This window comes from Amphiura filiformis, chromosome 18, assembly GCF_039555335.1.
Source record: "Amphiura filiformis chromosome 18, Afil_fr2py, whole genome shotgun sequence".
Taxonomy (NCBI): Eukaryota; Metazoa; Echinodermata; class Ophiuroidea; order Amphilepidida; family Amphiuridae; genus Amphiura; species Amphiura filiformis.
Genome location: NC_092645.1, coordinates 57,969,561 through 58,210,208, shown reverse-complemented (window position 1 = coordinate 58,210,208; position 240,648 = coordinate 57,969,561). Strand labels below are relative to the sequence as shown.

The following is a 240,648-nucleotide window of genomic DNA, read 5'->3' as shown; positions in this document are numbered from 1 at the left end:
ATACATTGACTAGTCAGCTTTATGTAAAATTTCTATAGAATTACCCATCACGATCCAGGTGTCTAGTTCAAATCATCCGTAACCACCTTCTTGAATTATAAAGATTTAAAATGTTTGTTACATGAATTGAATAAACGTAGATTTGTAAAATCATTCAAGTGATTAGACCAACAATTAGTTCTTTATGCCCACTTCTAATGTATTAACTATTGAAGTAGTTGCGTTTTGCATAATAAGGAAAATTGGCAAAGTGGTCATAGGTTCATATGAAAGGTTCAATTTGCGGATCATTACAGCAGGGTACCTCAATAAAGCTAGACCTGCGCTATATATCTGAGCAATGATACTCTTCTCTGTGAATCGAGTGTTCGATTTTGGAACAACCATGCAGTTATGGACATTATTTTTTATCTTCGTTGGATTTGGATAATTATTCCGAGGATATATATCGTTGATTCGCAGCATTTCTTTCGAAGGGAGTCAGGCATGATTCTACGATTTGCCGAAGAAAGGTACGAGAATTGTAAATGTGCAAACTTTTATTTGTTTTATTTGGTTGGCCTTATTACAACCCATTTTACCTAGGCCTACATGTCACTAAACTTTGGCGGCAAAAACAAAATAAAAACAAAAATAGAAAAACTTTGCCGGCCTCGCCGCGAAATAAAAGCCCCAACCTCAACTTCCAGTCCCCCTCCCGAAATCAAATGGAGCGTCCCTAACATTTATCGGATAGGCCTACTGATCGATGTAAGTAAATATCCAAGCATCACCAAAATACCATCAGATGAAACATCAGATGTATTAAAGACATATCAAAATTAAACAAAAAATAGACATACTGTGACTTTTATCACCAGTAAACATGTGCAAATCAGACTATTAAATAAACAAATGTATAGGCCTAAATGCATTGATACAGAATGTATATGTAGCAATGTTTCACAAATAACAAATTATACGTAGGGTCTAATCGACTAAAACGCATAAAAAATATAAAGAAGAAAAAAAGAAAGAAAAACTAAACAAAGTTTAATAGAAAAAGAACAGAAAATAACAACGAATGTAAATATTCAAATACTAAAAATATGTTATAATAAACATTCAACTTGTTTAACTTAATTTAGCTTCGAAAGTAAGGTCCATAATTTTAAGTATACACTGAAAATAAAAATGTTTAGGTTTCTGTAACCCTTTTAAACACGCCAATGTGTTTATTAAAAACTGAAAATAGTTAGTATCCACATTTTCAAGAAGTTACTGGTATTTTCAGACTCCTACATTATTAAAAATCCAAAATAAAACCTGACACTTTCCATAAGTGTTATATATAACACTAACGATATAACGTTTTTTTAAACATTGTTAGTGTTTAGAGTTTAATAGTCCTCAAATGTTCGAAGTTTGTAGTTACAACAACTGGGTTGGCCCTATTATATGTATTACAAACCATTTTACCTTCATGTCCATGAGGGCAACAAAAAACCACCAACAACCCCCCCAAAAAGACAACTTGGTAGCGAAATAAAAGATCCCACCTAAACTTCCAGCCCCATGGAGTATCAGTAACATTATTATATTTAATTATCGGATAGGCCTACTGATTAGAAGTAATATTCAAGCATGCCAAAATACCGTCAAATGAAACAAAAAATGTACGAAAGACAAATAAAAATCATACAGAAAATACATGTGTGGCTCACGCATGCAATACGAATAAAAAATAGACCTACTGTGGCTTTAATCATTATTAAACATGCCCAAAAGCAAACAATTAAAAAAATAAACAGATGCATAGGCCTAAATGCATTGATACAGAATGTAGAATGTGTATTATGTATAGCAATGTTGCCCAAATAACAAATTATATGTAGGGCCTAAACCACTGAAAACGCATACGAAAATATATAGAAGAAAAAATGTTGTGAAAAACTTCTCTTTTAACCTAAATTGAGCGTGGAAAGAAATGTCCCAAATAATACCAAATGAAGCCTAAAATAAGCATTTTCCAAAGTGAGGGTAAAAACACATCTTGCATATTAAGTATAACTTGGCCAACAGTTTAACCTGCCCATTTTGATCTTGCCTTGCTTTTCACAGATTGCATTGTAAATTTATGTTTAAGGGCTCGGATAGCGACGTTTTCACATATTTTTGTGGGATCTGAGAGCACATCAGACACATCGAATTGCATTTTGAATATGAGGAATGTCCTGATGATATCAAATAATTTTGATTTTTTTTTTTAATTAGCGATATAATACACATTTTATGGCAAATTATTAAAATATTTAATTAAATTTTTGAAATTTAACAGTCCTCAAAGTAAATTGTATAAATCTAACGATATGCACTTAAAAAGAGTATGAAGTTTGGGTGAACAGCATACGTCCATCATGTAAACATTTTGACCTTCATTATTGAAGATAATAGCTCAAAACACTAAAAAATGTAGTATTTTTGGAAAAAAAAATGTTTATGTTCAATATGAAAGGTCAAAATTGTCAATTGATGGTCGGCTTTTCATCCCAGCTACATACAGTGTAATTACATGTCATTAGATTTATAAAGTTTACTTCGAGGACTGTTAAATTTCAAAAATATGAAATTTTAATAATTTGCAATAAAATTTGTAGTATCGCGAATTTCACAAATTAAATCAAAATTATTTGATATCAGAAAGACATTCCTCATATTCAGCATGAAATTCGATGTCTGATGTGAGGTCCCATAATAATACCGTGCAAATGTGGCAACCCGCTTCCTTAATATTGTATTAATCAAAATCATTGTCTTGTTGATTTTCGTATCATTGTTTTACATGAACGAAGTGATGATACCAATATACTGCACTTTTCGCAAATACTTGCTTTTCGAAAGTGCAATTGTTATTAATACTACATTCGTAAATGCCAGTACTTTTCCCTGAAAAGTATTTGCTTTTCAGAGAAAAGAGAAAGGCATTTACGAATGGCGTGTTATTGTGATCATCGCTCCATTCGTGGAAAATAATGGAGCGGTAAAACAATAGCGCGACGTCATAGGTGTGTATTAAATTTATATAATGTGTTAAAGACATTTGTGTGTTTCCTGGGATAAAAGCTGAAACAGATGGCTAAGTTTAACAATGAGGTATGCCAGCCATGAGCTGCACTGTGATGTATCAGATTCTGAAGTTGTGCCGAACAGATAATAACCCAACAAATAAAAAATTGTAAAACATTAGAAACGTGATAAAACGTGTTATAAACATGTTTCGGTTTTGGCCAAAACATTCTATATCATTAAATGTTGGGTTGTATAATAATAAAAAAAAATCTCAACATTTTTTGAAGGTATTATTGCAAAATATTTTCGGGCAAACATTTTTGCAAAATATTTTGTCAACATGTAAATAACATGTTAGAATATTTTTTACAGCAAGTTTTCAAAAATGAGTTTGAATGGTATTACAACATTTTATACCCTTTGTATAACCTGACATTTAAATATTTTCTGTTTAAAACATTTTGTGTTTGCTGGGAATATCTGTACCATACTGCTTTGCTCAATCTACCCACCAACAACAATTGTGAATTATTGTCTTTGCTTAAAGACATTAAACCTGCCATAGAATACCACAGTTATGTAATTGTGTTTTCTCTCATTTTACCTCATTATTTTGACTTCAAATGACAAGAAAACATTTGTGACAGTAATTGTTTGTTTGTTTCTAATATTATTTCATATTTTTGACAAAGAATAACAAAATAAAAATTCTATTGAAATTGTATATTATGGCTTTAAACTACACCTATAGTTTGATCAGCTCGTAATTGGTGGATCAAATTTCATTTTGAGAATCGTCTTGTGATCATCACCAGAAGCATCACAAATTATTAATTGGAGTCCTATGCTTTGTCTACTTTCTTTAACACGCAAAATGTATACTGCGCCAATAAAGTATCCTTACACTTGGAAAAATAATCACAATTTCCATACTGAACAATACTTTGGTAAATTTGTTTTTTAATAGATGCACTATCTAATCCTGCACATTATGACACCACATTGAATCCAATGTGACTTCAAGAAGCAAAGTTACAAGCATTTGATTAGACAAAGGTCCAGTTTTAAAAGTGACAAACTGGCCTATATTCCGAACTCCACAGACTAGACATCTGATTTGAGAGTGGTGAATGGCTAATTTATGCGTTTGGCTTTAATTTAAAACAAAAGGAACAAAAGAAAACTGAAACAAAAGAACTGGCAAATAAAATGAAAGTTATGAAAAGTACAGAGTAGTAAAAACTGCAATAAAAACTGCTTTAAATAACGCTTCATTGAAGAAACTGTTTCGCTTGTTGGAATCTTTTTGCACCTTGTATAGGCCAGTTTGTCACTTTTAAAACTGGACATTCGTCTATTCAATTGCTTGTAACTTAACTTCTTGAGGTCACATTGGATTCAATGTGGTGTCATAATGTGCAGGATTAGATAGTGCATCTATCAACAAAACAAATTTACCCCAATATTGTTCAGTTTTGAAATTGTGATTATCTTTCCAAGTGTAAGGATACTTTATTGGCGCAGTATAGATCATGCAGGTTAACTATATCACTCTTAACGTCGGTCTAATATTTCGGCATAGTGGTAAAAGTCTAACAATTCCCGCTGATTATGAGCTGATCAAACTTGATGACTACATCGTTTAATTATACTAACATGAACTTAAATCACATTCACAGAAATGTGATTTATGTATGGGACACTAAATGTATTGTGTACAGTTGACAATAAAATGTTTAAAATAATTTTGCAAACCATCCACTTAGTAATTGTTGATTTAATTCAATAGAACCCTGTAACCAGGTTCATTAGGTCTGTTAATTAATCTGCTATTTAGAGTTAATTTGTCAAGACCAATTGAAAAACTTATGTTTTTTTGCTGACAGTTTTGCCAGAAACCTGGCTTTCTCAAAGCATTGATGATGTTATTGATCCATCGGCTTGGAGCGGAAACCTTGACCGGATGTTTTGATTTTCCTGGAAGTGGAATTCCTGTCTCCAGCAGTGGTCTTGAGCAATGGAACAAAGATGTGACTCAGAAAGAATGTGCCCTCGTCTCTGTTCATGGTCTTGTCCCCTCTTTTGCGAATCCAGATCGCTTCCTTTACCCATCTTGCTCTGTGATTTTCTTCTCTGTCGATGATTGATGAACTGTCCCAGTCTATGATATGGTTTTCACTTGTCACATGATCAGTAATTGCGGATTTATTTATTTCTGTAAGAGATTCTGTTCTTTTGGAGCGTGTGTATTTAAGCTGGCAGCTTTCTCTGCTTCCCGTTTGTGCTCACTCACATCGAATTGTCCATGATGGAAACGGGAATTCTGGGAAAATCAAAACATCCGGTTCAACATCAAGGTTCCCGCTCCAAGCAGATAGATCAATAACATCATTAATTCTTTAACAAAGCCAAAAGGTTTCTGGCGAAACTGTCAGCAGAAAAATGTAAGTTTTTCAATGATATTGGTCTCGACAAATTAACTCTACACAGCGAATCTTGTATATGATAATACACTTTGTCTGTCTGTGTGGGGGTGTGTGTCCGTCTGTTCGCCTATTTTCTCGGAGACTTGGGGTTGCACGTTCCTCAAACTTGGTGGGTGGGTGCATCTTGACCCGAGACAGAACAAGTTTGTTTTGGTTAGTGGGTCAAGGTCACCCGAGGTCATCCAGGGGTCATCTGAGGTCAAAGTAGTAAAAACTCATATGGGCATGAAACTTGGTGGGTACAGTCAAATTTTAAAGCCAAATTTTTGGCAGGTCATTTCAGGGTCATATGAGGTCAAATTAGTCAAAACTGTGGCATGAAACTTGGTGGGTACAGTCAACATTTAGAGGTCACCAGGAGTCATCTTAGGTCAAATTAGTAAAAAAAGCATGCAACTTGGTGGGTACAGTCACTATTTAAAGCCTGAATTGTCCAGAATTGGCTGAAAAGACTAAAAATGGGTCATTTTGCCGAAAGGTGGGAGCACATCCCGCCGAACCCACTCCCCAATCACCAGTGCTGTGGCTTAGCGGGGAGCTTCCCCTGTGAGAAGTCTCCCCAGGATGCTGCACCTTGATATTTAGGATGGCATTTTTGTACTGTTTAGTCCATTTTGTCAGTTTTCCCCCCTGAAAGTTGCCTTGTCCCCCTTTGCCCACCCTCTGAAAAATTGCTGGCTATGCCACTGATTGACACCCATGGCCAGTGGTCATGACTATCAGAAGTGGAATGTTGAAACTAATTTTGTTTACATTGTAATGAATGCCATTCATCATTGATTTGTGAATTTTGGTCAGGTGTGAAAATGGTCCATATTTTGTGACACAATGTCACAAAAACCGGACCAATTGTACACCTGCCCAAAATTTAAAAATTCTATGATGAATGGAATTCATTCATTCATTCATTCATTCATTCATTCATTCACCCATTCATTCATTCATTCATTCATTCATTCATTCATTCATTATTTTTGGTGGGTTTTTTGTGGTGTTTTTGTTTATTTGTTTTAGTTTTATTAATTATTTTTTGCTGGTATTTTTGTTATATAGTTAGTGATTACATTTGTTGGCATTTTTGTTTTGTTTATTTATTTATTTATTTTTCTCATTTCCCCCTCCCCTACCCCTCATTCCAAGTTGAGGTACTGGGCTAAACCCAGGCTAACCACACAATGATTCATTGAAAGTCCAGTAGGCCAGATCACTGCATGACATATCCAAGCATTCATAACACGGCAGTCTGCGTCAATCACCGGACTGAATGTTTTGGAATTGCTCACCGCATAACTACGCGTCTACCCAGGAAGTTCTCAACTTTCCTGGTCTACCAAACCAATTGCCCTACACGTTTGATGCAGATGCCATTTACAAGTAAATTATCTCTCTATCATTGTAAACTGTAACTCCTGAAGACAGCTACTAAACTTGGCCTATTATACAGAAGGATTTATACAGGATATGTCGTGAGCAAGTTCCACCTATTTAGGTGAACATGGTTTCAAATAAACATTGAATTATTACAAGAGCATCTCGGAAGTCAAGCCAAGAAACCAGTGGAATAACATACCGTGATATTTGGTGCATTACCCTTCATTTATCTTCTAACTGACAGTCGGACATACACAAGTTATGGGTGAAATAGGAAGAGCTGTTATAAAGTGAGTAATCTATTTATATTTTATAAACCTCCATTGATAAATATTTTCAATTGTGGATTACTTTTTCTGTTTCCATCTTTTCTTTCGTCTTTCGATCTGCATGTTGTTGACAGTGATGGGTAGAGACCGTAGAGTAACATAACTGTTCAATGGGGGCCATGGGGGAAATAATAAGCTTCCATGCATTCATGAAGGCGTGTTATCTGGGCGGGAGTGGGGTAAATATTGAACGAGGGGAGGTGAGAGAAAGGTCATATGGAATACCCTTATGATTGTCATGGCTTGAAAACCCTGACCGTACATAAAGTACCTTCATCGTGGGGATGGGGACAGTGGCAAAGGGGGGGTAGTTCACCACGTAAACTTGAGCTAACTTGTATGGCTCAAAATTCGGACCACTCGCCATTAGTATCAGTTTGTGAATGAGGACATCGTATAAGTTCCTTGTACTAGGGGGGGGCTGGCTTGAAGAAATACCAGGACCGAATTTATCAGATCTGGTGATTTTGCACCATCCTCTTGGCCTGTTGATGGCCAAAATTAACCTCATCTCAACCCATTTTAGCACCAAATCTGCAAGAAGGGCCTATTTATTGTCCTAGTAAAATGATTTTGCAATTTGCCTTGGAAATTTTGGTCTGTTACATCATGGGGGCCAAAGGGGAGGGGTTTAACCTGGTAAATACCAGGTAAAAAGTAAAAAATAGGCTATAGGCCTAACTAACTTTTCATTTGATGAACAGATTGTAGTACCTGCAAATATTTTGTCCTATTTGGCTACTTCTGGCATATTGGTTGGGGCGCCAATTTTGTTTCTTGCCCCGGGCGCTACCAACCCTAGTTACGCCACTGGTGCCCCTCCCCCCCCCCCCATCGATTGCAAAGTTGAGAAAATCCCATGGGAAAATTGGTGAAAAATGGCTTGTACTGGTGCCCCCATCGTGGTCAGCTGTGGTCAGTGCCCCCAATATGATGGCCCATGCTACGCCACTGGATTAGGGTGTTAACATGCAGTTGCCTCAAATTGAACGATAGTTCAAATGAAGAAGATCTAAGCTACAATGGAGCCAAAATTGTAGAACATTCTGTCACAAAAAATGGACCATTTTGCACCAGAATTAGGTAGGTCTGCATGATAACAAATCAGACTATTATAGGTTTTTTTATAGTTAGTTATAAGCAGTGGCGTAGCCAGTGGGGGGGCAGGGGGGCCGGTGCCCCCCGCTCGTCGAGTCATGGCCGTCGGTTCATATAAGGTGGTCGGTAGACTGAAGGCCTTGGTGAAAAAAAAAATTGGGTTAACAATAGACTATTTTTTACCCAGGGTGACAGAAAAAAGGGGAGAAAAATTGTGAATTATACATAAAAATTGTGTGTTTTTATGTTGTTACCGCCTATTATCCTTTCTTTTTTTTTTTGCTCTTCAGTTTTTCAAACCATGCAAAAATATTTTGGGTCAACAAATCACAACTTCCGTCGGCAAAAAATATTTCCGTCGGTACATTTACAAGTTGTGCCCCCCGGTTCAACTGGTTATAAGTTAGTTATAAACCTTATAAATACATAGCCAGCTGATCTGACTCATTGCAGTGAACCAGACTGCTGTAGGGTCAAAACCACTAAAAACGAGCAATTCGGACTTCCAAAAATTGGAAAAATAAAATGTTATTCTAGTCATGTTTACACATATAAAATCAGAGATAACACTTCGAATTCTGACCCAGACAAATATGAGCATGTGATATTGTGAACTTTTTTATTTATGGCACTTAAAAGTAACCTAGCGAAATTTACTGCTGTAATGTACGTTACTATGTTTTGTAAGACTCAGCAGTGTTTTTGTCAGTGAGGGAACACCTAGGTTTCATTATCATTGAGGTATAGGACTTTTTATTTTTTCGGAGGAGAGCAGGTAGGGCAACTCTTGATTATATTTCTACATGTTCATACTACATACTCTGAAAATTTTAGAAAATTCGCACGAGTCCGTTTTTTTAAATCACATTTTTGTTCCTAAAATGGTGGTTATAGCGCCCTCAACGGGCACTCTCTCCATAGGGCTACATGTAAAGACCAGTTATAAACAAATGGCCCTAAAATAAAACGGACTCGTGCGAATTTCCTCAAATTTTGCATTTGATGTAGATTTAACATCTGGAATGTAATGCAAGTGATGTCGTTGCTGCTCTTCTAAATTCATTTTTAAAATGTCCGCCCCAGACCAAGGTGGGAAGCGCATTACTAATGATCGGTTTTCACTATTTGAAATGGATGTTTGAACAGTGCTTCCTTCAACCCAAAAGACTTATTTCACCCTTACCATTGGTATCCTATGACATTTACAAGTAAACTAGCGAAATTTACTGCTGTAACATACGTTACAACTGGTTCGTTAAATTCAGCATTGTTTTTGTCAGGGAGGGAAGCGCATTACTATATGATCGGTTTTAACTATTTGAAATGGATGTTTGAACTTGCTTCTTTCAACCCAAAAGACTTATTTCACCCTTACCATTGGCATCCTGGAGTAAGTGTGAATTTGAATACAGGAGATGTGGAATAAGTAATCTATATCCATCTTACATAATTTAGACTATTATCTGGTACCGTACTTTAGAGAATCTTATGCAGTATTGGATCAAAAAGTATCTTGTTTAATGTGTTTGACATAATACCACCAAATAATTTCCATAATGGTTCCTCATATAATTTGTATTGTGTCACTGTTAAGAATGGTAACATATGTTACGTAACGTATGTTACAAATCGTTTACATACTCATAAAAATGTTATACATTGCTAGCCGTGCGAGAAGGCGCTAGACGGACTAAAAATGACATGCAGGTGGCGTCTGATGTGATGTTCTTATATTTGATCACGGTCGTACAAATACTTGTAACGTATGTTTCAGTAACGGATGTTTCATTTAAACTTCTAAAATTTCCATATGTTCTGTATAATGATAGCAGTGCAACAAAATTATTTCACTTTTATCAGGGTATCACGTGCTAATGTTTACTACCTACCAGGTGTATATTCTACCATTTGATTTTCAGATAAATGGTAACGTAGGTTACTTTCCTTAACCATACGGTCATAGATCATGGTACTTTGTCTTGCTTTTCTCTAAAACGGATACCCACATTACGTTTTCAGTCATAAATTTAATTTCCACGCTATTAATTTGACATTATAAAGGCAAAACATGATACCTAAATTGATAAAAAGGTTATTAAGGCCAGGGTTAGATAACATGTCAATGTAACATAGGTTACACGGAGTATTGCGACAAATTTCAATTGTAAATAAATCATCTTTTACAATTTAGGGATGGTTGTTTCCTTTTTTCCTTGTAGGAATACACTATAATAAATTACATTTTAATACTATTTCAAGGCATATTCATTGCATTCCTTTTAAGCACATTACACAGATATGTGAAGTTCGGGATTTGCGACATACGGGTTTTGACCACTCAGCCAACTTCGAAACATCGCTACTTCCAAAATAATCTGATTTGAATGATCAAATTTTCAGATATTATAACCTGTTATGTGTTAAAGATATTCCATGATCATTTCTTTATATTACGATCCACATTGGTACAATATATTAAGTTGAATGGTTGCGACAGGATTTTCGCCGAATTGCTTGTTTTTAGTGGTTTTGACCCTGTAATGGTCTGTTGTGAAATTAAAAACTTTTTAAACTTTTGTCACAAAAAATGGACCATTTTGTACTATAATTTCTCAGATTTGATAAAAAATCAGACCCACTGACAAGGGTCAGGAGAGCCAATAGACTGTGGTCTGGCTCTTCATGCTTTTGGTGTAGGCCTATACCATTTTTGGGACACTATTTAAAACAGAAAACTTTCTTACACTTTGTTCAATAGAATCGGAAGTAACCCCTACCATGCCTTCAGCATTATTGTTAGCGATATTATGATTGATATAAGGATGAGCACATGTTGGCATCTGATAGTGACATAGTGGATAAGGCTGAGATGCCGGTCTTGTAATGTAATAGTAATGGTATGTAGTCTACTACTGACAAACAAATGAATAACATGGTAATGAGATCATGGGATGGATAGAGAACATGATGAGGGGGCTTTGGTGATGTCAAGAACATTAGAAATGAGGGGTGGTATGAGCTATGTGACTTGAAATGACATAGCTTGAAATGTCATCATAGGGCTGTCCACATGGAACACCAAATCTGCACTAATGCAGTGCACATCAAAGTGTTTCTTCTATGGCCCGCTTTCCATATCCAGACCCTGGGGTGGGGGTGGGGTAATCAAGTTTATTTTGGGTAGGGATGGGCCTCATGGAATCAGCTGAAAGTGGACCTATTTTCATACCAATTATCTGAAATTGGTGTATTTTTTCTAAAAAAAATGAAAATATTATCTATTTTTAGACCCAAATTGACCTAAAAAAAGGGGGCTGTGCTGTTAATATGGGCCCAAATGAGACCCATATTTATGGCACTTCCCTGCATGGTCATTTGCATGGAGTACCCCTCGGGGTACTTCCTTGGGCCACTTTATTACATATAATACAAGACATACTTTGATACTGCAATGCATGGCGAATGTGTATAATAGGGGCATATACACGGTGTAGAGGGTTCCAATATTTTGTATAAATATCACCATCAGCGTTTGCACAAGTAAAACATTGTTGAACTTAAAAATGCAGTTTTTTAAGTCTGCCAGTCATGTATATGTCAAATAAAGTAGGGTTTATCTTGAATTTGTCTTTGGTGGAAATTCTGTGGTCAGTGAGTGTTTTACATACAAGTAGGCACTACTTCACATTGGTACTTGAAAAAACTTTTCCTGACCGACCGACCCAACTTCTGAAAGTGATCTACATGGACACAATTTACTTTTTTTGGCCTTATTTGGAGGAAAACTTAGCGAAACTCTGGAATGGAAAAAGAGTTTGATAAGGTTGGTCAAGAGGGTGGCACTTGTAGTACAAGATATAAGGAGTATCCCCCCCCCCCACTAATTGGCAATACAATGTTTGGTGAGGTGGTGAAGGAGAGCTATTGTCTGTCCAATTAACTTAGACACCCAGTTTTTGTTACTTATTTGAAAAAATATCCACTTTCAAGGAAAGTCATGAAAGAAAATTCATAACCTCATTAATAAACGCGATGTGTGCGATCCAATTACATTTAGTTATTTGTGTAAACGCTAACGCAAATCGAGGTCATTAATATCTCACAATTGACCGCAAAATGCGTAATTGTTCCAATGTCGCACACAATTGACCGGCGTTCGCGTGTTGTTAAAGCGTCGAACAAACTCTTGTGGCGCTGTCTGCCGTATTTGGATTGGGCGCTACCATATTTGCACAGATTGTGATACGCACTTTTGTTATTGGTCGTCATGTTTTAGCCTGATCGATTTTTGGAAAGGGAAGATGTAAAAATCATCTATTTTTATAAGCTTTTGAGCAAAATTTTGTGTTATTTTGTAAGATGAAGAGATTAAAGTGACGGTTATGAATGAGGTTAATAACTTTGCATCGGTAATATATCGGGCATTGTGAAAAATCTAAACATTTTGCTTTGGACCTCGGAATATCCTCGGGGCTACGCCCTCGGGATATTCCTCGGTTCCAAAGGCAAAATGTTTAGATTTTTCACAATGCCTCCAAATAACCGATGCGCAGTTATTAACCTCTAAGTGTTAACATTCGCTGAGACCTAACGGGATTTTTGTGTTTCCAAAGCATTGAGTGAGAGTTTACCAGAAATTCTATTGAAATTGAAGGTTTTTCTCAACACTTTAAAAATAATCCGTAGAAGTTGGGTACCATTATTTTGAAAGGTCTCATTATACAGATTTGTAGGTATTGTGATTTTGGATAGTGAATGGATGAATAGTAAATTAATTATACTCCTCACCAAAAACATTTTATAAAAATGAAAAATATAATTCAGTTCATAAAATGCAGACAGTGTTTCTTATTGGTATATTTATTCTTAGTGTATTATTAACGCAGTGATCCCAGTTGTCCCTCAACCAATTACAACAATTCGGCGCGGTATTTGAATCTTGTTCTGTGCATGCATTTGGCTTGGCCCAATTCCAAGAAAATACAAATTGTATGCCCTATGAATGTTCTGATGTTATTGGTGAGGAGTATAATTCACAATACACTCCAGACGCACAGTAACTTGCCCTATCATTTGTTATAATGCACCAACTGTGACATCTTTTGAGTTATAGAGGTTGTGCATGAAATTATTGATTGGCTCCAAACAAAGGATTTGAACCGGGGTCCTTCACGAAATCCACAGTCCATTCAATCAAATATTGTCATCAACCTATTTGATCGTAGTGTATTTGTTATGCGTGTGAGACGACCTCTCGCGGTGATTGCAAACATGCTTTTGTTGAATGCATTTGAGTAGACCGCCATTATTGTGAATTAGTAAAAGGATCAAAGAAAAAGGGTCTCATCACTGATCAATATGCATGACTACAATGTTCAAACACCCCTTACTGTAAATAGATTATCCCATCAAAAGTTTCAAGTCATTAGGAATATTCGGCTGGACCCAGATATCTTGCTGTAAATCGGTCAAAATTGAATAAAAGTAGACAAGGAAGAATATTTTTCATCGCTTTACTAATAATTTCTGTTAGGTCTGACCGTGTTTAGCAACTTTTCTTTCATGACTTTTTGCCAAAGTGAAAACTTTTCGAAATATATCCTAAAAACCGGGTGTCTAAGTTATTTGGACAGACAATAACATGTTAACGATAACATGTTCAGTATACCAATACAGCAGACAATTGGCATAGTTGCATGTTAGAGGGTACAATGTACTTTGATGGATACTTGCCAGGACTAATAACTTGAAGATCAGAAAATTGGGCCAAGGCAGATGAGATGCATACTTGGAATGGTTATCAGAAGTGAAGGGGATAGGTCTGGAATTGTACTCAAAATAGTTTGGTGATTACAACTAGGAAGTATGCCATATTCATTCCATTACTTGCCACTGCTCCTCCTATAGTACCCTCAACTTCACAGAAAAAAATAATTAACCAATAATATCATATTATAAGATTGCAGTGGCGGATCTAGAGCAATCAGAGGGGGTGGGGCCAATTTCTCTTCTCTTGTTCTCCTCAGTTTTCCTCTTTCTCTTCTCTTCTCTCCTTTCCTCTTTTTTTTTTTTTTTTGGGGAGGAGGAGGGGTGCCCCTGAAGAATGTACATTATGACTTCAAGTGCCCATGTGATAAATATGGTAATTATTTTATTTTTTTTTAAGTTGTTTTAAAAAGTTATTTTTATGAAGATATCCAGACACTGGAAGTCACTCTAAATGGGAAATTTTAGACATTGTTTTGTATTGTATTTATACATTTTCAGAAAGGAAATGATATATACAAGGAATCTAACTTGCGCAGCAGAATTCTGAAAAAATTACAGTAGCAGTTTTTGAGAAAAACGCCATATTTGATTTTCCATGCTAATTTTTTTCTTCCACCACCAACTTACCTTAAATATCCAAATCAATGAAAACTGCATATTTATGTTGTAAAGACGCAAAACTAGAAATGATTTTCTCAATTTTATAATTTTTTTCTTCGTTTTAAAATAATAGGTGAAAAAAGGATCAACATTTTGAATATATTTGGTATAAAAACAGTATAAGGTCCTAATTGAAACTTGAAAACTTGAAATTAATTTGGGTATAAGTTCAAATCTACCATGCTAGTTAGTTGGATTCCTTGCATTGTTTCCTTTTTAAAAAATAAGTATACTTTTGTGTACTCATCTTCATTACTTCTAAAGATATGTCCCATGTACAACACAAAACGATGTCTAAAATTTGGACTTTTAAGTGATCCTGCATGCCACCTTAAATGACAATGATGTAATGTTTTGTTTCTTGTAATGGAAATCATGTCTCCATGATGATGACAGTGATGAAGATGACGCTCCTCATATAAAGCAGGATAAAGACCTGTGGAAATATGTAATTTAGAGTTTGAAGCTTTGAGGCTTCATTATTAATTGTGATGATATCTCTATTGCTATCTTCAGTAGATAGCAAATAGTCCTTATTGTAAAGCGCTATTTGCTATCTACTGAAGATAATCATACAAAGATCGGCACAATCAATAATAAATCCTCAAAGGATAAAAAAATAAATACAAATTCCTATCATCAACCATAAAAAGATTGAAAAATATTTCAATTGGTTAATTTATGATAGTATAGACTTGTTGAATCACCTCGTATCAGATGTTTGGGACACTGCCAAATTTATCATGGAGTGTGATATCTGAAGCAGTTGGCTTCTCAATTGACAAATAAATTGAAATAAAAACAAAGTGTTATTTTACAGTAATGCTGCTACTCTTCTGCAACCATACCTTAGATTTAAAAAGTAGGACATGGCATTGAGCATGTTGAGGGCACAGAAATTATACATATCGGTTCTGTGGTGGATTACGGGGGTCATTTGAATATATGCAAAAACAGTGTCTATAGATTGAACACCTTTTTTGTAATCGATTTGTAAACATGCATGGTTCAAAGTAAACATGTTGGTAGTAGTATGGCTTATATTTATAAATTCAACATGCCAAGTCTGGTTATGTGACGTCTATGTTTAGGTTTTAAATGCAACTGTCTTTATTCATAGGTTATCAGCGTTATTTTAAAACAAAACTAAAAAACAAATTGTACCTTGGCGACAAAAAAGCCCTCTTCTACAGGTCTGACCAAATTTGAAACTAAAAACAAGTGTTTGTTTGTGGGGGGGGGGGGCACAGTTAATAAATTTTGACAAAAATCAGAAAATGTTTACAAAAAAATTCAGATTTTCAAACTTTTGAAGGCTAATTTAGCCTCTTCCAGAAACAAAACTGATGAAAAAAGTCAGACCCCATATTTTTTTTGTTTCGCCCGTAAAACAGGATTTTTTTGTCATCGCCTTATCATTATACCTATGCATATCTCCATAGCTTTGAGTTTGACTTTGTGAGTGAGATCATACACAGTAGATTTTCTTTTTTGTGTCTACGGTGAGATATAGAATATGTTGAACAAGTAATTGGTTTTAATTTGTTTTATGCTTTGTAGATGGACCTCTATCTGTGAACTGAACTTGTGACTTTACAGTATAACATTGTCAGTGTGAGCTCTAGCTTCTTCGTTATAATATTAATTGCTTATGTTTGAATTCGTTCATCATTGTTGTACTTAGAATTACATTTTTGGTATATTTCATGGTATTAGGAAGGTTTCCCTAGGCATTTCGAAGTTTTTTAAACAATTTCAAATTCAAATCACAATTGACTTAGGCCATCTTAATTAAATCCTGTGTCTCAAAGCTACTGCGCCCGTCAGTAAAATCATGCGCGTATCCTCTTTGAAAACAAAAAGGCGAAAATAAAACTCAAAATTTGTATTTGATTTCAAGCTTTCGATTTTTTCGCAAACTTTGGACACAAAAATAATAAAAGAGAAGAATAATAGTTTGTAGCAATGACTTTTTTGTCTGCTATTCCAACATTTGCAACATTGGATATTTTTTGCACAAAATGCTTGTCCGAAATCCTGTACTGACACATAAAAAAAAAAATTAAAAAATACAGTAAAAACACCGCATTCGCATTAGGTTTTCAACTTCTCACAAGCTTTGAGACACAGGATTTAATTAAGATGGCCTTATTAGAAAAACAGGTAAAAGACACTCTTTTGTGTTGGGTTTATAAATCTTTTTTTGGGGGGGGGGGATGTTCCATAATAATAGACAAATTTAAAAACAGATGTCTGAAATCAGGTTGGCCAGTCATTCTTATATGTTTTCCCCACTCTAGTATTTTAATACTTGCATTCATGTTTAAAATTTATGGAGATGTATGAAGAATGTTTTACACTTTGCATGTTTTTCACTTCCTCTGTTAAGGGGTGGGGTATGAACGTTTGGACAGTATTTATTGTGGGACATTAGAGCACATCAGACATATCGAATTGCACTCTGAATACGAAGAATGTCCTTCTGATATCAAATAATTTTGATTTTTTGAAATTCGCAATGTAATACACATTCTATGGCAAATCATTCAAAATTGATATTTTGATATTTAACAGTACTCGAAGTAAACTTTATAAATCTGATGCTTTATACTTAACGTGTATGTAGGTTGGATGAAAAGCCGACGAACAATTGAAAATTTTGACCTTTCAGTATTGAAGATATGGATTTTTTTCCCAAAACACCAAAAAAATTAGGTCTTTTTGGGAAAAAATCCATATCTTCAATATGAAAGGTCAAAATTTTCAATTGATCGTCGGCTTTTCCTCCCAGCTACATACACTTTAAGAATACATCATTAGATTTATAAAATTTACTTCGAGGACTGTTATATATCAAAAATTTGAAAAATATCAAATTTGTATAATTTGTCATAAAATTTGTATTATATCGTGATTTTCAAAAAATGAAAATTATTTGATATCAGAAAGACATGCTTCGTATTCAGAATGGAATTCGATACGTCTGAGGTGCTCTCATATCCCATAAAAAATACTGTTGAAACGCTCAAAACGCTCATTCCAGATCCCTTAATTACAGGACCAACTATTGAGATACTAAAAGGCCCTAATATATGTCTTTGATATTTTCAACATTCTACTGCTCATTTGTGCAGGAAAAATTTAATTGTTAGTTGTTCACATTTTAGGTTTGTCAGGCCTGTATAGAACAAGGTTTCTTATTGTTGTTGCCCTAAAGACCTAAATAACTCTTGTCTTTTCTTACAGCACATCAAGCCAAGAATACCTGAATTGGCATGCAGTCACAATAATTCGCATTGCTCAGGCCCATAGCTAGGCTTCTAGGTTTGGGGAACGGGGGATGGGGGTTTGACTCAAATATCCTTACATGTAGTTTAAATCATGGTATAGTGGGTGCATGTGGTTAATCTGCATGAGATGGTGCATGTCACCCTTGTGTGATGCAGGGGGTGTAGGAAGGAGATGTGCCCTCCTGATAAGTGTAGAAATTAAACAAAAATAGACTCTAAATGGAATGATTTTGGTGCATAGTTTTAAGGCATAGTTTGACATTCTTCCATCATTTTTATGGATTCATATAAAAACCCGAAGGGTCTACTATACTTCCTTCATATTGATGACTACATTATATGCAGCATTCGAAATTGTGGTTGTCCGGTTGCCCGGGACAACTAAAAAAGTCGCCGGACAACCAAAAATACTGATTCGGTTGTCCACCTGACAACCATTAATCTAGCCAAAAGTCACATTTGTAGGCCTACGGACAACCAAAAACTTAGACGGACAACCAGATATTGTAATCTGGTTGTCCGTGGGACAACCATTTATTTTTCCTAAATTCGAACACTGATTATATGTTTATTACAAAATTTTCAAAGCGATGGACAATAACTGAGAGGTATAATTATTTATGTTTGCTCTTTTATTTCTTTCCATTTTCAACTATAGTTTCCCCTTTACTTAGTATTTCTTTTTCCCTCTTTCTGACCTTGTTTTTTTAGAGCTTGATAAAAAAATCGAGGGGGTTTGATCAACTCCCCTGACTGCGGGCCTGTCGCTCTAACTTGATCCATTAACTTATTAGATAAAAATGAATTTGATTATTTTCACATTACAATACCACCTCTGTCCCAATTCAACATCACAAACACTACTGTTTTACCCTCGTATTAAAACTGGCAATGACATAAGATTGTAATATAGTACCGGTATTATTACATTAATTTATAATTGAGATAAGATAAAATATGTGACCCGTTACAGCGAAAGGTACCTTATGTCGGCTGCTACAAGTGTCTCTTTTTCCCCAATGTTGGCAGAAAATATCAAACAATAATGACAATCTGAAGTGGCGGTCATTTCAAATCATCTACAAGTCAACTAGGTTCAGGAATGTCCTCTCATTGTTAGTGGGTGGCTACATACCTATACAAATACAATACAATGCTTTTGTAACCCACCACTCATGCCACTTGAACAGGGATTAGCCATATCAAATAAAGACTAGAGCTGTATAACAAACAGTTCTATAGACAGGTACAAGCTTATTATCCTCTATACAACAATAGGATTAATGATTGGTTTAGAATGCATTTGTTACTAGCAAAATAAGGCATATGTAGCTCCCGACTTAAGGTACCTTTTGCTGTAACGGGTCACATATATTTAACTGTTTTGGTTCAGGTCTGATATAGACCTCTGTCTGTGCATTGAACTTTATGGTTCAAAGTGATACAATTACACATCACTGGTTATAGTGTATCCCACAACAGCTCACAACGATGCAGCATAATATTAACCAGACATAGATTTAGTCTAAGACCACAAACACAACAGTGTTGTGACCCCTTAATGACCTTTGACCCAAAATCTATGAAACCGTATAGACATTAATTGACTAATGTCCATGAATGTGTGCATGTGCCCCCGCATGTGCCATCACTCTGCCATGTTATATATATGTGGCAGAAGCGGAATTTTGAAGGTTTTTCGTCTTGGACCGGAAGTGACCCCTTAATGACCTTTGACCCCAAATTAAAAAATAACATGTGTACACTGGGTAACATCAATTCATGTGTGAATATACCGTCACTGCGCTTTGCTTTTCTTGGCTGATCAAATTTTTTGAAGGTATTTGGTTTTATACCGGAAGTGACCCCTTATTGACCTTTGACCTCAAATCTGTGTATGATTCATAGACACTGGCTATTAAATAGCAATGCATGTGTACAAGTGGTGTTACTGTCCTACGAAATTTGTGGTAGAGGTATAGCATTTTGAGTTGAAATCACATATTTTTGTACGTCACTGGCACTGTTTGAGTCGATCACATTTTGCACAGTGACATCAATACTGATTAATTATTAATTAAAAATTCAGGTAATTATGGGCAAATTATCTAGGATTTGTTTTAATTTATCTGGACCTGTTTTGTAAATATTAACATCTAAATGTTGAGAAATGAGACTAAAGGTTCTGTATAGCCTCTGTTGAGCATTTATCATCTCATTCATAACCTCGTGAATATACGCGATGCATGTGATCCAAGCATATTTTATATATTTAAAAACATGAACGCAAATCAAGATCACTTTTGTTATTGGTCGTCCTGTTTTAGCCTGTTCAGTTTTGGGAAAGGGGTAAACATTGTTTATTTTTACAAACTTTTCAGGAAAATTTTGTGTTATTTTTTAAAGTGAAGAGATGAAAGTGATGACAAAATGTTTAGATTTTGCACACTACATGTAATGCTCCAAATAACCAATGCGCAGTTCCAAACCTCTAATTTATAACATGCGATACCATGACGTGTTTGGTATAAATTATAAATTGTTCTGCTTAAAATAATGATAATTTTCTTTTGATATTCGAATATCCCATGGGAAAACCCCATACTACTTGAATATGTTGATGGGTAACTACCACTTGAGCCTGGTAACCTATTACTACTGCAGTGTCTAAAACCAGTTTCACTTTATAAGCTTTGAAGGGACACCTAGGAAACGGTTGAAATCCAACTCCATCTACCAGGTTTATGTTTCAAAGCATTATTTTCTTTGAACACACTATACGCAGGTGCAATGTTTACAAGCGCTTGGCCACAATTCTATTTCACACGCAATAGTATCTCAGAATTACAACCCATCAGGGCACAGTTCACTAACTCTAATACACTTATATACACTCATAAAATGACCTATGAATATGTGGGGGATGAAAATTAATTCCTTACAACATGAGGGTCAATTGTTTAACTAAATGACTGTGGGTGGGGTCATGGGACTATGGCATTTGAGATGAGGCTATTGGATGTGTGCAATACTATTTCTAGGTTGCTATGATAGGAATGCTGTGTAACACAGGAGAGAGGCATGCCTACCCATGGTGCATTATTTCAGTAGATCTTTAATTTAAAGCTGGGCATGGGGATATGTGGGGATGTGTGGCATAGTCAGGGTGCATTTTCAGGTTTTAGTATAACTTCTATATTGTTTTTAGCAAAATGTAAACAATATTTTAACTTAATTTTGAACAGAAATAAGGCCAAAAAAAAAAGGTTAGTCTCAAAGCTTGCTTGTGCGTTTGTAAAATCCACGATTTGACAAAAAACAAATGCGGAAATTTTTTTTAAAGTTGCAAAAAAAAAAATTTTTTTTAGTTTTTTCCCGAAAAAATCGGGCGAAAATCAGACTTTTATATAAAAAAAACATGAAAAAAAGTCGGGAATAAAAAATAAAAAATTGCATTTAGCATTTGTTTTGAAATTCCTCGTGAGCTTTGAGACAAACCTTTTTTTTTTTTGGCCTAATAGAAAATTTTGCTATATATTGGGTCTCTTTTTGGCAAATTTGGTATATTTTAGGGGTTTGTTTTCAGAATTTCATCTGCACATCCCTACAAAATCTGAAGTCATGAACTCCATGTATTGACTTTGTTGATATGGCCAATGATATGTGCGTAGCATGGGGATGCAACATACCCCTTCTTCTCCCCTTGTCAAAAAGGTCCATTTTTGGGGACACATTTAAAAATGTTCCCGTCAAAAAAAACTTTACAAGGGACCATATTTTCATGTTAGCCCAAAACATTTGTAGGTGTTAAGTCCACTTTCTGCATGTAAGCAAATTTATTTAGGAAATCACCCGCACAGAAATCCTGGCTATGTGCCCGAGCAATGACCATTTTATTACATGTGGCAAGATTTCATGTGTGAATTAGCACAATGCATCATGGGAAGACATTGTTTACTGTTGTTGTGGTATGGTTAGATAGAGCTTACGGCCAGATAGCCAGACATTGGGTGGACATTCTCAATGCATGAATTCAGTTTCATGGAAATTAATAGTTTATTTAATTATTTGTCCGATTTTCTTTTTTAGGAATTTGAGAGATGGGTTTGGAAATTGGCAATGCTGTCTGAAATAACAAGTTTGCTCTATATTTTAAAGGACATAAGATTAGAAGATTATTCTTTGTTTATTTACCATATATGCCGTAATAAACGCCTCGGGCATGACATTTTTGAAAGAGGGGGTGTTTATTAGTTATCACGCTTCGGCCGTATGGCATTTTCCATATACTCGGTTAGTTTTGTGGGGTTCATTATCGAACCCCAACGGTTTTAGCTTGTATTTATATTATTTATTAACATGGGCCTATTTGTTTGTGATATTTCAAGCGTTTTAAAATTTCAAAATAATCCCATTCAATTACACGGTTGACGATGAAAATTTACTGAATTTAGAGAATGCACGGTGACCACCACCTGGCAATCACAAAACTTAGAACTTAGGACCAATGACAGATGACTTCCAGTTCACTTGCAGGTTTGTGACATCATTTTCAGCAATTATTTATTGTGTGTGGACCCTGGTAAGCTTAATTCCTAACACAAGATAGCATGGAAATTTCAGTATTTTTTAAGTTTGATTGAAAAAATGGTGGGGGCTGGGGGCTTTTATTAGAGGGGGGTCATGTATCAGAGAATGTACATAGTATTTCAAGAATAGAATGAACCCATCCTACGTTTCTATGCATGGGGTGAAGTTGCAAAGATGACTTTTGTATTAAAGCAACATAATATACATTAAAAAAAATTTTTTTAGATGTTTTGAGGTGATATTTTAAACTTCTTAGAACAGACTTAAAGCCATATTGTAACATTTCCATGAAAATAGATTAGTATTTCCTTTTCCTTTTTAATTTTGAGCCGAACATCTGAGGTAAAGCAAAGAAAATCGGAATTTACCAGTAATTATGTGCAAAAGTGCATTGGCATGATCATGTAATATGCATGGCACAGTACACACATGGTACATAATGAAGTTTAGTTTTCTGTCGTAGTTATGTTATCATCATGAGGGCAGTAGATGCTGTCGCTATAAAAATCTTGCTAGTGACACAGAGGGCTCACTTGAACATGTTGAAAGCTTGGGAGCTCTTGGGGTTGGAATAGAACTTGCTAAGAGAGGGCTCTCTCCTCGTACTACACAGCTTTCAGCATTTATATTTGTAATTTATTTCAAGCCATGGTTACTCAGCTTCACAGATGTATGTTGCAGTATTTGAAGTTGTCCCGGTCAAGGCCCAGTGGCGTGCGCAAAGTGGGGGGGCAGGGGCACAGGCCCCCCACTTTGTTGGTCATTCGGGGAAATCAGTCATTCGAAAAAAAAAAGTATTTATGAAAGAGTCATTTTTGACGGTGCAAAAACGTCAAAATTTGCCCCCTCAAAATAGGATTCCTTGGCCTTTTAAAACGCTAGAGCTTCCGGGGGCACTGGACACCTAAGGCGGGTCCCTGGACCCCACCAATGAGAGGCTTTGCGGCAAGCACCTTACACTCCTAATCAGACTCCATTCGGGGGAACTGAACAACCTGGCCCGCCACTTTCAATGTGCTGCGCACACCACTGCCAAGGCCGGCCCGGGGATGCATGGTTAATAGCACTACAAAACATGTAATGTAACATGCAGTGTATTAGTGACTACTTGCTATCTACTGAAGATAACAATATAATACAGAGATCAACTCAGTCATAATAAAGCCTCAAAGCTTAGAAAAGATCAGTCAGGGAAAAAACACAGCATACTGCATTCCATTTCCAATCTCTCACGAGAACAGAGACAAACCTTGTTTTTAGCAAATATAATAAATCATCTTTATTCAACATAAAGAAAAACACATATAAAGCCCAGATCTACTGCAACCCATTCCGGTTGCAGGCAAGGCAGGACAAAAATACAAACATTTAAATAAATAAACAAAAATGGAAATACTCATGGCGGGAAGAAAAAGTTAAATAATTTCATTTACATTCCAAGATGTTTCATATCTGGCGATGAAAATGGAATAAGATGACATTAGCGCCGATTTAATCAACTGGGTCTTGAGATCAGAATACTTTGTGGGAAGATTGAGATCTTTTGACAGGCGAGTCAGACTATTCTTGTTGTCGGCGTCAATGAAGCCTCTTGAGCCTACTTCAACAGCAACAAGTGAGCAACAGTACCCGGCGTTAGTGATGTCGGCAACCAGGGAAGAATAACGATCAAGTTTGGTGTAATGAGCTTTACTGATGTTTGGTTCAAATGGTACCGACAACTCAAAGAGAATGACTCGCTTGTCAGAAGGCCAGTATAACACAATGTCCGGTTTTTGAGGCGTGGAAATGATATTGGGTGGTATGGTCCCCTCCTATGGTATAATTTTCCAGATCGGCATAGATTTTAATATGAGAATCACGAAATGCCTCCGACTGTTGAAATGTGGAAAGAAAAATACGGATGAGGTTGTTGTGTCTCCATAGATACCTGTCCAGCATATTTTGGCAATTATTTAAAATGTGCAGGAGAGTACCTTTCCCCTGACAAAGGGACAGCTGTCCATAAGCCTTTTTCCCCATCTTTTCAAATTGGTGAATGATGGCAAGGAATCTATGGAGGCATTGATTGCAAATTTAAGCACACCCTTTGGTAATGAAAACATAATGGATTTCCAAGACAGATCGGAATTACATGTTTCAAGCAGTTTCGGAAACTCCCCCTGGCTCAAGAGGGGCTCAACTACAGATTTCCAGTGGTTATCCGTCTCTTCCTTCAGGATCTTTTTAACATCAGGTTGGACCTTATTCCAAGGGGGTTGACCCGGGCTCCAATAGCAAGTGCATGAACGTTTTCACACTGGTTGGTTATGGAAATTTTACGAGACCACGTAGATTCTCTGTTGAGCTTGAGGTCAAGAGCCAGGTTAGTAACTTCATCAGCTTTGCACCTAGATCTACTATATGATGCGGAATGAGCCTGGCGATAAACATCAGAAATGCGCTGGATGTTAAGCCCTCGGGACATATGGACCAGGGCAGTATTTGCACCATGTTTTGGAATCCCAAACCATTTCTTAACATACTGCCCGGACATACGGTCTAAAAGCACAAGATTAGAATGGGTCAGGTCATGCACCGTAAGACAGAATCTCATGGAGGGAGGCAGTAACGGATATATATTGCCAGTTTGTACTCATTGCGAATTAAAGTGGAGTCAATATTATTTAATTTACTATAGAGCTGTGCATAGACATAATCATAAATTTCTTGTTCCTTTCCATGAAACGTTTATAACTTTTAAAAAAATGTAAAAACATTTCAAAACATATTTTGAGTTTGCTGGAAAGTCACTGATCACATGTTGTGAACCAATATGGTCATCAGTGGTGTAGTCAGGATTTTTTTTCAGAGGGGTGGATAAAGGGGAGGAAGGCGACTTTCAAGGAAATAAAAAGGCTTAAGAATCTAATACATGGTGGTCGGCATCCGGGGTGGCACTCAAGTTTCACAGTGTACTCATGCATGACCAGTGATTTTCAAAACATACCTTAGACAGGATTTGCCCTTTTGAGCAAATAAACACCCCAAGAGGAATTTAGCATGGTTTTGTAACCAAATTTAAAAGGTACCGTACCCTTATAATAAGCATGATTTTATCTGAAAGGTACCACCTTTACAGGTTTTTGATAATTTACACCCCTAATTACATGTTTTTGTTAATCATTTTGTAATATTTATAAATAATGTTTGGAGGAGCAGTCCTGATGGAAATCAGAAAACACAAACTTTAAAAAACACACTTAGGTACACTAAAATGACTCCGAAATGCACCAAAATTAAAAAACAACCTCTTTTCTAGAAAACAAACGGTGGGACAAATTACCCTGGCTATGCCACTGGTGGTCATTGAAACAGAGTCACTTGATTCACATTGTAACTCTTATGGTTCTGGCCTGGTACCATTAGTGGTACATGGTACAGAGTATCATGACTATCAATTTCATCTTGATATCACAGTTACATCTCCATCAGACCAGTGATACCGACAGCGCCTCAAGCGAGGATATATTCAAATGTGATGGGTAATTTTTGCTTTGCTGTATTTTCACACCAATCTGAGCGAGAGGTCTACTACATACATAGTTTGTAGGATCGATCTATGCTCATTTGTATGGATTATGTGTGTGTTTATTTCGGGGCACTCCAACTTTGGAGGTGACGCGTTTGTAGGGCTGTTAAGACCCCCCTTTTTCAGCGTCGCTGTCACCCAAAGACCCCATATTTTTTTACGAACACATGTTCTGTCACCCGAAGACCCCCTATTTTTTCATTTGATCTGTCACCCAAAGACCCATACTTGTTCAATTTTAACAGCAACTTTCATTTATCACTGATTTTGTCACTTATTTTGAAAAAACAAAGAAATTTGAAGCCATTTAGAACTAGAAATTCGATTTTCGAGGTTTCTGTTGCGCTGTTTCGGCTCTCACCCAAAGATTCCGTTTAAAAAAAAGGTCATGTTCTCACCCAATGACTCCATATTTTTTACATTTTGCTCTCACCGAATGCCAAAAATCATACTCTCACCCAATGACCCCATATTTTTTACATTTTGCTCTCACCGAATGCCCCTTAGTGCGAAAGTGCCAGCCCTACACCTATATCCATTTCAAATTGAAGTGCCCCCGGGTTTATTTTCAGTGCAATAAAGCTCACAAGGCAATGCTAGCACTCCTCGGTTTTTGGAAAGTTTTTGTTGTTGTCAACGTATGGTACTAGATGTGTGAAGGGCTATAGATTCAGCGCAATAAGTATTCTATGATTAAATGAGATATATGTAAAAATCTGAAATGAAAATTAATTTCACCCCTTCATGGCCATAACTAAAGAACCATATGACCCAGTTGTAGAAGTACATGTGTAATATTCACCCAGGTTGTTCTTAGTGGAAGTGTGGGTACCCGGTACGTACAAGGATGTATAGCAGGTTTGAGTGCATTTTCAGGCTTTTTAGGATAGGCCTAGGTTTGGGTTGAAATTTTTAGAAAAATGGTTTTGAGATTTTGAGATTGTTTTTTCAATATTTTCTCCAAAAGTCTGGGATAGGTGCAGATCTTTTATTGTTTTTGTAATAAAATTTGCAGGAAAAGGGTCCAAAAATGGGTAAATTTTCTCATAGTTTTAAATAATAATAGAAAATTAGTGTATTTTGTGGTGTCTTTTTTCTTTACTATTTTTGGGTATGTTTTCATCCCTGCCAATCCAAAATCAAGACACCCCCACCAAAATATTCAGTCGCAGATCCAAGGATATTTGAGGAATAAAATGTTGGTGAACAGAAATAGAAATATGATATTTACTAAATGTGAAATCATAACCCAGTAAAAATTCAGCATTCATAATACATGAATATGATATTTGACACCCCTCTCGCCATATTTGTACAGCGTCACTGTCTGATGTCTGATTGGTTAATAACAAGTGTATGTAGCGATTAGCTGATTGATTGGTTACTATGGACTATTCCATAATTAATACACACCTATGACGTCAAGCGCTATTGTTTTACCGCTCCATTATTTTCCACGAATGGGCGATGATTACAATAACACGCCATTAAGTAAATGCCTTTCTCTTTTTCTGAAAAGCAAATACTTTTCAGGGAAAAAGTACTGGCATTACGAATGTAGTGTTAATAACAATTGCACTTTCGAAAAGCATGTATTTGCGTAAAGTGCAGTATTGTTATCATCACTTCATTCATGCAAAACAATGATACGAAAAACAACAAAACTATGATTTTCATTAAGGTGGCTGTGTACTCTCAGACATGCATGTAGTAAAAGTGCAATAACTTTGTAATTATTCGCAAAACATATAAAAGTACACATTTTATGAAGGCAAGACATCAATAAATCTTAATATAAATACAGATTTGGGGTAAAAACAACAATTTTGAAGAAAATCACAAAAAGTGAGTTTTTGGCAATATTTGTTAGGTACATCATAACAAAAAACACTCTTTCCAAAATATTTTATTTTGTTTTAGCTCAATCTTGAGGCTCCATTCCAAAAACGGTTTTTTATTTTTTTGATATTGGCCTTATTTTTTTGAGATATTGACCATATAAGGCATCAAAATGAGCGTTTTAAAATTCAAAACGCCTATTTGCACAAAATGATGCCCAAAATCGGAAATAGACCAAAATATAAAAAAATGAGAAAACCGTTTCTTGAGTCGATCATGCTTTTTACGATGATCATTTTGCTTACCTATAGATGCTGTATTTATTGAGTTATCGTGTACCTAAATCGTCATTTTACCGAGAAAATGAACATTGAAATAATGGCCGTTGAAGTTTAAAGTGGTCACATTTTGCACTTTCATCGAATCTCACAGGAGAATGCGACAGTTTTCGTTTTTGAAACTTATATTACGTGAACATCGGGTAAATCCACAGCCCCTTGAGAAGTTTGAGCGAAATCCATTCATAACTTGATATTTAAATCGGGGAAAGAACTTGCAAAACCCACATTTTATCAGCTAAAGCGGAGCCATTTGACCACTAGGTTTTTGTGAAATCAGTGCTTCATGGTGTTTCCATAAGATGCGCCAGCGCATACAGATAAGCGTCGCATCGTCAGCGTATTTGTGCGTTAACAAATTTCGCGATACATAAGCGATGAGTTATTTGTGGCGTGTACCTTGCTGGTACAACAAAGATTTTCTTTCCTTTTCAATTTCAAACACGAGTGGAATAGTGAAATAAAATCCTTAAAATATTGCAGCTGGAGTTTATAAATCTGGATTTTCATTCCTTGTATTTATAAAAAAACATAACAAGGTACAAACATATCATAAAAACTCAATTTTGAGAAAGAAACAATGGCTAGAGTACACAGCCGCGTTAATACAATAAATTAAGGAAGCGGATAGCAACATTTGCACATTATTGTTATGGGACATGAGAGCACATCAGACATATCGAATTACATGCTGAATACGAGGATTGTCCTTCTGATATAAAAAAAAAAATAATAATTTTGATTTTGTGAAATTCGTGATATAATTAAAATTATTAAAATGTCATATTTTTTAATTTAACAGTCCTCGAAGTAAACTTTATAAATCTAATAAATGATATGTAATGAAACTGTAGGTCTATGTAGGCCTAGCTGGGATGAAAAGCAGAATTGAAAATTTTGACCTTTCATATTGAACATAAACATTTTTTCCAAAAAGACCTACATTTTTAGTGTTTTGAGGAAAAAATCTGTAATAATGAAGGTCAAAATTTTCATATATGATGGACAGCTGTTCATCCCAACTTCATAATCTTTAGGTGCATATCGTTAGATTTATACAATTTACTTTTTTACAATTTACAATTTTTAATAATTTGCCATAAAATGTGTAATGTATATATCGAGAATTTAATAAAAATCAGAATTATTTGATATCAGAAGGACATTCCTCGTGTTCAAAATCCAATTCGATGTGTCTGATTTGCTCTCAGGTCCCTCAAATATATTATATAGGCCTACACGTGAAAAAGCCGCTATCCGAGCCCTTAAACATAAATTTACAATGCAATCTGTGAAAAGTAAGGCAAGATCAAAAGCGGGCAGGTTAAAAGTTGTATATACTTATTATGCAAGATGTGTTTTTACCCTCACTTTGGTGGAAAATGCTTATTTAGGCTTAACTTAGTAAGCCCGTAACTTTAAATTATTTGGACCTTTCTTTCTCGCTTAGTGTTTTTATATCATTTTTTTGTTCTTTATATTTTTATCGTTTTCAGTGGCTTGGGACCAACGTTTAATTTGTTACATTTTGGGCAACATTGCTACATAATACACATTATGTATCATGTATTTAGGCCTATGTATCTGTTTATTTTTAAATCGTTTGCTTTGGGCATGTTTAATAATGATAAAAGCCACAGTAGGTCTATTTTCGGTATAATTTTTATTTCACTTTAGTACATCTGATGTTTCATCTGATAGTATTTTGGCATGTTTGAATATTTACTTACATCGATCAGTAGGCCTATCCGATAATTAAATATTATAATGTTAGGGACGCTCCAGTTGATTTCGGGAGGGGACTGGAAGTTGAGCTTTTATTTCAGCGTAGGAAGCGGCGAAGTTTGTTTGTTGTTGTTTTTGCCACCGAAGTTCAGGGACATAATAGGCCTAGGTAAAATGGGTTGCAATAAGGCCAACCAAATAAAACTAAGTTTACACATTTAAATTTTTCGTACCTTACTTCTGCTTAAAGTAGAATCATACCTGATTTAGGTCCTTGCTGCGAATCAACGATATATATCCTCGGAATGATTCCATCACAAATTATAATTACTAGTATCCAAGATAAATAAATAGTGTCCATAATTGCAAGGTTGTCCAAAATCGAACACTCGATTCATAGAGAAGAATATCATTGCTCATGATAGCGGCAGGTCTACCTTTCTTGAGGTACAAAACTGCAATGATCTGCATTTAACTATTTCATATTAACCTATGACCAGTTTGCCAATTTTCTTTATTATGCAAAATACAGACCTAAACGCAACTACTTCAATCATGTCAATAGTTAACCCATTAGAAGTGGGCATAAAGAACTATTGATTGTACTTCTAATCACTTTAACGATTTTACGAATCTACGTTTATTCAATTTGGGTAACAAACATTTTAGATCTTTATAATTCAAGAACGTGGTTACGGATGATTTAAACTAAACACCTGGATCGTGATATGATGGGTAATTCTATAGAAATTTTACATAAAGCTGAGTCCGTGTATTTTTCACCCGAACCTAGTACGATCATTCTATTAGTGTATTTGATAGTGTATTCAGTGTGAGCAATTGATCAATTTGTAAAGAGCATCAAATTTCAATAACACTCCATTCGTGGAAAATAATGGAGCGGTAAAACAATAGCTTGACGTCATAAGTGTAGTATTAAGTCGGTTAATGGCGCGGATTAGAGCGTGAGTGGCTAAGAATGGCCTAGGGCCTCCGGCCCACGGCCATTCTTAGCCACTCACGTTCTAATCCTTGGCCATTATCCTATACTTAAAACAAGGGGTGTAGTAGCTGCGGTCAAGTCAAGTTCATATTCATGTTAATGTAGTCCTATTATCCTATTAGATGAAGTAGGTTTGGTTCAAGCTGTTATCAACAGTAGGCCTAATTCATGTTTATTGCTTAAGGTTAGCAAGTACTTTAAACTGTTGCGATTTGGTAGTTCACAGCATTTTGCGAATGGTAGTGAGCTTTGGCAATATTTGCATTGATCATTTCATAGCGAGTGTGTGTGAAGAAGAATTCAAATATCACAGATATACTTTTGTAGGTCCATTATGTTGTAAAGAGGGCTGAAAAAACAACACTAAACTCAACACTTACAAAATGTACATAACTCATTCACAACAATAAATCATGCAAGTTTTCAAAGTATATGATTTGTAGAATGAACTTTTGCAAAAAATCAAAGTATTATTTTTCAATAATATATTGATTTAGATAATGAAATTTGATTTTTTGGCTGCTTCAACTAACACCCTTAAAAAGTCAACCTGATCTCAGTCCATAAAGCCTGGCCAAGGAGTGTGGGCAGCAAAGAATGATTTCTCCTATGCAATTCTTACTCTTTTAAAAGTAACGATTATCTCATCTGTCGTTTTGCTTTTCATTGTACAGCCCAGTCCCACACTCCTCTGTTTCGCGAACTTTTTCGCCCCATTTTTTTTTTCGCTTCAATTTGAACAATATTTCAAAGACATCTCTTTTCAAGGGAAATATATATGATTTGTCCAAAAAATTGAGTAAGAGTTGCATATGTTTTTTTCCAAAACAAGAATGTAATTAGCAATAGTTACGGAAATTATGTATGAACATTTATTTTACTTGAATCATAGAAGTAGAACACCTATTTTTTTTTTGTAATTTCAAAAGTTTTGAAAAATGACCCCATTTTTTAGGACTATGTATTATGTGAATCACAGTTAATCATCATCATCAGAAATTACCTCCTATTTCTCTGTCAACTAAAAGTGCTTCCAAAATGGACTTCAAATCGTGTTAAGTTTTGCATGAAATTATCTGTTTCTTTTGGTTTCCTTTTAAACATAAATTGATGCATTAGAAGTTGACAATTGTAAAATTTTTGATCATTTAAACCATGGAAGTGAGAGTATATAGAGAGTAGACCCTCACTTTCCTGTTTAAACTATTTTCCAGATTTTGCTATCTACTGAAGATAGCTTTTGGCCAAAACATGTACCTTTTTGGACTAAATTATAAAAAATAAAGAAATAAAAATACCATACCTAAATAATTTGACCAAGTTTAGTAAACCACCCCTTGTCTGATGAATATCAGTGTTCGTTTTAACTCCCAAACATGTCATGTTATTTGCGTGGTAAAAAACAACAACAAAACAGCCCTTTTCTCTTGTTTTGATCACACATGTTTAAATATGGAAGCTTTGTGAATATGAACTTAAATTAAAATATGCAAAAATAACCCAAGCAGAAGCTTTAGAATGTTCTAATGATGCAGTTCAGCTGAAATTATCATCAGCCAAATACCAGTGGTACAGAAAATCTGTGACATCAGACATTCCATTACTCCCACCCAGCTAATGAATCTATTTGAGTGTTCTAATAAACTGGATGCTATTAATACAAGCAATTACCAAAATAGCATTACTTTATATTTCAGGTGAAACATCTCCTCTGTGACATAATGCATGCCTTCCCTCACAATATGGTCCAGATCAGTTTTTCTATGAAACTCGATGCTATTACAAGCAATTACCAAAATAGCATGATAACTCAGGTGAAATAACACGCACCGGTTGTTATAAGAATCTAAGCGTCTTTTTAGCAAGTGCTTGATGTGACATACCATTAATGGGTCCAATACATTCAAACTATTCTGGGAAACTTGTTTTGGTTATTTGACACTGTGATGTTTAAGTTCTCATGTTGATGTTAACCCGCATCATGAAAATGTCAGATACTCAATCCTGCCATAGATCTTCAAACTGATACAACATTAACAACAAACAGTTTGTATAAAACCATATAAAATCTTATCAAAACTTTGTATAACTTTCAAAAGAGTATTTTTAAAATCTACATGGAAAATGCATCCAAATGAGTACAAATATGGCTAGTATTGGTTCAGTGGTTCTTGAGATAGTTCACACCCTCTCTTGCAAAACTCTTGGCAACTTGTGCATGTGAAACTTGAATCAGTGCACAAAGTGTTAACACACCAATAGTGACATCATTCACAGCAATGGATGTAGCATCACACATATCATCCTAGTCTCCTTCACAGCTGGGTTTTGTCATTTCTCATGATCAAGCCAAATGCAGTCTGGACTCGAGACTAGTATCATCCCTGCTTAAAAGCTGACCAGCTGCCTGGCAATGTTGTATACGTGTGCTGGGGAGTCTGGGACGTGAGCTATAGCTTATCAGCTTTTCAGACAGTGAGATAGTTGATGTTTATCCGAAGTCACGCATCATCTCTAGGGGCAGACCAAGCTTCCAGTTCTTCTACTCATCATTCTGCATCCCATGTGACTTTCGAGGTGTATACACACATGGGAAGGTGATAAAAGTACTAAACCAGCGGGGAGCTGTTTCACTAATTGCACAGACCTTTGATTTATCACTGGACTAATCCAAGAGACTCGTAAAGTTGTCAGATCATAATAGTCTCATCTCATCAAGCCTTGGAAAAAATAACAAGTTTGACAGATTGTCATAAACATAATGATAATGGAGTTACCATTACCGATGGATTTGCCGTTGGATGACGAAGGCATAGAAGCTATGCCAGAGTTTCAGGAGGTCGCAGAGGGTCTTAGCGACGAAGAACGGAAGGTACTTGTTGTGGAGTTTAAACAACAACTGAAGGAGCAAATGGCAGCGGCTATGGGGGTTGATGTAAAGGCAGTGAATTTGAAGGAAATACAGCTACCGCCACATTGTAAATTATCAAAATTTACGTTGGACTTGAGTTATTTGGACTCTAAGTGGTCAAAAGATACCAGGTTGACGGTGCGGATGGGAAATAATCCACCACTTATTATTGATTCACCACACAGACTTTTGGCTGTAGGAAGAAAGGACAAAACTGGGTAGGTAATTGAATTATAGTAATTAAAACAGTATAGTGTAAGATGTACCTGAAAATAATGATTTTTGTGATTTTATATTTAAATGAAAAAGTGATATTAGTTTTCACTATTAAAAATGTTTCCTTTACATTTTGAGCCAAAATGAATGGGAAAATGAAATTGCTCAGTGTTAAATTCATATTATTTTTTTTTTACCAAAATTTATGTTAGGTTTGAGCTATTTGGACAAGAGATACCAAGTTGACAGTGCATATCAGAAATAAATCCACCACTTATTATTGATTGTCCACATAGACAGGGTTGGATCCAGGAATTTTTGCCTTTTGGTCGACGACGAAAAAATGGTGTTAAGGGGGTTACCCCCTCGAAAACTCAACGGTTTTGGCCCATTGTTTGCTGTTCATGTCGAATTTGTTCATTTTTTAAATTTCTTTCATTTTTGTATTTTAAGCTAGGCGGCGCCGTTGCTAGTCAAAAAATAGAGGGGGCGCGCGCCGGCTGCGCCCCCCCTAAATCCGCCCCTGATAGACTCTTGCACGCTGTAGGGAGAAAGGACAAATCAGGGTAGGGGAAATTAAGCAATAATGTAGGCATGGCTCAAAGAATAAGGGGAGATTCTGCCCCTTATTTGTAAAAATTTCAAAATGAACAACACTCAATGGACAGGGGCAATTTTTCTGAATAATATTCATAAAATAGTCTCCATGAAAATGCTATTTTGTGAAGTTAGATTTGTGTTCAATTTTTTTCATCAAATGATAGGGTTTCATTTTGAACCAAAATGAATAGATAATGACATTGGGCTATTACAGTTGAAACCCATACACCCCCTGTGTTGGACATGATCTTAATCTTCCACTCAGGGAGTGTGAATTTCGAATAGGGTTACCTGAATGGGTGACTCCATTTGAAATCGACAACCCTGTGTGGAATTAAGCAAGCCCGCGACACTCCGGAGGACAGCAGAGCTCTCCTACACAACCAGTTAATTATGTGGTCCTGGCACTCGTCGTTCATAACGCATACAGTCTGGCCCGCGCCCGAGACTAGCACGAGAGTCACATTTTCTGTCTTCACATCGGTATAGGCCGTTTGCACGTTAATTGTACAGAGTGTCGCTTCTCTATCTTCTTTTTCTCGGAATTTGAAGGCCATGACTTTCATAGGGTAGTATGGATTTCAACTGAAACAGCCAAATGTCATTAATTTTGGCTCAAAATGAAAAGAGAATATTTATAATAGTGAAAACCTATTATCATTTTGTGAAAATGCTGACTTGAATCACATAAGTTTTCATTGCCTAGCACCCTAGCAACGACAGCCGCACCCATTGACCAAAATTGTGATCTTCCGAAAACATTCAAAACAGAAGCATAACAACCTTACTGGAAAAGGCTTGATCTGTCTACGTCACTGTTGAAATGGCCAGTTTGACTTTCATAAAATAGTAAATAATAAATAAATGCCCTGTCATTTGCTTACATAAGTGTCCAGTGTGTACGAATTAGGTCAAACATTGGAAGTATTAAAGAGACCTCGCTTATCATGATTATCATCTTTTCTAAATAAGTTTGTCAACAAACAAATTTGATGATATCCTGGGATGACAATATCCCTTTAGTGTTGGGAGATACTGGGTCTTGACATTTCTATAATTGCATACTGCAGACTCCCTGCCACATCACTGCGGTATTAATTAAGTATCTAATTAATGCTTCCCTATGGCATGATGCAATACAAAAACATACATATAGTATAGGCAATCTCAAGAACCACCAAACCAATACTAGGTATGTTTGTACTCATTTGAATGCATTTTTCATGCATGATTAGAAAATATGTCCGGACAATGTTTCAAGATTTGATTTTGTTTTTAAAGAGTACATTTTTAACATTTCTATTATCGCACAGAGCAACCTCCTTACCATATCACAGCAGTGTTAATTAAGCATTGTGCACAAATTCACACTTCACATCAGTCCAGGCATCAGTCTGTTCAATAGTCATGTTGTACATATTACAAAAATATTGAAAAAAATTGTCTATAATAGTAGGCATATTGAATGAATTTCCGTGTGTTTTTCTTGCAGATTCCAAATGTCCTGACTTTTTTTAATTGTCATTATTTGGAGCATTGATGGATTTCAACTTTGAAATAGAAAAGGATAATAGAGGAATAGTCATATGGCTTAGGCCTAAAAAAAAATTGTTTGACCGACCCTAAAAATAGGCCCGACCCTAGATTTTTGTTCTTATATTTTTGCAAAAATATGTAAAAAAATTTTTTTTTAAAAGAAATTTAAGACAAAATTTAAAAAAAGTTCCAATTTAAGCAATTTATAGCTTAAAATGTGTGTAAAAATTTTTTTTTTTTAAATTGCCGACCGACCTACCCTAATTTTTTTTTTTTTTTTACGCCAATCAAACAATTTTTTTAGGCCTTATAGCACTAGCAGTGTGTAAAAATATTATGTGTGCATATGAAGGCTCTGTCAAATGCCACATTTGTTGATTTTTTTCCCTGTAGCTTTTATATACTGGTACATAAATTAAATTGCATCAGACACTTGGCAAACTGTCCAAAGTTGGCAAAATTTCATAAATTTACTCAAAATTTCACAAAAAAATGCCTAAACTCAACCACAAGATAGGGTAATTTAGTGACATTTTTAGAAAGTTGGGGCAATTTTCTGCAACTTGGGGCAACTTTCTGAAATTTAGAGTAAGGTTAAGCATGTTTCTACAACTTTGAGTAGAGTTTAGACAAACTCTGTGAAACTGTGAGCACTTGCATGAAATTTTTGCCAATTTAAGCCAACTCTGGTCAATTTGATTATTTTTATGGTCAAGTGACATGGAGCCTCTTCAATATTCTTTTGCAAAAACACCTATATAACATCTACATTTGCCAAAATTGGGTGCTGCTTTTAAGAGCATTTTTGCCCCCAATCAGTGTAGGGTTGGTAGTGCCCGGGGCAAGAAACAAAATTGGTGCCCCTACCCCCCAAGAATATCTTAGACGCGGGCAGTAGCGTAGCAAGGGGCTAAGGATACATAATGCCCCACCCCATTTTTGAAACAATTGCGAAACGGGCGAAACTTTGGACAAATAAGGCCTATACACTAATTAATTTTGTTTACTAGAAGTTGAATATCGGTCTTAAAATGTTCTTCCAATTGATTTTGCACATGAAGCGCACAAACATTTTGACTTTCATCGCTTGAAGGGCTCAGAATTGATGCTGAATTGTTCAATTTGGTGCCCCCCTAAGTGTGGCACCCGGGGCATGTTGCCCTCCTCTGCCCCCCGTAGTTACGCCACTGGCCCCAATTGGGTGCATTGGTCTTCACTGAAAACTCACCCATATATTGATATACCAAACTCGCTGAAAAGGTACCCAAAAAAACTCCTGCAACTAAGGAGAGAACCAATGGAGTAGGTGTGCACCAATTTGGGCACATTTCAGCCACTCAGCCCCCTGGGTGCCCTCCCAGTAACCCCTCATTTACAGGTTTAAAGGTTTATATAGTATAATGACTGATCAATAAGACAGAGTATATGCAGAATTTACAGTGGGAACACACATTTTCATGAAAAGTGGTTTTCAAACAAACTTTTTTTGCAGAGGAGAAGTGAACACAGAATTTTAAAAAGGGAATACAAAGTTTGTGATCAAATACAAGCACGTTTTGGAGCTTTTTGGTTCCCCATTGCCTGTAGGTTTAAATATTAAGCAGTCTCTTAACCCTAATTAAAGAATCAAAGTTTGGCATATTTAGTGAGCCCTATCGTCATGGCAGAAAGTTCATCTTTTATTGGCATAATATACATGTGTGTGGGCAACATATACCATAAGCTATTCAAAATGTTCCAACAATTTTGTCCTACATTGATGTCTAAATGAGGATGATGATTCTAACAGCATCAGAGCGCAAACATTCCAGACGTGATGAAAGATATGTTTTATTCTTCAAATTCTATGAATGCTGTGTGAAAGATTCACTAATTAAGCATCTAATTAGATGACATTCTGAAGTTTCAAAGTCAAATTCCAAGACAGAATGTTGTGAGTAATATGTTCTTCTCATGTTGTGTGGTAGAGAACTTTTTATCATATCAGATCTCATGTGAACCTGTTCAACATAATAATAATTTTCACTTGGTAAATATCTTCACAAATGTTTTAGTGATTTATTCACAGATGTTTTAGTGATTCAAATCACAGATATTGTTCCAATATCTGTGTTCAAATAATGATGATGATTTCAAATTTACCACAAGTTCTGAGCTTGTATGTTATGTAATGGCCTACTACTGAAGAAATATTGCAGCTTATTGCATTATCTGGTCAGTGGGTCCCTCCACAGATTTCTCTACAAGATCTGTAGTGAGTCATTATGGGTAGTTGTGGGTTTTGAGTCCTTATCATCCTGCACAGTTTAATGTGCTTGTTGAAATGCTTGTATCACTACCATTACTTGTTGCAAAACCCAGCAAACAAAAACATTTTCGACACTATTCGCAAAAGGTTAAACAGGTTGCCAAAAAAATTTCAATGTTGGGTTATATAAATGGTATATAAAAGGTTTTCATAAAATTCAAAAACTTACTGTGAAATATTCTAACATAATGTTATTTAAGTTTTGACAAAATATTTGGGAAAAAATGTTTGCAAACAATATTTTACAACTAACATTTTTACAATACTTTAAAAATGTTGTTATAGTGTGTTTTCATACAAAACGTTTTAAAAACATTCTTGTGACATTTAACCAACATTTTTAAACATGATTGTTAAGAGGTAAAACGTTTTTACCAAAACCAAAATCCCAAATATAACCCATTTAAAACGTTTTGTGTTTGCTGGGATAGTTATAACTTCTTGCAATGAAAATTGTTATTTTATTGCTTTTGCCCCTTCATTATACCTCCATCTCAATTTCACTTGCTGCCTTTCCCATGGACAGAGCAGATTTCATTTACAAATGAGCTTATTTGTTAGGGAACAAACCAAAGGAATGAAGATGTCCTATGAACAAAGACCTTTTGTTTTGGGTAGTCAAAATGTCAGATTACGTTCGTAAAAAACTATCTTCCAAAGTTGATCTTTCTGGTTGGAAATTTCAACATTTCACAAATATGTTTGGGGAGGGAGTAGGTCAGCCTCCTAACAAAAAGCACTTTCATTTGTAGAGCGTCATCAAACTTTTGATTCGTTCCCTCAGTTGATACTCGAAATTTGGTATAAAAGCATGAAAATTATTCTGTGTAAAATTATCCAAGATGCCGCTGATGAGTTTTATCACACATGGGAACATAGTCATGTTGCTACATCATCACATACTTAGTGTCATGCTGATTTTCATCCTGTTTTTCAGCCGCTGGGAAAGAGGGATCATGTTCTTGATTTGAAAGCCGTTCAGCAGAATGAACAAACAAACAATTGAAACAAACAAACAAACAAACAAACAGGAATATCATGTAGTTAAATCATTACACCTTGTGTCATGCTGCTTTTAGTCCAATTGGAAACAAGGATCTTGAGCTGTACATAGAATAACTACCACTACTCCAAGAGATAAAGATTAGAGTTAAGTTTTAGGGTTGGGATTAAGGTTAAGGTTAGGTTTTTTAGGTTAGGATTAGGGTCATAGTTAGGTTTGAGGGTAAGTTCCAGGTTTTATGACTAGGTTGATGAATAAATTAGAGTTAGGTTCAGAGATAGGATTAGGATACGGGTTAGGATTAAGGATCTATCAAAGTGAATTTTGATTTACAAGTAGTAATATAAAAATCAATAAATCTTATAAAAATCTATCTATAATTTTCCTAAAACTTACAATTTCATATCTCAGCTATCCTGTACTGATTAGAGCCACATTTTAGTCCTGATATATCTATGATCCAAACTGAACTGCAATATTCCATCCAAATAACTCATGTTGTTTTGACTTATAAGTCAACTGACTGGCATGTTTAGGCTACAATAAGTGCTATCTTCAGTAGACAGCACGGATAAAATTAAAAGCACTCTATTCGGTTTTAAATCTTGTGTCAGCAGAGACAGTAAGAATAAAACTAAAGCACCTTATAAATCTTGTGTCAGCAAAGACTCCAGTGTAAATAAAGTTTTCCAGTGACTAGAAACATGACACAAGCAGTTGGCATTAAAAATGAAGGCTATCAGTTCAGAAACATTCCTATATAGATATGAACTGTCAAGGAGAAGATTTAGCAACAACAACCCTTGCACTGGGGCAAACAATTACTGCATCAGCAATCATTTAAAACTTGAATATAAATGCAATTCTCAAAAACTTTTTCAAATTAAAACACTGATAATTCCAAGACATGGGATAGGGTGTATGATTCAACCTGAATTTCAATTTTGGTAGGAATTTATGGTACTGATTTTTAATGTAAGATCGCCAAGAACCGGTTTAGAATGAGAAAAATGCAATTTGTTTTAACGGAATTGAATGAAACACATTAGATGTAGTCTTTAGAACATCTATACGCCGTAGAAGTGACGTCATAATCTGATTAACTACCATAGCAATAGATGAATACAATTTTTGAATAGACCGCCCTGCACTACAAGCAGATTGCTAATGTACCATGTCAGCAAACATAGATTGAATACAATACTGCTCTTTTCAAAGATACTATCTTATCTTACAGGTGCAAGTGATCAGCATTTCCTTGACATCTTGTTCAATGCATCGGTACAGCGTGAACGTTGTAGTGCAGGGCGGTATAGTCAAAATTGTATTCATCTATTGCTATGGTAGTTAATCCGATTATCTACGTCACTTCTACGGCGTATAGGCAGTTAGCTGTGTAATACCATGGTGCATATTAACATTGTTTTTTCATTCATGTTCTGTGGATTTAGATAAAAGAAAAATGTCCCCTGTCTTGTAGGACTAATACTGACATTTAAATGAAACTAAAGTATTAGTGACAATACTTTGATGAAACTATCTTGATGAAAACATCTATATTAAGAACTAAGAACTAAAATTATATTGATATCTTTTAAAAGTCATATGATATGGTCTATGTATGGAAACATGGGTGTAGCTGTCTTTGAAAACATAGACATCTGATCAGGCAAGTAACTATAGTCACTAGTTTAGTAAACTAGTTTATGAGGTTACAGTAAAATACAATATTTTTGTGGTAAAGCATTTTGTTGTTGTTAAAGAACCCTAATTTTGGCAAAACTAGAAATATATTCACAGAACTAATTGATTTCCTTTAATGCTCTTATACTATAAGGCTTATAGGAACATAAATATAACAAAGTCAAATATTTTATTAATACTTTTAATTTGTGAACTTTTATGCGTGTGAACATTTCTTTCTATACCGGTACACTCTTTGCAGGGTGTATGATTACATATTCAATGTTGTCATGTTCAATGTATATATGAAATGTAGATGTTAATTTGATATACCCTGTAGCATGTGTTATAATAAACACATAAATATGTTCTGACAGCTAACTTGTTTATTACTTACCATTTGTTGCTTCATGGAGCTTTCAATGTTGTATAGACTAGCAGGGGTAGCGTTAACCCCCGATCGGGGGTGAATGACCCCTAAATTAAAAAATATTAATTTTTCACCCTCCATATATTGGGAATGTGCAAGCTCAGGGGTGAACTCTGACCCTCTACTTTTGGACCTTACTCCTACCCCTGACTATACTGCAAAATATTTTTCACCCCCAAGATTTAATTTTCACCCCATGTATTTGGATTTTCTGCAAGCTCGGGAGTGAAAAACACGGGAAAACAACCCCCGACTTTCGGGCCTTAATGCTACCCCTGTAGACTAGTGATACCCTGCCGTAAGCTTATACACCCCCTCCCCACACACATACTTTGGTAAAGATGCAAATTTTTCTTTTTCAAAATTAACTTAAGTTTAACCAACTGCTATTGCTATGCAATGTCTCCTGTGACCAGGAATGAACATTTTACTATTTGCCAACAAAATCTACACCCCTCCAGCGATAGCCCTGCCCCTGTAAAATCAGCCCTCTCAGTCGAGGTTGTTCAATCTATTGCACACCCATTTCTCACGTTTGTCAAAGGGGAAATCCATACTGGTTTGTATGGGCCTTTTGGTTCCAGTCAATTTTCTCAGCATAGAAAGTACCAATTTGCCTTTCCTTTTGTATGATTGACATTTGATTTCCCTGAATAACTTCTGGAATTATTTCACCAAAAGGTATTTATTTTATGGCATGTTTTGTGATTTCTGCCATTTAGTGCTCTTCATGTCAATGGGTATGAGCCTGAGGAGCAGCCAAGCAAAAACAACCAATGTGATGAAGCCATTTATCACAAGTGATGTTATGCCGACTGAGATTTGAGCACATTTCAGCCCCAAATTTCTTTTTTGGGGGGGGGGGGCAGGTCACATATGTGTACTGAAATATGATTTAATTCAAATGGTTAAAACATAAATTGCAGGGTAGTCACATATCATGCACATTAGGCTTACATCCTGATTTGTTTCAGAGTTTTTATTGCTAAAACTCCATGCAGGACATGGAGGAGTGTCACATTCAGTCACATATTTTGATTTGATATGTGTGCTCATATCCAGGATCATTTGAAATGAAATCTAATTTGTCTGAAATGTTAGGAATTGAAATTGACTTTGAGATATGGTTTAAGTTACTGTGTGTTAGACCTACTTGTGTTTGAATTTTCTCTTGAAATCTATACCTGGAAATTGCACAAATCTCCAGGTCCTTAAACAGGTGTAGTTTTACCAGGGTGTAACAAGCCAAGTCTGAGAATGGCAAAGTTGTACTTCTGACTCACACCTATTTTGGTGCTAAATGCACAAAAAGGTTTATGTTGCTTGATGAATTGTAGAGATGCGGACTTGAAGTTTGCTGATTTTGTTTCTTGAGTATAGGGTTGTTCCAGCTGTGGGGAATATTTATAACAGTCCTATTCACCAGCGAAGTGGTTACATAACTTCTTGGTAACTGGATCACACACCTTTTGGAATTGGTAGCACATGCCATAGACTTTGTGTTGCGATCATTTCGATCGTGGTGCAGAATTCAAAAGTGTGATCCAGTTGACATGGTGATAACCAGATTACACATAAAACTTCGCTGGCGAATATCGGTTGGAGAAACTTGGGAGTAGGCTTTCCACTGACAGGGCCAGGAGATCCTAGCGGTCTAGCTTTATAAAGGGTATTGACCGGTTGGTAGTTCTCCTATTCATATACTTCAACAAGTCCCAGTCTAAGTTCTTGAGTATATCAGTGACACTATGAAAAACCATCAGATATGAAAAACCATGAGATATTATTATTACTGTTAATTGTCTCATTTATAATTAGTGATCATTTGGTGCAACAGTTATCTTCCCAGAGTTAGACAAAATATTTTGTACAGAAAATTTTGTATTGTCAGTCACTTCAACTTGATCCTGCCTCATCTCTAGGTGATAAAAATAAATGATGTGTACATCTCCCTCCCACAGGGGTATGGAAACTCGCCAACATTCCAAAGTTCCTGAAATATTTGATAATGAGCTGCTAGATCGTCAACACAAACAGACAGTCTGGGTTTAGATTTAATTGGATATCATCAACATATGCTCATCTTGTCTGGGTTGTGATTGGGAGGTTTAATTAAACATAATATTATCATTATGAGCTATTATGGTACATCATTATATTCCTTCACATATCAACTCCTTCAGTTATGGGGTGATTTTTGCACCAATAGACATTAAAGGATTTACCATGGTCCTTTACATTTATGCTATTGTTTTTCAAGTTCATTACAGTATTTTGTTGTTGTTGTTGTTGTTGTTGTTGTTGTTGTTGTTGTTGTTGTTGTTGTTGTTGTGGTGATGATTTCACCATCCAAATAAAGTAGGCCTACTGGTCAATGGCATGCATTGTATATGGTTGGAATGAGATTTCAAACTTTTTTAGAATAGTTTCAATCTTTTTTTCACCGATTAAAAAGGATAAAGTTTGTCCATAAACTTCAGTCGGCAAAATATTGAAAAACAATGAAAATAGATGCTTTTAACTTATGAAAAGATTTGTCCCAACTTCAATTGCTAAAAGATTGAGAATTACTACATTTAATTAAAAAGATTGACAATTCAAATCATTCTTTTTCAGTCAAAAACAGTTTGTCCCTAACTGCAATTGACAAATCTTGAACTAAACATTCATGTGGAAAATTGAAAAGAGTTTTAGTCTTATCTCACTAAAAAAACAAAACTTTTCTATTCATGAATTAAAATGGGTGATGATAATTATGTACAGCCACATTGACCCCATTTTCAATGTACTCTCACCGAATGTCACCAAAAGACCTCCTTTTTCAAGAATTTTGAAAAAATTCCTGATGATCTCTTACTATGAACCCCATTTTTCTCTAAAATTTTATTATTTTATTCAAGTTTTTTTTTAAATGTCAAATTTTGATGAATTTTTGAGAATTTGGTTTAATCTTTCTTAGTTTGAACCAGTCTCTCGGAAAGGCCCATTTTGTGGTCAAATTTTCCCCAGTCTCACAGAAAGACACCTTGTTCGGGCTTTCTTTCCTCCTTAGTGTCAAATCCCCAAGTTTTGAACTGGTGTCCACACATCCCATCACTTCCAAAGTCAAGGCCCCACCCTGGAAAATATCCTCCAAGAAATAAAAATTGTATATCCTGAAGAGCTTGCTGTATGTCAAAATTGTATCCAGTGACTTAGTGTCAAAATGAATATTGTAGTGAATCTTGTTTACTGCATTACCAGGCACGTGAAGCCAGTTAATATAAATATAACGAACACAAGTAGACAGAAATGATGCAAGCATAAAGCAGGGCACATCTCCAACTTAACCAGCTGGTATTAGGGTTGGTTCACATGTAGAGCTTAAGGTGGCAGCTGGTTTAGTCTCACTTTCAACAATTTTGACCTAAGTTGCTGATAACCTTGGCTACAAAATCCATTTTGTGAGTTTTGGTAGACGTCTACTAGTTTGTATTTAACTAATTTATATAGAAGGGGAGAAAAGAAAATTTGTCTCAAGTGGGATTCGAACTGGCAACCTCCTCTGGTTTGCGAGACCAGTGCTCTACCATCTGAGCTATCCAGTCCTATGATGGACGGTGATCTCAATTATCAGTATCTTTGCTTGGGCACTGTGTATAATTGTTAACTATTTTAAATATAATTTTTACATATGGATATCAATCGTTGATTTAATAAGCTTTATAAGATGACCACAATGAACTTTTTGAAATTTGTATAGAAATTGTAGAAAATAGAATGTTCTTGTAATGACTTCTGCAATGATGTCTTCGTAGTGTAAGTGTGAACATAGTAGACTAGACTACACAATAATTATTATTTGTAACACACAGGTAACAGTAGCTTACTTGACGGTGCAATGGATAGGGTGCATGGTTCACATGAGAGTCAAGACCCAATACAACTTCTTTCCTCTCACTCACTCTGCAGGTTTCTCAGCTTTGGCAAAAAAACCTGGACTTTGGGGTTTTTTTGTCCTTGTTGTTTTTGCACTTCTGTGGGCTTTGGAATTGCTTATTTTTGGCTTTCAAACTTTACCTACTCCTGTGCATACAATTTGGTCCCCCTTTGCATACCATCTGTGTTTTACATGTTTCCCCATCAAATTGGTATACCTTGCTCTTTCTTACAATAGGAAAGTTGAAACTTCATCATGTAAAACAACTCATGTCAGTACTGCCTTAACAAACCAGTCCATTATTATGCAGCCTGCACAGATGGGCTAGGAGATTTTATAAACTTCCTGGGCTCAAGCAGTGACACAGAATGTGATAAATTCCTGGCAGGTTTTTGTCATCCCTAGTCTCGTATGTTTGATAAACGCATAACGGCTGATGTGTTTATTAGGTTTGTCAGGGATTTATAAATTAGCGCATACACTGTTGTAAATATTGTAAGGGGAATAGAAATTCCTATGGCCTTGTGCTCGTTAAAAGTGCTCGTTAAAAGTGCTCGTTAAATCGTTCATTTGGATTCAATGACGGGTGCATGCATGCAAGCATATGTTTTTACATGTTTTATATAGCTGTTGAAAGCATCATTTAAATCTTAAATGAGATCTTTGAGTAAATGTGCCTGTTGTGAGTCAAGTTCTCATGTTTGTATTCGTCTGTGTGTTGTGAGTTCAGCTAAGACAAGTTGGATGGCAGGGTCATATTTTTATATTTCTCCAGTTTTACCTAGTTAGCTAAATGTTCAGTTTTTATTATTAATATGTTGATCTGATGGATTTATATTTCCACAGGTCTTGACTCAGCACCATATTTTTTTTTGGGGGGGGGAGCATTGAGGCGAACTTGGGACAAGCCCTCTGACTGGGGGAATTCCCCCATCTGTTGAGTCAAATGTTAAAAATGTTAAAATATTTGGCAAATAACATAAAAAGTCAACTTCTATGTGGATACATGAAGCTTACAGAAGTCCATTTTAGGGGAAAAGACCACTTTTTTTGTGGACATTTTCCTAAGCTTTCCTGAAACCCAAGCTTGCAAACCTCACACATTCAGCATGATGCTCTTCATCTATGTAGAGATGAGGTGTTGTTGTGTGTTGTGTCTCAGTACGTGTTCAATACAATATGTTCACTTATACTCAACTCTGTACAGACAATGGAACCCTGATTAGCAAGGCCAGGTACACAAAGCTCACATTCATAATATTTACATACAGTGTAGGTTTGTTTCCGCAAAACATATTGTTTACCGGGATTTTTTATATGCAATTGTAAAAAAGTGGCAAAAAAAGAAAATTGTGATTCTACACCTGTTCCTAAACTTTGAACTTCTAGCTCAAATTGTGGGAGAGAGTCACATTAATTTGTCCTTTTCGTCTTTTAAAATTGTCAGTTAAATTCAGAATTATTTTCCAGTAAAATCTCAGAGGGGACCTATCTTAAATACGTCATTCTACTTGAAATCTTCTCCCAAATCTTCTATGATGCTCAGAATTGTTATTGTGCATTGGCATGTCATAAATATAGATAGTGAAATGTCAAGAGGTTCACGTACACACGTGTTCATCGCATAGAGTAGGCATGTGTATGTGTGTATAATTAGCATACTATAATCACGGTAATGGCATCCATGAATTAAAATAGTTCATGTGGTAAATCTTTACATGTCTCATTGGTGAAAACATTTTCGTTCTCATTCCAAATCACTGTGGACCCATTCCGACAACAACAGAATTGTGGCAAACTTTACTTTCTGAGATTTTTTAGAAAAAGTTGTAAGGATTAAAAAATAGCAATGTTTACACAGTATTTTTCTGGGACATGAGAGCACATCAGACATATCAAATAGCTTCAAATTGCATTCTGAATACAAGGAATGTCCTTCTGATATCAAATAAATTTGACAAATTGCACCATATCTTTTTAAGTATACAAGTATGTGATGGCTCGGATAGCAACATTTGCACAGTATTTTTTCTGGGACATGAGAGCACATCAGACATATCAAATTCTGAATATGAGGAATGTCCTGATAATATCAAACAATTTTGATTTTTGAAATTTGAAATTTGCAATATAATACAAATTTAATGGCAAATTATCAAAATTTGATACTTTTTTATTTTTAATATTCAACAGTCCTCAAAGTAAACTTAATAAATCTAATGATATTATGTACTTATTCTTAAAGTGTATGTAGCTGGGAGGAAAAGCTGATGATCATTTAAAAATTTTGACCTTTCATATTGAAGGTACACATTTTTTTCCCAAAAAGACCTTGGGTATCAAATTTCAAGCATTTGCCATAAAATTTGTATTATATCACAAATTTCAAAAATCAAAATTGTTTGATATTATCAGGACATTCCTCATATTCAGAATTTGATATGTCTGATGTGCTCTCATGTCCCAGAAAAAATACTGTGCAAATGTTGCTATCCGAGCCATCACATACTTGTATACTTAAAAAGATATGGTGCAATTTGTCAAATGTTCTTGGTGTCAATGCCATTGGGAGAAATAATGCAATTATTTTTCCAATTGCACAACACTGGATAGGGATTAACAATTAGTTATTTTAATAAAAGCATTTAAGAAAAGGATTGTTGAAAAATAATCCTTTTCTAATACTTTGTATCAATGAGTTATCCAAATTTCAGAAATGAGTTAATTTTGTATCCTCCTGTATTGCTTAGGAAATTGAATATGACATGACAGGGAGGTACTAGAGTTGCAGATGGGTATATAGCGGAATGCATTGCCTTGAGTGTCGCCACCCATTTCATTTTTACATGGACAGTAGCAATTATATGAGATGATAAATATGCTGATCTATCTGGCCACATTTCTTTAACCCATTATGCTTGTATATCCTTAAAATGACCTTTCAATATTTATGGTACAAAAACTCATACTACATGACATGAGGTCAAACTTTGAGCTTTGGTTAATGAATATAAGTTATTGAACTTTGCTATTGGGGAAGAGAATGTTATTTGAAATTCTAGTTACAGGCATGCTTCATTAGCAGGAAATAATATCTACTGATGACAGAGGTGAACTAACCCATTAGTGTGAGGTGGAATGCAGTCTACCAATGGTCAACCCATGGCTGGTCATTGGCCTGGCTCTATTTATAGTATTATTGCTACAAATTGAAAGGAAGCAGGTTATCTTTAGTTGTGAAAATCTTACATGTTGAGGCTACACAATCGAGCTGCACTATATCTTCAGGAGAAAGCACTAATAAAGTTATTGAGGTAGAGTGGTGCTGTTTCTGTGGTATAGAGTGGTCATATCTTCAGTAGATAGCATGGTGAACTTATTGCTATCATCAGTAGATAGCATTAGTAAATTCAATTTGGTAGATTTATGGTATTGTTTTGGTATAGAGTGTAGCTATAGATGGCACCAATAAACTTGCCATGCCAATGCTACCCTCCTTCAGTAAATAATGTAGATTTAGTAAATGAAGTGCTCACTTTAGTAAATAGCATGGATTCATTTTACTGTTATCTTCAGTAGATAGCACTGATAGACTCTCTGTGGTATTATAGTGTGATGCTATCTTCAGTAGATAATTATATTTTATTCAAATTGATCCATGTTAAGGCACCAGAACCAAATGTGTTCGATCTTTAGATCGACCGTCGATGCTGCTTCGATGCTTGTTATTAATGAACTAACAACTAATTATTCAAAATTAATCCTAAATTTATATTGGTCAATATCACTACAGGCAAAGATTCATATATTATCACAATTAATAATAGTCAATTAAATGATTTCATGAAATAAGGATCGACCAAGCATCGATGGTCGAACAAAAGATCGAACTAATTTGTTTCTATCGCCTAATAGTACTTTTAATCTTAACCTTAAAAGGTTAAGATTAAATGTGGATGACCCTGATTGGCAGCCTCATTTCGGCATCTGAAAAGTTTGCATTTTTCTCATTACCCCAATAAATGCTTCGGCATTAGAAACGATTTCTTTAGATTTTATACACAAACAAGTGATAGCCTTATTATCCCCATGGTTGTATATCACCAATACTGTAAGTCCAGTTAGCTCACTTGGTAAGGTGCTAGACTCTGATGCATTACTGCTTGATGGTATAAGTTCATGCCCCCACAGTGTCATGTCTAATGACACCTTTAAAATCTTGCTCATGGATCTATTTGCACATTGTGACAGTTCAGTGCCATCTTCAGTAGATAGCCTGTATAAACTCATCACTATGATTATAAATAACTAAGTAAGTATGTGAGGTTTATTTCAAACTCTAGTAATGGTGCCCGCGTCAAATTGCTAGAATTTGCCATTAAGGGGGTACTACACCCCTGCCCAATTTTGTGCCTATTTTTGCATTTTCTCAAAAATTATAGCGCATTGGTGACAAGTAAGATGTGTATATTATAGGGACAAGGACTACAACTTCTGTACTGGAAATTTTATTTCAACACGGACAACAATTGTGGAGTTACAGTCAAAAAGGAAGGAAAACCAATATTTGATCAATAAATCAATAACTACTTGCCTTGAGTTAATAAAGTTGCTGAAATTTTAGTGCAGTTGTTGTAGTCCTTGCCCCTATAATATACATATCTTACTTGTCACCAATGCGCTATATTTTTTGAGAAAAATGCAACAATAGACACAAAATTGGCCAGGGGTGTAGTACCCCCTTAAATACCTAAACTGACACAATGTAATTTGAAGGCAGCAGCTTAATCAGCGGCAATATTGCAACATTGAAACAAACAACAATACAAACATCCAACCCCACCCCACCCCCGTAGGCAATGAGGATAAAGCGCCTTTCCCAAGGACACAATACGTTGACACAAGTGGGGTTTGAACTTGCAATCTATGGATTATGAGTCGCGCACCTTATCCACTCACCCAGCAAACACAAAAACGTTTTAAAAACGTTTTAAATAAGTTATATTTTGGCTTTTGGTTTAGGTAAAACGCGTTTTAATAACATTAAAATGTCGGGTTATATAAAGGTCATGATAACGCTTTTAAAACGTTTTGTATGAAAAACACACTACAACAATATTTTAAAATGTTTTCAAAAAATGTTATTGTAAACTATTTTTGCAAACATTTTCCCCAAATATTGTGTCAATACTTAAATAACATTATGTTAAAATATTTGAACCCACCAAACAAAGGAAATGTTCTTAAAATGTTTTTTCAAAACCTTTTAATAACATTTAAATGTCGGGTTATATAAAGGTCATGAAAACGTTTTTAAAACGTTATTGAAAATATTTTTGGCAAACATTTTTCGCAAAATATTTTTTGTATCAAGTTTTCAAGAATGTTTTTGGAATGTTATTAAAACGTTTTTATACCCTTTATATAACCCGACATTTAAACGTTTTCTGTAAAACATTTTTGTTTGCTGAGCAGGAGATTATCAAAAAATGTTTTTTAAGGTTATGAAAACGTTTCATACTCTTTATATACCCTTTATATAACCCGACATTTAAACGTTTTCTGACAACCTTTTATAACCTTTTGCGATTGATGTTGAAAACGTTTTGTGTTTGCTGGGCAGCCACACATGTCACTGTCACTTAAGATGGACCAATTTGACGAAGACACTTGAACCAACATCTATGGATGGTTACGAATACTGTAAAATTTGTCATTTTCATGGGTGTAAATTTTAAGTGACTTATAGGTTCAAATTTCAACCAGCCTAATCACAAAGCACCCATGGCCAAGTGGTTAAGACAGGTCCTGGGTTTGATTCCTGGGCGGGATCACGTTTCTGCTTGTCTCTTTTATTATTTGCAACAGCGAACCAGGTGAAAAATTAGGTTATTTATATAATTTCTGTCGATCATGCCACTGTGTTTCCATGTAATTTTTTGCTTTGCAGAAATCAGCCAGATTTACTTGTGTTGAGTCACATATTGTTAGATATTTGCTTTGCAGAATGCCATCTTCTTTAGCATTATATCAAAATCCAAATGATATGTATCTTGTTACTCATGGTCATAGATGTCAAAAGACTGAGCAAAGTCATTAACCTTTAACAAATGTTTTACATGATGTGTTTGCTCTAGTATTGACCGTCAGAATGTTAAATAATGGGTCAAGTACAGAGCCAGAGATTCACAAAAGTCAAGTTTAAATATAGCATATTCATTAATCTCTTACACATGTTTTGTTGATTTCAGAGGACTTCTGAATGTTGATACAGTGGAGCTGACTGCAGACAGAGGCTACTTGCTATGGACAAGTCCAAGAGGTTCCATAGAGGTCAAATTCAAATATGGGAAGTCAGGGGAAGATTTCAGGTAAGAAAATGGAAGCAAACAAATGGATGGATGGATGGACACACAGACAGACAAACAACTCAGCAAACACAAAAATGTTTTAAAAAATGTCATTTATAACATATAAACATGTTATAAATGTGTTTTGGTTATGATCAAACATTTTAATAACATTTAAAGTCAACTTATATGAAGGTCACAAAAACATTTTTAAAACATTTTATATATTTAAAACAAACACTACAATAGCATTTAAAAATGTTGTCAAAATGTTATTGCAAAATTATGTTTTGGCAAAAAGCATGCATCAATTGAATATATGAATACAAAAGCTACCTAAGTCCATACTTTGGGCAAATTGAGTTAAGCATGGGAAATTGTTGCTATACATAGGCCTGTCATATGCATGAAAGAACAACTCAAATTCATTCTCTGTGTCTATTGGGCATGTGAAAAATAGCACGTATGAAAGAATCACCCAATTCCATGATTTGAGTCTTGTAACACATTGATTGAAATCCAGTATGTATAAAAGTTCACTTGTAACACATTCATTGCTAGAGAATGACTTTTGAACAAAAAATGGGTTTAATAAAGGAAAGTGCGTGGTTTATATTACATGGCAGAATGCTTATCAACATTATACATACCTGTGTGCTTTATTTTGTATTATCTTACTAGTGGTAATCTCATTCTAACATTGTTGTCTTTGTATATGATTCAAAAACCACCTAAGTCCAAAATTTAAAATGAACCCCACAAAGTCCCTGAAATGCTAATCGTCATACCTAATACAGGTTAATCCACTCATTTGCACGTAAAACTTACCATATTGACCAGGTAAATCTAACTGAAGGAATTAAAATGATACACAGGTTTTTCTCTCAAAATAACTTCGCATGGACTTAGGTGGCTTTTGTATTCATGTATTCAATTACACGTCATTAAGGTCAAATTCATACAAATACTTTTGGAATTGCCGGAAATGGTCTATTGAATGTATGGTCAGTTGAATAATTGTTGACTGACTGACTGATTGATTGATTGAGTGTACAGTTGATTGATTGATTGTTATTTTTTCAGTTGCTTCATAGATCCACAACACCAAGGAGTCAAGATCTGGGAGGTCAAAGGGCATACAGAAAAGAATTGGTCGTCGACGGTAGACAACCAATCGGCAAAAACACCAACCCACACCACATGATGACCAGCGCCGTAAGAAGCAGAGAAAACAACTTTGAGTTCAGATCACGAAATGGTGAAGTTGCATTGCAACTTGAAGTATTGAGGACTATGACATCCCAACGCCTCACGGCATTCAAATTCAACTATGTATTGGCATTGTAATTGATGACATCATAGTCTACTGAAAGAGACAATGACATCACAACATCTCAAGTGTTCAATGAAAACTATGTTTTGGGATTGTAGCTGATGACATCATTGTCTATTTACATGGATGACATGTTCCTACAAAACCTAAAACATGTCAAACTTTGACATTTTGAGAATTTGATATATACTTTTATACCAAGGGGAAAAAAGCAGGCTTTAGCCTGTTGTTGTGGCATGCTGCTTTTACATAGTCTTGTAAAAGCATGCTGTCATGTTCTAGGTTTTGTGGGAACAGGGTACATATAATGGGGAACTCTACACAAGAGGCGGGATAAACATTAAACTGTATTCATGCGATGTTTCAATATGATCTCCTCTTGTGTGCACTATAACACACTTACAATTTACACGTAAGTGCGCGATAATTTCCTGGATGCGGATTCAAGTGCTGTGTAGACACTTTCTATTATTGATGTGCATCCCAGGAGATCAAATTGAAACATTTTAATGCAGGATCCGGTTCTTGTGTGGACTCACCCAATGTGAAAAGTCTGAAGGAACTTTGACTTGAATTTACTGAGACAGAAACAGAATATGTAGGGCTATTACATACTAGCCTCGGTTCGAGGCGCCTGGGCTCTGGGATGGTGTTTTTTTTTTCCTTTTTTTTTCTTCTTTTGTTTTTCCTTTTTTTTCGTTTTTTTTTTCTTCATATCCTGTCCACCCACCTCTGATCTGTACATGATAATATCAGATAACTACCTCTCTTCGTTGTCATGGTTCTGAGAAAATAACCAGAGAAAATTGCTGATTCCAACCAGTTTTTTATGTCTTACTCACAACACTGTAAAGTTCTCAGTGTATTGTAGGCTCCTTCTAATTCTTTCTTGCTGCCCCCCAGCGAAGTATGTGTTGAATATTTATTTTTTATGTGGCAGTGACCAGCCACAATAAAACATCTGTTTTGAATTACAATATCGCCGAGGCGTCTAGGAAAAACAAAAGAAGAAAAAAAAAGGGAAAAAAAAAACACACCATCCCAGAGCCCAGACGCCTCGAACCGAGGCTAATTACATACACACACACTTGAAAGACCTGCAAATGAGGACCTGCAACTTCTTCTAACCAAGCATCATATTTATGCATCCGAATCTGGACTCTAAACTGTAGAGCCTTCCAACTCTTTACTGTCCACACTGAGACATGACCCTGCATCAGCAAATGAGACACAGTCTTAGGCCTGTAGTTATTAATTTTATTTTTCGTGATATACTGGGAGATAGAGGTAACTGTGGACGTCCACAGTTGCTCTGCTATTTTCATGTATGTGCATCCCTGTTTGCAGGTCTTTACAAATGCATACAAATCCACCTATACATATATGTTACGCTTTTGTATAGCGCCATTATCATTGGATTACAGTGCTGCTGTTTTATATGTGACACGATCTGTTCCATGGGGGCCAAATGTGGCAAATTTGAAATTGAGATAAAGACAAATATATGGAGTAAAAAAATAATTAAGTACATAAGAAAATACACATTACAAAACTTCACAATTTTAGAACCAAGTATGCTAGACCTTCGATGTTTTCAGTAAATGATAGCATAATATTTGTTATAGGGACTCAATTTCCAAAAATGCCTCCTTTGGCCCCATGGAGCGGATTGTATCACATCAGGATTTGCCGGAAATAACAAAGAGAGATCTATTAAGGGATTTAGAATGAGCGTTTATGGCGTTTCGACAGTATTTTTTGTGGGACATAAGAGTACCTCAGACGTGTCGAATTGCATTCTGAATCTGAAGCATGTCTTTCTGATATCAAATAATTTTCATTTTTGAAATTAACGATATAATACAAATTTTATGACAAATTATTAAAATTTGATATTTTTCAAATTTTTGATATATAACAGTCCTCGAAATAAATTTTATAAACCTAATGATATAGTCTTAAAGTGTATGTAGCTGGGAAGAAAAGCCGACGATCAATTGAAAATTTTGACCTTTTATATTGAAGATATGGGGTTTTTACCCCAAAAGACCTTTTTTTTTGGTGTTTTGGGGAAAAAATCCATATCTTCAATACAAAAGGTCAAAATTTTCAATTGATCGTCGGCTTTTCATCCCACCTACATACACTTTAAGTATATATCATCAGATTTATAAAGTTTACTTCAAGTACTGTTAAATATCAAAAATATCAATTTTAATGATTTGCCATAAAATGTGTATTACATTGCTAATTTCAAAAATCAAAATTATTTGATATCAGAAGGACATTCTTCAGTATTCAGAATGCAATTCGATATGTCTGATGTGCTCTAATGTCCCACAATAAATACTGTCCAAACGCTCATACCCCTCCCTTAATATAATTATCAATTTATTTACTCGTTTAAGGTTGTAAGCTATTGTTACTAGCTGTCCGAGTAATTATGAGACAATTTTCTCAGTGATCAATCACCAGTATAGATTGTTTGAATCATAGAATAAAGAGATATCAGACAGCACACCAACAGGCAAAGTCCCTGTGGTTATATATGCAGTGAGAATTCTTGCATATTCATGAGGGCCAATCATTCTATTGACAGTGTCGAACAAATCATGCATGCATCGCATGCCTTTGAGTTTACGAGAGAGATACACAAAATATGTGACCCCTCGGCACAACTGAGCCCTGAAGTCGCCAATCATCATTTTTGAGATATTCAACCAAAATATTCTGCTTGAAATTAGCTTTAAAATGATGTATATCATGTCTATAGTACTTGACATTTAAGTAGTGAAAATCAATAAAACAGTCAATAAATCCTTTGTTTCCTATTGTTTATTGTTAAGTTCGATGGAGCATATCTCAATAGTGGCACTGGCAACATCCGGGCTAAGTTGTGCCGAGGGGTCACATATGTGTTAACAGGTGTGCTGTGAGCATAAAAGTTTTGTGTGTTCCACTTTATGGAACGATTGGCTCTCATTAACAGGTGATGGAGCACTTTGCCAGTTGGTGAAGCATCTATAGTTATTATTAGTCTGTTAAGATTTCTCCCTCATCACAAAACTATTTGAATTAGTTTCATTTTAATATATTAATTTGTATATGAAACACAGGTACACGTACACTACAAGATTCCTGTTGGGGCCACCTGCACAGGTACACCATCACCAAGGTACCCAATTGGTACACACAGGGCACCTGTAGACACAGTACCAATGCTGCTACTGCACAGGACCCACCAGCAGTGGTACTACACTGATACTACACTGGTACTCTCCTGGTACTGCACAGTCCAACGGTGTACCTGTGCAGGTGGCCCCAATAGGAATCTTGTAGTGTATGTATAAGCATGGTGGCACAGCGGTACAGGCTCTGCCTTGCAATTGAGGTTGGCGAGTTTGAGCCCTGGCAGTGTCATCGTGTTGAGTATTTGGACAAGTTGCTTTACCTCACTTGCTTCTCTCTACCCAGGGAGAAATGGGGAGCTGTTATGAATATAATATTGTCCATTCATTGCTGCCCAAAGTTATGAGCATGCCTTGGGCATTGTATGGCAGCTGACATATTCTAACAACAGTGAAATATTATTATGCAAAGTGTTTTGATATACATGAAATACACTGTATAAATGCTAACATTTATTATAAAGGCACACAAATGTATATTATTGCTATAGAGTTACACTGCATATAAAATTATATAATACTTGTCAAAATTTCAAGTTTGTGAAAAAACAAATTGCATAATTTCCCAAAACTTGTAAAGCACAAAAAATAAATATGCAAAAATAATGGCTTCTATAGAGAACTCTTCTTAGAGACAGAAATGTAAGGTCACTGCCATAGATCTCATGGCTAATAGTAGGCATGTCCACTAAAAATTGAAGTACTTTTAAATTGATTCAGACCTAACTTATTGGCTTGGAATTGATGAAAGAAACATTTTGGCGTTTAAATAATCTTAATCGGACGTTTCATTCCAGAGATATGGCCTTTCGAAAGTGTCACGGTTTTATATAGGGCTGCTAGAACATGTTAAAAAGTTAAAGTCCAAAAAGGAATACTAACAGAAAGTGCAACTTTAAGGTACTTTTTCTTAATGTATTTATTAACTAGCGTTATCTGGAACATTATATTTGCTTATAACAACATGAAAATAAGATCATCCTGAAAATTTAATCGATTTTGTTGACATACAACAAAAATATAAGACCTCAAAACCCATGGTTTGTTTGGTGAAACCTCAAGCATGATCATAGATGGCCGCCATGGAAAATATCTCCATAGAGGAGATGAACAATAAGTGCATTATTTCAAATGAATAGCGGTAGTCTTAAACATTGTTCAATCTTTTAAGGTCAGCACATTTTATCTTCAAAATTATTATATTTCATCATGGCATAAGTTTGGTAACATTAATCACTACCAATTTTGAGAAATTTGCTCCAACTCAAAGGTTATCTTTACTACATTGAGCAATACACTGTGTGTGCATGTGCCCACTATGGTTTCCGAGAGTGTGTGGTTCCCAGTAGTTTCTCTCCCTATGGATATAGGTACACGGTCTGTAACACAGACTAGGTAGTGAGTAGTGCACGGGAAGTAAAAGATTTGAGATGGGCATGGTAGGCTTAAACATTCTTAAATTTCTTAACATCCTGCACATTTTGCCTTCAAAAATAGTTAAATTTTATGAGTATGTAAGTTTGCTTGTCTGATTCACTCCAAATTCGGAGATAATTGCGTTTGAACACCTGATGCACGGAATGGTGTCACTTCAACCTGTTGTAGTTCTCATCTCATTAAATTTTTCATTAAAAAAAAGTTGATCTCTTCATGAAGGAAGGTCCTCTCTATTTACTGACCAAACAGGAAAAAGTTTGGTTAATGTTTTCTGGTGGAATCAGGAATTTCTTGAAACACCCTGATATAGGCCTACATTTGGATCAAAACAAGTATGTACGCCATTTAACAGGCCTGGGATATCTTGTATCGATCACTTTCTCCATAGACAATACGTGTGTGAGTGCACGCACACAGTAAATGAAAAATCGTTCTAGTGGAAACTGTATTAACAGTGGTCATCCTTACTAATAGTGACTGTTCATAACTCGTGCTTATAACTTTGGGCGGCAGTGACCATTAATTTATGCAAGAATATTGTATGTTTGCCACTTTTTTGCGATTGTATAAAACTTTGTATATTTATACTATTTAATGTACATTTTTGTAATATTTATTAAGAAAATATTTAGTCAGAAAAAAAGAGAATTTTGTATCATTATAAATATAAGATAAAAGTGTAAGTATTAAGTTAAGTGTGGTTTTGAGTTACAAAATGTAAATATGTGAAAAATGTGACCCATTCAACAACCAAAATTAGGACTATGCAAAATTGTTTCTTGAGTAAGACTGTTTTAGCATTAAAATTCTGATTTTCCATTGCTTTGACTAAAATCAGTTTGAAATAAGAGATCAATCAATATTTATGCTAGGGGAAAGGGGGTAATGGGAGATTTTTAGGGAATGCAGACATTTTTTGGACCAAGATGTGGAATGCCAATATTTTGAAAAGAACTGCATACATGAGTAATGCAATAGCATCTTGATGTATTCAATCTACCCTTGGTTGTAATGTGCTGCTTGAAACTAAGGCTCTTGTACAATTAAGCTTTTCAGGTAAGGAAATGAATGACCATAATGAGTGAATGTCCTCCAATAGTTGTAAAAAGTTTGTAATTAAATTTAATACAGGAACTTCTTTTTACAAACTTGTGTTGAACCACCAGACTTCATCAGGCAACTGACCTGCTGGACTGGTGACATGATAGACCAGTATAGTGGACTTGCCTGATGAAGTCCACAGGTTCCAGACACAACATAGCGAGTATGCAAAAGTAAGTTCTAGTCTAGATTTATTCCACACTTTTTAATAAATGACCATTTTGTCAAAAGGATACAAGGTCAACTATAATACCTGTTCCAACAGACACAGAACTCAACATTGCTTGGAAATGTAATAATTTGGAAGATATAATGATGTATATTTAAGATATTTTAATTTTGGATGATGTTCTAATTTTGGAGGGGTTTATAAAATAATTTTGGCATAAATTTATGAATCTTCAAATTCCCATAACATGGAAAAGTGTTTCTTTTTTAAGTAATGTAATTAATTTATAACTTTAGGATGGAAATGATCTTCGGGTTTAGTACCAGAATGTTCACTGGTTTATAATGTACATTTTTTGGCACCTTATATGTCGACACAATTTACCAGTATTTGACCCCATGAGCACTACCTGCATATTGGTTACAAAAAACTTGTGGTTAATTGAGCCAATCAGCAACATGGTAAGAATGGTGGTAAGGCTGAAGAGGATTGAGCTTAAATATTTACAAGTATTTTAATTCGTAACTCAGATAAATATATTGCTTTATTAACCAATCAGAAACGCAGTAAGAAAGGAAGTAGTTATCAGGGGGTTAAGCTAGCTCCATCAAATAGTAAAAATATAGCATTTTTAACAAAGCTGCACTTTTTAATGCTATAATCACCTGTTGAAATAAACTCAGAATGTTGCATCTGTCTTAATCAATCCAATGAATTATGCACAGCAGCATTCGTCATCGGGCCAAGTGTTTTTAAAATATAGCTCAATAGCAGTCAAGTTAGCTCAATCGATAAGGCGTTCGACTATGGTGCGAGAGGTTGCGGGTTCGAACCCTGGCGGTGCCTAGTACGCTCTCGTGGAAAATTGAGTTAGCTTGAAATTCCCCTGGACAAGGAACTCGCTGCTAATTTGTCTCGTTGTAACCCGTACGAAACTCGGGGAGCTGATCCTGGTTGCTAAAGTTATTTGTGGAATGTCTAGGGTGTGCGCTCTTGAAGCAGCAACGTCCCTGAATTGTTGTTAAATGGTTTATGGAATGATGTGGGGCCATAGTGGTCAGCGACAACCTGTAAAGTGTGCTAAGGCTTGTGGATCAACGTCTAGGCGTTGTGCCTGTGCGTAGCGCACTATAAATCACTGCGCTTTTTTTTTTTAAATGCGTAAAAAGCAACTTAATTTTAAAGCTAATTTGTTGTACATTCTAAGGAAGTCCAATTACATTTTTGAAATAGCGGAGTTGGCTGGTTTTCGATGAAATATTTTTGTGCAAAAACTGAAGCGTCCCATGTATAAAAGAATACCGTAAACGTTCGCCTAATGGAGCTATGGGCTCCCTTGACATAACTGGAATTTTACACACAAACTAAAAGTGCCTCCAATAAAAATTCCACCAACAAATAAGAGCACATACCCTTAATTTTTGTTGGCATTTTTACAGGATGGAGCTCTCTATTTGTACATGAAATTTACCCCAAGGCTAAGGAGCCCAGGTACACCATTAGGCGAATGTTTACAGTCTATGAATATCAACTGCACAACATGTGTAACGATTTGTGATACCCAATTGTTTTACAGGTGATGTCGTTTAGGATAGGAGACAGAGAATTTTATTTCAATTTTATATACGCCAAAATATTGTTTGAATTTGGTGAAAATAAAGGCTAAAAAGATTGTGAAAAATCTATGTAAAATTTACATAGAACCCCGATAAAGATTAGTTTCATGTTTATGGTAATCTAATCTTCCATTTTCTTTAAATTAACTTGGGGGTTCAATGTGAAAATCTTCCAAAAAAGGGGAAAACCCAACGTCTACCCGAGGTCTAAACAAGAAATATGGCAGGCTCCCTATGCTAGTACATCGCTCGGACCATATGCACATGGAGTCAAAATCGATATATGTATTGTGCACAGTACACGTATTGTCATATTCCTATTCTATACCTGGTTGGAGACAACTATATATAAGTTGGAAAATTCAATATGACTACCAATAAGTCATGAGGCGCAATGGATTGGCGCGCTGAGCTGAAGTATACTGTAACCACAATAGCGGCTAGTTGCGGCATGGGTTCGAGGCCCACCTCTGCCAAACTAAATTCCTTTTTTTTTTTAATTTAATATTAGGGAAATGGGGCTGGGTGAATTTATGTATGGCGAAGGGAGGAGTGTGAATTATAATGCACCGTCAGATGCAACATTCTGAACTTATTTCTGTTGGCGATATTATGAGGCTTAAAGTTTATTGTAAGCAAAATGGAAGACTGTGTTTGTGATAATATTTGATGTAATTATGACTTGAATAAAGGTTTTCTATCAACAGTTTGCATTTGAGCATTCATGTTGTATGTTGTCATTTGAGTTCCAATGTACTTAAAGGAGCTTGCAAGATTAGCTGCCAAAAACACACATTTCCTCGTTTATGAGGATTAACTCATTAAAGCCATTTTGTAACATTTGCTGAGGACACCCTTAATATTCTTAAAAATTCTATTTTTACATGATTATAATGTATGTTATAAACAAACTAACATACCCAGCAAAAAGTGCTGTAGTTTTGTCAAAATCCCAAGATTTTAGTAGAACATGTACGCGATGTTCATAACACAGTACGTACATAGCGTGTGGGACGGTCATACACACACCACAGCATGACAGACAAAGTGACACACATTGGCTACATCAGTACTGGTCGTAAAAATTCCAATTTTCTTTGCTTTACCTCAGTTGCATGGCTCAAAATTAAAAGGGGACCTATTTGACAGTAATAGCCAACATTTTATGGAAAAAAATACTAACCTATTTTTATGGAAATGTTACAATATGGCTTTCCAACTTAAGCAATGAAAAATGGAAAAATGTTTTGTTAAAATAACTGATTTCATAACTTGCTAAATTTGTTATTAGTTTGGTTCTTGAAAGTCGGAGCACTCTTGACACCATGTCAGAATTGTGTTTAATACTTGCCCCACTTTTCTCGACTATGTTTCGACTTAACAATGTGATACATGTCCTTGACACTTTTGTGCTAAATACTCTGGACACATAAAAAATAAATGCAAAAACAGACATTCTTTACTTGGCTGGTAAAAAATATGATATTTATTACATATAGTGAGATAAAGCCAGCTGCATCCACTGACACAAGCATGCACAGTCATCAAATGAAGGAAGGCCCCTGAACATGGCTGATACAATACACTAATACTCTTTCGCTCAACTGCTTGGATTACTTACAATGGGATAATGCAGGTAGGACACAGTTGAGTGTATTCCTAATGTAAGACAAATAACAAAAGATTACAGAATAAAGCTTACAGAATAAAGCTCTAATAAAGCTCATATTCACCAAATTCCATAAGAGATTGCAATTTCTTGTACTAATGCTTACTTTGTGTCAGCCAGGCTATCGTCTGACACCTCCCGGGTGTGTCTCAGTTACAAGAGAACATACGTCTTCCACAGAGGCTAAAATTTTCCGCATCGTCTTCGCTGCAGAAAACGTCAAGCTATTTCAATTAAAATCCATACACCCCTATGGAAGACATGACCATAATCTTCCACACAGGGGGTGTGAATTTCAAATGGGGTTACCTGATTGAGGTAACCCCATTTGAAAACTACACTCCCTGTGTGGAATATATTAAGGTCATGTCTTCCATAGGGGTGTATAGATTTCAAATGAAATAGCCCACTCAAGGCCAAGAATTGAAAACAAGATGTCTGTCACGACTCAAAGATGTCCGACTATAGGCTGGCCTTACGCCGGGCAAATCAATAGAAAACCAGTCACATGTTTTTGAATTGATGTAACCGGCCTGCTTGTACAAGTAGGCACATACACAAGAAATCGCAATGGGCTATTCCAGTTGAAAGAAATACACTCCCATGGAAGACATAGCCTTTAATCTTCCACACGTACAGGGGGTGTAGATTTCAAATGGAGTCACCCATTCAGGTAACCCTATTTGAAATTCACACTCCTTGTGTAGACAATTACAGCCATGTCTTCCATACCAGGTCTATAGATTTCAAGTGGAATATATAGCTTGATTTGTTAAGTTAAAGCCTGTATACCATTTAAAATGGCATTAATAAAATAAAAACCAAACACCGATGTCAGTTTCTTTAATTAAGTATATTTGTGCCGTTCACACATAAAACCCATGTTCTTTGATATCCATAATGATTAAACCTCATTATTATGGGCAGGCAGAAAATCAGAGCAACAAACCCAAAGTTAATTGCTGTCTCGCAAATCAGCCTGAAATAATCATGAAATACCGCCAATGAATGTCGCCTTCAAAATTTCTCTTAAATAAGTGTTTTTATTATTATCCTAAATATAATGTTTTTATTTATAACAACATAATATGTACACCATTTTCAATGATGTGTCTCGCAAGTCGGATAAAACCATTTTTTTTCTTCGCAAAATTTACAACTTTGTAATTACTTTTAAAAATCCCATATTTTATATCCTCACATGGGAAAATATTGCACCAGAAAAGTTTTTATTCATAAAATCAAAGGACATTTGGTTTAGGTATTTGTAATTACTTATATTCAAAACTGAATATCTCAAAATTGTTAAAATTTCATACTTTTGTTTTCTATATATAAGTGACAATTATTTCAGGGGTTTTTCAAAACAGAATACCATGGTTATGGGATATACACGGTGGCAGCACTGGGACTTGCACCATAGGCTGATCACAAGCCAATAGCACAGTGCCACCACACCTATACACTGGACTATTCCAGTTAAGATCCATACCCCCTATGGAAGACATGGCATTAATCTTCTACACAGGGAGTGTAGATTTCAAATAGGGTTACCTGAATGGGTGACTTCATTTACAATATACACCCCCTATGTGATGTCTATCCTGTTTATTGTCTTCCATAGGGGGTATGGATTTCAACCGGATTAGCCCAATTACACATACACTCAGACCCCACCTCTTTCTCTTCTGACAGCAAAAAGGTTGTACACATAGAGTGGCAGATACTGCACATGAATTTGCAAGTATCTAAACTAATAAAGTAATTTCAAGAGTAGCCATGTTATTATTGACATATGAAAATATTGTCTCCCCGTTTCTTATATTCATAAGCAATCATATAAATGCTGCCTAAAAATGATATCAAATTCACATTATAATCTTCTTGCAGTCAAGCTGTGACACAAGTTGCAAGTTTCCCCCGAAGACTTTTTAGAATATCAACAAATTATGAAAGTATTTGTAAGCACATTTTGTTTGACAGAAGTGGTCCAATAAGAATTGCCACACATTGTTGCGTTCGGTCACAATGGCTCACTATGGATGAAGTTTTTGAAAGTTGCACCTTGGTCCATTCAACTTTCAAATGCAGTCTGACCTACTGTAGATTACATTATGCATGCTTTGTGAGAGTTGAATGGATCAAAGTGCAACTTTCAAAACTGCGTCTTTCTTCACATAATGAGCCACTGTGAACAAATGCAACCAAGTCTGACACTGTAAACCAGGTGTGTAAAACAAAATAGCCTACCAACAATTTTTATAATAATAGTTAATTCATTTTGGGTTATTTTACAAATTCTTAGGGAGGAACTTCCAAGTTGTGTACCCTTTACGATATAGATGTGGTGAATAATCTATATATTACTAGTTGAGGTGTTGAAATGACCAGGACATCCAGAGGCACATACACATTAAACAATATTTCCATAAAGCTACATACACCACAGGGCCAACATTTTTTGTAAGTATACAGTACATCCCTCCCCTCCCAGTTTCAAAAAAATATCATACAAAGTCTCTTTATGATATATTTGTAAACAAGCATCAAAATATATTCTCCTTGAAGTAACAAACAGGACAGTGTTTGGAGAGGTATAAGTGGATGCGGAGATTGGTTGGTTGAAAGATATCATTGGTGACCTTATAAAACCTACTTGTTTAGTGTACTCATTGTTCTATGGTGTAAGTCAATCTGCATGCTTTGTAAGGGAGCAAACCAAAAGATTGATGAAACCAAAACAAATCACCTTTTACTACTGCAACTTAAAAGTTGTTGATTACGTTTCCCTTGTACTTACAGACAGGGGAGAGTGAACCATGTAGCAAAAGTAGTTATATTTATACGATTCCATCAACCTTTTGGTTTGTTCCCTAATATATAAGTGCTACAGTGACAAATTACATATTGTGATCAGTCAAAATCAATTGATTTTATCAAAATTTGCCACACAGTGCCACCTGCAATGTTACTGTTAAGACTCCATATGTACTGAGTAACAGGGACTTGCAATACATAGTGGTCGCTGTGTCAAAGGTCAATATGCAATACATGATATTGTTACACAGTACAAATACATGTTTGCTTTGGAAAACACTTAATATTACTGATTTTAAGGGGCCACGCAGGATCACTCAAAGTCGGAAATTTTAAACATTATTTTGTATTGTATCTTTAAAAGTAATGATGATAAGTTCATGAAAGTATACATTTTCAGAAAGGAAATAATGCAAGGAATCTAACTAGCATTGCAGATTTCTGCAAAAAGTTTTGCAGAAATCTGCTAATGTCTAAAATCTCCCACTTTTGAGTGATCCTGCATGCCACCTTAATTGTTTTATTGACCTTTGACCCCATGGAAATGTATGAACCAATTCTTAATGATTTAGACAGATCACTTCACATTTCATTCACTGACCAATTTGAAGGATTACTATACAGTGTGATAATACCTTGTGTTCAATTAACTTAGGAACAAAGTACACATTGACCAGGATACCTGTCACCATGCTGTTCGTTCTCTCATACTGTCCCGACTTGATTATGGCAATGCAATCATCTATGGTATCACTCAAGGTGAAAGAAACAGACTGCAGAAACTGCAAAATCGTGCTGCGCGTTTGATATTCTCTGTCCCTCGCTCAACTGGTACCTCCAATCTTCTCATTCAATTACATTGGCTTCCGATCCAGGACCGAACTCTTTTTAAACTTCTGCTTTATGTTTTCAAGTGCTCTTAGGGCCGTGCGCCTAATTATCTTTGTGAGCTTCTTTCAACCTATGCAGCGCTTTGATAAATTTTAAAGGCACTATATAAATATCTTTATGTATGTATGTATGTATAACCCCATGGGCACTACCACCTTCACAGTTTCTTACAGTGCCCCTGATTAGGGCCGATCGTTCCATGAAGTAAGACAGGCGAAACTGCTACGGACGTACCACATATTTTTACGGTAAACGCAAAGACACACAATGCTATAGACGCGAAAGCAAGCAACGCTGGCGGATTGTTAGCCATGCATGATCGATTGATCGGCCCTCATGAATATGCGAGAATTCACAGCACAGGGACTTTATTGATGGATAGGCTGTAGTAGTCTGTGGCGATGTCACTGCCACGTCTGGTCTCTCCGAAAGATGGTCAGCACAACCTTGCCATTATCTTTAAAAAAACCATTTCAAATAAACAAAACTAAATTCTAAGTTAATTGAACACACAATAGTCATCTCAAAGTTTGACAATGTGCGGATATACACAATAACTCCTCCCTTCCAAATGTGAATCATTTGATGGTGTAATTCAGGCTGAAACCGATGACATATTACAAAAGCTTTTTATTTCCTACATGTAGCATGCATTGCAATCATCATAACATTTCCAAGTAAAAAAAGCACAAGGCGGACTTGACGACGTCAGTGAATTGATTACAACTACGAGTGAAATACGCATCGACAAGGAAAGTTACTCACATCATATTACAAAGCTACTTTACGACCATTGTATGACAATAGAATGTACCTGATCATATGCGTTATTTATATCATATTTCCTTTTTTACAGGTTTGTGCAACAATATCCCCAGCAAATTAATGCAAAATGAAGATGTATTTCTTTTCACGAATAGTTCACACTAGCTGGCCCAAACAGGTTAAACTCTTGGCCTGTTTCATGCACAAAAGATACTACTCAACAACATCAAAAGGATCAAACATTGACAATCCCAATTTGCAGTCTTTCTTGTATGTTCCAATGGTGCTGCCCAAAGTGTTTTTCGGTATCATCACATATCGAAGAGATTATGTCACAAATTAAATAACACAAACTATGAAATTTTGTTCATTGTTAAGGCATGAATTTCAAGAAAACACCACCATGTACAAATGTCCCCATTGTCAGAAATCACAAAAAGTTGTGTGCTCGAAAATAACCTATTATACGGAATGCAGGATAAAAATTGCATAAACAATTTGTACAAAGGAATGATGATATAAATAATCAGGGCCATCATGTTGTCATAAAATGAACAGATACCAAATAAAGTGGTGATTTTCATGGTGTTTCTTTTTCATTCCACAGTAACTTCAAGGTGGACAACTTATTTTTTGATTTAGTGATATCCAAATTCCCTGCGTATCTATAATAGTCTGTTCAGTATAAGGTGAAACATAACCTACACCAAAATGCAAGGAGGCAAAGGTCATGTTGCCAACTTATGGTAGAACATACTTTGGACAGGGAGTATGAGATTACAAAAGGTCAATGGATGGGGGTCATGATCCACCTTATAATGTACAGACTATATGTTTTAAGACATTTCCAGTCATTTCATGTTAAACCTTGTCTGCATCTGAATAAAAACTGACAACAAAGACATGAAAATCTCCACTTCAACGACACAACAACGTTCATCTGTACACAAAAGGCTGTCACTGGCGGTATAAAGTTCAAACAATTACACCCAATAAGTATGTTCTTCTCAATATAAAATTTGAGTAATATAGTCATTTCATTTGTCAAAAAAATCTGTACATAAATATTACACGGCTCGTAAGTTCTTCTCTGTTATATACAGTTAACATCTGGTAATTTTTTTGTCTTCAGAATTTTCCGTCACACACAGATCTTTTCCACATAAAACATGATTCATATGTAGATACAAAGCTATACATTAATCCACTTTTCTTATAAAAAAACCGTCCTAATCTTAAATAGTTCTCTCTATATCAACAGTGAACTATATTGATCAATATAGCCCAGTCTATTCCATAATGTCCATAAAATAAGTCATTTTGTTCTTATATAGTCTCCAATAAAGTTTTATGTTCATATAAAGTCTCCAGTATAGTTTCTCCTGTATTTTCAAAGGCAACAAGATTATCTTTGTGTTGAACTGAAAATAGTATATGGTCTTCAGTAAAAAATGTACATTACAGTCCATAAAATGATATAATCACTACAGTGTATCCGTGAAATAAATGGATTTGAGTCACATAATCTTTCACTGACAGTTGGCTTGATAGAAAAGTGAAAGTTCAAAAATGGAATAGGGAGGTTCTACCTGATGATAGGTAAATTATACCTAATAAATATTCATGAGCTAATCGCAAATGAAGCACACTATTTCCCTGTGTGTTATTTGTGACTATTTTCAGATAACCTCATCCTCATAGTCAAAGCTCAGTGTAATAAAACAAATACCGTATTCATTCCAATAAGCGCCCAGGGCGCTTAACAAAGTCATTTTGCGTGGGCGCTTATTTTTTACCTGGTTTACCTAATTTTTTTTTTTTTTTTTCGTAATGGGCGTTTATTAGAGACAAATTGACGTAGGTTATAAAAGGGTCCTGAGACGTTCTAGTACTTTTTTTGATGCAGAAAATGTATTGCAAGTTTACACAGGACTTGTAGTCCTCCAGCTATTTCACTGTATCGACGTCTATCTGTCACTTCAACATTAATGGTACCCTTTAGCAAATTGGAAAAACCCTGGATGGGCGCTTATTGGGGCATGGGCGCTTATTGGAATGAATACGGTACTACATTTGTTTATAGCGGGGGAAAAGGGCAAGCTATTCCCCCAGGTAATGGCTACGGGCATATCAGCCATCACCATCAGGGTTCAGAGTGCTAGGCCCACTACGGTAGCTAGTAGCTCTGGGAAAATGTTTTGCCCTATTTCCCCTCTAAACCATGTAGTATTTGTATCTTTGATTAACTCAATACTGTTCAAAAATGATGTTGATCACAAATGGCAGTGCAAGTGTTGATATGAAGTACATTTTTCTCCTTGGGGTTAGTGACTTCTCATGGTACGAGTACAAGAACATCTTATGTTAGATAGAATTGAATTGTGCAGAACTGCCAACGTAAGAAGCTGGTGTCCTCTGTTGCATTCCTGGTGACCAAAAACCCATCCCAATTTGCTTGTTTTAGGGACTATTAGGAGTTGGTTCATAGTAATATTGCACAGAAGATGCTCTTGCACTCTCACAATGTTCCATGTCCAATAATATTTAGAGCTTGATTTGAAAAACCATCAAGTCTGTACAATGTACCAAAGTCTGTTAACATGTATACGAGACCTGTCTCCACAAAATGACAGGAAAGTTGCAAATCTTTATTTCTAAGTTATGGCCAGATTCATAATCTCTTGATCAAAAGCTTTAAAGTGATATATAACTAGGCCAGGATTGCTCCCTCAACTCAGGCGTCAATATTTCAACAAAGAATCCTTTTGCATTGCCTGGCAACTTTCCGCTCATTTCGTCAGAACAGGTCTCGTAATAGGCCTATCATCAACTTAACATGTATGATGACATAATTACAACCTGTAGTTAACATGTGAATGCTTAATGTTAAATCTTTGAATGGTTTGTACCACACTCATGCTGGTCAGCAGAAATACATTCCACAGTTTATAATCAAGCCTAGTGGTAAAAATGTTAGGTCTGTCAGGGTATCAAGATCGTCAGTTTGTCACAGGATTATGTGTCCATTTCGTAAATTTGCAGATAAGATTACTAAAAAAACCGACAATCAGTAAAAAAATGCATGAGCTGAAGAATAGCGATCCACTCGAGACATATAAAAGACTATCTATATATACACATAGCACCAGTCCAGATGTGACATGTAATGAAATTCAGCAGAATTTACTCCAGCAGCAGAATTCTCTCCTTTCACACTTCACCTACCATAGCAACCGTTACTATGGATACAACATTTCCAGTGTTTTTTGCACAAGCAGCTACCTTAATACCTATAATTATATTTACAAATTAATGAGAGAGTGTTTCTTATTGCCCACTACTTCGCATTTGTAGGATTTCTAACGTTTGGCACAAACAAACATCTAAGTATCTAATTTCAGGTATTTTAAAAAATAAACATATTTGACTAATATTGATTCTTTATAATATCATATTGCCATAAAGTTTGGTCTTCTACAAAATGAATTCAAAACAATACATAACAAGTTTACTTTTATGTTAAGCCCCCAAACAAAACTGAACTCCAAGGAATTATAGTGCATTTACAAATAATTGAAAGGCCATGAATCAGTGGGTGTTTATTTGACTGGGCTAAGACTCACAAAATTTGCAATAATAAATGCATATTATGGGAATATTATTGTTTCTGCAACTTGCACCAAATAAAAGGAACCAAAGAGAGATTGATATCAGCAATATGCTCATCAGAATACCTTGGTCCCTATGCACAGTTGTGACCATTTTGGGTATGCGGGTAAGGAGAACATTTACTTCATAAATATTTCAAGTGATTGTTCCTCATGAGCAGTTTTGAAATTCACCATTACTGCACATCCAAGATGGCCACCATTATAGTCTTGGGCCATACCTTGAGCTTTACCATATTGCATTTTGTCTGCAACTTGTGGACTAGAACCATAGCCCTTCACATTCATTGCAAATTTAAGTCTCATTTGGATTATTTCTTTGTTACAGATGAGTGCCAAAATGTAGGAAAACCCTTTCCAATGAGACGTGAATTTTGCTGCTTGGATTATATTGTACTGAAGTTACACTTCATTCAGTATTGAGGAGCATTTCCCCCAATTTGACACTCCATAGCCTTCTTAGATTACATTATAATGAACAGCTGCCCTATGAGCAAACTAGTTGTGGGCTTGGAGCACAAGTTGCAGACAACACCTGTATAATTGTGCATGCTTACCAATGCATTATTTACCATAGTGTACTCCTTTCTTAAGATTTTTGGATGAGCAAAGATCTTCAAGCAACCCACTTAATTCTTAACATGGCTTCCAAATATTTGCATGATTGGCACACATGGAACGGTTCAACCACAAAAGACACTTAACACTGAAAAAGTTTGGCTTGGTACAGGAAAACAGGTAAGTGGTCATAAGTTGTAAACTACAGACATACTTCTTTCATAGGTTTTGGGGATTTACAAAATGGTAACATTTTATCACAAGACTGTAAATGCAAATTATACATTCTTGCAGAATTTTTCTGTGGTAGATTGGATTTGTGATAACTAACTTCTTCAGATGTGACCAGGATTCGGCAAAAGATGATGAAGTTTTGCGTGTAAAAACTCCAGTGACGCTTTACCTTACTATTGATATTTGGTACAAAAGTGATCACATTATTTTGCAATAACACTGCACTGACTGCAGTGCTATTTGCACTCCAAAAAATACACCTGTTGCGATGTGTATTTCAAAGTGGAGTGCAAAATTGCGATACATCTGTCTTGGAGATAAGAATTCACTTGCACTTCATACTCCTCTTTCAAGAGGATATTGCACTCTTAACTTAAACATTGGCATACATGCGACTCAGTAGATAAGTGCCCTCCTCTCTGTTCAGATATTCGCCCCTTTCAATCCGATTTCAATAGCTTGTCCATTTCAAAGATTTGATACAGGTCAAATCAATCAAAGTTGACTTTCCTCGGATCAAGGTATCAATTTTCGGTTGAAATATCAGTAGTTAAATAAAAAAGAATCACTTGGAAGTTTTTCAACAGGCCAAATCTTAATTTTGGGATTTTAATAATCTGAGAAAAACTCTACATCTCTGCTATATATCATCATGTGCTTGCAAGAAAGTTGTATGAGTGACAGCTGCCTTTTGTCATATCAAATCTGTAGCACTGTTAAGGTGTTAAGTCTTGGCACTTGAGATGCTGCTTTGAGCAACTTTAATCACCCGATGACCAATCTCAAACCCAAACTCTTTAAGTTTTTGGTTTCATCAGCAAATGCAATTTCAAAATCTAATACATGGCAGTCATTGCACATAAATATTTCTTGCACTCACATGATGAAAGAATGGGCAATTCCACTTGAAATTTATACACCCCCTATGGAATACATGATCTTCCCTTCCACACAGGGAGTGTGAATTTCAAATGGGGTTTACCTGAATGGGTGAATCCATTTGCAATTCATACCTCTGTGTGTGGGAGACTAAGGTTGTGTCTTCCATGGGTGAGTGGAATAGCCTATTTTTACTTAGGACGAGTGTGTAGAAAAGAATTAGGTGATACATGGGCAACCTTGTATTATACCACCCATGATAGGTATAGCTCCCATATCATAGTGTACAGCTTTGTGATTTTATGATATCACACATGGTATAATACGAGGCAGCCTGACTATGCACACAGGCTTAACAATACCCAATCAAGACCATAATAGAATGCAAGTATATGCAAACTAATTACACAGCATAAACAACACACCTACTTCACATGATACAGATGCCGGGGGAGAAATAAACATAAATAACCAGTAGCATAGCATGACCTCACTCGCCACACAATGGCGCACTATCATGCGGAAAACCCTGTCCATTCACTTCTTGTTTCTTTCTTTTTTAAAGTAAAATATTGCACAAACAAAGCATCTACTGCGGGTGTCTAGGCGATTCATAAGGCAATGATGAGCATTGCAAGGTGATGGATGACCTTTGACCTACGATTGACCTACAATGGCAAACAGTTTTCTCTCACTCTCATAAGCTTACTTAAGTACTTTTCTAAACTTTGACCAGCACTCAGAACTCAAAGAATACGGGGGTGAGGAGTGATTTGCTCTCTTATTTTCAAAAACAGCCCCTGTAATATGGACGGGGGCAATTTTTCTGAAGAAAATTGATCAAATAGCCCCAATAAAAATATAAATTATTTGAGAGCTGATCAGCACTATGTAGCCAAAATTTTACGACACCAAAAAAGACCTATATTATTCCTGCAAGACTTAACTGGAGCATACAAAGCCCAAATGCAAGAGTTAATCAAAGAGATATTAATTGGCAGTTAGAAGGCCTGAGTACTGATCAAAGTATAGCGAGCTTGAGAAGTCACACCCAAAAGCCGACACGACGTCTCATCTATTGCGAGCAAACAGTCAGTCTACCATTCCCACAGACAGTCAATCATAGTAAGCTTCATCATTAACCATATTCGAATCGGTATCCATTCGCCTATCGTAATTCCCGCTCTCTTCGTCATCCTTGTCTTGAAATCGCTTCGCTGGCACTGCCACCGCTGGAGCTATAGCTATAACTACCGATTCTGATCCCGAATCATAATCGCGACGGTTGACGGTTTTCTCTCCGCTGCAGGCATTTCCTCCTCTTCGTCACTGTCCCGCCTTTCTTCTTCCATTTCCTCATCGGAAGACGATGATGCAGAAGGAGATGGAATATGCAGGTTGAAGCGAAGGTTATCTACCGGGGATGGAGATGGAGACATGTACAAGGGCGATATCGGCGATATGGGCGATATGGGCTTCGGCTTGGGCTTAGCTTTAGGTTTGGGTTTAGCTTTCATGGGAGTTGTAGTGGGGCCATTTTGTTTCTTGGCATCAGGATTCCTGTGACTTTTCATGTGGGCACTACGGCTTTTGACTTTGAAGAACACTCTGAAATGAATTGAGAATAAATAGGAAATTAGTGTCTGATAAACCATACACATTCCGATTGCACTAATCCATTGTTAAGGCACTAGACTCTGATGTGTGACGCTATAAGTTTGCACCTGCTAGAAGTGATAGTCATACAACATGGGTCAGAGATTATTCAACTGCCACTACCCCCCATCAGATAAAGATTAGGGTGAGGGTTTTGGAATAGGAATAAAGAGATTAAGGTTTGGATTATGGTTGCTCTGCATTATACTGCTAAGTAGGTCTTGTTGAATAAGCTAGTGTTGCATAATTTGTGCTAACCCAATTTTGTGATATATAATTGAGCAAGTTTTGATAAACAAAACTGTTAGTCTTCAAACTCAATTTGGCTAAAAAATCAATTGCCAATATTATGGTGACCAATGGTGACATTATATCAGCTTTTCTACCAGGATGCACGGATGCTGGAACCAGGACTCCCTTTCAGCTTACCAGGACTCTTTCCCAAATACAAATCGATTTGTGAAATTTTAATGCAGATAAATTTTTTCCTATCAGCCTTTTAGGGCATGTACAAATTCACAAAAATTTCATGTTGCAGAAAAAAGGGTTCTCGCCAAAATGTGAAATTTTAGTGCTGCAAAAATATCATGCTTTACAGTAATTTCATAAAGGTGACACTATACTGTTAATGACAAATCACTGCAGGGAAGAAAATGCAAACAAACTTACTTTCCACAGATTTTGCATGGGAACTCTACTGGCGGTGCCTCACTACCAGTGGATTCCGTTGAATTACGACGAGGCGTGCTGGCAGCTGACAATGACGTCGAGTCAGGCGTTGCGCAGCGAGATGATGAGGCGGCTTTGATGATATCCTGGACATCCTTATTTGGTGCTTTGTAACTGCCACCGTGAACTCTGATATGTCCGTTTAAGGCCTGCCGTGATTTGAAGGACTGCAAAGAAAATTAAGGCAAAATATTAATGCTTAATTCAGTATCAAAAATGTACCGAAACAAATTGAATATGAACTTCCGAGAGCGCCAACAATCTAGCAATGAAAGGACACCGAATTATATTTGTTACAATAAAAAAATAACATAAATCCAAGGATTTATTGATCGCTCGCCACTTGTGACCCAACCCCAGTGTGATGGTCTTCATAGTGTGGCACTCGAGCAACAAGTAATATGCATTTAATAACCAATTTCATACGTGTGAAAAAAACCCTGCGATTTTCGCTATTTTTATAACAAAATTGTCACTAAAAATTGTGAAAAATGCAAGCAAATCAGGCCTGAGAGTGTCTTTGAAAAAATATGTTTTTGGCGAACAGAGGGTCTGGAACAGCAAATAAAATCTGAAATTATTTAATCCATACATACTTTTGTACACAACAAGTGGAGTAAAAATGTGGAAGTTAAAAAAAATCTGGAAACGGATTAAAATCTGGTCTCTCACACCCCTGGAGTAAATGCATCAACCCGCAAGAAAAATGAACATGTCCGAAAGCTCTGAAATAATACAAAATCAATGCACTTTTGCCATTTTGCTAACGTTTGCACTGATTGGTTCTTGCTTTTTGAGAGTGTAGTAATGAATATCATTGATTTAATAACTTACATAGGACAACAAAAACCACATGCACAATTGGTTTCAAGTAGCTATGCAGTGAGGGTATAGAAAATGCCCCTTAGATTGACTTACTGAAGCAACAAGGGTTGTGCCTGCACAGTGCACACACCCCCCCCCCCACACACACACAATAATTGTATACTCCCTCACCTTAGCACCAGTGATTTCATATAATTCTCATTTAGTTCCCCTAAAAGTAATGCAACTCCTCTTTACCCAGTTCCACCAAACTCTTTGGTTCCAAGCCTGTGATTCTAAGGTCACAAAAAGGTGGTAACTAAAGCTCGATGAGAAACATTGGGTATTTTGGCAATTATTCTCTCCCCAGATCTGCATCGAATTCTTCCTTTGGCTCAAAGGGAAAATGTTTTGCACATGCGCACCACAAGCCGAGCTCGGCTACCCTTGGTAACAAAACACTCTTTTTACATCAGGAACAAAATGTTGAGCACTATACGCACCACAAGAAAAGCTAGGCTACTTAAAAACACACTGTGTTAACATGGGGCACAAAATACTGGGCATCTGTGCTAGGCTACCCAAGTAACACTCTTTTGAAATAGGGATATGAGTCAGGTGTAAGGTATGATGTAGGTTTTCTACAAATATCTATTCACATCACCTGGTGCCATTGACACAGCCATACAAATTCCATGACAAAATGGTTCAACACAGGTAAAGAGGAGAGAGAATACAGGGATAGTACAACTTTTGACAGGTTGGAATTTCAATCTATTGTCTGATCGACACTTTTTAAGTGCAATTTCTTGCAGACGGGTTCACCATCACTTTTACAATAGACTATTGTACTTATTTTCACAACATTATGCTGGTATCCATATCTATTTGGGTGGAGAGAGACAGGAAAAATGCACAAACCCTAAAAGGGGCTTTCTTGTTACCGACTGCATGACAATTTTTAGGGTATTTTTTTTGCAGAAGGGTTCACCATTACCTCTACAATAGATCATTTCAAATCAGCTTATAATAATATTCCGGGACCAAACACAGCTGTTGGGTGCAGCACTATGCTAGTTATGCTTTGCGTAATGTGTGTCACTGGCCAGCGCTAATGTGAATTTATGTAAGGCGATGAAAAAATGAAACCCTGTTCTACGGGCAGACGGACCTTTCAAGTAGGGTCGGTCGGTCGGGTGCACATGACCTGTTTTCTAAACATGTTGTGTCACCAAGGACCATACAAACAAATGGTAGCTGTCTTCGGAAAACTTTGATTTGAAAAGGTCTATTGAGTTGTGTGTTTGTTTTCTAAGGGTGGAGAGAGATTGACAAAAAGCTGAGTCCGAAATATAGAAGGGGTTCTTAAGGCAGCTGTGTACTCTAGACATTGTTTCTTTCGCAAAATTGAGTTTTTTTGATATGTTTGTACTTGGTTATGTTTTTTATAAATACAAGGAATGAAAATCCAGATTTGTAAACTCCAACTGCAATATTTTAAGGATTTTATTTCACTATTCCACTCGTGTTTGAAATTGAAAAGGAAAGAAAATCTTTGTTGTACCAGCAGGGTACACACGCGCAACAACACATCGCAACCATTATCTGCATGCGCGGTGCATCTTATGGAAACACCACGGAAGCTTAAAAACCTAGTGGTCAAATGGCTCCGTTTTAGCTGATAAAATGTGGGTTTTTTTTCAAGTTCTTTCCCCGATTTAAATATCTTAAGGGGTCATGGATTTACCCGATGTGTATGTAATGTAAGGTAGAAAAATAAAAACTGCCGCATTCTCCTGCGAGAGATTCGATGAAAGTGCAAAATGTGACCACTTTAAACTTCAACGGCCATTATTTCAATGATCATTTTATCGGTAAAATGACGATTTAGGTACACGATAACTCAATAAATACAGCATCTATAGGTAAGCAAATATGATCATCGTAAAAAGCATGATCGACTCAAGAAACGGTTTTCTCATTTTTTTTATATTTTGGTCTATTTCTGATTTTAGGCATCATTTTGTGCAAATAGGCGTTTGTGAATTTTAAAAAGTTCAATTTGATGCCTTATATGGTCAATATCTCAAAAAATAAGGCCAATATCAAAAAAATTAAAAAACTGTTTTTGGAAAGATTGAGCTAAAAACAAAATAAATTATTTTGGAAAGAGTGTTTTTTGTTATGATGTACCTAACAAATATTGCCAAAAACTCACTTTTTGTGATTTTCTTCATAATTGTTGTTTTTACCCCAAATCTGTATTTATATTAAGATTTATTGATGTCTTGCCTTCATAAAAATGTATACTTTTATATGTCTTGCTTGAATAATTATAAAGTTATTGCACTTTTACTACATGCATGTCTGAGAGTACACAGCCTCCTTAAAGTTAAAAGAAAAGTTTTTGATTGTAGTCTTAGGCATCTATGAGCAACACATTAGATATGTACATCATTGTGTTTCATCATTCTAATTTTTGCATTCAAATGTATCAATATTACACTTATAAGCATATCATTGGTATAAAATATAAGAAATTAAAATTTCTTAAAATGTTTTTAAACATTTTGAAACCCGAGAAGCAACAATGAGGGATGCAAAATGCACAGTTCCATTTCAAATCTGTCATATCCCTGTGGAAGATTCAAGAAAGGTTTTCCACAGAGGGAGTATGTTTCGCACATGGAATTGGCAAGGGTTAATTACTTTGAAACCCATACTCCCCCTGTAAATGGCTTTACCTAAATGGCTTTACCTATATCTTCCACAACTGGAGTGAGTATTTCAAATGGAAGTTACTCTACTGTCTATTCTATTTGAAACTTGTACTCCATCTGTGCAAGACTTTTACTAAATCTTTGACAGGGGGAGTGTGGATTTCAAATGACTATCACAGTTGACTATATCTTAAGGGAAGGGGTACGAACGTTTGGACAGTATTTATTGTGGGACATTAGAGCACATCAGACATATCGAATTGCATTATGTATACGTAGAATGTCCTTCTGATATCAAATAATTTTGATTTTTTGAAATTCGCAATGTAATACACATTTTATGGCAAATCATTAAAAATTGATATTTTTGATATTTAACAGTACTTGAAGTAAACTTTACTTATGATGATTTATACTTAACATGTATATAGGTGGGATGAAAAGCCGGCGATCAATTGAAAATTTTGACCTTTCGAATTGAGAGATATGGATTTTTTTCCCAAAACACCCATACACTTTAAGAATATATCATTAGATTTATAAAATTTACTTCGAGGACTCTTATATATCAAAAATTTGAAAAATATCAAATTTTTATAATTTGTCATAAAATTTGTATTATATCGTGATTTTCAAAAATGAAAATTATTTGATATCAGAAAGACATGCTTCAGTATTCAGAATGCAATTCGACACGCCTGAGGTGCTCTCATGTCCCATAAAAAATACTGTTGAAACGCTCAAAATGCTCATTCCAGATCCCTTAAAGAATGAAACCCACATCAAAAGGTGCAATCACCACAAAATCACATACTCTGATAAAGTTCAGAAACAAGGGGTTGCATTTTAATAACAGACAGTAAGGGAAAATAGGGGTGTTTAAATTCAATCCACATGAAAATAAAATCTGGATTCAAAAATCGAACTACAACTAGTTTGATGCAAATTTGAATTGGATCTACTTTGCGCCACACACAGAGAGAAGGTGGAAATCAAACAGATCTTCAAAACACAAATACCCCATTCTTTGCAAATCAGAGTTTGTAATACATGAATGTGCCTCGTAGCATTCGGTTTCACTTACACAAGATGGCAACTCATCACACAAGCCCTTATCCTGTAAGGTAGGATCCACCATTTTACACGCTTTTCAAGGCAGGCAAATATTGAAATAAGTACAATATCGGAATACACCCATTTTATTTTCCTTGCTGTTTGAGGAGATCCAAAAACGGGCTCTTTGCATTTAAATAGATTAATTGTGTTTTGAGATTGATGCTTTTGTTAAAATTGAGAACATTTAGCAATACTGTCATTAAACTACCCTCCACTATGATGTGTGTACCCAACAGTCGCGGTATGAACTCAATTCTGCAGTGATGCGACCAAGCTAAACGATTTGTTTGACCCTCTGCATACATTTTCCATTTTTTATTCTTGCTCATGTAAAGCATACAATACCCTGAAAATTCAATAGCAAGCATATATGTGACCCCTCGGCACAACTGAGCCCGGATGTCGCCAGTGCCACTATTGAGATATGCTCCATCGAACTCAACAATAAACAATAGGAAACAAAGGATTTATTGACTGTTTTATTGATTTTTCACTACTTAAATGTCAAGTACTCTAGACATGATATACATCATTTTAAAGCTAATTTCAAGCAGAATATTTTGGTTGAATATCTCAAAAATGATGATTGGCGACTTCAGGGCTCAGTTGTGCCGAGGGGTCACATATATGCCTATTATTAAGTTATACCAAAGTCTGTCACCTTACCAACTGAGCCAATGTGGCTGACACACAAATTTGCAGGATTACTTGTTCATATATAACTATATGTATCGGATGATTTACTCAAAACCCTTTACCATTTGTGCTCTTCATGTTTGCATGTTCTTAAAAGAGCTTGTTAAGGGGGTACTACACCCCTGTGGTAAATTTGTGACTATTTTTGCATTTTTCTCAAAAAATAATAACACACTGGTAATAAAAGTTGTGTATATTATTGGGGCAAGGAATCCAATTACTTCACTGAAATTTCAGTGACTCAAGATAAGCTGTTCAGTATATATGATAGGAAATGAGGTACATCCTAGCAGTACCTTATTTCTTATCATAAATAACGAACCGCTTGTCTTGGGTCACTGAAATTCCAGTGTAGTAAGTGGATTCCTTGCCCTATAAATATAGATAACTTTTGTTACCAGTGTGTTATTAGTTTTGAGAAAAATGCAAAATAGACACCTAAATTTATCGAGGGTGTAGTACCTCTATAATAAACATAATGCTTATTATCGAATTTTTCATGGTATTGGAGATTTTCATATTGTAGAGTGTCAAAGTGTTCAATACTTCATTAATCTAAAAAAACATTTGAGTGACAAGCGGCTTGTCTGCTTGCTTGTATGAGTCCAACATATCAATTTGTATGCCTAGATGATTCAAGTCCGACTCTAAATTTTGGTTTCACTATACAGTTATGCTGCAAGTTCTCAACCTTCAACAAAAGCACTGGTTCAAATAAATTCAAAGAATGAAAGCACTTACCGCATCGCAATCCGGATACCCGCATGAAAATGGTCCCGTAGAGGGCGCCTTGCCATCCTCTTGAGACTGTGAGGAAGGTTTCACATTGTTATTACTCTTTCCGCTACTACCCCCACCTCTATAGTACTTATCGTTTCTATACTCCTTAAACGGGACATAATCTAGAAATATTTCTTCTGGGAACAGGTCCTGTAAAATGGTGCAAGTAGAGGGAGGAAGGAAGAAGAAAGTAACGGCCATACGGGTGGCCACGTTTCAGTTACAAATGGTTAGTACAACATACAGAACAAACTTGTTTTAATCAACACATATTATAGTACATATTGTATTTGTTAAGATTCTGCTTGAAAATGGGATCTCACACGGTGCAATCAACATTGAGGCTACATGTGCAATTATTCATTCAATCTATCTTAATTCTGGTAAGCTCTTTCAATACAATTAATGATTCTAGTGGTAGTTATATACGTAAGTTAAATTAATTTGTTCAGAGTTTATTTGAAAACGAGATCTCACTCAGTGCAATTAACTTACTAAATTACGTAACTCAGGATTTCTGTGGTAATTATGTACACAATGAATGAAATTTATAGATTAGTCCATAATTTGTATGAAAATGGGATCTCACACGGTGCAATGGACTTAAAACTAAATGTGCAATTTCTTACAAACAATTTTCCTTCAGGCACAGTTTACAGTTGTTTATCATCACTAGAATTACTTGGTTCATAATTAAGGTGGTGGTCCCCACAACAAAGGTTTGTAAAGAACAAAGGTTTGTAAAATTATAGAAATCAGGTATGCAAATTAATATCCAGTAATGTGTAAATCACATGACAGAAACTATACAGCAGAAAAGGGCTCATACTCTTTTATCCTACCAAGTTAATCAGTTATTGTGTGTATTACATGACACAAAGAAACAGATAACAGGGAATCCCGATTTGCCGCCATCTTTACTAAGACATGGAGCAAAATTTCATGGAAATGCTTGTGTTGCTCAGAATCACTGCTTGTGCTCAAAACTGACAATTTGATATGCTTCATGGCGTGGTGCATTGCATACATAGAATGAACAACAGCCACACTTTTAACATGACATATGTCATATACCTAATACTAAGAGGCTTCAGAAGACATAGATTACTTTTGGTTTGTTCCTGCACACTATCGGCAAGGATCAGAACATCAGAATATTTAACAATAGCTGACACTACGTACCATTTTATTTACTTTTCAGGGCTTTGTTGTCGCTAAAATGAATGCAAGACTGTCAGACATGTATATGAAGAGCTTTGTTTCAAAACCCCTTACATCCACTTTTGGCTGAAATGATATTATAGTGTGATAGTATATTATTTTGGTGGTTGTTTGACCTTCATACTACCTTCCCTTCCAGCGGTATCGTATATTTCCCGTTTGGGAAATCTTAGGGAATTTCCGGAAATCTGAACTTAAAATGAATATAGAATTCAAAGGTATATTTTAAAACTGGTCAACAAATATAGAATTGTTTTGTTTTAATTTTTTTGATGTATAATAGTAGCCTGGAATGTTCTTTACCTATTAAAACCAAAAGGAACTGTTTTTGGGTCACTATGTTTGAAAAAATCATTTTAATTAACAAAAGGTGTAGCTTCGAAATACCCGAAAATGCCATTTTCCGAATTTAATTAAAAATTAAGTAGTTAAAAAAGTAAATGAGATATTTCAATTTTTCTTTTTGATTTTGAAAGCATTAGTCAAGTTACATAAAGTAGTGCAAACAAATGGGTTCAAATTTGATTTCCAAGGTGGTTTCTAGAAAAGGGGTACATTTATTTTGTTGCAAAACCCCTTGCATCCACAAAAGGTGCGATATAAAATAAATAATAAAATAAATAGGAAGGCTTGAAAATTGTACCAAACCTATTCTTTTAGCTTCTATTCATCAACACTTTATCCAAACCCAAATTGAATCAAATCGAACAAGTAATACTTGCACAATTAAAAAAAGCTGTTTTCTCAAAAAGTCAAAAGTAGATGTAAGGGGTTTTGCAACAAAGCTCTTCATATATACATTTCTTAAATTCTCCTGATGGCATAGCAAGTTTGGATTCTCTTGTTATCTATTTCTGTAAATGGGCCTCAGTGAATATCACTTGTGCTGCCTTTGTATACTTCCACATTTATATCTTTATCTCTTTGTTAAGGTTTGTGTTGTTATGATGGCAGAGTTTGTGCATTGTACAGAATTGTTGTCCTATAGGGAATCTGAATTCTCTTTTATTTATTTCTGTGATGTGCCCATACACCAGTGCATTGCCACTTTTAGTGCTATATCAATTGTGCTGCCTTTGTATGTATAATACTTACACATTCCATTTTTCTACTCTCTTCATTAGGGTTTGAGCCCGTATGATGACAGAATTTCTGCATGTCGGCGTTGTAAGGAAACAGCTTCTTCCATCTGTAGTAGTATTCAACTATTTCTTGCACGTTTTTTGTGGGGATCTACAAGGTTATGAGAAAACACACGTTTTTTAATTCTACTAATTCTAAGCCAGCATTCAGCATAGACAGTTCTCTCTCTGGTTCTCTTTACTGGATATGCATTCAGCTAAAAATACCTCCTCAAGTTCATAAGAGTTCATAAGGTCGTTGTCCGAACTGGGCTAGGTACGTTGTCATAGTAACTAATGGATTCTACCACTTGTTTGTTACGCCAGTGCACCGGTCCCACAACATGCCATTTAACAACTGCTTTATTGCGTGTTTCTACACCCCTGTGCAAGTAGTTCAGCTAAATTATATCAATGTTAATCGTTTCCATGAGTCAAAAAAGAGTAGATTTTGATTTATTTTCAATACCAGTAGGCCATAGCGGAACGTTGTCCTTTTTAAGGACTCTTCTTGTTTGTTATGTTATGACCATTTTGAGTGAACTCCCCTATAATATTTTGTCTTTCATTTTCAAGATAACTTACTCAATATGAGCCTAAACAATATAGTACAGTAACCTCCACAGCTCAAAAGTTAACCTGATCTAACCAAAATGTTGAGCAAAAGAATTTGTATCCAAAAATTTATAAGTGGATGACCTGATTGACAGCCTCATTCCCACACTTGTATTCCATAGAAATACATATTTTAGTATCGGGTGATGAAACCTCATATTTACCTCATAACTCCAGTGAAATTTGAGGCCTGAAATACGTTTGGTTTAGACGGTACATGTAGGAACAAAAATATGATATTGGAAGTTTGGTGGTACACCACCCTGGAAGTTTTGTACTGTTCAATATGCCACTTGGAATAAGAATGTTTGGGTGATGGGCCTCAATTGTGAAAGAAAACATCACATGTTACAAGCCGACCACCACTTTTAAAAGGTCATTCTATCTAGTTGTCAGGCATCAGGATATTACAGAATTGTGCCATTGTAGATTGACATGGTTTAGAAACAGACTTGCACTCAAGAAACAGACTTGCAAACAGTCTTAGGGTGCACTTTTGAATCCCATTTTGAAAGTTGTGGTACAATTTAATCTCACACAAAGCGATTTGAAGTGCAGTCTCAGACAATCAACACAAAGTCAGTACAATGTGGTATTGCAATTTTGCACCATACTTTGGTTTGGTACATAAGTTGTATCGCAACAGGCGAATTTTGGGATGCAAATTGCACTGCAATAGGGCTTATTTCAAACGCACCTTGCATGTTATTATTCACGGTGGTCCCTGATTTCAAGTAGCATTTCCCTTTTTTACGTTTAAAAAAAAAAATATCAACCAACTTAAAAAATATTAAGGTTATTTTACTCAAGCCACAAACCAAGCCTTTCTACTTCTTCCAAGTGAAAGAAACGAACAGTACAAACTTGATAAGAAAGTACTAGAATTGTACATTTTGTAATAATAGAATATTCAACATTTCTCTACTCACCGTTTTCTGTATGTCCTTGAAGTCTTTGCCTTTTGCTTTATATTGGTCACGGAATTCCTTGCGTTCAGACATCTCCCATGTTGAGGTAACTGTAAGGTAAAACACAATCAAATGTTAACTCATAGCGAGTCAGGTGGTTTCATAGCAAGTTGCAAGCTAAGGAACAACCCATTAGTCCGAAGGGTCATAAAAGGATTAAAGTTAGGGTTTAGGGCATATTAGGGTAGGATTAGTGATAGGGTTAGCATTAGGGTTTTAAGAGCAGTGTTCGATTTACCTGGATTAGTGTAGCAAAATGCTACTCACAATTTTGTAATTGCTACGCAAATCTGAAAGTGAGTAGCATTCTTTGCTACACAAAAAAATATACGAAAATCGATCACTGTTTAAGAGTTCAAAATTCAGTCACAGTTATGTTTCGGGTTAGGGCTAGGGTTAGAATTAAGGCTTTAGAGTTTATAACCAAGTTATTGGGTTTTCGGACTAATGACCTTTCTGCCTATCGACTTGTAACCTTTAGTTTTTAACAAGATATGATATCTGGAAAATATCTGATGCCCACTGACTTTACATACACAAAGTACATTTGCTGACTAAACATCTCATGCGCTATATAAGAACTTCATCTGAATGAACACAACAGTAAACAAATGTGATTGGGGCAAAAATACAGATCAAACCAATCAAGAGATATTATTAACAATACCAACCAATCAGGAGTGAGCTGGTTTCACTTCCACGTCACACAGTATATGCAGGCATCTGTCATACTTTGTTCATTCAAGTGAACATCTTACTGTAGTAGCTATGGGACACAAGATTGTTCAGAACAATCTCCACTTTGACCATTATAGCCTGCGTAGTAGGGTGATTCACAAAAAATGAAATTGGTATTTTTCAACGGGACACCCCCTCATTTTGTTCATTTTGGTAATAAAATCATACCTGCAAAATATGAAAAAAATTCAAAAAAGTTTAGGGGGTGCTACCGGTCAATGAACCTTACTCCAGACACATACAAGTCTATACATTTTGTTTTGTTTCATCATGAGTTTAGAAGCGACATAGTTGTGTATTTTGCTGAAAGCAGTATTGAATCACGCAGCCCTTGCATATCTACTAATGTATGTTACTTTATGTATTGTATTGTTACTTACAGTCGTATTTATAATCGGCTAATTCATGCCCATCTCGATACAGGTTCTTCTTGCCCAGTAAAATCTCCAATGCAAGCTGTCAAATAAACAACAGATAATATAATTACATAACACATAATGATGTATACATCTATATTAAACTACGTGTTCATTATGCAAGAAACTGGCAAGTGATTTCAGGCTGTTTTTCCTATATGTGACACAATCTGGTCCATGGGGGCCAAAGGAGGCATTTTTGAAAATTGAGTTACTGTAATTATTACCAGAGGAGGCTTAAAGGCATTCCTACAATGCACTATGATTGGGAAATTTAATCAATATAACCTAATTTTAAAGGCAAAGTCCCCATTGCCACACACACAAAATGGTAATTTTAAAACTGCAGCCAACAAGCTAATAGTTGAGACTAATGACTGATATTTGATTTTCTTACAGGAAACATTCATATTGTCCCACTGCATTAATTTTATTCATAAGTCTCGATGTTTTGAATGTTAAATAATAGGATGAAAACACCAGATATTTGCACACAATCCCAATGCAAGGTATGATCAACTGTACCACATGTGTACAAAAGCCAGACATACAAGGTCAGAAACCCCATTGGGTTGTGGGAATGTCTTTAAACATCCTCTGAATTATTACATTATACATACAATAGGCTATTATTTACTGAAAACACCAAAGGTCTAGCATACTTGGTTCTAAAGTTATGAAGTTTTTTGATGTCTATTTTCTTATGTATTTTATTGTTTTTTTACACCATATTTTTACCTTTATCTCTGTTTCAAATTTGCCGCCTTTGGCCCCCATGGACCAGATCGTGTCACATATTATATCCACTGCAAAATTTCAGACACTGGCCAGAATGGTATGTTCGATATACAATATAACAAAACTACATAAGCTCTGCATACTATTCAGCCCATTTCTTGTGGATGGACACAACTGTAAGCAAAATTCCCCCTCACCCATTTGCACCATATTGCAACTGCATTCCAGACTACCATACAAAGAACCATTCAGGAGGTTGCACTAATAATCACGCGAGATGTGAAGGTGACGTCACACACCGACAACATAACAGCAAGCAGGTGTCCATTTCACTAAACTTTACGACTCTTTGTAAGTCTTGAAATCATTCGTTTCTCTAAACTTGCCCATTGTAAGTTATACGGATTTACTACAGGGACCCTTCGTAAAGTTGCGTCTAGTATTGGGTATTCATAACTTTACGAATGGTTACTTGAGATACGAAGGGTTAAAAGTTTAGTGAAATGGATCCATGGTGATCCGTTCAAGGAAACAGGACTTCTCTGAACATGAAAGTAACATTTGAATCCATGATGAATGGCTGCTGATTCCTTATAAAAAAAAAGGTGCTGCATAAACTGATGGTGTCAGTTTCACACCTCCTGGTGCTGATCAGCACCACATCTCAATTCTATGATAAGGATGCTGGAAACTACTCTTCCAAACAACACTGGCATTTTGTAAGGATATGTTTTTACCTCTATATCTCCATCAGCTTGCTGCAAGCAGTGGTGCCCAAACTCCACATTTCGTGCTCCGCCTGGAAGCGCTGCTGTAGTTGCTAATTCAAGGAAATTTATGACTGAAATAAAACACACAAAACATGGCATGTTAATGTTACACTTGCAGCCAATTATATACATATTCCAAAATCGGGGTCAACATCTTCTGACCGCCTTCAATTTCAGTGTCTTTGCTCCAAAAATTGCATATCAAGAGTTTCACCGAATTGACAATGCTACAAAAAATGTTCATTATATTCAAAGAAATGCAGATTTTGAATGTTAACATTAAGTAATATGTATTGGTAGTACACTGTACTGACTGGGCATCAAATAAAAATATCCCCTCTCAATGACAGAATATTTTTAAGGTGCTTGACCTGATTGATTTTGCCATCAGGTGAAAGCTCATAATTTCTCATATAACCACAATGTAACAGTAAAATGTTAGGCCTGGAATATCTTTTGCTTGGGTGATATGAAAAACACAGTAGTTTGGTGGTTAGCACCCCAGAAGTCATGTACTGTTCTATGGACCACAAGGGTACACATTGTTAGCCTCTAAAATCGAAATCGCTGGAATAAGAATGTTTGGGTGAATGGCCACTAGGTGAGGCGAGGTAGAATAAGACCACAATTAAGTCACACACATTTAAATCTTTTTCCTAACACGCTACTGACAGTGACAGACTTACTTTCCTGATCTGTATATTTATCTACTGTTGATGGGTGAAAGATGAGGGTACCTTCCCTCACATCCGGCTCAAACTTCAGCTCTTCTCTAGACACTGTAACAAAGAAGATGTTAAAGATTTTGTTACTATTGGTCAAGCATTAAACAGGAATTAAGTGTCCAGGGCTACTGGGTCAACAGACACTGACACACCACTTCCCTGGACACACTATGTTACCATCTGGGCACTGACCCTGACGAGACAGAGAGGAGCAGATGCAATAGGCTATTCCAGTTGAAATCTATAACCCCCTATGGAAGACATGGCTGTCATCTCCCACACAGGGGGTGTAGATTTTAAATGGAGTCACCCATTCACATAACCTCAATAGGAATAGCCCAGGACGTATTCAACACACAAATGGAGTAATTGGTGCCTTTTGATTGCTTAAGTTACAAATGAGAACAACTCAATTATCAGCTGTGTATGAAATGGATAATTTTATGTGGTTATCTTCTCCATCCTCACCCCAAACATGGCCTACTCCAGTTGAAATTCATACACCCTCTATGGAAGACATGGGCTTAATCTTCCACACAGGGAGTGGGAATTTCAAATGGAATAGCCATGCTGGAACAAGCTCTTTACATTTGGTAGAAGGTAGAGGCTTACACCCTCCTTAGATTTAGAAGTTTGTCGCATATCACTTCTCATGTATAATAACTACAAAATTCCACCTGTACGAAGAAGAGAACTTACCGTAATCAAACTCGGGAATGCTAGCTTGGTAATCAGGTCCAACATTTATATGACTGTAATGAGAAATGCGGAAAAAAGTAAAAACAATGATTTTTATGATACCCTTTGAAAAGAAGAGATGGTATTTTCATGATACCCCTTCAAGTATATTCTGTCGGTTGGGGTTGTCCCATCCACTGCACTTACCCATTTCTCACATCTGTCAAACACCCTCGCGAAATATCTATTGGTTTGTACAGGGCCTTTCGGTTCCGGCCAATTTTCTCATCTGTTCTTTGTTAATTATATGAAGTTGATTTCCTTGATATGAAATCAAACTTTTGGAACTGTTTCATCAAGAGGTATTTATTTAATTTCCCCCACTGAGTGCAACGGTAAGTAAGTGTCCCCTTTGTGTCCAATGGGGTGAGATGGAACAGCCAAATCTCGGCAAAAGCAACCAATGGGAAGAGGCGATCTATTGCAAGAGATGTCATGCCAAACCGACAGAATTCATGCACTGGTTTATTCTTCCTGTGAAATTAGCCTAGCATAGAAATCTTCTATAAGGATTATATGTCTTTACACTAGTCTTAAATCATGAATATTTTACACCCACGGATACACCCATGCACTGCTACCCTGATCCTATTATTAAGCCAGAGTAGAACTTTGATCATGACCACATACGTAACATAAGTAAAACCATGTTTTGCGGAAAAAGTAGTATGTATCTCCTGGTACTGACGTATTGGATGATTGTAATCACTTCCTGATGCAGAGAAGGGGAAGTTGTCATGGGAGACTGGAACTTTTTCACTTCTTTCTCAGAAATAAACAATGTTGTGTTTTGTTTAATAATGTCGCGATTAAGTCAAATAAATTTCCTTGTTGTGTGACTAGTTAAAATTGAACTTCAATATCTCAAATACTTGATCTCTGTTAAAAAAGATCCAAACTACTGTATATGGCAATAACCTTGATCTTGTGGATGTTCCATAGAATGTGTCATTTATTCAGTATGTGACATGTATGGAAGCGTTGAGGGACATTGGAAAGTCATGTCCAACTCTGCTCCACACAAAGTAATGCACTCCTAGTCTTAGTACCTACACAGAATCTTAACATGCTTAATTTTCAGTCTCAATGATTGCATGTTGTTGTGCAATTCTCTTACAGATCAATCATCCATCATTTTGCAATCAAGCATATTTACAGTGGACTATTCAGTTGAAATCCATACACCCCACAGGGAGTGTGAATTTCAAATGGAGTCACCTACTCAGGCAACCCCATTTGAAATTCACACTACCTGTCACATCTTCCATAAGGGGTGTATGGATTACAACTGGAACAGCCCAATAGAGGTTATCCACATTACTCATTACTCATGTGCAGTGTTCGAATTAAGGACAAATAAATGGTTGTCCTATGGTCCTATGGACAACCAGATTACAATTTCTGGTTGTCCGTCTCAAGTTTTTGGTTGTCTGTAGGCCTACAACGGTGACAAAGTCTACAGATTTATGGTTGTCCGGTGGACAACCGAATCAGTATTCTTGGTTGTCCGGCGACTTTTTTAGTTGTCACAGGCGAACGGACAACCAAAATTTCGAACGTTGCTCATGTGTGACTTCTAACAAAAGGCGCTGGTTCCCGTACTATTCCTCATTCAAACCGATTCAATGCACAACCTCGGAGTCACTTGCATGACTTTGGCGGGCTATTTTGAAACAGTCGTGGTTGCACATGCAGGTACTTCTTTTGAAAGTCCTAAACAAGGTATAGTAGTCGTTGATAGGATATGCAGCTTATAGAACACGGATAACCTCTATTGTGACACAGGTGTATACTTACGGTTCAGAAGATGGATATACCGGTTCTTGTTCAGCTGTCCCGGCAGGCACAGGAGAGATTGCGGGAAAAGCGGCAGCTACAAGAAAACACCAAACATTTATGAGTATCAATATAATAGAGAGGCAATCATTAAAGGAGTATTTCGTGATCCCAGCATCCTCTTTTTATGACATTTTTCAGTACACATCCACGGAAAAAGCCTATTCCCAAAATTTCAGTTGATTCCGATTTTGCGTTTGCGAGTTATGCATGATTATGTGTATTACACTGCTCCATAGACAATGCATTGTAATTTCGTTCTGGTGCACCAGAACGAAATTCAAATTTCACGATATCTATACAAAACAAATTAATCTGCAAGAAATATTTTGTACATAAACATTATGTAGCCAGAGGTTTCCAGTGATATAAAAATCTCAACTTTTTTTGAGAAAAGTGGGGGATGAGGCTGTGGATCACGAAATGCCCCTTTAAGGCAGTCCTAAATATCTTGAATGCTCTGAATGATAATATTGTGAATTGGAATGATTTTGGCAAACCATAATTTCTAAGATGTTACATATAATATGTTTATCATTATTATTTTGGCTATAATTATTATTATTTTTATCATTATTGTTAATATTATACCGTAAACGTTCGCCTAATGGCACACCTGAGCTCCTTTGCCTTGAGGTCAATTTCATGTACAAATAGAGAGCTCCTTCCTCTAAAAATCCCAACAAGAATTAAGGGTATGTGCCCTTATTTGCTGGTGGGAATTTTTATGGGAGGGCACTTTTAGTTGTTTGTCTAAAATTCCAGTTATGCCAAGGAAGCCCATAGCGCCATTAGGCGAACGTTTATGGTATTATTATTATTATTGTTATTATAATCACTGTCATTATTTTATTACTATTACTACAATTACTTCATGTTTTTTCTGAAAATAGATCTAGTTATTTTGAACATGAAAATCCTCACCCAATGAAATGTTCCACAATCTAGTACATTTTAATAAATGTTGTTTTTGTTTTTAGTCATTTGGCTTATTAATAGAGCTGGGAGTTTACATCACTGCATCATAACCAGCACTTCTGTGCAATGGTCATTTTGGGTTATATATAAAAGAGCTGGGAATTTACACCAATGTTGCATCAGAATTTTTAAGTTGAGTTAGTTTCCCACCAAAGGAGACATAACAAAACTACAGTAGACTGCATAACATAACGTCCTTGAGGAATTTCCTCCATTCATTGAACCCACGCATACCAACCATTTCATGCCAAATGACCCTAAACTCCAAAGAAGATCTTTTCTCTCTTTAAAAAACTCCCTTCAGTTATAAAATTGCCCAAGTTCATATCAAGTGCAACAGATTGCAGTATTCTAATGTGTCACAATGCTTAACCCTCAGTGTATGGGTTAATATGAAAGTGCATTGCCCTTGCATAGTCTCTTCCTGGTTCTGTGGGAAACCCAGTCTATTTATTCCAGGGCTATGTTTTCCTTCTGTTTAAAGTTTATGTAATTTCCATTCAATGACCTCTTTAAATTGTAGAAATGACAGACACTGTGTATAAACATTGAGGCAATACAGCTGAACCAAAACAAAGCACAAGTGTTATCATTATCTGGGAGTTACATCTTCCTTTCATAAAATGTCTAGATAAAAGATACAATCTGAACTATTAGATTTACTATTAAGAATGTATCACAATGGGACAGTGCATTAAAGATACATCCATTGACACTGTTATCTTTGCCACCCACTGACCTCGTCTGACAACCCTGGGAATCTGGTGACAACAAAATTGCTCTGTATGCAACCTGCTACAATAATTTGGATATTAAATGGGGATGTATAATTTGTCCCAGGTAAAATCATTTAGTAATTTGACAGCTAATTTGTTAATAATACCTACAATTATAGACATGGGGAAGCATACAAATGGGCTAATCCATCTGAAATCCATACTCCCCTTGTGGGAGATTTCAGAGAGGTCTTCTACAGAAGAAGTATGTTTTTCAAATGGAATTGGGTAAGGTTAATTAATTTGACACCCATGCTACTCCCCTTGTATATTGCTGTTACTTTATCTTCCGCAACTGGTGTATTTCAAATGGAAACTGCCCAATTATCTTTTGTTTGAAATCCATGCTCCCTCTGTGGAAGACATGCGCTAATCTTCAACAGTGGGAGTGTGAATTTCAAATGGAATGGCCCAATGTTACTTCTGCTCATTGAGTATGTGTCAAGCTTTGAAGTATAACGTGACAAAATATGAAAATGTACCAATGCTATAAGTCAACTTTGGAGTGTACTGAGGTTTGTTACTGTTGCTCCTACCAAATGATTTAACCATATTCTATCAATATCATTTATATAAGAACTTACCAGGTGCTTTCAACTGAATCAATAAGATTAATATAATGACAATTCTTCTGTTTCAAATATGACATAAAGGAAGTAACAGCAAAATCAGTAAATTCTTAATAACAATACACAATGATTCAACCTTGCATATTGACCTTTGTTTGAAATATTTTGAGAAAGAATTTCACACAATGTAGACAAACCTTGGTCTGAAATCCTTGGAATGTGTGAGAATTGTTTTGGGAAATACCTGGATAACAATTTGCATAATCTGGATCTGGCTATTGTATTCAAAGCAAATTTGGATGTTATATTTACTTCAGTGCTGGCTATGTAAGCCAACCTAAACAAACCTAGCCCAATTTAGTGGCCTTCATTCCTGCAAAGGTCATGTGCTGGTCACCAGGTAAACTGTGACAATAGCCTGCAACTCAGTTGCCTAATTTTAAAACCGGGGGCACTCAACACAAATGACCATACTGGTATGCTCCCCGGAAAGACCCCCCTTTTTGGATTTCGCAGCTCCGAAAGACCCCCTATATTTGACCAAAATAAAGCTCCGAAAGACCCTTGATAGCTCTTTATTTTGATAATTTCAGCTCTAAAAGACCCAAAAATTGCTCATTCCTCATATTTCTTGTTTTTTCAGGCGATTTTCAACCAAAAAGCCAAGAAAGACCCTTGATTTTGACTTTTCGCAGCTCCAAAAGACCCCATTTTACTTGTTCACAGCCGGTTCGCAGCTCGAAAGACCCCCAATACCGTACGCCATCAGCTCCCAAAGACCCACCACCTCAAAATTCGGGGAGCATACCCACCAAAATTTTTGATGTGCCCCCGGGTTTAAAACAAAACCACCAAATCTGACCTAATTTATTGATTAACTGCCAGGGTTGCCACACCCACATTTTGGTAGCCCAATTAGGCGACTTGAAAATAGTGTCTGCTTGAGCTAGACTTGGAAAACATTAATCTCAGCTCATTTGATAAAAAAGGTGCAGTGATTTATAGTACACTACGCACAGGCACAACGCCTGGACATTAATCCACAAGCCTCAGCACACTTTACACTGAATTTAAAGTGAATTTTGCCATTAGGCCTATATCTTTGATTTGGGCTATTCCAGTTGAAATCCATACACACAAGAGTGTGAATTTCAAATGAAGTTTACACTTGATTCCATTTGAAAACTACACCCCCTCTGTGGGAGACTACGGTCACATTTTGCATATGGGGTGTATGGATTTCAATAGGAGTAGCCCAATGTTGTTCCTTACTCACCTCCGCACTTATTCTCCTGTGCATTGATATTAACCCAGGCGTCAGTGGCGGGTGGCTCTTTGGCGTGATTCCACCTGATGATAACGCAGCACCAACGTTGAAATACAATCCAGAACCACTCCGAATGGGACTCAACATAGGCGGAGGTGTGTACGGCGGTGGTGTGGTCCCGGTTCGGTGCGCGTGCGGATAAAACCCGCCCATCTCCCGCGGCGACCTCATCTGACTCTGATACGTCCCTGGGATTATACCGCCGGGCGTGCCTGTGCTCACACAGGAAGGTATATGCAAAGGGGTTGGTCTGGGTTTTTTCTTGGTCGGGCTAGGGTTCACAGGGGGTGGGTTCCGGAAGACACCACTATCAGTTCCACCACCTCCATTTCGATTTTCTGTTTTTACATTACTCATCATGAGCGCTTGTTCAAGTTTTGATGGTATCCTCTCCATAAAGTCTGGATTCCTTTGAAAGTTGTCAACCCGGCCGTCCATTACATGGCTGTGTTCAATGAATATTCTCGGTTGAATTTGATTATACAAAAAAAAAAAAAAATCATTCTGGGGTTTTATCGCTTCTAATTTTGGCGGGCTCTGGTCTCTTTCAAAGACCTGTTGCCCAAGCGGCTACCAATCCGTCCTTGCCGGCCCTGCTGCATTAGCGCAGTTGCGCCTTGAGTTTCTATAGAAGGCATCAATCTTGGCAGTGACATTGGGCTACCGCTTTGAGGCGGTCTTGGGGGCGTCCCTGTCTGTACACGGTTTGCGATTTGACTTATAAACATGGGTTGTGGTGCCATCGGAGGTTGCTGATACACTGAATGCATGTACTGTGACTGTGGTATCAGCATTTGAGGCTGTGCTGTCTGTGACGGTGGAGGAACATGTAACCCTGGAAATTAGTCAAAGCGGCGCACCGGCAGCTGCGTAAGAGGTTCCTGCTTTACTATGGGTCTCTGTGGGGTTGAGGTGTACAACATTTGTGAAGTAGGGGGTAAACTTGAGAGAGGTACTGAAGGAATTGATAAAGACACAGGAGGCATGTCATTAAATCCTGTCATCCTGGGTCCTTGAGATGTTGTCCCTGCCGCAACAGTGGATATCGGTAAACCGCCACCACCACGTGGTAAGGTTAATGGGAGGGGGTGTTGCGGTACCTGATTCAAATTAGAATTTTGGATCGGCGACATTGATGACGGTTGTGTCGGATGTCTGGAGTTACTTAGTAACTGCTGTTGTTGTTGTTGTTGTTGTTGCTGCTGATGTTGTTGTTGTTGTTGCTGCTGTTGTTGCTGCTGCTGTTGCTCCTGCTGGTGTTGGTGCTGCTGTTGTTGTTGCTGCTGCTGATTTTGTTTTGATGAAGATCGTTCTCTATGGTGTTCTAAGTCTGACCTAGTATTGTTATATCCACCATGTAGTCTCATATGTCCATTTAAAGCAGGCATACTCTTGAACGTTCTCTTGCACACAGAGCACTCCACCGGCGTCCGTTCCTTCTCTTTGCCATCGTGACTGCAAGGCAAAAATCACAAAGATAGGTTAGCTTCTTCAGAAATGGCATATTGTTTAGTAGCTGTAGCACCCTGTGAATTTTGTGCTTTCTCAAATTTTGTTTTCCAATTTTTGTCACAAAAATCAGTGAACATTTGATTTCAAAATGATTAGTTTAAAGAATTGTCGAGCTACATACTCAAAGCTGGCAGAAAACAACTCATTTTGTGTACAAGAAAATAAGTTTAAAGTTTCGGAACTAATGATAGTTTAGACTAAAATTTAAATCCGGGAATAAACTGGGAAATTAACATTCTGTATTAATCCCTTGTTATGAGACATACTATTTTCTGCTTTAAGGTGACCAGGATTTGTTTTTTTTTGTTTTCTGGAAGAGCCTTAATGACTCCAGGATAATCACAGAAAGCTATCAAAAATATGAAAAATTGAATTACACAATTTGTAATTAAGGTGGCCCCAAGGTTTGTCAATACAAAGAATATGTAACTGAAGTCATTAATATTCATAAATGTGCAAATAGCATAGCACAAGCATGTTTCAGAATGGAGCAATAGCAGTTTAAGTAAAATATGCAAAAAAAGCCTGACACAAAAACTATACAGCACATGACACCACCACACCCTGTCACCAGATTAAGCAGCAGAGTGGATTAATTGAATATCAGGCAAATTATGCAAATAAGGTCATTAATGTTCATAAATATGCAAATAACATGACACAAAACTATACAGCACATGAGACCACCATATAATATCACCATTGGGTTTAAGCTGCAGAGTGGATTAATGTAAGTTGAGGCAAAAATATGGGAAGAAGCCATTAATATTCATAAATATGCATATAAAATGACACAAAAAATATACAGCTCATGAGGCCACCATATCCTATCACCATACAAAGTTTGATATAATATTGGATGGCTGAGCATGATACCATAACATATCGGATGAGTCATAAAAATATCGGACAAGCCAACGGCGAGTTCGATATTTATATGATTTAATGTTATGGTATCATGCTAAATAAGCCATCCAATATTATCATTATTAGGCTTTCTTAACTCCTAATAACCCTGAAAACATAATAATGAAGTTGATCGGTTATTGCATTTAAGCTGCACAGTGGATTAATGGTTTTGTTTCCACCCAGATGGTGCCTTGTTGGCGGTCTGTCCAATAACATAAGCCCAATATGGGGCCATGAAAATTTCCACAATTTTTGCAAACATATCTTGAACATTTGCTGAATTTCACAGACATTTCAATCAATATCAATCCACCTTGGCCAAAAAAGAAAAATCTTGCTCTGTTCATATTGAAACTGGGTGCAAAAGCAGAATATAGCCCACCCAAATATAACCCAATTTAGGGGCGGACTAGATTTTGCAATTGCACCAGAATAACATTTGAAACACTTACACTGTGTCATAAGAACTTCTTCTGTGCATCGATCTAGATTTTAAAAAGATATATTTTATGTGCATAAATGAAGATGCTAGTTCTTAAAAGGGGTTATGTCACAAAATCATGAAAATGGACCTAAGTGTTAGTTTTTGCTATAAGGGGTTATCTACACCCTTTGTGCAAGTTTCAACTGATAGTGAAATTATGTGGTAGAGCATTGAAACTGCAAGGACAAAACCATGGCCATAAAAACTTTCTTTGCCATTATCTCGAAATGCACTCAAAGTGATTTAACCCCGTTAGAACTAGGATCTTTAACCATCATGCAATCATCCTTTAATATGAGCTAGACTAAATCTAAAACAGCTCCCTTGAGCACATGAGGAATATTTGTGTAGCGCTCCTTGGTCCATTTGATAAACCAATAGTAAAGGTATGCCTATAAGGCCAAAAAAAAATTTTGTTTGTTTGTCCATAGAGGCTTATGAAATAGTTGGGTCGGTAGGTCGGATTTTTTTATTTTTTTTACAGACATTGCACTTGAAACTGACAATTTGAAGACTGGTAAATAAGTCAAAACACACAGCACTTCACTGGTTTAACTCTTGAGATGGTTCTGCATGTTATACTGTTCATTTTCTTTCTTTAAATTTGTACTAACCACTGCTTTATACGATGTCCCATCGATGCCAAAAAAAAAAATCAAAAATCAAAAAAAAAAAAATTCAAAAAAAAAAAAAAAAAAAAAAAAAGACACGGTCGGGACCAGGGTACACGGTCGGTCGGATGTGGACAAACAAACAATTTTTTTTTGGGGCCTAATATAAGTAGTTCTTGAAAGACATGTCAGAGGAGATTAACTGGCAGTTTTGAAAGACAATGGTCCTTTCTATCGGATTTTTTATCTATTCAATTTATTTTCAAATCTCTACTTCCAACTAGGATATTGATAATGAAAATGTATCATGATAAACGCTAATGGCATTATCTAAAGCAAGCCTACTCCCATCATAAGCGCTTCCTAGTAATCTCTAATCTCTCGATTAAGCACTTTCTAGTATTGAAGCCTCTTTTCTAAATTGTGGGATAGGCTTTTACGACGGGAATTCATAACAATTAGTGGGTTTTTAGCGGGTTCGCCATCGGACAAGGTTAGAACTGTCAAGCTTTCGTCAGTTCTGACTTTTTCAGGACAAAGTACCTAAGAATGAGACATGTAAGCCGCCCCTTGCCTACTGATGGCTCTGAAAAGAGCCGTTCACCAAAGACTGCCCCTTGTCAACAGAGAACAAGCAGATCTCGCCTATCTGCTTTTCTCTCTATTGGGCTATTCCAGTTGAAATCGATACACCTACTGAATGGGTGGAGTCACCTGTTCACACCCTGTGTGGGAGATTAATGTTATGTCCTCCATAGGGGTGGATGGATTTCAATTGGAATAGCCCATTATACATTTCTCTGCAATAGACTCATGAATACTGAAAAGATGGAGAGGTTCAATGTCTGCTGACGATTAGAAATGGAAGATTTGCACGCTTACCTTGGGCCTTTGTGATGCCCTTTCCCTCTACTAGGCTCAGTATTTCCCAACATCGCATCTCTCGGCGACAACATCGGTCTCAGCAGGGGATTGCTCAAACTATTCTGTTGGAACTTAAACACTGGTGGCGATGCACTCGTGGGTACACTCTGTGATGTCATCGTCGTCGTCCCTGTGAGACCCGGAAAGTTCTGACTGGAGTAGTCGTCGATCCGGAACAAAGCCGGCACGTCCTGAGGCACTGGTATCTGAGAATTCCCATGACCGCTTGGGTTGGATATCGGTGACTGACTGTGAGGTGGTGGTGAAGGTTGCAGCGACATGTTCCCTTGTGCTTTCGTTGAGCGGCTTGCGCCAGGAATTGAAGAGCGGCACTGGAGCTGGATGAGCTTTCCGGACTTGGACTTTGATGTGGCGGGGATTGTAACATCTGGTTCATAGTTCGGTGTTGGTACCACCAGCAGACATATTCGTCATCATGTACTGACTTGAGTTTGCCACCGCCGTGCTAACACCTGCTGATTCTGATGAGAGGCTTGCGCTGCGGCTTCAGCTGCCATTAGTTCGGGATCTTTCTCGTCACCTGTGTAGTTCATGTGATCCTCCATGGTCAGCCCAGGGTGCTGGGACTCAAAGTGGCGTCTCAAGGATCGGATGTCGCAGTACGACTTGCCGCAGTTGTCCACTGAGCATTCATAAGGCTTCTTGCTTCGATGCGTCAACATATGACCGGTTCTATTTGAAAGAAATGAAAAAAAAAAAAATGAAAAAGTTAACAGTGTGCTAAGAATATGAGCATTACTCATATAAATAGTAATCCCTGAAACTCTGCGAAATCAAAATACAAAATTGGAGCAGATAAGGTCCAAATTCTTGCCTCCATTGTACACCATCTATCAAAGCAAGCAGCTCAATCCAGTGTGACCATGCTTCACTGTTATTACATGAACAATGTACATGTATGTTTAGCACCAACTTTACACTCATGTGGTATCAAAAATGCAAACAATTAGGAATGAAACTGTTCATTAATGAAAATTTTCAGTTATTTTAAAGACATTTCATTATTGATAAATGATGTTCCGAAGTTCACACGCTCAATTGAATGCCAAAGCAAAGAAAACCCACACACCCCAGCCCTCCACACACACAATTCGACCAACCAAACCTGCTCATGTAGACATTGCTTCAACACTTCACACACACAGACTCAATGCAAATAATGACATTCAAGGTACTACAAAAGAACAGACAACACTTCCTGTCAGACACCAACCAATTCTGGGTTTGTTATCAAATCTTTTCATCAACAATTGATTCACTTTTGATCTTACAAATTACCACTATGATCTCCCCTTTTAAAACACTATCATTTTATTCTCCAAGTTACTTACAGAGGTCTTCAAATAGCATCCTCTGCTCATGGCTTTTACATTATGGGTGTTCTTGAACCAATAACTTTTTGGCACTATTGCCAATATATAAAGACTTGCCAATACACACATCAGGCTTGTAGGCACCAAGATATGACAAGATACACTGTAAACTAAAAACGTCCTAACAAGGAAAAATCAACCTAAGATTAACTCACTACTACAATGGGGAATTATCTCTTCACTCCTTTGTGCCTCAATTCAAATTAGGTGAAGTTAGGGCACTAAAGAATTGAATTTAGGGCACTTCTTAGGACACCACTTCACTTAACAAAGGTAATTTGACTTTTAGGACAGTAGCTTCACTTCAAGTGGGTTTCCTGGGAGTGAAGTGGTTTCATTATTATATTGAAGTGGGTGTCCTAAAAAGTTTTCTAACTTCAATTCTTTAGTGCCCTAATTTCACCTAAGTTGAACTGAGGCACAAAGGAGTGAAGAGATAATTCCCCATTGTAGTAGTGAGTTAATCTTAGGTTGATTTTTCCTTGTTAGGACCTTTTTAGTTTACAGTGATAGCAATATTCCCTAATGATCATGTGATGTTTCAGGTCAGTGTGTTGTGGGATATAGAAATCTTCACTTGTATTATTTAGTAGGAGATTTGGAGGTCATCGAGGGTTTAGGGCCAGATGGCATTATCTGCAATAGCTGGCCCATAGACATTGACAATATCTACATCCTATATGGTACACATAGACAATATGACACCTGGCAGCTATTGCAGATAGGGCCTTCTTGCCCTAAACCCTTGAAGTTTTAAAATAATTGTCACAACTTCTAGGTGACACTCATATAAATTATGCAAGACATTTCCCAGCTACCTGTACCTTGGTGCAGTCTTATTGGGAGGAGAGGGTTGAACATTTGAAATACAAAGGCAAACATCCTTGTGGGGGGGGGGGGTCTGAGCTTAATATCAGAGGCAATTTTGTGCTTATTTGTGGGAGTAGAACCCTCTCAGAAAGGCACATGCCATTGTCAAAAATGCATTTACCTCCAATACAAACAGTACCATGCACTTTATTATTACCACCAAGATAAGTCGCAAAATAGTCTCAATTCTCGCGTTTCACAATACGATGCGCCGCCAGAGGTTGCTTTTGGCAGTCAAATTTTCGACTCCAGAGTCGACATCGCCGTTCTAGCTGCTATTGAATTTTCACGCGAGTGTGATAATAAATATGTTGAAAACAGCTCCACGAAGGATTCCCTGTGATCAATAGATAGAACATCGATCTACTATAGTTGTAAATTGTTGTTTTAGTGTGCATTCGCATGTAACATCATTATAATGATATTTAAACCGGCACAATGATGCATGTTCCTGTATTGTCTTCGTATTACGCGGGCTTTGGATGTCGACTCATTTTCCCATGATGCACTGCGTATTTTGGCCTCGACCCAGCGACCGCTGGAGGCGCATCGTATTGTGAAACGCAAGAATTGTTTGATTTTGTATCCAATGTAACATTGGCCAAATAGATGTCCAGAGTTGAAATGTATGAAATCTATCTGCACAAACAGCCTTTTTAACCTGTGCATACACAAGTGACATAGATTCCCTTACGGCATATTCCAAGAAACCAGTCTCCCTCCACTCAATTATGAAGTCTTGATTTTACTTTAATCATTTAGCACTCTTGACATGATGAAGATGTCAGGTTACAGGGCATCACTTCATCTTACTCATCACAAGTTATGTCCACACACTATGCCACTGTCTTGAGATTTAGCAAATTTTGAGATTGAACTAGGTGCATTATGAACATGAAGATGTGTGATTTAAAGCCCAAAGTGGATTCTTAGCCTTCCAGAGTTGAAGATTTATCCATACTTGTGATATGCGATAATGCTAGTGTTACACCCTCTAATCAGTGTAATCTTGAGACGCTGTACTCATGTAGCCATAGCTCCAGGTGCTTTACCATTTCTTTATAATAAATCAGCGCCAGGCCCCCCCCACAGGATGTTTTTTGCAAATTGTGATATTCTGGGACTTTTTTTAATACTTTTGCAAATTGGGGGGGATGCAGCCATGCATACGGGCCTGATAAATGCTGCATGTTTAATTAAGCATGTGGGTGCATGGGAGGAAGGTAGATACCAAATCTGCGTAATCTTGAGATGTTGTTCTCATGTGAACATGACACATGATCACCACCGGATGAATAATACTGACAGCACATAGCTGGATATGAGGAAGATAAACACCAAATCTGCGTAATCTTGAGATGCTGTTCTCATGTGAACATGACACATGATCACCACCGGATGAATAATACTGACAGCACATAGCTGGATATGAGGAAGATAAACACCAAATCTGCGTAATCTTGAGATGTTGTTCTCATGTGAACATGACACATGATCACCACCGGATGAATAATACTGACAGCACATAGCTGGATATGAGGAAGATTAACACTAAATCTGCGTAATCTTGAGATGCTGTTCTCATGTGAACATGACACATGATCACCACCGGATGAATAATACTGACAGCACATAGCTGGATATGAGGAAGATAAACACCAAATCTGTAATCTTGAGATGTTGTTCTCATGTGAACATGACACATGATCACCACCGGATGAATAATACTGACAGCACATAGCTGGATATGAGGAAGATAAACACCAAATCTGCGTAATCTTGAGATGTTGTTCTCATGTGAACATGACACATGATCACCACCGGATGAATAATACTGACAGCACATAGCTGGATATGAGGAAGATAAACACCAAATCTGCGTAATCTTGAGATGTTGTTCTCATGTGAACATGACACATGATCACCACCGGATGAATAATACTGACAGCACATAGCTGGATATGAGGAAGATTAACACTAAATCAGATTAATCTTGAGATGCTGTTCTCATGTGAACAAGACTCCAGGTACTCCACCATTAATATGAATCAGTGATGTGTGTTACAGCACGTGGGTGGATGGAGGGAGGATGCCTGTGAGATCATGCTAGACTTTGTCAAAAACTTCTGTGACATTTTGTGATTAATTCAAGCAGAAAATTATCAAGTCAGATTGATCAATTTTGTAATAGCTAGAGCTGCAATTAATGAAGGCCACAAACTGAGTGTGTATTTGAACAATTACTGTATATCTTCTAAGAAATGCCCCGGACGTTAAATTTACAAAAGGGGGCATTTATTAGGTCATTTTTACAAAATAATTCCCCCAAAGAAATCGTTTGGTATGCTTAAAAATCACATGGAAATGACTAACTATGAACTTAGGATCAAGGACTTCCGGTTCATTTCCGGGTTTACGATGTAATTTTCGCCAATAACAATGCCATTATATTACTGATCGTGTGTGGACCGTGGTAAGCTTACTTACACAAGATAGTATTGAACATGTTTGTTTCAATGAGAGTTGGGGGCATTTATTTAATTAAATTTTTCAGAAAGACGGAGGGGCGTTTAGCAGTTCTACGGTATGTCACACAATGTTCTATGACCATCACTGTACCATGTTTGTTTTATTAGTTTTATTCTGACTGATTTTTACCAATTTTGATTGTACTCAACCACATCCATAACATATCTCATATTTGTTCCTACATACCGTACTTATAAATCCACTTGAACAAGGCTGTGAAAAAGACTAACCCCTTCACTGTATACTGCTCATCAACTACTCCTCTAGCCTGGTTTTCACTCATTTACTGATCCTTTTTAAAGCGACAAGATTTTTATTATGATTATCAAAAGTTTCAATCTTTGGCTCTTCCTAATTGCAAATTTCACAAAAACAAGCTATTTTATAACAGTAGAGATCGACAATGAAGAAGCTGAACTACAATATGTTGTAAAAATATATTATTGGTATTTAATGTAAACTCCACTACCCAAAAATGGAAACTCATCATGAGGGTAAGGAGGTACTCTTACTGGGATTGGCACTTCCTACACCCACACATGTGTGCAAGTTTAATCTCAAAACTACTCATGTGACTCAGGACTGATTGTTCAAAAACATTTTTGTGTGTGTGCAAATTCAAATTATTTACAATTTCTAAATTTATCACGATTTTTCGGGGGTAAAATCTGCGTATTTAAGTAACTGTTGTCCGCATTAATCTGAAATACAACTTCTTTTTAAGGCCTACAAATAGTATGAAATTTACCACCATAAGAGGCCTATGAGAATGTGTCTGTATCATGTAGCCTGGGGCTTGTAGGGGTGTATGCGGGGGTGTTTGTGCATTGTACCACCATAATGAGGCCTATATGAGAATGTGTCTGTAGGTAGCCTGGGACTTGTAGGAGTACATGTGGGGTGTTTGTGTGTCGAGGGGTGTCTTGTCTTGTCGCATACGCCCAAATTTAGTTCCGAAGCCACTGTTTGCCAGTAAAAATCAGTGCTCAGTTCCCAAAATGTTGCAAGATTTTCCTTCAAAAATTGTGAAACCAAAAAATTTACCAAAAGCTGACAAGTACAGCTAAAAGTAAGAGCTACCTGTACAGAAGAACCCTCAGGAAACCTTAGAAATGGTCGTTGCCTCAAAATATGACAATGTGCAAGCAAGTAAAACAGTCTCATCTCTTCTGGTGACTATCAACATACACAGTTATCTTGACCATGAAACATGCCACCTTGTTGTCAGAGCACAGCCCCTCTCCCATCTTGATTTTATGTCAATGCTCTTGTATTTCAACCGCTTCCAGTATCTTTTAATACCCAGGCTGGAAACTTATCTTCAAAGAACTCTACATCCAGACTTGATTCTCCAGGCTTGATAGTTTAAAAAAAGTTGAGGAGTGTGATAAATAACACTCCTCAAACTTAACAGTAGTGCCATTTTGTGAATGAGTGTGATTACACTTAAAATGTGATGTAAGCTTCAAGATTAACCCTAACCCAACTAGGACTCACTAAAGCTCACTATTAAAACCGCTCTGCGTGCACGGATTCCACGGGACTTGATGACGCAATCAGGCGAAGTCATATATACCCAGGAATCGTTGGCGGGCCAACGTCACCTGTGTAGCTACACGCTGGGGATCTTCTGCGTGGCATGCGAGGGGTCCGAGGCTCGAATCCCGGGGGTACCAAGTGACTTTCTTCTTCATCTTCTCTCCTTTTTCTTTCCTTCTTTCCCTTCCGATAGCACAAAAACCACGGGTAGGGTTAGGGTTAAGGAGTTATTTAAATCGCACTCCTTATGATCATTTAAGGAGTGCGGAGGAGTGTGATAGCACTCACACTCTTCAAAACTTAAAGCTTGATACTCAGTCCCATCACCTCTTATGAAGAAACTTTGCCAATCACAAACTGCACTAAATTTTAACTATGTGCAGTTTTGAGAAAATAGGCAAATAGAAGTTAAAATAATGTTGATTGAACCCTTGCATTTTTTGGTTCCTGAAACAACATCTCACAATCTGAAATGTATTCTTAGCTTTCCCGTTTCCTGCCAGCACCAAATTTCTGAGTAATCTGGCAAAATTTAGCAATTTTAGTATTTCAGAAAATCCTTCAAAAAGCCTCTATCAGGCCAGAGCTGATGCTCCCAGACAAGGGAACTGTCTCCGTCATTGAAGTCAGCATTTTCGGTCAAACTCTTGAATAATTAACAACCTGAAATGTCAGTCATCCTCTTGTTGAAACTGTAAACTGGCTGATACAGGTGGCTGCAATAGTCCGACAAGTAGGAATTTTTTTCTTTTAGGAAAAGTAGTACTTTTTTTAGTTACCAGACTATACTCAGCTCATATAAGACTATGATAACTATCTCACATGACGCAAGAAGGTTGAATCGCGAAAGATGGGGTGGTTAGTCTTTCATGAGTGGTCAGAGTTTTGAGTATAGTTGGTCAACTAAGAAAAAACAGGCCCTACTTGCCGGACTAGGCTGCCATGGATACCTTATTCAACCTAATTAGCACACCTTCCCTTAGAAGCGCCCCTACATAATTTTTTCAAGTGACAACTGTCAAAGCACTTGTACATAAATTGCATCCAATGTCTGAATAAAATTACCTTCTAAACCTACCAATTTAGGATAAAGATGATTTTGACTTCCGATACACTGTATTTTCAGGGGTGTATTTCGGGGCACCCAGCACGCGCCCACCCAAATTTTTGCAGAGCAGCGTCTGACTTTTGTGTATTTTTGCAGAGCGACGTTTGACTTTGCAGTGGCTCAGTGCCCCCCTATTGAAAATTCCTGGATCCGCCCCTGAATTTTGAATGTTTATGTCTGTAAATTCCAATTTGTAACACAATACTATACTGTATATTGGGACAATTTGATTAATTCTGGATAGTTAAGTGGGCATTTAATTGGTGCTTCCAAATTATTCACATTTTACTGTGTAATACATATTTTCACAGGGGTAAAATTTCATCGCTGCCTGTTTGATCGGGAAAAGAGCAAAAAAATTCCTACTGATTATTTCCTTGTAAAGAAATCTATTACTTTGTGGGTATTTTTTCAAGACAAGCCACCTTAACTAAATAGAGATGCCCAGGAACCACATGATTCCTGGACATGTACATGTCAATTTCACAACATTTTAAAATTTAAAAACCTTGCACAGAACATTATTTATTCAACTTGTCCAGCCAACCATGTCTTAAAATTAATGACATACCAAACATTTGCTTGAGATTAACAAACAATTAATTAACAAAGCCTTGAACATCAACATATGAACTATTATGGAAAAAATTCAAAAACAAATCCAATGCAATATTGCTGATGATCAAAATAAGGTAGAGAGAGCTCTTGCACACACACCACAGTACTCATAAGAATCTATGAAGGCATGACTGCCCAGTGCCCAGGCATGACTGCTTTCCAAATATTTGTGGACATTATATTATTTTGGTGAAACAATGAAATCCATTTGAGGAGCATCTGCATGCAATACACCTTGTAGGGCTTTGTAGGCATTTATTTGTTATGTACCTGCAGCAAGATAACCAACTGCTTAAACTCCCCTCAACCCCCGGGCCTCAACCTCTCAATTATTATTTAACCCGAGCACTACTTGCCGATCTAACATTGTCTCTGATTGGTCAATTACATGATATCTTCATTTTAATCACCGATCAGAATGGAGCTTTGCAAATAATTCCCCGATTTATTTGGGTGGTGTAATTATTCTAACAATGTTGCTGATTGGTCCAATATATAATGAAAACTTCTTTATGACCAATAGGCAGGTAGTTCTCATCTGGGTTAACAACATCCAGCATTTCACATCACATGGAGTTGATTGAACACCAGTTTACCGACCTTAATTAATGCATCTAGGGAAGCAAAAAGAAAGGAGACACTCCATCTCTAGATAGGAAATGCTTTCTCTTGCTGTACAAAGCATCATTATGAGCAAACATTATCTTATCTCTGATGGCAAAGTTCTATAACATCCAGTCAACAAGCATAGCTCAAAAGTTAACCTTAAGTTGTGGACTATGAGTTTTTGTACCCAATATACTCAAAGGTCATTCTATGCATGTAGGAGTCTATTGGGGTTAAAGAACTATGTACTCACAGATGAGCATGTTTAAGATCCAAGTGCATCCAGCATCTCAACCTCCTGAACAAAGCAAACCACAAAGTATGACTAGCAATTCAAACATGCTCATCTGTCAGGGGCAAAGTTCTTCTATCCCAACATTTTTGTACTAAAAGAATGACTTCTCAAACGTAATGAGTACAAAACTCATACCCAACATCAACTTTCCAGCTATGATTATTAAATGGGGTTCATTGAACTGTGGCATTGGATATGAAAGTGGCTCCCAGTGATACTGGTGACAAAGAGTGAGCAGCTACCAAGTTTTGGAAGACATCCAAGGTGTGTTGAAATCCAGTGACTCATCACATCTAAATGGAAGGCAATGCAAGGCATGTAAACAACAATATTCCACAGATAAAGAAATGGTGACCATTGTACATACATATATATCAAAACAGAAACGGAAATGGAAAACTGTTTTATTTGAATGGTGACTTATTAGTCCATCACTTTTGTTCTCTGAAACAATCATGACTAATCTATACCCTTTCCTGGATTTTCAAGACACTTTTGACACCCTTACAGAAGTTCCTTTTCAAGATATAGGGCTTGCAACAAATTTAATACCTTTCTTGTTGTGTGATTTTAACACCATACATGTAGATCTGATCGTTTTTACCCTGAAATTTACATAATCTACAAGCACAAAAATCCAATAGAAACGCAAGACCCTGCACATGGCTCAATTAACCTGCATCAAATATTGCATTTATAAAGCATTTGTTGCATCATTCCATCACACACTGTGAGACCAGAGCTTAAAATAAATTGTTGTTCGGAGAGCTCAAAATAAATTGTTGTTCTGATGCAACCAACATTGGAACTTGCACTGTTAACAGGCCTATAAATTGTCACATTTTATTATGATACAAACATGGTGTTTTCTCCTTCAGTTTCAGAATTATGTTAAGCCATTTTCAGCAGACCCATTAATGAATTTGTCACCAGTACACATTGCACATCCTTTACTAAAATGTTGATGATGATGATTTAAGGGGGTACTACACCCCTGGCCAATTGTGTGCCTATTTTTGCATTTTTCTCACAAATTATAGCGCATTGGTGACAAGTAAGATATGTATATGATAGGGGCAAGGACTACAACTACTGCAGTGAAAATTCAGCAACTCAAGTCAAGTAGTTATTGATTTATTGATCAAATAATGGTTTTCCCTCATTTTTGACTGTAACTCCACAAGTGTTGTCTGTGCTGAAATAAAATTTCCAGTGCAGTAGTTGTAGTCCTTGCCCCTATAATATACATATCTTACTTGTCACCAATACGCTATAATTTGTGAGAAAAATGCAAAAATAGGCACAAAATTGGCCAGGGGTGTAGTACCCCCTTAATACCAACAACCATCTATTAATGATATCAAACTATTAATAAACATTGCCCATCACTACAGAACAAAATATAGGCCTCTGTATCAAAACAATATTTATTTTCCAACCCATTATTTACATCTGTCCATAGTTCTTGTAACAAAGCAGCAGGGCCAGTGAAGTTATCTTTCTATATCAACACTGAACTGATCTATTTCTGTTTTGCCAAGTCAACAGGGAGCATCTGCATATATATTACAACACAGATACTGCCGTCTTACTTGGGAGAAAGTTGTTTTTGTATCAATCAGTTTAAGTGACTTCCAGTGTCGCTCACTACACCGTCAACCGTACTGTTTCTACTGGGTACGCCGCTGCATATTGCCCACTAAAATCACAGATCCTGGAAAAATGGTGACAAAGGGTTAGACATTGGCTCTGTTTGGGACAACATCCAGATTCCCCAGAATCAAGGGGTGCCACAACATCTTCTTGTTTGATGTCATCTACAGTACACCTGTGATGTCATCGGAGCCTCAGAGGCGTCTTAACATCACTAGCAACAACAAATCGTCAGAGCAATAACATCCACTGAAAATGCCGGTTGAGCCAGTGAAGTGTACCAAATTTGGGTAGTGTAGAAGTCTTTTGCTTTCCAACATAAGGTGGTTGCCGGTGAGGTTAACATAAGGTGGTTGCCGGTGAGGTTAACTCGCATCACCCTTCACCCAATCTGGGGCTGCTAACCCATATCACCCATCACCCTGTTGCTCAGTAGAAACACACTGATGGTAAAATGCCATAGATGTCTCATATTATTGAGTTGGATCTGTAGATACTGCATATTTCCTTGGGATGGCAAATCTGTCCATGTTTCTGGCAAGGAAGGGCACTGACCAGTGCAGCTATCTTGCTATGTCAACACTCATCTATTTCCAGAACTGGAGAACAATCAATTATATTCAATATTGTGGATACAGTTCAAGATAAGCACAATGCAAGTAAATCAAATCAAAGGCATCTCACCCATTGTACACAGATATACGCAGTGGTGGTACCATAAATGTCAATTTCAGGGAGGAAAAGTGTGAAACTTTGTAATTTTTTTTACACCAAATGATAGAATTTCCAGTTCCATAAAATTCTTAACAAATTTGGTCCTTTCACTCAATCTCTATTTGAAGTAGCTTTCCAGATTAATTTTTACAACTCCCATTAATCTCACACGAAATCTTTATACCAATCAATTGTCCCAATTCTTGCCAAAATTTGAACCCTTGGCAAGTCTACATTACTTGCAGTTTACAATACTATACCGTAAACCGGGGCTACTTTGCCACATTTTTTGGATGTTGTGGTGCGCCCTCTTTTTATGTTTGCATGAATTGTTACATATAGAAGTGTTATTAAGCTACTTGCAGTTCGCCATTATGCACTATGTGCGGGAGAGCCTCGAACTGGCAGCATACATGAAAGGAAGAATTATGTAACCTTACACAGAGCGTTATGACTAGTTCAATTCCCATTCATGTATGCTGCCAGTTCGAGGCTCTCCCCTCATTATAGTGCATAATGGCGGAACTGCAAGTAGCTTAATTAGGAAAGCTATATGCCAGTGCATTTTACAACATTGGGTGGCAAAGTAGCCCCATGGGTAGGGGCTACTTTGCCAGACCTATTTTGAAGCAAGTTCAACCTTTGATTAAGGCTTCTTTGCCACCCTTTGGGTTTTTAAAATATAACAGGAATGACAAAACACCTATCTGAACAATCTAGAAGTCAATACATTGGGTGGCAAAGTAGCCCCATGGTACTGATGTGATCTGACCTGAATAAGAATTATTAGTATGGATAACTCTGAAACATCCTTTGAACCATCTAACTTATAGATTTCATTCTGGTTTGAAGGGTATTCCAGAATTAATCTATAAATCTATTCGAAACTGTCGGCATAACATATGAATTAGGGTGGCAAAGTTACCCCGGTATGGGGTGGCAAAGTAGCCCCCAACACTTCACAAGGCTGTGAGGGTACAAATCTACAGATTGAGGGTTTTGATATTTTATCTCAGTAGTAAGGACATAATAAAGTATCAAATTATACATTGGGTGAATTTGTGAAGTCAGTACTTGCGGCTGTGGGCTCGATATTTCGCAAAATATGAAAAATGTGTAAAAAAACCCTAAATTTTAAAATGACTTTTCCAAAGTTACTAACCACCATATACATGAACTACATATATGTACAGGTATATGGCATATAATATATTTTCACATGGGCAAATTGGAATCCTTGTGTTATTTTTGTGTAATCTGCACTAAAGGCATATATCATTTTACCGGTCGGGTGGCAAAGTTACCCCGGTAGTGGCAATGTAGCCCCGGTTTACGGTACTGTTATTCCCCCAGTCTGTGCAAGAAAGCTCAATGAATGAACAATAGCCAGTATAAGGCCAAGGAAAGTCAATTTTGAGTTTCCCGTCACCCGCCCTCACTTCATTTTCTGACCCTCACTTGAATTCATTATTGTGATTTTCCAAAAAATACCAATACAAGGCGGTTCTCGAACCACGAGTCTCGCCTGCTTTTGCGATTACTTTTGGTAGAGGTAAATGAATTTGGTGGTTATCGGCTGGGCACGATTATCTGGCTGATGGTGACCGTACCCATTAAGTTTCATGCCCATGCAACAGGTTTACTAATTTGACCTCAGATGACCCCTGGTGGCCTCGAAATGACCTTCCAAAAATTTGGCTTTAAATGTTGACTGTACCCACCAAGTTTCATGCCCGTACAACAGTTTTTACTAATTTGACCTCATATGACCCCTGGTGACCTCGAAATGACCTTCCAAAAATTTGGCTTTAAATGTTGACTGTACCCACCAAGATTCATGCCCGACCAACAGTTTTTACTAATTTGACCTCAGATGACCCCTGGTGACCTCCAAATGACCTTCCAAAAATTGGGCTTTAAATGTTGACCGTACCCACCAAGTTTCATGCCCAGACAACAGTTTTTACTCATTTGACCTCAGATGACCCCCAGTGACCTCGAAATGACCTTCCAAAAATTGGGCTTTAAATGTTGACCGTACCCACCAAGTTTCATGCCCAGACAACAGTTTTACTCATTTGACCTCAGATGACCCCCAGTGACCTCGAAATGACCTTCCAAAAATTTGGCTTTAAATGTTGACTGTACCCACCAAGTTTCATGCCCGTACAACAGTTTTTACTAATTTGACCTCAGATGACCCCTGGTGACCTTGAAATGAAAAACAAAAAATGTGGCTTTAAATGTTGACTGTACCCACCAAGTTTCATGCCCATACAACAGTTTTTACTAATTTGACCTCAGATGACCCCTGGTGACCTTGAAATGACCTTCCAAAAATTTGGCTTTAAATGTTGACTGTACCCACCAAGTTTCATGCCCGTACAACAGTTTTTACTAATTTGACCTCAGATGACCCCTGGTGACCTTGAAATGACCTTCCAAAAATTTGGCTTTAAACGTTGACTGTAACCACCAAGTTTCATGCCCATACGACAGTTTTACTAATTTGACCTCAGATGACCCTGGTGACCTTGAAATGACCTTCCAAAATTTGGCTTTAAATGTTGACTGTACCCACCAAGTTTCATGCCCGTACAACAGTTTTTACTAATTTGACCTCAGATGACCCCTGGTGACCTTGAAATGACCTTCCAAAAATTTGGCTTTAAATGTTGACTGTACCCACCAAGTTTCATGCCCATACGACAGTTTTTACTAATTTGACCTCAGATGACCCGTGGTGACCTTGAAATGACCTTCCAAAATTTGGCTTCAAATGTTGACTGTACCAACCAAGTTTCATGCCCATACAACAGTTTTTACTAATTTGACCTCAGATGACCCCTAGTGACCTTGAAATGACCTTCCAAAAATTTGGCTTTAAATGTTGACTGTACCAACAAAGTTTCATGCCCATACGACAGTTTTTACTAATTTGACCTCAGATGACCCCTACATGACCTCAGTGACCTTGACGCACTAACCAATACAAACCAGTTCTGTCTCGGGTCAAGATGCACCCACCCACCAAGTTTGAGGAACGTGCGACTCATAGTCTCCGAGAAAATAGGCGGAAGGCAAACTTTAACCAAAACTTTAACCAAATTTGTCACATACACCCCCACACACACCCCTACACACATACATACGGAAAAGTGATTATATAGTCTCCTGCCTTATCAGGCGAGAGACAAAAAACTGATTATATTTGCAAAAAGAATAACGAACATCCCTTTATTTTTTGTGGAAAAAACAAAATCAAAACATACATTTTGCTGTCAACCTTGCAGACTCTTTGTAATATACTTTTGAATCTCATTTGGGCTAAACATCCATCTTCAAGTGAGTGAGCGGCAAATAACAACACATTTTACATGCGTGTTGGTCATAAAATGAAAGTCAGACAAATAATGAATAATGAAAAAGTTACCTCACTTGTTTTCAGAAATTATGTGACGGGAAACTCAAAATTGACTGTTAGGGGCCTAATGAACGAGCAAAGAATACCACATTCACAACAAAAATGTGCTGTGTTTATGGTGATGCAGAATGGCTGCCCCCCCCCCTGCAATTTTCTGAGAAATTTTGGAATTCATACATGTATTTATTTTATGCACCTGGGAAATGAAATACTTTGTATATAATGTGGTTTTGGATGTGGGAGTGAGCAAGTGTGGAAAATCAATATTCCATTCATCATAAACAGAAAACCCACTGGACTGTCAGTTAGTGCATTTATGTGTGGCATGTGCATGTGGGTCTATATTTCGCATTTGATTTCTGTGAAATGCGTACTTATCTTGGAACAAAACTGCATGTTTTCAACGTTAAAACCCTCTGCATTGCCTTACACAGTAATGACAGCATGCAGCAGGCTTGGTAGAGGTCAGACAAAGGTCTCAGACACAACCACTGTGTGAGCTAGCCAGGCAGAGCCTGAGAGCACCAACAACAGAGTTCATCGTCCTAACCCAGATGGGAGCAACCTTTGGCATGCTTTCTAAAACCATAATAAGCAGGATTGCCACTTGGGGCAAGGTACATTGTACATGCAGCACAAAATGTAGGCCTACCTTGAAATGGCCCATTTTTCTGTAAGAGCTTGTAAGCCATGTAGATGCTAAAGGCATCATATCTCACTTCCTTCAACTCCCAGCTTCAACTATGCTGGTAAAGCTACTGAACTGAAGATATAGTTTGTAAGAGTGCAATAACAAAGTTCATCATAACAAAGTGCTTACTTTGTTTTACCTTGAGTTTGATGGTGACAACAGTGCTTTTACCTTGCAACACAGACAAACTGCTCTTGCATGCATGAGTATACGCTCTATGGGAAGTTAGTGCAAGTAATTCAATCCTGCAACCAGTGAAGCGCTACCAAACTTGATGAACTATACGTATTGGCATAATATCACAAAATGTGCCATGCATGAAGCAGCCCAATGTTATGATGACAGCAAATACAGCCCAATTGGGAGCAAAACACCAGTACTCTGCAACATTGCGGGTTCAGTGTGTACACAATAAGACAACAATAACTGTACTATCAATAAGTTGACCACAGGAATGTCTATTATTGGTTACATATTCACCTGCTCTTTGCCCACTCAGCCCTTCCTACAGCTGCACACCCAAAACCATACATCAAATGATACACTGATCTCTATAAAATGGGACTAACCACAAAATAGGAAATATACAAATGGGTAGGCATATCATAAACAAAGCCAATGCATAATAGTTCTGAACTCTAAAAAGATCATAGAATAACATATCTGAGAGAGCGCCAAGTTACAGAAACTGATTGCGTAATTCTAGAATGGGTGATGATTATCCTATTCGCCATAGAAGTAGTGATGTAACAAGATTAATTACCATAGCAATAGATGAATACAATTTTGAATGTCTTGCCCTGCACTACAAGTAGGCTGTATTCATCATTTGTCATGTCTGTGTATGTCTGCAATCATAGATTAAATACAATACCACTCTTTTCAAAGACACTATAAATCGTACAGGTGTGGGTAACGTCAGCACAATTTCAAATTTCCATAGAATTACGATCCAGCCCTATTCTTTGATAATGGTGCGATACAGAGTTACATAGTACATCTAGTGCAGGGCAATACATTAAAAAAATTAATGGTAATTAATCTTGTTACATCACTACTTCTATGGCGAATACAGGAGACACACATTAACTTTGCATACTGATCAATTCACCCTTGTAAGTTGAAACTTCGGAACATACTCTGGCTGTGATGATTATTCTGGTTGAAGACTGATTAGGGCAATGTGCTGAAATGCATGAGGAGCTGAGTGTGAAGCTTATTCTGGTTGAAGGCTGGTGATAAGGAAAATTACATATGCAGAGCTACACCCCGAAATAATGCGAAATATGTGCAATATGATTATTGGATGTATGAGCCATACCAAGAATGAAAATTTTGAAGCCAAACTGACTTGAAAATATGCAGCTAATTAAAGTTCTTTGCCAAGACCAAAGGAAAAACTTACAGTTTTTCTGCTGACAGTTTTGAAAATATGCAGCCTAATCACCTCATAACATAAATCCATCACATATTGAATGAAACATGGAATGCAAATTCAATAGATTTTTAAACAGGATTATAAAACAATCTGTAATTCCATTAAAACATAATGGACATCTCATTCTCAGCCATTTCTCAACATCCACAAGGAATTTAAGAATGCAGACTTTCAATTGAAAAATTCTATAACAATAGTGCACTGCCAATATCCAGGGCTGGCAAACTTTTCTTGACCCCCATTTTCCAGAACTAGTGGAACTTTGTAAGTAAAGCTAATGGGGAGTAATAACAGAATGCTAACAATAGTGGGCATATTATGTGACAGGGTTACTTGGCAAAATGGCTGACAAGTTCTCCTAAATATGCCTAAATCAGTTGTATTAAACCAGGGTTAACAAACCTTGTAAGTTTCTCTACCCCTTTGTCACTGACCTCTATTGAGAGACCCTCTACATCTTTTCCCTCATCATTTCTTGACTTTTTGTAAGAAAAATTAATGCAGAGCAAATTCAAGACCAAGCAATGTGTGTAGCCAAACTCTAGACCAATAGGCTAAACCTAATCAATGATGGAAGGTCTTGAGACCAGATCTTGAGATCATTTGAAGACCTAATTTTGCTAGGCTTGAGTTTCAAACCCTAAAGTCTCTTTCTCAGTCTCGTCTCAGGTCTCAACATCTTCAAACATGGTCCGAGACCGAATATGAGCAGTGAAAATGAATTTTTATTTATTTTTCTGCTAATAAATTGAGATCAACAGGACTTATATTGCAAATTAATGTTGCTAGTAGGCCTAGACCCTACCTTAATTGCCAACATTCAACTAGAAACTGTATACAAAATAATTATGACACTATAAATACAGCAATAGGTCCATTAGGCCTAAAGAAAAAAATTGTTTGATTGGCGTAACCCGACCGACCCTAAAGTTTGTTCGGCTTATATAAGGCGGAAAAAATAAGACTCATAACAACATGTATTGATATAGAATGGCATGCACGCAGTTGGGCGCAATGCTTAACTCTAGTTGTGCGTTGCGTAATGCGTGACTGGCGCACGCTTATGTGAATTTACGCGAGCATGAGTTGGGACTTTATTGACGCGCGCAGTAACAAAAGCCGAATAATTTCAACCCTACCTACCTACGCTATGCCAATAAAACAAGTTTTTTAGACCTTACATGTATGAACATATTAAAACATTCACCATGGTCACTCTTGCAGAAGACTGGAGAATATGATAATGACTAAAATGTATTAGAAGACAGCTGACCTGGACTAACTGAATCATCCCTTACAACTTATTACCCCATAATAATTTGATGAGATTTTGATATCATGTTTTTAAAAAACATCATTTTTTTTTTTGCATTTTATCAAATATTTCAATGAAAAGGAGACCAAAATGCAGAAATGTCCATGCTTTATCTTGGGAATAAGCTTCTGGCACTTGCTGCATGTCTGACACAGCAAAATTATATGGACAAGATCTCAATGTCCATCCAGTTAATTGCCTAATTATAATACTCTACCTCTCACCAGTCCATCTGGAAGCTACAGAACATGCTTCTGCAAAAATTAAAGTCTGGTGTTGTCATATCATTTTGTACTGAAAATGTTCTTCCTCCACCTCACACAGATGCATGTTAGGGATTATATTTGATATCATATTGATAATTCATCCTATCGAAAACAAAATCAGGTCACCTTATACCTATTAAATTAATGTATGTTATCATTCATGACATAATATGCCATTGTGTTGTTTTTGATGTGGGCGAATTGGAGTGCGTGGGCGTGGATTGTGATCAAGGTACCAAGCATATTTACAACACCAATATTTCACAATTTTAATTTTGCTCTCCTTATAAACTTACGATTAAACAGAGTTGTAAGATATATATTCCTACTCATGGAAAGATGGTACTTGGATGAAAGGGGAAATCAGAAAAATGGCTTCATTATTCTGATATGAGAAAATGGATTTTAATTTTATTATTATTCATGAAGGAATAAAGAGTGATAAATGTTGCACTGTGGTATTGATGTGCAGTGTATGTTGTTCAATAATGCTGTTATTGTGTTGAAATCGAGACCAGTTTTTTTTGCAGGAAGGTTCAATACCCTTGTGAAATTTCAGTATCTGAAATGAGCACAACAAACCCGGTATACCCTGTTAAAACGGCTACATAATTAATGTAACAAACTCACAAGAGCCGTGTTCAGACGTAGGGTAGTTAACTCGAGAAAAGGGGTATTTACCTCGAGTAAAGTGCCCAGTCGGGGCAAGCTCGTGATAAAGGTCGAGTTTGTGCACGCGTCTGGACAGGAGTCGGGCAGTTTATCCCGACCTTATCTCGACCGATTTACCTCTGAAAAAAGTCAGAGGTAAATCCTTAACCTGACCTGAGCAGTCGAGGTAGATGCACGTGTGGATCGCACCAGAGGTAACAGTCGAGGTAAACAATGACCTTTTGCCAGATTTGACCTCCTTCTTGCTCCCGTCACATCCTAACCAGTTCAAGCATCATGATTATTGCGATAAGCTTTTGCTGTGTATCATTTGCAACACCAATTTGCCGATGAAGCAACAGGAAAACAATAGCTATTTTACATCCATTTTAATACTGCACGACATTTGTTTACAATCGGATTCAGATTTATTTTTAGAATCATGCGAATTAATTAGCCCAGCGGGTCAACGTAAGTGGCAGTACAACTTCCGGAAATTATACCCAGGTACAAAATGGTCGGGGTAAATTTACGTCGCCGGGTCGAGCTAAAAGGTCAGGGTAAAGTAAGTGTGGACAATCAGTCGAGTCAATGAAAATATTTGTGGTATTTTATCACGGGTTGTAAAAAATTTAACTCGAGTAATTATTCAGGTCTGAACGTGCCTAAGGTGAATATGAAGTGTGATGTAAGATCATGTAACCACTAAACTTTAATATTTAAGTAACTGATTGTGACCTCAATGCTGGTCATGAAAACAGAATTTCCCGCATTTCCAGTAAGCAACACAATGCAAATGCAAAGAATATGCACACTTTGCACTTACAGTAGAAGGTGGTGGGTTGGCCACAACTGTCTGGTAGCAAATAATATTGAGTTAGAATGAACTCGCTGTATGTTTACCCCTCACAGGCTTGTCTGGTACCCCATTGTTAAGGTTAGGACAACAAAGGATACACGCATTCCAAGCTAATGAACTGGAATAATCGGCAACCTTGTATTATACCACCCCAGCTCAGAACAGAAAAAGCACAACTGTTAGTGTTATCATAGAATACAGCTTTATTCCGTGATTATGACATCACTGGTGGTATAATACAAGATCGATGAATAATCGTAAAGTTCAGACGGGGTAAACCGAGCCTTAATTCCTGCCAAGTTTGGTTGCTTGACTACTCATCATCAAAACACTAAGTTAAATTTCCCATCCAGGGAGTGCACAATTGGCCAATTACTTTCTTTCACATCAATGAACTTGTTAGTTTTAAGTAGACAATACTGTCTGGACACAACTTGAATGCTGGGCTTGTACATTGTAGTACAAAAGCAAGAATGCTGTACCATCCAGACTACTATAGCACTACATAGCTGCCTGATCTTCATTACATTGTATAATGTAGCATTCTATGGCCCTCACAGACTTCATGCTTGGTCCAAACACTGACCAAGCTCGAAGTGCATGTGGCCCTCACAGACTTGGCGAGCGTGAGGCCAGCCCTTTGAGTGCGAGTGCCGACAGAACGGTCACAACCTCTCTGGATATCATACTAAAGCAACATAGTCCAGAAGAAGCGCTATCTATCTACATGAATGCGTGAAAAGGAAGCTATTGCACATATCATTGCATTCACCATGTTCACCTCAGATTACTACACACAGAGACCATGGGAACACCGCCTAGTTGCCATTGACCTTGTAACATGCCTCCAGCATCAATGTGATAATCAAGTATGAATTGTTTTAAGATATTCACATGTGGTTAACAAGTCGCACCAGTGGCAACACCACAGTTACCACATTTTACGCTTTCTCCTATAAAAGACTATGCTACTGGAAACATTGCTGGACCAAGACAAAGCTTGTCTGTACTCATATTTGAATGCATTATTTTTTGATATGTATAGGCCAATATCAACTTCAGCACATGCATCTTCTTTTTGTTCAAATGACGGAAATTCTAAGAAACTTGGGAATCTACAGACTTTATTGATCTCATTGCATAAAACTTTAGGCCAGCTCATATGAAGCTACTTTCCTATTCACACAAGCCCGCTGAGGTGCTGGGTGCGATCAGTCTCACACAAGCCAGCTGAGGTGCTGGGTGCGATCAGTCTCACACAAGCCAGCTGAGGTGCTGGGTGCGATCAGTCTCACACAAGCCAGCTGAGGTGCTGGGTGCGATCAGTCTCACACAAGCCAGCTGAGGTGCTGGGTGCGATCAGTCTCACACAAGCCAGCTGAGGTGCTGGGTGCGATCAGTCTCACACAAGCCAGCTGAGGTGCTGGGTGCGATCAGTCTCACACAAGCCAGCTGAGGTGCTGGGTGCGATCAGTCTCACACAAGCCAGCTGAGGTGCTGGGTGCGATCAGTCTCACACAAGCCAGCTGAGGTGCTGGGTGCGATCAGTCTCACACAAGCCAGCTGAGGTGCTGGGTGCGATCAGTCTCACACAAGCCAGCTGCGGTGCTGGGTGCGATCAGTCTCACACAAGCCAGCTGAGGTGCTGGGTGCGATCAGTCTCACACAAGCCAGCTGAGGTGCTGGGTGCGATCAGTCTCACACAAGCCAGCTGAGGTGCTGGGTGCGATCAGTCTCACACATCATCACAGTTGCTGAACCACTAGCTTCCCAACCATATGTTTTTTCCCCAAACTGAATGATGGCCACTATTCGCTGGCATAGTGCACATTTAAAAAAAGGTCCGTTCATACTACCACCGCATTTGCGATAGATTGCTTTGCGATGCCGATATAATGATTACTTTTTGCCGCAACTCAACGCAACTCGTCGCATTTCCAAGTTAAAATGTATTTAAGTTAATTGGGATATTGCAATGCAGTGTTTTGCAGTACGATGCAGTGCAGTGCGGCAACGCACCGAATCACAACGCAATTGCGGCGTAGTATGAACGGACTTTAAGACTGTTGCTAGGTCAACTGGCTCACGCTTTCTTTGTTACGAACCACTGATCGAAATGAATCACAACACAAAGCCTATTGCATATCATAATTCGGAACAGGTGTATGAGCCCAGGCTTGAACCAGTAACCAATGATTATTATAACTGTAACTTCTGCAGGATGAGATTTGGTGGGAGTTTCTTTTTGAGGTGCCTCGTATGTTGCCAATCCCACCTGTTGAAGGGAGGCACCCAGGATGTTTAGATTTGTTGGACTGCAGACAGTTAGTGGTTTAGGGTTGTAAGTAGCATACCAGATACTGCAAATACTGAAGATACTTGCATGGGATCCAGGCATGCACCTATCTCTAGAGCTCAAGGATTGACAACCTGTAAACAGAAACATGATGTACACACTCAACTACATACCCTTGACCCCACTAGGTTCTCTTTGCTACCATTTAATTGCTCTCATGTCCTTTATACTAAGGACAAGGTCAGCTTTCTAAACATAAATCATGGTGCATAAGCCTGCCTCCCATGAAGACATGTACAACATACCAGTCAAAGTCAAAACACACCAATATCTCCCTAAATCAGGAAACATCTTGGTCAGCTAAGATCAAGGTACATTGACACTGAACCACCACTCAGTCTATGCTGGCTAATGTCCTTAGAGGTCAAGGGCACAGCCACTAAGAGTCCTGAGCTATCAAAATCTGTTTAGTATGAAGCATGACACCATGTTAAGCAATGGAAGTTCAGAAGTGAGTGTGATCCTATCAAAATGTTGCTAAAATTGCACTTAAACTAAATAAAAGATACAGATGACTCATCAAAATAACCAACACCCAAATTTACCCATCAACAGAATATTATATGCATTATAAAAAATATCACCAATGATTTACCGAAAAATGATAGCTTTGGGCTCTAGCCTCGATCGTATGCAAAATTCAAAGCTAGATTTTTGAAGTCAGAAAAGCACTCAAGATTTTAACATACTTTGCTATATCTACCTACATGTAGGCTTACAAGTCCTATATCCCGGGCCTATATCATGCAATGTATAATACATGTAGGCCTATTATCAGAATTATGTGATAACTTTGTCGGCTGCGGTGCCAACACATAAATAAATAGCACTACCAACAAGGAGAAATGAAGTGTAGGCTTAGGTAGGCTTGTAGCCTCCATGTTCTTTTTAAACCAGCATCTCATGGAAGCTTACATGTACCTCACAATATAAATAGCAAAACCAGGAAGCCAGCTTTTATAAGTATATGTAAATTACATATCCCTACCTGGTAAACTAGTCAAATGACCAGTGCCACTGTTCTTACGACTCATCCCAGACAAAAATTACGACAAGCTGATGACCATTATGATACAGACACCGATACCAAACAACATCCATACAGTATAGTAATATATGTGTAGCTCTATAGTGAAACATACATGACAACCAACTGTCATCCAGTCACTAAACTCATTATACTGTCCTACATGTATGTCAACATACTGACCTGCCAAGAATCCACAATCCATATCTTGCATTGATTTCCTTTGAACAATAGGCCTAGCTCTATTGTGCTATGGAAGGTACATGCAGTGCCTAGATGGTGCAGTCACCTTTCCATGATGACAATAGTTGTTTGTTGAATTTGTTGATGCAACCAGACATTCTGGTAATTGAAGAGGATGGATAAACATCCCCAGAGAAACAAAATCTGGTGCATCTTATCTATATGCTTACAGCCACCAACTCAGCATGTGTGTGTTTATGCCCATCAGTGTGTGCCTGTAAACGAGGACACACGTCACACAAGACTTAAACCGCGGACCTACCTGCAAACGAGTGCCGTCCTCGGTTCACAGAGGTCTGCAGTAGGTCACAATTGCATGCCATCATACACATCCCTACACACAAAATCTGCCATTTTGGTCCTCAGTATGTCCATTAAACGTAGTTTCAGACATGCTCATTTTAATAGCATTACACAAGGTATGCAATTGCTGGCGCAAAATGGTAGGGGGTGTGAATTTGTGTGGGGGTGGGGTGGGGGAGGGGGTGTAGGATAGAGGCCTCAAGACAGAAAGCATACTGACCAGGGAGTTTTCATCTTCAAAACAAGATTGCCTATGAAAAAATCTCTCCAGCAAAAATATTGAATTCACCCAGTAGGTACCTGGATGCAAGTCTCTATGCAAATTGCTCAGAGAGCATATTGTCTGGGTTGTGATGACTCTGATACAGATTATATAACCTGTTATGTATTGAATATCAATAGACCACTTTAGCAGATTAGGCATTATAAAAACTTCCCATTTTTAACCTAATGACATTAATGTCAAACCGAGTATGTTCCATTACCAACTTTGATTTTGATGCAAAATCTGCAGACTTCTGAAAGTTTTAGGATATCTTTGATAATTTTGTTTATGCTTCACACTGGAAATTATTCTTGAGATTATTTTTCAAAATCGATTATTTCAAACTTAAGTAGACTGTAATATGGCAAGCTAATACTTATATTTGGTGGAGCACTTGTAAGGCTGCAAAAAGTTATTTTGAGTTTCCTGTCGGCCAACCGCACTTCATTTTCGGACCTGCACTTGAGTTCATTATTGCGATTTTCTCAAAATAAAAATTAAAACAAAAAATTTTGCCAATAAAACTATGAATATCTGCGCATTTTTAGTGAAAACTTAGTGAATCCAAACATCCATTTCACTACCGGCGATTCACAGCGTGTTTATACTGAGCGTACGGATTTTTGACCCGCTATTTTCCGGGCACAAAATACCGATCATAATCCGTCCACCGTTACCCCGCTTGTTTCTACTGAGACCAGAAAGCCGTGTCTCGCACGATGCACAGCATTTTTTTCCTGTAAACCGGAAGTACGGAAAACAGATTTGACGGTTGAAGGCCTATCCTAAATTTAAATGTCCACGCATGGCAGCTCATGGCATATGACCTACAATCACAATTTAGTGTTTTCGTAAAATCCAAATTGCATTAGTTTACCAGTGGATTTAGTAATTGGCTATTATGATAATTAATTTACAGCCAAAATATAACCAACTCATTAACTATAAAGAAGTAGGCCTAGACTAAGTAAAGTCATATCCATTTTACTTCATCAAGTTCATGCGAGTCACACATGTGGCCAGTGTATATAATATCAGAAAGAACTACATTATAGGCCTAGGCCCTATACTGTACAAGTAGAAATGATATAAATCGCGTTATTTTTGCAACACGCATGACCTCGACCCGGCAACCGATGACACGGCTCGTTTCTACTGCGCGGATTACACGCTTTGACCGGCATGATCCACCTCAAGAGGTGGATCACGAAAAGGCGAAAGCACATGACCCGGCATGACACGGCAACCGATTACCCAGATCGTTTCTACTGGGCTTGTTACCCGGTATGACCCGGCACGGCACGGCATGGCACGGAATTTGGCCCTCAGTAGAAACACGCAGTCAGTCAACTCATTGCGATAGATTTGCGGGGTTTGGTCATATAATGAAAGTCACTAAAATAATGAAAAAGTTACCTCACTTGTTTTCAGAAATTATGCGACAGGAAACTCAGTATTGATTGTCAGTAGCTTAATATTAAAATTTAACAAAATTGATGTAACCTCAACGAATTTATATGTTTAAACCTTTGATTGGCTAAGGTTCATGGGCGTGCATTCATGGGGGGGGCACCTACATTTCATGAGGGTTTGATGCTAATACCTTTCACTGCAGAATGACCACACAAGGTTAATGAACTGTGCCAGTGTACCTTTAGAGATGAGGCTATTTGGCTGGTAGCGATTCACTGCACCTGTTGCAGAGGCTACATTCCATCCATAACATTTGAGCCAAATGTATTGCATATGAACACTTGATTCTAGTCAATTTGGAAGAGTCCATATATTATATTAGGCAAAAAAATGTTTGCTCAATGTAGGCCTAATAGTATGCATAAGGCTGTACCCATCCAACATTTCTATGTCACTGCCAAACTTGAGGCAAACCAATGTATAAACTTACAGATTCATGAGAGAGAATGATTTGGGACTCCAGAACCAGGAGCTATGATGAATTGAATGTGATTGAATGATGATGAGGTGGTTTTCAAATTCATCCTCCTCCTTATCCTCTTACACAGATGAGTCATGCTTGAACACATGGCTTTATTCGTTCTCACTTACTTTTCATTTCATATTATTTGACTCTTGAGACAGGTCTGATGCTGAGTGCTCTTCATACATACAATATACTGTACTACTTTCACTTTTCGTTTTAATGGTACTGTGCAAAATGTCTTTCAAATTTGTATGGAATATCAACAGCTTTGGTGGATAGATAGCCGAAAATATATACACCATACTTTGCAGCTGCCATTTAGGTACCCCTACAAGAGCTGTCTGTAATGTACTCAATGGGTGAATCATTTCCCCCCTGGCTCACCTAGCTTTAACCAGTACCAGTACTTTAAAGTAATTGCTACTATTTTTCATCATGGTGGTATTTTTTCCACACAAAATGTCATGAGTTGGTACGAACCTGGAAATTTAAGCTGAAATGTCAAAATGATACTATATTGGAACTTATAGAAAATGGGAAATGGCAACATTCAAAATCTTTAACAAACAAGGTGATAATGTTGATTGATTCCCTGTAAAATTTTATAAAATCAGCGATTCTAGAAACTGTTCTTTTGCAGAAATCTGCATCTCGGGGGAAGACTATCATGTATATGTACAAAGAATCAGGGTTTATTTGCTTTAATTATTAATGCCTTAACTAATCGGGAAACAATAAGCCTTTGGATATGACAAAATATTAAAGAGGATGAACACTCATATCGACGCACTGATCTTGTAAATAAGCAGGCATTTATTTCGCACATTAACTTTTTATTTTAAAGGTCATTATGAAATTGGGATTATTTTCACTGTGAGACAATAATCTCATTTCCATTGACACAGTTAAGGGCTGGGGTATGAACGTTTGGACAGTATTTATTTTGGGACATTAGAGCACATCAGACATATCGAATTGCATTCTGAATACGAAGAATGTCATTCTGATATCAAATAATTTTGAATTTTTGAAATTCGCAATATAATACACATTTTATGGCAAATCATTAAAAATTGATATTTTTGATATTTAACAGTACTTGAAGTAAACTTTATAAATCTGATGATTTATACTTAAAGTGTATGTAGGTGGGTTGAAAAGCCGACGATCAATTGAAAATTTTGACCTTTCGTATTGAAGATATGGATTTTTTTCCCAATACACCAAAAAAAAATTAGGTCTTTTTGGGAAAAAATCCATATCTTCAATATGAAAGGTCAAAATTTTCAATTGACCGTCGGCTTTTCCTCCCTGCTACATACACTTTAAGAATATATCATTAGATTTATATAATTTACCGAGGACTGTTATATATCAAAATTGAAAAATATCAAATTTTTATAATTTGTCATAAAATTTGTATTATATTGTGATTTTCAAAAATGAAAATTATTTCATATCAGAAAGACATGCTTCGTATTCAGAATACAATTCGATAGGTCTGAGGTGCTCTCATGTGCCACAAAAAATACTACCGAAACGCAATAAACGCTCATTTTAGATCCCTTAATAAACCACCATTTATTGTCCCGTCAACGAGGAGGAACAAGTTGGGGTGGGGGCTATGAAATGAGCACTGTGTGTATGTGTTGGATACCGGATGTGTGTGGCAAAAGTGTCAACAGGTCTGGAAAAAAAAGGCAATCTCCTTGCCATGAAATTTGGTCATTTAGAGGGAAATTTTGGATAAAGAAATAAATAAGAAATGGTGGGAAATCCTGGTAAGTTGGAGGGAGGGAAATTTATCTCTCTTGCCGGGAAATAAACGTTTTTTCCGGCCGGAGTGTCAACCCTTACCCTATATCTTTTGATATTTCTCCCATGTGCATTAGGGTGATTCACAAAAATGAAATTGGTATTTTTCAACGGGACACCCCCTCATTTTGTTCATTTTGGTAATAAAATTATACCTGCAAAATATGAAAAAAATTCAAAAAAGTTTAGGGAGTGCTACCGGTCAATGAACTTTTGTACACAAAGTCAATGGGATTTTTTGTCAAAAATTTCAAACGCTTATTTCAGGGCCTAAAAAGTCTACCAGGCTTCCAAAACTGAAGTAAATGTTCAATGATATACCTAACTTTGTGAAAACATGGGTTTCTACCAAATTAAAGTTCATAGTTGACTGTAATAATAAAAAATGTTTCAAAAGTGACAGAGGGAGTGTAGCTCAAGAAAAGAATACCCTGGGATATCCCCTGAAATCCCACCAGGCACCCCAAATTTATACCTTATTGAACTGAACTGTTGATAAAAAAAAAGATTAAAATTCTTCACATATTAGTTTACCCCAATGGTGATACCAGCTTTTGAAATCTTATGTAATAGTAACTATCAAAATCCATACATCTGTATCAGGGGTGGTCATTATGGCCATACCTGATGAAGATTTGTATTGTTTGAATTGAATGACCACAGGAAGGATTAGATTCACCATGGTTGAAAAGAAATGTATATAAATTGGGGTCACAACATTGAATAGTGGCCAGTTCAAAACTACACCTTGTGCAAGGTACTTGTGACAAGAGCTAGAGTGGCTAAGACACATTTACTACTGGATTACACATTAAACATTACACTACACTTACATAAAATTACAAAACAAAACAACACATAATCATGATCAAGTAAAAACAAAACAAAGCAAAAACAAACAAAGAAACAACAAAAAAAAAAAAACATTTAAAAAAAAAAGAAAGAACTAGAGCCCCATAAACACAACTTTATATTAGCCAAGTACCATAATATTTTGGCTGTTCCAGCAACTGCCTTGCCCCAAATGTAACAGTTTTCACAAAATGCAATTTTCTGGAAAGCGGGTTAACATTTTACAATTTTCTTTAGCATTTATTTTAAGGACATTACTCACACTATGATCAAATATTTTTGGCACAATCAGGGAAAATTAACATGGCTTTTTTGTGTTGTAAAGAAAATGGCTTATAAATCCCATTGACTTTGTGTACAAAAGTTCATTGACCGGTAGCACCCCTAAACTTTTTTTGAATTTTTTTCATATTTTGCAGGTATGATTTTATTATCAAAATGAACAAAATGAGGGGGTGTCCCGTTGAAAAATACCAATTTCATTTTTTGTGAATCACCCTAATGTGCATTGATGTATTGCAATGGGACTTGAACACAGCAACTCTTGAGTGCATTGACATGTCTGATATCAACAGATGCGATTCAAAGGTCATTTAGGGGTCATTTGAGGTCATTTTACAACCATTGGGCGGAGACACATTTTATGCAGTGCGTAATTTACTAATCTACTTGCATTAACCCTGCAAAGTGTTTGGGTTGTTAATGGGGAAAAAACGCTCAAACAGTGGTTTTAATTTCTGTACGCTGCACCATGATACAGGTAAGTCAGCAGCAGCATCCAGCATTGCTTGATGCAATATGCATGCAAAAATGCAAATTACCAGGCCCCTGCTCACTATCACGCCCACACATTTTAGCACGTCCACAATATTAAAGCACTCACTTCCAGAATTGTTGTCGGAAATTGGGGAGTGATAAATTTAGACAACATAGTTTTGCCTTTGTTATTCCGGTTTGAAAGGATATTACTGAGGCAGGCAGGGCTGTGTTGAAATTCAGATTGAGGGTTTGAGTGGTACACAATGCATTTGATTCTAATCTACTGCTTCTTGTCAACATTTATTGTTCCTTATCATAATATTAAAACCCTCACTTGAATTTTGATCATGCACCAAGAGCACAATTTAAACAAGTTTGCTTGACTTGTTCAATTTTAAAGTAAAGTTGTCAATGTAAGAACCAAAATTAAATCCTGGAAAAATGTGAAATCCAGGAAGTTCCTTCTTTGGAAATGCTGGCATTTGAAGAGAAATTCTGCTTCCCTAAATATAGAAATATGCAATAAATTATGGGAATTTTGCTATTGGTTTGAGGTATTAATGTGGGAAATTTAATATTTTTTCCCAGGTAGAGTCAGAACCAAGTGATATTTTTTAAAGAAAATTTGGAGAGTAGAATTTTTTCATTTGTGAGTATACTGTACTACAGATCTTTTGGTGCCAATGACTTGTGAGTGTTTTTGTATTACAAAAAGAACTTGTAATATGGGTCAAGTATGGATAACATATCTGCCATATCCCACAATGCATTTCTTCCCTGTACTGATTTGCTATTTGCTACTGATAGTGACAAAAATACCTCTGTTAGCAGAGCTCGTCCATATCTTGCAATTTGTATGTTTTTGTCACTATCGACCCATGTTGCACTGAATAGCAAATTTGTACAGGGAAGAAATGCATTGTAGGAAGTGTAAGATATATTCTCCGATCTCGTGGTCAAATATATAGACATATCAAATAATTGAATTGCAATACAGTAGCATCAAAATCAGCCTTCCAGTCTCAGATCGGTCTTTGTATTTTGGCATTCCTGGGTTCCATTCAGCAAGTTAGTTTTAATTGTTCTGGTCTAAGGGAGTTGAACTTCATGTAATAATAGCTTTATATAAAGTAAGAAATTTGTATGAATTCATTTCTGTGGGTTAATCTGAGAGGTGTTGAAGGGTGAAACTCATGCCTTCTGGCATCCGGTGTCTGGTGCCAGTTTCAGGGTTGTGTGACCTTTTGTAGAGGAGAGTTCTATCGACTGAAGTTGATTACAGTAGAACTAGCCCGTTCGCAAACCATGCCACCACTTGAATAGCGAGCACATCTTCGAACATCATACAGGTATCAGAGTCCAGCCTGCGGGGTAGTTTTATATTGGCTTCACCAAAATTAATTAGTTAATTTATTTAATCTTTTTTATTCTGAATGTTCAAAATTTTGTTGCTTCCTTTCCAACTGTTTCAGATTTGCGATAGAAATCCCTGGTGCGTATTTGACGTATACACACACATACAAGGACAGTTTGTTGGCACACTTGCAGTGCGACCGTGAAAACACATTTATGTCACTACCAAACTAGAGGCGAACTAAATAACTAGATACAATATTGATTTACAGAAGACAACAACAAATGAGACCAGCCACCAGAGGGGTGAATTGGAAAACCACCTCATTATCATTCAATCACATCAGGTACCACATAGCTCCTGGTCCTGGCCCCAGAGTACCAAACCCTTTTCTCTCATGAATATGTATTAATTATCTTGATGTTCACTAACAGAAGACAATGACAAGCAAGACCAGGAGGAACCACCTCATCATCATTCAATCACATTCATTCCCTCATTCACAATGTCCCAAGTCCTATTCTGGTATGCACAATGAATCATGATGAGAAGCAAGACCAGGAGGAACCACCTCATCATCATTCAATCACATTCATTCCCTCATTCACAATGTCCCAAGTCCTATTCTGGTATGCACAATGAATCATGATGACAAGCAAGACCAGGAGGAATCACCTCATCATCATTCAATCACATTCATTCCCTCATTCACAATGTCCCAAGTCCTATTCTGGTATGCACAATGAATCATGATGAGAAGCAAGACCAGGAGGAACCACCTCATCATCATTCAATCACATTCATTCCCTCATTCATAATGTCCCAAGTCCTATTCTGGTATGCACAATGAATCATGATCAGAAGCAAGACCAGGAGGAATCACCTCATCATCATTCAATCACACTCATTCCCTCATTCACAATGTCCCAAGTCCTATTCTGGTATGCACAATGAATCATGATGAGAAGCAAGACCAGCAGGAACCACCTCATCATCATTCAATCACACTTATTCCCTCATTCACAATGTCCCAAGTCCTATTCTGGTATGCACAATGAATCATGATGAGAAGCAAGACCAGGAGGAATCACCTCATCATCATTCAATCACACTCATTCCCTCATTCACAATGTCCCAAGTCCTATTCTGGTATGCACAATGAATCATGATGAGAAGCAAGACCAGGAGGAATCACCTCATCATCATTCAATCACACTCATTCCCTCATTCACAATGTCCCAAGTCCTATTCTGGTATGCACAATGAATCATGATGAGAAGCAAGACCAGGAGGAATCACCTCATCATCATTCAATCACACTCATTCCCTCATTCACAATGTCCCAAGTCCTATTCTGGTATGCACAATGAATCATGATGAGAAGCAAGACCAGGAGGAATCACCTCATCATCATTCAATCACACTCATTCCCTCATTCACAATGTCCCAAGTCCTATTCTGGTATGCACAATGAATCATGATGAGAAGCAAGACCAGGAGGAATCACCTCATCATCATTCAATCACACTCATTCCCTCATTCACAATGTCCCAAGTCCTATTCTGGTATGCACAATGAATCATGATGAGAAGCAAGACCAGGAGGAATCACCTCATCATCATTCAATCACACTCATTCCCTCATTCACAATGTCCCAAGTCCTATTCTGGTATGCACAATGAATCATGATGAGAAGCAAGACCAGGAGGAATCACCTCATCATCATTCAATCACACTCATTCCCTCATTCACAATGTCCCAAGTCCTATTCTGGTATGCACAATGAATCATGATGAGAAGCAAGACCAGGAGGAATCACCTCATCATCATTCAATCACACTCATTCCCTCATTCACAATGTCCCAAGTCCTATTCTGGTATGCACAATGAATCATGATGAGAAGCAAGACCAGGAGGAATCACCTCATCATCATTCAATCACACTCATTCCCTCATTCACAATGTCCCAAGTCCTATTCTGGTATGCACAATGAATCATAATGACAAGCAAGACCAGCAGGAACCACCTCATCACCATTCAATCACATAATTTGGAGCCATGATTCACATCACAGCCACTGGGTTTTTCTTCTGTTTTAATTAGGAAAAGCAAACGAACAAACAAATGCATCTATGTCCTTACTTGAAGTACAACATTTACATGTAGAATCTCACTTTTCTTTCATTTCCAGTACCCTCTACACTTCTAACTAGAGCTAAAACTCTATTTCCAAATTCTCAGAGTTATAAAGTGCCATGCGACAAGTGCATGTGCGATTGTATGTGAACATAGAATATAGAAGCGATAATCAATTACACTGATTGGCTGATCAACAAACATGACAACAAGATGTTTGACCTGTGGCCAGTGAGCACGTAGAAGGGGGCAGAGACTTTGCTTCTTCTACATGTATGTACACGTTCGGTGATCACCATCGCATACCCGCAACTCTAAAGAATTAGAAAATTATTTTCATACTGTCACTGTTTTGAAGCAAGTATATCGGGCAACTTTTTTTCATCATTGTTCAGAGTGGCTGTGCTGCAAATCTCAGCTAAAACAGGGACTGTCCCCAGTTGCAGTAACATCCACGGTTGGTAGGTTAAGTTTCATAAAAACATCTGAACACTTCCCCCCCCCCCCCCCCACACACACACACACCCTAAATTGACAACTCTTTACAATAAAAACAAAATAACTTTAAGAAGCCAACATGCACTAAATACTTACAAATGATCCTGCCTCTTGAAACTTTTTGCGCACAGCAGACACTTGTGCCGCCTCTCGCTACTATGTATTAGCTTGTGTTTTGCCAGTGCACTGGAACTACCAAACACCTTCTGACAGATCGGACAAGGCTGTGAGTACCGATGCCCCAGTTGATTGGAACGAGGGCGCCCTTTACCTCGGGATCGGCCCGTCGTAGACGCCTCATTTCGTGTGTTGGTGGTGGCTTGTGTTGTGGGCAGCGGGAGAGTTGTGAGTTGATTGGTTGAGAGGTTGGTAGTTGGCGTGTTGCTGGGAGGGATGGTTGCTGGTGCGACTCCAAGTGGTGGTACAGCACTTGGTAGCGAACCTGCAAATGAAGCATGATAGAAGCAATATGTCAGCTACAAGAATAACAGTGAGTATTTCACTTCATGCCGCTCAGCATGAGGCACAAATCGGGGATAAGTTTGGGAAATCCCCGGAATGGTTTTGATAAACTTAAAAGTGATCATCTTCAAAACTTTTCATTAATTTACAAACACCTTCGCTCCTAGAGAAGAAAAATTGCACAGCTATAATCAATTCCAAATAATCTTCGAGATTGACTTGACCGCAACTATTTCCTGAAAAAAGGAACAGAATAACGCAAGTATTATTGATCTCTTCCATTAACTGTGAAAAAAGGAACTCCTGCAAAGTGTGCAGTCAATTAATTCCTCAATTGATAATAGCCCAATACAAATATACAGGTTAGTTATAATTTGCTCTACATTCCTTTGGAGTAACTTGCTTTTTAAAAACAATCAATACATTTTTCAATCCCCTCCCACAAGATAAAAGAAATCCAATATAACCAATAAGCCTGGAAAGGATACAGGGCTGAGGTTAGAAAGGACATGTGTATGTAACCTAGTGACGATACCTGATTGCCTTTTCCAAGTTGGTTTCGGTCTTCACCTTTTTGTTAAAATCCCAGAAGCCTTTGTGAATTTACCCCTATACATGTACGTCACTTTGATGCACACATCATTAGTGCACAGTTCACAGTTGTCCCTGTCCCAGTGTGTGAGGTTAAATTTGCATTAAGGATTTTGGGATTTACTGAAAACGGTGAATATATGCACCTAGTACATTGTATGCACATCCAATTTTTGCATTGCTAATTTGTAACTTTGCTTTCTAAAATTGACACATGTATACAAAAGGAATAGTATACAAATATTGAATGTTTATGAGTTCATGGTAAGAATATTTTCATGATGTGAAATATGTACTGTTCCATTCAACGAGGCTTTGCCAAGTTGCATGGAACAGTTCATATTTCACCGAATGGAAATATTTTAACCACTGAATGAATAAAAACATTCAATATTTGTTTTATATAACTCATAAGTTCCCTTGCTTCCACTTAATTTTATAAATCACCAGAATATCTAAATGCTTATTTATTTTAGAAGCAACACCCGCACCTATAATAATTGGCGAGTCCAGGTGGAAACCTCGCGCTATACGCTCGCGCATATCTGTCAGCATTGCTATGGTAGCTCCACGTCCGTGCAATGGAAAAATAAATATTGCACGGACGCGGAGTGCAATAATCCTTTTGCAGCTGGCGGCTAAAAATAGCAGAAATAATCAGTAGTAGTTGGCCAATCAAATGACAAGAAACTTTGAGTTTAATATATAAAATATATTCACACATTGTTATTTCTGCAGCTGCTTGAACCATGAAGTTGCAAAAAATGTATACGAAAATGTTAACTTTTACAATATTACAAAACTGGCAAGTAAATCAGAGCTCAAATCTATATTTTTTGCTACATGTTTCTTCCTATTATCATTAACAACGTAATAATTCTTAAGTACCAATGTCCAACAGGTCAAATGAAGGAAATTTGAAGCATGAAAAATGCCATAAGCGCTCAAACATCGTATATGTGACCCAGCCACCGAAACACGGCAGTTGTCGGAAACTCACATTTAAAGATAATGAAGAAAATGTGCCCCGAAAAATAAAGAAAATAATAAGGAATTTGAATTCTATTTGTCACATAAAAGCACCATTCTACATGCGATATCAATGAAAAAAGTGTCATTTTAAAGCTTTAAAGCAATCCTTTAGTCTGGTAAAGAAACCAGCAAGTTCATTTTTGACGACAACTGCCGTGTTTTGATGTGATGGGTCACATATATGTAAATGGAACACTGTTGTACTACTAGGCAAAATCTACAATGACTGCAATTACAAAATGCACATAAACAATGACCATTTTAGAAGAAAGCACTTGCAATTGTGTCAAATTTGCAAACAACTTATCTGCACCATACACTTCTTTGATAAATTATTTGCAGTTTACATAGACATGTGCATGTCAATCTGTAAATATCAGGGCCTTCCCAACAGCGTTCGAAATAGTGGTAATCCGGTTGTCCAAATTAACCAAAATGAGCGTCGGATAACCAAAATGAGGCCGCCTGTTATCCGGCGGACAACCAAACATTTACACACACAAAATATAGATATAAAAAAAGTACCTTTCATAATATTAAAACTGTCGAAAAACTGTTGGCTATGGTGTTCAATTCTTCATGTATATTGTTATTTTCGCTACATCTACACCGTGTACTCCCTATTTCTGTCCCCAAATACTAAATAAATAATCAACAAGTTCACGATACTTCGCACGCATGCATGCATTGCATTGCATTGCGATATCGCCGACATGATGGGGAATTACCTGGTTGTTGATTTTCCATCGAGTCGACTCAGACCGCTGATGGTCTCGGAGTCATCAAACTTTTTCAAACGATCGCATGCCTAGACTGCGACTCACTGCGTGACCTACGTGCACTTTGTCAATCGGATTCATACCGTGTCGCTGGGATGAGTTCTGAACACGTGTTTCATGGTGTTGGGGACTGAATTTATTATTTATGTAAACCGAAAGTATTCATATATTTATGTTTTACGTTTTATTCTAATAATATACTACATGATTTAGTTATTAATATTATTATTATGATAAACAACAACAATTTTAAAAACAAAATCAATTGAGGAGATTTTTTTGTGGTTTGTTTACGGCCGCTATAATTATTATACTGTCATAGAGGAAAATTGGTCGCATGGTTTGAGTCTACGTACATGGTGTTGTATTTTTGTTTCAGTCTGGTGCGAACTTTGACGTTGTAAACGAGCATAATTATTGAGGGAAATCATTTCCATGGTGATTGTGAAATCAGTGGTGAAATAGACACGTCTGCGCTACTTGGTGCTTGTGTTGTTGCAAAATGGCGAAGCAGGCTTCCCTCCATGCGTTCCTCGGCGGCGGTGCGGCCAGCACGAGTGATAGATCTGGTTCTAGTGCTTCTAAAAAAAGAGAAGCTGACACGATATACGACAAAACCAAGCGTCAAAGGAAATTTCTTCCAAAATGGCAAGAGGGCCGACCATGGCTCAAATATGATGAGAACACTGGATTGATGCATGCACAACTTATGCGTTTCGCAATTCACACCAGCTAGCAGACCGTGATTCATCTTTTGTAAAGGGGACAGATTCGTTACAGTTGACATCCGTCACCAAACATGAAAAAGAGTTTAAAGCACCGCCATGAGCAAGATGCTCAAGATGTTGCCATAACGCCTAAAGAGCGGCCAGCAGATAAGATGCTTTTAAAGATGAATGAAGAGATACGTGGACAATTAAGTATCAAATTTAGAAACGCGCATGCCATGGCTAAGAATCACAGGCCGTATACGGACTTTGTGTGGATGAATCGGCTGGATCGCGCCAAAGGTCTCAAGGTGGGAGGCGATTCAGAACATGCATCCGATAAAGCAGCAGCTACATTTAGTCATCACATCGCAGAGGTAATTACATGTGAATTTTATAATTTTATAGCAATATTAATTTATTAACCTAAATGATTTTATGCATACATAATAAAATACGTCTGATAACCATGATAACTGATTTAAATTACATTTACTAGCATTAATTTTAGATGACAGTTTGAATTTCAAATTCTTTTATTTTAGGCCTATTATTACTTAGTTCAATTGTTTTTTTTTTAATGTTCAGATTGCAAGAGAGCAACTCGCTTGAAGTGACCCAAGCTGATTTTGTTTCTCTTATAATGGATGGATCCACAGACGTTTCAGCTGTGGAACAAGAAATGGTTTACATTCGCACCTGCAAGAAAGGGCAAGTCTCCGTAAAATTTCTTGGGATTGTTAACACGCCAAAAGCGGACGCGGAGGGAGTGACAGAAAGTTTGAAACGGGCCATCCAAAATGGACTTCAGTTGACATTAACAGATTTGGGTAACAAACTTGTTGCCATGGGCACAGACGGGGCCGCAGTTATGTTTGGATGCAACAATGGTGTTGTCACCAAAGTGCGTGACCAAGCCGCCCCATCCCTTGTGGGAGTTCATTGTTTCGCGCATCGCCTAGAACTGGCAACCAAAGACGTCATGAAGCACATTGTGCAGTACGCAGAATTTGAAGGACTATTGAAGGACCTTTTCAGGTTTTACAAAAAGAGGTAGGATTTGTAAATTGCACAAGTTAACTTGTGTTTATGTAAATTATGTTCATTGTTGAGTTAGGCCTATATATTAGTTACTAAAAGTTTTAAATTTAATCAAATGATTTAAAATACTTTATTAACTTAAGTGTAAAAAAATTCTAATTCATATTTTCATATTCTTTATGTATTTTCATTTTTCTCTTTTCAGCCCACTGAACCGAGCGAACTTAAAGGCGGCATGTACATCAAAAGGGTTGAAAAGCCTTGTACCAACACGGGTGGGGGGAACCAGGTGGGTGGCGCACACCCTGCGGGCTATTAACAACCTTTGGGCTATATACCCAGCCCTGGTTCTACACCTGTCACAGGTATTATAATTTTTTTATTACAATCTTGTATAATAACTGAAAAATTACTATATCAGTGTCAATAATAATACTAAAAAATAATACTATTCTAATATTTCTTTTGGTCCCATTGGGCCATTTTAACTTTCCAGGTCGCAATAGCTGGCCAATCAGATGTTGCCAAGACGACTGCCCAAGGCTTGCAGGATAAGCTAATCTTGAAGACAACAGTGGAATTTGGCCACTTACTTTGGGCTGTTGTAATAGTTCTGGCAAAGCTGTCTCTCTTTCTACAGGGGAAGAATCGTTCAGTTGCTGAGGTTGCGGATCAGCTGGATGCACAAGTGGCTGTCCTAAAGAAGTATGGCTCTGCTGATCAGTAAGTAATGTTTTATTGTTTTATAAACAGTCTCACTAGTCACTCCGACTCTGTTATAGTGTTTATTAAACTTAAGTTACTTACGTTGAACATAATGAACAATTTTATTAAACAAAAGTACAAAAACTCAAAACAAGTTGGCATTTTCGATAACAATAACTTCAATAAGCAATATTTTATATAATATTCAGATTTTTATTGATATTATGTGTATTTATTTGTGTAGTTATTATTTTACTGACCGCTCTTTAAGTACCTTGACTTAGGTTCGGGCCTAAGCTACAAAAGGTACAAGGGCACGAGGAACTTGATGGTGTTCCTCTGACTGAACCTAGACGCCGCCACCACAATGCTGTACCACTTGAAGATGTCAAATTGGAGATCTGTACTGATCTGGCAGCCAGCCTTACCATCAGGTTTGATATGACAGATGAGATCATCCTAGCTACATCACTGGCAGACACTAAGACATGGCCGTCCAGTATTCAGGAAGACATAGGTAATACATAATTATTATTTATTGGTCACATGTGCATGCACAAAGAAACTGACATCACATCTTAATTCTATATTTATAATAATAAACTATACTAATTACTAAAAAATACTAATACAATTTAAGTCTATAATTCAAGAATTATTAAATTCCAGTTTTTTGTGCTTCTCTTAATTCTATGACCTATTTCTCTTACTGTCCTACAGATTTCGGAGATGCGCACATCCAGACATTGGTAGAGCACTTCCAGTCCAATTTACGTAATGCTCAAATTAATGCTGATCAGATATCCCCAGAATGGACCATGCTTAAGACTGTTCTATACAAAAGGTATCTTTCTTTAATTTCCGGTCTGTATATTTGTAGTAAAAGCAACTACAAGCCTCTAAGAACACAAAAACATGTATAATATAATATAATATAATATAATATAAATAACACAAATGTAACATCATGGTGATCATTAACTGATCAATGATCATAATTCATAAACTCACAATCACAAATTCACAATCTATTTTAACAATAATATCATTAATGTGCTTTATTTTGTTTAATTCCAGACAGTTAAACAACATCCACACACTATCCTGGGGAGCCATCAACCGAATATACGGCAGTATAGCGCCAAACTTCTTGAGGCTGATAGATCTCATTCTTACTATACCAGCTACATCTGCAGAAGTTGAGAGAGGTTTCAGTGTCTTCAAACTTCTCAAGACCGACACAAGGAATAGACTTTCCAATACCAGCTTGAACACCTTGCTGCGCATTAAGATGCTGTCCCCATCAGTGGAGGCTTTCGACCCGACTCCAGCGGTAAAACATTGGTTTGACGCAGCTAGTCGTAGGAGGGTAACAACAAAGAGCCAGACTGGTGCATCCTCTTCTGAAGATTTGAAAGACGACGAGGAGGATAACATGCTCGGTGAGGAAGAGGAGGAGGCAGCCTGTGACCAGGAGCATGAAAGTATATTGCTGCAACACCTGCTGGAGGAGGATCATGACCAGACACAGTCACATCCAACACCTACTGCTCCAGATGCAGCACCTGCAGGCCCTGCTCAAGAATCGGACTCGGCTCAAGAATCAGATTCTGAATCTGTTCAAGAAATGGAATCAGATTCGAGTGAGACTGACTGACTCACCTGAGTCTGACTATTAGTTTTAGCAAACAAAGTAGCAAACAAAGTTGATTTACTTGACACTTGACTTGAAGTGAAGAGTTGAACTTGAAGTCTTCACTCTTCGTGTAGTAGTATAGTAGACTGTAGTTACGTGTTATGTCACTTAATACCTGAGTCTGAGTGAGCCAAGTGAGCTCCTTTAGCAAAAATTAGCAACCTGTTGTAGGTTTTGTTGCAACATTATTTAATGTTTTTGCAATTGCAACATTGTAAATGTTTTTTGCAACATTACATTTGTTATGTTTCTTAAACTGAAAATAAAGTTAACTTGTTACAGATTTACTATACTTAACTTACTCATGTCATGTTATTTGTAAAGTAATAAAGAAAAATGTAAGGTTATTTGGTGAATTTACAAATTAAGAATCTGTAAAAAAATGGTAAAAAGTACGGACAACCAAAAATTGTGGCGGACAACCAAAAAGTCTTGCTAGGTTGTCCGGTGGACAACCTGTTTTTTTTTTTCTTATTTCTAACGCTGCTTCCCAATAAATATTGGTAGCCATCTGTTGCACTGTAAGCAAATGCATCAAGCTTCACTAATTAAGCTGAGTACTTTAAAAAGGTCCCTGACCAGATCAACAGCCTCATCCCCCCACTTCCCTCATCATTGATGAGATTTAGTATCATAATAGATCTTATTTTTTCTAATTATCATCCTGTAATTTGACGTTTCAAATCATTGTATTTCCAAAGAAATTGAGAAAAAGGTCAATGTGGGGTAACAATGCTATTAATGTTTCCCCACGCCCCTTGCACTGTGGATTGGTGCAGTGAATTTCACTTCGATGAAATCAGGCTATGCATAAAAATTATGTAAGCTTACATACAAGTTTGTACAAGCTTACTGATACTGCTTTATGAATTTTAGCATTATTCCTGCTACGTACATGCTTTCTATAACATGTTGACTACAAAAGTATATGACATAAATCACTTTTTCGAATGCTTCTCAAAAGAAATGGTAATTTTGAAGTGAAATACGGCATATCACTCCTTTCGCTGCCTCCAATGATTGGGACCACAATGCAAATAGCATGTACCTAATATATAATAGCTTGCTAATTGTGTTAATTAATCACAACATTTACGCTAAAAATGTTCTTATTTTTTACATGGATGCAATAAGTGGGCAACATTTGACATTGTACATAAGTTTAAAGAAAATCCATATCCTAATTTGACAAAAGGAACATCCTCCTTTCCTGAATAGCTCACAGTAGGATGCAGGTGTATGTACTATCAACTAGAAAGGGGATTTCCCCTTTTATGTTTTCAATGAGGAATGACCATGTTGCAACACCAGGAAGTAGTGAGGTACATTTTAGACCTGCACTACATTGTATAACAATTTGTTTCATTAGTGCAAAAAATGTGTAATTTCTTGTTAAATTCACTGCATAGTAAAATAAGAAGCAAAAACAAAGTTAAGAAAGGTTTTTGACACAAGTCTCCACATAAATCACAGCCAGTGAAAAATTTTCACTGACCATCCAGGATTTGAACCTAGGACCTTGAATCACCGGACCGATGCTCTACCAACTGAGCTAATGAGTCTGATAGAGAAGAGCAGTGATTATTATTATTATTAATAACATCACTGCTCTTCTCCATCTGACTCATTAGCTCAGTTGGTAGAGCATCGGTCCGGTGGTCCGAAGGTCCCAGGTTCAAAAACCTTTCTCATATTTAATTTCCCACATAGTTTAACTTTATTTCTCTGTCTCAAAAACAAAGTTGTCTTCTTTATAATTTATGGGTTAATTATTTATTAAAGTGTGTGGTAAAATGCATTATTGAGATAAATAATCCAAACAATTTCAATATCATAATTACTGTACCAAAAGTAGGCCACAAATAATTGTAGTCCAACCTCCCTTGTGGAGACCCTCTTTTTTTATACAGATCTCTGTTGTATCCGTATGTGTTAACTTCACAGGAAAACATGCTGTCAATGTTTTGACACTGATTTTATGATATATGAAGCATTAATTCAAAATGACATCTATGTGTACGTTGCAAGATGTACCATCTTTCACTGTTATTACCCCACAAAATAGGAAATGGTGAACCCAAATGGGGTTTCTCTACATTTTGAGGTCGCAATTTGAGATATTGTTGTTGAAAGTAGACTTTTGAACTATGTCATTGGATATTAAACCATTTTAGTGAGTCCTGTTGACTAAAGTGAATCCTGGTCCAGACTTAATTCAAGTGAACCAGGACTTACTTTTTGCCCAAACAAGAGTCCTTGTAGACAAGCTCTTATTTTCACCCTTGCCTAGAAGAACACCAATCCTGCACTACTGTCCTGTACTCCTGTACATGTATGTGAACATATTACAAAAGAATAGGCCTACTGACTTTTTACTTGGAAACAGGTGTTTGCTCAAAATGTCAAAGTGATGTATCTGCAAGTAATTAACATAGCAAATAATGCACATTGATTTGGAAGGCAAATATTTGTGTGTACAGTAAGAGGCAGTTTCAGTTGGCAATAAGCAGAGCAGATACTACATTATGACTTGGGACAGGAGATTGGTGCAGACTGGTGGAATAACAGATGAACAGTGTTAGCTTGTTGTCAAAGTCAGTAGGTTTACATTGTACCTGGTAATTCAGCTCAAATGTGCAGGGTCTGCCAGCCAGCCAGCCAGCCAGCCAGCCAGTTTTACCTACATTGTATACCCAGGCCAGCTTTCAACCCTAACAAAAGCTACCTGCCTATTAGTCTCCTTCACAGCCGCTTTCTGTCGTTCCTAACAAAGCCGGTTTCTGTCGTTCTTAACAAAGCCGGTTTCTGTCGTTCCTAACAAACCGTCTGCAATTGAGCAGAAACCATGACTACTGTGATTGGCTCAAGCTTTCGGACTAAATGCAGGATTCAGAAATGTGTCTAGAAAACATATGACCTAGATATATGTTCGCTGCATACAGTCTGCGGCCCAACTGTCTAAGTCCAAGAGACAAACACACACATGATCACCGGTCTTTGATGTTATTGACCAATTAGCGAATGATGTTACTATAAAATACATTTCCTAATTCTTCAGAGCTCCGGGTTGACAATGACAATCAGTGAGCGCGTACAAGAGGCGACATATCTGCCCCTTGTACATGCTCAGTGAACAATGGGTCAACCATCTTGTTGTCATGATTGTTGATAAAGCCAATCAGCATGATTGTTTATCACTCCTGCGTTCACGCTTGGATGCATGTACGCTCGATACATGGTGCATGTTTGTTTAGTTAGGAACCCATTTAGTAATTTAGTTTAGTAACCCATTGCCAATCACAATGAACTAGATCCTTCACATTCCCAAACTCTATGTTCGCAACTGAGCCACATGCAGCCTGGGAGGGAGACTATACTGGCTATTCCCAGCTACTTCTATGAACTTTACACATACACCCACTCATTTTAAACTAGAAATAAATACGGAGAATATCACTGAAGCTTGCTTTTTTTTAATATCCAGTTTAAAAAGAAATTGACATTTTGCTGTAATGTTGAGACATACTCCCACTCATTTTAAACTAGAATTACTGAGAAAGTGAGAGTATCGTTCAAGGAGAAAAAAAAAAAATTGACATTTCACTTAAACGTTGAGACAGTTCTCATGCCCTGGGAAAAGAAAATCAGTATTTTCCCCAGGAAAATAAAGCTTTTTTTGCAAAATAAAATTGATGTGATAAAAGCTAACTAGTTCAAAACATGTCATCATTTTGCTCAAATGTAGGGAATTCTCTTGGCCTAGGGACAAAATCATTACTTTAAAGATGAAGCATGTGTAATAAAATAAAATACACAGACGCCTGCTGTACACATGCCTATCCCATCCTGGCAACACCTTTAATATTGTGTGGCTTTTCTAAGAACATACGCCCACACATACACATGCATTGCATGTACTGGGAGAATCAAGCCAAGACCCTGGTCTTTGTTCCGCACAATTATTGAAATCAATAGCATTGTATTGTGTTACCATAGTAAATTCCTTTTCCTACTAATCATGCATTATCAAATTGCCCTCATCATCATCTGTCCTCCCTCCTATGTAAAAAGCTGTATCTGTACATCAATGACACAGGAGGTACATTGTACTGCCTTTTACCTTAGGGCAGGTGTATCTGAATCAGTCTGCTCAATAAGTCATTATACAGTATCTACGAGTAATGAACAACATTGCAGATACAGTGTTTTGGGTTGGGAGGCTGATAGTTTTGTAATACTTGAAATTAGTCTATTCCCAAAAAAAAAAAAAGTAAATGCTGATACTTCACAAAGTACATGCAGCCTTCTCATTTGGTTGCCCATCTAGGCATGCATCACACGCTACAGCTACCATGTCTACTGTAGCTGAAACAAATCGTGTTAATTGTTGGCCAGTGGCAACATCCATCCATTATGCGCAATAATTTAGTTGCATGTTAAAATGTCGCCCACATGGGTAGGTGGCACTGACATCGTAATCAATGGCTTGTTCCTTATATCCAATGGAATGCCATTATTGTTTATATTTACCTTCAGCATTGGCACACACGTGCATGACTTATACACACATCATCATTGCAAGTGATGTAAACCCACGCACTAACTTACTGCACACGGCTTGCTCAGGCAGCAGCCAGTGCTACATTATAATACAGCAACAACCAGGCATAATTTCCTCATTACTAATTTATTTTACATTTATATGAAACCTCAAATGTAGCTCATGGGGTAATTAGAGAAAGTAGGCAAGCGCAGTATTCCATGTATAGTGTGTTCACTGGCTTTGTTTACATTTACCTGGTGCTCTCATTGCGACACTCACTCATGTACGCATAACTTCCGGCGCAACTTGAGCAGCGCCCGGTGGCAAGCACAAACCTTGCAAAATATCCTTGGTTCCCCTATGGTATTTTTATACAGTAACATCATTCAAGATAATGCAGCTAATTCAAATCCAGCATGACAGCCTATTGCAGGCAATGTTGAAATAAAATGCAGCTAAAAAACATGTGCTACATATTTATCCAAACACAAAAATGTTTTAAATTTTGGCACAACTTCAGTAGTGCCAGTGGGAAGCAACACCCTTGGAAAAGGTGCTCATTCGCCAATTCTAACCTCAATATCCACGAATCTACCGTACAAGCAATAAGCACAGCCTATTGCCATACCAGCATTGTTGGGATTTACCTGGTGCAAAAAAGCGTGCTCTACGCACATCCATACACAAAAACTTCACTGCACAGCTAAACCCATGCAGGCAATGAAGATGAAGTAAGCCACAAATGAATAATCCATAGAATTCCCTGGCTTCACAGCAGGTGTATTGTTATGATCAATAATATATATCCACATATAAATCCACAGAATATTCCTCAAAAAATGCTATCAATATTCCATGTCAACACTCTTGCATTGTTGTCAAGCTGAGCCAAGTACTGTCATACATGTATGTCTCATGAACTCCTGTGCGGAAATGCAGGTCATGTGTGTATACAATCAGTAGGCAGCAGCAACAGTCCACCCTTGACAGGGTCATCAGACTGCACAGCTAGACAGAGCAGTGTTGCCACTGTTTTGTCATCACATGGTGCAATGTTTGTTTATCAAGTGGAGCCCAATCTTTAGTTCGTCCCATCAATAAGGTTATTAGAATGGTCTCTTATCCTAAAGTATACTGTTTGACTGCGAAAGGCAGCCCAATTTAAGTATTCTAATAAGAAAACACATTGTTTCCATGGCAAACATTAATGACAGGTGTGGCAAAATTGATCAAAAAGTAGCCCAATTAGGTGTAAAAGTGTGGTGATGAGCAACAGTGAAGTAACCAATGCATTGTATACAACTCTGCTGGGGGTACCCACACACTGATGAGAATAGCAGTAGACTGCCCTCTTGTGGGTTGACATGGCTTTGGATGAGGGTGCTATGCACAAATAATCTTTGGTCAGAGCTGGCAGACATGGTATGCGTACATGAAATCTTCCTGTAGTGTACGACACATTCAGTATCCACTAGAAAATCTGTACTCAAGCAATTTCGCACACAGCCATTAAACAGACTTAGGATTTGATTTGGAATAAGCAAGGAGGTTTAAACTGACTTACTGACTCACACGGAGGTTGAAACTGGCTGTTAATGCCTCTGAAATAGCCTGATTTGAGGAATTTTGCATGATTTTTAAATCTTTCAAAGCAAGCCACTACCGGGATCTCTAGCTCTGCTAGTGACAAACCACAGTAGACAAACAATATGGGAAAATAATTGTGCTTTGTGCTTGCAGTTCGTGCCTGAATATAACTCAAAACAACATGTATCAAAATTGGGCAAAAATAATACTGCAAATCATGAAATGTTCCATGAATTTTGCATCGCGAGTGACCTAGGTTTGCGAAATTTTCATACAAATATTTCCATGTCCTATTATTTATAGGCCTGTATTATTACCCTTTATATAGAAAGATCAAAAAAAGACATAGAACTAAAGCTTAAGAAAATGTATTAATTTTGCAAAAATTATGGTTATTTTCAAATCGCGAAATTTCATCCCACAAAAATATTGTCCTTTACAGTGCTCTTTTGCCCGAGTCTATTGTTCTTTTATTAGCAACATTTGGGAAATAAAAAGTGGTTTATTTTGAATGTGCTGGAAATGACATTATAAGTGTTTAAGAATAGCGCAATATTATGAAGAAATCCTCTGGTTATACTCTGATGAAAAAAACATCTGCGCATAAATTTGTATTAAAGGTGTACTAACTGATTTGCCATGCTGCAGGGTCAGAATTTTGTAACACAGCATGTGAATCAATCTCATTTCTTCCACAAGGTAAAAAGAAGGCCTTTGTAAACCACCTTGATTTCAGGCAAACCTTGCACAGTGTACAGAAACGATCTGTTGTGTCCAAGTCAGTAGGATTTCATTATATTTTGAACAATTATAGCTAATTATATTTTGATTAAGTGACAAAATTAAGAAATAAATCATTTGTAAAGCAAATGATTATACATTCAATATTAAACTAATACATTAAAGCCTTTTAAAATGTACTAACTTTTAAATGAAATTGGTCAATTTTTTTTACACTGATTTTTTGGCAAATTTAGTAATGTTTACAAGTTTTCCAAATGACATAGAGCTCTGTGGATGGCCAAGATACCCAGTAGGGTTACTTTCACTCTATGTTGTTATTTCGGCTTAAAATGGACAGAAAACCTTCCTGACAGTTCTTGTAATATTATTTCATAATTTTGGGTCAAGAATAACAAAATTCAAACTTTATGGAAATTGTACATTATGGCTTAAAGCATCAAGAGTTAGTATATGTATTTAGCACTTACACAAGCCAGAAGAAACCCGCAACCAGCCTAGCAAAATCAATGTGATTAATACAATGTACAATGAAATTACAGACAGCAAAAGTACAGATATTTTCACCACTGTATATCCTAAGATATATAATATGTCACAAATAGCTGCATATTTGGAGCTCGGATTTTAAGACCTCAGTTTGTTGCTAAAATCGATTAACCCTAACCGCCTCAGGGCTTTTTGGTGACGGGAAGGGAAAGAAGGAAGGAATAAAGAGAGAAAAGAAGGAAAGAAGTTGTTTGCTCTGGGTGGGATTCGAACCCGAGACCCTCGCATGCCAGGCACTGGGTCGGCGACACTTTGCCCACAGGTCTTGGGCTTCGCTGGCCAGCTTAAAACCGTGCCTATATATCACTTAGAGGCGATTGCGTCATCACACCACGTGGGATGCATGCACTAACAGCGCATATATCAAGTAGTATTTTGTAGTATACCGTCCTGTTAGGGTTAAGAAATAAAGACACATATCCAAAATCTCAAGGAAGATGAAAATTCAAAAGTTGCAGATTTCTTCATTGGATGCCTAATTGATTTATTATACACAAAGTTTTCTCGAACAAGAGAACTTTATGTAGCGCCGTGCTTTCCATTTATATGCAACTCTTGATTTCATTCCTTCCTTGGGTTTTTGATCACAGTTATTTCAATTCTCAACAGATTTCAACAAATGAGGTCTTATCAGAGCTAAGGGTCAGGTATTGGCTGACATATTTGTCTTGTTTAGGATTATGTACAGGTATAACTGGAACCTGAATTCTTTTTCTGTCTGTATATGAAAACTTCTAGAAATAATGTTAAAGCAGCCCAAGCCAGAGAAAACCATCAACCAGGAATATGTTGCCACTTTGTCCTAACCAGTGTTCATGCTAAGGGCGTATGGTACATGATTGGCCGCAATGCCTCAAACAGAAACACAGGCTATTCCCACCAGGGGCCCTAAGGCAGGGCCCGTGCCCTCTTCATAAAACTTGGTCATAAACTTACGACACTGCAGTCGTATGTTATGCATGAATGGGCTATTAAATCTAATTTCAATACATACATCGCGTGATATGTCCATTGCATAGCACATATACAACTGTCGCAAGTTTGCGACCAAGTTTCACAAACCGACCCCTGGACCCCAAGTCCCTGGGCCTAAAATAAAACTCACAGCTATAATTGACCCCCCTGAAAAATATCATCAGAGGGAACACTGGTCCTATCCCAGTTTAGTCCACTTGCCATTTTCATATAAAGGCTAAACTCAAGTCCACTTGCAATTTCTAATTCTCTGAAGACTAAACCCTGTTCATAACCAATATCTGAATTAAATCGATAACATACCTCACCATGTTCGAGTATTATCAGGTGCCAGAAATGTGCACGGGCCTACCTTGCCACGGGTGTGTAGCTTGGCCGGCCAAGCTTTCCATTGCCATATGACTGTTCGCATGAAAAGTTGATGATGCTGCAATCGCATCACATGGGATACCTGCCCGTGTGCTTTTGGAATTGAGGTTTTCTTGATGTTTGGTACAGTTAGGGGCACCCAATCATGAGCTGAAATTGGTTTGCAGATCACTACGTTCAATACTTCCAGCACATACCAAGTAGTGTTACAACCCCATATTTTGTAACTGAACTTCATGGGCTATTCCATTTGAAAACCAAACATCCCTAATGAAGACATGACCTTAACCTCAAACACAGGGAGTGTAGATATCAAATGGAGTCACCCATTCAAGTAACTCCACTTGAAATTCACACTCCCTGTGTGACTGGAAGATTAAATGTCTTACATAGGGGTGTATGGATTTCAACTGGAATAACCCATGTTACAGATTAGATAATGTTAGAACTACATTAGACTACAGTCAGAATGTTATGAATGAACACAGCGTGATAAATGCCCACGTTCCCACCACCTATCCATGACAACGCACCCACAGGCAGGCTACGGGGACACTTGTAGTATTTCGAGTTGTATATCACCAGCTTACAAAACAGCGAGTAAAAAAGGGTCTTTTTTATGGCCGTGAGTACCTCGTTTAGGGTATCAATAGAGCAAACATGGGGGAAAATTGTACTCAAAAACTCTTCAAAACCTGGGCTTTTTCAATGGTTTTTCTTCAGGCTTCTTGATTGATCGCTACCGGCAGTTTAATAGGTGTGTTCATCGCCTCAACAGTAACATACTTGCTTGGGGTAGTAAACCAAGTGCTTGCTTTGGGTCCATTTTACACAAATGAAAAATACTTGCTTAGGGTTCTTTTTGAAAGCCTGTGTACACGAGTGATATACAACTTGAAATACAAGTAGCCTCCCCCCACCCCCGGTTTAAATAGAAACATTGTGATCAGCAAATTGTTATTCTGATTAGTAGCAAATACAGTGATGCCGAATGCCCGGTAGAAACACACAGAAGGAGCACCCTAATTAGACCTGGAGCCCAGAAGATTTATTCAAGTGAAAAGCGCCCGGAACAACTGACCCCATGGGTTCAAAGGGTCATACTCCCACATCACAAAAATGCATTGCCCTGACCCAGCAGCAATGTATTTTTGTGATGTGGGGGTATGACCCTTTCAACCCATGAGGTCAGTTGTTCGGGCACTTTTCTCTTGAATAAATCTTCTGGGCTCCAGGTCTAAAAGGGCAAGAGGATACTGGCACAGGACTTAGTGGCAACAGATACCTACATCAGATCGCCTAGTCAGAAGTTAGGATAGCAACTCACCTAGGTCTAATAATTGATACGCTATAGATTTGCCTTGTTCTGTATCGTGATCTGACGATGGTGTTGATATTCTTGGCTTGGGACTATTAGCCCATCTCGGTTGTGGGCCAGGAGCTGAAACAAACAGGTCAATAATATACATTATTTACAACATCATTTCATATATAATTAGGCCATCTTGGTCCTGCTTTTGTTGCTGGCAAGAGGGTTCATCAGGCCCTTGGACAAATAATACTCAAACTTGTCCTGACAGTAACAATGATGATTTTCGATAGCCAAAATAAGACGCTCTCTGCAGTTTGTTTAAATTTAATTACATTTTGTGATATTATGTTGTACTTACCACCTGTAAAGCAACTTTCTGCGTGTTTACACTGAGCACTCTGTATTTTTACCCGGTATTACCTGATAACCCACAATCCGTTTCAGGCAACAACCACCATGTTTCTACATGTACTTAAAATAAGGGTTGTGGTGTGTACCAGAAGTACTGAAAGTATTTTCCTGACCCCCAAGCTGTTTTTAAGTTCACAATGTGATACATAAAATCAACATAAAAGAAGTTCAACACCCAGCAACCGTTAACCGTTGTGTTTCCACTGGCAGAAATACCGGGTGTCACACCACATGGTCTACCTCATGAGGTGGATCACGGTTGCCGGGTGTCCACACCGCATCACTCTGAACCGATCTGTTTCCACTGGGCACATTAACCGGTAACACTCTAAACTAAACCGCATTACCCACCAACCGTTCGCCAGTAGAAACACGCAGATTGATAACATTTTTGGTAATTTTTGCTTTGAAACCAAAGTTAATGCAAACAAATCAACTTCCTCCATGCACACTTTTGCCCAAAAGGTTTTTCTCGGATCAACAAATTAGGGAGTACCAAATGTAAACACATGTTGACTCATCTATACTTACTACTTCCCCACACATTTACAAGTTTCAATTGTCAACAGGCAAGTGCCACAGTCCCAGCCCTGAAAGTATGGAGGAGCATTAAAATTGGGGTGAAACAGAACTGCATTGGTTCCTTGGATCACAATGCCTTCAAATAGCACAAAGCAACCACTCAAGCCCCAGTATAAATGTAAATGATAATTAGCCGCTAGATTCTTTGCTCACCCCCAGTTGGAGGATGACTTGGGTACAATTGGTTTAGTTGCACTTCCAAGGTACCAGGGAGGGTCTCCCATGTCAGGACTGGACCAGTGCTAGTGTGAAACAGCTTTAGGAAGGCCCCTGACCTACATTAGGCAAACCTTAACCTACATTAGGCACAACAAGACTCTTACACAGGTAGTTCACCCAGTAATCAAGTCCATATGAACAGGAAATAATGCTTCCTATTTTGTCAATATCATTCACACATGCCTAGCAGCACCACATGAAACAGGAACCTGCTTGTATGTAATGCCCATTCTCTATAACACTATCCTCAGTTAAAACATGAAGAAGCTGTATCTCAATCTGGTTTACAGGTTGATAGTCTGAACTCTCACTAGTCTGGAAACCCAATAACTTGGTTCAAACCCTAATACTTTCCTTAACTAACACCTAGCCACATTAATCCTAACTCTATACCTAAACATAACCTTAACTCTATCCCAGGACCCTACCCCTAACCTAACCTTATGCGTACACCTCTATGCTAACCCTAACCTTATCCCTAATCCTAACATGCAGTACATGTAAGCCCTAAATTCAACAGACTAATGAGCTGTTCCTGTTATTCTAAGCATGGGATGATTAGCCGCCACATTGTTGAGCACTACAGTGAACACAAGAAATGAATTTACAGGACAACAGCATTCGTACCTAGCAGTGACAAGAGCTCTTAGCAGCCGCCATCTATTGACTATCTGTGCTCATGCATGTAAGCCTCACACAAGAACGTTGTTGAGATCAGGGCTGAGGCAGGGTATCAAATTCAAAACTATAGTGTGTCTTGTTTCAAACTGGGATGCCATGTTGGCAGATTTGAATCGGTGCATTTATGCAATTACATCACCAGCGTACGGACAAAACGCCCTTCTATGCGTGTGTATACCGCCCGCGGAATTAGGTTAGTGCCCGCGGAATTAGATTAGTGCCCACGATCCAAATCTGCCACTGTGAAATCCAACATGGCGTTACTCTCAACTTGAGATGAGACTATTGTCAAGAGTAGAAGTCCTGGAAAGGCTCAATTTAATTCTAGCCTCAAACTTGCTGTACGTGCGGTTTTTAATAGCTTGTCTATTCAAAAGCGTTTTTGTCTCCATGGGGTCTCCCTGTTTGGTTTTGTTTTGGCTGGGTTTTTCTCGCTGTTCGGGGGAAGTAAGGCAGGTTGTATTAATTGCCCCAGCTCAAGCCATATCAGTAATGTCACCCTTGTGAGGTAGTAACTGCGGCGGGCTGTTCCCTTTCTTGATTGGCTGCCTTACGACCTTGCCAGGCTCGGACCAATCGGATCTCTTGTTAGTGAGTGTCTGGTACTTCGCGAATACATGAAGTTTATCATTCCGTCCCGCCACATCGATGAATTTGTGTTACCGTGGCAACATGTTGATTCTTTGGACTATTTTTCTTGCGTGTGAATGTAGTGTGTAACTTACTTGTTTATATTAAGAACATGAAGAATCCATAAAATAAACAGTCACAGACAGGCCGCGACAAATTTTATTTTTTAGCTTGCCCGATCGGGCAGGCAATATCAAAAATTGGTTGCCTGAAATTGCCCGAAATTAACCCATATTCCGGCAACAATTGTCGACAAAGTCACATACCGTACTCATCATGCAGTGCAGTGCATAGTACCGTAAGTGTGCCGAATTTGGCAGTTTCATTCTTACGGAAATCCAATACTTTTCTCAGTTAAGTTGATAAATAAATGAGTATTCATGAAATGCATAAAAAATGAACATTTCATTCAATTATTTCACTGTTTGTTTCTTACATGTGGAAAATTATGTGTATTTTATGTGAAATTTTGTCAGTAAAGTCACGGCGATTTACGTATTTCGCCAACCACTAGTACATCTCAATCTCAATCATATGCAAATACATGGCCAGCTGACGTCATTGACGTCATGATATTTGCACGAAACAGGTTCTATAATTGGCCAAACTTCCAATACGTCACGTAACGGCATGATGTTCATTAGCATATATGTGTATGTCTGCAAGTCTGGTGTGGGATACGAGTGCCTAGCGAAATTTGAGTTCCATTTCAAGAAGTTTTCTACTTTGTTTTGACGTTTTTTTACTTCTGTGAACACGCCAAGTTGGACAGAAATACTCCATTTTAAATCATCAAGCTTTAATTGGTTTAACTTTAGACTTGCCCGATCGGGCACAGCTCTTCAGAGTTTTAATTGCCCGACAAAAAATGTGATTGCCCCGGGCTATCGGACAGGCGATTTGTCGCAGCCTGGTCACAGAGCTACAATTTAAAAGGTCTATCAAAATTCCGTCCCGCCACAAACGGGAATTTTGGCTCTGGCCCTAGTTTCAATGGTCGTGTCCGGAAAATATTTGGAGGTGTGTTGCCCCAAGTGGGATCCACCATCCAAATCATCAAATAATATGTCCAGAATCCGTTCCCACCTTTTTGTTCCCCATCAATGGGAAATCTCTGTAGATAGTCCTACTTGTTCGTGCATCAGTGTGGTGCTCTGACCGTTTCAGCTATTTCCGCAAAAAATAAAAGTTAATTGGGTGGTATCAAAAATTGGCTGTGTGATGAGTTATTTTTCTCTCTGTGCATGTAGCCTAAGACCCTCTGAGGGACAAATGGCATGTATAAAGAAATCTCAATCAGCCTATCAAAATTGCAACAAGAATCATGAAAAGGATTCTGAAAAATAAGAATTCATTCTGCAAAACTCCTCAAACATTCAAAAAGTAAAAACAAATCTTAAATAAAACTCTCAAAAGGATGATAAATACATGTAGCTGCCACTTCAACCATCAACTTTTACTACTTAATACATGTATTTGCTTACTTTTCTAAAGGATCATTTTAATTTTCAAACTCCTTTCATGAGGAGTCCAACAAGACACCGTGAACTTGATTCTTGAAAGCATGTTTATGAGCTTGCAAAGATTTTAAAATAAAATGTGGAATGCGATTTTCCACCTTTTTAACCAACTCAACTCATGCTTGAGATGCTATATTACACTGTTATGTTTTTTGAAATATTCTCACTAATTTTTGGTGAGAAGTGCTTTAAAAAAAAATTTCACCAACAATAAGTATGTAAAATCAAAAGAAGAGAGAGTTAAAAAGTTACACAGCCAATTTGTACGAGGCAAATGTGCACTCCAAAAGGAACATGTCCCGCAGGTCTGATACTATCAATTGGGGCGTTTTTACCTTTTCATACAGTGTATTTCCATGCTTCTATTTGAAAGGCACAAAACAAAATCATTTGTTAATGTTACTATTATGATGTAACCTTGGTTACAACCTTGAAACTTCAGGACAATATTCAGAGGAGACAAAAAGCAATTTAATGTAGGCCTGTAAACTACATTTTGTACATAATGGGCAACATCATTTCATTACAATACAACAATATCTTGTTGGTTTAATAGCCTACAGCTAATACGGTATAGCAGCAATTTTCGCAAGGTTCTTATTTTCATGCTTAATTTCAGAACAGCATATTAAAATAAAAGCTTGCAAAAGCATTTTTTACCTTATATTTTCCATGTGCTCTAGTCTTACCCTTTTCCCCCTCATAATGTCTCAACTTCCAACCTGTCACCTAAAGACTGACCATTTCTACTGTGAACTTTGTTTGTTATGAACAATTCCAACTAAAAACGAAGGTGATTTACTCACGTTTTAGTGATGTTTAACCGCTACCCTAGTTAGTAACCGAGGAAGCCGACAGACAAAAAGAGGAGGATAATATCCGCGAAGCTTTAACCACTTGCGGTTACCCAGATTGGTCAATTAAGAAAGTCAAACAAGACAGATCTACTCCTAAGACAAAACTTATCTCAAAGCAAAAAGATGACAGTGAGAAAACCTAAGGCCTGGTTGTGGTCCCCTACATGTATATAGAGGGTATTTCTGAGCTAGTCTCCAAAAAAAACACAGATTTTGTACCATGAAGCCACACCTTACCATCTGTCCTATGCTCGTTCACCCGAAGGATAAACTTCTCCCTTAAAACAAAAAGAGAAAGCCATTTACGAGATCCCCTGCAATGAAACTGGCCATCCCTTTGGTATCTGACTTAAAGAGAACCAAAAAGAGGTGGAGAAATGTGAATCCAAACCATTTAAGTGTGCAAATCGCGAATCTTCTGTCACAGACTTTCACAAACTTGCCATCACCTCTACATATCAATTGGGAGGACTCTAAAGTCATTGTTGGTAAAGCTGAATTTAATAAAGACTACCAGGTGGCTGAAAGAAGCCATTTGGATCCACAGAAAACATGACACTGTTCATAAGGACAAGGGGGCCTATGCACTCAACAACATGTTTGACCAACTCACCCTCTACAGTGCTTCCTGTTGTCCATAAAAGGAACCAGTCTGATGAAACCACTATAAATATAGTGGCTTTCACATCTCCAGCCCTTACCCTCCTATCTCTGATTGGCTCAATAGTTGATATACCCCTCTTTGTGACCAATAAAGTTCTTAGTGGCGGACAAATCATTCGGACAGTCAGTGCCCAATTCTGTAATTTTTGTCTCGTCAAGCCCAAGCAATTGCTAAAATTATGTTGGTTACTGTTGCCTAGCTACATAAAGTCAGTAGTATTTTTGTTATCGTGGCTATTTTCTCATCATCTAAAGATGTATAGATGCATTATTATTATCCATCCTTCTTCCCTCAGGCAGGCACTAATGTTGCATAATGTACAAAATAGCTACACGATTTTCATCATGTTCAATTAACTGCACTAACACCTGTCATGGTTGGACTGCCACTTCAGATTTATTTTATTTCCATCATAAAAATACATCGCAATTTTAAAAAAAAAAAAAAAAAAAAGAGCAAAAGCTCTTTATACAAATTATAGCAGAAAACTCTTTATATGAAATTACTATTACTATTACAAATAAGGTTATATGAAATTACTATTACTATTACAAATAAGGAAAAAAAAAATGGGTTTTTTTTTTCAGAGTCGGGATTTATTAATAGTTTCAAAAAATGGTCATAATATTTTGCTTATGTCATTTTTTTGCATTCCTCAAATAAAAAAACAAAATGTAGTCAAATTGCTCCCGAAACAAAATGCAGAAACAAGTTTTGTTTTATGGTTTTTTAGCCTTTATACATATGGAATTGCTACTATGCACAACACAAACCCACCTTAATGTACACTAGTCACACCACAAAACCCCCTTTTAATACCTATATTCACTTAGTATTCTTTAATTTTTACATAAAATTCAAATTGTTCCCAACATCCAACCAACTCATTTTGCTTGATGACTATCAATTCTGACTTGAAATCAATCTTGTTTACAAATTCAATTCAGTATAATACTTGACTGAAACCATCATGCAAATGTAGCAGTATTAAGTGTTGCTTTAAAACAAATGAAAACATTGCTTGAAATCACACTATTCTGGGCTCTAAATGGATCTGAAACACTAACTGTACTGACAAGTGGCTCGTTAAATGCTGGTTTATATCACCTATTGTGGACAGAACTAGCCTGAATTTTGTGATTATGATTAAATTTAGTAAGGTTTTTTGTTACTTGGTTTGTTTCGGGGTTTCCCCCTAAATTTCCAGGGGCGGGATTGGAGAAGGGGAAGCATAATTCAAGTTATGTACATACCATGCATTATATCGATTTATTCTATCAATTTTATTTGAAACCTGATAGGAAAGAGTAATATGTTTGTGGTGCTATAAAAAGTAGAGAGCCAAGTAGTAAGTATGGGGTGTCCCGTAAAAATCAGGTTCAAACGAATGTGGGGGTAACATGCGTTTTCAACCATCAGCATTTTAATGTGGGAAAAATAGGAACGGAAGTCCCAGAAAGGTCGTACGAAGATACAGGTAGTGAACACCACGCAGAGTAAATATTCATGTGATAATTATTTTTTCATTTCAGTATATTTTAGTTTTACAACGTTGAACTCAGTGTGCGTCTGTCTTGCCGACTTTAGTGAGAAGATTGCATGGACCAAATGGGCCCTGTTGGCCAGTACGTGTACGTTGGCGTATCAGCATTTTCGCTGCAATTTGCAATTTATTATTAACATTTGTTATGGGCATTTGGTCCATTGATTCACTTTTGTCATGCAGATTAAAAATATCCTGAAAAAACAATTCTTAAAAACAACTTGCCTTCAGGGAATATAAAAGTAGAGCTAAAAAATCTGTCAAAATCAAAGTCCTAAAACTCGGAGGAAAGATCAAACATAATCCGGGTACCTACATGCAGATTAATCCCCGGCTTAATGATTTTTTTTGGCCTGCGGAGAATGTTGCCAAGGTTTTAAATCAAGATTCAAATACATACATTGTACATTTACATTGTATAGCAGATCTAAAGTACATTTACTACTTGGTGCAAACTTGGACCCCGTTTATACAGAACCTGAAGTTGACTAAAATCAAATTTGAACTCGACTTCATTTGTGTGTAAACAGGGTCGCTGCATTTTGAACTCGACTTCAGAAGTCAACTTCTAATGACAACCTGCAGGAACTTTTGTCAAATTCAAACTCCAACTTCAGGCTTGACTTTTGCACTGCACTAACTAGATGAACAAGCTGCTAGAAGTTGAGGTCATAAATGGCTTTTTGAAGCATGAGCAGCATATTAAATGTGAAATTCACAATTTCTCTCGAAGTCGACAACCGTGTAAACACCCGTCAACAAATAATTTATGCTAATTCTAGTATGCTTAGTTGCAATTTGAATTTGAATCTGAATTTGATGTCATCAATGAAGTCGATTTCTCTCTGTGTAAACGGGATCTAAGAAAAGAAAGAATATTTTATGTGTAGAATTTTGACACTTGAGCATTTTCAAAGACAAAGCTTTGTTACATTTTACCTGGTAATTGTGTTTTAATTCAAAATAATTTTAAATAAATCAGAAAGATTGAAGTGTAGCTAAGTGTGCGACGCAGACAACTGTGAAAATATAGTCTGCTTGATAAATTCCATAATCAAATAGCTCCCATAATAATCAAACATCAAATTTAGTCTTGAAAGCCAGCCGGGGACATCTCTTGATGGAACCGTATTGAGTGGATCATTTTATTTTTAACACACTCAGGTCATGTAGAAATCTATTGAGGCTGATGAACTATGCCCTGATAGATGAGAACATTTCAGATCCCAGTGTAATGACTGTGCTAGAACTGGCCCCACCAGGGGGTTCTTAGTGGAAATGGGAGTACATTTGAAAAAGTCAAACATTTTCATAGTTTTTTAGCAAAATGTGCAAATTTTTTTTTTTTTTTAAATTTAATTGGTAGAATTTTGGGTCTGTTTTTTTTTTGTGTCAAATTTTCAAGTCAGGTAGTTTCTTGATTCCCAGCCGCACGTCAGTCCGAAACACTGTCAGTCCAAACCACCACTAGTCCAATATTTTAGGGTTAAGGTTAGAGTTATAGGGTTAGGGTATGGCTAGGTTTAGGGTTAGGGTTAGGTTTAGGGTTAGGGTTTGGGTTAGGTTTAGGGTTAGCGTTAGGTAAGCTTAAAATTCAGACTAGTGGTGGTTCAGTGGTTCGGGGTGTACCCCATAGTTCCACAAACAAGGCGGAACGACGCATACAGCGCAAAGTTCAGTATCTCGACAATAGCAGATCCAGCATCCAATCAGAGACAAGTGTGTTTAGCACAGTGAATACGCAAATACATAGTACACTCTCGTCAAAGGTTTTTAGTGATTTACATTACTATACACGCAGATAGATACACTGTAATCACTATGACAGCGAGTATAATATTTCAATAGTGTAAGTTGCAAACTCTTTATCATACGATCAGCAGCATTATTCATTCCTCAATCAAAACAAACATATTTAGTACAGTTCAATATTTTTTATAACTTCATGACTAATTCATCCACAGCGCTACTTCAGCAACACAAGCCATGATAGTCTTGCTTTCAATGACACAATTCAATAACCATATATCCAACATAGCTCAAAAATTTTACATTATTAAGTATGAGCTTTTGTACCCAATACATTTAAAAAGTGATTTGTGAATGCACAGCCATATTGCGGCTGAAGAACTTAGTCCCAGCATATGAGCATGTTTGAAATTGTGGTGCCACTCACCAGGATCCACAACATGTTCATCTATCAGGGCACAGTTCTTAAACCCAATACATTTGTACATTTATTGAATGACCTTAGAAAATTTGGGTACAAAAACTCATACTCTATTCTCATACTCTACAACTTGAGGTCAAATTTTGCACTATGAATGTTTAATTGAGTTTATTGAACTATGCCATTGGGATGAGGCCATTGTGGTCCATAGTGACTATGCAAGTTGGACTAAACTCTACTATTGTATGTGGAAATTTTCAGGGAACATTCATTATCATGTTTTTCATGCCCAATACAGCAAAAATAAACACACAAAAAGGTGTTTTTTAATGTATAAATGTAGGTTCGAGAACTCAAAATTGTGAATTAAAAGTCAAGTGAAGTTAATTCAAAATTGGCCATGCGGATAAATTTAAATGCACAAAAATAAGCACTTTTACAGTAACTTAGCCACTTCATTCTCCAAATATAGCATGAAATAGCAGGTTACATTATTATCATACAGTATGCAGAATTTATTTATGAATTCTACCCCAATTCAAAGTGACTGCAAAAGAAATATAATGAATCTAAATCAACCTTTTATATCATATATGAGATGCTCAATGGTGCATGCTATGAACTTGACTCCTTTCTAGAATTGCCTTACTAGCTATCACACAATACACGAACACCTCAAAGAAGTAAAAATTCCCTTAAAAGGGAAAGCCGTCCTCAGTTGAGAAGGAGTCTTGTATACATGTAGTTAGGTGTTAATTCTTTTTATCTTAGTATAGTTTTGATGGTTGACCATTTTTTTTTTAAATTGAAAAAAAAATGAGAGCAAAAGCTCTTTATACCCTAACTTTTCAAGTGCTCTGAATTTAAGGAGTGCAATGTTTTGGGGGAAAAATGTGGCTCTCGATGTTGACCATCGTTATTCATGTAAGTACTTAAAAGCAAACATGAGGGAAAGGAAATAGAATAGCTTATGGACCGGCTATCACCCTGTAAACAAATAATTTTGTTCTTTTTACGAGGGAGAGGGAATATCATCACCCAATTCCAGAAATGTACAAAAAAAGTCCTGGAACACATGCTCACATTGAAAAAATCCAGAATCCAAAAATTTCATTTTCAATGCACCATAATTGCAACCAGGGGGGGGCACTTATGTAGGGCTGTTAAGACCCCCCTTTTCAGTGTCGCTGTCACCCAAAGACCCCATATTTTTTACGAACACATGCTCTGTCACCCTATTTTTCCATTTGATCTGTCACCCAAAGACCCTTACAAGTTCAATTTGAACAGCAACTTTCATTTATCACTGATTTTGTTACTTATTTTGAAAAAAACAAAGAAATTTGAAGCCATTTAGAACTAGAAATTCGATGTTCGAGGTTTCTGTGGCACTGTTTCGGCTCTCACCTAAAGTTTCCATTTAAAAAAGGTCATGTTCTCACCCAATGACCCCATATTTTTTACATTTTGCTCTCACCGAATGCCAAAAATCATGCTCTCACCCAATGACCCCATATCTTTTTACATTTTGCTCTCACCGAATGCCCCTTACTGCGAAAGTGCCAGCCTACACCTATATATTCATTTCATATTGAAGTTCCCCCCCCTCCCCACCCCCCGGGTTGCAACATGTACAGCATCAGAGTGAACAACAATGAGCATAAACTTTGCCAGGGAAATGCAAGATGTATACTCTTTTGGTTGCCATGTGTGACAAACCTACATGTATATGGCAGATTTACCATAGAATCACATACAAGACAATTCCTGAGTTGGTACTCTTTGTGTCAAATCTCTTTGGGCATTATCAGTCCTGTATAATTGTTTACATGTGGTACCATACTATGAGAAGAAATGTATTAGATTCAATGAATTTCTGTGTAAACATGATGATTAAATGAACCATTGATGGGAAAGAAATAATGAAAAGTTTCACCTTTTCTTCAACTACAAAGGTGAATTAAAAAAATGCTGAGTAACCGGAGTGCCAAATTAGTCTGTAAGTTTAGCAAGCTTGTTACACTGACGTGATCAATACCAATAAAGTGTACATTAATATAATCTATTCAAGTTGCTATCATTTCTGCTTAAATGCTCTTCAAAATTTCATGCATTTTCATTGGTTCTTGGTCATGCAATAGGGGACATTTACACAGCTGTAAGTGGGTGCAACGCCTGGTCGTCAAGGATACTAACAGCTCATGAATGCTGGAAAACCAATATCTAAGGGAGGCTTCATTATCATATTGATGTACAAGTGCTGATATAAAGTTTGGGAAGATGGCATTTGAATTGATTTCTTTCTTCAATTGCATAAAAAGTAATATGTCAGTCTATACTTTGTTCAACTTAAAACGGCAAGAATTACTTACTGTGCCCATTAATAAAGTCCTAACGTATGCTTGCGTAAATTCATAAGCATGCACCAGTCACACAAAGCGCAACTAGCATAGATGTTGCGCTTAACTGTGTGCACTTCATTCTATATTAATCCACAATGTTTTTAGTCTTGCCATTTATAAGTCATACAAAGTAGACATAAGTTGGCATCTTGCCAGGCCCGTACGCAGAGGGGTGCAAGCCCCCCCCCCCAATTTGGAAAAGTATACAAAAAGTCCCAAAACAGGTTTTTTAACGCTTTTTTGGACAAAAAAGGTCCAAATTTTGTCCACTTTTCACAAAATTGTCCCCCCCTGGAAAACGGTCCATTTTTTAAAAATCAGCACCCCCCCAATCAGCACCATCCTGCGTACGGGCCTGCATCTTGCAGTGGGATATACATTTTTGTACACATACACAAAATATGCTGTGTCACATAGTAAAACACAGAAAAATACCCCTAAATTTCACCTAAACTAGGGATTGCATGCACAAGAACATTCCCTGCCACTAAGATTAAGTCATCTTTTACACTTACTGACACTTAATCCACATTTTGACTCACTCATGCTCATATAGGCCTAGCTATATGCCCAACTCCATGTTTCATATTTAGGCCAGATATTTACATGCCAGTAGTAAACTTGGAACTTCAAACACCTTCCCATCATTCCTAGCGGTAGATATGGTTTGCTAACCTCCTTGCGAGGTATTAAAGAAAGAAAATTTCCACCCAAGGCCACATTTGGTTAGCTGCAGTCTGTGGCCCTTGCAGACTTGGCAAGCGTGAGGACAGGCGGTTTGCTCTGGTGGGGGCACTCAACACAAATGACCATACGGGTATGTTCCCCCGGAAAGACCCCCCTTTTTGGATTTCGCAGCTCCTAAAGACCCCCTACATATGATCAAAGTAGAGCTCTAAAAGACCCTTGATTTTGATAATTTCAGCTCTATAAGACCCCAAAATTGCTCATTCCTCATATTTCTGGATTTTTCAGGCGATTTTCAACCATAAAGCCAAGAAAGACCCTTGATTTTGACTGTTCGCAGCTCCGAAAGTCCACATTTTACGTGTTGTCAGCTCCGAAAGACTCCCTTTTACCGGTACGCCGTCAGCTCCCAAAGACTGCTAAGCCTACCTGGGCTTTTCAACTTACTAAACTCACCATCAGTATGTCAGTGTTTCCTCAAACTGAAGTGGGGAACTTAAATAACTTAAGTGTAATTCTGAATGTCTGAAGTGCTAACATTGAGAATATGTTTTTCTATGAAGATCACACATGCGGATAACAAAGAGATCCAGATAGAAGAGGTCCAAGAGGTTGGACTGTACTTCCATTCAAGCTGTTACAGGCAAAGCTGCAATGTATCATGGGAATGTTTAAACTCTTAACACAAAGTAGCAATACTGCATGATTCACAATTATGTCATCATTTAGGAAAGGTACACTCTTTGTGACACAATATTTTAAATCCATCCATGCACCTCATCATTACCTACGCTAATGCTGATATATGGCAGTCGCTGGCACACTTGGTTACAAAGAACTTGGTCGATCCTTCATGTAATTATTTCGTGTAAGCTAATCCTAACCCTAACCCTAATCATAACCCTAATCATAACCCTAATCATAACACTAAACTAACCCTAACCTTAACCCTAACCCTAATCTTAATTTTGTGTAAAATTACATGAAGGAATAACCAAGAACTTACAAAGTTTTTATATGTCCATTTGCATGTTTGTATTGTTTTTTGCTTCCTTATTTTTTTACTTTGGTCCGATTGGATCAGATTGCCTCACATACAGTTTACAATCATTTGTTCTTGATTATAAATATATTTTGTTGAATATGATTATTTTGTCTTATGAAAATTGTAAGCTGCCGCGAAGAGCTTTCTACTGGCAGGCCCATCCACACAGCCTTCCCATATTCCCCTGATCAAAATGAGAATATTGGTATCAAGTGGGACTTGGAAGCCTCATTACTTGCTCATTATCAGCTTGCCCCTTTGCCCATATTGGACAAGTTGCTTTGTTTCACACAAAGCTTGTCAGTAGGTTTAAATTTACAACTAGACACATCAGCAAGTAAAGTTACAACTTGCCCAACATGTCAACTCTTTTCATTGCTAACACCAGACAAAGTGCAAAGTTAGAACTATCCCTATAAGGCCTTAGGTCACAAAATTAGACAATCTTAAAATGCAACTTGTAACGGAATAAAAGAGGAGATTTTGTAAAATAACCTTTTCATGTGAAAATTAGTCACTGTAAAATTAGCTGCTTCACCTACATGTATGAGGAATCTACTATTTCAGTGCATAGAGTACCCCTATTTATTATACCACATACAACTTGACTAATCCATTTCCTTTATAGTTTGTTCTCAACTGCAGGGAGCAAAATGTAGATATTGGAAAAGTTTATAGTCTGTTCCAAAGTCAGAGGAAATCCCACAAATTTAGACAATTTAAACTTTGTGGGGGAACAGGCTAGAGCCACGATTTCTCCGAGTTACAAAATTTAAAATCTGTGTTACAAATTGGAAGATTTCCGTGATTTTCCGTTTTCCACTATAAAGCACTGAAAAGTTAAAAACAAACATGATTTAAAAGTGTATTTGGTCTTACCTTTTACTGTAGTATGGCCAGAATCTTGCATCGAAGGCCTAGAAATAATGCTAGAATGGATTTTTTAATGGTTGATTACTGCTAAATAATCACTTTTCTTTGTTTTATTTTGCAAATCAACATAAAAGTTATACATTTTACACAGTTTTTCACTATTTTGTGGCATTTTCAAATTTCTGTGAGCAAACCCCGAATTCTGTGAATTTTTCAATTTTTCCGTATCGCAGGGAAATCAGAATAGGCCTAAGCCTGGCTGTGTGAGCAGCTTCCCACTATAAATCCAACTCAAGTGTGCACTATTGTAACGCATTGTTTGCATGTTCATGAACTTGTATTCTCGGGCACTATTTTTTTTATCACAAAATTTTAGTTTTCACTCTCAGATATGTCCGCTTTTCATTTTGAGCTGAACAAATACGGTATAAATGTAACATGGCAAAGTATACAGAACTGACTCTCACAGATAGAAAATATATTTCAGCTGTTTTATGGTCTATCTGACCAGAGATCCTAAAATAACCATAAATCAGGCCTGAAGAAATAATGATCATTTCCGAATAGCATTTGCATGGAAATATTATAAATAAAATAAAGAAATGCATAAAAGAAATTATGAGAAGAGTTGCTTTATTTGTGAGATATGGCCCTTAATCTCTTCCAATAAATGCATCAATTATAAATTTTGTGGATCTTTTCATAGCAATTTTTGACCACTATTTCAGTAGCCCCGCATGAAACAGCAAAAGGTCTAGCTACCTGATAAGGCAACCAGCATTGGCGTATTGTCATCGGTGCATTTAATAAACGATTTAATTATTTCCCCTGCGCAAACCATCATCATAATACCCAGTAATATTTTAGGTATACATACTAATTGCTTCGACTACTGAATAATTTTAAAAGCGGAAGAATTATTTGTACACTTTTTGCAGCAAATATTTTTGTGATTCTGACAAAAATCTGTTAATGCGGTGTGGAATTTTCAACAATTATAATATTCTTGTACCAATTTAGGTACACAATTTTCATACACACAAAAATGTCTTGGTCTATGCTGCACTCCCATTTAGTATGCAAGTCATCTGCAGGCATAAAGGGGAAGGACCTATTCATTAAATATACTGTTCATTTTTGGAGGGGAAGGACCAATTTTGGTTTGTAATTACAAAGTAGATAGCTCATCGCCTATGTTGCATTTCCAGTCAGCACCCGCACTACTTTTCTGTGTCATCCCAGGTACCATTTTTGACTTAATAAGCGCCACAGGGAATTTATTATTTACTGTATTGTGAATTAAATCTTGATATTTTCAAAACAAAGTAGTAGATATATATGCTGCCATTCAACATAAAGAAAAGGACAATTCTAAGTGTGGATGTACATTTTGGACACTTTGAGGGTCTCACTTAATGTTCTACTAATTGCTTTCTGTTAAGGGTACTACACCCCTGCCCAATTTTGTGCCTATTTTTGCATTTTTCTCAAACATTATAGCACATTGGTGACACATAAGATATGTATATTATAGGGGCAAGGACTACAACTACTGTGCTGGAAATTTTATTTCAACACAGACAACAGTTGTGGAGTTACAGTCAAAAATGAGGGAAAACCAATATTTGATCAATAAATCAATAACTACTTGCCTTGAGTTGCTAAACTTTCAGTGCAGTAATTGTAGTCCTTGCCCATATAAAATACATATTTTACTTGTCACCAATGCGCTACAATTTTTGAGAAAAATGCAAAAATAGGCACAAAATTGGGCAGGGGTGTAGTACCCCCTTAAGGGTAGATGATGTATTGTTGGTCGAAGCAACCTAAAAATCGATTTTTATTATCTAGATCAATATCTTATTGGAAATTAACACCTTGATGTTTTGCAAAAGTTCATTCTACAAATCGTATACTTTGCAAACTTGCTTAATTTATTGTTGTTAATGGGTTATGTACGTTTTACAAAAGTGTTGTTGTTTCAGCCCTTTCTTTACAACGTAACTCAAGAACCGCAGCACCTATAAAAGTATATTTGTGATATTTTAATTCTTCTACACGCTCGCTATGAATTGAGCAATGCAGGTTTTGCCAAAGCTCACTACCATTCGTAAGATGCTGTGAACTACCAAATCACAACAGTGATCACAACCTTAAATTCATTTTTTGTATGTATTTCATATGTATCCATAGTAAAACTATCATTCCTATTCATTGCATAGCCATTTTAATTTCTGTGATAGGCTTCAAAAATCCTCCATTGCAGACGTGCACGCAGAAAAAAATATTTCAAGACTTCTTGTGTTTACAGCAAGATCTGTTCAAACTGTATGACCATATAAAACTTTTAAGTTTGTTGACAATGTTGACTTTGTTGAAATAATCAAAGAAAAGGCTCTCTTTTGGATGATATTTATCAATGCATGTCATTGCGGACGTACATTTTTTTGTTGCAGACACACCTGTACAAAATGTCCAATTTTCTACATCCAACACAGAAAATGTGGGCTCACCCACCAAACAATTAATGACCCCCCCTTGTAGTCAAAATTAAAAAGAAATGTCTTTTGCATAATTTTTGTTGTTGTCTGCATTTAAAAAATATTTTTATCCCTGGAACCAAAAGCACAATACTATGAAGATCAGCTTGTAAACGGCAGAATTCATAACATTGTAATACATAATGGCGTAAACACACAGCTGGGCAGTTTTTTATGATTGACACACGCTTTTGTGAATTTACATGGCTGTAAATTGGGACTTTATTGGCACATGCAGTACCGGAATAATTCTCGCTTATTACGAGACCTGATTATAGTTATGCAATGGATTTTCAAAAAATATAATTAGACCTGTTATTAAAATAGGCAAGATGTTTATCAGGAAAACTGATATCCAGCACTTTCTTCAATTTATCATGTTACAAACACAGCTACCAAGATGACAAACATAAAAAATTTCTTAACTTGATCGGATTTCTGACCTTAGCAACTCAATATCATATGACACTATGCACAGAGGAATTTAAAAATAACATTTTGAGCTGAAAAATCAATCCATTCAATCCCACTTCTAAAGCTGCTTACACGCCCTCTGCACCAAAAAAGGTCGAGTAACCCCCTCCAGGCTAATGCCACAGCGAATTGCTGTGTACAATGAAGGCATAAACACACACACAGAAACACATCGATTGCCCTAGCAAACTGCACTGAGCTTCTGTATAGTACTATCATGCTGACGGCATGGTATCAACTAAGAGTCCAAGTACGACCTGTAGATTTGCACTGTACAAGTGTGAATTATGATAATAGTTTGCGAATTTTGCAGGCTAGCATCATTTATTAATGCATGAAAATGTGTTTGATGTTTTGAAAATGTGAAAGTACCATACGGAATAACGGAACTGGTGTTACTAGAGTCTTACGAACTCTCTTCTCAGTCACATCATGTCATGGATATATGTGTGGGAGCATTCTTGAATGTGCACACATAGGGAGAGGGGGTTCTTAAGTCTAGTTTGAGTAGGGGTGTGCCGATGAGAATTTAAAAGAGGATCCATCCATATACTCGACCAATTTCCCAAGAAAATTTGACCCATGGCTATACCAAATTTAATGAAAATTGCGTACATTTTACCAACATTTTCATCAAATTTTTTTTAATGGGTCAAAAATGTGCACGCTTTATATAAACATGAAAGTGAACTATATTGACATAAAATCACTGCTTCTTTATAAGTAAACTCTAACTTGTCATGTACTCTGCATACCATCGCTCTTTGCAATTTCAGGACCACAATGCAATTTGCGTGTACCAACGTATTGGCTTGCTAATTGTTCTATTCAAAATAGCCCTTGCAATCAAATATATATTTTTGCGCCTTGTTCTCAATGATAGTCCAGTCACTGGCCAGTCGCTGCACATATGCACAACCGCTTCATAAAATTATTTTTATGAACTCTACTTTTGAATGTCACTCATTTGATAGTAAAAACAGCATATTGTAAGCGTGATGAATTATTACCTCAAGTATGAACAATAACTAGCGTCAACGGTTTAACGGTTATTTTGTCTGTGCAAGTGAAGTGCGACAATCTCCATCTCTTGTTTCACTGCATTAACCCCCTGAGCACTACCTGTCAATCTAACATTGGCTCTGATTGGTCAATTACATGATATTTGCACTTTAATCACCAATCAGAATGGAGCTTTGCAAATAATTCACCCCAATTTTTTTTGTGTGGTGAAATTATTCTAACAATGTTGCTGATTGGGCCAATTGATAATGAAAACTTCTTTTTGGCCTATCAGCGGGTTGTTCTCATGTGGTTAAAAAAGCCTGGCTTATGGCTCAGCTTGATTGTGGTAGTTTTACAGACTCCCTCTAAATGATTAGTACTGTAACTAGGTAACGGTCCATGACTGTGTTAAATTGTGTTTACAGGCCGAAGTGCTGGTCTCTTTAAAGCAACTTGGGGCTAGACTCATATGTATGTATAATGTTGCTGCAACAAGTCTGTTTACCTTCCCAGCATAGGCCAGTACACAGCCCTCGAATTAACACACGGCACCGACGGCATATTGCCGTGGGTGCCCACCCCCATTGCCGCAATGCCCTCAAAATATGTCCTTTACCGACGGCAGTCACTTGCCGTGCCCCTAAATGAAGTTGCCGTGGGTGCCCTAGCCGCCAGCCCTGCCCCTTCATTATAAAATCATTAACAAGTACTGGTTAAATCCCACCAAAATTGTGGAAAATTAAATCGAAAATCTTGAACACGATCGCTATTTTGAGCATCGTAACCCAGCTATCAATCACAGTATACACAATAGTTTGTTGTGAATTAATATTCATTACCCCTACGTATTATATATTCAGCCAATCACATCGGCTTATACATTATCTGGTTACTAGAAATCTGACTTCATTTTCTCGATTGGTCAGAGAAATACCTTCAACGTACTATCGACCAATCAGAAATGCTGTTAGTAACTAAAGCTCGCCTGCTCGACCTCGTGTCGATGTCGTGAACAAAATCTGAGCGCTGGGCAAATCAATTGTTCTCTCGATTATCAAGGCATTGACTTCCCGATGGCGATACCCTTCCGGTATCGTCTTATCTTGTACATGTGAGCCCATCTCTAGATATGTTTTGCACAAAATAGTTTTTATCCCGGCGAATTTGATCAATATTATTACCAAAGTTACAGCTGTTTCATCGCTACATTTCGAGTCAGTTTTGCAGCTCAGAACTAGGGATCGCAAAATTTAAGTTAATTAAACTGTATTATAAAGCAGGCTTTTTAAGCAATCAGGTTAGTTTTAGTGCAAAGTTGTGAGTCGAATTTTACTTTGGTGTCGAATTCAGTGGCGGTAATTTGCATCTATTCACTTTTGAAAAATTGCCTTGGTGCCCTTCTCAAATTTTCAACAGTTGCCTTGATGCCCTTTTGAAATATTACAAATTGCCGTGCTGCCTTGCCTTTTCAGTGAAAATCCACGGCAATTATCAACTTGCCCTAAAAAAGTTGCCGTGCCCCTTCAGATCCTTAATTCGAGGGCTGCCAGTACACCTGGGTAAGTTCACAGGCTTACATAGAAGATACAACACATTGGCCATGATGTGACTTGAACTTGCGACCATAGTATTACGGGTCCAAGCAGTAGTTCCCTCGCCTTGCACCACTGAGGTCCCATGTTTAAGCCCCGGCCGTACCCAAGGCCTGTATGTGCACTTGGTTTATCCTGATCCATGCTTGCTCTCACAGGTTTTCTCCGGGATCTCCGGTTTCATCCTGCTTTCAAAATCGGTGATTAGTTGTTTGGTTATCAAAAAACTTCCTTCACCCAATGGAATTTGTGGAGCTGCAGAAAATGGGTGGATGTTACAATCTAAGTGTGGATAGGTTTGCGCCAGGTTCGGCTGCAACCAGCCTAGTTGATGCGATCTGATTGTGATGATTCACCACGCAGCGCAATTGCAGCGCTTTGAATCCTCTGGAAAAATGCGCTATATAAATTCCGAAATTTATTTATTTATTTATAAGCACTTTAAAACCGGTAAGCCACCATATACTCCTGTTACTCTGCCATAATTTTATTCAAAACATCCTGGTATCAGTAAAATAAATTCGCTGTAGAAGTAGTGACGTAACGGGATTAATTATTATAGGGATGGGTCTACTACACTATTTTTTAATGTATTGCCCTGCACTAGCCATTAAGCTGTTCCTCTGCATTGCACATAGATTATCAAAGAACATGGATCATAAAGACCTGGGTTGTAATTCTACATAAATTTCACATCATGCTGATCACTCGCACCTGTAAGCTTAGCATCTTCAAAATGAACAGTGTCATATTCAATCTATGATTGCACAGTGCATATGTACACAGGTGATGAGTGCAGCCTGCTATTCGCCCTTTGCACAGATCTGCCACTACCAAAACGAGGTTCTCCTTGCAAACACATGTGCAGATGATGAACATTTTTGTTTTGCCAGACGGCTTTTTAATGAAAGCATGTGTTTGACAGGCGTATGCACACACCGCAAACACTTTGCGGATAGAACCTTGTTTTGAGATGACCATGTGATTGGCAAATAGTGTGGGGCAATACGTTCATAAATAGTGTAGACTCATCGCTATGGTAATTAATCCTGTTACATCACTACTTCTACAGCGAATTGAAGTTAGGCACTCTCAGTGATTAGTCATCACAAATCAGGATTTGTTCACTCCAAAAGCAACCTACGTGTAAAATGAGGATAATATTTTATATTTTAGTCACAGACACTTTCAGCAACACGCAAATGGAATGGAACATCGCTTTTCACATGTTGTGTCCTTGGGCAAGGCACTTAATCCTGTTTACTTCACCTCGCTCATTAACGGCTTATGTTGGGAAGGAAACGGAACGGAACTCAGTTCCCAGAAAATGAATTGGGATAACTTGCATCATGCAAAAAATTGTCACCAAAATTGCTGCATTTGTCATTTTGTATTTGTTACTATGCACAAATTAGTGCATCCAAAGGGCTATTTTTGAGCACGTAAAAGCTTAAACCACCCATAATGTTGAACAAACAGTTATAACTCACAGATAACTTGCTCAAAATGGTTGGGAGTTCCTGGAAAGACTAAATTAAGACCCTGTTTACACAGAAATTGAGTTCAAAATGCAGCGATCATGTTTACACACAAACGAAGTCAAGTTCAAAGTCGACTTCAGGCTCTGTGTAAAAAGGGTCTGTTTATTTCTATGCCCGACTCAAAATCACTTGCATCCGAAGTCATAACATGGAATCTGCAATACTATTGATATACACCTATACATACATCTCAAATTGTGAAAAATGGATATACCGCTTTTTGCATCTTATCTCTAAAACACACCTGCATCCCAAATCAAAACATAGTAGCTACAATACTAAATTGCTGTACAGATGCTGCAATGTAACTTGAGAGGGCGATCCTCTAGATTTTGAGACATCGCACACATGTGGAATACTACTTAAATTATTATTAAATAGCTTACACACAGTGTCGACATGTGCAGTCATAACAAGCATCCATACTGTATTATCAAGTGGTCATTTTTGCCAGACTTCTATTTTCACCAATTTGGTAGATAGAGCTTCTAAGATTGTGAAGTTAACAACTCCCAGATACGACTTTTTTGGTCATACATTTTGTATTTAACATGATTTTCACAAAAATATCAACACACACAAAGGTCGCCTGATTTGGAAATCATCTGCATCTAACAGAATGCAATAGATTTGAACCACTATGCGGTCACAGCAAGCTTGGATTCAGAAAGCCGTTTCTCCTGCAAGACATCTTTATGGCAAATTGTTATTTTACTAGAATGAGAAAAGTATACAGAAAGGGAAATCCCTGGAAATTGACAAACATGTCTGTCCATATATCATAAAATATGTTTCCTTCAAACCATTCTTTATGTCGCCTCACAACTTATTTTGCCTTATGTTTACTTTTTTTTAAATATGTGATAACCTTGAAATGATCTTTGGAACATTATGCTGATCATTTCCACTAAAATACAACAATTTCTATACCTACACAACTCTCGCAGAGTCGCGGGTTTCCACAAGCACTCCAGTGTCCTCCTGCATCAAAAACAGTATTTGTGGCCGCAATTGCGTGTATTGGGTGCAATTGCATAATTTTTTCAACAACAAAAATTACAAAAATTGAAAAAGAAGAAGTTGTAGACCCTTATTACTTGTTAATGTTATTCTAGTTTTGCATTGGAGAAATAATGCTCCTAAAAATAAAAAAAAATTAAATTAAATTTTTAAAAAGTTACAATTTTTAAAGTTCAAAAGTTTTTGTTTTTTCAAAGCTGATAAATTTGAAATTTGCTTTGAAATTACCTTTGCTGATAAATTTAAAATTACCTGGGCATACTGAATTAGCATCCATATTTTAGGAGCAGTATTTCTCCAATTCCAACCGTGAATAACAGGTACCGTAATATAACTTAGGGTCTACAACTTCTTTCATAAAAATTGTAAAAAAAATGGTTACGATCAACGTTAATAACGCACACCCAACCTCAGCCCAAACCTTTACCTCCATCTTCAGATGACCCCTGATTCCTTTGACTGGATTGTTGATTGCTGCCTTACTGAGTAGAATCCTGCCTTCTGGATTTCACTGAAATTTCCTTATTCCAAAATTATTATCAAACAGCATGCACATTTTCAAGTGAAATTAAAAGTTGGTTTTATAATTGGACTTACCTGGTACAGATATTTGGTTGCTAAAAACAACAGAGGGTCCGTCCCTAGTCATAACAACACGCGAGGAATTTGCCACGCTGGTGCTATCACTACATGTATTAGCAACATTGCTAGTTACCGTTTCCGAATCCACACTCAAGGGCTGGGGCGGGGACAAAGAGTCTGCCATGTAACTGGGCGCATCATCTACATCGCCTGGGTTGCTTTCAAACAAGTCAAATGTTTCATTGTTCACGCTTGCCGGATTCGAGTCCATCCCTGGAAGATTGGCGCCGTCCGGCAAACGCTGCCCTGCCGGTATCAAGAAATTATCATCTGTAATTAGACCGCCCTCTTGTAACAATTGTTCTTCGTTATAGTTCAACATGCTCAGCATCTGATCCGATGCAAGAGCTTTAAATCGTAGTAGTGCCGGACTGTTACTTTGCCGTGATAACGACGCTGGACTGTTCTCCTGGTGTTGGTCGGCGAAGGCAGTAGTGACATTAACTGAGAGCGGTAACATACCTTTATCGACGGACAGATAACCTGGTACATGTTCTGAAATGGCCTGCATGTTCGGTGAAGATTTGTCATTGTTATTGTCCTGTTGATCTACCGGCACACCGAGAGATCGTTGTACAGTTTTCTGATGTTGATCTGAGTCTAGTTTGACAGGCCTCGTTATAAACATTTGTGGTGGACGCAGAAACCCACCTCCCATCCCTTGCGACACATTGATGATTTGTGGTGCATTATCGCCGCTGAGAAACCCGTATCCTTCGATTTTACCTGCATGAGTGACATTAGGCATGCCAAGATTTGCCGTGGACTGTGGGGAAATCCGCTGTACGTAATCGGTTCAGTGGGGCCGGAAGGGAAACCGTGTTGTCTGGTAGCTGAATTCACTTATGGGAGGCATATAGTTCCTTGGTTGTCTAACTGGTCTGCCAACGACTCCAGGTCCCGACGGCGGGAAGAAAGCCTGATGTACATGTAAGAGTTGTTTATTTCCGTCTGTTGCCGACTGGCTCAAGTTCAATGGTTGCATACCCGGGCTTGGTATTCCCGGACTCTGTATTCCCGGACTTTGCACCATGCCTTGGTTGTTGATTCCCGGACTTTGTGGTACCATTCCTGGACTTTGTGGTACCATTCCCGGACTTTGCGGTACCATCCCTGGACTTTGTGGTACCATCCCTGGACTTTGAGGTACTACCCCTGCATTGCCCATTCCCCCGTTAGGTCCCATACCCGTGTTATGTGTCATCCCTGCTGCTGAATTCCGACCATCCTGCACCGCATATTCCCGCTGCATCATCCCCACTCCTTGACCGGTGTCGTTTTGGTCCATCGACAACCCATCCGCCGTATTTTCGTTGCCTGGACCCGTGGTGCGTTCAGTGATCTGTGCTAATATTTCTGGAGGAAGTTCGGGAGCTGAATCTAAAAGCGGCAAGCTGCGACTCGCTGCACGGCTGCCGGTGTGTAATTAGACATGGAGCTGGTAATATTTGACATGGAGTAGGTGATATGAGTGCATGTAGGAACTGGGATGGGAAAGTTGTTGGTGGATACCGGCGGCAACAATGGTGGTTGCATGCTATCCAAAGAGGAGCTGCGTTGGACAGCAGCCGGCATCCCAGGCGGGACCTCCGAGTGTTTTCCTAGATTAATATCCATGGTAACAGCAGAGGACATCCCCTGAGTACCGTCCATCATGGTTCACATTGGTCAAGCACTCTCTGGAGAATCTGATGACCCCTGACCTGTAAATAAACATAAATACAAATATTTTAATGTCACATACATAATAGAATATTTCACAGCTAAACTCTGATCACATTGAGGTGAATAGTTGGAGGTGCAAGGTGGTTAATTTTTGGAGTAGGGAATGACAGGAGGGCAGAGTTCAATGTTTTAGGGATACAAATCCTAAACTTCATGAAAATATTTTTTTTTTTTATAAAGAAATCCATTTTCATACTTTTTCAGTAAAGCTTGATTTTCACAGGCTTGCCCTTAATACCCGCGAGCTGTTTCTTACTGTAAAAGCTAAAACTGCTGTAAATGCAACAAACAAGTCGGAATCCTACAAATAATGTGACATTACTAAAGATAAAGAAACACTTCACATAAAATTCAAACAAGTTATGCAAGCCAACTTGTACAGTACACCTGTATCAATCTAGTTTGGATTCATTCATACATTTATGCACTTTGTCTGAACATGTACTATTACTGTACTCAGTAGGTTAAAAGCAAACACAACCTAATTTAAATACACTTGTTATGTGCAGAAAACACAGTCCTGTAGCCGCATTAAATTTGAACTCCCAGCAAATACACTTTAACATGATGGGAATGTTAACGGAATCATCAACAGGAGTGAATCTCGCTTCCTATATCTATGATGGCATCCTTGCAAATTTATGTAGTTTACCCGCCACTTGTACTTCCAGCCTACATACTCATCAACCAAGACACAGTTCTTTAACCCCGATATGTTAGTGCATGTACACAATGACCTTTTCATACGTTGGATACAAAACCTCATACTCCACAACTCGAGGTCAAATTTTACTTTATGATTGTTGAATGGAAGTAATGAACTCTGTCATAGGGAATGAGATAATTTTGGCTCAGAGTGCAAGTGCATATATGTTTGATATTAAATCAGCCCTGTTTATTGATCACATAATAAATCAATGCCTTGGTTTTGCTCACCACCATGTGCTCATACTGAATTTTATCAAAATGTTGTAGCCTAATTCCCAGCAAAAAATATTGGTGATATTAATTTTTTTACCCGAGATTATCATGGGAAAGCATTGTATGCGTCAATGATGATGGTGTTAATATCAGTTAATGTCACGTTAGATAATGTGTGTGTACACAAAGCTATACGGTGACAGCTTGTACAGTACTGGTACATGAGCTGGTTCCACTTCAGTTCTTGTTCTTCTGCTGTATTTTTATCCAGTTGATTCAAGTTTGTCTGCTCATTTATGGTTTTACCTTTTGTCATGTTCGTACAGTGCTAGATATATAAATAAGTGCCCTTACATAAGTGTCCTTGCTGGTTAACTTACATTTACACTCACTGTATCATGCCAATCTTCAGAGAGAAGTTACGTAGAAGGTCACTGTTTTTCTAGAACATCAATGATCTCACTAAACTTTGGTCTCAATTTTGAGTTTCCAATAACCAAAGATGAAGAACAGTCCCATTTCCCAAAAGAATGGGCAAACATGCAAATGTTCCACCTCTTTAATGCTCAATTGTTATAATACAACAGAATCTTTTCCTTCAATTGCCTTATCCCCATGCATTTTCCCCCAACAAGTCAATAACCAATGATAACCCAAATTAATGGCAATGTTAACCATCAAGTAATTAATTGATAGATTGGATCATACTAGCTCGTGTCCCTCAGTCATGTCAACGTAATTTGGGATGCAACAATATCCAGTACTAATGATAGAACATGGCATGCAGTCACATGTATGCATCATATATTTTGTGCAGTGTAGTGTACTCAATGTAAAGCTTTAGTTTCTCTGTGATTACTGCATGCGTTCATTGCGTTGTTGCACGGTTGAATCTTTTGAACAATGACACAATATGATCATCAAGCTACCGGTGTCAAATACGATGTCAATGCCATTAAGCTCAGATAAGGGTACTATATTGTGCGGCAGTTAAATTCATCTCCATTGTTAATGTACGGTACCTTGCAGTTCACCTAAATCATCATTCATAACATATTATGGCAACTGTGAATAAGCCTTCTCATATTTGTCACTGGTGATTTGTGTCTATTCCCGATTTCCTTCACTCTCATTTGGAATCATCACAGCTGTATGCATGTGCAAGCAAATCTGACCCACGACAAGTGTGTCAAGATTCTGACACACAGAACCTACATGTATGTCACAACAATCATAGTACATATAGGTGTCAACAGAAAATCATGGAATATTGGGAATAATTCTGAAATCAGTATTAATTTTGCTTCACTTTTTAGTTTCGAACATAGACATGATAAGATCCCCCTCTTTACCCCATAAAAATGCAGGTGAAAGCTAATGTTTTTCCAACATTGACTTATCAGGGTTTTCAATCTATTAACATTGAAATCATCAAATTGTCAATGTTCTTGACATAAAAAGGGAACAACCAAATCAGTGAAATCACAGTATGGGATGTCACTCCCTGCTAATAGTGACTGGTACAAAGTAAATTTCAAATATCTCAAAAAGTCATTTTGTTGACTTTGTGCTCAATATGAGAGCAGGTCACAAATATTCAAAGTAGTTAATAATAGCCATGTTCAGACGTGGGTACTAGTCGTCGTAAATTTACACCGGCATTCCAAAGAATTTACTTAATTTCACACGCAAGCGTTCACACACGCTTACTCCAACTACTTTACAACGGGCTCGCAGACTAATTTAACACAACCTTCGCAGGGGACCATTGAATACTCGGAGTAACTTCTGGAAGTAAAGTGGCAGTGCTGCATACATGTCGTTGCTTTCAACAAGTGGCACGAGTTCCAATATGATTGGGTATCATCAAAACGCCCAAACGAAATTTGTGTTTATTTATTGATCAAAACAAATTGTTGCTGACAGTGTTTTACTTTTTTTTTGTCAGCCGCAATTTGTTCTTCTGCTTTTAAATACTACCCCTTGCATCACCACTGTTTGCCCATCAACATGATCAACAGCGAGGAGCACAGTGGCAAATAGAATGATGAAAAAGTATGAAATGGTGCATTGATGAACATCGCATCAAGCACTATTTGCATCTTGCTTAATGGTGATCGTTCCCAAAAAGCAAACAAAAAGTCACCAGCTCATTGTGAAAGGTCATCTTACTCCGACTGGTCGTGTTATACTTGTTCACACGGGCAGCTACTCCGACCCACCAGGTCGTGTTTATGCATTACTCCTGACAAAAGTCAGGAGTAAATCGGTCGTGGGAAGGCCGGAGGAGCTTATCACGACTAGCGTTCACACTGGCACTACTCCAGCATTTCCCACGACCTTCCGCCGACTATAGCTAAAATAATAGTTTCTCGATCATGAGACACGCAATAGGCACGCAAATGACAATTGCATCGGCGTACAACGCCTACCACACACGCTTTGGGTAGCGCTGCATTTCCTGTGCATGCACAATCGATCGCGGATCACGTCATTCCACTAAACTTGCAACATTACGCAGTGCACACAGTACATTCATACTCTCATGATCGAGAAACTATTATTTTAGCTATAGTGCTTACCACAACCATCCTCCGACCTTCCGCCGGGTGTAAACCCATGCGTCTCAACACGGCTATTGTCAATGTTTTTATTTGAATGTCAATGTTGTTTGAACATCACAACAGCTTAGTGAAAGCTCAGCTCATATTAATGTTTAATTTAATTACTGTGCTGTTAATATTTATGTGGAATAATCTACCAGCAGATTTGCGAGTAAAGTTCATCCATGACAATGAACCTTTTCAAACCGAATATTAAGTCTCTTGTGTAACTTTCATTTCACTGATGTATTTTTATTACACCATTTATTTTGTTTAATCTATGTATAATAGCTTAAAATAATTTCAATGTAATTTTTGTATAATGTGTTACCGTACTGTAAAATATTATTATAGAACAATTTTATGTATTAAACAGGGCCCTCAGAGTGAGCAGCACAAGTGCTGATGAGGCTACTTCGTATAAATGAACAATAATGAAAAATAATAACAATATGTTTCGATTTAGACAGTATATAAATACTGTAAAAGTAGAAATTTTCGCGAGGTTTTTATTTTCGCGAATTTCGCGAGTGGACATAAAATCGCGAAAATAAAAACTCGCGAAAATAACCTTTTGCATTAGGTTGCTATTGTATCAATTTCAAAACCGTGAAATTTAATTCTCGCCCAATTGACAAAATCTTCAAAATCGCGAAAATATCTTCTCGCGAAGCGAAAATATTGACTTTTACAGTAGTCAAGAACATAATTATTTTGGTGTTTACCACACCTGAAGTTGAATGCTGTTCTATTGGCCAATGTTGTCCTTCAATTCACTGGAGCAAAATAAACTTGAAAATTAAGAATGTTTGGGTGATGGGCCTCCGTTAAGGGTACTACACCCCTGCCTAATTGTGTGCCTATTTTTGCATTTTACTCAAAAATTATAGAGCATTGATGACAAGTAAGATATGTATATTATAGGGGCAAGGACTACAACTACTGCACTGGAAATTTGATTTCAGCACAGACAACAGTTGTGGAGTTACAGTCAAAAATGAGGGAAACCCAATATTTGATCAATAAATCAATAACTACTTGCCTTGAGTTCCTGAATTTTCAGTGCAGTAGCTGTAGTCCTTGCCCCTATAATATACATATCTTACTTGTCAGCAATGCACTTTCCTTTTGAGAAAAATGCAAAAATAGGCACAAAATTGGCCAGGGTGTAGTGCCCCTTAATGTGAGATAGAAAACACAATGGGCTATTCCATTTAAAATTCACACTACCCCTGTGGAAGTTTTAAAAATATCTACCACAGGGGGAGTAGGAATTTCTAATGGAATGAGCACCATCAGCTCCATTTGAATTTCATACACCCTCTGAGAAAGATGCTACCTAAAATATTCCACAGAGGGAGGGTGGGTTTCAAATCGAGTTGGTTAATGTGCAATTTCATTTGAAATTTGTACTCCTTCTGGAGAAGATATTTCCCAAATCTTCCACATGGGTAGTGTGGATTTTAAATGGAATAGCACAATATGTTACAATAGGATCACCCACCTTTAAATACAGGCTTCCAAAGTACTCTCACACCTTTGCAAGTTTTGCACATTATGAACACTAAAAATAGCTCATGCTGAAACACACATAACACATAATAACTTGAGGAAGAATTAATCACTGAAAAAAATTACAATCAACAAACCTTGCATTGTATCACTGCATGTGTGTTGCCTATGACCGTTACTAAGACTGCAAAAGTGGTTATTTTTGCGCAATTAAATTTTCACCATGCATAATCTTCAGATATTTTTTACTTTTTTTACCAAATTTGAACACTAAATTAATTTTACGCACTCTTAATTTCATGAAAGTTTGAAGAACTTGAAAAAGGATGGAAATTAATGTAGCACAAATTAATATTCAATTTTACTTTACAGATAGTGCTACCTTAGACCTATTTTGCTTTTCCCATATGAGATATTGACATTGCAAAAAATCATTATGATGAAAATTTGCACCTACTTTACCCAAGTGCACAATTTTTTCTAACTAAAGGTATCAGTACATAATGATCAATATTGGCTATTTACTGAACTTGAATTTGTACCTTTTCTATTCCTTTGCCTGGCTGCACATTCAAGCACTGTGAGATTTTATTAGGTCAAGGTCGCTCACTAGTCTGGCTGCATTGAGTGAGGGATTTTCTCTCTTTCACACACAAAAAATTATAATGAAAATTTGCACTCAACTTAAGGGAAGGGGTATGAACATTTGGACAGTATTTATTGTGGGACATTAAGAGCACATCAGACATATCGAATTGCATTCTGAATACGAAGAATGGCCTTCTGATATCAAATAATTTTGATTTTTTTATTTTCGCAATGTAATACACATTTTATAGCAAATCATTAAAAATTGATATTTTTGATTAACAGTACTCGAAGTAAACTTTATAAATCTGATGATTTATACCTCAAGTGTATGTAGGTGGGATGAAAAGCCGACGATCAATTGAAAATTTTGACCTTTCGTATTGAAGATATGGATTTTTTTCCCATAACACCAAAAAAAATTAGGTCTTTTGGGGAAAAAAATCCATATCTCGACTTCAATATGAAAGGTCAAAATTTTCAATTCATCGTCGGCTTTTCCTCCCAGCTACATACACTTTAAGACTATATCATTAAATTTATAAAATTTACTTCGAGGACTGTTATATCTCCAAAATGTGAAAAATATCAAATTTTAATAATTTGTCATAAAATTTGTATTATATCGTGAATTTCATAAAATGAAAATTATTTGATATATCAGAAAGACATTCATGTGCTCTCATGTCCCACAAAAAATGCTGTCGAAATGCTCAAAACGCTCATTCCAGTTCCCGTAAGTGTAAGTGATTTGAATGCCAAGGTCACTGGTCACTGCATTGAGAGAGGGATTGTCCCTCTTTCTCAGAGTTAAAATTCATAATGCAAATTTGCACTCAACAAACCTTAAAGTGTAAAAAAAATACATTGATCAATGATTGTTCACTAAACTTGTATTTGAACCTTTCGACTACCTTGCCTGGTTGCACAATCAAGCACCGAGATTTGAAAGCCAATGTCACTGAATGGAGTGAGGAATTGTCTCTCACTTTCTTACAAAAAAATGTCATGATGAAATGTGCACCAAGAAACCCTAAGTGTAACTAGATGGGCCGCGGTTCTCGGATGTCGCGGTTTTCGACGCACAGCGTCGACCGTGATGCCTCCACCAAAGGGAGTGATGTGGAATTCACAAGTTGATACAAAGCGTCAAGCCTAAAAGAGGAGACTGAATTTGACCTTAGATGACACCTGGATGACCCCAAAACAACCTTTCAATGACTCCTGGGTGACCCCAAAATGATCACCCAAAAGTTTGGCTCTAAATGTTGACTGTACCCACCAAGTTTCATGCCCATATAGTAATTATACTAATTTGACCTCAGATGACCCCTGGTGACCCCAAAATGACCTTCCAAAAATTTGGTTCTAAATATTGACTGTACCCACCAAGTTTCATGCCCATACGACAGTTTTTACTAATTTGACCTCAGATGACCCCTGGATGACCTCAGATGACCCTGAAATGACCTCCCAAAAATTTGGCTCTGAATATTGACTGTACCCACCAAATTTCATGCCCATACAACAGTTTATACTAATTTGACCTCAGATGACCCCTGGGTGACCCTGGATGACCCCAAAATGACCTTCAAAAAATTAGGCTCTGAATGTTGACTGTACCCTCCAAGTTTTATGCCCATACGACAGTTTGTACTAACTTGACCTCAGATGACCCCTGGGTGACCCCAGATGACCCCAAAATGACCTTCCAAAAATTTGGCTCTAACTGTTGACTGTACCTACCAAGTTTCATGGCCATATGACTATTTTTGATAATTTGACCTCAGATGACCCCTGCATGACCTCAGGAGACCTTGACCCACTAACCAATATAAACTTGTTCTGTCTGGGGTCAAGATGCACCCAGCCACCAAGTTTGAGGAACGTGCGACCCCCAGTCTCCGAGAAAAGAGGTAAATAAGAAAAATGGGCCCTCTGACCTCAAATGACCTTTTACCTCAGTATATGACCTTGAACCCAAACAAAAAAAAAGTAGCCAGAGTTTTTGACCATGACCCACCTATCCTGAAAATCTGAAGTCAATCCGCCCATCCATGCCGAGATATCGCATCCGGACGGAAGCACGGAAGGACGGAAAGACGGAAGGACGGAAGCACGGAAGCACGGACATTGCAAAAACAGTATGCCTCGCGGTGGAGGCATAAAAATCTGCAATCTAAATAAAATACTTGTGCATTAATAATAGTTGTTTACTGGACTTGAATCTGTACCTCTTCTACTGGGGGTTGCACTGAGATTTAAGGCCAATGTCACACCCTTTGAATCAGAATGATTATGCTTGATCACACCACGTATGTGCTGTATGTCCAGAGTATATGAACGCAATACAAGTGATATATGGGGGGGGGCACTAACACAAATGACCATATGGGTATGTTCCCTCAGAAAGACCTGTTTTTGAACCACGCAGCTCCGAAAGACCCTTGAATTTTACCAAAATGGATCACTGAAAGACCCCTGATTTTGATCATTTCAGCTCTAAAAGATGTGTGCCTAAATTGCTCATTCCTAACATTTCTGTTTTTGCAAGGCGATTTTTAAACAGAAAGCCAAGAAAGATCCTCGACAGTTGACCCACTGGTCAGAGCACATAGAAGCGGCCGAGACTTCAGCTTTTCTATATATATGCGCTATATGATGATCACCATCGTGCACTAACAATTTACTAGGCAATTTACTTATAGTCTAAGTACATGGACTGAGGGATTTTCTCTCTCTTTCTCGCAAACATTTTTGCGGATGAACATTTGCAGCAAGAAACCCCAAGTGTACAAATCTACTCTACAATCTAAATATACCAGTACATCAATGTTGTTTACTGAACTTGAATTTGTACCTTTTCTATTCCCTTGCCTGGCTGCACATTCAAGCACTGAGATTTTAAGGTCAAGGTCACTCCCTAGTCTTGCTGCATGGAGTGAGGAGGGATTTTCACTCTCTTTCTCTCACAGATAATAATAGCCCCAGGCTGCTGCTGTTCTGGCTCTACCTGTGAACAAGAACCAAAGTTTGACGAGATACAAAATGTAAGTTGTATTGTTGTAGTGCTCGGGTATTTCAAAGTGGATATCATGCTTGTGCAAAAAAAAAAAAAACATGTAAAAGTTAAGTTTTCACAACCTTGTTTCATTTTATACCCACGGTCCTCCACCAGAATCACCCCCCCCCCCACACTTCCCGGCAGTGCACAAAGTTTAGGTGTCAAGGAACTAAAAATATAGATGAAGATCAAATTAAACAGCTTGATTATTAAACAGAATTTTATATTAGAATTTAAACACATGGAATAATGCTTGCAACAAAGACCACCAATAGCAGATCTATATTATTGAAAATATTGGTTCACTTTCTAAAATACATTCCTCACTATCTAAATGTGTATATTTAATATCTATCTAAACACATGTGTACAGCTTTAACCCCAGACTATGTATAAATTACACCACAGATATAATATCTGTGATTACACTGATGACATATCAAATTGTTTGCCAAGCTAAACCATTGCGTACAATAACCCACAAGTCTACAATATGGGGTCCATTTTTGAGTTATCTCATTCATTGAATCCTTTTGGACAAGCGATTGAATAAGACAAATATTTTTTAGGAATTTCTATGTGAGAAAACTCAAGTCGATATCGATCACTGTACTTGTAATGCGTAAGAACAACACTGCATGAAGTGTTAGTATACAAGCTATTTGGGTTATAAACTTGTTAGTGTTTATAATAAGCCAGACCTATATCTAAGCAGTGTTAGTCATCAAATTAGCGTGGTTTCCCGGGCCGTGGATGTGACCTGTGGCTTCCTGCTGGAGTTGGGCTTCCTACGAAGCCACTATTTCTCTGACTCTCTTGACCTCCATAATACACCACCTCACTTGGTAGTTGGTAATAACAACGAACATCTTATTATTTTAAAGTGTTCAATGAAAACTTTTAAAATCAATTGGTGACTCTTCTAGTGTTAATAAGGAGGACTGGAGAGCACTCATAATATTTGAAAGTAGCTCTTTTAAATCAGAGCCTTTATATCACATCTATAAATCCAGACTCCTGTGCACAAAGCATGCACACTAAGTCCTGTGACAGCCCCTTCCCTCTGACAGCGAAATATTTAGTGACCGCTGATATGACATACAGTAAGCCAAAGAATTAAGGTACGGTATCAGGTATGTTCACCCCATCCTAAACAAAGGTAGATATGTCATATATAATTGGAACCAACAGCCAATAGCTGCATCTTTTAGCTCAAATTTAAGACCTCATTCGTTGAAATTGTTCAAGAAATAAAGACATTGACGATATAAAAACCCAAGGAAGATGCCAATTAAAAAGTTGCAGTTTGCTCCATTGAACGCCCTATTGATTTGTACACAAATTGTTCGCGAACAAGAGAACTAGTGCCATGCTTCCATTGATTAGCACATTTAAACTAGTGTCATGCTTTCATTGATTAGAACACAAATGTGCAACTTTTGATTTCATTTCTTCATTAGGTTTTAGATCACTGTTTCTTTAATTCTCAACCAATTTCAACAACTAAGGTCCTCAATCAAAGCAAATACAATGGCGTAGCATCATAGGGCCACAGGGGATACGTGCCCCCCCATTGATCTGACGTTTTGGAAAATCCCATAGGAAAATTGCTGATAAATTACCTGTGCCCACCCCCCCCCATCACACCCCGGTGGCCCCAATATGATGACCCACACTACGCCATTATAAACTACTGTCTAGTTTTGCAAAAAATTAGTGTACTCGTATTCAATGATTTTATGCTGCAGTTGATCTCTTTTGAACACGGTGTATGTGTTGTTTAATAGCGCTATCGTAAAACTGAAAGTAAAATTCGCACAACTTGAAAGGGTATGCAATTAGCGCAATGCCGTAATTTGGCGTGGACTTTCAGGACTTTATAGCAGATGTCAGTGCCCTGAAGTGACTTTGCAGGAAAGCATGAAAAAGGGTGCAAATTTGGGCTATAAAGCCTAAAAACGGGCTGGAAATAAATATAAGTGCAGAAATTTGAAGTAACAAAAAGTAGGAAATCAGGTAATTACCTGAAAACTGGCATCCCTGTTATAGATTCTTCACATTATTTTAATGTAAAGTTAAGAATTTTCAGCGTTGCGGAAATTCCATAAAATCGCGAATTCGGAGATAAAGCGGAAAACGCATTTCTGAGAAAAAAAAAAAAAAAAAATATATATTTTTAGAATTAGTGATGTGGTCGGCACCGTTTTTTATTGTCGACATGTCGATATAATTCGTATACCGACGTCGAGAGTGTGTCGACATAAAAAAAAAATTCTAAAAAAAAAAAAAAAAAAAAAAAATTTTTTTTAATTTTCAAAAAATATTTTTGGCCAGAAAATCAAGTTATAGCCCAAACTGACTTGTTATTCAAGGTTGAAACCAGAGAAATACTGCTACTCAAAAAAAAAAAAATGCCAATTTTTTTTACAAAGTTGAAAAAAGTTGTACATTTTAATTACTTTTGTTTCTATTGAACAGCTAGCAATGCATACTAATTCAATGTGTCCCTGACTGTTCAATAGAAGCAAAGGTAATCAAAATGTACAAGTTCATCAACTTTGTAAAAAAATTGGCATTTTTTTTTTTTTTTTTAGTAGCAGTATTTCTCTGGTTTCCAACCTTGAATAACAAGTCAGTTTGGGCTCTATAACTTGCTTTTCTGGCCAAAAATATTTTTTGAAAACTAAAAAAAAAAAAAAAAAAAATTTTTTGTCTACATGATTTTTTGATGTCGACATGTCGGCATACGTTGAATAACAAGTCAGTTTGGGCCTATAACTTGCTTTTCTGGCCAAAAATATTTTTTGAAAACTAAATAAAAAAGAAAAAATTTTTGTCGACATGATTTTTTGATGTCAACATGTCGCATACGTGCCGACGTCGACATTATGTTGACATAAGGCATGTCGACCACATCACTAAAAAAAATACAATTGAAAAGAAATAAATAAAACTAGAGCAACTGTGCCCTTTGCAAGGGCACGAGGTAAGTTAGGCGGATGACTGTGACGATCTGATCAAGCAGCAATACTTTGTGCTGGATAGTATTAATTTTAATAAGACTGTTTCATTAATTGCGGTTTTAATATACCTTGATCATGGAAAGCTTGCATTTTGAAAACTTGACCTTTGACCTCTGTATGACCCCCTTAATGACCTTAAATGAATTTTAAAATATTTAAAACATGTTTAGAATGTCTTAAGGATCATTGCATTTAAATTTCAGCTCAATTGGAGCATTTTGAAAAACTTGACCTTTGACCCACTTTATGACCCCTTAATGACCTTCAATAAATTCTAAAATGTTTTAAACATGTTTAGAATGTCATAAGGATTATTGCATTTAAATTTCAGCTCAATCAGAGCATTTTCGGTTAAAATGACCTTTTTTGACCCCTGTGACCTCTTGGATGACCTCTGACGTTAAACAACCCATAACTTTTGTAGCCAGCTACCCAATACTGCTTGTGACGGAGTTTGGTCGAAATCCGATCAAGCATGTGGCAGTAGTAGCAAATTGTGAGAAAGAAGAAAGAAGAAAGAGGAAACTAGAGCAACTGTGCCCTTTGCAAAGGCACGAGGTAAGTTAGGCGGATGATTGTGACGATCTGATAAAGCAGCAATAGGCCTACTGTGCTGGATAGTATTAATTTTAATAAGACTGTTTCATTAATTGCCATTTTAATATACCTTGATCGTGGAAAGCTGGTATTTTGAAAACTTGACCTTTGACCCCTTAATGACCTTAAATGCATTTCAAAATATTTAAAACATGTTAAGAATGTCATAAGGATCATTGCATTTAAATTTCAGCTCAATTGAAGCATTTTGAAAACTTGACCTTTGACCCCTTTATTGCCCCTTAATGACCTGAAATGAATTTTAAAATATTTTCAACATGTTTAGAATGTCATAAGGCTAATTGCATTTAAATTTCAGCTCAATCAGGGCATTTTGGAAAACTTGACCTTTGACCCCTTCATGACCCCTGAATGACCTTAAATAAATCTTAAAATGTTTTTAAAATGTTTAGAATGTCATAAGGATCATTGCATATAAATTTCAGCTCAATTGGAGCATTTTAAAAACTTGACCTTTGACCCCTTTATGACCCCTTAATGACATTAAATGAATCTTAAATTTTTTTTTAAATGTTTAGAATGTCATAAGGATCATTGCATTTAAATTTCAGCTCAATTGGAGCATTTTGAAAAACTTGACCTTTGACCCCTTTAATATGGCCCCTTAATGACCTTAAATAAATTTTAACATGTTTTAAACATGGTTAGAATGTCATAAGGATCATTGCATTTAAATTTCAGCTCAATCGGAGCATTTTCGGTTAAAATGACCTTATTTGACCCTGTGACCCTTGGATGACCTCGGACGTTAAACAAATCCATACTTTTGTAGCCAGCTACCCAATACTGCTTGTGACTGAGTTTGGTCGAAATCCGATCAAGGATGTGGGAGTAGTAGCAAATTGTGAGAAAGAAGAAGAAGAAGAGGAAAGAAAGAAATGGCAACTAGAGCAACTGTGCCCTTTGCAAGGGCACGAGGTAAGTTAGGCGGATGACTGTGACGATCTGATCAAGCAGCAACACTGTGCTGGATAGTATTAATTTTAATAAGACTGTTTCATTAATTGCCGTTTTAATATACCTTCATCGTTGAAAGCTGGCATTTTGAAAACTTGATCTTTGACCTCTGTATGACCTCCTTAATGACCTTATATGAATTTTAAAATATTTTAAATATGTTAAGAATGTCATAAGGATCATTGCATTTTTAAATTTCAGCTCAATTGAAACATTTTGAAAACTTGACCTTTGACCCCCTATTGCCACTTAATGACCTTAAATGAATTTCAAAATATTTTCAACATGTTTAGAATGTCATAAGGATCATTGCATTTAAATTTCAGCTCAATTGGAGCATTTTGGAACACTTGACCTTTGACCCATTTATGACCCCTTAATGACCTTAAATGAATTTTAAAATGTTTTTAGAATGTTTAGAATGTCATAAGGATCATTGCATTTAAATTTCAGCTCAATTGGAGCATTTTGAAAAACGTGACCTTTGACCCCTTTATGGCCCCTTAAATAAATTTTAAAATATTTTAAATATGTTTAGAATGTCATAAGGATCATTGCATTTAAATTTCAGCTCAATCGGAGCATTTTCGATTAAAATGACCTTTTTTGACCCCTGTGACCTCTTGGATGACCTCTGACGTTAAACAACCCATGACTTTTGTAGCCAGCTACCCAATACTGCTTGTGACTGAGTTTGGTCAAAATCCGATCAAGGATGTGGAAGTAGTAGCAAATTGTGAGAAGAAGAAAGAAAGAAAGAAAGAAGAAAGAAATAGCAAGAAAGAAATAAGTTAGGCTGCACGCCTAACTTAAGAAAGAAAGAAATGCCAAGAAAGAAATAAGTTAGGCTGCCCGCCTAACTTAATACTAAATGAAATGGGTCTTCAAAATTCATCAAAATAAAGTAAAATCCGTCATAGATTTACCGTACAACGCCCCATTGCAGCCATGATACCCAATTACCCATCCCAACTTTGCAAATCGCAATGATCGTCACAAGATTCTTGTGAAATTTTATTATGTCAGAAATGTGCTAAAATTACAAAGCGGAGAAAAGCGGAATTTAGCATTTGTAAAGCAGAAAATTCTTGGCTTTATTTTAATGCTCCAGGTAGTAAATTGTGAACTTCCTTAATGAAAAATGTAAACCTTCTCTTGATTACTTGAGGAAAATTTGGGGTAGAAAGGGCATACGATAATCAACTTAGGGTGCTGAATTTGGCACCAATTACTGTGTCGTAAACACTGCATAACGTTGCATCTTTATATTGTTATTTTATATACAGCTGGAAATGAAAAATATTCGGTGCATTCGATGGTAAGATTTTGATGTCAATGGTCAATGTTTTTACCACCACAGCAAACCCACATGTGCGAGTGTGGTAACACTCCTCAATTCCTAAACTTCTTGTAAACAGAGGGCAATTAAATAGAAAGGCCCAACTCTATCAAAACTGTCTTTGATCGGGTCTTAATATGAGCCGGAGTTGCTGGTGCAACCTCTCTGGATAGTACATAAAACTTAAAAGCAATAGAGCCCGAAAGTAGTGCTAATATGGTATATGGCCGGATTTAATTTTTGCTGGCCCCTGCGCAACTTCGCATGATTGGCACCCATGGCTCTTCGGATAGAAGACACCCCTCCCCCACACTGTAACTCAAGTTTTTCCAAACTGTCCCCAGAATTCCTTTACCGGGGGAAAGTGCATGAAATTTTGATTAAGTGCGCACATAGCGCGTGAAAAGTTGCTATTTTAATGATAAAATTCAAAGGGGGATGTATCGGAGACACCGAGCCAGGGGGCAAAATTTCCCAATCGTCCCACTGATCTGCTACTAAAAGAACATTACCATACCGAGACAAATACGAACGCACAAATTTTTTTTTTAATGCAATGCTAAAATGAACACAATTGAAAGTACTAAAATCGTGCCAAACGAAGATGCACAGGCCTTCTACAACTTTTGGTTAATTTAGTCCATGTGATTTGCAGCAATTTGGCATTTTAACACTAAATGGGCTTAATTTTGGGGTCTAAAATAAACCAAAAAAAAGATGCAAATCGTTAATATTGTCACAACATTTCTGCCGACTGAGCATGGAAGGGGACTGACCTCCCACCATGCCCTATGGCCAGTGGCATAGATTTCTTTTTAACATTGGGGGATGGGGTTGGAAATATTTCTTGAAGTATAGTGAATTCAACACATTGTGGTGACAAAGTCAGTTTACGCTACAAAATGCAGGAAGCGCAAAAAAATAACCATATTGAAGCTATAAACTGGTAAAAAAAAATTAGGTTTATATGGCCAAATAATGAGGTTAATTTGGTCAGAAACCCACATATATACAGGTGTCATCATGGGGGTGCTGATTGTATGGACCATCACACTATCAATATAATGGGGGAGGGGATTTATCCCCCATCGCCTGGGATATACGCCTATGCCCTTTGCTCATCTCTATCGGTGCTGATGAAGGGCGCGATGCAGAGGGGTGATGGGATGGGCACATGTTTTTTCGATATTGCAAAATCATTCTACATCCACATCACCACCTAACCAACATCAATGTAGGCCACCGGCCCAATAGGGCCTATATTACGAACTGAACGTATTTTTTATCCCCTCTCCCCTCTTTCTTCCACTTCTCTCTCCCTTTCTTTCTTTTTCGCCTTTTTCCCCTTTTTAGGGATTGCCAGGGGGTGTCGCACCCCCACACCCCCCATGGCGACGGCCCTGGTTGTACACATGAGTGCACTAGGAAAATATCACCTTTGTGATACGAGTGTAAAGAAACCCATTACAGGTGCTTCCAAATCTGAATCTGTTGTGGTTTCAGTAGAGCTACAAATCTGAGTGTGGAGACTCTATGCACTCACATGGTTCTGATCTTAGCCAATTGAAAACATTTTGATATGGAAATTCATTAAACAAGATGTGGCGATCAATTTCACGATTCAAATCTTTCTTTTGGGCTGATTTTCGTTTCTTGCTAACATTTAAAGCCTGAAGGCATCACCACTAAAATTAAGATCTATAGGCTAGCAGTCACTTGCTAACATGCTAAAATTGATTTTCATTTCTTGTGTAAAGCAGATTCTGTTTTATCTAGTGTTGGTAGTATTAATTGCACACGCATGTCGCATACCTTTTTTAATATACCGGTTCAATTAGGACAAATTCAAAACAAATCTGGTCATTTTACACCTTGAAATGTGCTCAAAATTTACACACAAGCACCAAATGTGCTTACAGTGCTATGGTCAAGTTTCATCTTCATGAGGAAAGGTATCACTGTATATATTGTACGGTAGCATTTTGTGAATAAGTAGTATTTTGTGTGTACCCGGGACTAGTCTATATTAGAACCCTGACCATTTAACTCCAGCTCATGAGCTAGAAGTGTTGGCCAGTACAACTACCAAGACGCCTCAGACCTCGAAGCGGAGATATCAGCGGACATCATAGATGATACATGTAGAGGTGTGAGTACCTCAGGCTATCTACATTTACCTACCCACTTGATGACCAATGCCCATGATTCATGATGGTGGCCCATCTTGTTGTCATGATTGCATGTTCATCAGTGTGATTGCTTACCCCAAGGTTCTTCATGGCTTCATGCTCATGAAACACGCTGGACGGCATGCACAGCACACAACTCTGAAACTAGTCCCAAACAGAAATGTTTGGTAGACTCATAACCGGTGCGATCTTACCTTTCCGATGTTGATTAAGATACTTCTTGCATCGATCCCGAGATGCGGAAAAACCAATAGTCATTTTGTCCCACATAAATGAATAAATAACAAAAACCCCGATCCCCGGTGGACTCACCCAAAAGGTGACGTCACACCATATGATCGCCCCTTATCCGACTTGGGATCCACTACTCGGACCAAACTTGTAGGGGGTGGCCGGGGTCCGGGATAATCAACATCGGAAAGGTAAGATCGCACGGTTATGAGTCTACCAAACATTTCTGTTTGGGACTAGACTCAGTACACCGGTCGATCTTACCGCTTCGATGTTGATTAAGATACTTCTTGCATCAACATCTGAAAGATCGATCTAGCAAGTAACCGACGGATGGAGGTACAAGATTGGTCAGCATCTGATCAGGGATCGGGAGCGGTAGCGATGGTTTTCGCGAGGTCAGAAAATATTTTCCCCAGCGGTCGGGAAACAAAAAGACCACGCGATCACAGACATAAACCTCCTTACTTAATAAGTTTGGTGGTTAAGAATAGCGACACTGGTTCTTACCATGCTGAGTATTCTGTATAGTCTGAAAACCTGGTACCCGTGTACACCACCGTATTATGATCGCCCGAACAATGTCCCGGTAAACCTCCGCCCGTCTCTGATTACTAACGTAAGCGGAAGTATCGTGAGAGAAGGGCGAAGGTGGCTTCGGGACACCGCCTGCTAGATCTCCTCAAGGGACAACCGAACGTTATGGCCAAGATGATGAGATAGCGCGTGTCGAGTGGGTCGGGGGACGCGAAACCTTCGCGAGCCCCCGGACCCCACCAACACCTGGACCAGCCATTGCGACAGCGGCTGGACCGAAAGGCTCTGTAAGGGTGATGAATGCGGTCGTGAGTCCCTCGCAAGGCTTGTGTTCGGAAGAAATAGTGCTGCAGCGCCTTATCGGACACCCCAGCCTATTTTTGGCTTCAGCGAACCTTGCCCAACCCTGGGGATTGGAGAGGGACGAATGTCGGTATGCACCGCGCCCGTTCGTAGTCACGAGAACAGAGCGCCGAAACAGTGTCGCTCCAGTGTTTGTGAACACGGAAGCTAACCTCGAGACCGTGTGCAACTCAGCACCGCCGTCCCGAAGCCAACGCCAAACCGGAAAGCCATCTTGAGAGTTACGTATTTAAGCGTCGCTTTTGACGGAAGGTCAAAAGGGTGACCCTTAAAGTAATCTAAGACTGTGTTGGGATCCCTTAGGAGGATCACTTTCCTTTTGGTAGACACTCGTTGAACATACCGTCGAGGCGAGACTAATAAGGTAACCATCGGCTATGATAGTCGACCCGTCTCGAAACCTCGGTGAATGGAGAGGACAGCTGACTTATAGCTGGCCCCAGTGGCCCGCTGAAGTCTTGCTTGGAACTTTTCTGTCAGAAACTCCGGAACTAGCAGCACAGAGGCTCTAGCGGGAGCGCTATTTGTCTCATTGCACCAAGCGTAGTATGGAGCCAGACTCTGGCTATACGTGACGGAGGGTAGACTTCCGTCTAGCCCCGGCGATGAGAAAAACAGCTTCTGATGAAAAGTATCCCTCCGCTGCGTGTTCCTGGTAAGGGCCATGCAGCTAACTGCAGGTGCTCTAGTGATAGACTGGGTACCTCCGCTCCGGGCATCCGGAGTAGATCTGGTACCTCGGGGAGTGCCAGCGGCCTTGCCGCTAGCAGAATGACAATGCAGTCTTCCCACCCGATCTTGGCCACCACCCTCATGAGTAGTGAGATCGGAGGGACTGCATAAGCTGTCATCCCTCCCCAGTCTATGGACAGAGCGCCCACGGTGAATGCTTGGGGTCCGCGACCCTTGAGCAGTACACCGGCAGTGGATGATGATTGCGATGAGATGCGAACAGATATTTCGAGGTATGGTACATCCCTTGAAGATCGTCTGAGCGACCTGCGGAGCAAGGGACCATTCTGCTGGTCCCGACACCCTTCCTCGTGACAGATTGTGCGCGAGGATGCTGGTGACGCCTCGCGATGTGTATCGCTCTCATCGTAATCTGCCTGAACTTGCACCACCCTATCAGGTGTCGTGCATGCAGGCTCAATCGTGGTGGCCCGGAGTCCCTTGTCTGTTGGGGTAGGCTACCACGGTTGTGTTATCCGTCAGGACAACGGTATGTGATTCCACGATCACCTCCTCGTAAGCGAGGGAGGTTGATGTGAAACTCTGTCTCTATGGCCCCCATAGGCCCGAGACGGAGTCTCCGTGGATGTGGACCCCCAGCCCCGTTTTGACGCTATGGTCGTCACTACGTGACATACCGGGGTGCAGGAAACCTGACACCCTGGGTCAAATTGGGCTGATGGGTCCACCACCAGAGTTCCTCTCGCGCGATCTCCGACAACGGAACCGCGAGGGATCTTGGGTGACGACTGGGCCTGCAAGCAGGCTAGAAGGTGTAGTTGGGTAAGCCTAACGTAGAACCGGCAGTACAGTACGAGGTCTACCATACTGGCCATTAGGCCTACCACCTTCATCCATGCCACAGCGGGTTTTGCCCGAGACTCGGCCAAGAGTCAGGCACACCGCACCATGTTAAATCACCCGCTCGGGTGAGAGCACCGCGAACCCCTCCGTGAGGGTGATCTGGGCCCCTACAAATAGTGGTGTCTGCGTCGGGACCACGCTGGACTTTTTGAGCTGATCAAAAATCCAGGGTCCCGCACCTCACGGACTATCAACCCCATGAGACCCGTAGTCTTCAGTGGAGTGCGTCCGTATATGAGCCAAACGTCCAGGTAGCAACTGATGTTGACACCCCTGTGCTTCAGGTACCCCGCCACCGCTCTGACCAAGAGTGTTAAACACCCTGGGAGAGATGGACAGGCCGGATGGCCGTTATCAAAACTGGTAATTTTGATCCTGTACCTAGAAGCGCAGATGCCTCCGATCTTGAGAGGCGATTGGCATATGCAGATAGGCGTCCGAGAGATCTAGCGATGTTGTTCCCATGCCCCTGATGGGGCAGGCTAGCACCGAGGCGAGAGTCCCCATTCTGAACCTCTTGGGCCTGAAGAACGTGTTCAACAGCCTGCGGTTCCGGATGGGGCTCCCGTCGCTGGTCTTCCTTGGAGCCAATGGCTCCAAGATCACCCGTAGAACGGGGGTAGACCGGGACAATCGCCCGCTTCGTGAGAAGCTGTGTGATCCCTGTCAGTAGTGCCCGACGCTGGGGGCCGTCTGACGGCACTACTGTGGACCTCTGAAATGTGCAGACGAATGTGGGGAGACTGGGTTGCCAGTCTGTAACCCCCACTCACCACTGACCATACCCAGGCGCTCAAAGAGATGGTTTCCCACCTCTGGGTGAAAGCCATAAGCGGTCGCCCACTGGGAGATCCCCTGTGGAAAAACCGCTGAGCCCCCAGGAATGCTCTGCCTAGCTTCCCTTGGAAGAGCGCTGGGTAGGCTACGAGGCTTGCCAGCTGTTCCTGTGCTACCCTTGCGCCTCCCAGAAATGGGTGCTGCAGAGGTAGTGGGCTCGGGTACTGTTGGTGGTGCACGGCCTGCTGAAGTCGGAGCTCCTACCCATGGTAAGGGCAGTTTCCGACCTCTTCAGAGTGCTCCAGTTGGTAGCTTCTTTGCACGGTCCTCCACCGTAGCGCAGAAGCATCCAAAGAGAAAAAGGACCCTGCCTTTCCATCGCGTTGAGCGATTGGAGTGGCAGGCCCCTCCCCGGCGCTGAGTGGACACCCTATGGGCTAGGCCCATGGAGCTCTCGTTGAGGCTAGCTGTTAGCACCGCTAATAGGCTCACCTCATGGAAGAGCTCAGATGTTGTCTGAGCGTGATACGCTTGGCGACATCTGGGTCCCTCTCGGATCCCCTCAGGTAGGTCCGTGGTCCTCCCGTTACACGCAGAGGAAGCGTGCAAGCCGCGGCCATAGCTCTACTGAGCTCGACAGCCCCACGATATCTACCCGTGAGGTTTGCCGGGAATGAGAGTGCAGGCGTCCCCTGTGAGGAAGCAGCAGCTGAGCATCCTACTGAAAGGATCCCTGGTCCTCCTCCATGGACTCCCCCTTAGGGGTGTCCGGAGGAAGATCAGTGCTGTTGCTCCCTCGCGGGGCAGCGGGGAAGGAGATTGTAGTGATGTCACTACCGGACTCAGCTTCCGACTCCTTTCCTCGCCCACAGTATCCGTGATCATGCTCCGATGATGACGGTAACTGAGGACGGGCATCTGAAAGCGGGTAAGAAGGCATAACCACTGTGTGGCTCGCCGACTACCTGCCAGCAGAAGAGGGAGTACTCCCCCGCAAGACCCTGAGGTATCCGCCATGGCACCACTGGGTCCGCATGCTCTCGCAGCCGTCGTCCTAGCGCTAGCAGCACGGGCCTACCCTGATCAAGATCTGGGTTAGCCCCATGCCGGCTGGCCTGGTCAACAGCTGATGTTGGTACTGCGTGGCCATCGCTGGCGACACTTGCCACGGTGCTAGGCCGTGGAAGAAACACCCTGCGGCGGGTACCACGGGCATACCCAGCCGGCAGCTGACCCTGAAAGGATCCGCCACCAGGGTAACCCCATGGTACTGCAGTACCAGCACCGCCTCCCCTTGTTGCCACAGAGACTGTGGCGACTAAAGCGGTGCTGCGGTACCGGTGCGGTATCAGCGTGGGTACCCGTGAGGGTTCCCAACTGTGTACCGCTGTACCCTCGCCACACTGCGTTCCCTGTTTGGAGGATCAAGCTGTGTGCTGGCGTGGTACCGCGCTGCGGTACTAGCATGGGTACCGTGAGGGTTCCGGTTGTGTACCGCTGTATGCGTGGTTCCAGCGTAGGTGCCCGTGAGGGCTCCGGCTGTGTACCACTGTACCCATGCCTCACTGCGTTCCCCGCAAGGGATCAAGCCCGTGTATGGGTACCCGCTATACCGGCTGTCCCTTGGCTAGAGGGAGCTTGCCTAGTACCCAGGTAGCTGAGCGTGCATACCCCCGATCAATCACCTCGCCACCTGAATAGGCAGCGTCAATCAATGGAGCTATGCCCTGTTGATTTGACAGTGATCGATCAAGAGAGGGTAATTGACCCATTGACGGTAATGGATCACCCACGCTCCGCTGGCTCTCGAGGACATAAGTGGGTTGTTGATCAGCTAGGCTGTTCAAGCTACTTACTGTACCCTCTAGAGCTTCGCCCAAAAGGTCGCTGTGTGTGGCGGACCACTCACGGCAGCTATGGGCGGGTGCATAGCGGCTACCACTGAAGTCAAGCCGTAGCTCGTCTTTGTAGCTGCCACGAATGCACCTGGGTCGCTGTCCCGTGAGAGACTGCGAGCCCAACCCCTGAATAATCGCCAGCCAGTCCCTGTGGACAGCCAGCAGCTATTCTAGGGCCCAGGGTATCACTCGGGGGTCCCGCCCTGGAACGCTGCCGTGTGACAACCCCAGTTGGTTCTGCTAAGACTACACCCACAGCGTTAGCAGCGGTATCGTCTCTGCTGAACCCATGCATGCTAGGGTTCAACCCAGGCGAGCCCGGGCTACCCTGCAGCCAGCCCGGCGCAGGCTACCACTCGGGCCGCACGACCCCGTAGATAAGCCTGCAACAGACGGGTGTCCTCCTGCTAAAAACCCGTGAGGATTTTCGCTAGAGGACTGGTATCCTCCTGCTACAAAACCCGCTAGGGTTTTCGCTGGTGGTTACCGCTCTGCTGCCTGCTACTTTGCTCCGACGTATAGTCAGTGCTTTCGCTGGCTGCTGAGCCTTTGGACCGCTTAGCAGTCCCGAAGGAACCGCCTGCTTGTCCGGGACCGGAGCCCCTTAAGCAGACCTGCCATGACCCATAGGGGCTGTCACAGCAGAATCTACCGTATCGACTGGTATCCTCCTGCTGCAAAACCCGCTAGGGTTTTCGCTGGTGGTTACCGCTCTGCTGCCTGCTACTTTGCTCCGGACGTATAGTCAGTGCTTTCGCTGGCTGCTGAGCCTTTGGACGCGCTTAGCAGTCCCGAAGGAACCGCCTGCTTGTCCGGGACCGGAGCCCCTTAAGCAGACCTGCCATGACCCATAGGGGCTGTCACAGCAGAATCCTCCGTATCGACCTTACCAGTGCCCTTGGTAGATTTCTTCTTCGTCTTATGGCGATGACGGAGCCTATCCCAATCGTCAAGCTGGAACTCGGAGAGTCCTAAGCAAAAGAAAGACATCTAGAAGATCGTGAGCACTCCCTGTGGGTGAAACAGAGCGGGTGTGGGTCCCGCTCCGTCACCAGGAAGGGCAAGCCCGACAGGGCCGAGGCGAAGCGAGGAGAAAGGGAGGGGGCACTACCCCCCAACACGCGACTCAAGCCCAGTAAGCAAACCTGAGCACGGAGGCTGGTCGCTAACGTTAGTGGTAAAGTCAGGACTGGCTAACTTTATTACTAAAATGTCAGACGGGTCCCTACCAATCCCCACCGTATGAATATCTGATTAACTCGTCTTTATTGGACGGTAATGAAGACCTAACGATAGAGTAATCACCCTAACATAGCAACAATAACCTACCGTACATGAAATACAATGTGTATGTACAAACATCTATTGTAACTTACAGGCTGCAATGGTTGTTTTACGTGGGAAACAAAATGAATGGCGTCAACGAGCGGCCATTTTGAATTGCTCGTGTGTCCCGTATACAAACAGAGGCACGATATGTAGCTAAGTTTTGGATCGTTTTTTGTCACTTTTTCGCCAGAAAATGCCGTCAAAACTATCCTCAGCCGAACAATACCGGTTTGGTTTTACCTAAGGTGTGAAACTACAACCGTATATCTCGCCTTGGTCGAGAAATTGATACACAGTGCTATGAACAATCGATAGGCACGTCTGTATCAGTCGGAGACCAAGGAGGATAAGGACGATCATATGGTGTGACGTCACCTTTTGGGTGAGTCCACCGGGGATCGGGGTTTTGTTATTTATTCATTTATGTGGGACAAAATGACTATTGGTTTTTCCGCATCTCGGGATCGATGCAAGAAGTATCTTAATCAACATCGGAAACGGTAAGATCGACCGGTGTACTGAGTCTGATGATTTAGGGTATGCCCAGCGAGGTCACGTCACACTCGGTGTGACGTGCCCTGAACTCCCAATAACTTTCGTAAGCGACAGACAAATTGCAGGAAAGCGTGCCAATTTAAGCTTCCTGTAATATCAATTGCACATAACGTACGAAGTCACAAACTTACAAACTTCAATATGCACTTCAAATACTGCAGACCAGCTGTTAATTATTACCGATCCTGTAGAATAACTTACATAATCTTCAATTTCATGGAATCCCGTTGCTCAGAATTGCAAATGTCATTTTTATCTGTCAAATCCACTGTGTACATGTATGTGCTCAGAGATTTTATGATATGCTCCATAAATCACAGCTGTGAAACTGACTTTATACCACTCGCTCGCTTTTAAAGCTAGCAGAAAAGCGAAGCCTCCGGCTACCTCGTGGCATGACGTCACACAAAATTTCTGATGGGCGCCTTATTTATTTGTAACCCGTTTTGTGATTGGTTGCAAACACCATTCATCGCAATCGTTAGCCAATCAATGAAGGCGACGGCCTTTTACGGTATGAATTAATGTGACCCGCCAGTAAAGTACGTCTAACCTGATTGGTTTACAAAAATAATTGGATATTTGCTAAGCCAGTCAGCGTGCTCGATGCTTAACAACCTGGTCGTAGAGGGTTTTTTTTTAATAAGCGAATTCACATGGTGATCCAGCGATCGAGTATAAATTCAGCATGACTTCTGCTGTAACAGGTGCAATAACAATACGTCGACACAATCAGTGACATTTACACAATACAATAATGAATTATTTATGACATGCATGGGCTGGATTTTACGATCGAGGTAAGGTTTTCGGCCTGTCCCTGCGTGAATATCGTGACTTTTCAGGATCAAAGATACTTGCGATGACCAGTTTTTTGCGGACACTTTGATAACAGGTAACTTTTATAGGTCATAGGGTAGAAACGATAGTTGTACAATTGTACGAAAATATACATTTTGTTATAGGCCTAAAATGTTTACAAAAATATATTGGTCCGTACGTTGTGCATGTATTCAGTTGTTCGACGTATAGATTTAGGGGTTCATTCATAATATATTTTCATGACTAAACGGTTGTTGTTTTATGCCTGTGGAAGAGCCACTTGTTGCCCGAGCCTCAGACCCCGAAGCGGAGATATCAGCGGACATCATACAATGTAGACACAGTGATAGAAGTGTGAGTACCTCAGGCTATCTACATTTACCTACTCACTCGATGACCAATGCCCATGATAGATTCATGATGGTGGCCCATCTTGTTGTCATGATTGCATGTGTGATTGTTTACCCCAAGGTTCTTCATGGCTTCCTGCTCATGAAATATGTTGGACGCACAGCACTCTCTGAAACTGATGATTTAGGGGTTCGTTAATATCATGACTAAACGGTTGTTAACTACAAGTTGTTTTATGCCCGGCATAAACAACCATTTAGTCATGAAAATATATTAATGAATCCCGTTTATACATACCAGAACATTTTGTGATTCATCAAAATAAAAAAATAAGTAACATTTATCAATAAACATGATTTTTCTCCATTTTCCCAACCCCAAGATCGCACATCCAGTTACTCGACCAATCATGCGCGCTGTACATGTATAGCGAATGTGTATGAACATGCAATCATTACTGTAAAATGGCAACAACTTGCAAGACAGGTCCGGCGTTGGTCATCGCCTCGGGCCGCGGGCAGATAAAGGAAATCCAAAATGTTGAATAAGCATGTTGTGATTTTGGTCAGGCTTCTTTTCAGACTTAGATTTCACTGGCAATATAAATAATGATCAATAATTACCATCATGACCATGGTTTTCCTTCATTGTGGCATTTCATATCAATAACAACAAACTGACAGTCAGTGCGGCAGTGCTGTGCATGCAGAGCTATAATATTGACATTGGCAATGCCATGCATGGCAAGTTACTAAGCTTAACCAAAATGTCTTCCTTTTTTCGTGTTTCCCTATGTCACGTATGTGAACTAAAACAGCTGACATATGAACCCAACACCATCAACTACACCACAAAATGATCTTAGGCCTGTGACTGTGACACACGCTCCGAGAAATGTGCTACAGTACATTGTATGTAGCGTCACCAACGTGTGTCGCATGTTGCTGTATTGAGTGTGTAGTATCGTAATGGCTGTACGGACATTTTCCGAACAAACAAGCCAATCTAAGTTGCAGATTTTACAGCTTATTTTGGGATAACACGCTCCAGAAATAAATCTGCATTGTCTACAAAGTCTAAAGAATCATACTGTAGCTGAAATTTGAATGCTTACCGATGCTCAGATGTGAAATTCACCGGCGTATTTTAGCCATAACAGCGACTCGATCGACGGAAACTGCAGGTCGTGAGGACATGATTGCAATCTCTTCATCAATATTCATGATTTCATCACGCTAGTAAACAATTTTTTCATTCCGCATAAGAAATAACTCCATAAGCTAATTTTGTGAAATTCTACATAAATAAACAAATTCGTTGTATTTTGTAAAATAAATGTATTTTACTAATTCAATTTACAACTTTCAGTTACCATTTGTGTATTTTAGGTGAAATTGTGATGTTTAAAATATTTGTTTATTTATGTAGAGTTAATCCGCACCGGTATATGCAAAACCACAGGTACGTCATGGGGCAGTTCCCCAGTACTGCTCTCAGATCACACAGCTGTGTGCGGATATGATTACTCGTCGACACTAAAATCCCGGACTAAAATAATAAAATGGTGATGCGTGAGTGAGTGACTTTGTTATTTTAGCAAAGCAAGGCCAAAACTTTTCAAGCCCCAGTTATCAACTTTATAAGTTTTTCACGGATGACAGGACATAAAGTTGTCGAAGTGATTTTGATCATCTTATAATAAAACGTAATTAGCTTATAATTTTTGATCTAGGCCGGGATAAATTGATTGACAGATTTTATATGTTTTGATTTTTTGTTCCTCATGCAAATTATTTTGTTTGGAATTGTAAGTTTCTACATTAGGCCCTTTGATTTTGAGTTTACTGTTTCCCTCCCGTATCCAAATTGAGAATTGCAAAATATCTGATTTGTATTTGACATTTTCTACGTTAAATGACATTTTAATTACATTAGGCCTATAAATTTGCTACTTTTTACTTCAATGCATTGCTGAACAAACAAATATAAACACCCCTGCATTATTATCAATATATTCATTATTAGGCCTATATTTAAATATATGCATAATTATCAATATTAGGCCTATATATTCTTTCTTTCTTTCTTTTCTTTCTTTCTTTTCTTTTCTTTCTTTCTTTCTTTCTTTCTTTCTTTCTTTCTTTCTTTCTTTTTCTTTCTTTCTTTCTTTCTTTCTTTCTTTCTTTCTTTCTTTCTTTCTTTTCTTTCTTTCTTTCTTTCTTTCTTTCTTTCTTTCTTTCTTTCTTTCTTTCTTTCTTTCTTTCTTTCTTTCTTTCTTTCTTCAAAGGTCTTCTGTGGAGTGCCCATGATGTTGGCTTTAAACCAATTTGTAACTGTCATTAATTCATTGTTTACAATTTGAATTTTGCTAGCCAGGTCCTCGTGTGCGAATAGAATTGTATCGTCCGCAAACAAGACAAAATTTAAGATAGAAGAAGTAGGCCCTATTTGATGATTTCTTCAACAGTAAGAAAAGGAGTGGCCCTAATATTGAGCCTTGGGGTAGGCCTACGCCGCAACTTGCCCGCAAGATATGCTCCCATTTACAACAATTATAATACAGACACATAGGCCTATTGAGCTCGAGGCATAGATAGCTTCTTTTCTTTTGGCCTTTCGAACGGATTAAAGCCTTTGCATCGGGGCCTGAGATTGGAATTCCAGTTTCCTTTCTCACGAAGTAAGGGCTAAGAGTAAAATTGTACAATTGTGTTTGGGAGTGGCCTTCTCTCTTTTCTCTTTTTCCTAGCTATTTTCTTCCATTTCTTGCTTTGTTTATGAAAGCTATCTAGGCCAGCATGCATATATTAGCCTACACTGGCTATCCAGGCTTGTGCATTTGTATGAGCTTGGAACGGTCCATGGTTTTCCATGGATTAGCATGTGTTCCTCACGGACCAACCTGGGTAAACAAACAAAACAAATTGTTCTACAATTTTGTAGATTTTTGGATAATGATCATGATGATGGCCATAACCCGGCCTCACGGACTTCAGTTTTACCGGGTTTTAATACTCATTGGCTGTATGAAAACACACACATTTTTTGCTGACATTTTTGCCAAATATTTCGTCTACACATAAAAAGACAAGACATAAACAAAAACAATATTATTTTTGCAGTAGGGCCTATGTTTTCGTCAAAATGTTTTTTGATTTTATATTATAGGCCTACCTTTACAACCCGGCATTTAAACGTTTTCTGACCGAATATTGCAAATTGGATTATTGGACGTCATTGTTCAATTTATTCCACTGAATATCAATTAATTAAACCATTTTATGCATCGATCTCGTCATAAGGAAAAAGTTAGTTGATACCATTTTTGACATTCAAGAATTTTGGTCAAAAAACTTTTTTGAAAACGTTTTTGACTTTCCTTTTTGTTAGGGTGGATTTCGATCTAAAATGATATGCACCGATCACGTGTCCTGGCAGGACTCCTGCAGATACATGCAGTTTGTGTCGGTCTGACACTCGTCAATCCTAACAAACATGTATGTTCGTGATAGCCACTTCACGCTCATTCTAAAATCCGGTGCCAATAGCCTTTTTTCCATTCTTTGGTCCACAAACACTTTATCGAGCATTTAGGGCATCGATATGTTGTTTTTCTGGTATAACTCAACGAGATCTACACGGACATATTATCACATATATAGTTTTCCATACTTTAAATGCTTTCTTCAGCCTGATTAACCCTTGCAAAGGCTCAAAAATCGCTAAAAATGCGTTTCCACTGCTCAAGTGTCATAGACTCATATCTAAGTATCTAACCCTGAATATTTTCTTTGAATAAATGCGATTTCTTTACATATTTGTTGTTTTTTAATTAGATAACGCACCATCATACTGTTTATCAACATTATTTTTTAGTGATTAAAACGTCTTTGTGTAATTCTAAAATAAATTGCACTTTCCACCAAAACGCTGTGAGCTACGTTACCCCTTTTTAACACACGTTATTGGAAAGAAGTAAAACAGAGGTATCAATGTAATTTGCGGTTTTTGAACGGAAACACTCATAGGTTTTTAAAAATCACAGTAAAAATCGTGATGCTGTAGCATTTTTGGCATATAAATGTTGTAAACATTGACATTTCGACCGACCATGTTAAGATTGGTGAGCTACGTTACCAGGATTCTATGCACTTGTATTACATGTACTTCCTAATAATATGTGAAAGCTACCAGTGGTCGAACCCCATTTATATTAGAATTAACCGACATAACGTTCTACGTTCGCAAATCACATTAAAAACATTAAAAACCAGTGAACTACGTTACTGTGAGCTACGTTACACACTCATTTACGTATCTTCAATCAAAACTTCTTTGAAATGGTGAAATCTGATTTACATTTCATTCAAGTGATCTTTAGTTTGCTTTTTATGACCTTGGATTGAGTAAAACCAGCCCATTTTGTAGTCGGTAACGTAGCTCACATTACATTGAGTTTTAGTGTTAAAAACATCATGACTTCCTGAAAGAAAAATATGCAAGTGGTGTTGGCAATTTTTTACATCTGAAAGTAGTGATACATTTACTCTTAAAAACACAAAAAGCAGGTCTTTTTGAACAGCTTTTATTTTTTCAATTTTTATAGTGGATTGGCACCGGACAGTCTGGCCGCGCCCGAGACTACGGTACTTTGGACATTCAAGAAAATTTTAATTTGTGGGACATTCATTATTTAGGCGAATTTCGCTCTCAGAAAACCGTTTGTCTGCATCAACCTCATGATTATGAGATAATTTACATTCAAAAAATTTGGTAAAAATTGTGTCAAATTACTCCAGGGCGGACTCCAGGACTGAGATCGATGCAGAATTAATGGGTTTTAGCAGACAGCCGACGTATAACGAATGTCCAATCTTCAATCCCGTCTTCCGCAATCTCCAACCAACTTCACAAACACCGTGAATGCTGGCAACCTTTTCTACCTTGTGTCAAAAATGTTTTGTATTTGCTAGGTTTATATTCCTTTCTGGGTTGGACCACATTATTATACTAGAAGGCTATAATCTGTGGTTGGACTCCATACTTATAAGTTCTAGCAGTTTTATTGACCCGCACGCACTGCTCCTTATTTAGGCCCAATGCTCTTGCTACGCCCCTGTAAAATCTTATGCCCATATGCCCGGTGACCTCTCTGTATGTTCTTCATGTGGAGCAGAAAGCGAATTCTCTCCAGAGATCTCCGAGAGAGGAGCTTATGGTCAACATACAATACAATACAATACAATACAATACAATACAATACAATACAATACAATACAATACAATACAATATAATACAAAGAGCATTTGCGCCATTTCCATAAGGCTCAGAGCGCTTTTACAACTTAAGCTAACTTAAAACTACATTTTGAAGGTGCATCTTAAAAATAATACAATAATTACAATAACAATATCAACTAGTGGCAAATGGTGGTCATAGACCACAAACCTAGCTGGGGCATGTTGGTGTTGTGGAGGTATCTGACCCCTACAAAATGTTCCAAAAATGCTCCCCTGGTCACGGGGTTTGTTTTCACCGAGTTTGAGTCCCATACTCCTAACAGATGTCCAAAAAATTCGATTCTAAGATTTGACCCCAGATGACCTTTGACCTGACCTATGCATGATGTTCCATAATGTTCCCCTGGTCTTGAGGTTTGTTGTCACCATGTTTGAGCCCTGTACCTCTTACAGATATCCAGAAAATGAAATTCTACGATTTGACCCCAGATGACCTTTGACATGACCCTTGCACAGTGTTCCAAAATGTTCCCCAGGTCAGTAAGTTTGTTGTTGTGGAGTTTGAGCCCCGTACCCCTAATAGATGTCCAGAAAATGCATTTAGAAAATTTGACCTCTACATGACCTTTGACCTGACCCCTGCAAAATGTTCCCCTGGTCATGAGATTTGTTGTCACTGAGTTTGAGCCCCATACCCCTTGCAGATTTCCAGAAAATGAAGTTATTAAGATTTGACCCCAGATAACCTTTGACCTGACCCCTGCAAAGTGTTCCAACATGTTCCCCTGATCATTAAGTTTGTTGTCACCAAGTTTAAGCCCCGTACCCCTTACAGATGTCCAAGAAATGCGTTTCTAAAATTTGACCTCTGCATGACCTTTGACCTGACCCCCGCAAAATGTTCCCCTGGTCATGAGATTTATTGTATCGAGTTTGAGCCCCATACTCCTTACAGATGTCCAGATAATGTAATTGTAAGATTTTACCCCTTAATGACCTTTGACCCCAATTCTGTGTGAAAGGTATGGGCACTGGGTAAAGCCGATGCACATGTGTAAGTGACGTCATTGTGCTATGTAATATGTGGCAGAAGAAGCATTTTGAAGATATTTGGTTATATACCGAAAATGCCCCTTTAATGACCTTTGATCCCAATTCTGTTTGCACCATATGGGCACTGGATATAGGCGATACATATGTGCAAGTTACGTAATTGTAGGGTGTAACATGTAGGAGGAGAAGCATTTTGAAGTTTGTTGCCAGAAGAAGAAGAAGAAGAAGAAAGAAAGAAGAATCGGAGAGCATTACAGTACCTAGCTGGGGGTGTAAACCCCCCAGCTAGGTAATAAGAACTGTAGCTAACTGTGTTATGGTTATGGGAACAAATAAGTTTTAAGCGCTTTTTTGAATGCATTTGTTGATGAAGATTGTCTAATGTAGACAGGTAGCTTATTCCACTCTTTTGATGCAAAAACTGTAAAAGTTCTATCACCAGCTAAGACTCTAGTCAGGGGATAGTCCAGACGAAGATAATCATCGCAAGATCGGAGTTGTCTCTTTGGAACATACAATGATATAGCAATTTGACAAATATGTTGGTCCTTGGTTGTGAAGACATTTATATACAAGCAAAAGTAATTTGAAAACTAGAGCGATAACCGCACCATAGCTGAACCATGTGGCTTCGGCATGCAGTAGGCCTATATTGTGGTAGGCCTATACCATTGTCACCCGGAGTCTGTAATGGACATAATCTCGAAATGCTACGAAGGTATGACTGGCCGATTCATTGCCGTTTTAATATACCTTGGTCGTGGAAAGCTGGCATTTTGAAAACTTGAATTTTGACCTCTGTATGACCCCCTTAATATTAAATGAATTTTAAAATATTTAAAACATGTTAAGAATGTCATAATAGTCCAGGAGCAAGATCCCACAGGGGGCCTAAATAAGGACTTGGTTCATCCCCCACTACATACAAGGTTTGACACCATAGGTAGTTAGTATGGACCCTCTAGATCACTGCTAGGTAGGTAGTGGACTCAAATTGTGGTATCACTTTTTTTTTACAGGTCATTTTATGTATGGACGTATAATCGCATAAATTCACCAAAAATATGACAAAATTAAGGGGTAGGGGAAATATTAACTCCAAGAACTCAACTTTTACTCATAATAATGAATTTATTTTGGTATGAATATGTAGCTAATTGATTGTTCTAACTGCCTAGTATTATTTGAAAGCAAACCTAGGTTTCATTTGATCATGATTTGAAGTGGCCAATCCATACACTAGTGAAAATGCACAACAATGCGTAGGTTGGGTGTTTTTGTGACATTGGCTTCAAATTTTACTATTGTGCCAATTTCTATTTTCAAAATTGATTAAGTTTCCATTTTTTAATTTTGTTTTTAATATCAAGCATATCTAGGCAAACTTTGATGTTCTGGTTCAAATATTTATGTATGTGCATGTTTGCTTGCATGTTGGTTTGTGTTGTGTGGGTTTGGGGTACGTGTGTGTGGGTATGTGGGGTGGGTGCGGGGTGTGTATAGGGTTGGGGAGTTTTACGTGTCTTAATATGTCACCCGGCTGAACTATATTACTTCTATTAACAAAATTTGTTTGTTAAGTTGCCATTCATGTAATATTTTGAATATTTATATGTGTGGGGTGAGATCAACCGCTGTTTGTCAGGAAAATAGACTGAAAATGTAAAAAATAGTTACTTTTCCACATGTAGCAGCGTGTGTAACAATATTAAGGCGTACGGGAAAGATAAACCATCATAACTCAACTTCAACTCATGATAATGAATTCATTTTGGAATTAATATGTAGCTAATTGATTGTTCAAACGTGTTAGTATTATTTTAAAGCAAAGCAAACATTAATTGTCAGGTAGATAGCCATAAAATGTGAGAAAAGGTTACTTTTCTATGTATAAACATGTCAAATATGGCATTATTAAGGGGTAGGGAAATAAAACCACCATAACTCAACCTTTACTCATAATAATGAATTCATTTTGGTATCAACATGTAGCTAATTGATTGTTCTAACTTTCCAGTATTATTTTTAACAGAAAAACCATAAGATAGACATAAAATATGATACAAATGTTAATTTTCCAATGTGTAACAGCGTAAAATTTGACAATATTAAAGGTTAGGGGACGTACAAACCAACGTATCTCGACATTTATTCATTATTATTCATTCATTTTGGCATTAATATATAGCTATTTGGTTGTTGTAATCTTTTAAAGCAAAATAACCATTAATTGTTAGCTGGAAAGACATAAAATGTTTAAAAATGTCAATTTTTCATGTGTAGTACCGTAAAATATGACAATATTAAGGTGTAGGGACATTCAAATCACCAAAGCTCAGGTTTTACTGATGAAAATGAATTCATTTTGGTAACAATATGTAGTTAATTGTTAGATCTAACTTTCTAGTATTATTTAAAAGCAATTAAACCATTAGTTGTGAGGTAGATAGACATAAAATGTACGAACATGTTAATATTCAATGTCTAACAGCGTAAAATATGACAATATTACACTGTAAAAAAAAGTCTTGTAAATTTTACAGTAAAAGTGTGTGCAGCCAATCTGCCAACAAAACCCTGTAAAATTTACAGTATCCTGAAAAAATGAACACACTCAAAATGCTGTAAAATAGGTATATTTGGCGAGTTATTTTAGAGCTTGAGAATGTGTTTAGGATAAAAATGCTGACTGACTTCAAAAGTCCACCCTTCCCATAGAACAGTTTTTTACATCGCCTAACTGTAATATTTACAGTTTCCTGTCAAGAAAATACAGTTGAAACCTGTAAAATTCATCTTTTTTACAGGATACTGTAAATTTTACAGGGTTTGGTTGGCAGATTGGCTGCACACACTTTTACTGTAAAATTTAGTCACATGATATTTAGTACTTAATCGTATAAGTGACCATTCTTACAGTGTAGTAATGATATTGATATTGCTTAAACGTTGAATTATAACTCCAATTTTAATTTCAGCTTTGATAGGCCTAGATAATTTAAACTAAAAATACAGTATTTGCCTGTTTTTATCAATTACAGCCAAATACTGTAAATAATTAGCCTTTTTTACAGTATTTTACTGTAAATTTCACTGTTATTTTTACAGTGTAAGGGGTAAGGGGACATACAAATCACCAAAACACAGGTTTCACTGACAAAAATGAATTCCATTTTGGTATCAATATGTAGCTATTTGATTGTTCTCATTTTCTGGCATTATTTTAAAAACAATTAAACCATTAGTTATCAGGTAGTTAAACATACAATATGAGAAAAATGTTAATATTCAATGTCTAACAGCGTAAAATATGACAATATTAAGGGGTAGGGACATACAAATCACCAAAACTCAAGTTTTACTGATGAAAATGAATTCATTTTGGTATCAATATGTAGCTATTTGATAGTTCTAACCTTCTAGTATTATTTTAAAAGCAATTAAGCCATTAGTTGTCCGGTAGATATAGACATAAAATGTATGAAAATGTTAATATTCAATGTCTAACAGCGTAAAATATGACAGGGGTAAGGGGACATACAAATCACCAAAACTCAAGTTTTACTGATGAAAATGAATTCATTTTGGTATCAATATGTAGCTATTTGATAGTTCTAACTTTCTAGTATTATTTTAAAAGCAATTAAGCCATTAGTTGTCCGGTAGATAGACATAAAATGCATGAAAATGTTAATATTCAATGTCTAACAGCGTAAAATATGACAATTATTAAGGGTAAGGGACATACAAATCACCAAAACTCAAGTTTTACTGATGAATATGAATTCATTTTGGTATCAATATGTAGCTATTTGATAGTTCTAACCTTCTAGTATTATTTTAAAAGCAATTAAGCCATTAGTTGTCCGGTAGATAGACATAAAATGTATGAAAATGTTAATATTCAATGTCTACCAGCGTAAAATATGACAATATTAAGGGGTAAGGGGACATACAAATCACCCAAACTCAAGTTTTACTGATGAAAATGAATTCATTTTGGTATCAATATGTAGCTATTTGATAGTTCTAACCTACTAGTATTATTTTAAAAGCAATTAAGCCATTAGTTGTCCGGTAGATAGACATAAAATGCATGAAAATGTTAATATTCAATGTCTAACAGCGTAAAATATGACAATAATTATTAAGGGGTAAGGGGACATACAAATCACCAAAACTCAAGTTTTACTGATGAATATGAATTCATTTTGGTATCAATATGTAGCTATTTGATAGTTCTAACCTTCTAGTATTATTTTAAAAGCAATTAAGCCATTAGTTGTCCGGTAGATAGACATAAAATGTATGAAAATGTTAATATTCGATGTCTACCAGCGTAAAATATGACAATATAAAGGGGTAAGGGGACATACAAATCACCCAAACTCAAGTTTTACTGATGAAAATGAATTCATTTTGGTATCAATATGTAGCTATTTGATAGTTCTAACCTTCTAGTATTATTTTAAAAGCAATTAAGCCATTAGTTGTCCGGTAGATAGACATAAAATGTATGAAAATGTTAATATTCAATGTCTAACAGCGTAAAATATGACAATATTAAGGGGTAAGGGACATACAAATCACCCAAACTCAAGTTTTACTGATGAAAATGAATTCATTTTGGTATCAATATGTAGCTATTTGATAGTTCTAACCTACTAGTATTATTTTAAAAGCAATTAAGCCATTAGTTGTCCGGTAGATAGACATAAAATGTATGAAAATGTTAATATTCAATGTCTAACAGCGTAAAATATGACAATAATTATTAAGGGGTAAGGGGACATACAAATCACCAAAACTCAAGTTTTACTGATGAATATGAATTCATTTTGGTATCAATATGTAGCTATTTGATAGTTCTAACCTTCTAGTATTATTTTAAAAGCAATTAAGCCATTAGTTGTCCGGTAGATAGACATAAAATGTATGAAAATGTTAATATTCGATGTCTACCAGCGTAAAATATGACAATATAAAGGGGTAAGGGGACATACAAATCACCCAAACTCAAGTTTTACTGATGAAAATGAATTCATTTTGGTATCAATATGTAGCTATTTGATAGTTCTAACCTTCTAGTATTATTTTAAAAGCAATTAAGCCATTAGTTGTCCGGTAGATAGACATAAAATGTATGAAAATGTTAATATTCAATGTCTAACAGCGTAAAATATGACAATATTAAGGGTAAGGGACATACAAATCACCCAAACTCAAGTTTTACTGATGAAAATGAATTCATTTCGGTATCAATATGTCGCTATTTGATAGTTCTAACCTACTAGTATTATTTTAAAAGCAATTAAGCCATTAGTTGTCCGGTAGATAGACATAAAATGTTTGAAAATGTTAATATTCAATGTCTAACAGCGTAAAATATGACAATATTAAGGGGTAAGGGACATACAAATCACCAAAACACAAGTTTCATTGACGAAAATGAATTCCATTTTGGCATCAATATGTAGCTATTTGATTGTTCTCATTTTCTGGCATTATTTTAAAAGCAATTAAGTTTCCCACGAGGGGTTGAAGGTCATAATGGGGCCAATACTAAAAATTATCCTATCATGTTGTAATGTTGTAATCTCAAATTGTTCCTCTCATCGCTAAGAATTTTAAAAAAGACAATTGTCATAGTTCTACGAAGCTTAGTTCAGGGGTTATAACGTCGAATATATCAATATCATAAATAAAGGTCAAATTTTAAAAATGGTCCAATTGCACCAATTAACGTAAGAAACCTCAATCGTATACTACATTCAAATTTTGGTGCAACGATTTGTATTCCTGTGTTCCCCTTCACAGTTAATGCAGCCAAAGTTGAGTTATGGTACTATTACACCTACCCTTAATATTATCATATTTGACACTGTTACACATGGAAGTTTTTTCTCACATTTCCTTTGTATCTACATAACAACTAATGATACCAGGACGTTCGATGAATTCATTATCAAGAGTAAAAGTTGAGTTATGGGAGTTTATATTTCCCTACCTTGATATTGTCATATTTAGGAACCGTTCACAAACACTTGTAAGGGGGGGGGGGGGGCGGAAAATTTTTGACCCTCCTAAGGGGGGGGGCCTGAAAAAAAATGATCAAAAATTTTCCTGGAAAAATTGAGTTTATATGATTTTCTATGGGGTTGACCCATAATTTTCATGTCAAAAAGGGGCAGGGGGCCTGACAATTTGTGAGATCTCAAATGGGGGCCCCGAAAAATGTTCGCATGAAATTTTTTTGCATCAGGCCCCTCCCCTTACAAGTGTTTGTGAACGGTCTATTACGCTGCTAGATATAGAAAATGACTTCTTCTGACAGTTTCTGTGTATCTACCTGACAACTAATGATCGCTTTGTTTATAGAAAGTTAGAACAGCCAATCAGATACATTTTGATACCAAGATGAATTCATTTTCATGAGTAAAAGTTGAGTTATGGCAGTTATATATTTCCACTACCCCTTAATATTGTCATTTTACGCTGTTAGACATAGAAAAATTACCTTTTCCTCACAGTTTCTGTATATACTGCCTGACAAATAATGGTCGCTTTGCTTTAATATAATACTAGAAAGCTAGACCAATCACTTGGATATATTTTGATACCAAGATGAATTAATTTTCATGAGTAAAAGTTGAGTTATGGCAGTTTACATTTCCCCTACCCCATAATAGTGTCATATTTACGCTGTTAGACATAGAATATTTACCCTTTCCTCACAGTTACTGTGTATCTACCTGACAACTAATGATCGCTTTGCTTTGAAATAATACTAGAAAGTTAGAACAATCACTTAAATACATTTTGATACCAAGATGAATTCATTTTCATGAGTAAAAGTTGAGTTGTGGCAGTTTATATTTCCCTACCCCTTAATATTGTCATATTTATTTATGCTGTTAGACATAGAATAGTTACCTTTTCCTCACAAATACTGTGTATCTACCTGACAAATAATGGTCGCTTTGCTTTAAAATAATACTAGAAAGTTAGAACAATCACTTAGATACATTTTGATACCAAGATGAATTTTTTTCATGAGTAAAAGTTAAGTTATGGCAGTTATATATTTCCCCTACCCCTTAATATTGTCATTTTACGCTGTTAGACATAGAAAAATTACCTTTTCCTCACAGTTTCTGTATATATACTGCCTGACAAATAATGGTCGCTTTGCTTTAAAATATTACTAGAAAGCTAGACCAATCACTTGGATATATTTTGATACCAAGATGAATTAATTTTCATGAGTAAAAGTTGAGTTATGACAGTTTACATTTCCACTACCCCGTAATATTGTCATCTTCACGCTGTTAGACATAGAAAAGTTACCTTTTCCTCACAGTTTCTGTATATCTGTCTGACAACTAATGGTTGCTTTGCTTTAAAATGATACTAGAAAGTTAGAACAATCATTTAGATACATTTTGATACCAAGATGAATTCATTTTCATAAGTAAAAGTTGAGTTATGGCAGTTTATATTTCCCCTACCCCTTAATATTGTCATATTTACGCTGTTAGACATAGAAAACGTACCCTTTTCTCACAGTTTCTGTGTTTTAACCTGACAACTAATGGTCGCTTTGCTTTAAAATAATACAAAAAGTTAGAACAATCAATTAGATATACATATTAAATTGAATTGAATAGAATTAATACCAAGATGAAGTCAATATCATGAGTAAAATATTTAGTTCTGATGATTTATTTTCCCTACCCCTTAATATTTTTCTATGTTATGTTGATATACGAGGGAAATCAACATCGTTTTTGTTGGGGTTTTTGGTTTTTTTTATAAACATTTTTTTTCTTTTTCCTAGTGGTTACTCACATCCTACACATAAATATTCACATCAATGGAAACTTAACGGATTTTGTAAATGGAAGTTGGTGCAGTGAAGTGACATATTAAGACATGTACACACACATTCATCCCCTCACCCCCACACATACCCTATGTACACCCAGCACCCCCCACACACACCTCGTCCCACAGACACCCCAACGAACTCATACATATTATAATGATTGGAACTGTTACAATAATGTTTCCCTTGATATGCTTAACATTAAAAACAAAATTAAACATTAAAATTTAAATTAAAAATTAAAAATGGAAACTGAATCAATTTTGAAAATAAAAAGTGGTATAGTTGTGAGATTTGAGGCCAATGTCAAACTTTACACATATGGTTTAAAAAATCAGATTACCACTCATTTATGGACTATATACTTCCAAATATGCTCAAATGAAACCTGTTTTTGTTTAAAAATAATACTAGAAAGTTAGGAAAATCATTTAGCTACATATTGATACCAAAATGAATTCAAAATCACGAGTAAAAGTTGAGTTATGGGAATTTATATCTCCCCTACCCCTTAATTTTGTCCTATTTTTGGTGATTTTATGCGATTATACGTCCATACATAAAATGACCTGTAAAAAAAAAAGTGATACCACAATTTGAGTCCACTACCTACCTAGCAGTGATCTAGAGGGTCCATACTTACTACCTATGGTGTCAAACCTTGTATGTAGCGGGGGATGAACGAAGTCATTTTTTTGAGGTTGCTGCTCCTGTACTATAAGGATCATTGTATTTAAATTTCAGCTCAATTGAAGCATTTTGAAAACTTGACCTTTGACCCCTTTATTGCCCCTTAATGACCTTAAATGAATTTAAAAAAATTTTCAACATGTTTAGAATGTCATCATAATGAAAACTTCGCGACATCTGCTCTGCACACTACTACACGGCCACTAAAGCATGTGTCAAACCCTCTCTGTTTTTACTTCCACAGCTCATAACTTTGGATCTACTCATAGTATCAACCTGGGGTGAACGCCATTGAAAAGAACTTTTTTTCATCTAGTCAATGAACTTCAAGTGATTTACAAGGCTTCACAAAATATATGGTTTTTTTTAACCAGAAAAGTTCATGTCTGACAACTTCTCAATGGAGAATTTCCCCTTTGGCCTCAAAATATCTGGGTCGGACAGTTATCTCAATTTGGTATATGAAAACCAAAGGTCGTACAAATTTGGGGCAAACTGCATTGATATGCCATTGAAATTCTCCAGCTTATCATATAAACCTCATTCCTATTGAATAAGCAGAAGTGTGGTTTTTTTTTGCTTGAAAAACTGCGTTCCAGTCGAACTTAGCCTCTGTGTTGAGCTCAAATCTGTGACGTCATCAGAACTGACTGTGCAGTGTATCCCACACACTAGTATGTTTTACCATACATGTGGACCAGGATAGGTCACAGAGTCAAGATAACAGTCTCCCCACAGACCTATGGCTCACACTTTAGTATTTGTCCATTTTCTTGGTAAAGTTTTCATTATGAGGATCATTGCGTTTAAATTTCGGCTCAATCGGAGCATTTTCGAAAACTTGACCTTTGACCCCTTTATGACCCCTTAATGAACTTAAATGAATCTTAAAATGTTTTTAAAATGTTTAGAATGTCATAAGGATCATTGCATTTAAATTTAAGCTCAATCTGAGCATTTTCGGTTAAAATGACCTTTTTTGACCCCTGTGACCCCTGGATGACCTCTGACGTTTGGAAATATTTTTATTATATTCTTTATGTTTTCCTCTTTCATATGACACCACTCATGGGGTCATACCTTCGTGGCATTTAGAGATATGTCCATTTCAGACCAAAAGGTTGCCGAGTAAGGAAGGGAGTAAGGAAGTAACAAAGACTACTATAGGCTGACCATTTCATGGTTCAGCAATGATCCTTTGGCGTATTGGAAGCCAATGAAGTGATTTCAAAAGTGGACCCGCGCGGGTGGCCCGCTGAGTGTTTTCGGTCGACTTCAAATACAAGACGTGCTGCCCAGTTTTGAAGACGTTGTAGACGAATAATATGAATAGATGGTGATGAGGAGAGAGTAAAAAAGTAGTGGCTGATGCGTAGATTTGAATAATGATAAGTAAAAGAATCCAAGAGCAGAAATATTTGGTGTCAAACCACATTTGTATAAATTTATTTGCGTAGCAAAATTAAACAAGAATTTTCGGTCGTATAGACCTTTGTTGAGGAGAGAAGGCCATTACAATAGTCAAGATGAGAAAGTATCAATGAACGTGTGGCATGATGACATGTAGGTTGGTCGATATATTTCCTAATTCTAGCGATGTTTCGAAGATGAAAGATAACAGATTTGCTAACATTTGTAATATGAGAAGACATAGTCATGTGAGTATCGAAAAAAGCATCCAGATTCCTAATGGTCTTTGCAGATTCGTTGCGTTCATTTCCAAGAGATAAAGTTATATTAGGTGGCAAATGTTTGTTATAATAATATGGTGATGCAGCTATAAAGAATTCTGTTTTACTATCATTTAACGACAGTTTGTTTGCAGTCATCCAGTTTTTTATATCCAATACACAATTTTGAAGTCGAATTATTGCACTGTCAAGATCGCCCGGCACTTTGGGATCAAATGATACATATAACTGTGTATCATCGGCATAAACATGATGAGAAACATTATGATAATTTGCAATGTCACCAACTGGAAGGGTGTACATGCAGTGTAGTCAACAGGTCCAACTACAGAGCCCTGTGGCAAACCAAACTGCGAGATAATTGGCTCTGAGAGTTGACCTGCTATATCCACTTGGGTAGACCAATCAGCAAGATATGAACGAAACCAGTTTAGTGCGGGTCCTTTGACACAAATTCGTTGAGAAAGACGAGAAATTAAGATGTTATGATCAATTGTGTCAAAGGCAGCTGACAAGTCCAATAATACAAGAAGAATAGCTCTGTTAGCATCAATTGAAAACATAATGTCATTTTTTACTTTATAAGTGCTGGTTCAGTGCTGTGCAGTGGTCTGCTGATTGGTAAGGATCCGCAAGGTGGTTTAAATCCATATGTTCTGTAAGACGTGAGCATGCAATTTTTTCAATTAATTTGCCAACAAAAGTTATGTTGGCAACAGGTTTTGAGAACATTTTGATCCAGAGTTGGCTTTTTAAGGAGCGGCCTAATATAATTGCAGAATGAGCTCCTTTTGGAAAAACTTCGGTAGAAAGAGAGACATTAACAATATCAGTTAGCACATGGAAGAAGTTGAGGTAGATTCTTGTCTTTGAGGTACCATGTTGGGATGGGATGCTTGGTGATGACATGATGATTTTCAATATTTCTTCATCAGTAGTTGGCCTAAACACTTCAAGTGGTGGAATATTTTCACAAGAAGAGTCACAAAAGCGATCAGGAACAGTAACATTTTGACTGTCTAGTTTCATTCTGATATTTACAATCTTATTTACAAAATATGAGGAGAATTGATTGGCAAGGTTTGTAGCAGAATCATAGTATGGTAGTTGTTGAACATGTTTGTTGAGAAGCGAGTTAATTGTGCGATAGACATCTTTTGTTGAACATGTAGAAAGTTTGTCTTTGAAAAATGCTTGTTTTGCAGACATGGTGAGTTCATTTACATTACGTTTTTCAATTAAATAGAGTTCACGATCAAGTTCAGACCCAGATTTCCTCCACATTCGCTCTGCTCGACGGCGTTAGAACTTTAAGGACATCGACAGTGAAAACACAGTCTTCAGGACCGTGGACTGAGACTATGGTAGACCTTTTCCTTATAGTTGCCGGATCTTGCATGAAATCATCAAAGGAATCACACAAAAACTTCAGCCTGCGCCAATCAAGATCTCCAGGCAATAACTAGCCTTGAAAAAATAGATTGCAAAATTTGATACGTTCAGGCCCGCGCCCATAACCTGGATTTATTTGGGGGGCTGATGTTGAAAAATTTGACTTTTTTGGTCAAAATTTGGTTTGTTTGTTTGTTTGTTTGTTTACCCAGGTTGGTCCGTGAGGGCAGAGAAGATGTAATGATCAGTTACATCTTCTCTGGTGAGGGACACATGCTAATCCACGGGAAATCCATTGACCGTTCCAAGCCACACTTCGCTGGTGTGGTACACTTCGATAGTGTACCACACCAGTGTCTGCTCAAAAAGGCTAAAGCATATGGTATGATGGAAATCTGCTGAAATGGGTGGAAGGTAAATGGAGGCCAGTCACATGGGCTGATGCATAGTGGTATTCCTCAAGGAAGTGATGGGTCCAATCCTCTTCGTCCTCTTTATAAATGACCTACCAGATGAAGTGGAAAGCTTTGTGAAAAATTTTTGCAGACGATATACTAAGGTATTCACCCACATATTAGAAGATGCTGATCATGGAAGAAGCTCCAAGAAGACCTGGACAGGCTTAGTGAATGGTCGGACACCTGGCAACTCAAATTTAATGTACCGTATATCCAATTGCGGAGTTATGCATTATGGTACACTGAAAAAATATAGGGGTGTAAAATGACACTTTTCACGTGTATTTCTTTTATTGACACGCTTAGCTACTGAAAATGGCACCATGAAATGCTGAAATTGAGTACCACATAAGATTGGAGGTGTTACTTGACACCATTAAAGTGTTTTGATAATAGTACCGAAATGCATTGACACCAGTGTGTTGTTAATTGACACGCCAGCAGTGTATTCAAGGGTGTCATTTGACACTCTGATATACTCCAGTAGTAGAACATGTCACTTAAACTCCAAGGGAGTATGTCATTACACCTCAAGGGAGTGTGCTTCTACTACATACTCTTCTGCAGTGTCAACACGCCCGTGTCACTTGACACCATTGGAGTGTTAATTTGAGCTGGCCACGCTGTGCACATGCGCATTTTGATTTTATAGCACTGATCGTCTGCACAGCCAAGTGGTCGTGTGAAATCGGGAGTTCCGTCTAAAATGTGAGTATTATCATTAATTTCATGTTTTTGGTATAATAAAAAAGGTGCAATGACAAATATAAATATTATAGATTATACAGTATTCGTATAAATTCATGAAAACGAGTAAACTACGGCGTTATAGTATAATTTTAGTCCCCATCAATTGCACGTATGCCCAGTAAGCTTATTCTACATGTAATGTTAATGTAGGCATATGACTCTCGAGTCACGACGGTCCATGTAGCAACAGTAGAATGCAGTATGTTATTGTCTGATCACTCTGTTCTTGTCTGATTTTTTTCAGCATCATACAGTTGAGTGTGGTATCTACAACCCTACAGGATATCTGGCAATGTGTGATTTCACATATCAACCAACGTGACACTTTTACTTGGTCTCTCAACCCTTGGAAGGCGTCATTTTGACACCTTTCAAAATGGGTCCTGAGACGAGACCCCAATGGTGTCAATTTTAAAATGACACCTTTAGTTGGTCTCCCAACCCTTGGAAGGCGTCATTTTGACACCTTTCAAAATGGGTCCTGAGACGAGACCCCAATGGTGTCAATTTAAAATGACACCCTAAAGGTGTTAATCATGACACCATTGAGGTGTCAAGATTACACTACATAATTGTCAAAATGACACCATTAAGGTGTCAAGATTACACCACATAGTTGTCAAAATGACACCATAGCATGCTCATGTGGGGACCCATATGCGACACCGCTAGTGGTGTAAAATGACACCTTTATTTTTTTCAGTGTATAGCCAATCTGAGAACCACACTTATACAATGTCAGAGGAAGGTATATACCAAACGTTATCTTGAAGTTATAAAGGAAGAAAAGGACCTTGGTGTAAAATTTGACCCTGCCTTCAGTAAACATGCAGCCATGGTAGCTAATATAATAAAGCCAATAGAATGGTATAGGAATTACCCATCCATCGTACCTTTGACTTCATGGATATGGAGATTCTAAAGATACTCTACAAGACATTGGTAAGACCACATCTTGAATACGCCAACAGCATCTGGAATCCATTGTATTTGAAGATGCCCAGTTAATAGAGAAGGTACAACGAAGAGCCACCAAGATTGTTCCAAGTTTGAAGGAGATGCAGGGGTGCAAATTGTGATTTCTTCCTCAGGAGCAAGGTTTTTAGGCTCAAGATTTCCTCAATCATACCATGCATAAAAGAGCTTTATTCTGCACTTCAAAAGACGAGAATGTTAAAATAGCCTGTTGTTTTAGAGCGACTGTATGTTAGGTCTTAGAGCTTCCAAAAAGACTTTACGATGACAATGTGCGCGCGTAGCGCGGACAAATTTGGTATTTTACACTAGTTTTGGGGTCAATTTTGGTCAAACAGAGGCTCCTTTCCCCTTTTATTTTCCTTTACCCCCATTCCAGAAGTGTACAACTTGTTTAGTGCTTTATGGTTCTTCTTTTTAAATTTCCTCAATATTTTCCAGTTTGTCCTCTTCTCAATGGTATTAGTGTTGATACACTGAATTCCTTCATAACTTTTGTTCCCATAAAATCCTCATTGCTGCCTCTCTATAAATTTCCTCAGATACGATTGCCGCCTCTCTTAATTTCCTCAGATATGAGCCCTGTTTCCACCTGTCTTCATCCAACTTCTTTTTTTTTTCTGTTACATTACATTGAATGTGGTGATGAATTGTAAATGTCCTCATATCCCATTTCCATATTCTAACACCTTCTTTTTTGCTCTTATTTCTTGAACAATAATGTGAATTCCTCCAATTTTTGCACAACCAGTCTTTAAAGATTTCCTCTCTTCCATTCAGTAGCTTCACTTCCTCACAGCCCTCCCCTATTATCTTGTACCTCACTCCTTTTCTTTTTCTTTCCTCATTGCCCTCTTCCTCTTCTCTTTTCTTCTCTCTCTCCCTCCTTTTTTCCCCTTTCTTTTTCTTCCCATGGCATTATTTCCTCAATTTTGACTCTCATTTCCTAGGAGCGGTGCTCCCCGCTCCCGCACAATTTGCATGAGGAGATGTCTCATGAGGAGAGATTAAAGAAACTGAAGCTACCAACTCTATAGCCGGGCTCTATAGCGTACAGAAGGATAAGAGGATAGGAGATATGATTCAAGTTTTCAAGATCATGCACGGAATCAATGACATGGAAAAAGAAACCCTATTAATGGATGATAGTAAGAGTCGACAGGTACAAGAGGACACACCTACAAGATTCAGAAACAGCACACACTTTCAGTTCAAGAGTAGTCAACCAATGGAATGCCCTTCCAGAACATGTTGTCTGTGCTGAAACCATAAACAGGTTTAAAACCGGAGTTGACAAAGCAATGGCCAAGGAGTACAATAAGTTTACGCATGGTGTTGGTCATTGGTCAGGTCTGGCAGGCATCGGTGTATTAAGTCCTCTTCAGCCAAATACCCTTTTTATGTAATGTGCAGTGAGCATGTTAGGATGTACTAAGGTGGGCACAATAAGGCTTCCCAATTAGAGCCCGACAAGACAGGTGAATACAGGTGAATAGGCCTAGGCCTACATACTATTAAAAAAAAAAAAACACACAAAAAAAACCCACAAGCCTGGATAGCCAGTGTAGGCTAATAAAATGCATGCTGGCCTAGTAGCTTTGATAAACAAAGCAAGAAATGGAAGAAAATAGTAAGGACACGGAGAAAGGAGAGAAGGCCACAGTGTACAATTTACTCTTAGCCTTTCGTGAGAAAGGAAACTGGAATTCCAATCTCAAGCCCGATGCCTTTTTTGCACTAGGGGGCGGGCGGATTTGAGAAAGTGGACTTTTTTTGACCAAAAAGGGTGAAAAACCCTTATTTTTTTCGCTCGCTATACGCTCGATATGACTTTTTGGGTAAAAGGGGGCCATTAGGGGGAGGCGCCCCCCGCGGTAGGCGCTCCTGGTTACGGGACTGGATACGTTTTTGTACATGTTCATCTAATTAGCATAATAAAAAGAAATGAAAACAAAATGAATTTAATTCTTCAAAAGTAAATAATTATGTTATAAGATTCAAACTTACAAGAGTCAAAGTTGCATATTCAGTCACAGAAACGTTTTTTGGTGGCTGGTCGCACTCTCATTGCACTGCTACACAAACGAGGGTGCTCCCAAGCAATGACGGAATTTGATTCACGAACGTCATTACTCATTTATTGCTCGATTATTTACAAGCGAATCAAGCCTGCCGATACGTCTATTGTTATTACAATACTAGCTGATCGGAAAACAGGTTGAGAGCCCTTTTAGTCGACACTTGAGTTTGGTTTTACTCAGATCTTTTAGTACGTGGTCTACTCAATATTGTGTGGGGAGAAGATGAGCGAATTTAGTGTAAGTTATTTACGTGTTTAAGCTTTCTTCGATCATCGTCATCATGATTTCATTTTCAAAATAAATAGTATTAGCATCGAGATAAAAATTTTATCTCGATGGTATTAGGCCTAATTAGTAATGAAATTCATATGATATTGCAAAATCAAAACAAAAGAAAAACGCACAAATGGACATTATGGAAAAGCGCATGCAATCATCAATGTGAAAAATTAGTGCCACTAAAGTTGTTTTCTTTAAACTTCCGTGGTCGGGGTACGCGCAGGTGAATTGCGATCGCGTAAAAGTGACAAGGTCGCCTACTACGCGTCGAACAGACAACCAATGGGTCAACCGACTTGTTGTCAAGTGCATTGATCAGCCAATCAGCGTGATTGCTTATTTTTTCTGTGTGTACGCTCGTAGACGCTTGGCGCACAGCTTGGACCACGGAAGTTTTAAGAAATTTACTTTAGTACATGTACATGAGTAATCAGACGGAAACAGGACACCTCGCCCACACGCAACTTCGCCTACACGGCATCTCGCCTACGTGCCATCTCGGCCCCTATTGCAATGCAATGCATTGCAATGGCGGTTGTGGATGTATCATGACGATCGATGTGACCGGAAGGGTCGTGTGTGTGTGTTCCTGTGTTGGTAGCAGACTATACGATCAAGGATTCGTTCCAATGAATGCACGCGAATATTCAACAAATGTGTGTGTGTGTGTGTGTGTGTGTTTTATAAATTGAGGCCCCACTACCGTCCCGCCCCGGTGTAGATTATGTTCGGTTTTTAACACACCGTGCTGATGTGATTGTAACAATATTTTTAAATATTTTAATATGTGTATGCATGTTTTCAACATGCATTTTTAATAATTTGATAACTTCGTATTAAAGTGTGTTATACGTGAATTTTTATGAAGATAATTATAAAGAAAAATATGGCAGTCTTAATTTTCTTAATACCATTGATTGTTAAAACTTTCAGCCTACTTTTAATAACTTGATAACGTGATAATCTGAATCTGAATAAAGTGTTTAAAATAAATTTTGGCCATTTTCAGCGAGCAGGGCCTGTGCTGTGCGTTTCGCCCCTTTTTACACCGCGGGTATTTGCTGCCGACGATTGCTTGACAAGTCCCCTGTGTGACTGCCAGCCAAACCACGGAATGGCCCGGAAATGGAATATACTGGATACGTTGCGTGCTACGGTGACAGTGCCATTGATTTACCCATGTCATACCCGGCGATTTCGCGGAAGTCTTTACTTGCCAGCGTGTTGGAGGACGGGTAGTTGCGCAACAAAACATTTGTAATTGCGGGCCGTGTTAAAACATGTTTTGTGCTTGTAAGTCCGTACCATGCAAACGAAGACGAAGGAAAGCAATTGAATTATGATACAAAATCATAAGGGTAATGAAAGTTGATTCCAAGTTTCCCATCATCGTCATCACTTTTTTACATTATATTAGCTTATATTTTCACGAACAATTAATTTAATATGTCCGAAATTTAGGCCTTATAAATGTATTTTTATGTTAAATCCTTATGTATTTTATTTTTACAGGTATGTTTTCATGAACAAAAGAATCAATTAGGCCCTATTATATGTGTTATTTTATTTTACAAATTATGTTTACTTACTTCATAATAAGTTCATACTTTTTAGTGTTAATTTAATTATGGCCAGTATGTCCTAATAATTTATATAATATGGCCAAAAAAAAGCGCTTGCGAGTTTTGTGTATTTTTATTTAATTAACCGAATCATTCATTTTACCGGCTCAAACTCACTTAAAATAAAGTTTGAGATGTTCAAAACTTTTAAAACTTGCAGTCCTATAAAATATATTAAATCAGAGAAGATCTTCTTTGACATAGCCTAATGAAACAGTTAAGGGAAAAAAATATTTGCCAAATTTTTCAAAGACAAATGCGCACAAGTAGCAAAACAAACGCCAGCAGCATGCAGCTTTGAGATATTTTGTGGGGTGCTGTGCAGTGACTTATGCCCCATTTTGCACCGCGTGTTAACGGCGGATATTAGCTACCACTTGCACGAAAACGCCGGGTGTGATTATGTTCAATCAATGGTACCGTGATCCAAGCACGCAAAAATGCCAGAATACACCGATGTACCGGGCCATGGCATACACACTGATGTACGATCGATTGCTTGACAAGTCCCGGGTCAAGTATGCTCTCAGTTTGATTAAGACCCCGAGAATTATACGGGCCATGTTTTGTGCTTGCGACGTCGGCCTATCGGAGCTGAGGCACGCGAAGAAGAAAAAGTTGCAAATGTTTGCAAAACTGGTTAACACTAAATACGATTTCGGTAAAATTTTAATTTGGGGTTATTCTTTGTCAAATATTATTAGTATAGGCCTACACATCCAAAGACCCATCATTTTCTTATTGTTTTCACCCAAAAGACCAGCTCCCAAGACCATTTTGTGGAAAGTCCTAAGTTTTAGAATATGGCCCAGAAAGAACTCTTTTCTTTTCTTTCTTTTCTTTTTTTTTTTGGGGGGGGGGTCTTCCCTCGAAAGGCCTCATTTGTTAGCAACTGCCCTCGAAAGACCTCTTTTTGGATCCTACTCCTATTTATTGCACAATTTTCCCCCTTATGAGCTTGAAAATGGAAAATGTTACTTTTATGCCGCATAAAACTGAATCTGGAATCTGTGTTTTGTTTTCTTTCTCCTATAATTCTATAATGACTTTGGTTTGTTTATTTGTTCTCTCTACGTCCACTCCCGCATACCATGCATACACACCCACCCCAACACTCCATACACACTCCTTCTCGAAGAATCAAGCGCGGAATTTGAAAATGTTACTTTTGCGCGCATAAATCCGAATTTGAATTTTTTGTTTTTGTTTGACGGTGGTGTTTGTTAGAAATCAGTAAAGAAATATGATCTGCATATGCATAATATACAAGAAGGTATACACATGATAAATGAAAGAAAGATAATAATTATAATAATAGAAACAAGGAAGGAATTATTTTAGACAAGTGTTAATTGTGTGTATGCCCAACCTGATCATGCAAACGACATCCGAGTAATCCGAGCTTCCAAATCTGGGTGTTTGATAAGCCTAGATAGGGAAGACCCATTAAATGAGCAGTGCGCACATGAACAGGCAAAATTCGGGCAAAATAATGATTTATATGAAGTTTAAAATGAAATCATGTATGGTATTTGATAGACCTAGAAGACGTGGTGCGCGTGTTAATAGGATCTAGGAAAAATAACGAGTTATATGAAGTTTAAAACGAATCATACCTGTATTATAAAGCCAAACAACCTACATCTTCCAAATCTGGGGAAAATAACGAGTTACGTGAAGTTTCAAATTAAATCACAGCTCGTATATCAATAAACACATTTATTGCACAAAATGTTTCCATTTATTTGAAATTTTTTCCCAGGGTAGCTCCGATGTCTTACAAACATAATGAATTTGATTCCAATGTATACTCAGTGGACATGTTAAAACATTACAATGCCAAAAAATCAGCATGATCAGGGTTGAAACGTATTATGTAAAACGATCGAAGGCCTACACTATATGGTTATCTCTTGGCCCCGGCTCTTGACAGTTCAGTTTCGCACACTAAATTAATACTAGGAGAAACTTAAGAAATAAGGGGAAGGATTCGACTTTGAGCTTGTCACCAAAAATTTAAGAAGGACTCCGGGAAGGCCCGAATAGACTTTGATCATTGGTCATCAAAAGGCCCTTCCATCATGAGACGACCATCTATATACATGTTGCGTAGAGAAACGTAACACTTGCAGCTGTAAATGCGTAGGTCTTTTAGTTTTAGCTTAGTCTTTCACATCATTTCAGTACACCCATTATAATCATTTTTTCTCTTTCCCGTCCAATTATGCTTGTTTTGTACTCCATCGGTAATCAAATGGTTCAAACTATAAAGTATAAACGAATACCGTATTAGATTGTTAAACCCGATTTCCTCCTTCAGGCATAAGGCCAAAGTCTTTCTTTCCTTATGTCCTTAATTTTTCTTTATTCAATCCTGTTCTTTCTTGAGGCCTAGGCCTAATTCTTTTTTCTTTCCTTTGATACGTTATTGTATTGTCAATGGTCATGTCATAGGCCCTATACATAAATAATTCAAACTTTCTGACTTTGGTTTGAGCTGAGACTAAAATACCTAAAGCTTTACTTGCATTTGAATCAAATAAATATATTATATAGGATACATGCTAAATACTTGAAGCCAAAGCAATTAAGTATAACGAGTCAGATAATGCTGACGGTGTTTATGCTACATCATATGCGCGGGTGCTCCTTTGTTAAAAGGAAAATCCCTGATGAGGAACGGTCAAAGAGTAGTTCTCGCCAGTCAAGAAAGATAAACTGTGAAAGTACACTAACCGCCCCACCCGAAAAGGAACTTTCACCAGTTCGTCTTCATGGTCTTTCTTACGCCATGTGATATACTAGTAGTGATCATATATTCTGAGCTAAGCATAGTTTGGTAACTATATAAAGAAAAAAAAAAGGTCCTACTCGTCCGACTGTCAAAAAGCTGAGACGGTTTAATAGCATTGCATGAGTCCGGGGGCACTTCAATTTGAAATGGATATAGGTGTAGGGCTGGCACTTTCGCACCCAGGGGCATTCGGTGAGAGCAAGATGTAAAAAATATGGGGTCATTGGGTAAGAGCATGATTTTTGGCATTCGGTGAGAGCAAAATGTAATAAATATGAGGTCATTGGGTGAGAACATGATGACCTTTTTTTAAATGGAATCTTTGGGTGAGAGCCGAAAAAGCTCTAAAGAGACCTCGAAAATCGAATTTCTAGTTCTAAATGGCTTCAAATTTCTTTGTTTTTTCAAAATAAGTAACAAAATCAGTGATAAATGAAAGTTGCTGTTCAAATTGAACTTGTAAGGGTCTTTGGGTGACAGATCAAATGGAAAAATAAGGGGTCTTCGGGTGACAGAGCATGTGTTCGTAAAAAAATATGGGGTCTTTGGGTGACAGCGATGCTGAAAAACACAACGCGTCACCTCCAAAGTTGGATTGCCCCGGGGGCATGAGTACGACACTCATAGAATACTAGCTTAAACATATAAATCATCATTATCAGTTTGTTTTATAAAGTTTCAACACCTGTATAAATTATACGACATGCATGAATAAATTGCACATGACATAGGCCTATGTGTCTTCCAAATCTAGGTTTATCAAACTCCCAGATTTGGAAGTTATATGAAGTGGTCCTTTTTTTATTATTATTCATTTTGCATTTATATTAAACAGGACAAAACACAAACAGAAAGAATAAAAAACAACATACACAACACAAATACAAAAGCATCTCTAACATTATAATATATGACTAGTACAATATTATGCATATTTTTAAATTCGTTTTATACTTTGTTTGTCCGTGGGCACACGAGAAAGACAATAATATGTTATATTTATGTAATTACTAATTTTCTTTGTTGTTACATTATTTTCTTACACAAAACATTCCCATTTCATACGAAGTGGTCCTTCAATAATGTGTGATTTGCATAAAAAATAGCTTCCTATTTAAATGCTACTTTTCACTGATAGCTCTTATAGCTATACTGATCGCATTATCCCCTTTTAATTTTGAGCCAAACTAATGAGGTGAATTTAAAACGAAGAAAATTGCTATTTCATTCCAGCGCCTACAATCTGTGTATTAGCTCGCCGATCATATTATTATCGGGCGGGAGCTAAAGGAAAATTATAAAAGACCAACTTGGACCCAAACCATACCGATCAGATAGGGCCTACCGCGAGTCAGACTCAGATGCCAGCAACAACCCACCAGGAACCACTGAAATCCATCCAAAAGTGGCAATATAATAATAAGAAGTTAAGAACACATGCAGTAAAACATAATTTATAATCAGACCAAATAAAAGAGGCGAATAAAAGTAAAACAAAATTGTGCCGAAAATTATTTTAAAAAAAGTAGAGCCACATAACAAAACAATAACATAACACATAACAAAAAGTAGAAAAACAAACATAAAAATAGAACAAAAAGGCCTAAATCCAAAAGAAAGCAAGACCAAAGAAAAGCATACATAAAAAAAAAAAAAAAAAAAATAGGACAAAAAAAGCCCAACCCCAAACATGTCAGAAAACAATACCAAATAAACAAAATCAAAAGGAAACAGTACAAAATACAGACAGACATAATATTAATTGATACAGACAAAATAAAACAAACAAAAAACGCATAATATACAAAAAACAATACGATCGTACCAAATTAGTATGTAGTAGGTTACAAAACATTACAAAATAAAGAAAAGGATAACCAAACCAAAACGAGCCAAAATATAACAAGAAACGTAACAAAAACAAGCAAAAAGCCATAGACCTATCCCAAACAAAGACATTATTCACCAAACAAAGAAAAGCATAAACAATACACTAATTAAAGGGAAAAACTAAATTGAAAATATATAACCAAAAACCCACTCAGACAAAGCTCTAATAAATCCAAACGAAGAAAAACAAATAAACATTAAACAACATAACAAATTATAGCAAGAACCAAGAACAACAACAAAGCCAAACACTAAAAAACATTACGAAATATAAAAGAAGAATATTACAAATTACACAATAAAGAAAACATGCAAAATTCCAAAAGACTATTAAAAAAAACGGTACCGTAGGAAACGTAGGCCTATTAAATTTTGATGCACTATACTTTCCTTATTTCGAAAACGCAATACTGAGCTACTATTCTAATTGCCGCTATAGCTAAATTAGGTGAGGGGGAAATACAACTATACTTCTCAACTTCAAATCACCACAGCACCATCATCAAAAACAATCATCACCTATCGACACCGGGCTATTCTCAAGACTACAACAGGACAGGACGTGGCCACTACATTCTCGTCCATTCAATGGGGGCGATTTAATGAATACATCATTGATAGTACGATTTGAATACACACACATCCTGTGCGCATCGATCGTATACATCCACAATGCCATTGCGTTGCATTGCCGCAATAGCTAATTAGGGGGCGAGATGGCACGTAGGCGAAATGGCGTGTAGGCGAAGTGCATTGTGGGCGAAGTGTCCTGTATTCAATCAGACATCTTTCATCATGTGACATGTTCATTTCAACAATGCACACCGACGACATCGCCTGGCTATAGCTAAAATAATAATTTCTCGATCATGAGAGCTCAATACTTGACAATAGGCACGCAATGACAATTGCGTCGGCGTAGAACGCCTACCACACACGCTTTGTGTAGCGCTGCATTTCCTGTGCGTGCACAATCGATCGCGCTATCGCGTCATTCCACTAAACTTGCGACATTACCCTCTGCACGCTCTCAAAATGTAAACAAGTGCCGTTCTTCTCTGACAAAAACTTTACATGGTCAGAGACTGAGTGAGTAAGACTGAATATCCTGGAGAATGTCAGTTCATGGTCATCCGTGAGCCGGGTCCATGAGCAAATTCGTTGACAGTGTTTCTCGAGCAAGGTCACATGGAATTGCCCTCAAATTGTCTTTGGTCCCTGTCTTCATTAAATTTTTTGATTTAAATGTTATTAATCCACAGATGGCGATGCAATATGTACCAACTCGTGCCATGGTAGCTTCCCTGTTATCAAATGTCATGATGAATGTATGCAGCTAGCAGCGCTAGGGCCGTATGACTCATTTTAATAACAATCTACATACTACCTCAGTGAAAACCCAAAACTATAGTTAAATTTTTAGCTGGTGTATATGATTCAGAAACCCTCTGTAGCAAGATGAGTTGTACAGCGATCTTCCAAGTTTCATGTCCAATACTGGAGAGTGGAGAAGAGGATGCGGTAATGTGCATCACAGGGAGTTGTGAGCAGCTTGGAGATTGGGATCCTAAGAGGGTTGTGCAGATGGTACAGAACAGTGCAGAGGATTCGAACAAGTGAGTGTATTTATTTGTTATGCATCAGAGGTAAGCTGAATTTATACTCTGATCAGCTCGTAATAGGCGGGACTCATAACATCGTGGATTGATATAGAATGGTGTATACACAGCTGGGCGCAGCACCTACGCGAAACTGTGCTTTGCGTTTTGTGTGAATGACGCATGCTTTTGTGAATTTACGTGTGCGTAAGTTGGAACTTTATTGATTCGCGCAGTAACAAAAACCGAACAATTCCCGCCTATTAAGAGCTGATCATAGTATACACTCGATCGGAGAGTGATTGCGATGTACAATTTTTGGAAAGTGATGGGCAATCGCCAAATTTAAATTATGATGCATCGCTCGTCACTTTGGTGTACTTACCATGGTGATATAGGAACTGCAGACGACATTCACAACAATTAAAATATTCTAAATGCCACAAAATACTTAGCCTTAAAACATTAATTTAGATTTGGTAAATTAATTAGCAAAATAATAGATCCAGTTGGTTAGAATTAATTGGTTTATGCATGTCAAGCGACATTGCTGAGAAGTTGAGATTTCTTCAACTTATGTTGTTTTATCTCAGCGATTTGTATCGATTTATCGGCTGGGTGCCCTGAAAATGGAAGTAAGCACTGCCACTGATCATGTGATCGAGTATAAATTGATTATTAAGGGCTGGGGTATGAACGTTTGGACAGTATTTATTTTGGGACATTAGAGCACATCAGACATATCGAATTGCATTCTGAATACGAAGAATGTCATTCTGATATCAAATAATTTTGATTTTTGAAATTCGCAATTTAATACACATTTTATGGCAAATCATTAAAAATTGATATTTTGATATTTAACAGTACTTGAAGTAAACTTTATAAATCTGATGATTTATACTTAAAGTGTATGTAGGTGGGATGGAAATCCGACGATCAATTGAAAATTTTGACCTTTCGTATTCAGTGTCCGATTTACAAATTTTTTCCTACCTGCACTGGTGCATGTAGCCCAAAATTTCTACATGCACAGCAAAAAGTGTGCATGCACCAAAATTAAAGCAAACATAAAATCACATTGAATCACGATCACTGTCAGTTAATTAAGCTTGTAATAATATTCCCGGCTCCACTGTCAGTGTCATTTTTATGCCAAAACACTGGATGCTGTGGTTTCATCTGTTCTAGAACTAGTCGCTGACGAGGTGCACGATTTCCAGAATGATGCAAGTGTTTTTGAGCCATTTCCTTTTTGCTGGACATTATTATGATTATTTTCCGTACATAAACAAATATTTCCCACGGTTTAAATTCGGTTCTTTTTTTTTTTCAATGAAATGAAAATGACAGCTACTACATGTGCGAGGGTATCTGGAATTGGTGGATGACGTCACATTACGCTAGCCCCTCTAAGGGAAGTCATAGTCTCGCCCAGACTGTATGTGGCTATCGCGAATGTTCGTTAGGATCGACGAGTATCAGACCGACGCAAACTGGCTGTGTAGAAGACTAGGGAAGTCAATGAAAAAAGTGACAGTTCTCACGTGATAGGGGTATCGGTAATTGTCAATTGCGCCAGCCCTTCTAATGAAGTCAGGATGTTGCGCTAAAAATAGATCGGGTTTTTCCAAATCGGACTGACTGCTTGTTTACTTTTGTATATTGGCCTTGTCATATCGCTAGCGCTAAAATCGTACATGCACGCGTGCAGGCAGGTAGTGAAAAGCTGCATGCACAGAGGGAATGTTACATGCACTGGTGCAGGTATGCAGGCGATAAATCGAACACTGTTCAGATATTGAAGATATGGATTTTTTTCCCAAAACACAAAAAAAATTAGGTCTTTTGGGAAAAAATCCATATCTTCAATATGAAAGGTCAAAATTTTCAATTGACCGTCGGCTTTTCCTTCCTGCTACATACACTTTAAGAATATATCATTAGATTTATATAATTTAATTCGAGGACTGTTTATATATCAAAAATTTGAAAAATATCAAATGTTTATAATTTGTCATAAAATTTGTATTATATTGTAATTTTCAAAAAATGAAAATTATTTGATATCAGAAAGACATGCTTCGTATTCAGAATGCAATTCGATAGGTCTGAGGTGCTCTCATGTCCCACAAAAAATACTGTCGAAACACAATAAATGCTCATTTTAGATCCCTTAAATTCAGCTTTAGAAAGTAGTTTGTGTTTGGCTGAATGGCTTTACATAGATGTAAATGGTGCAATTTTAAAGGTTTGATTGTCATTCTATGGGAATCAATCAGGTGTAAAAATTTGACCTTGCATTTAACCAGGCAGCCACGCTTCAGCAACTGAAAATGACTTTAATATTCTTTAATTTATGGACACAACATACCTTTATCATGTGAAACTACCAATGAGTGCATTCACATGCATTAACATGCACATTGATGTTAAAAACTATGCACGAGTCTAAACCAATCACGCAGTGACGCAACATCAAATTACTAAATTACTTTATAAATAATATAATACTATACCGTACTCAATTTTTCAATTGGTAGCTTTAGGGGCCGTCCATAATTTTTGCCATTTTCACTTACGCACAAAGCATGCATAACTTTTTACCCCCCTCCCCCCTAAAGTTATGCACAAATAAAATGGCGAAAAATTTTTCATGAGAAGGGCCTACTACTGATCCAAATACTCTGTGGGTACCTTAGTGCGGGCGTATACGATGCAACTTTGGTGCGGGAGTACCCATAAATCAAAATTAAACTAGGAATGGTGTGAAAGTCTTGATCCTTGCAACTTTAACACCATTTATTCCTAATGGCATATGTGGCAGTTCTTTCTTGGTCTAAAAGACTTCCACATAATAAAACATAAAAATAACATTACTTCAATATCCGAAATCAAGGTATGCATCCTTCCTTGCATCACAAACCCGGTGTTGGGGTGAGTATGTACGACTGGGTCTCAGAAAATTTTCCCAGAATTTAAACCGTGTTTGACGAAACAGAGACTTGACTTTACTATTTCAACTTTAAGGACTTTTCTGTTGAAAATTAAGGTAAGATGCGGTAATAGAGTGCCACAATAAAGTTTTGTATTCAGCAAAAGGTATGACCGCTGCTGTGCATTGACTCGAAAAAAAAACCACATTAAAGATTTTACACTTTTTTACTGCTCAAACAAATCGCCATTTTTCTTAAATGCACACATGCCAAAAATTTTTACCCCCTCCCCCCCTCTTGCGCACGCTTTGTGCATAACTTAAAATGGCGAAAATTATGGACGGCCCCTAATACCCACATGCTTTATATATCGCTCCCACGCTTTTTAGAAACCCACCCCTTATACCGCGAAGTTTTAACCCCTACCCTTTTTACAGATTTTTGGAATTCAAACCCCCATGCTGTGGAAAGCATTCCGGACGAAAGATAGTCATTGCCACTTGAACATTAATTTCTCTGGGGATCGGCTAAAACTAAAGAATAAAACGTCAGTGCTTAGCCGCTTTCCTTCACAATAATGAATTCAAAATGTAAATTGTGTGTGTATGCACACAAGTGCCAGACATTACAAATTGTACTTGCTCAAGTGCTTTTAAGGGGGTACTACACCCCTGCCCAATTTTGTGCCTATTTTTGCATTTTACTCAAAAATTATAGAGCATTGATGACAAATAAGATATGTATATATTATAGGGGCAATGACTACAACTGCTGCACTGGCAAATTTATTTCAGCACAGACAACAGTTGTGGAGTTACAGTCAAAAATGAGGGAAAACCAATATTTGATCAATAAATCAATAACTACTTGCCTTGAGGTGCTGAATTTTCAGTGCAGTAGTTGTAGTCCTTGCCCCTATAATATACATATCTTAATTGTCACCAATGCGCTATAATTTTTATGAAAAATGCAAAAATAGGCACAAAATTGGCCAGGGGTGTAGTACCCCCTTAATGCTTTAAACACTAATAACACTGTACAAAGGTATAGTTGTTAGAAGACAATTAATTCATAACTCTCTGCTCTTATATTTTACAGGCGTATATGGAAGGCTGACGTTTCTCTACCTTGTGACTCTGAGATCAAATATCGCTATGCAATATGCAGTTTTCATAAACTGACCAATGGCAGCACAGAGGAAAAAGTTATTGTTCATAGATGGGAAACAAATGTCACACCAAGAATGCTGTTCACAGAAGGTATAACAGGGTGACCCAACCAACCCCTAAAAACTAAGGCCAAGTAAATAAAATAACATATTATTGAAGAGATTCATCAGGAATGCAATATTCGGATTTCAACAGAGACAGGTTGTTTTTGAAAAAACAACAAAAAAAAAACATGTATATCGTCCCCGCCCTCCCTTTGAAGATTTTAAACTATTTTTGTTATTTTGTTATTTGCTCCTTTACTACTTTGTTTCTAAAATTGTTGTGATGAAAAGACATGTTATGAAGTTATTAGTTATCATTTATTTTTTTAATTAATACGTTGATTTGCAAACACTTTCTTCAAAAATATTATGGGCCTCCCCATTTTTATGATGGGTTCACAAAGCCTTTGCAATTTTACACAGAAATGAATAGTAAAATTGTAACAAATTAATAAATAAGAAGGGCCTCCCTCACCAAATTTTGCGAAAGTCTGGACCATATTGATGTTATTTATTTTACTTGGCCTAATACTCCACTTTTTAATTTGGGGTAAAGTTGGTTGCAGAAGTTGTAGAAATAATGTTATGTTATAATCCATACAACATGCGATTAAAATGCAATAAAGATGGTATGAAATGCAATGCAAGGTTATTATACAACATCTGCATGTACAAGAGAAGTACCACAAAAAAATAAGAGTTTTCTGTGGCTCAGATGTATATTTGAGTGAGCGTCCATCACAAATGGGCTGTAATATCGGCATTTTCACTTTTGAGATATCGAACAGGTAAATTATATTCAAGATAAGCTTTATAAAGAACAAGGTATGCTACTTTGTCGCACAGTAATGAATTTGGTCTCATTTGAAAGCTTATTCCTTCAAAACATTACTGCAAAAATATTATATTTTTGCACAACTGTATATGATCAGGACACTCGATCTGCAGAGGAAGCCTACCTCCTTGAATTCACAGGTACATGTACTACAGAAGTGAACACAGGGTAATCATAGAATTTTTTCCGGCAGTGCTGAAAACTCACATGAAATTTAACAACAAACAGTCGCTGTAAATGGTGATGAAGTCCTTGATATTCAGCAGCAACAAAATGAGTGTACACCAAAAAATGCTAAATTTCAGTATGTCAAGTATAATTAAAATATGGTTTAGAACAATCCTACTTTGAGTTTTACACAAGTGTTCCCACTACTTATGGCCAGGATTGTAGATTTGCCTAACATCATTCACTTTCAGTGTGCTAAATTAGAATGTGATTGTGGTCAGTCAGTTCCAAAAACACTTTACCATCATGTTATGACAAGATGTTTATCACAATTTTGCTCTTCCTGACAGGATGTGGCATGCATATAACTGACACTGACAAACATTCATGATCCCACTTGTATAAAAAAACAACACAAGACTGAGTGATCCGGGAATCATGTTAAGCCATGATTTATTAAATTCAAGTACAATTTTGGAAAAGGTTTTTGGTGGAGTGTGTTTCTTTCTTTTTTTACTTTTAGCTTAAAGCAGTAAGCTTATAATAAGTTTTTAATGTGCTTTACTTGAACAAAGACAATGAGACCAATCTGCAGCCCACATGCCAAATTGGCCCTCTGCGACTCAATGGTACATGTATTGTATATATTTTTACAGAAGGACTTATTTTTCTCTACCTTAATTTTCAAGAGTTGTATACATGTATTTACATAATTTTCAGTGGGTAAAAGGGCATTTTTCTTTCGGAAATCTATTTGTTTATTTGTTTGTTGGCCTAGGTTGGTCCGTAAGGGACACCCTTACCTGTAGGTCAATTGCAAAGGCTGTTCCAGACCTATGCAAAATACAAGCCAGGCTATAGCCTATAAAAAGCATGATGCCCATATACATTTAGTCAAAAGAAAGAAAAAATATTATAATCAACTGGAAATCAGGACAGGTATTTTTTTACATGTAAATCCCTATTATCATGTTTGCACATTCGTGCAATGAACTTTGAATATTTTGGATATAAAAACTCATACAATGTAAAATGTCCACAACTTGAGGTCAAAGTTTGAAGTATGCTTGTCAAATGGAGATTATGTATGATCACTGTATGAACTGTGTCATCGGAAATGGGACCATCTAAGACTCTTTATAGTCATAAGACACCAGAAACAAATTGGTTTGTTCTTTGGATCGACCATCAATGCTACTTAGATGCTTGTTATTAATGAACTAACAACTAATCAATCAGAATTAATGCTAAATTTGTACTTTTCAATATCCATAGAGGCAGAGATTTATATGTTATCACAATTAATAGTGGTCAATTAATTGATTTCATAAATAATAAGGCTCGACCAAGCATCGATTGTCGATCAAAAGATCAAAGTATTTTGTTTCTATTGCCTAATCAGTTACCTACAAGAATATTATTTTAATATTTTTTTTTATTATGTTCTTTTCAGGGGTTCAGCTTTGTCAGGAAGAACACATCTTTGGCAATTATGGTAAGTCTATGATTCGGATTTTCAGAGAAGGGAGCTCCCTATTTTGTATTTGAAATTTACCCCCAAGGCAAAGGAGCCCATGTGTGCTATTATGCAAATCTTTATGGTACATATGTTTTTGTGGTATATCTTTGTCCGGTGCTCAAAATATCAGATCTATGTATCCATTACATGTATGACAAACTAAATATTTCATCTTTTATTCTTTTTATTCTTTTTAGGTTTTTCACTTTTCAAAACAAAACTCATTAAATATAACAAAAACCCACAAAACATTTCCCCACAGATGATCAACAAAACACAGACACTGGTTGGTTGACCAGTCAGACAGAGATGCACATCCTTATCCATGGACAACCTTTGACCCTGCAAGGGTGCGATGAGGCACCACCATTCAGCATAAAGGTCACAGCCAGACAGGAAAGAGCCACAACACCGGAAGAGGAGACCACAAGCAAGAAACGCAAGAAAGTTTATGATGTATTGCCTGTGTTTATCAGAGTAAGTTCCAGAATCAACATGTTCGGTTACAGAATACAGTTTGTGATACAGACCTTGGAGGAGACTGACTGTCCTCCTGTCCAAGAGGAGTTACCCTTTTTGGGGGACATGTTACATTCCTAGCCTATGCGTTGTACAGGTACCCAGAAGTTTGCCATTGGCTGCAGGATTCTTAGCTTCGAAATTCCCAGGCTAGCCGCTTTCTGTGAGGAATTTGTCCATCACATAATTATTAGATTTGTTCCATCTGATAAACTGGTTTCCAACATCAATTTTTGCCATGTAATTGGTTAAATGTACATGATTGCAGTATATCATTTGACAATAATGTTAACCGTATAGCTATTCCAAACTGAAATCACCATAAGAAGGTACTTCACAAAGGGCCCTTTACTATAAATTCTTAAGAATGCATACCAATATCAAAGTATTCTTACATTGTAGTAAATTGACATGGGTCTGATCCTGTGTACTGTCAAGAAATACACAGTGTGAACAAGATAGTAATGGGTTATGTGATTGGAAATGTTGGGCTAATCGGTTACTCCAACAATTTGCACCATTTTGTAAGAATTGGGAAATTAGGCGTAACAATATTCTCAGGGAATAAAGTTCAGTCTTAGCAAGAGGACACTGTGATATTTGATATGAAAACAAGTATGGCTTGAAAACATAGTGCACAAAGAGATGTCTTGGAAGAGCTGGGACAAATTGGTGCAAATTAAGTCCAGCCTAAATAGTAATGGAATTTATTTGATTGATTTTTTTGGCAGGTCCTGAACAAAAATGAATATGAGCCTCGTCTACACCAGCATGAGTACGGAAGACACTTCCATAAAGATGATATCATGATGTTCTCTGTGCAGACTCTAAAACCAGATACCATGGTAAGTAATAGAAATAGCCATGTTAAAGGTGAACCTCATTGAAAATAAAGTTATATATCAATGGAAAGCTTATGATGCCAGGAAGCAGAAAAGAATATTTTTTATTTGCCTAACGCACCAGGATAGACATAATCTCCATGCAAAGATTGGATATTGGCACCCCCTAAATTACAAAACGAAATCGTTCATATTGGGCGCTTTCGATGATGACGTCACCACGGGGACACACAGTTACTTCCGGGTTTAATTGTAAACACAATGTCCATGCATTACTGTGGCATGCATCGGGCCAATGCACTAACTCAGTCATTGTCAACTTACTTTACATGAAAAATATCTTCAATAAAATAAGAATAACATGAAGGAAACATCATGATCAAATCAAGAATGAAGTTCCTGAATAAAGTGTGTGGATTAAAAAATGGGAAAAGTCCTGGCCGGGGTGATTTGGGATAGGCCAAGCCATCCACGATATGCAGGGAATATTACAGTAAAGCACGAAGAGCAAAGATTCGCCAAAGAACCGGAATGAAAACAGATTGCAAAAAATAACTGCTAGTGCTACCAGTTCAGATCGTCACACCAAGTTGAGATGAACTTATCACAATGAGAAAATGAAGGAATAGAATAAAGTACATGTACGGGATTTTTTAATTATTTCTTAACTTTACAACCGGTCGTAGATACATACGGGGCGGGGTGAAATCATCAGTGACTGACTATGACTGAGTCTCAGTCGCCGAGTGTTCCGTATCCACGACTGTACGTACTGTACTTGCAGACAAAATGACCGATTTGATATTCACATTCTGATATTTTCAACTTATTGCTACTTCATCAGCAAAATTTATTCCTGTAAATGTTCCAAATATAAGGGAACGATTGATCAAATCTGCTGAAACACGGCGCAAACTTGTGCTACCGGAGAGACGGCGAAGTCGCTGTGTTTGCCCACCTTGATCATGCTGCTGCCTGTAATTTCTTCAGCATAAAATGTACCGGGAGAATGTATTACCGCAATGTGCTAAATATGAAAACCTTTATGGGCTGGATTTGATGAAATCGGCTGTCTTTTTAATTAATTTTTTGATTACTACAAGACGATATTTTTAAATATCAGATATTTTAAAATGAATCAAGAATAGGGAATGTCACAAACAAGTTATTTAATTTGTTATTCGATCATGTTTATTCAGTCCATAACATGAACGGTATACGGGTAGCAGCAATCATTTGCGCATGGAATTGATCCCAGCGCGAAATTCAAACTCAATTACCCAGTTATACCCAGCCAGTTATGACTGATTTTGTCAAACATTTACTGAACATTTTCGTGTTGACAATAATTCTATTATTTCTATATAAAAGGAATCTGCAACTTGAAGATTCTTCTCATTTCAAGCTTTATTGTGAAAATCAGACTTGCCGGGCAGCTTGCAAAGTACAGGAAGCAAGTCTTGTTTACATGTTTCCGAGTAGGATCACATGACTGCGTAACCCTGAGCTTACGTCACAAGCATTCTCAAGGTCAAAGACGATTGATTTGGGTGCTTTTGGGCACCTTAAAAAGACCAAAAATTCATTCATTTTTTAATTTGTCAGCTTTATTGGCCATCAAAAAAATCGGAAAAAATTATTTTTAATATCCTGATATCATAAGCTTTCCATTGATATATAACATTATTTTCAATGAGGTTCACCTTTAAAAAACCAGTGATGAAATGATGTCATTTTCAAGTTGATTTTAAATATTAGCCCTATTTGGAGAAAAAAGGCATCTTAATTTTCAAGAACAACATGCCAAAACTATGTTCACTCCAAATTATAAATGTAAAAAATGCGGATTTAAATTGTCCCTGGACTTCATACTATGGTCGTAAAAATAGATGCCAACAATATTTTCCACTAAATGTTATTTGCTTTTTGTGCTCTTTTTTTTTGCTCTTCAGGAGTTGTCTACAAGTGCTATTGTTTAATGACCTATTCCATTTGAAAGTCTTCCACAGAGGGAGTATGTTTTTCAAATGAAATTAGCTTGGGTTAATTATTTTGAAACCCATACTCCCTCTGGCTTTACCTATATCGTTAACAACTGGAGTATTTCAAATGGAAGTTCCCAATTGCCCATTCTATTTAATACCCATACTCCCTCTGTGGAAGTCTTTAGCTAAATCTTCTGCAGTTGGAGTGTGTTTTTCAAATGGAATAGCCCAATGTGATTGCATTGTTGTATTTTGCAGTCTTTCAAAGTTGAGATATTCAGTCAAGACATAGGAGACGCCATAGAGAATCTAGGAGTTGCTACTATACTTGGTCGTAATGTACGCTGTGCACCACGATGTATCCCTCTTATTGACCAAGATATGGATAATGTAGGCACACTAGACGGTAAGCTGCATACTTGAGATATTTATGTATTCAGGGATGGGAAAAATATTTAAAGATAAGCCAAATACCATTCCAAGATAGCAACATTTCAAACAAGTTAAATGTATTTCTTTCAGCCGGTATCCGCTACAATATTGTTCATTCTCATTCTTAGTCAGTTAAATATTATTTTAATTAAACACTATTTTATGTAGCAAAAATTTTGTTCCCACCATGAATGAAACTTGATTACAAGAGAGGGTTGTGCA

At 37.6% G+C, this 240,648-nt stretch overlaps 4 protein-coding genes across 5 annotated transcripts in view; 2 read left to right on the top strand and 2 right to left on the bottom strand.

The window, feature by feature from the left end:
• The first annotated feature begins 33,497 nt into the window (after positions 1 to 33,497).
• Positions 33,498 to 54,052, top strand: LOC140138853 (uncharacterized). The gene is given in 4 exon segments (XM_072160633.1): positions 33,498 to 34,246; positions 51,975 to 52,094; positions 53,157 to 53,206; positions 53,209 to 54,052. Coding segments are annotated over 4 exon segments (750 nt in total). The 5' UTR covers positions 33,498 to 33,878; the 3' UTR covers positions 53,421 to 54,052.
• Positions 54,053 to 73,609: 19,557 nt separating this feature from the next.
• On the bottom strand, positions 73,610 to 173,454 carry LOC140139255 (uncharacterized). Its single transcript, XM_072161036.1, is given in 18 exon segments — positions 73,610 to 74,006; positions 74,724 to 74,950; positions 80,861 to 81,049; positions 83,216 to 83,353; positions 84,786 to 84,874; positions 85,943 to 86,018; positions 87,454 to 87,557; positions 88,173 to 88,265; positions 88,911 to 88,963; positions 90,747 to 90,873; positions 93,124 to 93,136; positions 94,319 to 95,005; positions 95,296 to 95,890; positions 97,309 to 97,341; positions 98,834 to 99,568; positions 132,490 to 132,835; positions 149,498 to 149,611; positions 172,536 to 173,454. Coding segments are annotated over 18 exon segments (4,770 nt in total). The 5' UTR covers positions 173,329 to 173,454; the 3' UTR covers positions 73,610 to 73,648.
• LOC140138852 (uncharacterized) lies at positions 173,377 to 200,772 on the bottom strand. The gene is given in 3 exon segments (XM_072160632.1): positions 173,377 to 173,981; positions 173,984 to 174,283; positions 200,693 to 200,772. Coding segments are annotated over 2 exon segments (858 nt in total). The 5' UTR covers positions 174,237 to 174,283; positions 200,693 to 200,772.
• Positions 200,773 to 221,913: 21,141 nt separating this feature from the next.
• LOC140138851 (glycerophosphocholine phosphodiesterase GPCPD1-like) overlaps positions 221,914 to 240,648 on the top strand; it is a 42,696-nt gene continuing 23,961 nt past the window's right edge. For both annotated transcript variants that reach the window (XM_072160630.1, XM_072160631.1), the window contains exons 1-7: positions 221,914 to 222,031; positions 229,642 to 229,995; positions 234,012 to 234,172; positions 236,583 to 236,624; positions 236,911 to 237,125; positions 237,899 to 238,012; positions 240,253 to 240,400. In XM_072160630.1, coding sequence (XP_072016731.1) covers positions 229,838 to 229,995; positions 234,012 to 234,172; positions 236,583 to 236,624; positions 236,911 to 237,125; positions 237,899 to 238,012; positions 240,253 to 240,400 — 838 coding nt within the window. In that variant the 5' untranslated portion in view covers positions 221,914 to 222,031; positions 229,642 to 229,837. The remainder of the gene's footprint in view (positions 222,032 to 229,641; positions 229,996 to 234,011; positions 234,173 to 236,582; positions 236,625 to 236,910; positions 237,126 to 237,898; positions 238,013 to 240,252; positions 240,401 to 240,648) is intronic.